Source organism: Balaenoptera borealis (assembly GCF_965194805.1).
Source record: "Balaenoptera borealis genome assembly, chromosome: 13".
NCBI lineage: Eukaryota > Metazoa > Chordata > Mammalia > Artiodactyla > Balaenopteridae > Balaenoptera > Balaenoptera borealis.
This window is the reverse complement of record NC_138870.1, coordinates 9,451,386-9,725,827: the sequence shown is the minus strand read 5'-3', so window position 1 is coordinate 9,725,827 and position 274,442 is coordinate 9,451,386. Positions and strand designations below refer to the sequence as shown.

Genomic DNA, 274,442 nt, shown 5'->3' with positions numbered 1-274,442 from the left:
AAATGGTATCATATTTTATATTCAGATGTATATGCTGCTCATTTCAAATAACGTATTTCTTAGAAAACTGCCATATTAGTTCATAGAGCTATGTGGATCTATTTGATCCTGGTTTTTGTTTTTGTTTCTGTTTTGTTTTACCATTGTATACTATTCATTGTCTGGCTGTGCCATGACTCCTTTAACCGACCCCTATCAATGGACATGTAGGTTGGTTTCATTTTTTTGCTATTATAGGAAATGTACAGTAACCGTCTTTGTAAATATATATTTGAACATTATCAACAGTAATCAAGAGACAACCTCAGAAGAATCTTTTTCATTCATCTTGTAAGAAACAATTTGAGCCCATTATCTGTTAGGTGCATATAAACCACAAACAAAAAAATTCGGAAGGAAAGGGGAGAATGAGGAAGAAGAGAGGGAGAAATGTTGAGCTCTCACCTACTTCCCTTCAATTAGTAGCAAGGATTAGAAACCCCCTGCAAAACCTCTCTGAACTTCTTTTTTGGTTTTTCAGAAAATCAGTAAGAAGATACCAGTTCTTCAGAAAGCCGTGACACTGGAGCAAGGCATTCTATCTTCAATATACCAATGAAATAATCAGCATCCAAAATCTAAGTGCCATGTCTCATTCTGGGTGTTTGTGAATCTGAAATTTGAGGGCCATGAACTCAGCGTAGGAACATCCAAGACCCGTTCTCATTGATGCTTCCAGCAGGCTTCCTCCTGGACCACTTTTCTAGAAAACATTTTTCCTTTGTTCTTTGCTTGTGGACAGGAACAGCTCTCTCCTTTTCTACCTGCTGTTGCTTCCTCCCTCCTTCTGACACCTTTATTCACAAACCAGCTGCCAGGTGAAAGAGCTCCACTGTTTTTCTCCTTCCCTGGATTCTATAGCACTAGTGCAATGTTTTTATTATTTTCACACCTTTTTTGAGATTCAGTAATTTTAGCAAACAAGGAAAATATTGCAAAGGTGAAGAAGCTGCACAGGCTGAAGAAATCCTTAAAATACAAACAATAAATGCTGGAGAGGCCAGCAAGAGTCTCCCCCACTCACGGGAGGCCCAGACACTTTTTAAGAGCTTGACCTCAACATTGCTAATTATTAGAGAAATGCAAATCAAAACTGCAATGAGGTTATCACCTCCCACTAGTCAGAATGACCATTATCAAAAAGTCTACAGATAATAAATGCTGGAGAGGGTGTGGAGAAAAGGAAACCCTGCTACACTACTGGTGGGAATGAAACTGGTACAGCCACTATGGAGGACAGTATGGTGGTTCCTTAAAAAACTGAAAGTAGAGCTACCATATGATCCACCAATCCCATTCCTGGGTATATAGCCAAAGAAAACCATAATTCGAAAAGATACATGCACCCCAATGTTCATTACAGCACTATTTACAACAGCCAAGACATGGAAGCAACCTAAATGTCCATTGACAGAGGAATGGATAAAGAAGATGTGGTACCTATATACAATGGAATATTACTCAGTCATAAAAAAGAATGAAATAATGCCATTTGCAGCTACATGGATGGACCTAGTGATTATCATACTAAGTGAAGTAAATCAGGCAGAGAAAGACAAATATCACAAAATATCATTTATATGTGGAATCTAAAAAATGATATAATGAACTTACTTACAAAACAGAAATAGACTCACAGACTTAGAAAACAAACTTATGGTTACCAAAAGGGAAAGGTGGGGGGGAGGGATAAATTAGGAGCTTGGGATGAACATATACACCCTACTATATATACTGTATATAACATCGATAATCAACAAGGACGTACTGTATAGCACAGGGAACTCTACTCAGTACTCTGTAATAACCTATATGGGAAAAGAATCTGAAAAGGAATAGATACGTGTATATGTATATCTGAATCACTTTGCTGTACACCTGAAACTAACACAACATTGTAAATCAACTATACTCCCATATAAAATAAAAATTAAAGAAAAAACAAAATAAAAATAAAATTCCAAAATAACTGATCTTCTTGCTAGGGACATAAATGTGGTTCTAGGTCCCTATTACCTGGAGCTCACTATACCCCATTTCCCCTTTTTAATTTTTGCTCAATTTTCTCCTTCCCTAGATGCCCCACCATTCTTTAACAAACCCGAGTATATTTCATAAAGGAAGCAGCATGCTGTATTCTATAAAGCGAGGTATTTGGACAAGTCATATCAGGTGAAACTTTTCTAAGAATAGAGAGGGCAGACCATCAAATCTATCGGGATAGGAAATCAATCTATCAAATTAAGAGAAAATCTCAAATTAAGAGATTTTCCACCTGAAGGTGGAAGATTGGTCGCAACAAAGTTACATTCTGCCCCTTTTGGAGCCTGTTTTTCTGTCACAGTCCAAACTATTTGAGGTGTTTGGGGCGGGGGGTAAAAAGGAAAGTAGATATTCCACGCCATTTTCTTCCAACTTGGCTTTAAGTGGGTACCCTGGGCTTTATGCCATTTTCAGTAGGAAAACTACATAAAAGCCTTCTAGTCAGAGCTCGGTAGAATATACACAATTGACAAAAAGTCTTACCAAGACTTGAAGAAAGTGCTGGATGTGGTGATGTCGCGCTCTCCAGGCCTGGGCCTAGGCCGACGGTTCCCGGGGAACCAGGCCGCTCTCCTCATTCTGCCCGCGGACCCCTGACCTCTCCTGCCCGCCCAGCGGTGGTGCGTAGAAAGCACGGGTGCAGAGCCCAGGCCCACCTTTGGTCTCCCGCCCCCGCCTCTCACGCCGCGGGCTCTCTAGCCTGGACGCCTCGGCGCGAGTCTCGCGAGAAGTCCCCCCACGCCCGTGGGGGAAGGGCGGGGGTGTGCCGCCGCCGCCGTGCTGCGCGCCCCCCTCAGTGCGTGAGCGCGTCTCGCCCCGCCCTCAGCGGTGCCCCTGCAGCGCTCCGGGTCGCCCCTCAGTGGCCCGAGCTGTGGCGTCCTTTCCCGTTCCCGGCGAGGCCCTCGGGTCCCCACCGCGATGGTGCTTCCGTCGAGCAGCTCTCTCGGGACGTCGAGAGGGTAAGGGAGGCGCGCCTGTCCCCGTCTCGTGGGGCAGGTGCCTCGTCGTGGTCGTCCTCGCCGCGTGCCGGGGGAACTGACGTAGCCGGGCGCGCGCCATGTGTTAGCCTGGATTGCACGCGGGCATGTGAGCCATCGTGGCGGGCCTGGCGACGCGAGGCGGGCTCGGTCAGACTTTTCACATCCAGCCCACGCCCACGCCCACGCCACGGCCCCGCCACGCCACGCCACGCCAGTCTCCGCCACGCCACGCCCCGGCAAGGCAGAAGGAGGAGCCTGCGGCCCCGCAGGCTTTTCACTGCCTTGACTGCGAAGGCGCACGTCAGCGCAGCTGTGACCCGTACCGCAGACCCCCAGCTCAGCCGCGAGCTAGCCTCTCTTAAAGTGCCTCCGTGGGCCCGAAGGGGAGACGATGGGTGGGGGACGACGCGCCCTCGGGGAGAAAACCTCTTTTAGCGATCGGGGAGGACCTTGGGGTATCGGAGCCCCCAGCCTCCGTGCCTCCAAAGCCCGCTGTGCTGCAACCTGTGCGCAGAACCTCTCACCCCCGCGTGAGGGGGGCGCCGTATTTTTTTTTTAAGTTAGACAAAAAATTAAAAAGATAAAAAAAAAAAAGACTTGCCAAAATTAAATGAAATGCATGTCTATTCTGAGAAGAAACAGAGAATATAGTTATCAATTTGCGGACAGAAAGCTGAAGGTTCCATTACATTGGGTAGTTATCAAAATCAGGATCGGAAATAGTCTCAGTCCAAAGCTACAATCAACTGTGTGTGAAGTTCTTTATTAGATTTAAACATGAATAACTCAAGAAGCAGTTTAACAAAACCTATTTGTTTCAGTTAACTGTTAGTTCAGTATGAGTTAACAGTGTGAGCTAGTAGGTAAGAAAATAAAATCAAACTCAGCATCATTAAGAGACGTATAGTGAGTAGACCTGGAGTTAGGATGAATCTGGCTCTGAAGGAATGTTCCTCAGATCCCCTCTTTCCAGTATATAAGGTTTGTCAGTTCCTTCCGGAGATGTTCATGAATGGGCTCCTTTCCATCTTAGAGATCTGTTTGTATAGATTCTTATGATTCTATATGATTTCAAGGTAGGTGGAAGCCCTTGATGAAATCCAAGGAGGATTTTTTTTCACTTGATGTCAACAATCCCACTCTCCGGTTTCTTTTTCAATACTGATTTTGTTATGCCCATTGTAAAAGTGTTGTTTAACCCAGGAACATTTCCCAACTTTGTAAGAAATGGGAATGAGTAGAAGTTATCAGTGTACCATCACAGAATCAATATCAGAAACAGTATCCCCCAGATGAAATGAAAAGACATCAGAAAGTGCTACGAAAAAAAAAAGACAAAGTGAATTTTTTCGTGTCTTTTTAAAATTTGGAAGACGCATTGTCAGAGAATATTGTAATTCGATCTTTTTTTAAAAATAAATTTATTTATTTATTTTTGGCTGCGTTGGATCTTTGTTGGTGCACGTGGGCCTTCTGTTGGTGCACGTGGGCCTTCTCTAGTTGCGGCGAGCAGGGGCTACTCTTCATTGTGGTGCACGGGCTTCTCATTGCGGTGGCTTCTCTTGTTGTGGAGCACGGGCTCTAGAGCGCAGGCCCAGTAATTGTGGCGCACGGGCTTAGTTGATCTGTGGCATGTGGGATCTTCCCGGACGAGGGCTCGAACCCATGTTCCCTGCATTGGCAGGCGGATTCTTAACCACCGCACCACCAGGCAAGTCCTGTAATTCGATCTTTTGCCATAGCAATCTGAACAGTTTTAATTTGGGAGCACTTAATTTCTTAGTTTCATGTGTACTGTTTTTCCCCACAATAATTATTAGGAAATGATGAAGGCATTCTCTGCTAGGTTTTTACGTATGCTAATCATTACTCTTCGTCCTCTAGGGTAGGTATTACTATCTTCATTATATGGATGAGGAAACTAAGGCTCTGAGAGTTGAAATAGCTTGCTAAAAGTCCAGAGAAAACAAAAAGAGATAAGATTAAACTCATGTCTGAAGAACTCCAATTAGAATACAGCATGCCACCTCCTTTATGAAATTCACTCAGATTTTGTTAACAAAGGTGGGGGATCTAGGGAGGAGGAAAATTGAGAAATGCCAAAAAAGGGGAAAAGGGGTATAGTAGGCTAGAGGGAGTAGGGACCTAGAGCCACATTTCTTTATCTTTAACAGGATCAGTTAGTTTGGAAATTTTAATGATTCCCTCAGCCTGTGCAACTTCTTCACATTTGCAATATTTTCCTTATTTCCCTAAAATTACTAGAATCTCAGTAAAAGGTGTGAAAATAATAAAAACATTGCATTAGTGCTGTAGAAACCAGGCAATGAGAGAAACAGACACCTGGCTTATGAATAAAGGTGTCAGGGGAAACGAGGAGGCAATAGCAGGTAGAAAAGGAGATACACATTCCTGTCCCCAAACAAAGAACGAAGGGAAGATGTTTTCTAGGAAATTGGTCCAGGAGGAAGCCTGCTGGAAGCATCAATGAGAAGGGGTCTTGGATGTTCCTATGCTGGGTTCATGGCTCTCAGATTTCAGACTCACAAACACCCAGCATGAGACATGACACTTAGAAATTGGATGCTGATTATTTTATTGGTAAATTGAAGATGGACTCCCTTGTTCCAATGTCATGGCTTCCTGAAGGACTGGTATCTTCACCTCATGCTCTGAAAAGCAAAAAAGAAAGTTCATAGAAAGTTGGCAGATGGTTTCTAATCCCTGCAGATCACACTGAAAGGAAGTAGGCAAGAGCCCACAATTTTCTCTCTCTTCTTCCGCCCTCTCCGGTTTCCTTCCAAATTTCTTTTGGTTTACAGTTTTTATGCACCTAACAGATAATGGGCTCTAAATTGTTGCTTGCAAGATAGAAAAAGGTTCTTCTTAGGTTGCTATTTAAGGTGTTCAAATATATATTTACAACAATGGTTACTGCAGTCTGTTTTATAGTAGTGAAAAACTGAAACTAGTCTAAATGTCCATTGATACAGGGTTGGTTAAAGAAATCATGGCACAGCCAGGCAATGGAATAGTATACAATTAAAAAGAAAACAAAACCAAGACCAAATAGATCCATATAGCTCTGTGAATTGATAAGGATGTTATCTAAGAGGTTTGTTATTTGAAAGGAGCAACTTATAGATCTGCATATGAAGAATGATGTAACTTGTGGATAAAAAGGTTATATATGTTTATATGGGCATAAATGTTTCCAGAGGATGTTCAAAAGAGTTAATTGTGCTGGCTTTTGGGGAAGGAATTGGGGAAGTAGGATGTGAATGCCTTTAAGAGTTAGCCTCATACTTTTCTGTTCAGTTATTTTTTACCTTGAACATATACTAATTCAAAACGAAATATTTTAAAAGCTAGATAAATTTAACAGCATAAAATTAAAGTATCATTTAGCAGGGACACTGGAGCTGAGAGGCCTGGTCAGGTGGAAACTTGAGATGGGAAGTCATTGAGCCTGAGGAGGAGGAGAGGAGAGGACCAGGGGAGAACACTGCTCTACTTCCTCATTACCAGCCCACTTCAAGACAGGTAATCATAGGGAAAAAGGCAGTTTATGGTCTGTGTTTCTCAAAATCAGAATCACCTTGGATAACATGTTAAAAATAAAGGATCTTGCTGTGGTATTCCAGAATATCTGAAATCTTTAGAACTGGGGTCCAGGACTATGCAATTTCTACATATTTTCAGTTGATTCAGTGACACAGTAAAGTTTGAGACCTGCAGGGGTTAGGGCCCTTGATGGAGAGTGAGCTTGAATCATACCTGTCATTGAATTCCAGATTACTGGGGTGGTGGGCCTTGGGGAGGTCTTTGTGTTGGTGGTGGGCCTTGGGGAGGTCTTTGTGTTGGTGGTGGGCCTTGGGGAGGTCCACGCTGGGGTGGTGGGCCTTGGGGAGGTCTTTCTGGTCCACGTCCTGAGGGTGGTGTTCCCTGATTCTTTCCAGGAAGAGATGGGGGAGAATGGTGATGACAGTGACCTCTTGGTGGGGGTGGTCCCAGCTGAGGTTTATCACCTTGAGGGGGTGGTCTCTGCTGAGGTCCATCACCTTGATTTTCACCATTAAGAGGGGGTCTAGGTGGTGGTCCTCCAGGTCCTCCAGAGGGTGGTCTGGGAAACTCCTCATCTGAGTTTAAGTTTGAGTTTGAGTTGTTTACATCTGTAAGGTATGGCACAATGATAGAGGAACTAGGTGATGGATGGCTCCCCTCTCATTTTGATCTCTGATGACCTTATCAGATAGTCCCTTCCTCCAGAACCTGCCTCTCAACTACCAACTTCCTACTCCTTTTTGCAGTTCACCCACATGCTAGTGATATTGAGTCTTAGTTCTTTTCTCTTGAGACAAATATGTGCCTTAAATTTGGCAGAAAAGGTGTTGGGTATCTTAGAATCCCCAGAGGCTGCCTCCTAGGACAGAAGACAGCAAATGGATTATCCATGGCAGTTATGTTGCCAGTTATATTTTGGGTCACTGACATAGCTTGCCAACTGTGATTCCAAATCTGGCCTGTTGAGTGTATATGTGGAACTCTTTGGCTCTAAGAGCAGGTGAAGCAATAATAATAATAAGAGAGAGAGAGAGGCAAAGTGATGGCCCACACTAAATAACTTTTCCAAATTTTAATTAAGCACAGGGACATAGTTGAGAGGAGAAGCACAGAGAAAAAGGAACCATACCTAGTTTCTTTTCATTTTTCCTAAACCACATATTTAAGGAGAGGAACATTGAGGAAGAAGGAAACAGTTGGTTCTGAGTACACTGGAGGAGTCAGAAGGTGGACAGCTTCCCTTGCTGTCGTCTCTCAACAGTCATTTCGGGCCTGAGGGCACTCCTGTGTCATCTAAGCTAGACATCTTTGTTACTCAAGTTAGGGCCCTGCTCATGGTCCCCAAAATCAAGATTAGAAAAGGATTGCCTAAATCTTTAGGGGTCCTAACTTTAATCAGCTCTTCACAAGAGAATGATGATAATAGGACAACAGAGAACTGAAAAGTTGCTAACGAAAAAAAAGAAAGATGATGGAGGATTAATTGAGCCTTACCTGAAATGAGGTTGAGAAAGCCTTCATTGTTGCCCTCTGGGCAAAGAAGCAGAAGATGAAGTGCAAAGTACGTTCCAAAACCTTCAGGGCTCACAACTGTTGTACAGGGAAAGGGACACTTCCAGCCACACCCCATATATCCCCTGAGTCATCCCGTCAGCCGCCATCTGTGATGCTTTTGCAAAGGGAGGAGGATGTGAAGGGGTGGCAGGGTTGCTCCTGTGCTGAGGATCTACTGCAAGCTCAAAATACACGAGGCCCTTCTGTTCTCCCTAGGATCCCTTAACCCCAGTGCTAATTTAGGTTAAGTGCTGGAGTATTTCAATGTCATATTTTAGTGTACTTCTGCCCTCTTTCTTCATAAAACACTTTACTTATATTAACGTGCTTTCTCAAGGTGACAGGACCAGGAGTAACACGTGGATACAATCTTGCCCATTTTGGGCACAGCACGTTGACATATTAAATGTGGGTGGGAGTAAAACAAGACCACTAGGCCTTAGAACCTCTGTATCTCTATGTCTCTATGCAGAGAGAGAGAGATTTATTATCCTAGTCTCTGTCTCTGGAGTAGCTCTGAACGGGCTTCACCTCCTCCGTCTATGTGGCATCCCCTAGCAAGTCCATCTTCATCCTACTTCATGCCTCCTTTGATTACCGTAACCTCTTCATGAGGGAACTTCTCTGCACTAGTCTTGCGTTTTTGTAATGCATTCTTCATAACACAGTCACAGAGACTTTTGTAAAAATGCAAAACTTAACATTTCATTCCTCTGGTTGAAAATTCTGTACTGGTTTCCAGTTGTACTTTAAATGAAGTGTGAGGCCTTCACACTCACGAGGATGTGAAGGGCCTTATCCTTGTCTTAAGCACCGTGTGCAGCCTCCTCTTTCCTCTCCTTTCCTACCCGTCTCTACCAGCTTCCTCACTGCGGTCACTGTGATCTCCAACGCCCCAAGCAGACTCAGCACCCTCCGCCTTCTTTATTCTTACCATCAAATGGGCCCTGAGCTCAGCTCAGCACCAGCAAGGCCACTGAGCGCATGATCAACAGCATCTGGGAGGAAGCTCTGGAGGTGTTCTCGACTCTGTGCTGGGAGAAACCGGGCAGCTTCCTTTGTGAAGGGGAGCAGAGCAATGGCATCTTTGAGTTCCATACTGGGCAGACCTCTTCACCAGAGAGACACGGTTATTGTTGGGACTTCTCCCAGCAGGATGGAGTGTAGAATGCTGTTAGTGATCAAAATCATTTGATTTTTAGCCTTTTCGGTGAGACTGTCCCTCTGTCCTTCCCCTGTGCTCTTCATGTGTGTATTTGTGTATGTGTATGTTGGCAGCGATCCTATAGCCCAGGTGAAGTTGGACAATATCTCTGGCCATTATTATGGCCCAAACTCTATCATTCATGGTGTTTGTGTACCTGTGTATATGATATATAGCAAAACATTTTGATGATAGAGATCATCTCTGTCTATCTTTGAAATGTATGTGGAAAGCTCATGCTTGGGCATACAGGGATGGCAGAAGGTTGACCCTCAGCCTCCTCAGGCCACCACACATCATGCAAGTCTCTCTGGCTCTAATAAGGAAGTTTTGGTGTTGTCCAACAAGGTGACCTAAGACTTTCTATTCTTATTAATATAAGATATGTACGATATTTAGTAAAAGCGAAGGTAGACACAGAATCCACCATGAGATTTCTAGGACAGAACAAAATGAATACACATTTGCTTGAATGGATCATGTTCTTTTATGTCTCTAAGACTTCTTCCAACCTTCTTCCCTTTTCTAGAATCATTGTGAGATTCCCTTTGGATTATTTCTGCTAGGAAATATTTTTAACGCCCCTGTCCCCCATTGATAAATTCGCGGCCATAATTATGCACTCCAACAAGACAATCTGATACTCCCTTCAAAGCCTCAATTTCATTGCCTTGATCTTACATTTTTCAGTTTCCATGTTAGAAAATGTTTTCTCAGATTATTCTTCAACACAGGGAATTTTGTCTAGAATATTCTGACACTCATTCCTTCCCATTGTCTCTCTGAAACTTATTTTGTTGATATTTTCTCTCCTTAATCAATCCCCCCCGTGTTTATTTTAACTTTTATATGTAGCTTTTCTTTTTTTGCTATGCATTTTGGGAGAATTTTTATTTGACCATTTAATTAGGGTCTGTTCTACTCTTCACTAGTTTTGTTGGCTTTTATTTTAAATATTTCACAACAAGGTATTGTGTTTTCTAATGTGTTTTTCGTTACCTGCCTTCATCTTTTTAGTTGCTGTACTTTTCCTATGATTTTAATAAGGTGAGTTGAGAAAAAATTCTTCTCCCATGTAGGTAAGTTTGTTTTAAAATCAGCAATACATTCACACAGATTTCTAGTGTCTTATTCCTCTCGCTTTCATACAAAGATACTTGTATAGATTAATTCCTTTTTTGGGGGGTTGCAATTACAAACGCCGCCATGGCAGTGAAGATCTTGCTTGTGCTTCTTTCAGCAGAATGATACAAATTTCTCTGGGGAGGCATATTAGTGTTGATTAAAGCTGTTGATGCCTCTTTTAGCTGGGCTAAAACTTGATTCTTTTAATCACGATAACTCTAAAAATGTAGAAAGCCGAGAGAGAAAGACTGGTCAAAGAGTTGTCTATCAAAGTATGTATTTGTATGTCACTTGCACAGCTTTCACTCTTTTACCTGAGAGTGTTTCCCAGGGTCTGGGCTCCAGAGCTAATGTCACTTCCTCAGTGATCAGCACTGCAGAAGGCATTTCTCGCCATCTCTGTGTCCAAGTGTCTGCAGACTCAGCTCACCTCTGTGTCAGCAACATAAGGGGGTCTGAAACTTTCAGTTGTTCTTCCTCTGCGTTCACAGAGAAATACAACCACAACTTCTTTTATATGGGATCTAAAGCAGCACATATCTCCCTCCTGGTTTTATGAAGACATGCAAAAAGGAAGGAAGCAGATATACTTCAAGGAAGGATTTTGTTCAGATGGTTAATGAATGACTCACTTTTCCTCCAGGTGGACTTTCTCTTAGAACAGGGACTTTGTCCCTTCTGCTTCTGAGCGTTCATATTACTCTAAACTACTACCATGTCTTGCTTATTTCAAGATGCACATTTTTACATAGTCATCTTGGAAACTAGGATGTGGCTGATTATGTTTTCCAAAGATGGACAATATCTCACATGCAATGTTGTCTTCTTATAATGGGACTTCCATCTTCAAGGGGTGAGGTCTGTGTCCTTTCCCTTGAAACTGGATGGAACTTGTAACTGCCTTGACCATAATTTTAAAAATAATGTCTGAGAATATATGGATTCTTGACTAAAAAATTAAAGGGACCCAAGGAATGATAGACTATTGTCACATTACATAAACAGTCTCAGAATAACAATATTAATACCACCACCAGCTCTACAATTTTTGACAGCAGTTAAACTTTATTATTTTTTTGCATATGCTTTTCCCATTTCCCCCTCCTATTTTTAATTGGATTTCCCATAGCTACATTGTCAGATCATATAGCCATCACTGTCTCTCTACCTTTCACTTAGTTTTAGTTCTATAAGTAACTGTATGTTTAATGCTCCACCAGTATTTATATTGATACTCTCTAGGTATTTTGGTTGTCCTAGACTCATTCTCCAGTAAATTCTTTAAGAAAGGCTCATGAGAACAACAGTCCCTGAGTTAACAACTGTTTATGCCCTTTTACTGGAGTGTCATTTTTGCATATAGAAAATCACATTTGCTTTCTTTCCACATCTTTAATATGTTATTCCGCTTTCTTTTGGCAAGAGAGTATTATTGTGGAAAACTGTGAGGATGATCTGTTTTTATTCCTGTTGTAAGTCATTAGCAATTTTTCATAGATGCCCAAAGAATTTTTTCTTTTTCTTCAAAGTCCAATTGTCATATTAACATATGGCTTCATGTTAGTTGTCCTGGGTCAATATTCTCAGGTGGGTAATTTCTTCTTTCAATTTCTAGTTTCAAAACTTTTTTTTTTTTAAATTTCAGGAACACTCCTTGAGTTAGTGTTTTTAGAATTTGTTCTGTTACCTTGCTCTATTTTTCTTCTGTAAGGCCTCCTGGTAACTATAGGTTGGCTCTTCTTTGGCTAGTTTTCATATTTTTTACTTTCTCCAAAATCCCTTTTTATCTCTTCATTCCTCTGTGATTTTAAATTTATTTCCTTTTTATCTCTAATTTCTTTTAAGGCACTATGTGTCGTGTGTATTATTATTTTTGTTTTCCTTCTAGTTTAGACTTTGTTTATGAAGTGATTTTTAAATTTTATTTCTAATTCTTCCCTGAGTTTTCTGTTATCTCATTTCTATTAGAAGGTTCTGCTTTTTGTTTTGTTTTTATGTTTTATCATTTTTGTGTGCACCTTTCTGAAGTACTTTCATTGTCTGTAGGGATGTTATTCTGCTTCTTATTCTCCTTTTTTCTCATAATAGTTTTGTAAGAGATTTAACTTACATTCTTTAGCATTTAAAAAATTTGTATATGAAATCGCTTTTACATATACCTAAAGTTTTATAAAGAGGCATGGGTCAGGGAGATAGCTTATCTAACTTCACAAAGCTTAGTCTTCTATTGTTTTCTTACAGCATTAAAAATGTAGTGGTTTGTTTTGTGACATTTCCTGGCCATGTTCTTGTCCTACATTTTCATCTGGACCGTCTCTTTTTTTGTCTCTTTTGTCCCTATTATGCTCAGTTTTGATTACTGTCTCAGCAGTTTCTACTCACTGTGGGACTCTGCTTGTAAGGGAGCTGTGGGTATCAGTTTTGAATGTTCACGTGGCACAAACAGCTCCCACCCCATCAGACCTCACTTAGGACCCTTGCACTCAGCTGTGCCTGGAATGGGCAAAATCCCTCACTTTCAGCTGCTTTTCTTACATTGGTCCTTTACGCATTCTGGTGATTACTGGTTGGCTGTTTTGGACATCTTAGGCTGATCAGAAGCAGCTTTTGTTTTCTTGTTGGTCAGTCACTTTTTAATGTCAGAGTTTGAAAAGATTAAAAAATAAGCCTCTATTGCAACCATATTTCTAAAATTCCATAACTTATTAACTTTTCTTGTTATGAAATAAGGATTTTTCCAGCTTTATTGAGATGTAATTGAGATACAAAATTGTGGAAGTTTAAGGTATACAGTGTGAAAATTTGGTAGATGTATTTATTGTAAAATGATTACCATGATAAAGTTAGTCAACCTATCCTTCACCACACATAATTACCATTTTTTGTTGTTGTTATGATGAGAACATTTAAGATCTAGTCTCTTAGCAACTTTCAAGTATATAATATAGTATTAAGTATAGTCACCGTACTGTACCTTAGATCCTCAGAACTTATTCTTCTTATATCTGGATGTTTATACCCTTTGACCAACATCTCATTTCACTCTACCACCCCAGCTCCTGGCAACCACCAGTCTATCTCTGTTTCTATGGGTTTGGCTTTTTTTAGATACCACATATAAGTGAGAACATACAGTATTCATCTTTCTATGACTGACTTATTTCATCTAGCATAATGCCTTCAAGTTTTATCCATGTTGTTGTAAATGGATTTCATTCTTTTTTTATGATTGAATATATTCCATTGTGTGTGTCTATATATATTTATGTGTGTGTCTATATATACATATAGTCCATAACTTCTTTATCCATTCATCCAGTGGACACAGGTTTTTTCCATATCTTGGCTATTGTGAATAATGCTGCAATGAATATGCAATGCAGGTATCTCTTCAAGATCCTGTTTTCATTTCCTTTCAGTAAATACCCAGAAGTGGGATCGCTGGATTGTATGGTAGTTCTGTTTTTAATTTATTGAGGAACTTCCATATTGTTTTCCATAGTGGCTGTACCAATTTACATTCCCACCAACAGTACACAAGGGTTTCCTTTTTTCCACATTCTCACCAGCTTTCGTTATCTCTTCTATTTCTTAATAGCCATTCTAACAGGTGTGAGGTGAGATCTCATTGTGGTTTTGATTTGCATTTCCCTGATGATTAGCGATGGTGAGCACCTTATAATATACAGGTGAGCCTTGAACAACATGGGAGTTAGAGAGGCACCAACCTTCCACACAGTTGACAATCTGCCCATAACTTTATAGTCGTCCCCTTCTATCTGTAGTTCCGCATCTGTGGATTCAACTGAACGCAGATCAGTCGTGGAGTACGGTAATATGTATTTAGTGAAAAAAAAATCCATGTTTAAGTGAACCCATGCAGTTCAAACCTGTTTGTTCCAGGGCCAGCTGTACTTGTTGGCTATTTGTGTGCCTTCTTTGGGAAAATGTCTGTTCAGTTCCTTTGTACATTTTTAAATTGGATTCTGGGTTTTTTTGCTGAGTTACACGAGTTACTTATATATTTTGAACATTACCCCCTTATCAGATACATGGTTTGCAGATATTTTCTCTCATTCCATAGGCTGCCTTTTCATTTTGTTGATTGTTTCTTTTGCTGTGCAGAAGCTTTTCAGTAAGATATGGTGCCACTGGTTGATTTTTGTGGCTTTCGCTTTTGGTGTCTTATCCAAAAAATCATTGCCAAGACCAGTATCAAGGAGCTTTTCCTCTATGTTTTCTTCTAGCAGTTTTACAGTTTCAGGTCTTACATGTAAATCCTTAATTCATATCCAGTTAATTTTTGTGAGTGTAAAATAGGGGTCCAGTTTCACTCTTTTGCTTGTGAATATCCAGTATTTGCAACACCATTTTTTAAGGAGATTATTCTTTCCTCATTGAATATTCTTGTCTCCCTTGTCAAATATTACTTAACTGTATTTGCATGGGTTTATTTCTGGGCTCTCTATTCTGTTCCATTGGTCTATGTGTCTGTTTTTATGACAGTAGCATATGTTTTGATTACTAGAGCTTTCTAATATAGTTTGAAATCAGGAATTAATTTTTTATAATTAAAAAAAATCACCACATATATTTGGCTACTATGTTTCCAGTATAAATTAATGGAAATATATTTGATTTAACCTTAAGTTGTACAAAACATATCACGGAAAAGTTACACTACTTTCTGGTGAAAAATATTGGGATAATTTTCTACATATTAGTACAAATCTTAGGAGCTAAAAAATGACAGACTGACAGCTCATTTACCCATACATATATATATATATTTTTTAATCCAAGTATATCATTTAAAGTTCTAAATATTAATTTAAAATGAAGAAAACTACACTGAGATAGAGTTGAAAGCCTAATTAAAAACAGACATTTAACCTTGTCTTCATAATCAGAGCTGTGTTTAATTTTTAGAATTTCAAGTTTGAAAATTATTAAGTTTAAAATCGAATTTAAATGGCAGAATTGTGTCAAGCATAGCATGGAAACTATAAAGCAAAAGACTGATACGTAGGACTTTATAAAAATAATAAAATTTTTATATAGCAATAACAGAAACAAAAGACAAGAAAAAAAAAACAACAACCCAAAACCAAAGAAGCTTAAATAACAAATGAGAAACTGTGATAAGTAGTTGCACCATTTTAGAGAGAGAGTTACTTTTTACAAATTGTGTAATAAAAGGCTCAAGATTGCCTTCTTTATCAAAAATGCCTGATCCTGTACTGCATAAGACTTGTGACTTCTAGGTGCAAGATGCAAGGTCACTGTTATAGCTGGGATATGGGATGTTCCGTTTTGGAAATGTTTCTGGTTGGGAGCTTGTTTCTTCTTTTCTTAACTAAAGGTACAGACAGTAAGAAGGGTCTGAACTATTCTTGACCAACCAATAAGCAAGAACATATTCTGTATCCTTCTTATTATTAATCCTCATTCTATTTTGTGGTCATACAACTGTGTTCTTATTTTACAGGACGTATTCCTACCCTCTCATTGATCCAAAAGGAACATAAACAATCATCTCTGCATCTGTCTTAGCCCGGAAGCATCTCTTGCGTCTGCTTCTCAGCCTGCCTAGGGACTTGGAAGAGTAGCTGATAAAGATTTAGAGGGGGCAGTAAGCAACATGTGTCCCTCTCAACTTTGGTGCCAATTGAGAAGTAGTCTCAGGAATCACACATATTTGAGATAAAAATATCAGATTTAACATGGATAAGACTTTTAAAAAATGGAAGTATATTGACATACAATGTTGTATTAATTTCAGGTGTATAACATAGTGATTCAACATTTATATACATTACGAGATGATCACCAGAAGTCTAGTTACCATCTGTCACCATTTAAATTTATTACAATATTATTGACTGTCTTCCCTATTATGTATATTATATCCCCATGTCTTATTTATTTTATAACTAGAAGTTTGTGCCTCTTAATCCCGCTCACCTAGTTTGCCCATTCTCCCATCCCCTTCCTCTCTGGTAACCACCAGTTTTTTTCTGTATCGGTGAGTCTGCTGATGTTTTCTATGGCCTGAATTGGTCTACCAAATATAATATCTCTGAATATAAATTATTACCCAAGATGGGACACCTTCCTTCTTTATGAAAGAATCTGTTCCAGGAAGTTGAAGTTGACTCTATGAAAGAGCAAAAAAAAAATTTCTACCATGGAAGAATCACTTGGAAAAGATTAGAGAAAATTCAGTAGGGGCTGAACTTCACAGGCTCAGTGGTTTTCTTGGTCTCACTGAGTAGGTAGATAAGAGTAACTTAGGGCTACAGATAAATAGTGTTTTTTCCATTCACTGTCCTGGGAAGTGAAAGTTTTCTTCCTTCTGTGGAATCCTGATGACTGGGATATAAACTCTATAGGTTTATGTTCTACTATAACCCAGTTAGTGTAACAATCACAACCTGTGGTCTGTCTTCTTTAGATGAGGAAACCAGTGCCCACCCATCTTCAGGAGAACTCTCTTCCAATACTATCCACTGCTTTCTTTTGTTTTCTGTGGGATCTACTGGAGAACAGTTAAACCTTTATCCCTAGAGGTCTCCGAAATTGGTCAGAAGAGCTCATTAAATTAGCTTTAGGGCCCAATTCTTTAGTTGGCTGAAGTTTTCCTCCTATTTTCTGTTACAAATTATGCCTGGCGGAATGCTCCAAAGCAATTCATCAGAGCTTAGGTAATGATGTCAAATACTATAATGTTACAGTGTTGCACATTGTAACACATGCACAATGTTAACAATGCCTTGAATTAGGATATAACTCTCCATTATCAAATTTTAAAGTGAAATTATCACCCCCAAATTAATTCCATCTGCTCTTGTAAATTCATGTACAAATTAATTCTCACCAAGGTTTATTCTGCTCAGTGTTGGCTGGAGGGCCTCCCTTGATGCCTGGGTACAGTCATGACGGGGCTTCCTTTCCACACAGTGGTGCTGTTCCTTCAGGATGTCATAAGTTATCTTTCATATGCCCTACCTTTGAAGAGTCCAGGGAGTTAAAATGATCGCAGCATCAAATCAACAGAAAATTTAGCAAACACGAGACTGTTTTCAATTCCTGTGAAAGTTATCCTAGGCAAAATTGTGGTCTCAGAACCCAGTGTGTAAGTATAATTTAGACTCATTCCTGCTGGAATCGAGGACCATATCAGACCATCTCTGAGGGAAGAAGAGTAGACAGAAGTTTTCTTGGTTTAGCCTCACTAGGATGTCAGTCTGTCTTGCTACCTGTCCAGTAATCAGTGATAGAGGAATTTAAACTCAGCTGGAAGAAATGGCCCATCAACAAGTTAATTGTAAAGAGAAACACATTAAATCACGCCACAGAGATGGGATCAGCAAAATCCAAGCTGTAGGAAATTCTTTGAAACAAATGATCAGATTTTTTTTCAACAAATAAATAGCAGGGGAAAAAAGACATGGTGAGAGACACTACTGATTAAAAGAGACTTAAAAGATACACCCACCAGCTGCAGTGTATGAACCTTTTTTGGATTTTGACCTAAAAAGCTTTAAACAAATACATTTATTATTTATGAGACAGTTGGGTATTTGAACACTGACTAGATATTTAATAATAGTAAGGAATTATTAACTTATTTTTGGTATATTAATAGTGATTCAGAAAAAGCATCCTTATCTTATGGAGATACACACTGAAACATTTGATAATAAAAAGTTGATATGATATATAGGATATGCTTTAACATAGGAGGGGAAGAAAGGATGATGGTATTGATGTAATTAGATTGGCCATGAGGTGATAATTGTTGAAGCTGCATTATGGGTACATGGATGTATATTATTCTAGTCTGTATGCTGTGTACAAATTTGCATTTTCATAATAAAAAGAATTTAAAATGTTAATTATGGCACTATGTTGAGCATACCTGGGAAAAAATTCCAGCTCTGCAATTTGTCTTCTCTGTAGGAGTAAAATTTAAGATTGTCCAACTCTGTTGGTGTATATTCTTTTCTCTTTTTCTTATTGAAGTATAGTTAATTTACAATATCATATTAGTTTCAGGTGTACAACATAGTGATTCAAAGTTTTTATAGATCCTACTCCATTTAAAGTTATTATAAAATGTTAGCTATATTCCCTGTGCTGTACAACAGCAGTCCCCAACCTTTTTGGCACCAGGGACTGGTTTCGTGAAAGACAGTTTTTCCACAGACTCGTGTTGGGGGGATGGTTTCGGGATGATTCAAGCGCATTACATTTATTGTGCGCTTTATTTCTATTATTATTACACTGTAATATATAATGAAATAATTATGCAACTCACCATAATGCTGACAAGAGGCAGAGCTCAGGAGGTAATGCGAGCAATGGGGAGCAGCTGTAAATATGGATGAAGCTTCGCTTGCTCCCCCGCCGCTCACCTCCTGCTGTGTGGCCCTGTTCCTAACAGGCCACGGACCAGTAGTGGTCCGTGACCCAGGGGTTGGGGACCCCTGCTATACAATATCCTTGTAGCTTATTTATTTTATATATAGTGGCTTGTACCTCTTAAAGGGATCTTTTCTTTATTCTTCCAGTCAAAGCTCCACTCTTAGCCACCATCCTCTGGTCACGGGGAGGCTGACTTGCATCAATGGATTCCCTGTACTTTGGTTTCCATTTGGGTTTGGCCAACAGGAAATCAGAGAGATGGGAGAGTGAGGTTGTCAAAGACTGGTCGACTATATTGTATGAATCTATTTCTGGGATCTCTGTTCTCCTGAGAAACATCATAGGAAGTAAAAATCATTCTGTCCATCCAATGCCTATAAAGCTAGACACTGAAATTGTACTCTTCTTGTTACGGGCTTTATTAGAACTAGACTGTTACTTTCCTAACATTAAATTCCTTTCCCAAGACCTACAAAGTCCAAATCTAAGCCTCAGTGAGTCAGGTTAATGCCAGTCACAGTGGTCTCACACTAAAGTCACAGAGGATCTCATTCCAGGGTCCTAGAAATCTTCCCTGTTAAGACCATGGGGGATTTCACACTGACGCCACGAAGGCTTTATAGTGAGGCCACGGAGGTCTCTCACTAAAGCCACAGAGATATCTTAGCAAGTTCCAAACATTTCACTGAGTTTCTTGGGTCCTATGTGCTTCTTGGAGCCCAGGAAGTTTTGCATGACTTCCAGATTCTTCAAATTTCAACAGGTGAAAATCATAGGGTTTGCCTAGGAATTTACTCTTGTCATTTGAATACAGTGAAAACCACTGCATCTCATGCTACTCTTCATGCCTTACCTATCAGGCCAAATAGAGGTCACTAGTCTGCGTGTAAGAGTTTTCTGGTTTATGATGATGGAAAGGTAAAGAGTCACATAGGACTTTTTGTTTATCTGATCAGTTCTTAATCTTTGAAATCAGAATGCCAATTTGTAGCCAGTTCTGTTCTAATGAGTTCACAGTAGATAGAAATAATTATTGCATAATTCCTGATTCTGGACCTGGGTAGTAATGATTGTTAATAGTAACTAATACTTGTATATAGTTTAAAAGTTTACGAGCATTTTTACATATTCTGTCCTTTTTAATCTTTAATTTTGTGACTTAGGAACCATTTGCTCCATTTTAAGAGAGAATGTTCACAAAACCCATTAGTAAGCTGTTAAGGACTAAATGCACTTTTCTTCTCATAAGGGAAGGAGCTAAGGCTCAGAGAAATGGGCCAGTCACAGAGGAAGCTAGTCTCAATTCCAGGTGCCACCCGGTGCTTCCCATGGTACTGCCCTTTTACTCTGATGCCTTTGAATGGGGAAATGACATCAGAGTCCCCAAAGGAGGAGTGAATAAATAAAAATGCCAGCAGAGATAAAGATCTGGTGGCACTGAAGGGAGATGCAGTTCATTGACTGACTCGCTTGAAGGTGGCAGGATTGGTCTACGGACACAAAACACAGTAGGAAAGTGGCATTTACGACACAGGGGTGCCTGTTCCCCAACTAGGAGGAAAGGCATCAATACGTTCAGTTTCAAATATCCACCCTAAGTCAAGCTTTTGTGTTCCTGTGGAAGATAAAGAAGACAATATACAAAGGGTCTTGCTGAATCATGAAAAGTGGCATAAAGTAGGTATCAAGAGTCCAGATTCTGGAGTCAAAGGGCCTGGGTTTGAAACTTACTAGCTTTGTTACTAATTTTTCTGGTCACCAATTCTCATGTGCCCAGAACACTACCAAGCAGTTCTCCACCACCAGCTGGGTGTCTTACAGTTCAACTCAGTTCACCAACCTGAAAGCTCTCTGAAAACTTTTGTTTTTTTTAATGGAGACTTCATTATATAGGTATAATTGATTAAATCGTTGACCATGGTGATTGATTCAACCTCCAGCCTTGCTGCTTCCCCCCACCCCCAGAGGTCAGGTGGGTGGGACTGAAAGTTCCAACCCTCTCATGACAGGGTTAGTTCCCTTGGCAATCAACCCCATCCTTAGGTTACCTAGGGGCTTTTAAAAATTAACCTCATTAACGTAACATAAGACACCTTTTATCACTCTCATAACTTAGGAAATTCCAAGGGTTTTAGGAGCTCTGTGCCAGAAGACCAAATATATATTTATTATAAATCACAATATCACAGTGACCTTGGGCAGATTACTTATCCTCTTTATGCCTTGGTTTCTCTTTTCTAAAAAGTAGAGTAACATTGTAATAATAAATTATTTACATAATTAATACATTAGTTTAAAATTTGAATTAATTAACAGATATAAAGCACTTAGAACAGTGCCTGGCACATACTATTTATTGTTATTTTTGTTATTATTATTGTCATTACTACCATGGGGTTTGAGGAGAAAGATTGTGCTAAATGGAAATAATTGACTTGAGATTTAAAAAACAAAAATCAAATAAAACTCTTTGGGCTCTGAGAGTCTTCTGTGGGTCAATTTATGTAAGTTAAACATCAGTTATTTCAATACAAAATTTCTATCTCATTTCTACACATACAGTATGTATTTCATTGGTATGAAACTGCTCTGTAGGGTCGGGGTGGTGGAGGGAATTCAGAGGTAATTTGTTTAACACCACCCTAGGAAATTACAATGCAGGGCAAGTAAAAATGTAACACATAAAGCCTTTAAAAACTACAGTTGTTGAAATTGAAGTCAGATTTCCAAAATATGGCCCTTTGTGCCACTGGTTCTTCCTCTGAAACTGATTAAAACAGAGGCAGATACATTATGGCCTCCGTTGTTACTTAGGATTGTATAGTGAGAGAAATAAATGCAGCAATTACAAAATCTATAACACATTGAATTGATTTTTTTTTAATTTTAGAATTTTATTTACTTTTTTATACAGCAGGATCTTATTAGTTATCCATTTTATACATTAGTGTATACATGTCAATCCCAATCTCCCAATTCATCCCACCACCACCACCTGCCACTTTCCCCCCTTGGTGTCCATACGTTTCTTCTCTACATCTGTGTTTCTATTTCTGCCCTGCGAACCGGTTCATCTGTACCATTTTTCTAGGTTCCACATATATGCGTTAATATACGATATTTGTTCTTCTCTTTCTGACTTATTTCACTGTGTATGACAGTCTCTAGATCGATCCATGTCTCTACAAATGACCCAATTTCGTTCCTTTTTATGGCTGAGTAATATTCCATTGTATATATGTACCACATCTTCTTTATCCATTCGTCTGTCGATGGGCATTTAGGTTGCTTCCATGACCTGGCTATTGTAAACAGTGCTGGAGTGAACATTGGGGTGAGTGTGTCTTTTTGAATTATGGTTTTCTCTGGGTATATGCCCAGTAGTGGGATTGCTGGGTCATATGGTAGTTCTATTTTTAGTTTTTTAAGAAACCTCCATACTGTTCTCCATAGTGGCTGTATCAATTTACATTCCCACCAACAGTGCAAGAGGGTTCCTAGAAGTAGTTCTTTTTCATAAAGAAAAATACAAAGGCTTCCACATCTTGGTTGCCCGATGTGTATGTTTTTGTGATTCAGTATGACTTCTGATTTGAACCAGGAGACTAGAGAGCAGTGTTGGTTATTTCAAGGTTAGTACAGAAACCTCTCATGAATTCAGACACGTTATAAAATTGTCTCTAGTTTTAAGGGGTTACCATCTTTTCTTGCTCTAATACTAGTTTCACAGTCAGGTCTTACTCATTTTCTCTTTTTCAGTATTCCCAATAAGACTACCAACCAAGTTAGCACTCATTCACTTGACATATAGTAACTGAGGGCCTGCAGTCCCTCCTTGTTCTAGGAATTGGAAATAGATCAGTGGAGACAAAAAATAGTCCCTTTCCTCATGGAGCACACGTGATTGCCAACGTGGCTAAGGTTGTGTAGTGTAAGTGCCTGACAACAAGCTTTTGATTGCAGAGGCATCCATTTCAAGGACCTCCATCTTTTTTTTTTGGCCGTGCTGTGAGGCTTGTGGGATCTTAGTTCCCCCACAGGGGATTGAACCTGCGCCTGAGGCAGTGAAACCGCTGGGCCTCCATCTTGACTAGACATTGCCAGCTGTCTACAGCTACTACTAAAACACCTAGATAAGAAGCCAGGTTGCCCCCACCCTTGAAGTTTCCCCTTTAGAAGATGCCAGGTAACCTAGATAACAGACTGTTCACTCAAGTGACTCCATTTCTCCCTTTCCAAGCCCTAATTCCCCCTCTTATGGTTTAAATTCGCTGTTAAAGAGTGAAACTGTGAAACCCTAGGCACCCTACCCTCAACCCAGTAAAGGCAGAGCCCCAGGGGCTTTCTTGTCTCTCTCTCTCTCCTCCTGACTTCACTGTATGGCCCTTGCTGTGCTGTGTACCCTCCAGGACCTGTGAGTAATAAACCTTGTTTTTTCCTGATGGTTATTGCGGAGGTGAGTCTTGCATTCATAAGAACCACAGCAGCAGGTCCAGCCACAGCACTGGCTCTGGTGGGGAAGTGTCTCTGGGGGCTCCTACAGGTAGTTTGGGCCCAGGTGAGTGCCTCAGGCATTCCTAGCCAATAGCATCTCTATAGAGAGGCTGAGACCGACATGAAACAGGTTATTAGTCAACCAGAATCAGAATCGGCTGAATGGGAAATGCATTGTCAGAGGACAGTGGGCAAAATCCTGTCTTGTTCCTGGAGAACCTTCATAGATTTGCATCTTGTGGGTAGAAAGATGTTTTGCCTGGGTTTAGGAGGCACTGTGCAGCACACATCAAGGAGCTCTCAGTGAGCGCCGACAGTGTACCCCAGACCAATTAAGTCAGAATCCCTAAGGGCGGCTCACAGGCATTTATATATATGTATAGCTCCCTAGGTAACTCCACTTTACAGTCAAGGTTGAAAACCATTGTATTAGAGTTACCTGTTTGTTAAAGCAAAAAAAAACAAGCGAAAATATATTTTACTGTAAATTAATTTTTTATGAGATGAAGAATGTTCTCAAAAGCAGAATTAATGAAAAGGAGAACCTCCCTCCTACCCATCCACCCCCTGCCTTTTATTTTCTTTTTTTCTACCTTATTTTTTTTCTTACTGTTTTTTTTGTCTCAGCTGACAATAGCTAATTCAGAATCAAATAGGCAGGAACTCGTTGGAAACAAAGCTAAAAAATGCAGAGTAGTAGCTCAGGTAGAGGTATGATTTTGGTACCTTTCCATATGCTTTTACATCATTCTGTAAAATCATTTCCATTTTTATCTATTTCTTCAAAAAATCCTAAAAAGCTTTAAGACCTATGCCAGTTGTCACTATCCGCAGGAAACTAGAATTAATTATAGACAATAGATTTTGTAGCACCCTCCTCGTAGCACCAAAATGTTGTAATTGCATTTTGGTCAAACTTTTGTCATATTCAATAGTAATATTTAATGTTGCTTTTTCCACTACTCTGTGAGCTCCTTGATATTGCTTCTCTTTATTACACTTGTTTCATCTATAACAGTATCTGAAACGTTACGGATTTTATTAAATGAAATTGATGAATAATGCTTGTATTGTAGAGGTTATTTTTAGAGAACTCTATTAAAATTAAGAAACTTGAATCTAAATGGTATTGAGTTTCTGTTGAAAAAGAAAGTACAAATCAGTATAAAGAAATCTGTCTCATATTTGCATGTTTGACTTTTCCAGATGTCCTCACAACTGGAAAATTGCTGCCAGTGCCAATGATGAGTGGGCACATTTACTGTTTAATTTGGCAATCAGTAGCTGATTGAAAGTAATGTTAAGTTTTTCATTTAGAGCTGTGAGACTAGATCTCCTTGCACAAATTTCAGACCTATGGCTGGAATAAAAGAGGAAGTTCTTTATGAAGATAAGTGAGATGGTATCTGAGTTTCACTGAGCATTTTTTAGTACAAAAGTGAAAAGTATCAAACTGGATATCATACAACACTTTGACCGCCAAAAAAATCAGTGAAAAATAGTATTAGCTTTCTGGATTCTTTCTACAGCAATGCCATCTGGAGTTGAAAATACTTTTCTGGTAGAGGTAATAGGAGAATTCATGATTGGAATGCTGGGGAATGGGTTCATTGTACTAGTTAACTGCATTGACTGGGTGAAGAGACCGAAGTTCTCATCAGCTGACTGCATCCTCACTGGCCTGGCAATCTCCAGAATCAGTCAACGCTGGAAAATGCTATTTGACTCGTTTGTACTGGTGTTATGGCCACATCTATATGCCATTGATAAACTGGCAAAAATTTTTTGGACCCTGTCCAATCACCTAGCTACCTGGTTTGCTACTTGTCTAAGTGTTTTCTGCCTCTTTAAAATAGCCAGTTCCTCCCACCCCTGCTTCACCTGGCTGCGGTGGCAAATTCGTAGAGTGGTACTTGTGCTTCTGTTGGGGTCTTTGCTCTTACTGTTTTTGAACTTTGAATTAGTAGATGCATTTAATGGTGTCTGGACTAATGTCTACAAAATATATGAAAGAAACTCAACATGGCCCTCAGATGTAAGTAAAACTCTGTATCTTGACATGTTGATTGTTTTCACCTTCATCTGCCTAATCCCCTTTCTTCTGTCCCTGACCTCATTGCTCCGTTTATTCCTCTCCTTGATGAGACACACCAGGAATTTGCAGCTCATCCCCAGCTCAAAGGACTTCAGCATAGAGGCCCATAAAAGAGCCATGAAAATGGTGATGTCTTTCCTCCTCCTCTTCATGGTTCACGTTTCTTCTGTCCTATTAACAGGTTGGGTTTTCCTTAAACTGCAGAAACATCAAGCCAATTTGGTTGTCATGTTAACTTTGACTCTTTTTCCTTCAAGCCACTCATTTATCCTAGTTTTGGCAAACAACAAGGTGAGGCAAAATGCCTTAGGACTACTGTGGTATCTTAACTGCCACCTGAAAAGAGTGAAACCTTTAGCTTCATAGACTTTTCCAGAATTTTCTATATTCCAAGAGAACTGAATTAATGAAGAGACATTGAAGATCCATTTTAACTTCTGTTTTTCTCACTGGATTCTTTGAGATACTATTGTGCCTCACAAATTTTCCCTAGAATGGCCTACAAACTAACAATCTACTCACATAGGTGAGTAGATTTTTTAAAAGCGAACATCATTGTCATCGTAACACTTTCTAGTAACAAGAAAATATTAGAGACACTATGAATATAAAATATATAATGCAATATGTATTCATTTTATATATGCTGGAAAATATTTACTACAGTCATATGTCAGGAAAAAAACCCATGATTATTTAGACATGAAAATCCTTTCCAAGGTAGAGTAGGTGAAATATTTGTACAATATTAAGTTAAAAATAAATCAAGGAATAAAAATTTTGTAAGCATGGCATCTTAAAATGGCAGACGTAACTTTGAAAACAGAGGCTCAGACTATCTATCATTAGGGATCCAAGCTAGACTAGCCACTACCTTTCTAGAATAAGAAAAAAATCAACTGAATTTATAAAAAGGTACTGAATAATTATCCCTAAGTGTATAATAATACTTATGTGTCTACTTTGACATGGAATTTGTATGGGGTGTGTGTGTGAGTACATCTACGGATTATATGAACAGTAATGTCCCTGGTCAGAGAGGATAAAAACAACCAACTCACCAGAGATAAAAACAAAGTTTACAAGAGAATATCACATATTTGTAGAATTTTTGGACATGTTTGTGTGCATATATAGTGCTGAGTTGACATTTATAGTAATTAAAGTAAAAGCAGCTGAAAATGTATATACATCTTAAGGCCAGCAGGTGGCAAAATTGTGCTTGCTAATGATATTACAATTTTGAATACAATAATTCATAATTTTGCTAGTAATTTTAGAGATTACAATTGTAAACATTTTTTAAAACCATAAAAAATTAAGAAATTTTTGTTAGGATTTATAGTTGCCATAATTATTCAGTGATAGAAGCAAACAAACAAAAAAACCCAAAAACAACTTTGAAAATATGTGGGTTATAAATTAATTTTGATGGAGCAGTAGGCCAAGTCTGACACTAGGAAGAATGTAAGAACCATAAGAGCTTTGTAAAGCGTGCCTTTACTCCAGGGAACAGGGCTATGGGGTACTCTGATGTATCCATGATGATAATGATACATGTATATGCAGATCTCCGTAAAGATTTAGATTTCTAAGCTGCATTCATTATGGTTGGACACTATATAAGAAATTTCCTGGGTAGGGGTAGGGGGAATTACATGAAGGTGGTCAAAAGATACAAACTTCCAGTTATAAGATAAGTAGTACTGGGGAAGTAATGTACAGTGTGATGACTATAATTAACATTGCTGTATGGTATATTTGAAAGTTGCTAAGAGAGTTGTTTGTAAAAGTTCTCATCACAAGGAAAAAGACATCTTTTTTTTGGTATTCATACTAGATGATGGATGTTAACTAAACTTATTGTGGTAATCATTTTGCAATACATGTAAATCAAATTGTTATGTGTACACCTTAAACTTATACAGTGCTGTGTGTCAATTATATCTCAATAAAACTGAAAGAAAAAATAAATTTCCTAATGGTTGTCACTGGGATTATCTTGTTTTAGGAAAGGTGAAATTCTAATTATACTGGTTATATTTAGATTCAGTACTGAGGATAATTTGATTTAGAATCCCTTTCAGTAAAAAAGTTAAAAATTACTTTGTGCTTATTAGAAGTAAGCATAGTTTTAGTTTTTAGATTTACATTTCAGTGTTACTAAACTTTTCTTTAATGACCTATAAGATAAAAAAAGATTTAGGCAACTATGCATAGCCCTGGGTGCTTATGAGGAATTTAGCAGTAAATGTCTCATTAGGATTAAGTTCTCCCTACTCATGTACTAATCTTGGAGAGGTGAAGCTATAAGAAGTAGGGGCCTGGGAACTTCCCTGGTGGTGCAGTGGTTAAGAATCCACCTGCCCAATGCAGTGGGCACAGGTTCGAGCCCTGCTCCGGGAAGATCCCACATGCCGCGGAGCAACTAGGCCCCTGTGCCACAACTACTGAGCCTGGGCTCTAACGCCTGTGAGCCACAACTACTGAAGCCCGCACGCCTAGAGTCCGTGCTCCACAACAAGAGAAGCCACTGCAATGAAGCCCGCGCACCGCAACGAAGAGTAGCCCCTGCTAGCTGCAACTAGAGAAAGCCCGCGCGCAGCAGCAAAGACCCAATGCAGCCAAAAATAAAAAATTAAATTAAAAAAAAATAAAGTAAAAAAAAAAAGAAGTAGGGGCCTATTCCACATAATAGAAGCACAGAAAATGACTATAAAAAGGTGAAGTCTGGGTTATGGGCTGGGCATTGTCTACCAATGTATTTATTGTCTTCTCCCTATTAAAATGGCATTTAGAGATTAAGTTCTGTGCCTCTCCCTTCCATAAGAAGAAGCCTGTGTTAGAGATCCCAGCCTTGATCCAAGAAAAGCTACTAGTATCACATCCATAGCTAGTCTCATGCAATCTGGAGAGAACTGAATCCTATTCTGGGACCAAATTATTGGGAAAATAAAATGATTGTCCATGCTTTCTTGCTGATCACTTCCCTCCAAAATAAACTTTTTATAGTCGAAGTAATGAGTTTTTTGGGTTTTTTTTTTCAGCTTGCCCACACCTGAGATCAGGAGTGTTGCAAATAACCTGTTTCTAATCTCAAAAGAGGCTTATGCCTGAGCTCTGCCCTAGGCCTAGAACTTAAACTGAGAAGATATTTTAGTGTTCAAGCCATGTTGTCTTGAACTTTACTGAAAAGGTCCCAGTAGAAATACGCACGGGTGAATACAGAACGTGATAATGTTGAATCTCTGATGGTTCAGGTGTTCTATCTGCTGCTCTTGATTAAACCTCATGTTCTCCAAGGCAGGGGCTTTCATAACAGAAGTACAGAAATCAGGGGGGCACCTGCAAAACCCATTCTTCCACAGTCCACCCACCTTAACATTGGTTAGGGCTGTCTATCGAGATCTATGCCCTGTGCTGGATTGCCCAGAATAAACCATTTAAAAATGGATCAGATGGTTGGTTTGATCAATTAAAAAAAAGACTATTTTTTTTTTGGAGGGGGATTATTTGAAGGAATAAAAGCTCGGGTGACAGATGGGTTATTTTCGACTTTAGCAATTTGGAGGGACACCAACGTAGATACGGCTTCAGAAGACTAAGGCACTATCTTAACTTGTATGTTAGTACCTCTGTTTCTTAGCCCCAGGTTTAAATGAGTTAGTTTTAAAATAACTTCTTTTCCCTTCCATATGGATCTAACCTGACCTCTAAATTTTAAGGCTTCTATTAATTGTACTCATCTTTGACTGCAGTTTGAGATGCTTTTTATCAATTAAAAAGCTAAAACAGTCTTTTGAAAAACAGCTTTTTCAAATTAAACATCTTTTTGTTTCTTTATCTGTTGGACACAATCTCTATTACTGTGCCAATGATTTTAGAGCCAAGATGTTCTAAGTACAGTATTTCCTTAGTGGTTTTTGCTTTTTCGTTGTGTGATGATTTATTTTTCCTCATTTTGGTTCATATGAAAAAGTATACCCACTCTCCCTCACCCAGTATATGAAAGATCTCCATTCCGCTTTATTTTTCACTGATGGCACTCCACCACCTTACTGTGAATAAATCCACTGGGTGCTTGAAAGCCATAAGGATGAGCAAGAATTTCTCATGTTCACTGCAGATCCCTAATTAGGACAGAAACTGGCAGGAGTGCCCTCAGATGTACTGCAACTAAGATGTACTTTACTAAGAATTCCAGTGTTTCTTCATTTGTTGTAGGCACCAGCAATGTCCTTTGGCCTTTCAGTTCTTCCAAGAGCATTGCTGAGATTTGTGTAAGTGAGGAGTGGGGGTGGGGAGGAGTTGGTTTCAGCTGCAAAAGATTCATGACCTGACCTGGTGGTAATCCTGCTGGGCAATAGGCTATCATCTGTTCTTGCTGAAATTGCAAGGAAGTTCCCTCACTTAGGGTAATTCAAGAAATAGACTGATGTGACTCAATCCAGCCCAAGTGTTGGAAATTCTGATAGCTATTGAAGAGGTTCTTTCCTTGGTCCACTGTGTTTGGAATCTTCCAAATCTACTCCTCAGACTACCTTCCAGGCATTAGGATTTTCCTCTCCTTCTTTTGTACCTATATTCATAAACTTTCTATTCCGCCACCACTTTATGTCTCCATATGTAAGTTCTGTTTTCTTCTTGACTCTATCAAATGCTATTGATGCTCCAAGAAAAGTCTCCATTAAAGAGACTTTAATGCAGAATTTTGTAACCGGGAATTTAGTTAGGCCTCCTCAGAACAGCAATGACTTAGCTTCAAAATTCATGTTTTTACCTGATCTCCACTCCGTCATGGGAAGGAAAGTGTTTTCTTTCCATCCTAGGGGAAATGAATGTCCTTTCCTCTGTGTCCTCCATCACCTTCATCCCTCTTCCCCACAAATAGGCCAAATTTCCCCACAAATTAGGCATCAGAGTATAAAATACTCGAATTTACATATCAAATAATGTTAAATATTTATATTCTAATACAAAAGGCCCTCAATAATTATATTAAAAAGAGATATCCTCAAGTATTACTCAGGTAATACTTACGTTTGAGAATTTGAGAAAAGCGACGGGATTATTCAGAATTACCTACACATGTAAAAAAAATTGAATCCCTCATCAAATGTATCTTTAGTAATAAACTTGAGATGCACTTGTGGTTTGGCCAGTTACTATGACCTTGGGAAAGTTACTTAACCTCACTAAATCCTAGTTTCCTTACCTGAAAAAATGATGAAAATATCTTTCTCATAGGGTACACGTGAGGATTATGATCATGTAAGTAAATAACTTTTCATAGTTCCTGCTATTAAAATCTCAATAAAATTTAAAAAACATGCTGATAGTGATATGTTCTTTTTTTTTCAAGTTTTTTTTTTTTTTTTGATGTGGACCATTTTTAAAGTCTTTATTGAATTTGTTACAATATTGCTTCTGTTTTATGTTTTGGTTTTTTGGCCGCAAGGCATGTGGGATCTTAGCTCCCTGACCAGGGATCGAAACCACACCCCCTGCATTGGAAGGCAAAACCTTAACCACTGGACCACCAGGGAAGTCCCGATGATACATTCTTTTAGCCAACTAATCATAAGTATTTTTACCCTCAATTTTTAAATTCTTAAAAAAAAAATCTTGCTCCCTAACCCTTAGGTTATGTGTTTACTATGATCACTATTTCCCTTTAAACTACAAGAGTCTCCATTCCCCCAGCATTCTTGTCAGTTGCACTGCATAAAAAAGTTTTTTTCTTTATTGATCAGAATTATGCCACCTCTTTGCTTCTTCAAGTTTGAGATCTCTGGGCCAATCAATATTCTTCATGGCCTGAAAAAGCTTGATTTATGGGAGAAATAAAGTAGATGACTTTAGTATCAGACACAAACACATCTTTATTTCTTTTATTGACTGCTAACTAAGTGTAGAAAAACCAACTAATTTGGCATTCATTCAACAATATTTACTCACATTAGGCAATGCTCTAGGCTGGGGATTGAGAAAATCTTTGGCTTCATGGATGTGACCTGGAAGGATGCCAGGAGGAATAAAATTCCTTGTAAATTAGAATAGTAAGTGGTTAATAATAAGTAGGGCAAAAATCTTGTTTTCTCCCGTGGGAAACTTTACTGAGTTGTATCATGTAGGAAGAAAAATACACATCTGGTTTTAAGAGCAATTGTTAAGAATAAATGGTAAATCATGGAGCTTTCATTCAATTCCTACTATATATTTGCTGATATTACAGGCTGTAAAATTCGATAGGATACAGTATCTTCCCTCACAGGGCTTCTAATCTAGTTGGAGGATATAATAATAAATCTGCTAAAGTGCCTTAGTTTCTTCAGTGTAGCAAAACACTAATATGAAGAAAAAAAGGTTGAGGAAGGCACACGTTCATTAGCCACCCAAATGGAGCATCCCTGTATGTCACCATTCCAGGGCTAATGGCAGCCTCATTCTTCTGTGTTACAAATTGGGACATTAGTGCCTCTAGGAAATAGTGATGCCCACCATTTGTCAGCCCATTGGCAATACTGAATTATTTCATTGATCAAATTACATTTCTGATATTTTAGACTAAAATGTTTTAGTCCCTGCTCTTTCACAGCAATATGTAATTACCACGGGAAGAGATCAAAGTCCAGGAAACCTGTCTTCTTGGATATTCTTTAAAAAACATCTGATAATGCACAATTAAGCACAAATAAGGAAGCCTATGAAAATGGCATAGGTTGATATTATCACAGCCCTTTAGATGGATTAAAAGAAATGATCTCTAATCTGGTCAGGAGCATCTGGGAAAAACTTAATGGAAAAAGTGATGTCTAAGTTCAGCCTTAAAACACAGGTAGAGTAACCATAAGCCAAAAAAAAAAAAAAAAAAAGGTACAGAAGGCAGAAGAAAGTGTACGTAGAAAGAGGAAGATGCTCTAGTTTGGCTGGAGACAAGGAATGAAGGGTAGGAAGAAGTTACTCAAAGCAAGACATTGTGCTACAGGGGGCACTTATTTTATAATCCTAGAGTACACTTGTTTGTTGGATACAATTAGTGGAATACGGAACACTACAAATAGTTTAAATCTTTACTTTGGCAAATAATTGCCCCTTTCAGCTCAAATCTCTCTTCCTGGAAGGTCTTCCCTACACCCCCATTGTCAGTAATCTACAAACCTCCTTCAGTACTAAAACCCTCCATTGGAAAAGCAGGCACTCCATATGAGAGTTTTAAGTTTTATTCACAAGTTAATGAAATATTGTTATAAAAAATACTCTTTACTGTGTACAGTATGTATCAAGCACTAAGTCAGGCTTATTTTTAATTCCCGACTGATCTTTAAAGGTGGGTATTTTTACTCTCATTTAATAGAACTGAGAAAACTGGGGTTTAGGCAGATTAATGGGCTCACCTGGACCGCAAAATTAGTTTGTATTTTAACAGAGGTCTGCCTGATATATATATCTCCACACACACACACGGCTAAGAAAAATCACCGTTACTGTTAGACTGGTAGTGAAAAACAGCAGTCCTCCACCTTTCTCTGTCTATCCCTGATTTCCTTTCTCCAGAGACTACCAATTTTAACTCTTAGCTATTTCTTACTGTACTCTAAGTGACAAGTTATACTGCTTTTTAAAAATCTTTTCTATATCAGATCTTGATTGATTCTCCATTACATATACATCTCTCTCTTCTCCAATCCTTGCAATGTTACCTAATAATCTGTTATCTGTATTCAGTGTTTATATCATTATAACTGACTTTATATGATGAGTAGTAATATTCTTCACAGTTGAGTTATGCAGTGTAGTTCTTGAAAATTTTTTTATTCTTCCCGGGGTTCATAATTGCCTCAGCTTTGCTTCCTAATTAGAAAAAATTTTGCAGACCACTAATTCATCTCCAGACTCTCTGAAATCTAAAAATCTCTTGACTCTATATTCAAATACATCAGGTAATCTGAGACATTCCACCCTAACTCTAACCTCTAGGCATTTCTTGTTGACCTCATGCTGTTCTCCCCTCCTCTTCTCTCTCTTTCATATAGTTACATTTTAGCAACTTTATGGCTACTCTTTAAATAATAAAATGCCCTCTTCCCCCATCGACAACAGAATTTTCCTCAGCTTCCCACTTTAAAAGACACCATTGCCATTCCAGGTACCCTCACTTTTACGCCATCAAGGCTGATAACATGTGCATTCAACTTTGTAACTGTAAGTATTAGCTTAAAAAGATGAAAACCATAAACAGCATTTACATTACTATGATTATTTAAATGTTATTCAATAAATCGCCAAGCTTTGTGCTATGACTGGATTTCCTTCTCTTTGGCTCCAAGATTTTGAACTGCATGTTACTCATAGGGACACTGAAATAAAGTCCACTTTCTTACACTCCCTCTGTTCAAAATCCTGCAGCATTTTACATTGTTTCGTATTTGAAGGATGTGTTTCCTGTACAGTTTTTTTTCACTCAAAGCTTCTGATCGTCATTTGTTTTTCCGTGTGGGATGAAGAAATATATGCCCTCCACAGCATATCCTTAAGATCTCCAGCTTCTTACTCATTCAGCGTCCTGCTTATATTCCAGTCTCATACTCCCGAAATTTACTGATTAAAGTAATATGGACCATGAGCTTGTACATTCTTGTCCTGAAAATTTTAGTAGCTTTCCCTTTTTGTAATACATCCTGTTCGTCCCGTTTTTGTTTTAAGGATGCACAGTTTCTTAAATATTGTCGTGGGTCTTAACTGAAGTTCTTTCTCGGCTGCCGGAATCGCGTATTTCCTCTTCGTAATCTCGGCAAGGTCTCGGTGACATTCCAGGAGCTCGGCTGAGAGCGGAGAGCACAGCCGCGGAGGGAGCCCAGGCACTCTCGCGAGACAGCGGGACTCCTCGCCCTCAGCTCCGCGGCGCCGCGGGGCCTCCTGGGAGTCGGCCATAATGCAGGCCCGGAATGCCGGCGGCTTCCTCAGGGCTCTAAAAGTGTACCTGCAAGCGGATGTTGAGGACCACGGAGCCCGCGATGTAGAAGTACGGGAAGTTCATGCGCAGCTGCCAGGCCAGCTCGAAGAAGGCGAGGAGGGTGCGGGAGAGCCCCTTGCAGAAGACCCCGTACGAGCCGGGGGCCGCGGCCAGGCTCGAGGCCTTGAGAGCCAAGGATGACGGAGCCGCCGCGGTGGCCATGGACGCGGTGTCGCCGCTCGCCCGGTGTGGTGCCTGGAGCGCAGGGTGACCGTAGACCCCGCGGACCCCCCGACAGACGGCGGTGACCGGGAGGGGCCGGGGGCTAAGCGGCAGCTGGCCTCACACTTGCGCCTGACGTAGCCGCGGCTGCTTCGCTAACGGCGGTGAGGCGGGGGCTGCGGCTGGCGCTCCGCCCCTTCCTGTCTGCTGCTTAAAATGGTATTCAGCGTTTAGAGTTTTAACTCTTGGTAGGTCGGGAACGGGTTATTTATTTACATATATACCATGCAGTTATTTTGTACAGCATATACGAACAGCCTTACTGATACTGTTTTCACTTTAAAATGAAGAAAGGAAGCTAAGTAAAATTCTGGAACTTGCCCGAGGAGCTTGCATTAAAACTCGGGTTAGTCTGTTCTGTGATCCGGGCTACTAGCCAGGAATCTTAACCAGTTGATTCCGTAACATTAACTTTAATATTAGGGCAAGGTGAACTCCTCACATAAGCCAGTTTGGGCACAGAGTCTCCGTATTTACAACATGCTTTAACTTAAAGGATCACAATCTCAGGCAGTGGATTTCCTATGTATTAGGACGATTTCAGGTGCAAGTGTTAGAAATTACACACTTATTTAAGCAAACACACACACACATATCCACGTATATAAAACTGTATAAAACACAATTGTGTATCCCCAACTAGAATTTCTTTTGCTACATTTCTACCAGTACCAACCCAGCAACTAGACGGCACCTAGAGGAACTGATTACTGCTCACTCAAGACAACTTCTAAAATACTGGTATAGAGACTGAAGAGTAGTGTAAGATAAATGACAACTCAGAACCAGTAGATGTATCGTTTCCACATAGGAGTACAATTTATCTTTTCTGAAAATTGAAAGAATAATAGAGGTATTCAGGGTCACAGAAGTCATTAAGTCCCTGTATCTTCCATTTCCAACTACGTAAAACTATGTGGACTCATTCTCTTACACCATGCTTCTCCTCTTCGCTCCCCTCCCTCCCCCCTAGCTCTTGTTAACTCCATGAAAACCAGATCTTTCATTCTGAGCCCACGGGGAAAGCAGCAGCCATTTATCAATATTTATAACATGGCTAGGTTGATATCCTGTCCAGTTGGAAAGGAATAGGCAAAGAAGAGCAGTCATGAAGCTCCAGCTCCTACTTGTTAATGCTGCAGAGCTGACGAAAGATTTCTATCAGGTGAAAGTGACAGTGGAGAGTGGGATAGGATCAGTATTTTACATGATTGTGTTTTTTATTCTGTCCCTTGATGTTTAGATTTGAATGAGTGATCCACACTTTTTGCCAAGTAGGCACACATAAGTAAGCTTCAACAGGAACACGTCTTAAACCATTTCTCCAGATGATGCTTCATTGACTCTTTAACTTGGCCTTCCTTTCCAAATCTTTCTTATCCCCTTATTGTTGACCCTATATTCCCAATTTAGTACTTTTTTTTTTTTCTCCTTTAAAGTAAATGTTTATTGGGAAAGTCAAGTCTGCTGAATTTACAATGATTTGCTATTAAATCATCATGAAGCTTAAAATCCCCAGAGGTCATGCTCATCTTTTCATCACACACATTGCTTTTCATTTTCAGGAGGCCTAGACAGGCTCTGAAAAGTAGTTCATCTCACTGGGTTTCACATCAGTAGGGCCAGGAATGCAACCTAAAGCTCCTGGTAGAGCTCTGCCTTAAGAGGAGATCATACCAAGATCAAATGTAAGTGCATCATTTCTTTTTTTTTTTTTTTTTAACATCTTTATTGGAGTATAATTGCTTTACAATGGTGTGTTTCTGCTTTATAACAAAGTGAATCAGTTATACATATACATATGCCCAGTTTAGTACTTTTTAATGGCTTGTTTGGTTTAATGATGCTTTGAAAAAGTTTTAAGGTAAGCTGCAGCAGGTCTGCAAATTCTCAGCTCCTTTTTTAAAGAATTTGCCAATATAAATGTTATATTATATAAAAAAAAATGCATTCAGGCTGCAAGGATTGGATCCAAACGATCCAAGCCTAAACACAAGAGAAAAGTTACAACTCAGTGAAAGAGTCTGTCCCACATTTTCAGGCTAACAGATTGAGTTTAGCCTTTCAGTAGGCATCACATCAGGAACCGTTTGATGTTTAGTGGAAACCTTTATGTAGGTTTAGTAAACTCAGTGAAAGAAAAACAAATTGTAACATATGATAGCAATGATTAGATCCCATAGTAACACTGCAATTTCTGGGTCAAGACTGTACATTCAAGCATCAGATTTGTGTCATACTGAAGCAAACCATTAGCTGCAACATCAGATTAAGATTTTTTCCCTCTTCAGGCATCTAGAAAAATATCTGATGCAGGCATTGTTTCTGGACGCTTAGCTCTGAATCTCCTTCTGCAGACCTTGTAATACTTTGATACTCTCTCATAAATGCCTTTATGCTTAAAACCACCAGAATAGATTCTTTTAAAATAAATTTCAGTGAGTTCATGTTGACCTTTCCAATTCTAATTTTGTATACATTTATTTCTTTTTTCTAATGCTGAAAATTTTGGTCCCTAACAACAAAAAATTAACAATTATTTGTGTGCATCTCTGTGTATAATAGTTTCAGACTAACAATATGCTATTCTAACAACATAATTATTAAAAAAACAATTTAAGATATCTCTTATTTAAGAATATATCCTAATGGAGACAAAAAATAAAATTACCATGTCTTAGCATCATTTGAAACAAATTTATTATTAAACTATACAAACAAGTGTCTTTGCTTTATTTTGCATTTGATTTTTACAGATAGATAGTTCTTTTGATTTAATTTTGTCTATTATTATGTAATAAATTTTCATGGTACCAGAGTCAAAACTTCAAAACAAAGTATATTTAAAGAAGTCTGGCTTCTTTCCTGTCTCCTCATCTCTGTTACACTCCAAATAGGTAACCATTTTAAAAAAATTAGTTTTCAGTTAGAAAGCCTTCTGCACTTCCTTAGGCACTAGATAGCACACTATACACATTGTTCTGCATCTTGCTGTTTTTCACTTAGACGTATAACTGGAGATGACTCCATGGGACTCTGTAACATCTTGCCCATTCCTTTTTACTGCTGAATACTATTCCATTTATCCCCTCTCTGCAGTTATTCATAGACCCAGGCTGAAGAAGGCTTAACCAATTTCAACACATTTTTTCTTTTTTTTTTCAGCTTTGTTGAAGTATAATTGACAAAATTGTAATATATTTAAGGTGTATGATGTGATGATTTGATATACGTATACATTGTTAAAGGGTTCCCACAATCAAGTTAATTAACACATAAATTGCTTCACATATTTACCCAGCCCCCCTTTTATTTGTGTGAGAACACAAGTTCAGCTCTCTTAGCAAATTTACAGTATTATCAACTATAGTCACCATGTTATACATTAGATCCTCAGACCTTATTTGTGTTATAACTGAAAGTCTGTACCCTTTTGCCAACCTCTTCTCATTTCCCCTAACCTCTGGCAATCACCATATCTTTCTGTAAATGTGACTTTTTTTGTAAGATATCATATAAGTAATACCATGAAGTATTTGTCTTTCCCTGTATGGCTTATTTCACTAAGCAAAACGCCCGCCAGTTTTACTCATGTTGTTGCAAACGGCAGGATTTCCTTTTTTTTTTTTTTTTTTGGTGGCCGAATAATATTTGTGAGACATATATATTTATTTCACATTTTCTTTATCCATTCATCCTTCTGTGGACACTTAGATTGTTTTCATAGTTGGCTATTGTGAATAATGCTTCAGTGAACATGGGAGTACAGATAACTCTAAGAAAATGATTCTGTTTCCACTGGATGTATATCCAGAAGTGGGATTGCTGGATCATATGGTATCTCTATTGTTAAGTTCTTGAGGAACCACCATACGTTTTTCCAACTGCCTGTACCAGTTTACATTCCCATCAGTGGTGCACTAGGGTTCCCTTTTTACATCCTTGCCAGCATTTGTTGTATCTTGCTTTTTGGATATAGACATCCTAATAGATGTGGTATCTCATTTGATTTGCCTTTCCCTGATCATTAGTGACGTTGAGCACCTTTTCATAAACCTGTTGGACATTTGTATGTTTTCTTTGCAAAATGTCTCTTCAGGTCCTTTACCCATTTTAAAAATCATATTCATAGTTTTTTTGTTTGTTTTTTGTTTTCTTTTTTGCTATTGAGTTGTATGAGTGCCATGTATATTTTGTACATTAACCCCTTATCAGTATATGATTTGCAGATATTTACTCCCGTTCCAAAGGTGGCCTTTTCATTTTGCTGATGCTATCTTTTGTTGTGTGGAAGCTTTTTAGTTTGATGTAGTCCCACTTGTTTATTTTTGCTGTTGTTGCCTTTGTTTTTGGTGTCAAATCCAAAAACTCATTGCCAAGACCAATGTCAAGGAACATTTTCCCTATGCTTTCTTCTAGGATTTTTATAGTTTCAGGTCTTAAGTTCAGGTCCTTAATTCATTCTGAACTGATTTTTGTGTGTGGTGTAAGATAGGGGTTCGGTTCATTCTTTTGCAGTTGTGTATTCAGTTTTTCCAGTACCACTTATTGAAGAGACTGTCCTTTCCCCACCATATACTCTTGGCATCTTTGTTGAAAATTAGTTGAGTGTATATGCTTATGTTTGTATCTGGGCTCTCTGTTCTGTTCCATTGAACTATGTGTCTGTTTTTATGCCAATACTATCTGTTCTGATTACTATAGCTTGTACTATGGTTTGAAATCAGGATGTGTGATGCTCCCAGCTTTGTTCTTTCTCAAGATTGCTTTGGCTGTTCAGGGTCTTTTGTAGTTCCATACAGATTTTAAGATTTTTTTCTATTTATGTGAAAAATGCTATTATAATTTTGATAGAGCTTGCATTCAATCTGTAGATCTCTTGGGGTGGTATGGATATTTAAACAATATTAATTATTCTGATTCATGAGCATGGAATAGCTTTCCACTTATTTGTGTCTTTTTCACCTTCTTCAATTTCTTTGAATGTCTTGCAGTTTTCAGAGTACAGATCTTTCACCTCATTAGTTAAATTTATTCCAAGGTATTTTATTCTTTTTGATGCAGTTATAAATGAGATTGTTTTCTTAATTTGTCTTTCTGATAGTTCATTGTTAGTGTATAGAAATGCAACTGAATTTTGGATATTGAATTTGTATCTTGCAAGTTTACTGAATTTGTTTATTCTAGCAGTTTATTTGGTGGAGTTTTTATGTTTTTTTTTTTTAACATAATATGCCATCTGCAAATAAAGAGTTTTACTTCTTCCTTTTTTTAATATTTACATTTATTTATTTTTGGCTGCATTGGGTCTTCGTTGCTGCACGTGGGCTTTCTCTAGTTGCAGTGAGCTGGGGCTACTCTTCGTTGCGGTGCGCAGGCTTCTCATTGCAGTGTCTTCTCTTGTTGTGGAGCACAGGCTCTAGGTGTGCGGGCTTCAGTAGTAGTGGCTCGCGGGCTCTAGAGCGCAGGCTCAGTAGTTGTGGCGCACGGGCTTAGTTGCTTTGCGGTATGTGGGATCTTCCCGGACCAGGGCTCGAACCCATGTCCCCTGCATTGGCAGGTGGATTCTTAACCACTGCGCCACCAGGGAAGCCCCAAAAGGTTATTTTTAAGATATAAGAAAAATTATTCTAAATGCAAAGTTGTATATGCAAGATGATGGAAAATTAATTGAAATGGTAAATATATGTGTAAGTCTAAATGAATGTTGACTGTATAAAGATCATATTTTGGGTTAAAATATATAATGAATAAAATATATGAGAATAGCAGCATATAGACTGAGAATGAATATGAAAGTGATACGTTTAGTTAAATTATTATTTTCTTGAACCTTTCCTTTTCTGTGAGGCAAGTCAGAGTTTCAGATTTAGTAACTCTAGAAAAATTCTACTTCTAAGCATATACCAAGACAAGTGTATCAAGTAATGTGTAAAAGAATGCTCATAGTAGCATTCCTCTAAGTTGCTCAAAACAAGAAACAGCCCAAATATCTACCAACTAAGAATGGATAAATATTTTAGTAAACTAATTCAATGGAATAATATAGAGAATTGAAAAGGAATGACCCACATGTATATGCAACAATATGTTAAGTTTCCAAAACATAATGATGAATAAAAAACCATAAATAGAAAAATATGTAAATTTCACAAAGCAGACAAAACAAAGCTACACAGTTTAGTTTTGCACATTTAGGTAGTAAAGTATAAAGAAAATCAAAGAAATGATCAACATAAAGTATGGATATTGGTCACCTCAGGAGAAGTGAAGAAAGGTGTAGTGATTTAGAAAGTGGGTAGAGGTGGTTATCAGCTGTTTGTAGCATCCATTTCTTGACCTGTGTAGCAGTTACATGTGTGTTTGCTTCGTAATAGGCTGTTTCTAAGTGTGCATTATAATTTTTAATAAAAACTTAAAATTAGGAGAAATTTCTCATAAAAATTAATCATTACTGTGCTCATTATATACCTAAGGGGAAAAATCCACTCTCCATATGTACTACTGAAGTCTAAAAGAGTTGAAGTGAGAATTTTCTTATTTTAGTTGCACATGTAGAAATTGAGATTATGGTACCTACTTTCCCCAGATTTTTACAAAAGCTTTCATTGACCCTTAATTATTCATCTCCCATGAGAAAAACTTTGACATACTTCATCTGTTTTTCTTTTGGCTTTCTTTTGGCTTCCGAATTCTTGACACATTAAGAGTAAGTGGTAAACACATTTTCCACACTGTTGGGTTAACAGGGTATCTGTATCTGTTAGCTTTTGCTGAAAAAGAAACCATTCTAAAACGTCACTGTGAAATTACAGTAGATATTTATATGTCCCATGTCTGTAGGATTCAGTTATTTTTAGGCTGGACTTGGTTGGATGGCTCTGATGATTTTATTTTTATTTATTACTATTATTTTTAATAAATTATTTATTTATTTATTTTTGGCTGCATTGGGTCTTCGTTGCTGCGTGCGGGCTCTCTCTAGTTGCACCGAGCGGAGGCTACTCTTCATTGCGCTGCGTGGGCTTCTCATTGCAGTGGCTTCTCTTGCTGCGGAGCATGGCCTCTAGGTGCACGGGCTTCACTAGTTGTGGCATGCGGGCTCAGTAGTTGTGGCACACAGGCTTAGTTGCTCTGTGGCACATGGGATCTTCCCAGACCAGGGGTTGAACCCGTGTCCCCTGCGTTGACAAACAGATTCTTAACCACTGCGCCACCAGGGAAGCCCCTCTCTGATGATTTTAAATGGACTTGGTTATATATCTGGGAACTAGCTGCAGTTTGGCCAACTTAGTTTGGATCTTGCTGCAGCAGTTTGACTCCGCGAGTCTCATTTTCCTCCGGAAGTCAGTACACTAGCCTGAGCATGTTTTCATGGGGATTGCAGAAGAGCCAGATTTGGACAGCCCTGATGTGGACGCCATTTCAAACTTCTACTTGTGTCAAGTCTACTAATTCCCCATTCATCAAAGCAAGTTTACATGATTGAGTTCAGAGTGCCCATAGTGGAGGTTACTGCAATATTGCATGTCAAAGGGTGTAGATAAAATGTTTATTAAAAAAGTGCAGAAATTGTAGGAAAAACAATTGCCAGACTACGTTAGTCCAATTTTTCAGTTTCCTCCCATACAGAAAAATGCTCATCCCCATTTGAGCATCCCCTAAAGTCTAATTCAATTATAGCATTAACCCTGAATTCCAGGATCTTCTGATCTACATCTTGTTAGGTAATGGCTCCTTTTCATCTGGAAAACAAGGAATTAAAAAGGCAAATTTTGGGCTTCCCTGGTGGCGCAGTGGTTGAGAATCTGCCTGCCAATGCAGGGGACACGGGTTCGAGCCCTGGTCTGGGAAGATCCCACATGCCGTGGAGCAACTAGGCCCGTGAGCCACAATTACTGAGCCTGCGCGTCTGGAGCCTGTGGTCCGCAACAAGAGAGGCCGCGATAATGAGAGGCCCACGCACCGCGATGAAGAGTGGCCACCACTTGCCACAACTAGAGAAAGCCCTCGCACAGAAATGAAGACCCAACACAGCCATAAATAAATTAAAAAAAAAAAAAAAAAGGCAAATTATTAACACGTCAAAGATGTAGTACACAGCATTGAAACAGGGCAGGATAGCCATAACAAACAATTCCATAGGAGAAGAGGGGAAGAATAGGAAAACAGCAATTCTGGCTCATAAAGATTCTGAAATCATACATGGAAAATATTTTAGTACCATTTTCTTTTGGCAGTAGATACGTTTCGTGATTATGTCCTTGTCATGCTTTACAGTCAGTTGTTCTCTATGGCCATTGGCTTTGCCCTTGGGAATAGCCCTGTTTTTCCATCACTCTCTTTGAGTAGTTTTGAAGAGGGCATTGGAAAATATGCCTTTTGAATAATGTTTTCAGCCTGCTTTCTGAGGTAGAAAGCTGGGGTCCAGATAATTTTTACATTTACAAAAGTCTTAGTCCAGGCTGGCAGCAGTTTTATCATAGGCTGTCTCAAAAACATTTGTACTTTCTGTGTTTTTGATTATAATATATTCCATGAGCCAAAAGCCATATTCATACTTCTCTTCAACAGTCACCTCTCTGTAGATTAATCATACTACTTATAAGAGTGAACAAGGCCCAGTGTGCAAGCACCAGTGATGTAAGCCCCAATGATACAAATCTCTGCTTGTTAACAACTAATTGGCCAAAACAAATTATGTGGCTGAGCACAGAGCGAGGGGAAAAATAGGTGGGTGAGAGGGTATAACAAAGTTATAGGCTGAAGAATGGGGACCAACTTATGCAGTCTACCATACTACCCTCTATATTGCACAAGCAATTCCAGGTAACAGCTATGTCTTGGGTATACCTGAGTCTCAGTGTTCTACTCCTATCTGGAATTGTCTCTCTATAGTAAAATTATAAGATTTTTGAGAGCTCATTTTGATTTATATTACAGAGAAGACTGCCACTGCCTTCTTTTCTGGAATTATGCAAATTCTGTTTTTAGCAGAAGTTTCCTACAATTCCCCACATTTGTCCCAGGTGTAAATTTCTCATCACAATTTTCTGCTTATCAACAGTTCCATTCTGTTAGTTCCTCCAGGGATTGTACTTTTTTTTTTCCTGGAGCCTTCCTGGCCAATCTGCTTCTTCTTTATTAAAAATACTGGTTAGGCAGCCATTTTTTTGGTTCATATTTTTCCTGTCCTATCATTACTTCTCTAAATTTTGCCTTTTGAAGACCCTTGTTAAGGTAAGATACATGGTATTAATATATTTCATTTTTTATGAAACCATCTATTATTTAAATCAATTAAGCCCATTTCTTGTCACCGAATAGGTAATATAATCTAAAGATATTCCATTATCAGTTAAACATCACCCCAACTCTGAATTTAGTTCATTGTCATCTTGCCTGGTTCTCCTCTCATCTTCTATGTAGTTTTCTTTAATGTCTTTTTTTTTCATAAATTTTTATGCATGCCATTCTTCACTTCTGAACCACATTCAAGTATATCTTGAAATTCAGTAACTAATGCCAGAAATGTCTCCATGATCCATTAATGCTTTGTGTAGTCATCTTAGCAAATAATATGGGCCCAAGAAGTCACAGTTCTTGAGTGTCAGTGCCAGGACTGGGATTCAGGCCTATCTTCTATTTAGGCTGGTATATAAGCCCAGGAAAATCTTACCTCCAAAATCTTTGCACTTTTCATCACACAATATTAACTCTAAATTTAGGTAAAAGTGATTGTTTATCAGGAACCAAACTGGGCAGAGTTTCGTAAGTCTATCTCACTACATAACTGTTAATGTTTAAATGGAACTGCAGGGTGTGGATTTCCTTATATTGGTGAGAGATATTTAAGTTTTAGGTAAGGGAAAAGCAAATTCAGACTTATGGCTTACACAACTGAAAATTCCAGGGATAGGGCCCCTTCTTGTGTGGCTAGATTTAGATGAACATGACAGCTCTGCCAAAGATAAGTCTTGAAAATGAGCATACTTGTTCTCAATCTCATTAGTAACAATAAAATGAATTCAGTCACATGCCTGACAGAATATGACCCCTATATTCAACTCATTTAGGTAGACTATCAATGGCGTTATTTTTTATTACAGTTAACAGCCTTCCCTCCTGTGATTGATTAAATAATGGCCCCTCAACAGTCTACATCTTAATCCCTAGAAGCTGCGCATAATGTTATGTTGCAAGGCAAGGTGGAATTAAGATTGCAGATGGAATTAATTAAGATTGCAGCTAGTCAGCTGACCTTGAAATGTGGATAGTATCCTGGATTATCCAGGTGGACCCATTGTAATCACAAGGGTCCTTTTAATTGGAAGAGAGACAGGAGAGTCAGAATGAATGAAGAAGATGGGAAGATGGAAGCAGAGATCAGAGGAACATGATTGCCGGCTTTGAAGAAAAAAGGGGGCCGTGAGCTAAGGAATGCAGACAGCCTCTAGGGGCTGGAAAAGTCTAGGGTGGATTCTCCTCTAAAGCCTTCAGAAGGAATGCATACCTGCCAAGCCCTTGATTTTAGGTCTCCTTCATTTTAGCCCAATAGGACCCATGTCAGGCTTCTGACCTCCAGAATTATCCAATCTAATCTATATTTATGTATTATCTAAACACTTGTTTTCTGTTCTTTGTATAAACTTTTTCTAAAAAGGACAGGTTAAATTCCAGAATATTTACCTATTCATCTACTATAGTTAATTGGCAGATCAACTGCAGCCAAACTGAGCACATTTACCATGTCCAAGACTATCTTTATTTCTATACATTGAACCAACTGCGTGACTGGTACACCAACTTGAGACAGGAGGGAAGAGGGCAGGGTACAACCTTTAAAAGAATGACATAGCCATTGAAGATATGATGAAAACTGGTTAGAACCAACTAAGCTCAAGAAGGTGGAAAATTCGACTTCCAGTAGACCTTGACCCTCATTTATAAGCTCATTAGCATCTAAATGACACACTCACAGGTACCTTGACAGTTCTGAGGCTAACCATAAAAGGCCAAAAACTGGGCAGTGGCCCAGTTCCTGGAAATCCATGCCCTTTCCCCAAAATCATTGGAATAATCCTCCCACCTGTTAGCCTATGTAATTACCAGCCCATAAAAACTAACCACCCTTGCATCCCAGGGCCTCTCACCTTCTGAGACGGCCCACCCTCAGTCTATGGAGTGTGTATCTCCCAGGCCCGCTCTCACCTTCTGAGACGGCCCACACTCTGTCTGTAGAGTGTGTTTCTACCAGGGCTGCTCTTGCCTTTTGAGACGGACCACGTTCTGCCTGTGGAACGTGTATCTCTGCTTTTACTTTACTATGGCTCACTCTTGATCTCTTTCCTGTGCGAAGCCAAGGACTGTCACTTGGTGGCCCATCCCAGGAACTCACCTGAGACCTGGGACATGGCCATCCTCATGCACCCCACTTTCCTTTGATTATAAAAATGTAGCCCACTTAGTACTTGGGGCAGAGCTCTCTTGCCTGCCCACTTGTATCCTTCACAAGCGTCCTGTATTAATAAATCTACTTCTTACCTATCACTTTGCCTCTTACTGAATTCCTTCTGCACTGAGACAAAGAACCTGAGCTTCATTAAGTCCTGAGACCAGGTGTGAGGTTTCAGCTGGAAGATTGTGGGTTCGAGTCTGCGCCTAAGCCAGGGATTGTGGGTTCAAGTCCCACCTGAGGCACAACTGGGTCCGAGTCCTATCCGAAGGAGTGTGGTTTCAATCTTACCTCAAGAACATAATAGAAGTCATCAGGAATTATAACCAGGTGAACCAGAGAGTTGAAAGTTAGAGTGGGAAAGAATAATTTAGATGGTTGTGGTTTCTATTCTCTTCATGAATATTTACATTTAAATAAGAGGTACACAGTCCTTCCTCTAAAAACCAGACATCAGCACCAGCAATTGTACTAAACAATTACTTTGCACCTCTCTGCCTTTGTTCTGAAACTGCTTTCCTCTTCTCTTAAGTGTTTCACAGTGAATTCTAGTTTTGATTTTTTAAAATTTAATTGCTTTAGGATATTCTAGAAAACACTTGTTAGCATTTTTCTAGGTTTCTGTATGCTTCTCTGGTTTTGCCTCAAGTGAGAAAATCCACATGTAAGCCTCTGTATCATGAGTTATACTGGCAAGTTTTCAACCTGTTTTTTTGTGAGTGGAAATTCTGAAAGCTGGTATTTGGATGCAATGACCTAACCTTAGGGCAAAAAGAAAATTGCAAATCAGTGCAAGTTACTCTTATTCACATTCACATGATAAGCAAATGGAATTCAGCCTTTCTATCATCAGTGCTCATAGTGTTCTTGCTTGTATTAGCACAGCTGTTTGAAAGGCACAACAACGTGCATATGTTAATACAGATGTTTTGCCGCAACTTGTCTGAAGGATTTCTAGATTAAAACTCTACAGTAAAGCATCACATATGTGCCACACTGTACAAGATATGGAACAAAGCAAAGCAAACTGTTAACTGTATCCTTAGAGATTAGCATTTTTCTCTCTTCAGGGATTTCCGTTGATTTGCACAATATTGTTGCTGATGATTGAGTTAGGAGAATTCCTTACAGGAATTTTTGAAAATTGTTTGAGAGTACTCATAAATTGCATTAGTTAGCTCAAGTATCAGATTTCCTTGGGTGACTTTATCCTAAGGAATTTATATCCAGAATTAGTTGTATTGAGTACCATATGTGAATTTTTTAGAATCAAAAAATTACTTTATACTGGTTTTTATATCACTTCTATATTGATATTAAACTAGGAAAAAAACTGCAGTATTTTCCTTTGCCCACAGACTACTGTTTGACTCTCTCGTTTGGCATTTTAAAAAATATCTATTAGTGGCCCATATTTTTATATCTGGCCTCTTGCAGTTTTTAATTCCTCCCATCTTTAAGATCCATTCCCACTCATACTCTTCAGGTGTGTGTTGATATAAAATTTACAAAATTTTACAATTCTTTTGGTGTGTATTTTACCTTCTCATGCATTACACTTTGTACTTTATCATTTGTGGGCTGGAAGTTAAGTGTGATTGTAGGTCGAAGCAGTAAGAGGAGGAAGAGGAGGTAGGGATATGTCTTGAGGAGGGTCAGCATTCCTCCACAAGGCATCCAACTCAGGAGAAGTCATTACAGATTTTCAAGGCAAGGGAAGACTAACCTCCTCAGTGAAGGGAGGGAGGATGCTTCATCTGACAAAGGCTCAGTAAAATTGAGGGGTTCAAGATCCCTCAGATTCTTTGAAATCTACCCATACATCCCCATTCCAACTTCTAGGGTCTCACACATGAACCCTGTGTCAGTTTGGATGAAACAATATAGTAGGAATGTAAAGGTGCTACTCTTGCTCAAAGACCTCATTTAAGACCTGATGTGTCACCGGTAGCCTACATGATCTTGAGCAAACTTAAATTCTGTAATCTCCAGGTTACACATTTTTCAAAATAGAATAGTCTTCTATCTCTACTAAATGATGCTATTGAGAAGCAAATGTGATGTCAAAGACAAAAATACCTTGTAATATATAGGCACATATCTAGAGAATATTGATTACTATTACTGTAATCATCAAAATAAAGATTATTCTGGTAAAAATAATACATTTCTTTTAAACTTCAATTACTGAGACTCATTTGTACCAAGTTTTTTTAATTTATGAATTATTTGCAGTCACCTATCTTCCTTCAGCCTAGGTAGAGTTGAATTATCGGTGCTTTTGATTTGTTTTCTTTTTTAGTACTATAGACAATGATGCTGCTGATTATAATGATGATAAAATCTCATCCCTAAATTCAGTTTTCTACAACAATTTTAATTCTGCAAATGGATCTTAGAAACTCCTACTTGGGGGTTGTCATGCTTTTTTATGGTGCATTTTAGGGAAGGGCAGAGGTGAAACATTGGAAGAGAATCTTTCCCGATTAGCATCTAAGCAAACTATATTCTTTCATACGTATTAGAACATGATAAGTCACAGCAGACATTACTATAAAAGAAGAAATATCTATACTTGTTGGCAGGGAAATCACAAACTAAGACATTTTAGAGGAACTGAAATGTTTTTCACAATGTTAGCTGAGGACCAGTGTGATAATAGAAGCTGGTGTTTATTGAAATAGAAAGGAATGGAAGCCACAATAAAAACAAAAAAGCACCTCAAGACTATTAGTTTTCAATCCATTAATTCATCAGTAATAGTATTTGGGATGGTAGTTTTTCACTGAGAAAAAATGTGAAGCATACAGGACCAGGTCTTTTTGTTTTTTTTAATCTGTGAAATTCATAATCGGTATTTGGGGAAATAGATTGATTGGAATAATGAACTGTACCAACTGGGTGAGACACAGGAAAATCAACTTCATTAACTTCATTCTTACCAGCTTATCCATAACCAGAATATGTTTCTTAATCATGGTACTCACTGATTAATTTCTACTGGTGCTCTCTGCAGATTCACATAACATTGGTCAAACTGGAAAAATTAATATTCTGTTTTGCATAATGATCAACCACTTCAGTGTCTGGTTTGACACCTGCCTCAGCATCTTCTCTCTCCTGAGGATAGCCACCTTTTTTCATCTTCTTTTTCTTTGGTTGAAGTGGCAGATTTTGTAATTTCAAGGCAGGCTGGGAAAGTATTTCAATTTAGTTTTCTAAAATGAGAGCTAGATCTCATAAAGCATGGTTCCAGGAATAGGATTCAGTTCCTGGGGGACTTAATATAGTGGCAATTGTCCAATATTTCCCACTTGAATTATTCAGCTCCCCAATGTTCACCCTTTACTCCACATTTAAAATTTACAAAAAGTCCCTCATTCCATCTAACAAAAGAACGTTTCCATAACTATATTAGGTGTCTGTTTTGCATTATAGACTTTGTATTACACATCAACTCAAGATCTGGTGATTTTGATCCTGGTGATGTTGAGCCTTGTTATGACCAAGCTCCATCTAATAGTTTAGGCTTTCACTGTACATTCTATGTACTGGGTTTTAAAATTTTGCTCACTAACAACTAAAGTTGATGAACACAAATTATGGCGAGGTTAAACAGGGGAAAAGTTGCACAACAATATGTCCTTATTTGCATGCTGGCAAATGAGAATTCATCTTTCACTTCAACATCAGTTATGAATTAATCCATCCCACGGCAAGGACACAGTGTATGAATAGGGCCAGTTTGAGCTTTTAGGGAATAACAGTGTTTATCATCAAGACAACATTGAGCTCTTCCATTATTATTTCCTGGTGCTTTCCTGCTTGACATTCATCACGGAATTTAAAAGAAACAAGAATTTCACTGCACATGCAGAAATCAGGTGCACAAAGAATTTAAGGTCAGAATATGGAAGGAATCACAACAGTGATGTTAAGACTTGGTTGTTTTTTTTTCTAGACATGTTAACTTTACTACTGAACATTTTTTCCATTCTAGTAATGACAGAATTTGTTCTGGGAAATTTTGCCAATGGCTTCATAGCACTGGTGAACTGCATTGACTGGGTCAAGAGACAAAAGGTCTCTTCAGCTGATGGAATTCTAACTGCTCTGGCAGTCTCCAGAATTGGTTTGCTCTGGGTAATTTTACTAAATTGGTATTTAATTATGTTTAATCCAGTTCTACATAGTTTAAAAGTAAGAATTATTGTTTATGTTGCCTGGACAGTAAGCAACCATTATAGCATCTGGCTTGCTACTAGCCTCAGCATATTTTATTTGTTCAAGATAACCAATTTCTCCAGCCTAATTTTTCTTCACCTGAAGTGGAGAGTTAAAAGTGTAGTTCTCATGCTGATGTTGGGGACTTCTCTCGTTTTGGTTTTTCAAGTTGTGGTGGTAGCATAAATTAGGCTATCCAGACAAATGAATACGAAGGAAATATCACTCAGAAGACCAAATTGAGGGACATTTTACACCTTTCAAATTTGACTCTGTTCACGCTAACAAACCTCACACCCTTTACTATGTCCCTGACAACTTTTCTGCTGCTAATCTTTTCCCTGTGGAAACATCTCAGGAAGATGCAGTTCAATGGCAAAGGATCCCAAGATCCCAGCACCAAGGTCCATATAAAAGCCACGCAAACTGTCATCTCCATTCTTTTGCTATTTGCCATTTACTTCCTGGCTCTAATCGTATCAGTTTGGAGTCCTAATGAGCTGCAGAAGGAATGGTCCTCATGCTTTTCCACACTCTTGGAACCAGTTGTCCTTCAGTCCACTCATTTATCCTGATTTGGGGAAACAGGAAATTAACACAGGCCTTTTTGTCATTTCCGTGGCAGCCAAGATGCTGGCTGAAAGAAAGGAAATAAGTGGAAACATATGTCTTCTAGCAGAAAATTAAGGGATGAAGTCTATAATGTTTTATACTTTCTATTGCTTTTTAAAAATGTGTATATAATTGAGTAACATCCAAAGGTTTACCTAGAAAAGTCTTTTACCTAAGCTTATCACAAAAAGTGTATAGGTGTGTGTTTACGAAAGATATAAGACATAAGATTACCACACCATTAAACAATATTTTCCTGGTAAGCAATCTAATTTTACAAAATATTGTGTGAAATTCCTCGGGATAATGAAGCAATGTGTGTTTCACATACATGTTCTGTGTTATCACCTTCCAATTGAAAAATTTATGTTATGAATTTTAAAGAACTGACAACTTATCTCAAGAAATCATTGCTATTTTCCACTCTAATTAGTACCACAGCGTGTTTGGATTTTATTGTTTGAGCCTCCAGTTGTTCGGATGGTAATGACTTTCAATTCTAAATCAGACATTGAGGATGTATATTTGGGATAGATGTTATCCCATCATGAATACTTCCTTCATGGTTAATAGAGAGTAATTAGCAATGTTGTTGGGAAAAGAATGCCTACAATAAAATTCAAGAGTAACAATCATATTTAGATAAATTTTACACATGTGTACAATCAGCTCTACTGAGGAATATTAGATTTAATATATGTAGACAAAAAACTTAGGAAAAAATCAAGTTCTGTTACAGGGATGAAGAGGAAAATAATAATCATGACTTGTTTTCAATGCTGCTATATTTCCACATGCAGTTAGGAAAGTCATTTTTTACACTTTTTAATTAAGAAGACCTTTTTTGAAGTTGATATCTGATGTCAAATTATTTATTTTCCCCCAAACCACCTTTGGGCCTCTGAATTATCATCTCCTCCATTTTGCTACCTAAAAATTCCTTTTAAACTTCAGACAAGAAGTCTCAGATCTTCCCTATCTTAAAAATACATTCAGTAGTACAAAATTATAGTACATGACTCAGTGATTTTTCTGCATGTATTAAAGTGGTATCTGTGATATCTATGTAATAATTATAGGAAATGTCTTCAAGATCTGTTTTATTATAATCTTCTGGACAATGCTGAAACAGAAAGTGGGTTGACATAGTATTGATAGCAAGTTTCACTACAGGAAAGAAATGTATAGCCTTGTTCGACAACTGAATTTATATGTCTATATTAATTCTTAGTTAGGAAATTGTAACAGCATTATCTAAACCTTAAGGTAAATCATTTCCACATCTGATTTATTCATTGTTTTTAATTATCTGTCTGCCCCAGCAGAATATAAGCCCTACAATGTGGGGATCATGTTTATCTTGTTTCCTGCCCCCTCCCTGGACATAAAAGTAAGTCTATAGAAGAGTCTGTCCAAATGATATATTCTGGTCACTAAATAGATGAATAAAATATAAGGACTAGAAACCAATGAAAATGAAACTCATCACAAACTCTGCGGGTCACATGGATTTACTAGTTCTGTTTCTTCACGATTCAAATGCCTCTGCACAAATCTACATACTCTTAATTCCAATTTCTGCATTAGACTGGGTAGACGAGCTGCTACCCCATATAGGCTCCCAAGCATATAGTGACCCAAACACAATGTACATTTAATATTGCTCTTTTAAGAGCACTGATATGTCTGGCAGCCTTTTTTAGGCAGTTATCCAGGGAATCAGGCTGATCAATAGTTTGCCATCTTTAACATGGGGCTTCTAAGATTTCTTGGAGTTATTTCCATTCAAGACAAGGGAGAAAAAGGCATAGGGAGGACTGTGCATGGGGAGATTATTTGGGACAGGCCTAAAAATAATGCCCATAATTTTCACTTACATGACATTGTTCAGACTTTGATCACATTGCTACAAACATCTGTAAGGGAGGCTGGGAAATGTGGTCACTTTATAGCCCAGAAAGAAGAACATGGACTTGAGGATGTGGAAGTGGGAGGGCACTTATTCACACTTAAATTGGAATAGCAACAAGTTACTGTAAAACAAAAAGAATTTTCTCCATTTAGAAGCATAGTGTAGCTTGTTCGTGTCATTCTTTTTTCCTCTCTATTTTTTTTCTTTTTCTTTTTTTAATTGGAGAAAAATTGCTTTACAATGTTGTGTTACTTTCTGCTGTACAATGAAGTGAATCAGCTATATGTATACCTATATCCCCTCCCTCTTGGACCTCCCTCCCTCCCTTCCCCCCATTTAGGTCATCACAGAGCACCGAGCTGAGCTCCCTGTGCTATACAGCAGCTTCCCACTAGCTATTTTACACATGATAGTGTATTTATGTCAAACCTTATCTCCCAATTCATCCCACCCTCCTCTTCCCCCACTATGTCCACATGTCCGTTCTCTACATCTACATCTCTATTCCTACTCTACAAATAGGTTCATTTGTACCATTTTTCTAGATTCAAGAACACAATGCAGTATAAAAATGGGAAAAAAATCATAAGACTAAGTGCTACATAGAAGACAAAACATGCTCATTAAATTTATGGAAAGATTCTCAACATAATTATTAATTGGGGAAATGCAAATTTAAACCACAGTGAACACCATTTTTATCCCCTATACTGTCAACAAACAAGGAGCCTGATAATACCAAATAATGGAGAAGATGTGGATTAAAGAAACCTTTAATACATTTTGGTTAGAGTCTAAATTGATGTATGTACTTTAGGAAAGTAGTTACCATTACCTTAATAGTCACATATCCCTAATTTACCAATTATGGGTGTTAAATAACTGTTTACAAATTTGTCCAGAAGAATATATAAAACAATGTTCACAGTAGCAATTTTTGTGATAGCAAAAATCTGGAAACAATGAAAATATACATGACAAAAAGTAGACAAATAAATGGTAGTAGAAACATACAATGGGAGATTATACACAAATAAAAAAAAACTTACTGATAATGCTCATCTTTAATAATGTAAATCAGATGCTAACCTCCATTTTGGGAATGATTTACTGAATAACTTGATTAAATTGGCATACTGGATTTTTATGGAGAGTCATAAAGAATAGATATCCTGAATTTATCCTAAATAATCTTAAAATTATGAAATACTTTTAATAAAGATTAAAAGTGATGCTTACATATTCACCAGGGTCCACGTATAAGGATATTTATAACAGCATTGATGATAAGGGTATATTCCATCGGCAGTAGAATGGATCAATAAAATGTGCTAAATTCATCCAGTTGAACACTATTCAACAACAAAAATAAACTACAATTACACACCACCATATGGATGATTGTTTCACATAAAATGAAATTTTAAATAAAAGGAACTCGACCTTCCCTGTGCACTCCCTTGAAAATAAAACAACATAAATAATTCCAGTCCCCTAAAATCCAATTGCTGGCACAACTAAACTACAGGCATGCCTAATTTATTGTGTTTCACTTTATTGCATTTTTTTAACAAATTGAAGGTTGTGGCAACCCTGTACCAAGCAAGTCTATCAGCGTCATTTTTCCAACAGTACTTGCTCACTTCGTGTCTCTGTGTCACACTTGGATAATTCTCACAACATTTCAAACTTTTTCATTATTATAATATTTGTTGTGGGGATTTGTGATCAGTGATCTTTGGTGTTACTACTTACTAAAGGCTCAGATGAGGATGAATATTTTTTTTGCCATAAAGTATTTTTAAGTTAAGGTATGCACATTTTTTTAGACATAATACTAATTGCACCCTTTACAGACTACAGTATAGTGTAAACATAACATTTCTATGCACTGGAAAACCAACTTTATTGGTTTTAGTTTAAAACCACTTTATTGTGACTCACTTTATTGCGATACTTGCTTTATTGTGGTCTGGAACTGAACCTGCAATATCTCCAAAGTCTGCATGTATAATACCTAGAAATCATATTTAGGTAGTAAAACAACAAAGAAAATGATAGAAATTACTTCCACAAAGCATGGTGGGTTCTGTTTGGGAGTAAAACAGGTGGTGTGATCAGGAAGAGGCATATGGTGAGTTTCTTTTTTTTTTCTCGGGTGGTGTTAACATCACTGTGCAATGTAGAAGAATTTAACTATATATTCTCTTCCTGTTTATCATATCCTATTTTTAAAGTGTTATCATTATTATTAGCTACTTTATTCTAGAAAAACATGCTATCATATATTTTACTTTTGCATATATTAAAAACCCCACCATCAGGACTTCCCTGGTGGTGCAGTGGTTAAGAATCCGCCTGCCAGTGCAGGGGACATGGGTTCAATCCCTGGTCCAAGAAGATCCCACATGCCGCGGAGCAACTAAGCCTGTGTGCCACAAATACTGAGCCTGCGCTCTAGCACCCGTGAGCCACAACTACTGAGCCCGTGTGCTGCAACTACTGAAGCCTGCGCGCCTAGAGCCCGTGCTCTGCAACAAGAGAAACCACAGCAATAAGAAGCCCACGCACCACAACGAAGAGTAGCCCCCGCTAGCCGCGGCTGGAGAAAGCCCGCGCACAGCAATGAAGACCTAATGCAGACAAAAATCAATCAACCAATAAATAAATATTAAAAAAAAAAACCCCAAAATCCACCATCCGTTGTTGTTTTTAGACAATTATCTTAAAAAAAGATTTTTAAAAAGAAGGATCTTATATACTTACCCATGTAGTTCCATATATAATACTATTTAGTCCTTTGTGTTGATTCTTATTTCCATCTGGTATTATTTTCTTTCTGCCTGGAGGAAGTCCTTTAAGATTTCTTGTAGTGTGGGTCGCGGGTGTGCATTCCCTTTGTTTTTATTTATTTATTTATTTTTGGCTGCTTTGGGTCTTCATTGCTACGCATGGGCTTTCTCTAGTTGTGGCGAGCGGGGGCTACTCTTCGTTGGGGTGCACAGGCTTCTCATCGCAGTGGCTTCTCTTGTTGCAAAGCATGGGCTCTAGGTGCACGGGCTTCAGTAGATGTGGCACGCAGCCTCAGTAGTTGTGGCTTGCGGGCTCTAGAGCGCAGGCTCAGTAGTTGTGGAGCACGGGCTTAGTTGCTCCACGGCATGTGGGATCTTCCTGGACCAGGGCTTGAACCCATGTCCCCTGCCTTGGCAGGAGGATTCTTAACCACTGCGCCTCCCTTTGTTTTTTTATGTCTGAAAAAGTCTAAATTTCTCCTTCAGTTTTGAAAAATATTTTGTCTGGGTATTCTAGGTTGAGAAGTTTTGGGGGTTTTCCCTATTTGAGTGTTTTAAAGATGTTGCTACAGCAAATTCTTGCTCACACCATTTCTGAAGGGAAATCTATCATCCTTATTTGTTCCTCTGAACATAGCATCTTTTTCTCTGGCTAATGTTAATATTTTCCCATTAAAACTACTTTTGAGAAATTTGATTATCATATGTCTTGGTGTATTTTTGTTTTGTTTCTTATGCTTGGGGTGTATTGATATTCTTGGGTCTGTGGGTTTATAGCTTGGACACAATGATGGCCTCTGTATAAGGTGGAGTTGCTGCAATTTTCTGGACAGGGTACTAAAAAAAATCAGAAAGTTCAGGAATATAGTAATGTCAGAAAGGATTGACTAGATAAAATCCAAGAACCCACCACCTACCTATGTTCCCCAGGAGATCCCTGAGGATATTCCTTTCCCTGAGGCAGTAATGAATGCTCTGGTGAGGGGAGCGCTGGCATCACTGAGAACTCAGTGATGGGATGTTCTCTGTAGGTCAGAATTGGCTAGTGGGAGAGGCTGCCCAGGCTGCTGGGCTCCTTAGTGTCAATGAGTACATTGGACTTGTCAGTTGCAGCACTTAACCATCATTATTACCATATTGGACAGCAAGTCCAGCCAGAGTGCTAGTCACCATACATTGATTCAGAGGAATCTGTGGTGAGAACTAATATAAGTGGTATTCCTAGGATTCAAGCAGATACACAGTCAAATAAGGTACTTCTTGAATTATGTAAGAAAAATTGAAATGCCAAGAAGTCACTGCAATAGAAAGTCATTATTCCTTCTCAAGCTTCCAGCTCTGAGTCGCTTCACAAAAAGTCCATTGAAGAGGAGGCTGTTTTTCATTGAGAAATAACCTTGCAAAGCCACTGCAAGTTTTCATGGCAGGTGTTTTCACAACCTTCAACCCTCCTCAAAGGGGACTGTGCTCATTTGAGAGAGTAGTTTTGAATTGGGGAAACAGGGGAAATTAGATACTTTGAGAGCTATTAAATATAGAATTTGACCTGACGCTAATACCAGAGCAACAAAAATGTCATCATCATCTTACAGTGAGAATGGAGGCTTAGGGGGGACAAATTCTTCAGTGCTTCCAGAGGGTCCAAATACCTACCTGTGGTTATCTCCCTAGTTCTCAAGAATAAAATTGGGACGGATGTACTTAGTATCTGTCAGAACACAGCATTGAAGGCTCTTAAGTTTCAGGTGGACAGAATGACTTATCTACTAGATCAGCAAGCTTTTGTCTTCAACCATTCACGTTTTGAGTAGATGTTGAAAGACAGGTACTAGTTGGGTGCCAGAAAACTAGAAATACACATAGAAATACACACAGATTTGGCTTCAGACAGCAGTTCTTGCATAGTAAGGTGTGAGTGATCAGGTTTTTGGTCAGTCTAATTCTTGCCTCTCTGGGCAGACACTATTGATGACTGTCATCTCTCTGCCTGCTTTGGAACCAACCATACGGCTCCATCGCAGAAGACAAAATATGTACAGATAACCAACTGTGAGTCTCAGTGCAGGCCCGTCATCACCGTGTGTGAAGAAAATTCTTCCCTAAATCTGATTAGGATCTCTAAGTATACAGAAAAGATCCAGATAATCTGGTACAGTCGCCCTTCAGTATCCAAGAGGATTGGTTTCAGGATCCCCCCACCCCCATCGCAGATACCAAAATCCATGGATCCTCAAGTTTCTTATACAAAATGGCATAATATTTGCATATAACCTACACACATCCTCCTGCACTTTAAACCGTCTTTAGATTACTTATAATACCTAATACAGTGTAAATTCTATGTAAACAGTTGTAAATACAATGTAAATGTTATATAAGTAGCTGCCAGCATGCGTCAAATTCAAGTTTGCTTTTTGGAATTTTCTGGAATTTTTTTTTCAAATGTTTTCAAGCCGGGGTTGGTTGCATCTGCAGGTGGAACCTACAAATACAAGATAAATACAGGCTGACTGTATTTAACATCTGTATTGTAAGATTTAAAACACGTAACTAAAATTTACATACAAATGCCCACTTTTATCCTTAAGAAATGACTGGGTAGTAGAATCCTCTCTGTGACTGGCATTTAAATGTGGCAGGGGTGGAGGGTTGGGGGGAAGGGCTATTCCAAAACTGCTAGAAATTTGCTGCTTAGAACTCTAAGTATGGCAGAAGAAATTCACTTTTAGGGAGCATGCCTCTGTTCCAGTTAGGATCATATAATTAAGCCCCGGTGGTCAAACATATGCAAATCAATAATTTCTGCATTGTCTTTATTGTCCTTAAAAAATCACTTTGGCACGTCCCTATTCTTGGTTCTGAGTCTATGAAGGTAAATGAGACATTGTTCCTGTTCTTAAGGAGCTCAGGATCTAATGGTAGATTTAGGTTGGATATTACAGTGATGACTTTCAGAAAAGTGGCAAAAGGAGGCATTAGGAAAGCTCAGAGCAGGAGAGAAAAGGGAAGGCCTCATCCAGGAGATGCCATGTGAACTGGACCTTGGAGAGTGGAGGCTTGGGGGAAAGCAGAGTGAAATGGCTAAATCTATACATATAGCATCACATTTTCAATGGTCTGGGACACTGAATAATCCAGTAAGGTTGAAGTGAATTCAAGAAGATAAAACTCTCGGAGATAGGTGGATTAGTTCCAGACTGCGAAGGATGTTGTGAATGGCAAACTGAATTTGTAATTTATTTTGTGGGCAACAAAAAAGATTTTTGGAGAGTGGAATAGCATGATCATTTCTTTGCCAATACTTCAAACTGGGATATAAATTGGTTAACATAAAGTTTTGTCTTAGGAGGAGGGCTACCTCTTCATCAAGAGATTGATTTTAATGAGAGGAAACTGGAGGCTCCCTCTGGTGGGCTGCAAGACTGCTCTTTCAGATGACATTCAGAGAGAAGAAATGGGGAGTAGAGCTCTGAACTCAAGATAATATTGCTAAGCATGCAGTTTTTAACCAGGAAAGCCAAGTTTTGGAATATCTTTCTGGAAAAAAAAGAAAGAAAGAAAGAGAAAAACCCATGACATTACATAGTTTACTTATGAACATCCTTGCCTGTTTGCTAGGCTTGTGTTATGCAAAAGTGTATTGATTTGGGTATGAAACCATGAGCTTCACTGTCCGGTATTTTGATTCAAATGATAGCAACTCATTATCTAGTAAATTACTGTCAATTATTTTTAATGTCTAGTGTTATGAGGTTGATTGGTTTTTATTTTTTACTTTTTTCTCCCATGCTTTCAATAAATAGTGGAAAATGGGAAAAGATCACAAATGGGACTGCTACCCTGCTTGCGTGGTAAAGAAAAAGCTGCTAATTTCTTCCCGAATCCTCACCCAAGTCATTTCCAAATGTTCCTCTCCTCAGGCTTGTATATTTTCATACATTTTGCATTGTGAAATTCCATCTGCAGAATGATCACATTACTTCAGAAACTCAGAAGAAAGTCAATCAGGATACTGAGAAAGCCAGAACAACCAGAGATTAATTCTGCTTCCAAGGAAAAGGCCAGGTCTAGATCTGATTCCAGAACTGAACCTGGTAGTGAATGTGGGAATAAACAGAATTAAATATGTTTAATTTCTGTTTCTGTTACCTTAGCCTGTAAATTCTTCATTCATACTAATACTAAAAGCAAACTACTTACGTGCTTGCTAGAAATGTCCACTAGAGCCTTCATTTTTATCTTCACCTAATTTTGTAGTCAATCTGCTTAGTCCACCTACATTCACATGCGTGACTCCCCATAGGAGGTATAAACAAATTTTAACACTCAGAGAAACACAGAACTTCTCAGTTAGGCACAATTCCTAGCCTGACTGTACTGAGCCCACCAGCTGAGGGATGCTTCCCTGTAACACCTCTCTCTGTTGGTCTCCACTCAGAGGCTTTGGAGGTAGATGGAATAGTGTGTTGTAATTAGTCTATATATGCTCATTCATTTAAAACATCTGGTAAGTAAATTTTCTCACTGTATTATTAGCTTGCTAGGGTTGCTGTAACAACGTACTACAAATTGGGTGGCTTAAGCAACCAAAATTTATTTGCTCACAGAACAGAAGTCCAAGATCAAGGTGTTGGTTCAGTCTGAGGGCTGTGAAGAAGAATGTGTTCCTGGCCTCTCTCTCAGCTTCTGGTGGTTTGCTGGCAATCTTTGGTATTCCTTAGCTTCTGCTACATCACCGCAATCTTGCCTTCATCTTCATTTGGTGTTCTTGTGTACGTGTCTGTCTCCAAATCTTCCCTCTTCTTAAGGACACCAGTCATACTGGATGAGGAGCCCACCCTATTTCCATATGAGCTCATCTTAACTAATTATATCTGCAACAGCCCTATTTCTAAATAAGGTCGTATTCTGAGATACTGGCATTAGGACCTCAACATATGAATTCCTGGGAGACATCATTCAACTCATAATATTCACTTTCTGGCAGATTTTACTTCACACCATTTTTACAAATGCAAAATGCAGACGAAATAAGTTGAGGCAACATGTATGAGCTAAATGCAGTGCGTGAAGTATATCTGTATGTCTCTAAACCAAGAGGAAGCCTGTCTGGCTGACAGCTGAAAGATAAGTCTGTCTCCAACAGGGCATGCTGAAGGCTAACAGGTCCTGGGGGCCTTCTCGAACCCCAGAAATAAGCAGAACTATAGTAATATGACACACATATGTTGAAAGACTGCCAGAGATCAAGGGAGTTTACAGGATTATTTTCTCTGTCTGAGCTGAGAATGTCTATGTGTATTGATAATCTCAACTTGGAAAACTCCCTTACAGGTCTCAAGAATGAAACGGTTTTGCTTTGAAATATTTGTGGTAGTTAAGTCCAACAAAATTATTAAAATTTGAGCTACCTATAAAGCCTCACAATACAGAACATCTGGATTCCAATCAGGTTTTTGTATCTCCCAGTCTGTCCTTCTTGTCCCTTTACTGAGAACCATGACCCTAGAAGGAAAACAAGAGCCAGTGCTTTAATGCTGATGACTTTATTGATGCTTTGAAGTTGGAGAAAGGAAATACCAAGACCACTGAAAAGTCCATGGTCACCAGTAGATCTCTATCAATTTCTGAAACAAAAATTAGAAGTAATAATTACACTTGGCATCTCTACTGTTAAATAGTCTCATTACAAGATATCACATTAAGAGAGAGAAGAGAAGAAAGAGGCAGGAGGAGGCCAGGGGAGGGGAAAGAGAAGGGAAGGGAAGAGAGGAAAGGTAGACGGGAGGAGAGGTGGAAATTGGGAAGGCTCAATGCTAATATAAGATGCTAATATAAGAAAAGGGTGTGAAAATAAAGCTCAGGGTAGAAGTAATACTTGCTTTCATGAGAATGGAGGAGACTTTTCTATGCATAAGTGTGAGATAAGAGATTTGTGACAAGGACAAATCTGGACAAAGAATTTAAGAGGGATTAAAGTCAAGATTTAAAAACGATAAATGGACAGAAACAAAAGAGAGAATTAGGAATTTAAAGAGAAACACACTAGATCAGTGGATAAAAGTACAATTAATACCTAGAGAATCACTGGAGGACATCTTTAGTTGGTCTTCCTTGTCACTGATCGCCATGCTGACCACCCTGGCCACCTTTTCCACGCTGGCCTCTTTGGCCACCAGGGTTTCCCTGGCCATTCTGGTCACCTCTGCAACCTTGGCCACCTCGGCCACCTCTGCTATATGAGCTTTCCTGGCCTCCCTGGACATTCTGGCTGCAAGGCCTATGCTGCTGACCATGACCTTTCTTCCCATTTTTGCCTTTCTTGCCACGTTGACTTTCATGTTCTCCTTGAGGCTTGAGTTGTGATTCTTCTGGGGTTTCTTCAATGGATTCATCACCTGCTTAGGCAAGAAAACACAGATTGAGAAAGGAACAAGTAAAGAGCAAGGTCAGCCATAAAACTAAATGAAGCAAGTATGGAAACTACCGTAATCTAAATTTAGTTAGAAGTAATGTATTATTGGTTTAAATGGGGTTAGGTAGTGACTGGACCAGGGCCCAGTACCTAGAAGAGAAGGGGCAGCAGGTCTTGTTTGCCACATGGCCATTCATCTCCCCTCTTTTTTACTTTCATTGTTTTTCATCTCCCCTCTTTTGGTGTTTCTGCCGCTGTTCTACTCCACCATCTGTCCTGAACTTGCCGCGGTGTTCATGAAATCATCTGTAAACTACCAGATAACACATGGTGTCTGAGAGAAACCACCAGATTAGAGTCACTGCATCTGCTTTTAGAAATACATGATATCTGGACACAAATCTATTGAACGCGGGGACATTATGCAGCCACTCTGCCTTTCCCAATAGCAGAGCAATCATGTATCACTCACTCTCCTCTTTCTTCTGTCACCTTCTGCAGACTGTTGTCTGTATTCAAACAGAAAGTAAAAATAAAGCCCAGCCTATATTGTCTCCTTTTGCAAATTTCTGGTCCTATAATTGAGCCCAAGCCTTCACCACCTCTTGCATCAACTTTCAATTATTTCTTCATGATCTCATGGCCATCACTCTTATAATCATTCTCTTGTGAATTTAACATATATTTTATTGCACGCTTGTATACTGTATTGCACCTTATGTCAGACACTAAGATTCCAAGCTTAAAAGATACAGCCTGTGATCTCAAGCTGCTTACTCCTTCTTGTCAGATTCACACACAAAAAATTGCTGAGTCACTCTTCTGTTCCAAATCTCTTTGTTGCCCATAGAATAAATTACAAATTCAGTTTGCCATCCACAGCATCCTTCACAATCTGGAACTAACCCACATTTTCAACTTTATCTTCCTACATTCACTTCAGCCTTATTGGATTAAGTGTTCCTAGATCATTGAAAATATTATATGTATTGATTTAGCCATGCGTTTCACTCTGCTCTCCCCTACACTTCCACTCTCCAAGGTCCAGGTCACATGACATCTCCTATTGAGGCCTTCCCTTTTCTCCCCTGTTCTGAGCTTCCATGATACTTTCTTTTGCCACTTTTCTGATAGTGATCATTGTTATGTCCAAGCTAAATCTTCCATTAGATCCTGAGTTCCTTAAGGACAAGAACAGTGCTTCATTTATCTTTGTATCCTTCGTGCCAAGAATAGGACCTTGCCATGGTTATTGGTAAGTAGTACATTTTATTGAATTAATGTTAGGGTAGAGAATGTAGATAATCAAAGCATTTCTTTTGGGAATCCTCAAATAGGCATGCCCTTATAAAGACAGCCAGGGCCAGGTAACTTAGGCCAAAAAAAAAAAAATCAGAAGGAAAACAGTGACTGTATTTTCTAGGCCTGAGAAAACTCAAATCTAAAGCAAATCATTTCCTTCTTTTTTTTCTTTTTTTGTCTTTTGTGCTTCTTCTGCAATGTGGAACTAATAAGATTAAACTATATATATATATATAGTGGAATGGTTGAGAAAGGAAATTTTAAAGGTTAAGTGTGATTTTTAAAATGTAAGTAAAAAATCATAGAAATTTTGGATTAGACCAGTGAGCCAGAGCTTCCTAGAATCCATTTAGAAAAATTCTAAATAAGTTGAGTGAATCCAAAATAACTCACTTATCGTTTGGAGGCTTTCCTCTTCCTCCTGAGAGGCTTCTGCAAAGAAAATAAGAATGAAGTATGAAAGGACATCCTAACCTGAAGGGAAGGGTCATTGGTAAGTCAGAAACTGGGGAAAATCATTAAGCATGTAAAGGTTTTCTTTAAGCAACAAAATTTTTGCTTGATTCATTTATTAAATTCTTCCACTTCTTTAGTGGCATAACTAATAATTTATTAGCTCTCTCATGTACTCTGTTCCTTTCTTAAATCCTTCCTCCTACACACACTCCCACACACGTCATTAAAACTGATTTCAAATTTTTCATCTGATGTATGTACAACTAATAATAGCTTTAAATTTCACCTACTCTGAAACAGCTTATTATTTAAACAGATATCAAAGCTTCATAACAAAGGAATGAATCATTAGTGCTATAAATAAATAAGATGCAAAGGTAAACTTATTGATTGAACAACTAGAGTACTTTTTAAATTACATAGTATATTTATGATTCAAATTAGTTAAATGTGCATGAGCTAATGCTCCTACAAAAGTAAAGGAATTTGTGTTATTCACTCATTAGCTATTGGTTGTAAAAGGATTTAGAGAAAAGCATTTACAAATGAATAGGGCGGCAAGTTCTACTGATGTTCAGACACTAGATCTCTGACACAAGTGATTCCAATGTGAAAAGGAAGGAGATGGCTCATAACTAACAATAGACTGAGGATCACTAAAACTTATGGGTTTGTTATTCCTTTTTGCCCTTCTCTAGACTCAATTCTGAGAGCTTTCAAGAGACAAAACACTAAGCAAAAAAAGGTTCTGAAGAAAAAAGAAAGGAATACTTTCTTGAACAAAGATTTACCTGGTCCTTCAAGAGAGACTTCGAAAACAGTACCTAGAATTTAAAAAGGAAAAAATAAGAGAAAAAAAAAAAAGATTAAGAGTAAACTCATCTTTGCCTCAGTGACAGATTGTTTTGGTGGTATTTTGGGGCATCCTACATTTAACAGTCTTTTAAGTTATATTTTTACTTGAAACATTCACATTTTGATAAACAAATGTTTTATGAAATACTCAGGGAAACATAGCATGGCACTTGATTAGACTGCAGTGCTGCACTTGGGAACTATGTGAATTAGGAACAGAGCTCAAGAAGGATATCAATTTGGAAACAAGAAGAGATGTGGAGCAAAGGCATTGATGTGTTGAATGGAGATATAAACTTGAAAATATTCAACATATTTAAGACAATTCCAAGCCATTTTAGATGAAGTAAAAGCTAAAAGAGAGGTCACAGAATGAAGTAGAAAGATTCATGGGCTTTGAAATCTGACAGGTCTGAGTCTATAATACAGCTTTGTCACCTGCTAATTATGTAAGCTCTGCAAAGTATTTAAACTCTAAAGTTATGCTTCAAACATAAAATGTGAAGGTTCATAATTCAGAGTGTTGCAGTGAATAATTAATATATTTACAGGACCAGGCATAGACAAAATTCCAGTGCATACTTTTTAAAAAAATAATCTTTCCTCAGAGATTTACTGTTATTCCCCATTTAATATCCAAACTACCACAAAGTGCAGAGTTTGAGGCTCAAAGAGTTTTATCATAAAATACCCTTTTATAGATCCATATTAAAACTTACATGTCTTTCAGAGAAATCTAATATTACCATTTTAGAATTAACCTTACCTATGAGCAACAACTTTGTCTCACTATGTGTAAACAGGTTTAAGCTCAGGTTATCTATTAGAATTTCGTGTATTTGTTTAATATTTCTATTTTTTTGACTTAGGTTGCTTCTACATAAAGACAAACATTTCATAAGTAAATAAAATTTCATTCCAACTTCCAATTGTCTTACAAAAGGTCTGATATTTGCAGTCGTTTAAACAATTACCTGGATTTTAACTTTGTATCTGGGTATTTGTTACCATTAAGATATGCCATCCATCTTCTCTATTTAAAAGAGCCACCGATTGATAAAGAATTAACCTTCTTCTTTTGTAATACATAAATTCCTTCATCATTGCCTGAAATTATCCATTTCTATGAATCCCTAGATTTAGTATAAATGCAGGTCTGCCAAGTAGTTGTCACCTGGCCTATAAGTATTTTAAAAGAGTAAGTAATGTAATGGAGAGAAGAAATTAATAATGCCTACTTAATGTCAAAATTTTGATGAAATATATGAAAATTCAGTCAAAATTCTCAATATTTGTGAGTGTTCAAGTGTTTGATGTTAAAGAAATGAGTTATCTAGATGAATTATAGAATTTTCACTCAATTTAGATGAGCTTTTTTATATAAACAGAGTGAATAATTTAAAGTCCATATATTTAAAAACAGCAAAATTCATACCATGAAGATGCTGGCTTAGGACTTAAGCCCAGGTTTTCAGAGAGATATTTGCAATTGGTGGAAAATAGAAACTAATGTTGCCTCCTCTTTTATTAACTTACTCTTAGGAAGTAAAATACTTAGTTTCTGAAAAGGGTCAGTCCAGCCCTACTCTTCTTCATGAATCTTAACCCCGTCGTCCCTTGTATGATCCCCATTTCCCCTTCTTACTTTCATCGGTGCCTTGAGCTGAGCTCAGGGCCAGCAAGGTCGTCAGGAGCAAGAACAGCAGCATCTTGGTAGAAGCCATGGTGTCTCTCTCTCCTGATGCTGCAGGAGCCCCAGGCACACTGCTTTATAAGACCAAAAAGAACAATATCACCTTTGAAGCCCATGGTTTGGACACTTTCACCCATTTCTGACTTGCCATTTGGGCCTCAGCTAGCCTGTTGGGTTTAAGGGCTGGTCAAGCTCTTCAATGGAAAACCATAAATTGGTCAGATTCTTTAAAATAATTGTTCATCCTCCTCAACTCTTAGTTGTAAGTATTAACTGTTGTCTTCTATTTTGTAGTATTTTGTTCAGAACTATGGTTCCCTGTTTTCTTACCCTATCTAACATTGTTCAAGCTGTCCAAATGTCAATTACTCCAGGCCCCTTTCCTGTAGAGTGAGCCAGCCGAGTTATTATGAAATGAAAGGTTAAATAACAGAAATATAATTACAAGATGAAAGAACAATGGGGGGAGTCAAGAAAGACTAATATAAGTTATCTTACACGGCTTAAAAAATGAAAGCAGTTGCCAGTAAGAGACTAAAACCAACTTCACACTCAGAAGACTGTAGTTATTCAGAATACACTTGAGTTCATAATGTTAATGGACTGTGAAATCTTCAAACTAAAAATTATCAGAATAATGAGTGGGTTAGAAAACAATGTCGTGTAAGCAATCATTGAATGAATTAAGGGGGGTCAGCTTGGAAAGAAAATAGTATGACTGAGTATGATAATTTTACTTAGTTATATAGAACAAAGAGCAATCTTGCATGTATAGTTCTGGAAGGTACAAAAAGAGCTATTGCTCTAAAAAGGAGGATATTTTGAAATTAATATAAAATAATGTAAAATGATTTCTTACAATTATTTAAATTATCTTAGATAATTTTAAATTTAATTTTAAATTTCCTCAGATAAATTTTAATTATCTTAGAATAACATAAAAATAAGTTTCTTGGGATTACTGAGACAATAGATTGAATTCTTTAGGGGAAAATTAGTTTCTTATCACTGGATGTGTTTAGCCATCAAGGGATCTATAACTAGTATGTTAAAAAAAAATGTAGAGTGGGGGTGGTGGTGTGATGAATTGGGTGATTGGGATTGACATGTATACACTGATGTGTATAAAATGGATGACTAATAAGAAAAATAAATAAAAATAAACATTAAAAAAAAATGTAGAGACTCATTGGGGTAGAATTATTCATATTCAACTATCTCTTTAACATGTTTTCAATAGAAGAAAGGTTTGTTTTCCTTTGGATGAAAATTCAAGAAGTTACACAACTTTTCTGATCACGCTAAGATAAAATCCTCCCTGACCCTAACCCCCAAATCAGGGAGAATTTAATCAAGAATTTTGTAAATTGTTGATATAGCTGTTACATATCTTATAATAGTTATCATAACAGTCTACATGTGTTATATATATATTAGACTGTAAATGTCCTTCAGAGTAGAAAATTTGTCTCATTCATCTTATAATCTCCAGCATTCCACAAAGACATGGTATCTGGAAAGTACTCAATAAATATTTGTTGAATTAAACTGTTAAATTTTTTAAAAAATAAATTTATTTATTTATCTATTTATTTTTGGCTGTGTTGGATCTTTGTTGCTACACACGGACTTTCTCTGCTTGCGGCGAGCAGGGGCTACTCTTCATTGCGGTCCACAGGCTTCTCATTGCGGTGGCTTCTCTTTTTGCGGAGCACAGGCTCTAGGCATGCGGGCTCAGTAGTTGTGGCTTGCTGGCTCCAGAGCACAGGCTCAGTAGTTGTGGCGCATGGGCTCAGTTGCTCCACGGTATGTGGGATCTTCCCAGACCAGGGCTCGAACCCATGTCCCCTGCATTGGCAGGCGGATTCTTAACCATTGCGCCAGCAGGGAAGTCCCTAAACTGTTAAATTTTAAAGTTAGTAAATATTTTGTAATTATCTTTTCCCCATTTCTCATCTGAAAAAAAAAGTATATCCTTTCCTATTCTAAGCTACGCTGTCCAGTTGTGCTTTTGATCTCATTCTCTCCTGCTGCCTCTAGTATTTTGTTTTTACAATTTTGTTTCCCTTTCCTTGCATCTTCAGTCTTCACTAACTCCTCGACTTAAAGCCAAAATATTCTCAAGCCTCCCTTAGCTTAAAAAAAGAACCTTCCTTGAACTTTTCTAACCTATTGTGCTGTTACCCATTGTTCTAATTACAACTGTCACTCACTTTAAAACTGTCCTGAAATTACCCCCTAGAGAGGTCCCACTTTATCCCTGATTATCAAACAGTAATATTTCCTTTAGTCTTTTTATCCTTAACCTTTCAAACTTTTAATATTACTCTTAATATATTTATATTTAATTTTAAATATATTTATAAATATAAAACTTTATAAATATATATTTTATAAAAAGGTTATATTAAACTACATTTATTTTTATATTATTAATTATTTATTCCCCCTTAAAGTCTTTTTGTTTTTCTTTTTCTACTGTGAAAATAAATCTCCTGATTCTTTTTATATCCTTTTATCATTTTGTCTGCTTCATTGAAACTTCATCTTTAAATGAAGCTATTACCTATCAGGTGGGGAAGATACTGCTAATTGCTTACTCATTGTCCATGTTTTGCCAGTTAGCTTGCATAACCACAGTACTGATTAGGGCGGCAATGTGTCCAGCTAAAAATATTTTGTTTTTAGACTTCCTTGCTTCTGGGTGGGACCATATCACATAATTCCAGAAAATTTGAGGTTAGTTGAATTTTCTTTGAGGTTAGTTGAATTTTCTTTTGGAAAAGACCGATCCAGAGTACTGTTTGCCTTTCCCCTTCCTACTGCCTGAAATGCAGACACAATGCCTTAAATTTTAAGTCATCTTGCAATATGGGGCCACAACATAAGAATGGATTTCAACATGTTTAGTTTGGTAGAGTGATAGAAAGACCCCTAATCCCTGACAGCATAACTAAACTCTGCATCAGTCCTGGCCTTTGAATATCTTGTTATTTGAAAAAAACTAATTGGGTAAATTGCTTGTAGTTAGAAATACAGCAGAATGAATGCAATCCTAACTGACACATCAAGTTCTGACACAACAGAAATAGAATAAAGATGATAGAATTTAAGGTAAAGTAAATAGAGTTTTCTGAAGTTAATTTCACTTTTTCTTTTTTGGCTTATGCAACTAGTGACATTAGGATTCACCAGGATAGGTGGTTCAGGAATTTAAAAAAAAAAATGCAGATTTGGAGGAAGATGTGGTGAGATTAAGGTTTAAGGTACTTGTGTAAGATCCAGGTGGAAATGGCTAGTGTCTCACATGTACCTGGAAAACAGGTACTCAACAAACATTACTGGAATCAATATACTGCTACATAGTTCAGGATTAGACCTGGGGTGAAATTATGTATTTGGGAGTCACATATATGTAGGTACTTAAAGGCACGGCAATTAATGAGATAGAATGCAAAGTGTATATCAGAGAAGAAAGGAAGGAAGAAGACAGCTGAAGAATCCCTGGGGAAAGCCAAGAGTTAAGATATAGGAGAAATCAAGGAGCCTAGGGGAAAAAAAAGACTAAAAAGTCACTAGAAAGGTCTCAGTGACATCAACAGAAGAAGAAGAAAATACTAAATCAATTAAGGTGAGAAATGAACAGGAGCTATTGAGAATGAGGAGCACAGTCCCTAGGAGAAAACAGAATGAGATGAAGTGGAAATTAAAAAGGCTTTTATGGAAAGTAAAACTACAACAGTAAAATTAAAATCCACAGTGGAGGCAGTAAGGAACAAAATGGATTCATCAGACACTCTAATAGCACATGTTGTAGACTATAAATGAAAATGTCTAAGTTTAGAGTAGAAGGTTGATAAAGTCAGGAATTCAAAGCCAGATTGCTTGCATTCAAATCCTGATTCAGGTGTACAACATAGTGATTCCTAATTTCTAAATGTTATACTCCATTTATAGTTATTAAAAAATATTGGCTATATAATTGGCCTATATAATATTGTACATCTGGGACTTCCCTGGTGGTCCAGTGGTTAAGACATGGGCTTTCACTGCCATGGACCTGGGTTCGATCCCTGGTCAGGGAACTAAGATCCCATAAGCTACATGGAATAGCAAAAAAAAAAAAAAATATATATATATATATATATATATACACATATACCTATATATAGTACATCAACTATACCTCAATTTTAAAAAAACACCCTGCTTCTAATATAATTCAATCCATTTTACTATTGAAACTCATTTGTACATAAGGGAAAGAAGGCAGGCAGAGAAAAACTGGTTTTCACTGTGTTAAGTGTCAGTGTGTTTTGATTTTTAAGAATCCATGGTCTATGAACAGAAACCCAAATGGGGATGGGGGGAAATCTCCATTTAGGGAATTAACTATAGCACTGGCTTCCATATTTGGTGGGGAGTGGAGCTTGAGGAGTGTAGGGGGGAAAAGAAATCTGTTTTTGCAACTTACCTCTCCTATTTAAAAAAAATCCTGATTCTGTCACTTCCTAACCATGTAACTTTGGGAAAATTACTCAGCCTCTCTGGCCTTATTCTTACTGTGATGCCGTTAAAGAACAAGACAGACAACATGCAATCCACATATAGATATTTTGGCATAGAAGCAGTAATCAAAGCTAAATTAGGAGAAAAAAAATGTTTTTCTTAGTTGAAAAAGGCCAAGTAGATTCAAAGAGCAAATCAATAAAAATAAAAGTCCAAATTACTTACATGTCACTAAAATTTTATAACCACAAATATAATCATCTTATTTCATAAAAGTATGCAGGTAACCCAAAGAGATGGGTATAGTTACTCACAAAGAAATAAAATTCAGACTGGCCTAATAATATAAGAAACTATAATCAACCATACATAAAATTAAAGAATTGTACATTAAAGCTAAGAGATACCTTTTTCCAAACATCAGATTAGCGGTTAAAAGTTTGGTGATTATAAATTGATACAAGAACCTTGGAAAATTGTTTGGCAGTATACAAATACTGAACATACACACACTGTGTGACCTAGCAATCTTAGTCTTACACAACAGTAATATGTGCACTATAGGGCAGGTGCAACAATTATCAGTCTTATTTGATATAGTCCAAACTATAAGTAACCCATGTGTCTGTCAAAAGGAAAACAGGCAAATAAATGGTTTTCAGAATGGAATATTATACAGCAATGAACACTCCACTATGCTCCTCATACAGAATGTTCATGGAAAGAAATCAAAGAGTATATACTGTTTTATTACATTTTATATAAAGCTCAAAATGGTAAAATGAAGCATCATGGAAAGACATGTATGTAGGAGCAAAGGAGGGTGTCTAAGAAGGACACAAGGATTCCTTTGGGGTACTGTAATATATTATTAATATACTGTTTATTGAGTGGATTTTAATTTGTGGGTGTGTTCTCTTAGTAAATATTTATCAATATGCATACTTACAATTTGTGCATTTTTCCACAGGCATGTTATACTTTAACAAAAAATATTTAAAGTTATTAATCTAGATATCATTTGTTTATGTATACTATGTTGATAAGGATATAGAAAACTATAAGCTATTCTATTATACCTTTGGGGAATTCAAATTTATACAATATTTAGAGGGTAAGTTGTTTGATTTATCAAAGGGCACCTGGTGTTTTATTCAGAAATCTTATTCTTAGAATTTATCCTGTATGTGTTACTGCATGAGTAGATAAATAAATAAATAAATAAGAGAAATTATTGCAGCACTGTTTGTAACAGCAAAACACTGGAAACAATATAAATATCAATCTAACTGGTCAAATAATTATGCACCACCAATACAATGGAATATAATTCAGTCATTTAAAACAACTCAGTAGATACATATGAATGGCGTGCATATGAAATGCATGTGAAAAGATATTCAAACAATATTGTTAAGTGAAAAACAAAGGTTAGTATGATCCCATTTCTACATAAAAGAAAAGGAATCTTCCCTCTCTCTCTCTCTCTCTCTCTCTCTCTCTCTCTCTCTCTATATATATATAGCTATTTTATGTATAAAATATTATATATATCTATTATATAATCTATAACATTTTATATATTTATATATACATTTTATATATAATTTATTATATAATATATGTCTTTATATAATGTCCCATACTGTATATAATCTATCTATCTATCTAGACAGAGAGCCACGTTCAGAAAATATCCGAAAATATAATCAAAATTTTACCAGTGATTTTTTTCTGAAATGAAATGTGGTGATGAGTAAAGCCACCTTTTTTCTTTTTATCCTTTTGTATTGTTTAAACTTCTTATAATGATGTGGTTTTTTTATATTTAAAAAATACTAATGAAAATGAAGACCCTTGCCAGCAAGCTGTAGTCTGACAGCACGAGTGAGGCTCGCCCCACAACCTACTTCAAGCCTCAACTTCCTGCTTCTTCATTTGCTTCTGCCAGGTGCTGATCTTGGCTTTTAACCATAACCTCAAGTCTAGGTCCAGTCAACACTTAGCACCTTCCTTTCTGTCATCCAGCAATTAACTCACTTCAACTCTTCACTCTACTTGGTCTTATCAGACTGACTATGACATTTACCTGTTTCTACCTGATAATTGACCTTCACTTTATTTCTTAATTTCAGATCTTCCTTCCAGATGTAATTTACTTTCACTGCCTGCTCTTTAGAAATAATAGTCATGACCTTGGTTTCAGTGTCTCATGCCCATCCTTGAGACCAGTAATCAGTATCAAATGATATTTAAGTCTTAGTAAACTTGGGTTCTATGCCCAAAGCATTGTATAAGTTCTTTTAGCCATTTTCTTATTTAATCTAATCCTAACAATCTTGGGAAGTAGGTGCTATTATCATTTCAGTATTATAAGTAAATAAATCGAGGCATATATTATATTTGTCTCATAAATTTTGGAGCTCAGATTTGACTTGAGGACTGTTTGACCCAGATGGAATCCATGTTTTTAACTACTACATTGGACTGTATGTAAGACTTTGCCCAACCCTTATTTTCATCTGCTTCATATTTTTATTTGTGTTATATCCTTATTTGCTTATAAATTTCTCAGAGGAACTACTAATATTTAGTCATTGTTCTTGGAACACTGAACATGCAAGTAAGGGGACAGTCCCTCACATTTGCTTTCCACTTTTGAGTTCTCACTAACTTCTTTCTATTTTATGAACTTGATTTTAAAATGTTTTAATGCAACAGCAATTTGCTGATGCTATTATAGTCAGGTCATACATCATCGTAAGACAACCACAGTTAAATCTCATCCCATAATAGCTAAGTGGTAAATGTAGTGATCTAGGAGTCAAAGACAACGGGTGCTAGCAACAAATAAAAAACAAAATATATTTGGATCTTGAAGGGAAGTTTTATGTTGAATCACCAACTCACCAGGAATTAGGATTTTCAAAAAAAAAAAAAAATCCATCATTCGCAAATTTTTCTACTAAAAGGTTCACCTATTCATATACACTTTTCTGATCAGAAATTTCATAGTGATTACAGCTTTCCAGATTGGTCAGCTCTGATCTTTTTTTTTTTTAATTTATTTATTTATTTTTGCCTGTGTTGGGTCTTCGTTTCTGTGTGAGGGCTTTCTCTAGTTGCGGCAAGCGGGGGCCACTCTTCATCGCGGTGCGCGGGCCTCTCACTATCGCAGCCTCTCTTGTTGCAGAGCACAGGCTCCAGACGTGCAGGCTCAGCAGTTGTGGCTCACGGGCCCAGTTGCTCCGCGGCATGTGGGATCTTCCCAGACCAGGGCTCGAACCCGTGTCCCCTGCATTCGCAGGCAGATTCTCAACCACTGCGCCACCAAGGAAGCCCTAGCTCTGATCATTTTTAAAGAGAGAAGAGGAGAGAGAGAGGGAGAGAAAGGGAAAGAGAAAGAAGGGCGAGAGTAGCATGTGCACAACACTGCCATTCCCCTGGAAATAATAAACCAAAAAAAATGTTGCCAATATGAGATGGTATTATATTGCATTGCATTTAAGAATGATTCATCAGCTTGCTAATTATATGAGACTGTGGATTCACTAACACAACCTCAAAAGTATGGTAATATTTTATTAATCCAGAGCTTTGCTAAAAGGGAAAAAATGCATTTGCCTGGAGAAACAGGCTTGGAGAAGCAGAATGCTCTTTGCCAATATGTGTCTTTCTAGTAGTACAAAGTATTGAAAAACAGGCCAATCCCGAAACAGAGAAGCTGTAAATTCAGGACTGAAGGCACTGGGGCATACTATTCTCTAAGCAGGTCACATGAGAATATGGGTTATTGCTCAGTGTATGCTGTTTAAAAGTGGAGATTTAACTAAAATTAAAAATATGTTTTAGATTTCTTGCACTTTGAACCAACCATTACAGAATTTTTTAAATTGTGTTTTGAATTCTCCGTTTTCCATGAACCATGGCTAAATCTTGCAGTCTAAATAATTTTTTAGAGTGGGAAAGTCTCATTCAAGGAAGCAAATAGAACAAAGATATCTGCCCCCTCCTCTCTGAGACCCCATCACAATGACATACAAAAGTGAATAAAGCCATAACAAAGAAGAGAAAGGAAGGGGGCTGTTAGTTAATGAGATTTTTTTTTAACGTCCAAGAGATAGTAAGTGGTTAGCAGCGTGCTAACCCCTGAAACAGTCAGAGGGCTAGCTGCATGGGGCGGTATCTCAGAGGAAGTGGGAGTCACGATCTTCTTAAAACCACTGGGCAAAAGTTAACAGATATGAAGGGAAGGTATGAAAAAGAGGACTAAAAATAGGGGAATTAGTTAAACATTTATCTACCATAGAACAGCTGTGCAAATGATTGTAGCCTATCTGTAAGCCCCTCCCTGACATCCGATACCACCACCAGCACCACAGAGAAAAAGGAAATAGTATATATTCTAAAATCATTCTGAAGGATTTGGTCAGTGATTTAATATCTCCAGCCATCCATGCTTTGAACGTCATACATCTAGAAATATCACTTTTTGTTTGTTGGCCAAAATGAATCTGCTCCATTGCCTATATGGACTTGGTTTCTCTATGACCCTGTTTCCCGTTTTATTGATAAGAACATTAAGAGTCACAGAGCAAACAGAGCACGCTAATCTCCAGCAATTTGTGAGATCCGATTTCATCCCCTTGCGTTGGGAGGAACGTCCTGTTTTATTCACTCTTAATAAATTTATTTATTTATTTATTTATTTGTTTGTTTGTTTGTGGCTCCGTTGGATCTTCGTTGCTGCGCATGGGCTTTCTCTAGTTGCAGTGAATGGGGGCTACTCTTCTTTGCGGTGGCTTCTCTTGGTTGTGGAGCACTGGCTCTAGGCACGCGGGCTTCAGTAGTTGTGGCACGTGGGCTCAGTAGTTGTGGCTCGCAGGCTCTAGAGCGCAGGCTCAGTGGTTGTGGCGCACAGGCTTAGTTGCTCTGTGGCATGTGGGGTCTTCCCGGACCAGGGCTTGAACTCATGTCCCCTGCATTGGCAGGCGGATTCTTAACCACCATGCCACCAGGGAAGTCCCTTATTCACTCTTTACGTTCAAACCTACTTTCAAATATGGAGATTATTCAACCGCCTTGGTAACTTAATCTTATATATAAAATTTCAAAATCATTACTACCATTTGTTTAACGTGATTAACATAGAATATCTTTAATCTGTTTTCTCTTGTGCAATCCTTTAGAAGCTTGCACAGGGAGTTAAAATGGAGGGTATTTAAATAGAAGGTGTCTTATTTTCTGTGTTCTGATCCTCTGACATCTGGGGACTTGCTGACATTAGGACTAACCACCTCCCCCCTCCTCCAAGGGTAAGCAAATTCCTAGAGAGAGTAAACAACTTGTCTGTTGAGCATGGTTTTTAAATGCAAACCCATCTGGAGCCTATACCTCCAACCACCTACTTTATCAGGCCTTACACTCAGGGTCACTAGCCACCTGCTCTAATCACCCCAAGGCCAGGTACCAGACAATTAGGGACAGCCCTTGTGCCCCAGAGCCTGCTAAGTTACTCAAAGTAGCCTATCCTAAACCTGCTTACCCTGCAACTCCCTCCCATTCCTTGCTGCTGAAACCATAATAAAGGTTCTTGCCCACAGTTTCCCATCTCTCTCTGCCTCCTGACCAACCCCGGGGCTTTCCTGTGTGGCCACCCATGGCAAGACAGCCACCTTCTCTTGCGATCTGTGAGTACAACAAATTATCTTTTCAATGGTAGTCATCTCCTGGTTTTTTGGCCTTATTCTCTATACCTAAATAATATTAAGCAGGTATATACTAGGATATTCATGAAAATTATTTGAGGTAGCAAAAATGTCCTAGCAATGTAAATGGCCCCTGGTAGAGGAATGTTGGAATTAATTATAATATGTCCATAGAATGAAATCCTAAGCAGCAGTTTAAACAAATGAGGCAGTTCTGTGTAAACTGACATGGGATTATCTCCAAGACACATCGTTAAGCGAGAAACTGAAACTGAAATATTTGCAAAACAGTAGATACACTACCATACACACTGTATGTTTAAAGTACATGAAATTACACTATACTTATAAATGTTCTTATACATGAATGCACATACAAGAAAAGACCCGTTCAGATGATGAATCAAATAGATTACAGTGGTTACTTCTGGGTAAATCAGGAAAGATTTTTACTTTATCAATAGTTTTGAAAAACATTTTTATACTGAGAATGAATTCATGTATTATTTGTTGTATTCAAAATAAATACAATTTATTTTAAAAATGTTTTTAATTGATAACTAATTTAAACTTTTCACCAGCATTATGATCAACCTACCCTTCAAAATTCAAGGTGTCTGAAGTCCACCATGTCTAGGGCCAACTAGAGACTAGAAGTAAGATTAGGCTTAACTCATCATCTTAACTGTAAACTCATGTTCACTTTAGCGCTATAGAAATGGAAGCATCTCTTTCTTAATTAAGTCAGTAAAGCAAAATCAGAATCACAGCTTGGCAGAGAAATACATTGAAGTCTTGAGCAACACAGCACAGTACTGAGCTATATGCAAAGTGTGGCCACTAACTTCTAGTAAACACGGTTTTCTTTTTCTTTTTTTTTCTTCTTCTTCTTCTTTTTCTTTTTTAAATCTGGAAAGGACCTATGAATGTCCTATTAGCCGAGAATTAGTTTTGAATTCAAAGATCCTTTCCTTAAAAAAACATAAAAGAAACATACTAATAGATATTTACGGGCAATTCTTCTTTGTAGAATTCATTCTTCCCCACTGTTGGGTAAAATATAAAACAAATTAAAATATTTGCCAGGAGAGTCAGCTACAACTTACATCAGAGATTTCCTTGTTCTCTGAATTCATACAAGTTACTATGCACATGATTCACACATTTTTCAGGCCATTACAGAGCATTTCTATGCAAAAGGTGAATGTTCACTAAATATTTAAGTTAATGAGTTTCAAATTATACAAATGGGGAAAACTTCATCATACTGAAGTTGACATTGTAAGGAATGACTCTCATAGATCTCACAAATCTATTATGTGCCTTAACTTAGGCAAATTAATAAACCTCAGTGCCTTGGATTTCTTCCATATATTTGTCAGAGCAAACATTAAAAGATTAGATCAATATAAAATGAAAGATTAAAATAACACCAATTACATCACTAGACAAAGCAGAAACAAAGAACCTGTACAGCATGTAAATTGTCAGAATTATCTGCAGGCATTTTGGTGATCAAATTGAGATGCGTGCCTTCTGAAAATGTCCCCAGATCCCCTAGATTTCATATTCTACAAACTTCAGTTATCCAATCGCCCCCAAGGAACCCCATTCTGGACAGCAGAAACCATATGCTTTGCAATCCAGTTACTCCCGGTACCCTTAGAACTCAAAAATAATTAAAACCACAAATTGGACACATGGCTCAAATATAGATGATGCTGAGCTTTTAAAGACATGTGAATTTTAAGAATAATACTTGAGAGAGTTATATTTTGGTAGAGATGAGTCATTTTAAAAAGCTCTATGGAGGCAGAGTCAAGATGGCAGTGTGGGAAGATGTGGAATTAGCATCTCCCCACAACTAGGGCACCTGCCGGCTGCTGATGGGGGACTCTGATGCCCAAGGAGAGGGGAGGAACCCCAAAGCGAACTGGTATGACGTAGGAGGACTGAGGGGTGAGGAGAAGAGGCCAGACAGGATCGGTGCCCCTGAGGCTGGGGAGATCAGGAGAGGCAGGCGGGAGGGACTTTCCAGGAAAAGCGGGAGAGGAGCAGAGGGCGATCACCTGGTCCACTCGGGCCGGGAGGCCTGCTGAGCTCCCAGGCCGGTTCCCCCCATCCAAAGCCCCATCCAGGCCACTTGGGTCCTGGTGGCAGGGGAGGGAGGCTGGGGAAATCAGGAGAGGTAGGTGGGAGGAGCCATCCAGGAGGAACGGGAGAGGAACAGAGGGCAATTGCCCACCCACTGGGGCACGGGGAGCCTGCTGAGATCCCAGGCCAGTCCCCTGCCCTCCAAAGCCCCCTCCAGGCCACATGGGTCCTTGGGGGCATAGGAGGGAGGCTGGGGAGATCAGGAGAGGCAGACGGGAGGGGCCCTCCCAGACAGGAGTAGCAGGAGAGGAGAGGAGGGCATTTGCCCTGCCCACTTGAGTCCAGGAACCCTGCTGGGCTCCCAGGTGAGGTGCCCTGCCCTCTGAGACCAGGGGTGGGGGGCGCGCCGGGGCCCCTTCCATTCCTTGACCCTAAGCCCTACCCCCCACAGCCCCCAGGGCCTTTTCCAGCCCTGTGGGTCCTGAGCATTGGCCCCGCCCACCACCCAAACATCGCCCTTGCTTAGGCCCCATCCTCCACAGCCAAGGCCTTTTCCCCTGCTTTTTTGTTTTTTTCTTTTCCCTCCTCTTTTTAACTATTGTGGTACTGATGTACCTTCTGGTTGTTGATTCATCGGTATATTTATTTTTATATTCTTCCTAACATATCTGTTAGTTTCCTGGTCTAATTTTATTTTTTACTTTGTTATTGATGTGTGTGTGTTTCCTTTTTTTTTTGCCACCCCCAGGTGGCTTGTGGGATCTTGGTTCATGAGCCCCGGGTCAGGCCGAAGCTCTTGCGGTGGGAGCTCCCAGTCTGAACCATTAGACTAACAGAGAACCACAGACCCCAGCAAATATTCATCAGAGTGAGGTCTCATGGAGTTCCTCATCTCAGCACCAAGACCCAACTCTACCCAACAGCCTACAAACCCCAGTGTTAGAAGCCTCAGGCCAAACAACCAGTAAGACAGGAACACAATCCCACTCATTTAAAAAAAAAAAAAAATGAGATGGCAAAAAAATATGTCACAGATGAAGGAGCAAGATAAAAACCTACAAGACCAAATAAATGAAGAGGAACTAGGCAATCTACCTGAAAAAGAATTCAGAGTAATGATAGTAAAGATGATCCAGAATCTCGGAAATAGAATGGAGGCATGGATTGAGAAAATACAAGCAATGTTTAACAAAGAACTAGAAGAACTAAAGAACAAACAAACAGAGATGAACAACACAATAACTGAAATGAAAAATACACTAGAAGGAATCAATAACAGAATAACTGAGGCAGAAGAACGAATAAGTGAGCTGGAAGACAAAATGGTGGAAATAACTGCCAAGGACCAGAATAAAGAAAAAAGAATGAAAAGAATTGAAGACAATCTCAGAGACCTCTGGGACAACATTAAACGCACCAACATTCGAATTATAGGGGTCCCAGAAGAAGAAGAGAAAAAGAAAGGGTCTGAGAAAATACTTGAAGAGATTATAGTTGAAAACTTCCCTAACATGGAAAAGGAAATAGTCACCCAAGTCCAGGAAGCTCAGAGAGTCCCATACATAATAAACCCTAGGAAGAACACACCAAAACACATATTAACCCAACAAACAAAAATTAAATTCAAAGAAAAAATATTAAAAGTAGCAAGGGAAAAAAAATAACATACAACAGAATCCCCATAAGGTTATCAGCTGATTTTTCAGGGGAAACTCTGCAGGCCAGAAGGGAGTGGCAGGATATACTTAAAGTGATGAAAGAGAAAAACCTACAACCAAGATTACTCTACCCAGCAAGGATCTCATTCAGATTAGATGGACAAGTCAAAAGCTTTTCAGACAAGCAAAAGCTAAGAGAATTCAGCACCACCAAACCAGCTTTACAACAAATGCTAAAGAAACGTCTCTAAGTGGGAAATACAAGAGAAGAAGAAGACCCACAAAAACAAACCCAAAACAATTAAGAAAATGGTAATAGGAACATACATATCAATAATAACCTTGAATGTAAATGGATTAAATGCCCCAACCAAAAGACACAGACTGGCTGAATGGATACAAAAACAAGACCCATATATATGGTGTCTAAAAAGGACCCACTTCAGACTTAGGGACACATACAGACTGAAAGTGAAGGGATGGAAAAAGATACTCCATGCAAATGGAAATCAAAAGAAAGCTGGAGTAGCAATACTCATATCAGATAAAATAGACTTTAAAATAAAGACTGTTACAAGAGATAAGGAAGGACACTACATAATGATCAAGAGATCAATCCAAGAAAAAGATATAATAATTATAAATATTTATGCACCCAACATAGGAGCACCTCAATACATAAGGCAAATGCTAACAACCATGAAAGGAGAAATCGACAGTAGCACAATAATAGTAGGGGACTTTTAACACCCCACTTACACCAATGGACAGATATCCAAACAGAAAATGAATAAGGAAACGCAAGCTTTAAATGACACAATAGACCAGATAGATCTAATTGATATTTATAGAACATTCCACTGAAAGGTGGCAGAATACACTTTCTTCTCAAGTGCACGTGGAACATTCTCCAGGATAGATCACATCTTGTGTAACAAGTCAAGCCTTGGAAAATTTAAGAAAATTGAAATTGTATAAAACATCTTTTCTGACCACAACGCTATGAGATTGGAAATCAATTACAGGAAAAAAAAAACTGTAAAAAACACAAATATATGGAGGCTAAACAGTGTGCTACTAAATAACCAAGAGATCACTGAAGAAATCAAAGAAGAAATTTTAAAAAAACATAGAAACAAATGACAATGAAAACACAATGACCCAAAACCCATGGGACGCCGCAAAAGCAGTTCTAAGAGGGAAGTTTATAGCAATACAATCTCACCTCAAGAAACAAGAAAAATCTCAAATAAACAATCTAACCCTACACTTAAAACAACTAGAGAAAGAAGAACAAAGAAAATCCAAAGCCAGTAGAAGGAAAGAAATCATAAAGATCAGAGCAGAAATAAATGAAATAGAAATGAAGAAAACAATAGCAAAGATCAATAAAACTAAAAGCTGGTTCTTTGAGAAGATAAACAAAATTGATAAATCCTTAGCCAGACTCATCAAGAAAAAAAGGGAGAGGACAAAAATCAGTAAAATTAGAAATGAAAAAGGAGAAATCACAACCGACACTGCAGAAATACAAAGGATTATAAAAGACTACTACAAACAACTATATGCCAATAGAATGGACAACCGTGAAGAAATGGACAAATTCCTGGAAAGGTACAATTTTCCAGGACTGAGCCAGGAAGAATTAGAAAATATAAACAGACCTATCACAAGCACTGAAAGTGAAACCGTAATTAAAAATCTTTCAACAAACAGAAGTCCAGGACCAGATGACTTCACAGGTGAATTCTATCAAACATTTAGAGAAGAGCTAACACCAATCCTTCTCCAACTCTTCCAAAAAATTGCAGAGGGAGGAACACTCCCAAATTCATTCTACAAAGCCACCATCACCTGATACCAAAACCAGAAAAAGATATCACAAAAAAAGAAAATTATAGACCAATATCACTGATGAACCTAGATGCAAAAATCCTGAACAAAATACTAGCAAACAGAATCCAACAACATATTAAAAGGATCATACACCATGATCAAGTGGGATTTATTCCAGGGATGAAAGGATTCTTCAATATACGCAAATCAATTGATGTGATACACCACATTAACAAATTAAGGAATAAAAACCATATGGTCATCTCAATAGATGCAGAAAAAGCTTTTGACAAAATTCAACACCCATTTATGATTTAAAAAACTCTCCAGAAAATGGGCATAGAGGGAACCTCCCTCAACATAATAAAGGCCATATATGACAAACACACAGCAAGCATCATATTCAATGGTGAAAAACTGAAAGCATTTCCACTAAATCAGGAACAAGACAAGGATGTCCACTCTTGCCACTCTTATTCAACATAGCTTTGGAACTCCTAGCCACAGCAATCAGAGAAGAAAAAGAAATAAAAGGAATACAAATTGGAAAAGAAGAAGTAAAACTGTCACTGTTTGCCTAAAGATGCCACCAGAAAACTACTAGAACTAATCAATGAATTTGGTAAGGTTGCAGGATACAAAATTAATGCACAAAAATCTCTGGCATTCATATGCACCAACAATGAAAGATCAGAAAGAAAAATTAAGGAAACACTCCCATTTACCACTGCAACAAAAAGGATAAAATACCTAGGTATAAACCTACCTAAAGAGGTGAGAGACTTGTACTCAGAAAAGTATAAAATATTGATGAAAGAAATGAAAGATGACATAAACAGATGGAGAAATATACTATGTTCTTGGACTGGAAGAATCAATATTGTGAAAATGACTATACTACCCTAAGCAATCTACAGATTCAATGCAATCCCTATCAAACTACCAATGGCATTCTTCACAGAATTAGAACAAAAAATTTTGCAATTCGTATGGAAACACAAAAGACCCCGAATAGCCAAAGCAATCTTGAGTAAGAAAAATGGAGTTGGAGGAATCAGGCTCCCTGACTTCAAACTATACCACAAAGCTGCAGTAATCAAGACAGTATGGTACTGGCACAAAACCAGAAATATAGATCAGCGGAAAAGGATAGAATGCCCAGAGATAAACCCATGCACGTATGGGCACCTAATTTATGACAAAGGAGGCAAGAACATACAGTGGAGAACAGACAGCCTCTTCAATAAGTGGTGCTGGGAAAACTGGATGGCTACATGTAAAAGAATGAAATTAGAACACTCCCTAACACTATACACAAAAATAAACTCCAATTGGATTAAAGACTTATATCTAAGACCAGACACTATAAAACTCTTAGAGGAAAACATAGGAAAAACACTCTTTGACATAAACCACAGAAAGATCTTTTTTCACCCACCTCCTACAGTAATGGAAATAAAAACAAAAATAAACAAATGGGACGTAATTAAACTTAAAAGCTTTTGCACAGCAAAGGAAACCATAAACAAGACAAAAAGGCAGCCCTCAGAATGAGAGAAAATATTTGCAAATGAAACAACAGACAAAGGATTAATCTCCAAGATATACAAACAGCTCATGGAGCTCTATATCAAAAAAACAAATAATCCAGTTAAAAAATGGACAAAAGACCTAAATAGACATTTCACCAAGGAAGACTTACAGATGGCCAAGAGGCACATGAAAAGATGCTCGACATCACTAACTATTAGAGAAATGCAAATCAAAACTACAATGAGGTATCACCCCATGCCGGTCAGAATGGCCATTATCAAATCTAGAAACAATAAATGCTGGAGAGGGTGTGGAGAAAAGGGAACCTTCCTGCACTGTTGGTGGGAATGTAAATTGATACAACCACCATGGAAAACAGGATGGAGGTTCCTTAAAAAACTAAAAACAGAACTACCATATGACCCAGCAATCCCACTAGGCATATAGCCTGAGAAAACCATAATTCAAAAAGAGATGTACTACAATGTTCATTGCAGCACTATTTACAATAGCCAGGACATGGAACCAACCTAAATGTCCATCGACAGATGAATGGATAAAGAAGATGTGGCACATATATACAATGGAATAGTACTCAGCCATAAAAAGAAACAAAATTGAGTTATTTGTAGTGAAGTGGATGGACCTAGAGTCTGTCCTACAGAGTGAAGTAAGTCAGAAAGAGAAAAACAAACACTGTATGCTAACGCATATATATGGAATCTAAAAAAAAAAAAAAAAATGGTACTGATGAACCTAGTTGCAGGGCAGGAATAAAGAGGCAGATATAGAGAATGGACTTGAGGACATGGGGTGGGAGGGAGAAGCTGGGGCAAAGTGAGAGTAGCATCGACATATATACACTACCGAAAGTAAAATAGTTGGCTGGTGGGAAGCAGCAGCATAGCACAGGGAGATCTGCTCTGTGCTTTGCGCTGACCTAGAGGGGTGGGATAGGGAGGGTGGGAGGGAGGCTCAAGAGGGAGGGGATATGGGGACATGTGTATGCATATGGCTGATTCACTTTGTTGTGCAACAGAAACTAGCAAGGTATTTTGAAGCAATTATACTCCAATAAAGATCTATTAAAAATTTAAAAAAATAAAAAGCTCTATGATACTCCTTCTGAACCCATTTCTCCATCCAATATCTAGGGGGGAAAAAACAGAAGGGAATAATTCAACCAGGAGTTGAAAACTGACCTCTGAAAGATAAAGATGAAAAAAAAAAAAAAAACTGACCTCTAACTCTCAGATGGGGTTGGATTCATGATGATTAGAAAAGGAAGGGGAGAGGTAGGGAAACACAAAGGAGAGGGAAAGTCCTGGTTACTAGTGACGGATAAAGAACATCTCTGAAATTATCAACTGCATGAGTGGTTGCATCTGTCCTGTCCATCACTATATTTTCAGTGCCTGGCATATTGTGGGTATTTCAATAAATGTCAGTTGAATAGATAGATAGATAGATAGATAGATAGATAGATAGATAGATAGATAGATAGATAGATAGATAGATAGATAAAATCAGGTGGAGAATACCTAGAATGTTCTTCTGAGATATCATGCCCTTTTATATATCATGGAGAAAGTGGTCTAAATTCTAGACCATTCTAACTATATATTCTATACTATAGTAACTGGATATAAACTATGTCTGTGTTAGAAGAATATAAGGCACAGAAAATGTTTTAAGATGAGAGAATTTTAAATGAGGCCACGATGAGGGGGTGATGTTGCCTGATACTTACACCTTAGATTGTGGAGGTGGATTGAAATTGACAGGTCAGCATAAGAGGATGTGTGCACCTCAGGCCATACCTAGAGGTACCACAGCATTTCATAACACCCTCCCAGGCATTATCTTTTGTACAAGGAGCGTCAGAACAACATATGGAAAGATTAGATTGTTGCTTAGAGTGCTGTTTGCCAAAATGGTGTCTAAATTTGGTTTGACTGTCACTTTGTTGGTTTACCTCAACAGATTGTGTAAGTATATGCAGGACACATATAGGGCCTCTCCTCATCTGTAAAAGAAAAAAGAAACTGTGATGAGATTTTTTACTGCCTCTGTATTTCTACAAGGAATTTAATCAAATATATCCATAGTCTCCTTAATTATGCTCTTCTGTTAGCTCATTTCTCTCCTTTAAACCATGGCTTAAAAGTACTATAAAGCACTACGCAAGTAAATTTAAGGTGTAATTATACCTAAAGCTGGCTGTTAGACCAGCTCCAACCTGGTTTCTGTAATACTTTGGTATATATGATATATGACATATATATGGAATATATATATATATATTTGGAATATTTCTATATACATACATATTTGGAAAATATATATTCAGAATATATATACATTTAGAATATATGTGTATATTTGGAATGTATATATTTGAAATAAATTGGAAGCAAGAAATTACACAATAGGGAAAGATGTTTCAACTTATGTTTGTCTATTTTAATAGAATCTTATTACAGTCCTACATAGGATTAACAAAATGTTTTTGTACATTTATACATTTAAAAAAAAATCACCAGAGGTGTTCAAACATAGGCTTACTTGAAATGTGGTATGGAAATTCTAAAGTGTGGATGATCAACAGATGTAGATATCTTTAAATCGTTCATTTACTCATTTTTTAATTTCTAAGAACTATTTATTGAGTGCCTACTGCATATGCCAAAGTTGTTGGCACTGGTGATATAGTAGTAAACAGAACAGACGTTCTTTCTCTCATGGTGTGGACAAGATAGAAGTAAATTAGTGAAAATAAAATTAGTAAAAGAAATAAAAAATAAATTAGTAAAATATGGAGTATATTAAACAAACTGTGTATTGCAAAAGATAATAACTAAATCAGTAAAGGAGATCCCTAACAATATCTTGCAATCCCAAGTTTCTGATTCTTTAATTTTGGATATGTAAGTATTTATCTACACAAATCAGTTGTTTTTAGAACATTTTGCACACTGTACATCTTGTTTATTCACACATTACCATTCAAGAAGCACTGATCAAACTTTCACCACCGCTAACAGGAATAATGCTCTACTTTCCATGAGGTCAGTTAGTATATAGATTGTTTATTAAAATGCAAGTAAATATTATCAGTAATTAATGAATGCCAGGAAGCATTATAAACTTTCATAATAATTCTATGGCATTTTGACACTATAAAAAATAAAATTTAATGTATGAAAATAGTAATCCCTATTGGTCATCATACCATAGAACAAAAAACACTAGACACAAAAGAGTAAAAAAATTTTTTTTAGAAAATAAAAAATTAAACTAACTTGGTGGGGACTTCCCTGGCGATCCAGTGGTTAAGACTCCACCCTTCCACTCCAGGGGACATGCATTCGATCCCTGATCGGGGAATTAAAATCCCGCATGCGGCACGGCAGGCAGAAAACAAAAAAACAGAAAAAAACTTACTTGGTAGTGTGAGTTAACTTTGTAAAGGAAAAAGGGGAAAAAATAGTAGAATTATAGAATCAGCCAAATATTAAGTTCAACTTAAAACTCACCTTCCTTTTTCTTTATAACCTTTATTTTCCTTGGATAGGGAAAGTAACAGAATTGGAGAATTTAAAGTTTGAGAGCAGCTTAACAATCCTTTTTTATGAAAGAATTGTACTTATTACAAGATTTTCTTTCATCAGTCTCCTTAATTCTGGTAATTCAGCTCACTGAATATATAGCATAGAAGTTATGAATGATATAAATATTCTTTTGTTATTTATTTTTCATTGTTCATAAAGAATATTATTTCATGCATGTATAATATGGCAGAATGGATTTTTCCTCTCCACCATCCCAATGTTACACTTCTGAGTCTGAGGAAATAGAACAGCATTTTTAAAAAACTTTTAATTTTGGACTAATTTTAGATTTCAGAATAGTTGCGAAGATAGTACAGAATGTGTCTGTATGCCCTTCATCCAGCTTCCCTTTTTGTTTACATCTTACATAAGCATAGTACAATGATCAAAACTAAGAAATTCACGTTGGTATAATGCTCCTAACTAAACTACAGACTTTATTCAGATTTCGCTAGTTGCTTCACTAGTGTTCATTTTCTGTTCCAGGATCTAATGCAAGGTCACACGTTGCATTTAATTGTCCTTTCTTGGCCTCCTCTAATCTGTGAGAGTTCCTCAGGCTCTCCCTACCTTTCATGATCTAGATTCTTTAGAGGAATATGGGTCTGGTATTTTACAGACAGCCCCTCATTTTGTATTCATCTTATATTTTCTTATGATTAGACTGGAGGTCCCAGGTATTTGGAAAGAATACCGCAGAGGTGAAGTGCTCTTCTGCTTGCATCACGCTGGGGGGACCTGATAGCGCTGTGTCTTGCTACTGGTGATGTTAACCTGATCATTTGGTTAAGGTGGTGTCTGCCAGGTTTATCCTCTGTAGCGCTGCTACTTTTTGTTTTCCATGCTTGAACGGAGTCTTTTTACTGTGAGTCAATATTTAGACAAAGATACTTGTCTAGCCCCAGCATATTAGCAAGGGGTATCTTTGTGTTGAAAAAGTATGACAGAGTCTCAGACCCTCCATCTGAAGGCAACAGGCAGCGAGTGTCCGGGGTGCCCTGCCCTGATCCCCTTTACTGCCCAGTGCTCCCCAATACCCACTTGTTGTGAGTATTGGCTGCCAGCACCCAGAGCTGACCCTTCTCCCGATAACTGCTCTCAGCAGTGACTTTCTGACATGAGGGGACAAGCGGCCAGCCTCCCAGCCTCAGGGAGGACCCTCTGTGGAGCAATTGGTGCTCCAGAGCTTTCTCTGTGGGGTCTGACTGAGCTAGTCTCCATGTAAGACCACGTTCTTGCTTAGCTTAATTCCCTGCCCTCCCCTGCTTCCCTCACCCACCCCACCCCCAGGAGAATAAACATTTTGAAAACATTCCCATTTCAGACCTGACTTCTAAAGAATCTGACCTAAGGTAGTACATCACTTTGGGTTTTTTTTCTCTTTATAGTCCCTCCCCACCTCCACATGCAGGTTCCAAGACCCTTCCTTCCCCCATCCCCCTCCCCATCCAACAACAGAATCTAAAAGCAGAAAATGACTGTCCACTCACAGAGATCAGACACAAGAAGGGACAAGTAGGGGCCAGTGAGGGAGTTAAAAAGACAGAGGGCTCTGATGGGCCTGAGAAAGAAGATTCAGAGGGGGATGCCCCCTGCCATCTGTATCTTGTGCTCTCATGGATGAAAACCTTAAATCTTGGGTGGAACTTGGAGACCAAGTATTCATTCCCCAAACCCCATTATCTGATAAAAGTCAATATTGGCTGGATTGCGTTCCTTGAACTTGAGGTAAAAGATTGATAAAAACACATTCTCTGGGCTTCTGTATATAAGACTTACTAGCTGACAGAACTTTTGGTGGCGAAATTCTGAAGGCTGCAACTATGTAAGGAAGGGGCTGAGGATAAACTAGTAAAATAGATTAACTAGAAACAACCTAACAGTAAGAATAAATCCAGAAGACAGTAACATCACCAAACCAGAATAGTTTCCAAAAGAAGAGAATGAACAGTAGTGTCAAATACGAACTCATTTTGAGTTTGCTCAGTGAAAGCAAGTTTGATGAGTAGTTACAAAGCGGGTTCTACAAATGAAGGATATTTGTTCATGAAATTAAGTAATGAGCTGGTGATATGTAGCTAGTTTGAGGAATAGGCAGGATTAGATTTTCTTTTTAGAAGAGGGAAGGTTTGACCAGGGGCAAAGGGCAGTTGCCAAGGGAAGGGTAAAACTAGCTATGAGTAAAGAAAAATCAAACATATACACAAGAAAGCATGATGTTTAAAGTCTGGCTTCTCTTGACAACTTTCTTGGAGGGAAGAACCTACAATAATTTGAGCTAGTTTTCGTTGTATTCTGATAACACGTCTAGAGCGAGTATTATTGTCATGCATGATGCTAGGGTGCCACCCTGTGGTCATTATAAGTATAGCTTCTATAATATACATCGTTATGTTTCTAGATTTCAATTGCAACAATTTTCATGGCTCTTTTATTTTAGTTTTTTCTTAGCATGGCTTCCTATCTTAAGTTTCTTTTTGAGTAATACATAACATTAAAAGAAAATATAAGGCCAAATGAACAATTCCGCACACAAAAATTTATAAAAATCAAAAAGTGGGTTACCACACTTAAATACACAATTTTAGAATTTCGTTGAAAACCTTATAATGATATCTGAGGTTAACTTGTAAAGTAGGTTAACTTGGAAATTATGTTACATTGTTTCTTTGTTAAAAAAAATTATACAATTGTTTAGAATAATGGAACTCATAAGGTTAGAGAGAGGTTCAAATAATATATTACAATAGTTATTTTCAATCTTATTTCAAGCACTACTTTTTTCATATTCATCCTGATATCACACATACTATAATAACTGCAAACCTAGCTGTGGAAGAGTCATCCAATCAAGTATACTCCATTGTTGTTCATTTCATCTAGCTCTTTTTATTTGATTCCCAACAACTTACTAATTGTCTTTGTACTCCAGGTCCATGGGAATGTGCATCACTTGTTTGTATCACATAGTCTAGCAGTAAAATGTTGAATTTAGTACATATTTATTTACTACCTTCCTAAGGGTATGCAAGCCTTACTCTCCCATGAAGATTGTTCCTTGAGGACAATAAACCATATCACATATTTCTTTTTTATCCTCTATATAGACACACCTTTAATTTAAAGTTAATAGGTTGAAGAAGGCTGTATTTCTAAAATTATATTTAAAAAAACTATTCGATCAAATTAATTATTTAAGATTGGAAAAATTGGTTTTTATTGGCCAAAGTGACAAGTAAATCAACAAGAAATTGTCTTTGATTGATTGATTCAGTCAACTATTGGAAATACTACTCAAAATAAACCAAATCTCTCCCTAAAATTTCAATATCATATAACAGAAGTAGTAGGGCATGCCTCTGGGGAAGGAATAAGAGAAACTTAAGAAATGTTCATCTGTATTCGTTCGTAATCTGTACTAATGATTAGAATAATTGACATTCTAACTAATTAATGGAAGGATCAATAGACTTAAAGAACAAACATGAAATGCAATCATTACTTAAAAAAATTATCTGCTGAGTAAATTGTTCCTGGTGAGTTGCTCTTTTGGAATTGGGGTTGAAATATTAATCTAATCATAAGATCTTAGATGTCAAACATGATACTCTGATTAGATGAACCCCGTGATGGTCTTGGGAGGAAGAGAGTGTATTTTGAATGTGGAGATTATTTGAATAATTGTGATCAGGGAGAGGAATACCGTATATTATTCTCCTCTCTGTACCTAAGCCCTTTGCTCTCTGTTTGCTCTAAAGAAAAGGAAAGCAAAAAAAAAAAAAAATGACTGAGAATAGACAGTCTTTTTTTTTTTTTTTAAGGTAAATGGAACCCACTATGCATTTATTTTGAACACTCGGCTCTCAGAACCCAGTAAGTTTATTGTGTAAAATGGTTGCACAACTATTCATTCAGGTCCGTTCATTCAACAGACATTTGTCGAGTGCCTCGCACGTGGCAGGCCCGATCTAGTACTGGGAAGGAACAAACAAACAGCAGAAGAAAACACAGCACAGACCTTGGCCCTGGGGGAGCGTGCATTTTAGTGACATTTGTTTTGAGCACACCATGAGCCTTCAAGTTTTGGAGGAGATGTCAGCCACTTTTAAATGCTAGGAACATGAAGCTGACAAGGAACATTGGGGGTTCAGTTTTAAACAGGGAGGTCAGGAAGGCCTCAGAGAAGGACAGTGGAACAGAGATCAAATTTTAGGGGGGGCCTAACTTTTCCCCTGCCCTCTTAGGGTCTCCAGCTGGGCTTGAGAATTAAATTGATCTAAGGCAGATTAACAGGAGAAACCCACACAGATTGTTCCATGGACATGGGCGCCCCCAAGGAAACAAAGACCCAGTGAAGGGGCCAGGTCTGGGTGTTTAGAGGATAGTCTTAATGCTCACATGTCTGCTCATCAAAACCTTATCACACTTGTCATCATATCGGACTTACCACTCTGGGTCTTTGCTGGGCTTTTTTCAGAGGCAGCAGGGTAGCTAAAGGAAGAAGGAAAGCATCTTTAAATCACAGTTATTCTTCCCTTTCTTCTAGAGAAATTTGGGATTTCTCACTTGCGTAGTTTACAAAGAACAATAAAAGCTATGCTGCTACACAAGAAGGACCTCCAGTCTTTTCTCTTGTGAGGTTGCTTGAACCAGAATATTTCTTCCATGATTTATCACTGATCTCATTGTGTCCTATGTTATTAAAGTTGTCACACGATAGTACAGCTTATGCTGTCTTCCGCAACTGTTATGAGAATGACAAATAGAAGAAGGAATGATTAAGAAAGCACAAATGTAATTGCTTGATGACACAGGAACTACTTGGGAGAGGGTTTAGAAAGAACTTTCTGATTTGTTGGCAGAACCAGAGGAATTGCTAGGTAGTGCCAGGGGAAAGTCTACAAAGAAGAGACCCACTTTAATATATGATACCTGCTTTAGGGTTGATTTAGTTCACAGAAAATTGACAAGAAGTGAAGATAAAATTTACAACATCAGATTCCCTTAGCAGAAATACTGCAAGTGAGGAGCTAGAAGCTGTGGGAAGGATTTGGAGAGTGATTTGGTGGGAACGGCACTTGCCGCTACAACTTGGAAGGGAATTTAAGACAAACTGGCCTCAGTGGAGGGGAATCAGGGAGTTAAGAAAGAGTTGGCTTTCTTGTACAAACATGAAAGGTCAAGTCAAATGATTTCCGGGAACTCAGGACTTGACTCTTCCTTTTATTATCTCTTTGACCTTGAACATGAAAACTGAAACAGCTGAACTAAATGTTCTCTAAAGCCATGCTTGTCTTCATGCAGGGAGTCCGAACAGAGTTTTAAGGATAGAAACTGCTATTTTATCAATTCTCTGAAAAATTACCAAAAGAAAGGCCATTTTATAGGCAGTAGGAAAATGCCTGCTTGAAAGAGTACACCTAAAAACGAAAACTTTCCGTTGGTTCTAAGCAATAAACTATAGAAGTTAAGTGTTTGTGTCCTGAAGTCAGATGTGGTTTCAAAATCTGTCTTTATCACTTATTGGTTGTGTAATTTGGGCAAACTAATTAACCTCTCTAAGCCTCTTTATCTATAAAAGAGAAATAGTAGTAACTAATGTAACATTTTGTGGGAACTAAGTAAAATTACAAATATAAAATGCTTATCCTGCCGGGATTTCCCTGATGGCACAGTGGTTGGGAATCCACCTGACAATGCAGGGGACACGGGTTCGAACCCTGGTCCGGGAAGATCCCACATGCCACGGAGCAACTAAGCCCGTGCACCACAACTACTGAGCCTGCGCTCTAGAGCCCGCGAGCCACAACTACTGGGCCCACGTGCCACAACTACGGAAGCCCGCGTGCCAAAAGCCCGTGCTCCGCAACAAGAGAAGCCACGACAATGAGAAGCCCGCGCACCGCACTGAAGAGTAGCCCCTGCTCACCGCAACTAGAGAAAGCCTGCGCACAGCAACGAAGACCCAAGCAGCCAAAAATAAATAAATAAAATAAATAAATTTATTAAAAAAAAAAAACTTTGCTCTGTCTTTCATTTAAAAATGTTGTCTCCATCACAGGCCTTACGGAATTTGTGGGTACACAGAAATAATCCGTGGACTATTACCTATTTCTGGACACTGAATTGAGTCCAGCAAAGTGTCTCAAAACACGAGAAGGCTGAGATGAAGGCAAAGAGTAATCATCCTTGTACTTTTGCTGTCGTGGATCAATTATGCTAGATGGTCTCTTTCTCAATGATGTGTGATGCCTCCTCATTATGAAAGTTTTCCAACTCAGGATTTAGAAAGGGTTCCTCATTCAGATTTCCTGAATGGTTGTTGAGATTGGCAGGAAAGATAGATATGTCAGGAAAGAATAAAGTACAAGAGTCAATAACACCAGGTGGAACAGAAAGACAGCCACTAACAGCCACTCTAGGCAGTCTGATATTCCTAGTTGAGAGAGGAATGTTCTAAAGAGCATAATATCTGTCAGCCTTCACTTAGTTGATGATCTGCGTTAGGCTTCTGTCCCTGCATACATGAGGTAGCTATCCAAGTTCATCTTGTATTTTCATCACTTTGTGCTTAGACCACACAGAGCTTCTGTGAGTTTCTTCAGAGCTAACCATCATATTCCTCCAACAAGCAAATAGAAAATAAAGGGACTATGGTGGAGGGGGAAGATTGGGAGTTGGGATTAGCAGATACAAACTATTATATATAGGATGGATAAACAACAAGGTCTTACTGTATAGCACAGGGAACTATATTCAATATCCTGTGATAAACCATAATGGAAAAGAATATGAAAAAGAATATATATATGTATAACTGAATCACTTTGCTGTGCAGCAGAAATTAACACAACATTGTAAATCAACTACACTTCAATAACATTTTTTAAAAAAGAAAGTAAAGGGACTGTGATTATTTTTGCTGATTGACAAAATTTGTTGCTTAAAGGGGTTAGAATTTTAAGAGCAAATGCAATTCTTTTACTGAGGCCAATACCCATTTAAATTAGATATGTATGTCTTCCCAGTTTTGTTGCTGTTGTTTCAACAACTTCTTAATCTAAAAGTCTCAAGTCTTATTTCTAGGGAGTTATAGTTCCTCTTTGAATGAAGACACTTAGCATCAAAGATATAAAGGAACAATGCAATAGCTTCTTGTGGTCTGTTCCCTTGCCTTAAAATCATTATACTCCTTCATGCTGACTCAGATATATTTATTCTTATTTATGACATACAAACACATAGATTCTTCACCCTTTTGTATTCTAGAATGAACAACCTTCATTATGGCACAATTGTCAGATTCTTTTATTTATCATTAATTCTTCATGATGCCGCTATGACATTTCATTTTAAAAATTATGTGCAGTGTTCCTATGTTACATTTTGAGTAGAACTTTGCTTACTTTGATAGCAGAGGGATCTTGTCTCAGCTTTATTTGGTTTTGTTTCTTGTTATTTTTCACTGAGAGAGCCGAATCAGCTTATCTGACATAGTAGCAGTGACCATTTACATATGTTGAGAAAGAGGGAGAGCCTGGTGTTGGAGTGAAGTCCTGGCTATTTAACAGAATGATTCAAAAATGAAGGCCAGCAAAGAAATTTAAAAGACTTTTATTTGGAACACCTTGTCTCTAAGAATCAGGTTTGTTCAAACTTTAAAAAGTAAGAAATGAGAAGAAGGAGGCAGTCTTGCTCTGACGGAGATAATGCTGTGAGTTCACCAAATGTCTTCTAGTGCTTGTCCTCCCTTGGAACAAGGAAAACTACTTCCCAGTCCCCCAAGTAGTTGGCTGGAGCCATGTGACCAATCCTGGGCAATGAATATGAGAACAAGTGACATGTGTCATTTCTGGTTTGAGGCAGCGAAAAGCCTTTTATGAGTCTCCAGGCAGATGTGCAGGCCTCAGGGTCAGTTGGTGGGACCATAAGACCAAAGCAGCCAGGATCACTGAGCAGCTGCATGCAGAGCAGAGAAGCTTTCAGACCCACAATGGGCTTTATGTGAGGAGGGAAAAAACAAACCAAAAAAAAAAGAAGAAGAAAACCTATTCTCTTAAGATTTGAGGCTTGCTGCAGAATAAACCCAAGAAAACTTACTTGCAAGAAAAATTCGAGAACTTAGAAGCAAGTTGAAACAGATATACAACAGAAAGGAGCTTTATACCTGTACCTATGGCTTTTAAAGGCTGGGCTAAAAAGGAGAGAGAGAGACTCAAGACTGACTTAACGGAGAATGAAAAGCAAGAGCCTACATAACAAAGGGGAATCATTTTCCCAGTAGTAGCTGGTTTCAGAAATTATTCAAAGTATGACAGGAAATCATAAAGCCAGCAATTGACACCAAAAGTATTAACCAAGAAACAAAAAATAAAGATATTTGCAACACAAGTCTTTGATAAGGGCTTGTATCCAGAAGTTAGAAAAAACTCCTGCAAATCAATACAAAAAAACGAGAAAACCCATACAATAATAGGTAGAATTTGAACAGACTCTGTATGAAATAGTAAATGGCCAAAAACATAAGAAAGGATGCTCAACTTCATTAGTCATCATGGAAATGCAATGGAAACTATTACGTTAGAGAAAAAATAGAAGCACATGTGAAAAAAAAAAAAGAAACACTAGACACCTGTCAACTGAAAAAAGGGCACAACCTAAAAGCTGAGAATTATGTTTTACTTGGCGGACAAAATCAAGGACTTAAGCCTGGGACACAGCATCTCAGATAGCTCTGAGAGGTAAGGGAGAAGCCAGGATACATAGGAGTTTTTGCAACAAAGACCAGGTAGTCGGAACATCGAAAGTTTACTGTTAATTAAAGAAAGTCAGATATCTCAAGGAATTTAGTGCTTTTTTATATATGGGAAGATACAGAAGTCTGGACTCACTGAAATCGTTCCTTTGATATGGATCTCAGTTATCTGGGGCCAGTATGTGATGCTTTCTCATCCTGAGTCTCCTCAGGGTGCGCTGTTGGGGGAGGGCGCCACAGTTGACTGCTAGGTGGCGGGCATCCTGTTTCTATCCTGAGTTCCCTCAGAGCTCACAGTCAGGGCAGCTGTAACGTGATGGCTTGATGGCTGCAACACCCTTTGTTTACTGACATGGCAGGCAACATGTTTTTCATTGAGACACCTAGTCCACTTCTTCAGGATAGGATTTGGAATAGAGAGATATTTTTGCTGCTCTTGAAATAGTGCAGTTTACTTATGGCCTGAAAAATTCAGAAGCTGAAAAAAAAGGATGCTTGTGGAAAAGAGCAAGTTGATGAAAAGGGGTACACTGTTCCTTACCAGGACCTAAGGGCAGTTGCTCCCAAAACATCAAGAGCCCAACTCAAGAACAAGTTAACTGAAATGTTCTTTATCTCAATCTGGGAAGTAGATTTGTATGTACATACATACAAATATACATACAATTATATTTATATGTAAAATTTCATTAAGCTATAGAATTAAGATCTGTGCACTATACAGTATGTATAGTTAGGCTCGAAAAAAAGCCTTAATTTGTTAAAAGCATAAGGTAAGAGTAATTCTCCAGGTGAAATGATCTTGGGAGCAAGATAGAAACCTCCTCTAGGAGACAAGATTCATAGGCATCAAGAATGTCACTACAGGAGGTCACAGTGACAGACTTTAATGTAAGGATAAAAGGTCTGAGGCTCCTGCTGGGGATGAAAACATACATCTTCCAGAGCAGAAGACTGGAGTGAAGGTCAAGGTGTCTAGAATTGCCTATTACAAATAATGGTACCCTGCTTAAAAAGTATTGTAGAAGAAAGACTCCATTTATTTGTGATGCTAGGAACATGGGGTTCAAAAAAAGAAAAGGAAATTTAGAGGTTTCTCATCAACTAAGGAAGAATTCCTTAAGTAAACTTTAGACAGTGTTTATAACACTTCAGAGAGTTTCACGTTCCACCCTCTGACAGAGAATATATACATAAGGCATACAATCACTATTAACTTCTTAAAGGAGATATTTCTTCTAGTTGAGTTTTTAGCTCACAATTTGTGGACTATAGACATCTGGTAGAAGTTCACTGATAGTCTAAGTTGAAAACAATAATTTTCTCCTTGTTTTTGTTTTTCTTTTTCCATTTCCCTACCTCGGTGGCTTGCAATAGTAATGCAGGCACATTGCTTTTGCTCTTTAAATGTTATTGCTCCGGGCAAATTTTCTAAACTTATGTATAGAGATATTTTTGTAATATTCTTTTATATGCAATTATCCTTTTCATTCTTTGGAAAATGGGACATATAAGACACTGTGGGTGGAAAGCAAGGGGATATTTTTTCGACTTTGGAGAGTCAAGGACCTATAATTACTCAAGTGAAAAATGGCTTAAGCTCTGTTACAGCTAAAGGCAAATAGAATCTAACGAGGTATCTGAATGGCTTAAGGTGAACAGAAGATGAAATTGGAGAGCAGAGTATTTTGGAATTTAGTTTTTTTAGGATTTTAATTTGTAAAGGATAGGAATATTTCTTTGAAAAATTAATAATAGGCAATTCCTTTGGTGGTGTTTTTCATTGTAACTTTTGGGTTCATTTTGTAACTATAGGACAGTGGATTTGCAATGGGGGACTTATGGGGAGAGAGGCATCTTTACCCTTCTCCATACACTTTTGACCTCCTTCCCATGTTTCCAGTCCTTTTCCCCATCCTTTCTCCTTTCTTCCCACCTTCCTTTCTGCTTCCTCTCAGGAGAGGAAAATTTGCTAATCTGCTTGTTCAGAACCAAGGATATGAGGCTATTAACTGTGCTCTATTTTAGGGCAGGTTTGCTGTGTCAGAATCCAGGAGAGGACGCTCTTGTCCATCCGCCTCCTGGAGTAAACCCTAGCCGGGCTCGCTCTCTTGAGGCAGCTGACTGCCCCTTCTCTCCCCACCATTTGGCTAGGACACTAAGTCACTTGGTTAAGTCAGCAAGTAGGTAAGGGTCCCCTCTGTGCTCAGCCTTCTTGAGAGAGAAACAGAGAGTCAGAGGCCCCACTTCTGTACTTCCAATCCAGTTTATACCAAATAGTGCTACATAACCCTGTGCCTACCCAGATAATTCCAAATATTACAATGAAAGCTTTCCATCCATTTAACTTACTGAAATATTGTGTATACATTGGTCATCACTTATACTAAGTTTGGTTAAGCTGAAAAGAGTTGACGTGTGTAAGCAAACCTGAGGAAATAATACACAACGGATTCAAAGGATTTTTCAGATAGAAAGAAAGAGAAAAAGAAATGCACAGGGACTTCCCTGGTAGTAGTTAAGAATCCGCCTGCCAATGCAGGGGACATGGGTTCGAGCCCTGGGCTGGGAAGATCCCACATGCCACGGCGCGCAAGCCACAACTACTGAGCCTGTGTGTCACAACTACTGAAGCCCGTGCGCTTAGAGCCCGTGCTCCATAACAAGAGAAGCCACTGCAATGAGAAGCCCGCCCACTGCAATGAAGAGTAGCCCCTGCTCGCTGCAACTAGAGAAAGCCTGTGCACAGCAATGAAGACCCAATGCAGTCAAAAATAAATAAATAAATAAATAAATAAATAAATAAATAAATAAAAAAAAAAAAAAAAAAAGAAATGCACAGTTCATGTGGCCAGACACGTGACTAGTGATGGATGTGTCAACATTTTTGAAGGAGAGATGGAAGAATTAACTAAGGGCATAAAAAAGCATAGACTAACAAAGGGTTATAGGACCTGATATCTAGTTGTAAAAACAAAAACAGGTGCCAAGCACTTTAACTTTGGCTGATTAGGGGATTTCCATGGGTAATTCTGGCAATACATGATTTTTCACCTTGTGTTCCAACTTTGGTTCTTAACTTGGTATCAGATGCCGCTCCACTGCAGTGTGTTTTTCTTTTTTCCACTGTTCCTTTCATGTAAACTCCTTAGTCAGGAACCCTGAGGCAAAAATCTGAGTGGCAGGATCCAGGATAACTGTTGAAGGACATCCAAAGCCACCAAATCTCACTCTGCCTTCTAAGAAGACTTCCTTTTTGTTCTGTTTTTTTTTAATTAATTTTTATTGGAGTATAGTTGATTTACAATGTTGTGTTAGTTTCTACTGCACAGCAAAATGAATCAGTTATACATATACATATATCCACTCTTCTTTACATTCTTTTCCTATATAGATCATTACAGAGTATTGAGTAGAGTTCCTTGTGCTGTACACTAGGTTCTTATCAGTTATCTATTTTATATATAATAGAGTGTATATGTCAATCCCAATCTTCCAATTTATCTTCCCCCTTTCCCCCTTGGTAACCATGTTTGTTTTCTACATCTGACTCTATTTCTGTTTTGTAAATAAGTTCATTTGTACCTTTTTTTAGATTCCACATATAAACAATATCATATGATATTTGTCTTTCTTGGTCTGACTTACTTCACTCAGTATGACAGTCTCTAGGTCCATCCATGTTGCTGCAAATAGCATTATTTAAGAAGACTTCCTTAACAATCTTTCCCTTTTCAATCTATTGTACTGGCTTCGACTCCCATTACTCTACAACATTACTCTGGATCCATCCTCTGTGCATGCCATGAATATTCCGCCTGGAAATAAAGATGACCTGTGATGCTTGGGATGGATACTGACTGCCTGAACAAAACACCTAGCTGCAAATGAGCCCACAGCTGTAGTTGCTTGTGAGGGGTAAACTGTGAAGATACCTGGGGTCATCAAACATCATGAAGACAAGCAAGAGGAGCATCTCAGCTGTCTCTTTCCTTGACTGGAACTCAGTTAGTTTTAGTTTGCCCTCAGTTCTATTGTCAGAAGAAGGGTCCTGTCCTCCTTGTCTCCTCCCACAAAGACAGGGTAGGTGGATACTTTCTATTGAATTATTTAAAGGACCCCAAGGTCAGAGATCTCTACATGTTTTGCTCACTAATATGCCCCAAATGCCTAGAAATGTTCCTGGGACACAGTGAGCAGTCGGTATGTATCTGATAGTTTTATCTAATGTTAATCATTAGAACTTGAAGGCTATTTCTTACTGGTTCGACTGGGAATAAAACATAGATTAACGGCAAAAGTAATGAAAGAATTTTTTTATTCAGTGATCTCTGATCAGTACAGAGGCAGTTTTTACTTTGGATTATTTATTTTGTCTTAGTTTGTTCAGGCTGCTCTAACAAAAAATCACAGACTGGGTAACTTACAGGCAACAGAAATTTGTTTTTCACAGTTCCGGAGGGTGGTGCCAGCATGGTTGGGCGAAGGCCCTCTTCCAGATTGCAGACTGCCAGTATCTCACTGTGTGCTCACGGGATGGAAGGGTCGAGGGATCTCTGATGGGTCTCTTTTATAACATTAATCCCATTCCTGAAGGCTCTACCCTCATGGCCCAAGCACCTCCCAAAGGCTCCACCTCCTAATACCATCCTCTTTGGGGTTAGAATTTTAACATATGAAATTTGGGGAGACACAAACATTCAGACCGTAGCAATTTCCTAACGTACTACTTACAATTCAATGAACCCATTGATGCTTTTTTTTTCTGTTTTAGCCACCTCCCCGGAGAACCTTGTAACAACAGAAGATCTGTCCTTCTCTTCATAATAGAGTACATGTCTCCAAAGAACTGAATTATTCTGCCTGTCAGATTCTTTGTTTCCTGCACTTGAATAGTAAAAGATGAAAATGATTAAAGTTTTGTTTTCAATTCTTTTAATAAAAGTCATGGATATTCTGCCACAACATTTTTTCAACAATTTAAAAAACAGTTATTTTTCATTCATGTCTTCAGGGAGATAAAATTCCAGTCATTGTAGTTGAACTTGAGTATTTCTAAGTCTTTTGAGCTATAGGTTGCCAAGTGATTTCTTGCTTTAAAGCCCTTAGTACAGTTGAAATGACTTTGTTTTAGTATAATCACTCCTTTAACATCTGTCTCCTCTTCTGGTTTGTAAGCTCCACGAGAGAGGATTGTATCTGTTTTGTTCAACACTATTTCCTGACACATTTTGTGTTCTCTAGAACCTAGAAAGCATCATGTGGAGTTACCACTGCAAATGGTTAGACAGTACTTATATATATGTCTGAGCATGTGTGTGTATGTGTTTGCATTTTTGGAGAGTTCTCTTCTTTTTTTCTGAGCTTATCCCTAAATTCAGTAGGACTTTAAAAATTGGTCTTACATATAATGATATACTGTAGTAAAAGATGCTGGACACGAGTTCAAAATAGTAGCAATAATAATAATAACAACAACAATTACTATTTATTGAGTGCATATTATGTGACTGGAACAGTTCTAAGCTCTTTAAATGTAATCCTCACTATAATATTTTGAGAGCAGTACTGTAATTGATAACATTTGCAGATGAGAAACTAAAAGATGGGAAAATTAAAACTTTTTCAAACGTGACACAACTAGTTGGTAATTGAGGTGAAATTTGCACCCAGTGTAGATTTTGTACCTTTAACAGCTATCCCTCCCTGGGCGTTGAATCTTTCTCTGCTTCACGCTAATGGTGTGAATCTCAGTTAATCCTTGGACATAGTTTTCTCAACTTGAAATTATAATGATTATCTCAGACTTGTGGAGAGAATTTGGTGATATAATTTATAAACTTTTTGGAGATTGCAAAATGATGTCAGTTTATACAGGGTAGCCTATGATAATTATTCATGTTTACTCAGTTCAGTGCTTCGCTGATCTATCTATTGATCAGAAGTTGCTGAATACAAATATTCTTCCATTACTGGTATTGTTAATACGTGTTTTACTAGCAGTCGAGCCAATAAGAAATAGCTTGAAATAAGGAAAACAATTAATTAGTGGGCATTACTAACAGAATGGGCGAATGCAACAAACCTGACCTCCCAACAAATTTTTGAAAATGAATTTAGAAATAAGGAATAAATCCTTAGCCATACTGGAAAAAAAGAATGTCATTAGGAAAACAGAAATGTTTAGATACATCTAAAAGATAGAAATCTGACAGGATTGAATTGAGGAAGGAAAATTGGCTGAAAGGTAGACACTAGATATAATGGCTGATATGGTGAGATTAGTTCTGGAGACTTCTATCTCATAATCAATGAAAATAACAAGGAATAAGGAGCCAAGGATTAGGGTGACTGCTTAGAGATGGAATGTAAAACAGTCAAGCAGGTTGGTCCTGCTTCCACCCCTTCTACACAAACAAACACAAACATTCACACACCCACACACCCACACACACACAGAGCCAAGCAGTAAACAGTTCGGCATCTGCTTTCAGACTGAAGAAGTCAGTATGAATAACTGGGTCACAGAGGCAATACAGCCTTCCAGGTGGCTGGCAACACCCAAAAGGAATGGAAAAATCCTAATAGAGACAGCTGGAAGATTCTGTGCTAGCAGATTCCAACCCTCTCCACTGCAACAGTGGAAGCACTCAGGAATAAATTTAAAAAGTGTCCACAGTCAGGGAAAGAGGAATTCGCAAATGGAAAGATAAGCCTGCAACCAAGACTAACAAAACACACAGGGAAAAAACAATTTTGTTACAGAGAGGGTCCAAATAGGACAGCAATAAGGAAAAACGAACAAATAAAAAGCACAGATATTGAAAAGAAAGCAAGGAAAGGATCATTAACTATAGGTGATGTGATTGCTTTTATTGAAAATTCAAGAGCAGTTAAGCGACAGACCAGTTGAGTTAATAAACAAGTTCACCAGATAAAAGATTACTAAAGGATTTAAAATAACACCCTGTACATGGTAAGTACTATGTAAATCTTACCCTTTTATACAGCAGTGACCAATAGAAAATGCAAGTTAAAAAAACTGTTTACAAAATCTCAGTGTTAGATCTTTAAAAGGAAAACATAAGTGTTACCGAAGGACATAATGAAGATGTAATAAATGGAATGATAAACCATGTTTAAGAATGAGAAGAATAAATATTGTAAAGATATTGTCTTCCTGAATTCTTCTATAAATTGGGTGAAATCTCAATCCAAAATCATACCAGAATTGTTCCTTGAAATTTACAAATTAATCCCAAAATGTATCTAAGAGATTAAGTGAGTGGTCATGGGGCCCATCAAGAACAGCCACCCCAGTTCAAAGAACTAAGAATTCTAGATAGGACATGAAAAAATCTATTTCAGTGCATTGCTGAGCTAGCAAAAAATCAAAGGATATGCTCAGAGATTTAACCAAATAAAGTGAAAGCAGTACTCCATGGAGAGAAGTAAAGCCTGAAATTGGTGTCTGCCCTAAGAGGATCTGTCCAACCAGGAGAAACTTGAGCTTCCATTTTATAGCCCATGAGAGAAAAGGACTGACACAAAAGCAAGTACTCACTTAAATTCACTAGTGAAAAATCAGGAGTCAAGTTGGAGATGAGTTAATGGAAACCAACCCCTCCACACATACATGCATCTGAAATACAAGAAGGCTACACTCATTATGAGGGTGAACTGCAAAAAACAAACAAATTAAAAAACAAGCAAACAAAACAAAAACATAAAAACCCCTCCCCAGAAAAAGAATGACTTATTATAGAAAATGAGGGGAGAGAGGGAAAATAATCTCCACTGAGAATTCATAACCATAAACCAGCTTTCAAACACATTTGCTACATTTAGTCCTCAAAACCTCAAACCGAGAATTTGTTTTAAAGCGATAACATCAGTTGCCTCTAATAAACAAAAAAGAGAACCTCTGTGGAAGAAAGTAACTTGAACACAGATGCCAGAGAAGACCCATAGATGAATTGCTCGGCACTGGAAGTTATGGGAGAAATCACACACACACACACACACACACACACACACACACACACACCATGCACGTACAAATGAGGAACCTGGTTGCCACAAGTAAAACCCAGTGGAAACAAAAGGCAATAATCTGCTAGTATGTAGTGTTTTTGTTTTCCTGTGCTTGGAAATATGGAAACATGATAGAAAAGGGAAATGGAAGCAGGGACACCTAGGATGGATCAAGAAATATGTATTAATTACATATCCGTTGGGAATTCAGGTGCCCTGAGTAATACAATGAAGACATCTTTGCTTTCAAAGAGATCATAGTCTGGGCTTCCCTGGTGGCGCAGTGGTTGAGAATCCGCCTGCCAATGCAGGGGACACGGGTTCGCGCCCTGGTCTGGGAAGATCCCACATGCTGCAGAGCAACTGGGCCCGTGAGCCACAACTACTGAGCCTGTGCGTCTGGAGCCTGTGCTCCGCAACGGGAGAGGCCGCTACAGTGAGAGGCCCACGCACCGTGATGAAGAGTGGCCCCCGCTCGCCGCAACTGGAGAAAGCCCTTGCACAGAAACGAAGACCCAACACAGCCAAAAATAAGTAAATAAATTAAAAAAAAAGAGATCATAGTCGAGCTAAAGAAATAATAATGCACATGTTAAAATAACATATAAGTCAGAGATAATGAGCCCCAAAAAGATGTAGCATGGACCACTGTGGCCTGCAAGGCTCAGAAGAAGCAGGTTGAGGAACTTCAGTTGTGCCCAGAAGAAATAGGATTTGCATAGTATCAGAGAAGTGGAGGGATTTTTCAGGAAGTAGGAGGAAACACAAAGATGGAAATTCTACAGCGAATACAGATAGGCTCTTAAACTATCACCAGATACTTCCACAGAAAAGGATGGCAAGAAAATGCTTCTAAAGGAAGAAAATCGGCAGCACCCAGGAAACAGACTAGAAGAGAGGAAAAACACACGTATATACAGTGCTATAAAGCAAACTAATTGATCAATTAAAGCCTGCTTATAAAATAAGTAAATAATGAAAAAATGACCACCAGCTAATTGTAAAAACAAGGCTCTGTTATCCAACTGTGTAAGTGGGAAGAACGGTCAGTTGGAAGTGAAGACCCAAAATTCTCTTCCTAGCTTTACCACTGCCCAGCCTTGAAATTCAAATTATTTGGGATTCAGCTTTAATATTTGAAAATTGGGGGGGGGGGTGTGTCCATGGAGGAGGGCAGGTTAATGCACGATCTTATTCATGCTGCAGCACTACCTTCAACTCTGCAAACCTACAAACGCCACAACTCTACAAATGGAATGATGAGTGTGGTATTTCCTTCAATGCCCAGAAGAGGGCACTCACACTGACAACTGAAATTTACTAAAGTAACTGTAATCCCCCTCTTTCGCTGGCTCAGACTGAGCTTCATTACCCAAGAAATCCACGGGGTGGCAATAACACTGAGTGAAAAGTAAATTCACAGTTGAATTCTAACAGGCTTCTTCAGTGGCTAATGTTGACACAGTTCTCTTCCCCCGCCTTTATGATGTCACCAAGGCCAGAGAAGCTGGGAGAACAAAGGCTGTCCCAGTCCTGCGAAGGAGACTTTACCGTCCTCATCCTCATTTTACATAAGAAACTAGGAAGAGAGAAATATTATCTAAGGTAGCAGAGATAGTAAGTGATCCAGCCAGAATTCAAAATTCAAAATTTGACCATGGTCAAAGTCCATGGTCCCTTCGCCACACTTGCTGGGGGAGCTGAAGAAAACCGATTTGATTGACAAAGGGACCTTCCTTCCTAACCACCCTTCACTGATACAGAAATGAGATGTTTGCTCTTTTCTTTATAACTAAGGGGCACTTAAAATATTTGATTCCGTCTGAGCACAGGACAATACATATAACTTTCCCAGACACTATTAAATAGTGTAGTGATTGCTATAGCAATTTTCAACTTTAGGGTTTATTTGAATCACTCATATTTCTTTCCTGCCACTTAGATGGAGCAGGAACACTTTTTTTCATTGGCCATAAATTTAATCAAGGCACTGTGAGTTATACATAACAGAATTTCATTCAAACTTGGCTAAAGGGGAAAAAAAGGATAATTTTTCAGCGGAATAAAGGTGCATTTCAAAGAATCCAAAGACGAGAAGTTTCTTTAGGTGATACAGAAGGTTTAGAATCAAGAACCAGAAAACCATTAGGAATTATGGCAATTGCCGTCATACTCATTCTCTCTTTCTCTCCAGGTTCTCTAGCCCATGGATTTCTTGGCATGTCTGGGCTATTGCCTCTTTCTAATGACTGGCTTTGTCTTCTTCTCTAGATGCTACAGCTCCTGGGTTCACACACCCTCAGCTCCAGTGGCTAGCAGAGACTGGCCCACATCTTTCAATCCAGATTCCTAACCTCTGAGAGAAAGAATCCAACTTGGTTGGGCTATGGCTATGGCGTAAGTAATTAAGCACAAACAAGGGTGATGATTATCTAAGAGGGATGTTCTGAGCCAAGCAGCCACCCTAGAAAATGTATGTTACCAGTGGCTAAGTAACTTTCTGGGGAATTTGAAAGAATATCAGGATGAAATTCTAAGCCATTTGGCATTTCCACACGTCCCCCTATGCTAATGGTGATAACTCTCAAACCATAATTTAGGATACAGATTTTGATAATTTTTCAGGATATTTAAAGTTAGATCAAAATTAGAAAATTTGAAAATTTTCACTTACAACATCTATACCTCAGCCTACCCATTTAAAAATGGATTGTAAAAATTAAGATGTACTTTGATGATAGATCAAGTAGCAATACACTTAAAATGACAAAAGAGTAATTTAAATTTGACATACAGAAAGACTTCTGTCTAAGGGTGCGTCACTGAAATAGGTTGTCATTTACAGCAAACACATCTTTCCTGGAGAATGACCCTCAAATAATAAAGTGGATCTAGCAAGGGTATTTAATATCCTGATTAGAACCAAGTCAGTGAAAAAAAATTTTTAAGTGACACCCTTAAGTTTTAACAACCAACATTTAGTCTATTTAGCAAAAGAGAATGTAAAAGTTAATCAATACGTTACAAATGTGCACTATTATCAAAAGCTAAATTAAATGCTGTTTATACTCTACATCAGTGATTTTCAAAGTGTAGTGCACTTCAGAATTGCCTGGAAGTCTTGTTAAAACAAGAATTGCTGCCTGTCCCTCCTCCTCCAGTTTCCGATTGTCTAGGTCTGTCTAGGGTCTGATAATTTATAATTTGCATTTCTAAAAGTTCCCAGATGGCATTGATGCTGCTGGTTTAGGGATTGCGCTTTGAAACTTCCTGCTCTAAACTCAGGACAGAAGAACCGTTTCTTCTTCCTTCCTTCCTCCCTTCTTTTCTTTCTGTTTCTTTCTTTCTTTCTCCTTTCCTTCCTTCCTCCCTCCCTCCCTCCCTTTTTCCCTCCCTGCCTCCTTTCTTCCTTCCTTCCTTCCTTCATTCATTCCTTCCTTCCTTCCTTCATTCCTTCCTTCCTTCCTTCCTTTCCTTCTCACATATTTTTTGGTGTATGTGAGAACATGTAAGTTTTCCTCCCTTAGCAAATTTCAACCATCCGATACAGGTGTTGTCACTATAGTCACCATGTTATACATTAGATCCTCAGACCTTATTCAGTTATAGCTGAAAGCTTGCACCCTTTTACCAACCTCTCCCTATTTCCCCCATGCCCAGCCCCTGTCAACCACTTTTCTACTCTGTTTTCTCTTCCATAGGTTGCCTTTTCATTTTGATGGTTTCCTTTGCTGTGCAGAAGCTTTTTAGTTCGGTGTAGTCCCACTGATTTATTTTTGCCTTTGTTTTTGGTGTCAAATCCAAAAATTTATTGCCAAGACTGATGTCAAGAAGCTTTGAGAACTTTAAGAACTCTTGTTCTAAGCTCAGAACAGAAGACCCATCTCTAACTAATATTTTTCTGGGTTCATGCAGAGTTATACCAAACACAACCAAAGGCACCAAAAACTGTAAGCAAACAAAAAAAAACAGGAAAATATTTTACTGGCTTACTTCTCAGGGTCCTGGTTTATCCCAATTGCAGATGTAGATAACGGTGGTTGGGAGAGTTAAATCTATAGACACGTTCACAAATGACATGTCATAAGCTCTCAAAGATGAATGAAAGCTCAAAAGCTGTAGTCAAGGCTAGTACTAGACAAAATGAAAGACAAAGAAATATGTGTTCAGATTGTCACATGTTTGTGAAGGATCATGGTATAATGGAATCATTACAGATTTTGTTGTCAGGCTATCCAGAGTTTAAGACCTAGATCTGCCATTTACCCAGTATGCAATCTGGTATACTGGTTTTCATAATACCTATTAAAAGTGATGTTGAGAACACTATCAGGTAACATATATTAAAATGTCTAGCACATAGTAGGCATTCAAAAATAACAGCCACCATATATTAGAGTCCTATTATGTGCAAGGCACTCAACTAGGTGCATTAGCTTGTCTAATCCTCATAAGAGCCCCTTGAGTTGTCATCATCATCATCACCATCATCATTCCCACTTCGCAAACAAGAAAACAGAATCCCAAGTCACTTAGGCAAAAAGTCAAAGCAAACCCCCAACAGCTTGAGACCAAATGCTTACCTTTTTTTTTTTTAAGCTTTTTTTTTTTTTTAATATCTCCACCTTTATTTCCCAAAGATGTCTTAAACTTTTTAAATTTTATTTTATTTTTTGGCTACGTGACATGCGGGATCTTCCCTGACCAGGGATCGAACCCGGGCCCCCTGCAGTGGAAGCGTGGAGTCTTAACCATTGGACCACCAGGGAAGTCCCCAATGCTTGCCTTTCTACAAAGATGAGTTGTCTAATCCCCCTTATCATTCTCTTCCCAAGTTCCCTGGCTGCAGTTATGAACCAGATGTTCTTATGCGAGAACAATTTCCTCATTTAGTTGATTTCCCATACCTTGCCTTTAACTTTCCTCTCTCTAAGTAATGTTCACTACTCTCATATCTTAATTCATCAAGATCTTGTTGGCAGACCTAATTAGGGAAAACTAAGATGTGAGGAAATTTTATTTTTCATAATCTAGTCTCCAGCTTTTTCCTACATTGCTTGAGTAACTCTTTAGTCTATCTGCTATTAGAGTCTGCTACCAGTCGGGAAAAATCTGACCCTGTACTTCTACAGCATATAGTTGCTCATCCTCTCTGACTATGCGGTACAAAGGAGTCTGTTTTATGGCATAAACTAGTTTGTATGGTACTGTCAGTGATATAAATGATAACAACCTTTCTGGGCTATTTGATCACCTGCCTTTGAATAGCTGTTTTGATTTTTTTGTTGCATTATTCATTTGATTCTGCTTAGATACATTGTACAGTTGCTCCAGCAATTATGTCCCTAAATAATAACAGTAACTTACATCTTTACTGTCACAATGTTCACATACAATATTGCATAAAGCTCTTTATTGTCTCTGGTAGGTGGGTCTTCAGAACACCCCTTACTCCACACTTGACATTCAGAGACTACTGTGCTGTGTGGAGCAGAGACACCCTGTCATTATTAACTTAGTTTTATGAGGTACTCCTAAGTTATTCAAGTCTTTTACACTCGTTTACAAGCTGCTCTCGGAGCGATACTGAGAAACGGGTCAGCATTGTCATGCATTTTACAGATTGAAAGAAGAGGTCTCAGTTTACAGGTTATTTTCTGAAGGACTGACAATCAATGCAAAGTCTTTCTTATAAACAGAATCTAGAATCTCTTTTGCCTTTTGGTCATGAACATTGTAATCGGCCAGCAGGCGTTAATAAAATAATGTTATTTTCTTAGTGATCTTGGAATTGCTTGGACTTTTATTAAATCTCCACAATATGTGAGTTGTTACACAGATTACAGCTCTGACACATAGTAAGATGGATAAGTGACACAATATGTCAAATGTATAATGGCCCATGTATATTGTCTGTAGTGTGTTGTAGATTTTAATTTGGGTGCTTAGGTGTGGTAAGATATTCACATCAGGCTCTTCTCTTCATCAATGTCATTTTGATCCCTTCCCCGCCCTGCCCCATGACCATAATAATCATAATCAATTACAAAGATGCCACAGGGTCTGCTTCTAGGCCTTCTCCTTCTGCTCCAAGTCCTCTTCAGCGGTGCCTATCTCTGTGATTTTCTTCCATAGCAGTTGATAGTTGAATAAATTTTAAAACCTGTATTTGATTTGTAATGACAGAAAAGTGTATTTGAGTGTATGGTATACATATACATATACAAACATTGTAAATGTATATAAAAAGCCAGAAAGGATAAAAAGCATGTCTTAAAAATTATTTTAACTTTTTTTAAGTAGATAATTTCAAACATTCAGAAAGGCTGCAACTATAAGAATAATGCAAAAAAAATCCACATACCTTTACTCAGGTTTGCTTAATAACATTTTACCCCATTTGCTTTGTCACTCTCTCTCTTTTTGCCTGAACCGTTTGAGGGTAAGTTACACCCATCATGGCCTTTTACCCCTAAACTTTTCAGTGTGTCTTTCCTAAGAATCACAACAGTCTCTTACATAACGACAACTCAATTATCAACTTCAGGACATCTAACACTGACACAGTACTTATCTAATCTACTCTCCGAATTCCAATGTCGTGAATTAAACCAACAGTGTGTTTTACAGCATTTTTTGCCCCCTCTAGCACACATAACCAGTCTAGTGCTGTATTTCATGTCTCTTTAGCCTCCTTTTATTTTTTAAAATTAGTTTATTTATTTATTTATTTTTGGCTGTGTTGGGTCTTCATTGCTGTGCACGGGCTTTCTCTAGTTGCGACAAGCAGGGGCTACCCTTTGTTGTGGTGCATGGGCTTCTCATTACGGTGGCTTCTCTTGTTGCAGAGCACAGGCTCTAGGAGCTCGGGCTTCAGTAGTTGTGGCACGCAGGCTCAGTAGCTGTGGCTCACGGGCTCTAGAGCACAGGCTCAGTAGTTGTGGCGCATGGGCTTAGTTGCTCCACAGCACATGGGATCTTCCCGGACCAGTGCTCTAACCCATGTCCCCTGCATTGGCAGGTGGATTCTTAACCACTGTGCCACCAGGGAAGTCACCAAAAGACTTTTAAAATGGCTGTGGTTCAAGATCTGATAAGAGTTCATTTGATAAGAAATTCAGTTATTTTTGTGGCATACAACAATTTAAGACAATAATTGGATAATGAGGATATTGATAAATTTCTCTGAACTTCAATTTCTGGAATACCTATATCAGAAAACTTATATCCATATATATATAACCTAAGAAGGTTTATTATCACTTCTTATTTGACAATGTTTCCCATGTAATTTAACATGCCAAATAAACTTAATTAGTTTAACATCTCCTTTATAAGGTGAGAGACAAATCTTTTGGGAATTTCCAGGGGCCCTCTGGGAAATCTCAAAGTTAGTTTGAGGTCAAAAAGACTCCATTTAGATTTGATCTGGGAAGTTGTAAAAAATGTCAAAAGGTTTGAACATTTGACTAAATAGGATCACAAGTCATTATGAAATAATGCTTATTTAGCAGGAGTGACAATAGAAGATATTAAAAGCAAATACGGAAGGTTACATTGTTGTGAACAAAATTTAGCTCTTTTAGTATTGAGAAGACTCAGTTCTCCAAGGTAATCAAAGATCTAATAAATAAAACATGAAGCACAGGAAATTATTTTGGTAACACACAAAATCTTTGCTTTCCTGGCAGATTACCCAAAAGGCAACAAAACAAAAACAAAAACAAAGAGCTTTCCCCATCTCCTATCAAGAGCAGACTAATAGTCCAATAAAACTGTCTTTTTAACAGAAACAAAAACATATTCTAATTCTGCACCAGTGTACTTTTGATATTAAGGCTCATTCTTTAAAAATATAATTCCGATCATAGCCAGCTTGACCACACATAAAATTCATTTCCAGGATTCCTTTTCCACAAACCTTCTACAGGGTTTTTTTGTATCCCCTCAGGTTTTGTCTTATATTTGTCCTTACTCATTCTTCATCAGCCAGTCATTCCACTTCTGGACAAAATTACTTTCTTTTCCTCTTAAGAGAAGTATGTTCTTTATACCTTTCCTTATCCTAAAAACATATTCTTAGAACTACCATACGACTCAGCAATCCCACTACTGGGCATATACCCTGAGAGAACCATAATTCAAAAAGAGTCATGTACCACAATGTTCATTGCAGCTCTATTTACAATAGCCAGGACATGGAAGCAACCTAAGTGTCCATTGACAGATGACTGGATAAAGAAGATGTGGCACATATATACAATGGAATATTACTCAGCCATAAAAAGAAACGAAATTGAGTTATTTGTAGTGAGGTGGATGGACCTAGAGTCTGTCCTACAGAGTGAAGTAAGTCAGAAAGAGAAAAACAAATACCGTATGCTAACACATATATATGGAATCTAAAAATAAAAAATAAAAATTGTTCTGAAGAACCTAGGGGCAGGACAGGAATAAAGATGCAGACATAGAGAATGGACTTGAGGACACGGGGAGGGAGAAGGGTAAGCTGGGACGAAGTGAGAGAGTGGCATGGACATATATACACTACCAAACATAAAATAGATAGCTAGTGGGAAGCAGCCGCATAGCACAGGGAGATCAGCTCAGTGCTTTGTGGCCACCTAGAAGGGTGGGATAGGGAGGGTGGGAGGGAGACACAAGAGGGAGGAGATATGAAATATATGTATACGTATAGCTGACTCACGCTGTTATACAGCAGAAACTAACACACCACTGTAAAGCAATTATTTTCCAATAAAGATGTTAAAAAAATAAATAATAATTAATGACAGTAATGCAATATAACTCCTTGAATAAAATAAGAATCTATAAAAAAAATTCTACTTTCCTTACCAACTTTTTATACACAGTTGTTTTCTTTCACTCTTATTACTTCTAGAGTTTTTAATTAAATGTATTGATTAGAATTCTTAACCCTTAGAAACCTTAGTTTCTAGTGAAAACTGAGAGGTAAGCAATTATGGGCTGGTTGTTACACCAGCATTCTGTGCACCGGCAAATTTATAAATGCTCAGTAATTTCTAGAAGTACACTCTTTCTCAGTCAACTTTTTAATGTGGCAGAAGACATGTTTACTATTAGACCCAAACATCTTTAATTCCTCTGTAATAAGAATCCAAAAGTAGATGAACTTATATTCAGTTATTAACACTTCAGTGTTATATTTTATTTGGAAATGATCTAGATATTCAATGACTATCCATCATTTAACTTAACTTTAAGGTTTCAAGCTAACAAAAAGATTTTGGAAACTATTTTTAAACAATTATGTTTAGATTACTCATGAAAATTTCACAAGACATTAAACAGCTAGCCATCTTCTTAAGTTATTTTTCTTGCTGACAGATTCTGGAACAGTGATAACATGGGCTTATTTGACTTTTAGTAAACCTAGGTAGAATAAAAGTTGTATGTTTGCATTATATTTAATGTGAATAGTTCTGAAGACATGTTCATTTTAACTAAACCAACAAAACTTCAAGTAGCTTTTATTTATTGAAGATTATCCTGTATCACTTGAACTTGAAACACTTTTGGGTTAGTTTCTATATTTCTGAGAGAATACTTGATTTGTATAAACACTTATTTTTCATCAAGCTAATTAAATAGAGCTCTTTTACAAATTAATTTTGGCAATACCCTCTACGGTAGAAAAATCACACATCTATCCATATGTATATAAATATACACAAACATACAGACAGATACAGAGATCTTATAGTTTTTTTAATTAATTAATTTTATTTTATTATTTATTTTTTTCTGTATTGGGTCTTCATTGCTGCGCGCAGGCTTTCTATCATTGCGGCGAACGGTGGCTACTCTTCGTTGCTGTGCATGGGCTTCTAATTGCGGTGGCTTCTCTTGTTGCGGATCATGGGCTCTAGGCGCACGGCTTCAGTAGTTGTGGCACATGGGCTCAGTAGTTGTGGCTCATGGGCTCTAGAGCGCAGGCTCAGTAGTTGTGGCACACAGGCTTAGTTGCTCCACAGCATGTGGGATCTTCCCGGACCAGGGCTCAAACCCATGTCCTCTGCACTAGCAGGTGGATTCTTAACCACTGTGCCACCAGGGAAGTCCCAGAGATCTTATAGTTTTAATTTTTAAATTACAGCCATGAGAGAGGATTGGTTCAAGATGGCAGAGTAGAAGGACGTGCGCTCACTCCCTTTTGTGAGAGCACCAGAATTACAACTGCTGAACAATCATCAACATTAAGACTCTGGAACTCACCAAAAAAAGATACCCCACATCCAAAGACAAAGGAGAAGCCACAGTGAGATGGTAGAAGAGGTGCAATCACAATAAAATCAAGTCCCATAACTGCTGGGTGGGTGACTCACAAACTGGAGAACACTTATACCACAGAAGTCCATCCACTGGAGTGAAGGTTCTGAGCCCCACATCAGGCTTCCCAACCTAGGGGTCCGGCAATGGGAGGAGGAATTCCTCGAGTATCAGACTTTGAAGGCTAGTGGGATTTGACTGCAGGACTTCGACGGGACTTGGGGAAACAGGGACTCCACTCTTGGACGGCACACACAAGGTAGTGTGCACATCAGGACCCAGGGGAGGGAGCAGTGACCCCATAGGAGACTGAACAGGACCTACCTGCTAGTGTTGGAGGGTCTTCTGCAGGGGTGGGCGGTGGCTGTGGCTCACCGTGGTGACAAGGACTGTGGCAGCAGAAGTTCTGGGAAGTACTCCTTGGCGTGAGCCCTCCCAGAGACCGCCATTAGCCCCACCAAAGAGCTGGAAAGGCTCAGTGCTGGGTCGCCTCAGACCAAAAAACCAACAGGGTGGTTACCCAGCCCCACCCATCAGCAGACAAGCAGATTAAAGTTTTACTGAGCTCTGCCCACCAGAGCAACACCCAGCTCTACCCACCACCAGTCTCTCCCATCAGGAAGCTTGCACAAGCCTCTTAGATAGCCTCATCCACCAGAGGGCAGACAGCAGAAGCAAGAAAAACTACAATCCTGCAGCCTGTAGAAGGAAAACCACATTCACAGAAAGATAGACAAAATGAAAAGGCAGAGGACTTTGTACCAGATGAAAGAACAAGATAAAACCCTAGAAAAACAACTAAATGAAGTGGAGATAGGCAACCTTCCAGAAAAAGAATTCAGAATAATGATAATGAAGATGATCCAGGACCTCGGAAAAAGAATGGAGGCAAAGATCAAGAAGATGCAAGAAATGTTTAACAAAGACCTAGAAGAATTAAAGAACAAACAAACAGAGATGAACAATACAATAACTGAAATGAAAAATACACTAGAAGGAATCAATAGCAGAATAACTGAGGCAGAAGAATGGATAAATGACCTGGAAGACATAATGGTGGAATTCACTGCCATGGAACAGAATAAAGAAAAAGAATGAAAAGAAATGAAGACAGCCTAAGAGACCTCTGGGACAACATTAAATACATCAACATTCGCCTTATAGGGGTCCCAGAAGGAGAAGAGAGAGAGAAAGGACCCGAGAAAATATTTGACGAGATTATAGTCGAAAACTTTCCTAACCTGGCTAAGTAAATAGCCACCCAAGTCCAGGAAGCACAGAGAGTTCCAGGCAGGATAAACCCACGGAGAAACATGCTGAGACACATAGTAATCAAATTGACAAAAATTAAAGACAAAGAAAAATTATTGAAAGCAACAAGGGAAAAATGACAAATGACATAAAAGGAAACTCCCATAAGGTTAACCGCTGATTTCTCAGCAGAAACTCTACAAGCCAGAAGGAAGTGGCATGATATATTTAAAGTCATGAAAGGGAAGAACCTACAACCAAGATTACTCTACACGGCAAGGATCTCATTCAGATTCGATGGAGAAATCAAAAGCTTTACAGACAAGCAAAAGCTAAGAGAATTCAGCACCACCAAACCAACTCTACAGTAAATGCTAAAGGAACTTCTCTAAGTGGGAGACACAAGAGAAGAAAAGGACCTAAAAAACAAACCCATAACAATTAAGAAAATGTTAATAGGAACATACATAGCAATAATTACTGTAAATGTGAATGGATTAAATGCTCCAACCAAAAGACACAGGCTTGCTGAATGGATATAAAAACAAGACCCATATATATGCTGTCTACAAGAGACCCACTTCAGACCTAGGGACACATACAGACTGAAAGTGAGGGGATGGGAAAAGATACTCCATGCAAATCAAAAGAAAGCCGGAGTAGCAATACTCATATCAGATAAAAGAATTTAAAATAAAGAATGTTATAAGAGACAAGGAAGGACACTACATAATAATCAAGGTATCAATCTGAGAAGAAGATATAGTAATTATAAATATATATGCCCCAAACATAGGAGCACCTCAATACATAAGGCAACTGCTAACAGCTATAAAAGAGGAAATCGACAGTAACACCATAATAGTGGGGGACTTTAACACCTCACTTACACTAATGGACAGATCATCCAGACAGAAAATTAATAAGGAAACACAAGTTTTAAATGACACAATAGACCAGATAGATTTAATTGATATTTATAGGACATTCCATCCAAAACAGCAGATTACACTTTCTTCTCAAGTGCACACGGAACATTCTCCAGGATTGATCACATCTTGGATCACAGATCAACCCTCGGTAAATTTAAGAAAGTTGAAATCATGTCAAGCATCTTTTCCGACCACATTGCTATGAGATTAGAAATCAATTACAGGGAAAAAAATGTAAAAAACACAAACACATGGATGCTAAACAATATGTTACTAAGTAACCAAGAGATCACTGAAGAAATCAAAGAGGAAATCAAAAAATACCTAGAGGGACTTCCCTGCTGGCACAGTGGTTAAGAATCCGACTGCCAATGCAGGGGACACGGGTTCAAGCCCTGGTCTGGGAAGATCCCACATGCCGTGGAGCAGCTAAGCCCATGCACCACAACTACTGAGCCCACGTGCCACAACTACTGAAGCCCATGCACCTAGAGCCCATGCTCCACGGCATTAGAAGCCACCGCAATGAGAAACCCATGCACCGCAATGAGAAACCCATGCACCGCAATGAAGAGTAGCCCCTGCTCGCTGCAAATAGAGAAAGCCCGTGCACAGCAGCGAAGACCCCATGCAGCCAAAAATAAATAAATAAATAAATTTATATATATATATATATATATATATATATAAAATACCTAGAGACAGATGACAATGAAAACATGACAATCCAAAACCTATGGGATGCAGCAAAAGCAGTTCTAAGAGGGAAGTTTATAGCAATACAAGCCTACCTCAGTAAACAAGAAAAATCTCAAATAAACAATCTAACCTTACATCTAAAGGAACTAGAGAAAGAAGAACAAACAAAACCCAAAGTTAGTAGAATGAAAGAAATCATAAAGATCAGAGCAGAAATAAATGAAATAGAAACAAAGAAAACAATAGCAAAGATCAATAAAACTAAAAGCTGGTTCTTTGAGAAGATAAACAAAATTGATAAACCTTTAGCCAGACTCATCAAGAAAAAGAGGGAGAGGACTCAAATCAATAAAATTAGAATTGAAAAAGGAGATGTTACAATGGACATCGCAGAAATACAAAGCGTCCTAAGAGACTACTACAAGCAACTCTATGCCAATAAAATGGACAACCTGGAAGAAATGGACAAACTCTTAGAAAGGTATAACCTTCCAAGACTGAATGAAGAAATAGAAAACATGAACAGACCAATCACAAGTAATAAAATTGAAACTGTGATTAAAAATCTTCCAACAAACAAAAGTCCAGGACCAGATAGCTTCACAGGTGAATTCATCAAACATTTAGAGAAGAGCTAACACCCATCCTTCTCAAACTCTTCCAAAATATTGCAGAGGAAGGAACACTCCCAAACTCATTCTATGAAGCCACCTGATACCAAAACCAGATTGAGATACTACAAAAAAAAAAGAAAATTACAGACCAATATCACTGATGAATATAGATGCAAAAATCCTCAACAAAATACTAGCAAACAGAATCCAATAACACATTAAAAGGATCATACACCATGATCAAGTGAGACTTATCCCAGGGATGCAAGGATTCTTCAATATATGCAAATCAATCAACATGATACACCATATTAACAAATTGAAGATGAAAAACCATGTGATCATCTCAATAGATGCAGAAAAAGCTTTTGACAAAATTCAACACCCATTTATGATAAAAACTTTCCAGAAAGTGGGCATAGAGGGACGCTACCTCAACATAATAAAGGCCATATACGACAAACCCACAGCAAACGTCATTCTCAATGGTGAAAAACTGAAAGCATTTCCTCTAAGATCAGGAACAAGAAAAGGATGTCCACTCTCACCACTATTATTCAACATAGTTTTGGAAGTCCTAGCCACGGCAATCAGAGAAGAAAAAGAAATAAAAGGAATACAAATTGGAAAAGAAGAAGTAAAACTGTCACTGTTTGCAGATGACATGATACTATGTATAGAAATCCTAAAGATGCCGCCAGAAAACTACTAGAGCTAATCAATGAATTTGATAAAGTTGCAGGGTACAAAATTAATGCACAGAAATCTCTTGCATTCTTTCATGTTTGGTAATTACAATCACTGTTGCTTCTGTTGTGGTCATCCATTTACAATGTTTGGTGTCAGTTTATTTATCTCTCGTAAAAATAAAATACAGTGTGTGTGTGTGGGAAAAAAAAATGAAATCTCTTGCATTCCTATACACTAACAACAAAAGATCAGACAGAGAAATTAAGGAAACATTCCCATTCACCATTGCAACAAAAAGAATAAAATACCTAGGAATAAACCTACCTAAGGAGGTAAGAGACCTGTACTCAGAAAACTATAAGACACTGATGAAATAAATCAAAGATGACACAGACAGATGTAGAGATATACAATGTTCTTGGATTGGAAGAATCAATATTGTGAAAATGGCTATATACCCAAAGCAATCTACAGATTCAATGCAATCCCTATCAAATTACCAGTGGCATTTTTTACAGAACTAGAACAAAAAAATCTTAAAATTTGTGTGGAGACAAAAAAGACCCTGAATAGCCAAAGCAGTCTTGAGGGAAAAAAACGGAGCTGGAGTAATCAGACTCCCTGACTTCAGACTACACTACAAAGCTACAGTAATCAAGACAATATGGTACTGGCACAAAAACAGAACTATAGATCAGTGGAACAGGATAGAAAGCCCAGAGATAAACCCACGCACCTGTGGTCAACTAATCTATGACAAAGGAGGCAAGGATATACAATGGAGAAAAGACAGTCTCTTCAGTAAATGGTGCTGGGAAAACTGGACAGCTACATGTGAAAGAGTGAAATTAGAACACTCCTTAACACCATACACAAAAATAAACTCAAAATGGATTAGAGACCTAAATGTAAGACCAGACACTATAAAACTCTTAGAGGAAAACATAGGAGGAACACTCTTTGACATAAATCACAGCAAGATCCTTTTTGACCCACCTCCCAGAGAAATGGAAATAAAAACAAAAATAAACAAATGGGATCTAATGAAACTTCAAAGCTTTTGCAAAGCAGACTACAAACAAGACGAAAAGACAACCCTCAGAATGGGAGAAAATATTTGCAAACGAATCAACGGACAAAGGATTAATCTCCAAAATATATAAACAGCTCATGCTGCTCAATATTAAAAAACAAACAACCCAATCAAAAAATGGACAGAAGACCTAAATAGACATTTCTCCAAAGAAGACATACAGATGGCCAAGAGGCACGTGAAAAGCTGCTCAACATCACTAATTATTAGAGAAATGTAAATCAAAACTACAATGAGGTATCACCTCACACCAGGTAGAATGGGCATCACCAGAAAATCTACAAACAACAAATGCTGGAGAGGGTGTGGAGAAAAGGGAACCCTCTTGCACTGTTGGTGGGAATGTAAATTGATATAGCCACTATGGAGAACAGTAGTAGGTTCCTTAAAAAACAAAAAATAGAATTACTGTATGACCCAGCAATCCTACTACTGGGCATATACCCAGAGAAAACCATAATTCAAAAATACACATGCAAAAAAAAAAAAAAAAATACACATGCAGCCCAATGTTCATTGCAGCACTATTTACAATAGCCAGGTCATGGAAGCACCCTAAATGCCAATCGACAGACGAATGGATAAAGAAGTTGTGGTACATATATACAATGGAATATTACTCAGCCATAAAAAGGAAAAAAATCGGGTCATTTGTAGAGACGTGGATGGATCTAGAGACTGTCATACAGAGTGAAGTAAGTCAGAAAGAGAAAAAGAGATATCGTATATTAACGCATATATGTGGAATCTAGAAAAGTTGTACAGATGCACTGGTTTGCAGGGCAGAAATAGAGATACAGACGTAGAGAACAAATGTATGGACACCAAGGGGGGAAAGTGGCGGTGGAGGTGGTGGTGGTGGGATGAATTGGGAGATTGGGATTGACATGTATACACTAATATGTATAAAATAAATAAATAATAAGAACCTGCTGTATAAAAAAATAAATAAAATTCAAAAAAATTAAAATTAAAATTAAAAAATTTCAGCCATGAGATAGGTACTTTTATTTTTCTTCTGGAAAGGATTATCTCCCTGAAGTTTGTATTTCAAAAAGATGGCCTTGGGTTCCTAGAGAAGAGAGGGTCAAAAATTTATACCTCAAAGGCACAGAGAATAGAGGTTAAGTTTTTCTCCAAGAAGGAGTTTTGTTTCCAGTGTCCTGATCTTTTACAATGTCTGTAAGCCTTTTGAGATGAATGTGAAAGGTTTGAGGATTGTTAAAAAGGATTGGTGGACTTTGAATTGCTTCTAGTGCTGCATTTCTATTATTGTAAAACAAAATACAGTTGTTTCTAATTCCTCAAAGAATTGAGTTGCAACCTGAAAGATATCAAGGGACTGATGCAGCCTTTTAACTTGTTGCTTTATATTAGGGAGAAGATTTCCAATAAAGATGGAAATCAAAAGAATCCTGTGTTCTAGATGTGGAGCTGTGTGTCTTTGGACTGTTTTACTAAATCCTTCCACAATAGCTTCAGGATGTTTTCTTTCCTTCTGAGTACATTGTTCCATTTTAGCTTAGAAAAGAAGGCCTTAAGAAAAGTTTCTATCAAGCTCTGAATATCAGCTTCCATCATCTGATCATAGAGCTCATTTTAAAAAGTCTGTCAATTTATTTTTCACATTACCTTTTCATTTTTTGATGTTCAGTGTTAGTAATACATATAACATCTACCATGTTTTGTGTCAGATAAGACAGTACTGATATAGGTGCTGACAGATGATTCATCTTGTAAACAGATGATGTAAACTTATGGTATCAATAAATACAGTACAGTACTGTAGAAAATATAAAATATTAAAAATGCTTTCAAATATCTTATTATCTGGTTTAACCAGGACAAACAGTAAATATTTCTGGCTGTATTGAACACCTTAAAATTTTTTTTCCTTTTTCCTTTTAAACCAAAGGCATACCTATAAAGTGACTCAGAACCAAAACCAATAAGCCTTTTATGGCTTAACCATGGACACAAGATGTGTCCCCAAAGAGGGTTTGAAAGATACCCCTCCCAAGATCCAGAACCACTCCCAAAGATAACCAAAAGGAAGAAAGGTTTAGACAATTCTCATGAGACCTGGCAACAGTCAGTAGGATGCTACTGCAAATGGAGTGCAACCCACATTCCTATCCAGCCATATTGGGGTCCCAAACCTGATGGTTGAGCTGCCTGCACACACAAGAACTGACCACCTGCATGCCCTAAAGGGAGGAAAGCCGGGACACAAAACAAGACAAATGAAAGCAATAGCGGCCCCTGGGAGGGAAAGAATTGATAATCAATAGGTACTCCAAAACTAAATTCACAAGAGTCTGAATTTGGAAAGGAAGGAACAATATGAGATTTTACGTCTCTTTCTCGACCAAGCACTACAGACAGAGATCCAGAAAGCTGACTTTGGTAAGAATTCTTGCCCTTTGTCAGCTTCCACCAGTTTTCCCAGGATCCCATCTGCAGGCTCCAGAGTGAGAAGGGTGTCCCAGCAGGTCCCATCTGGATGATCAGAAACTGTAGGGGAAGAAAAATAATTTTTCCTCTGCCCTTTTGAGTTCTTGGCCGAGACTCCTTTTCCTCTAGGGCACCTCATAAATGGGTAAGCTTATCTAGGTTAAAAGTTTTCCACTCCGGCCACTGTAATTCAAGATTATGTTTCATAAGATTAACCTACTTGTTCAAAGAAACGCAACTTCTGGGCCCATAATTTTCATACATATAGTTAGCCAGAGTCCCAGATGGAGGAGTCCCAGATTCTCTGGACTTGAAGGAACGCTTTTTCTCTTTTTTTCCCCTTTAAATTTTTCTTATTAACCTGAGACCTAAAACTGGACCCAGTCTGGTTTAAACTAGATCCAGTTCGACCCCAGACCCAGTCTGATTTAGGAGGGATGCAGTCCAACTCTGGACCCAGTCCGGTAAAAGAAATACTTTAAGTCTGAGAGCTCATAATGCAAAAGTTGCAGAGCTCATATATCTGAGGGACCTGCCCACAACCTCCAGATACAGCGAGAAAGGATCTGCTGTCTTCAGTAAAGGGACCCAGTCAACCCATAGGGAAAGATCTTTGGAAATAAATGTCCCAATTTATTCTCCTCCCTTTCTCTGATCTCCTGCCAGTGCCTCTCAATGGCTGGACACAATTGGAATCCAGAGGTCAAAGAAGTCTGTAGAAACCATCCAGAAAGTTAACCCCCCTAGGCACAGAGCAGGGAAGAGAAAGGTGGAGACTAGCTGTAAGAGACAAACAAAAATATTCAGCCTACGTACATATTACATAGAGCAAAGTGTATTCATGCCTGCTGCTGAGATGAGCATTGTCCAAGCTTGTGAGAACGTCCAAGTCTGGTGGTCCCTTGGCTCTATGCCACAGTGTCCATGGGAATCTTTAGCAGAGTCGAAGATGCCAGGGAACATGATGCAACCCCAATGTGCCCACCATGCAGACATCCCCACATGATGAAGTCCCTCCGGGGGCACCAGAGGGAGCAGGTCACGGTCCCAGTCACCCACAGTAACCTAACGTCCCTCTCCCAGGCTTCAGAATCTTCTTGTCTTGGCTTCTGCTTTTGCATATCTCCTGACAAAGGCACTAGCTCTTCTGCCCTTACCATTCAGAACACTCTAGAACATTATCTTTAGTCAGTTTGGATATTCATGATAGAAAGAGAGGTCTTGGGTCAGCTTCTGCCTTCGGTCCTATAGACCTAACAGCCAAAATCTTGGCTTTCTTTTTGGAATAAGGCAAAAGAAAATCCCAGAAACAAACCCAGTTGTTCAGAATTCTTCCTAATTCTTTTATTGCGACGTAAATAAATGCAACTTAATTTGCATAAATCAAACTGGAAATTTAAACGATGTTGGGGTACTATAGAAAATAGTAATTGAGATTGAGGAAATTGAGATTAATTCTAGCATGTAAGACAGAAACAAGAAAAAATATACTAAAAAAAAGAAAACTAGCGTATAAAAAGACAGAAAACAGCCATAGCCTCACCATTTATTTTACTCGTATCTCTCCTTTCCTCTTCCTCACTTTGCTTCCATGCGTCTAAGCCTTTGAGTTTGATAGAAATGGAGGGACTTGGGAGGATAAAGGTAAGCAAATAGTGATGACTTCCTCTATAATTTTCAAGCAAACTTAACTCTCTGAATGAACGGTAGATAACTTTATAGAGCTGGTAGCCTCACATACTGTGTATGGATAAGGGTGGGAGGAAGCATCAGAGTAGAGTTGAGGAGATGGTCCTGACTTTGGACCTTGAAAGACCTGAGTTTGAATCTCTGTTCTGTGATCTACCGGCTCTATGACCTTAGACAAGTCACACAACCACTCTAAGTTTTGGTTTCTTCATCTGTAAAATTAGTGTCATGATACTAATCTTGCAGAGCTGGGGTAAGGGTTAGAAATAATAACTGTGAGGCCCCTGTTTAGTACCTAGACCATGAGAGATACCAGATAAATGATGCCTCTATTAGTATTCAGGTAGCTGTGCCACCCTCAGTACTATAGAAAACAGCAAATGAGAGAAAGATCTTAGAATCTGATGGATTCAAATGTGAACTGGACTAGAGTTAAGGACAAATGAAATTATAACAATGGCAACTGGAAAGGGTCAAGTGAAGAGAATAAGAAGTCTTTACCTAGGAGATATTTTTGTCTCTTTTTTCCTGTTTTTATTTGAGGAATCAGGGAATCCTCTGATTACAGAACTTGCTCTCAATATGAGTTTGGTCCCCATCTGGAGGAAAAGGCATCAGTAATCCCAATCCAGCACTTTCTTGACAGACTTCTATTTCAAACACCACTATGGCCTATTTCTGTAGGTATGTACAGCTTGATTAAGAGTTTCAGCCATAAAAGAGGTCAAGAAAGTATCAACTAGTCTTGAGGGACCAGAATACATTGAGATCAGAAACTAAGGCTAAAGTGTGCCCAGTTATACCCGTTGAACAGCCATAGTAAATCTTCCTAAGCTGTAAAGAAGAGTTGAGTGATGAACTGAAGTGAGTATCACCCTCCAGAGCAGACTCCTGCTCCTGTCAAATCCAGGTACTAAAATACCAATTAAGACCATCTCTCTGGTGTGGAGAAAAGGGAATTGTCCTACACTGTTGGTGGGAATGTAAAATTGTACAACCATTATGGCGAATAGTATGGAAGTTCCTTAAAAAACTAAATTTAGAACTACCATATGATCCAGCAATCCCACTCTGGTCATATATCTGCAGAAAACCATAATTTGAAAAGATACATGCACCCCAATGTTCATTGCAGCACTGTTTACAATAGCCAAGACTTGGAAGCAACCTAAATGTCCATCGACAGAGGAGTGGATAAAGAAGATGTGGTGCATATGTACCATGGAATATTACTCAGCCATAAAAAAGAACGAAATAATACCATTTGCAGCAACATGGATGGACCCAGAGATTGTCATACTGAGTGAAGTAAGTCAGACAGAGAAAGACAAATATCATATGATGTCGTTTATATGTGGAATCTAAAAAAAATGGTACAAATGAACTTATTTACACAACAGGAATGGAGTCACAGATATAGAAAACAAATTTATGGTTACCAGGTGGGAAGGGGGGGAGGGATAAATTGGAAGATTGGGATTGACATATACACACTACTATATATAGATAACTAATAAGGACCTACTGTATAGCACAGGGAACTCTACTCAATACTCTATAACGACCTATAATGGGAAAAGAATCTAAAAAAGAGTGGATATATGTACATGTATAACTGATTCACTTTTCTCCACACCTGAAACTAACACAACATTGTAAATCAACTATACTCCAATAAAAATTATTAAAAAAATAAAAAGCCATCCCTCTGGGCTTTTCACAGTAAGTCAAGACTACATCCAGACACCAAACAACCTCCTGCCCGCAAAGATTGACTTTAGAACCTTTCCAGTCAGGGCTGCCTCAAAGTCATTTTTCACATGACTGAATTTCTCACCACCTCACTGTCAGATGTTATTAAACTGACATCCTTCTTGGTACAACTTAATGTGGGTTCTTTTAGTTTACTCTTGTTAAAGATAAAGAAATAGCTGGCTAGCATTATTATACATTAGTGAAATTCAAAGAAAATGGCATTCTTCTATTTTCTTAGACCCTGACACACCTTTCAGGTCTTTTTAAATGTCAGGCTCCATACTTTAGCTTTAGGACAATATTTCATTTTATTATAGTTATAGATTATGGACCTTGAATCTGTATAGAAACTCATGAAATTGAGATACAGGAGAATAGGAGTAGCCACAGTGAAACAGTGTAATATATGTCTTTACTGTAAAATACTTCTTTATATGGTCCATCATCCTGAAAACAGGATTTTAGCTTAGTTGGTTTTTTTTTACAGGGGCAAAATAATAATAATAGTAACACATACACACAAAAAAATCATCATACCTAACCACCACCAAAATAAAGTAACCTTCTCAAAAAACAAACAAAACCACTCCACTTGATTCTTGCAATCTTGTTTTTAAAAATTAGCCTATCCAAATTTAAATTTCCCTGTTGATATTTTACAACTCCTAGATTTTTTCATTTTCCATCCATGTAAGTTCTCGCTGTAGGGACTCTTACTGTGGTATAGCTTAAACTCTAAAAGTTCTGCTTTCATCTTTAAAAGCTCTAAAATTGCTCCATCTTTATCAATGAAACCATTTTATTTATTACTCCTTTTCACCTGAAATGGCATAATAAGCCAAAGAGAAGAAAAAACTGGCTTGAGAGTCATGATGTTGAAAATTACTCTAAATTGCCTAAGCAAGAATACAAATAAAGGAAAGATTATTTTACTAAAACTATTTTTGAAACTGTATTTCATGGCTTAATCCAAAACAGTACTAGGTGGATGTGTTTCTGGAAATTTGCAACAAGCTTATCTGTAATTACAAATTGCAGTACAATACAACTTAGTAAGGACACAGGTGTCCTACTATTATACTTCTTTTTGCTCACACTCTGCTCTCCAGCATCCTATATGTATTAGAAGATCAAGGCCAATAGTGATGGATGCAAGGGATTCAGCAAAGGCAGAATACAAGAAAGAGGACTAGAAAAATTTGCTCAGAGTGCAGTAAGATTTCTAGAGATCTAAGTACTTGGAAGAGGTAGATATTACTCTCCTTGTTTATATTTAGTTCGTAATATCAAAATAGGTACATACTCAGAACTACACTAGCAAATATTGCTAGTTTATGGTAATTTTTTTGCATATATATATATATATATATATATATATATATATATATATATATATACACATATTTTTTTTCCCTTCAATATTATGCCCTTGTCATACAGAAGTCAAAACTCTGATGGGACTTGACTTATCCTTCTCTCTTGCAGTCTTATTAGGAGCTAGTTTCTTCCTTACCCTTCCAAATTTTCTCATTCTCAATTTCTACCCTAAAGTTCCCATGTTGGGGGGAGTATCAAAATCAAAATAAACAGATATCTCCAAAAAATGAGAACTAAATGGATCATTATAGTGAGCAGTTAGGGATGCTAATAGAGGTAAAATGGAAGTCTGACTAAGAGGAAGATTTCAGATTAAAGAGGAGAGGGGAAAGAATTTTGAAGAGCAAAAATTGAAAAAGAGATCTTTTGGCAGCTTTTCCTTTTTCCCTTTGCTGGTTGAAGACTTATTTCCCAGAATTATCATATCCACCAAGAAACATAAGACATTAGATTTTATAGACAAGAATTTAGATTAGATATCCCTTGAGATTTAATTCCTAAACAAGTGAGGACATATAGGGAAGTAATGAAGAAGATGAAAACAAATAGAGAAAGCAGATTAAAACAGGAAGAAGAAAAAAGAGAAGTAACCTGCAGAAAGAGACAGAAGGAAGCTTTTTCAGGAAGAGGAGAATACATTTTATTCATTGTTTCAGAGAGTTAGCTCCAAAATGCTATAAAATAAAATTGCACACAGCTGCTTGTTTTCCTATCCAGGGCTCCTAATTGGGAAGATATGAACATCTTCCAGTATCCAGAGAACCTGCTCAGTTCAGTATATTTCTGAAGTGAGTTCAGAGTGTTTACAGATTTCTCTGCATGTTTCTTACATTTTACCAGATTCCGATTATTATGTACTTAATCAAAGAGGAGAGTTGAAACACCACTAGACTCAGTGCCAGACCAGGAGGATTTTTTCAACCAGAGTTATATATACAGTAGAAAGAGCACTGGATTGAGTGTAAGGAGACTCAGGTTTGGGTTCTAGCTTTGCCATTAAATAGATGAATGAGTTTGAGAAAGTTGGTTAATCTCTCTGAGTCTCATTTGTAAAATGAGTGGGGTTGAAATGGGTAATTTCTAAGATTTCTTTCTGGTTCTTATTTATCTATCAGAAAATCTTTTCAAGTTCTTCAACCAAAAGTACACCAATTTGCTAGTCTTTAGAGAAACATTAGCTAAGTAGTTCAGGAAAAACCAACGAAAGCAAAACCAACGCAACAAAGTCTTTTATTTATTTTTTGACTAGCTTCTTTTTTAATTAAAGTATAATTGACATACAACATTATGTTAGCTCTACATGTATGATATAATGATTCAATATTTGTATACATTGTAAAAGAATCACCACAATAAGTCTAGTTACATCTGTCACCGTACAAAGTTACAATTCTTTTCTTGTGATGAGAACTTCTAAAATTTATTAACGAAGTCTTTTAGAAGCCAGAATTTTTATATAAAATCAGCATCTGCTGAAGTAATCAGATTTTTTTAAACCTGCTTTTGAAAGTTCTCAGTAATTGCTTCTCCTTTCTCAATAATCTCAGATCTAGAAGTGCAACATTTTCCAAATCCTAAATCCAGTTTCCCAATGGAGAGAGATAAGTCACAATCTTACACCTACTCTTAGTTCTCTTAATGAAAATGAAGAAAGCCCACAATATATCTTCACTTTGGTACCAATATATATTAAAGTTAAAGAAGGAGAGTGTATGTTTGCAAAGGCAGTGATGACATGGAATGGATACTGTAGATTAACTTTATCAATACATACTCTACAGCTCTTCAGAATTATAGTTCGTGTAAATTCTTTGGGTATTATACATCATGAGGAAGCTCAAGTGTGTTATAGGTAGCATTACCCTGATGGGTTACCACAGACTGATGCATGGTCCAGATTGAAGGGCCAGGACGTTTTCCATGATGGGCTTCTGGAGAATTATTCATGCTAAAACTTCTAGTTGTCTAGAAGACTTGTATAACTCTTCTAGTGGCAATACGGTAGCCACTAGCCACATTGAGCACTTTAAATGTGGCAAGTCCAAATTGAGACATGCTATAAGTTTAAAATACACACCAGAGTTTAAAGGTGGTACCAAAAGAAAAAAAATGAATGAAATATATTGTTAATAATTTTTATATTGATTAAATGTTGAAATGATAATATGTATTTTGGATATATTGGGTTAAGTAAAATGTATTAAAATTAATTTCATCTGTTTATTTTTATGTGTTGTGGCTGCCAGAAATTTTAAAATTACACATGTGGATCATATTTGGGGTTCAAGTTATATTTCATTTGGACAGTGCTTGTCTAGACCATAAGCTCCTTGAATACAGGGCCAGTCTGGTCTTGATTTGTATATCCTTGGCACCTAATGTGACTAATCAATAAATGCATTGAATGCATTATTAGTGAATGACAGAGACTTGTCAGGGTACCTTCTCCCATGAACATTGCTCGAGACCATGACACACCTTTGATCTCTTATTCCTCTACTTTTTTTATTCCAAATTCTGTGTTGTTTTAGAATCAACCAGGTGTAGATTAATATTTCGCTGTTTTCCAGTTTTAGATATGCTCATATAGCAATGCTTCCATACTTAAGCTTTAGTCTCTTGAATGGTTTAAACTCTCCTTAATCTCTTTAGTCAATTAATTGCACTGTCTTCCTTAGGGTGATATGCTGGGTAGTCTCTTGTCAACTCAGCATCATCCTTAAGCCCCCTCAAAGGCAGGCACTACATTTCCCAGAATCTCCTTTCCTGTATGGTTCCAGGTTGGAAACTCAATGGGAGTCAACAGTTCAAGATTTAGAAGGCAGAAGAGGACAGCATTTTTTTTCCAGTCAGTTACAGGAAGATGCATGGGCAGATGGAGGTTCAAAGCTGCTTCCAGATAAACTTATTGAGGAACTCCAGCATCTTCATTGCCGACTTGGATAGCTGGTGCGGGTGGACTCAAGGTGAAGCTAATGAAGTTTAAACTTTGGGGCTCCTTTCTTGCATGGGCTCTTTCTAAGAGTCTGGAAGTGGCTAGCAATTTTGTTTTCACACTTTTATTTATTCTCAAAGTCAGCTCTCTAAATCGTGTAAACTTTAAGTCTCACGAAACCTGGCTCTAGCCCTGAATAGTTGGGAGACTGCCAGGGACCCTGTGACTCCGGTGGTTTCAGGAAAGCTCTTGAGAAGTACTGCCCTGATGGGGCTGGACTCTGAGATCCTCAGTGGTGCTCTCTGACTTGCTCTCCCACAGCCCTTCCAACAGTTGCGGAAGCTCTAACTTCTTTCATACTAGGAACAGAGTGCCTTTTGTTTTCATGACCAAACCGGTCATAGCTTAAAAATGATAGCTGTCAACAATTAGATTATGATTCTTTTTCATTGTTGTTCCACCTAATCTCAAATTTAAGACATGATGCTTTCCTTCGGTGTAAATGATGTGAAAAAAGTGATTTCACAGGAAAAAAACCTTAGCGGAAGCTTCATTTTGATCAACATCGGATACTCATAATGTAGCACTTTGACACACATAGTGTGTAGTTTAGTAAATATGTGCTAATGAGTGAGCAAAGGGATGGAAGACTTCGTGTGCATCTGTATCAAAGTTGCTCTTTGATTATGATTATTGAAACAACATAGATCATGTTTGGTCTAGTTAATTCTCTCTAGATTTATTTAGCACAGTACCAAGAACTCCCAGCTGCTCACTGCTTTTTTCTTTGGATGAAAATGATGACTAGTTTTGGGAGCCATTCCAGCACAAAATTCTAGGAAATCCCAGGATGCATCTGTAATTATTTTAGGGTCTTCCAGAGGTTTGAGACCACACCTGTTACTTATGAATTATTTTCCAAGGGTGGATATATATATTATAACAAAGTGAATCAGCTATACATATACATATATCCCCATATCTCCTCCCTCTTGCGTCTGCCTCCCACCCTCCCTATCCCACCCCTCTAGGTGGTCACAAAGCACCGAGCTGATCTCCCTGTGCTATGTGGCTGCTTCCCACTAGCTATCTATTTTACATTTGGTAGTGTATATATGTCCATGCCACCCTCTCACTTTGTCCCAGCTTAGCCTTCCCTCTCCCCGTGTCCTCTACGTCTGCGTCTTTATTCCTGTCCTGCCCCTAGGTTCTTCAGAACCATTTTAATTTTTTTTTTAGATTCCATATATATGTGTTAGCATACGGTATTTGTTTTTCTCTTTCTGACTTACTTCACTCTGTAGGACAGACTCTAGGTCCATCCACCTCACTACAAATAACTCAATTTCATTTCTTTTTATGGCTGAGGAATATTCCATTGTATATATGTGCCACATCTTCTTTATCCAGTCATCTGTCGATGGACACTTAGGTTGCTTCCATGTTCTGGCTATTGTAAATAGAGCTGCAATGAACATTGTGGTACATGACTCCTTTGAATTATGGTTTTTCTCAGGGTATATGCCCAGTAGTGGGATTTATACATATATTTTTTAAGGGCTTGGCTATTAGATTGGAGTTTGAAGAATTCAAGTCCTCTCATTTTTTCCCCTTGCAATCCAGTTCTGCCTAGCAATGATAACCATTTTGTTAGATAAGAAAGTCAATGGCCAGTCCTCACCAGAATAAATCATGCATATTATTTAATCGTAATTAAGACTACACTCTTTAAAATTAAGAAATAATTTAATCACACTTAGAACTGGACCAGCATTTTTAAATTAAAAAAAAATTTTTTTACACACCTATGTAATTTTCACTGTATGGTCCATATTGAAGTCAAACTAAAATATGAATCTAACATTTACCTCTTTGTAATTTTAAAAATATAGATGAGTTACATGGAAAAGTCAGATATTCCATATTTTGCTATTTTTTTCCTAAGAATTTTTTTTAGGTTTTATTTTTCATGGATGGAGTAAGAAAGTAATAAGGCAGGATAGTTTTATAATTATTGATAATGAATTGTTGACAAGTAATTGAGTTTGGAAAGTGTTGGAAACATTTACTGTGTTCTAGCTCTGTGATGGATACAGTGGTAACCAGTGTAGATACAGTGAGGAAATACACTTGGTAGATAGCCTCCTGATGTAGCCACATAACACATAATTCCAGGGGAAAAAAAAGGGTAAATGGTTTAGGAGAATAGGGAATGAAAACAAGCAGCTTTTGTTGGATCAGACATTGGAGTTAACACATGATAATCCCGTCTACTTTCCGTGGTACCTTGGAGAAACTCTCATAAAGGAGGAAACTGACGTTGGGACGTTGAACACCTAGTCCAAGTTGACTCCGTTAACTAAGAGCAGCACTTAACAGCCCTGTATCACAGTAGTTGTTGAGTGCAGGGCACAGTCCCTCTGGCCGGTGTTTAGCATAATCCAGTCCATTCTCTAAAGGCCATGTGGGCGCTTCAGACTCAGGATACCGTTTATTGGGTAATCTGTTTCTCGGTAGCTCTCGTCCCTGAGGCTCAGAGAGCTCAATTGCTTAAGTTTTCACCAGCTGGCAGAGGTAATTAGAGCAGAAGGTGGGATGTGGATTTATTCATTTTTTCCCCTAGTATTCTTATATGCATATTAACAGCTCGTTACTTGCTGCAGGTTACATTGCCGTAAACTGATATTGACATTAATTCTCGGAGGTTTGAACTTCAGTTTCCTCACCTGTGGCTCATAGACGAAATCATCCGTAACTTACCTTTCAGGAGGAAGTAGCCAAATAGCCTTAAGATTGTAGTATTCCAGCTCCTCATTGCTGTATCAGAAACGGTTTCTGGTGCTTCATAACGTTGAATGGGTAACTAGAAAGGATTTAAGAACGAGCGTTTGGGAGAGACAAGCGCCCCGTCATTTGGATGCCCTAGTTTGCCCCTCCTGGAAGATGTGGCGAGGAGGGAGAGCCCCGCTGCCTCGCTCCAACAAAGGGACGGCAGCGCGTGCTCCGCAGAAGACTCCAGAGCAGCCTGCCAAAGCTCAGATCCACCCTTGCCTTCCTTTCCCCGGCCCCTCGGCCCCGGCGCTCCGTCCCGCGCCGCTAGGCGGGCGGAAAGGGCAGCGGGCGCCTTTAAATGCTAATGAAGTCGATGCCCAACTCCGGAGCCAACTCTCCCCACCCTCTTCCCTCCCCGGCCCGTGCGCCGCCTAGAAAAACTTGAGCGGGGCCATTTTTGGGGCAGTAAGATCCAACGAGGAGCCCAAGAGCGAGCGCGCAGCCCGAGAGCTCGAGCCGCCTCCGCCGCCAGCGCCTCGAGATCCGCACCGGCCTCCCGAAGAGCGAGCCCCGGCCGCCGCGACCTCCAGCCGCGCTAACCGCCGACCAACCGCCACCGAGGCGCCCGAGGGAGAGCGGAGGAGGCGGCATGAGCGAGGCGGGCGAGGCCACCACCACCACTACCACCCTCCCGCAGGCTCCGGCGGAGGCGGCCGCCGCGGCCCCCCAGGACCCCGCGCCCAAGAGCCCGGCGGGCGGCGGCGGCGGCGCGCCCCAGGCCCCGGCCCCGGCGCCCGCCGCCCTGGTCGCGGGCAACCCCGGCGGGGACGCAGCCCCCGCGGCCCCGGGCACCGCGGCCCCCGCCTCTTCGGCCGCCGCGGGCAGTGAAGACGCGGAGAAGAAAGTTCTCGGTGAGTCAGGCCCGGGAGGGTGGGGGCTGCCCGGGACGGGGGCGGGATCGCTGACAGCACGAGGTCCCCGGGGACGTCGGGTCCCCGCCGCCGGTGGCCGCGGTCCCGCAGGCGCTGCTGAGCGAGCGCGCGGCGCCCTGCGCTCCCGGCCGCCCGAGCATGTTCCTCCTGGTCCTGGGCCCGGAGATTGGGTTCTTAACTCGGGCCCCTTAGGCGGGCCCTGTCGCATCCCGCGGCGAAGCATCCGTCGGTGCGACGGGGAGAGGAGCGGCAGTCGAGAGAGAGGACACGGGGTTGGGATGGATGTGGATGTAGGGATGGGACAGGCACCCACGTGGGACGGGGACTTTGGAGTCTTCGCGTAGTATCTGGGTGAGGAGAGCATTTCCTTCGGGGAGAGGAAGGCGCTCAGAGGAGACGGGGGAGGGAAAAGTGGAAAGGCTTCTTGCTGGGAAGGCTCAGGTGTCTGTCCCTGACGCCCTTCCCACGGGGGCGCGGGAACGAGGCCATGCTTCTGTCGGCCACTTGCCGGCGGAGAGGTGTTGCAATCCTCTCCGGGAAAGTTGGGTCTTAGTCCTGCGTCCTCCTCCCTCTCTGTGCCCGCTGCTGCAGTGAACCACTGAAGTGTTTACCAATCACTCTCTTCTTCCTGGATTGTGGGAAAGCCTTTGGTGCAGCAGCTGAAAAAACTTCGTCGGAAGCGCGGGTATGACGTTAGTTCACAACAGCGTTATCTTGGGACTCGTAACTTAGGGAGGGAGCTCGGAAGTTGAGGTGTTCAGGTCGGGTGGGGGGCGCAGAGCATCGCGAAGGATGGCTGTGGTCGTTGGTTTTGTCGAGTATTTCAGCCTTCTCTCCTTAAGTAACGCCCTGTGTGAGGCCTTAAAACAGGCTCACAGAGGGCGTGTGCTCTATCACTCCCTCTTTTTATTAAACGGGGAAGGTCAGAGATGGTGTAGGATGCTTCCGAGAAATTTTCAGTATTTTGGATGGGGCGTGTTTGATCTCTCTGAGCCTTGCCTGCGCAATTTTCTAGGAAGAAAATTGGGGGAATAACGTGAAGAAAGTTTAATACGATTCCATGTTTCCTGCCTTGAGAGGACTGTTTTCATGGTTTTTTTTGTTTTTTCCTCCTCCCCACAGGGCTGAATTTTACTCAGTTACTGTCAAACAACGTGCTAAATGTAACATGTGCAGGTTAAGAAACAAAATAAGCCTCATTTCCCTGGGCTAAAAGTTGCTTCAGTCCAGTCCATGTCCTATTGTGATATTGTTTGCAACAAGTGTGTCTTGGAACACTTCCATGCAAAATGTCAGAGAGACAACCTTGGCTTATCCAAAGCAGTGTTAGGATATATTCTTAATTTGACTGATTTTCGCATAAAGGAAATTTTGCAGTTTTTCGCTTGATCCTTGTACCTTTCTGGATCTAACTAAACTCCTGAATTTTAAACTGAAGAAGATATCTTTAAAGATGAAAGAAACAGATCAATCAATTTCCTCAACCAACTGCTCTTAAGGCACATCCCTGGTGATGATGAGTCTGGAGGTCTTGGATCTTTCCACTGTCATTCCAACTCTCAAAAGCAAGGACAGCCTTCTGCATGACATTTCAATACTATCTCTGTCCAGTGTGTTCTGCCATCTCCTTTCCTTAGCCAAGCAAGCACATGGTGCCTAAAATGTGCCAGGCGCAGTGCTGACTGAAATGGAATTCTGGTTTGGGATTCTCACATTCTAGTTTTTACAAATGGTTCTAAACTTCAGTGCATAGCCACAGGCCAGGGAAAGTAGTTGACAGGACTGAAGGAAAACTTCCCTCCTAATGAAGCCTGATGGTCTTCCTCCGTCCCCACTTCCCGTTCTGTGTATATAAAGTGAGTTTATGGTTTTAAAGCAAGAAGAGTGCATGGATGTGTTTGGCCTTATGAAGTCATTAGCAATATTTGTGGAATTAGGAAATTTTTAAAAACTACAGTGGGAGTAAAAATAACCTTCAGCCTGGATTGAAGTTATACTTGAAAATCACTTTCATCTTTCTCGCTCTTAGTGTTGCTTTTTTAATCAAGATTATGCCTTTGACAGTGCCTATAGACATTAACTATATGAAAATGAATCAAAAAGAGTTCCTAACTTTATATTTTCCTTATATTTTTCTAGGTCATTAATTTTGGGGCAAATGAAGGGAGACACAAAAAGCATATGATTTGAAATAATGTGCGATTTAAAAGCATATGATTTATCAAAACCAGTCTTCTGTGTACATTTGGATCCAAAGCATAGAATGTTTTTTTCCTCTTTGCCCTGCTGCTCTAATTTAAATGACCTAAAACTGAAGATTTTAATAGTTTAATCTCTTCATTGGAGAGATCTTCCTTACTTAGCCTAAGAGCCAGAGATTCCTCAGTAAATGGTGGGCTGAATGACTTTGAAGGCATAAAGAGTTTTTTGTTTTTCTTTTTTTTACAAAGAGCTAAAATACTTCCCCAAGCAAATCAATCTAGCAAAACTCAGAACTAACCCTGCCCACAGCAAAGTAAGTCCTAATTACTGTTTTAGTCTTGAATTTAAAAGCCAAATCTTTATTGTTTATCCTTGGAAATTAAACATTCTATATCGCATAGAAAGGTAGCATGGATTAATGTTAATTGTTACTTTTATTTTCTACTAAGCTTTTTTCTTCTTTAAAGGTACTCTATTGTCACATTTCCTGTTGCACTGAGTGTTGATAATTGCTTTATGCCTTTCCTAAATTTAGGCATAGGCATTTCTAGAGGTACTGGATTTGGTATTCACAGTTGATTCAGGGGAGTCATCTAAAATAATAAATGGCTGAAACAAATATGAATGTACGAAGTATAAACTCTATGACCATACTGTTTGTTTAGATTCCTTCTCTTGAGTTCTATTAAGATCTGGCATTCTACAGAAATGGTCCTACTCATGAGGGAAAGTAGAGACAATAATCAAGTTAAAGGGGAGGAGGTGATAAGAAAATGCTGAGGGTTTGATTCCCACCAAATGGAGAGAGTAGGGTAAACAATGAAACAGAATCCCAAATTCATCACTGGTTTGAAGAGGCCTGTTACATCATGTCTCAGGGTGGTAAGTACAGAACTGGGCTGAGCCGGCCTCAGTTCTATTATTACTCTCCACTTCTTTGATAGGCCCCCATCTGGCACCCAGACAAGTTTCTTCAGGTCCCTGTAGATGAGCTATTAACAAGGAGCTACTATTTCACTATGTAGTTTGCCGGCTATTTCAAAGTGTGATGAAAGTGATGTGTTAGGTGGTCGGTACTTACCTTGTTCATGTGTCTACAGTTGTTTTCGTTGTGACCCTTCTTTTGCACTTAGAACATTTTTCTGTTGTAAAGCTTTAAAGAGTGTGTTTTGCTTCGTTTTTCTTTAAGCAGTGTTTTTCAGTTTTAATTATGGCAGAATTGTATAGACTTATGACCACTCCTTATCTTAGGACTTTATTGAAAAGTTTCATGAGGAAGAAAGGTTTATTCTTTCTGAAAAGTATTTCCCTGTGATAGCTTCACTTGCTCCATTTTCTTCTCCCAGTATACTTTGGAGTTAAGCTTTTAATGGTTTCCTCGGGTATGTTTAGGCTTTAAATAATGCTATCAAGACCTTAATGGTATGAGCTTTATCTTTTTGTAGGTCAGATACTAATTTATCTGTTTAATCCTATTTTAGCCACCAAAGTCCTTGGCACTGTCAAATGGTTCAACGTCAGAAATGGATATGGATTTATAAATCGGTAGGTGTGTGTACCTCTACATGTTTTAAATACCTACTGGTGCTGTGGCACCTGCTGTTGGTGTCTTTTCCCATACTTTATGAATGGCTTGTGTAAGTTTTCAGATTTCTGAGCACCGTAAATATTCTCATTTCTAAGCTACTGATCATTAAACATTAATTAAAATACCTTTCTAAAACATTGTTAAGTACTTATTTTATACAATCTAGTCATTAAAAGAAAAAAAAGGTGGCGGTGGGGAGGATGAATGGGAAATGGGAAGGGCCTCAGGATAATTGAGTTGGTATCCACAATTTCACAGATGGAGAAGTGGAGTCTTAGACTGGGTAAGCAACTTTCCTAAGGTCGCACAACTAGTGAGTAACTGAGCTGGCTCTGTAACCCAGGTCTGGTCCAAGTCCTGTAGAAACCGTAGTGTTTTCTTTAAACCATGGTAACTTCTAACCATATAGGAATGAGAACACAGCTGTAAGCTATGGGGGTATTCTGATGTTTTTATATGATACCATCCTTTTCTCTATTCCCCCTCCCAGGCCCCCCTTTTTAAAAAAATTCCTCCAGTTTCTTCCTTGTATGTTTTGGTGGGTGGTGGCAGTTTGGGGGGGGGTGTTTTAGGTTTCAGTGTAAGGAGAGCCTAGTTCACAGCTGTGCCCTGTCCTTTTAGCTGTCTTGCTTTGCTTTCGCTGGGAGGGAAATCTAGGGCTCTGGTTACACACCATGTGATTTAGAGAGAGATGAGAGGAAAGGGATGTTTCTGTAGGTTGAATCTGTATGCTTGGGTCCAAGCACTGTGGTCGTATGGAGGAGTGAGATGGATAGCTTTTGGGTTTAGAAGTTTTTAAGGAGGATTGATCTGAGGCATCTGAATTGAGTTTAGAGGAGAAACAAACATTTGTGCTGTGTTTTGAGGTCTTAGGATCTAAACTGTTCTTTTAAGTTTTTCCACATACCTAGTCCCTTTAATTGTGAGCTTTTTGTCTTCCAACAGAAATGATACCAAAGAAGATGTATTCGTACATCAGGTAAGAGTGATGATAAGTATGACATTTGCTCTGTGAGGAGAGGGGCGTCTGTAATGTGCTATTATCCCTTTCCCAAAGTGAAGTCCTACACATTATTGTTCTACTCAAAACTCTTTCTGGGACTTTATTTTGGCAAGAGAGCCCAGTTCTACATTTTAAGATTTGCACATAAGCTCTTCTGTCCCAACATATTAACTGTTTCCAGACAGTTTTTATTTTTGCAGTCTCATGAAGTAATAATCAGACCACTTTCTAATTTTTAATGCCTTTGAGTCTTTAGCTAAAGCCCTTCTGTTTCCATGTTAGCATCCTATGCTCCCTGACTGTGGTTCTTCCTTGTGTTGGGCTGGACCCCATCTTCCTTGCGCCTGGCTGTGTATTGGTTAAAGCTCCTCCATCAGAGCAGCTTGAACTTGAAGTAAATAGCACAGTGAAGCAGATGGTTAGGGTGTGTGTATCTAAGACATTAGGAAACTCCCAACTCCCAGGATAGTCCTCTCTCCTGCGAGAACGAGACACGCTTAGCTCATGTCCAGGTGAGGAAGGCCCGCAGCCCCCTAGATTCAAAGGAAATGTAGAAAATGGGTAAAATATGGAAAACATGGGCTTCTCTGTACAGGAAGCTCAGTTTTTCTTTACATTCTTAGCCTAGGATGTTATTCTGTTGTTCTGTATCCTGGACTTGCTTGGAAAAATAGGTTAAAAGAAGCATTATGTGCGCTTACTGTTCTTTTTGTATATTTAGTGTTCAGTGAATTGTCTCGCGTACGTGTGCAGTTCTCAGTGTATAACAACAAAGAAGTGCAGAGGCAGGTACCAATACCAGCATGTTCACCTCCAGGGCTCTGTCAAGCGTCTGGTTTTCTGTGTTTTTGTTTCCTTCTTTTCAGGATCGTGTGCATAATGGGGTGGAGTTTGGTGACTGGCGAGAGTGATAGCTAAGAAAAAGCTCTCTGGTTGTGGTTTCTATCAGTTATATTTCAGTTGCTCCTGGGTAACTGGAGTAGATTGGTTCAGACACAAGGACTTTTAAAGTCATAACAGACCTAAGGGGAGTGTTGCTTATAACACCTAGGGGTTAATAGACCTTTTGGGGTAAGAACGCTGCCTTTTGGTGACTGCTGGAGTAAAAGGACCTCACAAGTTTCTGTGCCCGCGGCCAGCTTCACTGACCTGATTCCAGCCCCCTGTGAAGCTGGGCGGTGAGTCACCTCAGTGTGTTGAGGCTTGCCCAGTTTAACAGGAAAAAGGGAAGAGCCGGCAGGGAGGGGCTGTTTTTGGACCGGCTGAGGGTTCAAGGCCTGCGAGTATATCCTGTCCTGAGCTGCCTTTTTCCTCTCTGGGTGAGGTCTCTGCCCTATTGGCTCATTTCTTTTTTTTTTTCTTTTTCCTCCCTCCTACTCAGAGTAAGGGAAGGGCTGGATTACACATGCCTAATCGCTTTATAAAATAAGGTTGACCTAGTTCCATAGAAACTCAGAGCCCCTTTAACTATTTAGAGATACCAGCTAAAGAAATGGGGAATTCGTTGCAGGAATTATTCTCTTCCCTCCACTGACTGAAGAAGAGAGGCCTAGTCATAAGCAAATATTTAGGTGCAGATGTTCAATGCAGGATAACATCTTCATTAACTTTTAATGTATTATCAGGGAGTGTGTAGGGATAAGTTGACATACTAATGGTGTGATGAGAAAAATTTGAATAAATATCATAGAGTTACAGTACAAGGGGTATAAATGTCCCCCATCTCCCCTCCTCTTCCCCCGGGCTGTATTTTTATAACCTCAGATAAATCCCTTATCAGCCTCCAGTTGGTTTCCTCATCCGTAAAATGGGAGGGGAGAAGGCGATCAGCAATGTTTTGTTCTTGAGGTAATTTCGTATATTCTGACGGAAATATTTATCCCCTTGGCATTTTTAAAATTTCTTCGAGGTTAGCAGTTTCTCTTGTGTACAGAAATCTGTGTCCCCGTATTTTTGTGTTTATGTGTGTATGTAAGATTTCATGAAGGCATCCCGCCACCAGCCCCCTGCACTGATGGAGATATAGTCTGAATCTAAGACACTTAACAGAGTGAGGGAGCTCATCTATCCAGTATCACGACTAGTTCATCAGGCTGCAACTGCACATTCTGTTTAACCCAACTACCAAGATGAATTTTGAAGGCTAACATGAATCAAGACAGTAATGTGGAACATAGTTTTATACTGTTTTTTGTTTCGTTTTTGTTGTTTTGGAGATCCAGGTTAGTTGGGAGAGTAATTTTTAAAAGTAATGTTAGATCAACAATTTCTTCGGTATAGCCAGTAAACTTGAGAGCAATGAAATCTGTGGCCAGTTTTGACACATACTTCATTTAAAATTTTCTGTTCTCTTGACAGACTGCCATCAAGAAGAATAACCCACGGAAATATCTGCGCAGTGTAGGAGATGGAGAAACTGTGGAGTTTGATGTGGTTGAAGGAGAGAAGGTGAGAGGAATTGTGGCTGGGTATCCAGGGTGCTGGCACAACTCTCTTGCATAGTAAATGGTCTCTCAGCCCTTTATGAATTTGTCATTATGTACATTGTTCGATGTAGTACAAAAGAACATCTTAATTTCTATTTTAATAAACGATGAACCCTATTTAATCATGGAAGGAAAAGCTAATTTCTCAAGGTATAAGATGACATTTTATTTTGGTACCAAATGTATATTCAAGTGTAGTTTAAAATTAAACTGTTTTATAGTATTAAAAATAGATAAAAGCTGCTTTGGGGCAAAAGATATCTCTTTTTAGGGTTTTTAAAATAACATTTATTTCTTAAAAGTTAACATGTGCATAATAGGAAACCAAAAAACACAAGAAGCAAAAAACAAGGATATCTTTTTCTAAGAGTAAAGTTTTTAGGCTGTGATTTATAAGCACTTCTGCACAAATAATACACAGTAAAGAATGTTTTAATCTCAATAAAAGAAGATTCAAATCAAATATAATCACTGTGTTTTCTCTTTGGCTTGGGTTTTGGAAAGCCAGAGGCACCTTGAGAGACTGTATAACAACCATCTTCAGATGAAGAACAGGCCAAGAAGCTAATGCATCATCTTGATGCGCATCTACAGATTTTTTTTTTATACTGTTATATGCTTAATTCCAATATTAGTAATGTCCTTTATGCTTTGTTTTTAATCAGCAGCATATTCTAGGTATCAGTAAAACAATGTAGGATGAGAATAAAAACATTTTAAAGCCATATATGGTACTGCTGCCATGGAGGCTGATCGTGGCAGCTGAATTACAGGCTGAGTGAATGACTAGTTCACTCCCAAATGAGTGCTGTTTTCACATACACACCATTCATTCCATAGTCCGTATTCTTCGCAGCTCTCAAACTGTTTTCTGCTTTGAAAGAACAACAACTTTATTCCACCTAATGTAGAAATTTAAATGATTTCTTTACCAATGTGATCCCCGGGTTATCTTGCAAACCTCTTGGAGTTTCAAATTATCTACCTGCAAATGCTGGCCTGTAATGATCTCTAATGTCTCACCCAACTCTTAAAATTTTGTTTTGCCAGGTTAATTTTACCTCTGTATATTTTCAGAATTTGAGGTTATACAAATTGATGTAGAGTGGGAAATGCGCTCTTTTGAATCTCCTTTGTCCGAACTTTTTATACTTTTGAAGCATTACTTTATCCATTTGTCCATATGAGAATCCGAACGCTAAGTCTGTTTCAAGGATAAGAAGAAGGTTTAGAGAGGGACTACATTTGTGGACACTGTGTATATATGCGGACGCTAAGTCAAGGACCGTTCATTCCTGCTGCTGCCAAGCTGGGAGAAGTTTCCCTCTCAGTAGCTCAGTGCTGGACAGAGCCATGTGAGCCCACGAGTGGATTCTCTTAGTACCTCACAGAGTAACACAGGTTTCAACATTTTCTAGGAAGAGAACATTATCTCAGTTATTTTCCAGTGAGGAATATTCCTCCTGGTCTAGCATTCCTTTGTTACAGTTGCATTATATCTACCAGTTTGTGTTCCTTAAACAGATATATACTGCTCTTGAATCAAACAAGAAGGCAAAGGTTGTGGAAGCAGACAAGCTGTATACATTTATTATTACTATTTCTTTAACTTTTTATTTTATGTTAGAGTATAGTTGATTAGCAATGTCGTGTTAGTTTCAGGTGTCAAGCTGTATACATTTAAATCAGGACGTCAAGCCCCTTGCTCACCTTATTAAAACATGGGTGTGCTTTTTGGTCACCGAAGGAATCTCTAGTATGTTCTGCCAGTCTTCAACCCTCTGGCTATCTAAGGCTGTGCTTTTGGCTTCTTTTTAACTCCGAGGCCGTCTTTGCTTCTTCCCTTTCTCAGGGTGCAGAAGCAGCCAACGTGACTGGCCCGGACGGTGTTCCCGTGGAAGGGAGCCGATATGCTGCAGATCGGCGCCGCTACAGACGCGGCTACTACGGCAGACGCCGTGGACCACCCCGTAATGTACGTTGTCTGTCTCCCTAATCAGTGATTGAAGAAATGCACACATCTAAACTCAAGTGTGTATCCTTGGAGCACATAAATGCTGTATCTTCTCCTGGAGACACACTGGTTTTTTTGGCCCGGGGGGGTGGAGACGGGAAATTTTTCATGTCCAGAATTTATCTGTATCTACTGGTCTTATGGGAAACTTGCCATTCAGCAGTTGTATCAGTTTGTATGTATTTGGCTGCAAGGAACAGTCATTTAATTATCTTGTAACAAGAAGGCCTAATGAAGGTTGCTGTGCCAAGGTTGTCAAAAAGGTTTTCTCTTTCTTTGGCTCTTTTACCCAGCCAGAACCGCGTCATGCAGCATTCACTGGGAAAGGGGACCGGGATTCCTGTGACTGGCTTGAATCTGTTGTTCCTACCTTGTTAACGTCTAAGAAAGTCAGCCTTTGGTTGGCAAGGAGGGATGGGGAATGGCTCGGGAATAAGTGATGAACAGTGCTGGCCACAGAAATATCAAGTAATTTGCCTCAGTTACGTAGCTATTTTATTTAGCATTGCATTTCCCATCATTTCAAAGTAAAGAAGCAATAAGTAATGCTCTGGATTTTTAGTTCTTTAGATTGGTACCAATCCAGGTGGAAGGGCTTACAACCAAGTCCGCCTGGAGTTTTCTTAGGAGGCTCAGTTTAAAGTATTCTCAAGGCACCCAAAAAGACTCCCGTCCAGTTTGTGGTCATGAGGATCCTATTTTATGTGAGTCATTTTTTGATGTTTCTAGAGTTAGTACCTGGGATTGGTACTATGGAATGAAATCCGAACACTAAGTCTGTTTGAAGGATAAGAAGAAGGTTTAGCATCACAAGATGCTTTGTGAGCACAGGATTGTGGCTATGTATAACATCCAAGGGAAACTTTGGAAAAATCTCACCGGAAGAAAGTGTTTGCAGATTGAGAATGATTTATCTCTACACTTTGGTAGATTAATATCTTTCTGCTTACCTAAATGCTTCCTCTCTTCATTCTGTCATCTTCACACACAGCCCAAACTGATTTTTATCAGATTCCTTATGACATCTTGTTTTTCTATTTCTATATTTCTCTTACCCATGTTTTGCTTATCCTATGTGATTTTTAAAAATAAGCTGTGTAGGGGGTGGTAGAAATGAGCTACCATAGCATTTAGTCTTTCAAGTTCACCAGATTCACGGAGTTCTAGCTGTAATTATTTTGATTTCTAGGTTAATTCAGAAGTAAAAGTGGGCGAAAACCTTTAGTGAAAACTTTTCCTTTGAAGGCTTTTCTCCTCAGCTGGAAATTCTGAAGTCATGCATGTGAAAGTTATTTAGAAATAAAATTATCAAAATTCTGAAAGTAAACATAAATGAAGGTTTTCTGTTGTGATGTCTTTAAGTCCTAACAGCTTATTGAGTATGTTTGGTAGTGGTGGTGCCATTGTTCTTATTTTGTAAAACTCTTAACGAAAGATCTGGCTATAGAAGACTCAAGAGATACAGAAAACCTAAAGAGAAAACCTTACTATTTTGGTGAACATTTTCTATGCTAATATGTCTTTACATATTTGGGGATTGTACCTGATACAGGCTTTCTAAATTGTAGAATGGCTTGGTTTTTCTGAAATTAGACTAGTTGAGGCCGTAGTTGAAGCTTTTCCTCTTTGGGAATTGGGTTGCCCATGTGAGCTTTGTTCTGGAGGGCTCTAAATCTTAAATATCCTCAACCCCAATGTCAGTCATTTTATTTTGTTCATTTTAAATTTGTTCATTTTTAAAAATTATAGTTGCTTCCCTTAAGACTACCTTTGGCATAGCAATCCCCCTGTAAAGTAGGATTTGAAATAAAAAATTCTTTGAGGGATATTTAGCTGTTTGCTTATTTTTTTTTGATATAAATTATTAGTATGTGATAGGGTAGTTTAAATACAGGAAAAAATATAAAATGAGTCAGTACTTCCCTTTGTTAATAAGGTTTATTATATTCAGAAACTGTATTTATTACTTACTACTGTCTATTAAAGTGCAATTAAAACTTTATTCCTAAACATATAAAGAGAATCATGCCATAAGTCAGTGGTTCTCTTTTGGTTTTTGGACACATTTATATGCTTAAATATGGGATCCCAGGGTTTTTGTTTATGTGTGTTTATACCTATTAATATTTATTGTATTAGAAAGTGAAGCAGAAATTTAAAAGATTTAGTTTATTTAAAATAAGCTCATTGTTTATAAACATAAATAACATTTTTTTCATGAAAACTATATTTTTTAACTGAGAAGAGTGGTGTTGCTTTATGTTTTTGTAAATCACTGATCTCCGGTTTAATAGAAGACAACTGGATTCTCACAGCTCCTTCTGCATTGGGGCTGCCAAGAAGCCACGTGTCACTGTAGTTTCTGGGTGATTCCTCTTCCCCCCCAACTCATGAGAGAATGAGAGGAGCAAAGACAGATAGCATCTTACCAGCATTATGAGAATAGTTTGATCTCAATAACCCCCTGGGAAGGGTTTCAGAGAGCCCCCCATCCCTACTTTGAGAACTGCTCCAGGAAGCAAACCACTTAGGACCAACCTGTTGATAACACCACAAAACATATTTTTCTCGCCTTTGCCCCAGTGGATGGCCAATGTTGGGGGAGACACATTTGGTGGAACTAAATATTCTAAACTTGTATATGTTTTTTGGGTGGCTGGTCAGCTGGTATTCACCAATTCTAATTAGATGGGAACTAAATTCGTTAGAGATTGATTGCACTTGCCTTTCTGCTTCTTGGTATTTTATGTGCGCAGATCTACTTGAATCTAAATGTGGTTTATCCCAGTTAATCACCTGATAATCTGGGTTAAATGCATTTTTGTCCGTCTAATAGACGGGATTGTCCCTTTGGGGGAGAGATTGTTTTCTTCCGTTGACATTCACCCTACATGGTACTCTTTGGTTCTCATCTTGCCGAAGCGTCTTCTGAACCTCTGTTTCCTTGCCTCGCTAGTGCGCTGGGGAGGAGGAGGAAGGGAGCGGCAGCGAAGGATTTGGCGCCTCCGCAGCTGACGGGCAGCTCGCTGGGGCCCTGAGTCAGCGGCGCCGCCCCCAGTACCGCCCCCAGTACCGCCCCCAGTACCCGCGGCGCTTCCCGCCTTACCACGTGGGACAGACCTCTGACCGCCGCTCCCGGGTCTTTCCCCATCCCAACGGAACGCAGGTAAACTTGCACCGGGGGCTCCTCTTCAGCAGTCCTCGTCCCTCCGTCCTTCCTCCGCCTCCTCCTCCTCCTCCTCCTCCTCCTCCTCCTCCTCCTCCAGCACCAGTGGCCGGAAATCAAACCTTGCTTTTGCCTTCCCGATGCTTCCAAAGTAGACTAGGCGGCCTTCTCAGAGCATTCATGCTAGTCACACTTCTACAAGCACGACCACCTGGGCCATGCCTATAACCGGGGACGCTGGGTGGACAGGGTACAGTTCTAGTTTATGGAAGAGAGACGTAAAGTAGAGACAGCTGGTATGTGTAAGCGCTGAACTCTGAAGCCAGGCGGTCCTGGATTTGAATCTTGCCTCCGTCTGTGAGCTTTTGAGGTTAACTTGGCCATCCATTGAATGGAGATAATTGCCTCACTGTGGGGTTGTGATGATTAAATCAAAGGTAAAGACCTTAGTGTGATGCCTCAGGTTGGAGAATGTCTATATAAAGTCCTTAATTTAGATGAAATAGTGTTGATTATTAAGAAAACCTAACACAGAGTAGAGATTGTTGATTCTCGATTGGTTCTCCTTTTTACTGCAAAATATTGATACAACTATCATGAACTTGACCTGTAAGTAATAAGCCTTTTAACAGCTTTGCAGTTCCCAGGAAACTTGGAAATCTCGGGATAGGACATCATTTTTGTTAGTTACTACCAGCTACAACTTCTTCCTCTTAGTATCCTTGGTTTTTGTTTTTTTACTAAAGTGTTTGGACTGAACATTATGTTCAGTCTGTTCTTTGCTGCCCTTTTCCCTTCCTATCATGCATGACTGTGTTCTTTCTACATGGCTTCTTGTTTTTTTTCCCCTTCTACTCTTTAACAGCTGTCCCTGACAAATGTGCTAAAAATAACAAGTAGCCTTACATATATGGAGAGATTGGGTACATGAGGCATAGTAGGTTTCTTTAGAGGGCAGCACCCTGGGCCTCTAGGAAATGAGGACAGGGAGAGTCAGGGAGATTGGAATACACATTTATTTTTAGGGCATTAGTAGTACCTTCCTGAAATAATCCTTCTTAGTATTAGCATATACGTGTGTATCATACTTTTTTGAGAATATGATGATTATCTTCTAGATCGTTTGAAATAAAGTATATTTCACCTTAGGAATGGGAGGTTCAGAGCAAAGGGGTTCTTTGGTGCGATGCAGAAGAGCAAGTTGAAAACTAATTTTGAAAATGTGCATATTCTGGTAACCACATTTAGTTCTCTTAACTTGGGTTGAAATTCTTACTCATTTAATAGCTAACATGAAATCTTCAACAGTTTTTCCTTAGAACCCTTCTAATACATACCATGTTTAATGTTCAGTGACAGAAGTCGGCTTAAGCCAACCAACAGCACCAAACAAAAATTTGTAGAACTTTCTTCTGTATAGTTTAGGCTACTTCCAGGTTGTCCATGTAATGGCTTAAAACTATAGAGAGATCTCTGAGATGGTAAAGATTGTTGAGGTCAAATGGAAAAGTCTTTGCCAACATTTTCTACTATTGTATATACAAAACTGTGAAATTTATTGGACACAACAGGAAAAAAATGAAAATATGAAGGCCAATAGTATTTCCCTTCTGTACCGAGGACGTAATATAGCATGATATATCAGTGTCCAGATGACTTCCATTTTTTTACAGATAATAATTCTAGATATTTGAAAAATAAGTCGAATTGGTTACTGAGCTAAATCAGCTGTTTGTAGTCTGTGAGAAAAGAATTATATGACAGAGGAAAAGGAGCAACATTGTTTGGCATCCACCAAGGGACAGATGTTTGAAATCAGTTCTTAGTTTTCCCTACAGCTTTTTGGAGTTGGCAGTGGTATCCAGATTTTTGTTGTTGTTGTTACAAATGAAGGGATTTGAGTAGTTTAAAAAATTAGCAACTTTTACCTAAGGTTACATGGGCAAGAAGTGGTAGAGCTTGGTTTAAACTCAGTCTGTCTGTCCAGTCTCTTCCCATTCTGTCATTCCAGTAAAGGCTTATCCTTTATACATGTTCATTACTGTTTCTGTGTGTGCGTGTGTGTGTGTGTGTGTGTGTGTGTGTATCAAAGTTCCTGAGGAAGCAGCAGCTTGTTCAGAGAAGTAAGGGAGGCTCATGTGTTTGGGATGGTGTGAGTGAAGAGAGGGGTGAGGTGAGATTAAGGTGCTGTCTTAGGGCAGGTCAAGCATGCTGGGTAGACCAAGATAAGAACTATTGACCTACCCCAAATGTGCTGAAAAACCAGTTAAGGGATCTAAATAGGGGAGGAACGTATTTGAGGAATCACTGGACAGTTTAAGGAGGCTAGACCCCGGGGGGCAGCAGCAGAAGTAGGGAGACCAGCTAACGTACTTCCCCCGTGGAGAGGGGATCAGGCGGGCACGGATTAGAGTGCTAGCAGTGGAGGTGTGAGGAGTGGTCAGATTTAGGAAATGTTTTCAGCATGGAAGGGGCAACATGTGATGATGGAGTGAACGTGTGGTGTGAGGAGTGAAGGGTACCTTTGTGAAGAGAGGCCAGGTTTGGGCGGAAACACAGAAGTCATTTGGAGATCTTCTCTTGGGCAGATCAAATATGCCACACACACACACACACACACACACACACATTTACGCATGTGTAACTTACAGTGTGTGTATGTGCCTATGTATTTGTGTGTGTGTGTGTGTGTGTGTGCCTTATTTCTGCCTACTAAAATGGCCTGAAGTCAATGACACGTTAATAGCATTGAGCATGTCTGGCCCTCGATTTTTCATTTATAAATACCATTCTCCAATAAAAAGAAGCCCCTCTGGAGAAACGGCTGATTTCAGAGCCAGGCCAGAGAGAGTACAATATGAGCCTGGAACATCTTGCTGTGCCAGAAAGCAAGGAAGTGCTCAAAGAATGCTGGAGACACGTCCAATAGGCCATGAGCCAGCTGGAAAGGGTTCCCATTGGCCACTAATGATAGTAACAGATTATAACTCATTGAATAGCATAGAAAACCATGAGGCTTTACAGATATAGACAAACAAATATATTGAATTTGATAAGGAGTGAAATATTTATAGACTTTGAAAGTACTTCTTCACAAAATCCTCATAAATTACAAAGGGGGATAGAGTAAACTTACCCTGGAGGAGCCGTACTGCTTCTCAAAGTGAACACTGTCCGTAACGGTACGGATTGAAACCATATGCCGTCTGACAGGATGCAGTGAGAAGAATCCAGTGCCACTTTTGTGGCTTCCCTTCCAAAGGTGCATAAGCTAAATCATGAGAAGACACCAAACAGCCCCAACTGAGGGATGTTTTACAAAATAACTGCTCCTGTAACCTTTAAAAGTGTCAAGGTTGTGAAAACCAAGTAAAGATTGAAGAACTGTTCAGATAAAGAGACAACTAGATTCAAGGCATGGTTCCAAATGAGTCCCTTTGCTGTAAAGAACGTTACTGGGACAACTGGTGAAACTCGAATGGAGTCTGAGGATTAGAGTCTATACTTCCAGCTGTCCTGTAAGTTTGTGATTATTTAAAGAAAAAAGTTGGAGAAGATGGTTGCTATTTCAACATGTTTATATGCCTGGAAGGAAATGATGGAGGAGAGAAGGGGGTGGGGGATTGAGAGTTCAAGTGCCCTAGCAGGCCAGAAAGAGGGGCTGGCTTTGGCTATGAGCATGGACCACTTAATCAGTGTAATGCGAGAAGAAAAAGCAAGTGCAGTAGGTTGGTAGATTTGATGGTGAAAGAACGTGGAGATTCTTCTCTAATTGCTTCTCTTTTCTTAGTGAAATACGGAGAAAGAAGGGATATTACTTTTGAGGGGGAAAAACAAAGATTGAGATGTGGCTGTATTATAAAGAATTTCAGAGATTGTTGGTGGGTTTTTTTGTTTGTTGGTTTTTAGCTCTTTCTTCCCTTGAAGTTCTGCGATATATTATTTCCCCAGCTTAAAATAAATTTCTCAAGGAAGGATATTTTATTTTTTTAATGCTATACTTCAATAAATAATGCAAACAGATGAAAGGAAAAAATTGTGAAAGGAAGAAATCAGAGGTGAAGGTGTGGTGGAAACTTTGAATGTAGAAACCATTACCGTATTGAAGGGATACCCAGTCTGTAGAATGAGTGGATCTGAGTTTGAAAAGACTGAAAAGATTCTCTTTGCTCCAGTGTAGTACATCATTCCATTTCCTTTTGTAATAGAGGTTTTCTTTCAAGAGGTGAATGGAACACTTCAAAATTTTTAATATTGTAAAATAAATTTAGGTGTACTGGGATAAGGCAAAAGACTGTCTAAGGCAAAAGACTGTCTAGTGAGAATGAGTCTTTCTTTCTTTCCTGTCATTCACACAGATCTAATCAGTACATAGTTCACTGTTAGAATTGAGAGTTCCCAGCTCTGTAATGAAGCCTTTCATTTTCTCCTTTTAAAAAAATTTCTGAAGGCAACTGTGTGCCGTGTCTCATATCCTGTAGCCTGACACTCATCTTCAGCTCTCCTTGCCTCCTCCTAGGCGGGTGAGATTGGAGAGATGAAGGATGGAGTCCCAGAGGGAGCACAACTTCAGGGACCAGTTCATCGAAATCCGACTTACCGCGCAAGGTACCGTAGGTAGGTAACGTTTTCTAAGAGCTAATGACCGATTGCAGAACTTGTGAGCGACAGTAGGATGGAAGAGGACGTTGCAGGTCTGTTTTGTGGATTTCTTATGTAATGAGAAGATGTGGCTGTTTGGACCGTATGTCCAAGTTGTGGGAGGGGCTCTGCGATCTGTGTTTTCACACGGCTGTGTGGCATTCCCCCTGCTTAACAATTAGGATTTTTTAGTTATCCCTGTACCAGAGCAGCATTTACTTCTGAGTACTTTCCCATGATGTAAAGTCATACTGGATTTTTATTATATTGAACGAGATAAGCGGAAATGAATTGATGGGTCATTCATTCGGTGGTGGTGCTATGAATGGAGGGAGAGTTGGCTGCCAGCGAGTGTTTGGGACACTGAATATTCTGATAACCGGGGCCGTCTAATGCGGGGGTTAAATCAGCCTACAGATCATATCGTCTGTGTTTAAATCCCCACCCTACGATTAGCAGCCCCTGTGTAGCTGTATCTCCTCCGGCAAGTTTCAGGACTCCTCTTAGACTTAGTCACCAGCTTATGCAGTGGACAGTAAGGGATATTCTACCGCTGTCATAGGGTTAGATATACTAAGGCGTTTCAGGTAATCAGTGTGATGCCTGGTATAGTAAGCCCTCAATAAATTAATCGATTAGTACTACTACCAACATTGTTAAGGTTAGTGAAGGAGGGACTTCCCCGGTGGCGCAGTGGTTAAGAATCCGCCTGCCAATGCAGGGGACATGGGTTCGAGCCCTGGTCCGGGAAGATCCCACATGCCGCGGAGCAACTAAACCTGTGCGCCACAACTACTGAGCCCGCGCTCTAGAGCCTGCGAGCCACAGCTACTGGAGCCCACGAGCCACAACTGCTGAAGCCTGTGTGCCTAAAGCCTGTGCTCTGCAGCAGGAGAAGCCACCGCCATGAGAAGCCTGCACACCACAACGAAGAGTAAACCCCCGCTCTCAGCAACTAGAGAAAATCCACGTGCAGCTATGAAGACCCAATGCAGCCAAACATAAATACATAAAATAAATAAATTTATTTTAAAAAAAAAAAAGATTAGTGCAGGAGTGTTATTTTATTGCTGCTTTATCCCTTGTGAAGACTGGATTGGGCTAGACTCCCTAAGATTCTTTTTAAGCTTTTTATATTATAAGCCTTCCTGTTGCTTTACCCTGTCCTTGAGGAGCTTCATTCCCGAATGACGTTCATACCACCCTGAAGTGTGGCAATATGGGTTTGTTGGGAGGCGAGTAAGTATATTATTTGGGGAAGGATTTGTAACACTCTACGTCTTCTTTTCTCCCAAGATTCGTTTCAGAGTTAGACATAGTCATTCTAATGATTCATTACAAGGGACTTTGGAAATAAAAGAGGCTTCATAGAAATGTCTTCAGGAAAACAGAAAAAAGACAGTAGTGTATGTGAACCCCAGCTCTGGCAATCTCTAGCTGTGTGATCAAAGTTGCATTTGACCTTTTTTGACCTATAAAAGCAGGAGTCCTTTATGGTTCAACCAGATACTTAACCTCTTTAAACCCCTTGGTTTTCTTACTGTAAATCTTAAACTCACAGAATTAGCCCTGAAATTAAATTAGATAATTAACGTGAAAACACACCAGCACAGGCTTTGGCACACAGTGAGCGCTGTGCGTTTGCCTCCCACGTCGAATCCCCTTAGACTCCACTGCATGCTGTCGATGGAGGGCAGGTATGGGAGCGCTTTTCTTTTCTAATTTCTCCATCCTCAGTGCCTGTCAAAGTGCCTGGTAGGATCATAGTGTGTGTTCGGTATATGTTTGTTCACGGTGTTCAGGTGAAGGGGGAAGATGACAGAAAGATAGGGTGTTTTCACCACATCTTTGTTCCACTTGCCTGTGCATAATTCTAACAGTAAGTCTTGATCCCTTGACTTTTTAATCTTTAAAAATAAAACCTGGGAATTCCCTGGCGGTCCAGTGGTTAGGACTCCGCCCTCTCACTGCTGAGGGCCCGGGTTCAGTCCCTGGTTGGGGAACTAAGATCCCACAAGCTGCGCAGCGCAGCCAAAAAATAAATAAATAAATAAATAAATAAAACCTGATGTTCTTGAGGGCATCTGTTCTCTTTTCTCCTGTGTCCTCTGCTCTAGGGGCCCTCCTCGCCCACGACCTGCCCCAGCGGTTGGAGAGGCTGAAGATAAAGAGAATCAACAAGCGGCCAATGGTCCAAACCAGCCACCTGCTCGCCGTGGATACCGGCGCCCCTATAACTATCGGCGTCGCCCCCGTCCTCCGAATGCTCCTGCACAAGATGGCAAAGAGGTGAGTCCAGCCAGCCGGAGGGGATGCTGCCAGATCATCCTTAATCATGTCAAGCTTTAGTATTCCCTTCTAAGAGTGGTTTTATAATCTGAAAACTGAGACTTAAAATATGTATAATATGTATCATATATTTTTGTGTATAACATTGTTCATTTATATATGTGTGCGTGTGTGTGTGTGTGTGTGTGTGTGTGTGTGTATAAATATATAGAGAGAGAGACAGAGAGAGAGAATGCCCTGCACATATCACAAACCAAATATTTGAATTCAACCAGTTAGCATTCTAGCTAGAATGTTTAGAGCTTTCCAAACAAAAGACAGTGTTTAGAGAGAGGAACCTGCTTCTCAGCACATGTTGGAAGCAACTGTATATTTTTTATGGCTTTTTGCTATGGAGAGTGGTGGTGTTTAGTTGCCATCTGGAGGCCATTCTTCTGTGGTTCTAATTTTTTCCTCATACTTTAAGAGTAGTTAAGATTTTGCACAGTGACTTACCTTCACAGATCCCGACTTGTGAGACCTTTCAGTCTTGAACTTTCCACTGCCGTATGAATCAATTAGTTTCTGGTTTGTGGTTTTGTTGTGTGTTTCAGACCAAGGCAGGTGAAGCACCATCTGAGAACCCTGCTCCAGCCCCCGAGCAGAGCAGTGTCGAGTAACATCCGGCTCCCCAGGCACCTTCACCATCAGCAGGTAGGAGCTCGGGCGGCTGGCACAGGAGCTGATATTCTCTTTAAATAGCACTGATTTCTCAACAGTAGCACAGATCAGTCTCAACTAGTTCTGTAATTCATCTGGGCGAACTTTCTGATCTCCATCAGGATTCTGGAGAAAGAGCGGCTTTGGTGGTGAAATATCTCTGAGGCTGATCTTATTTTGCTAGGCACTGGGGACACAAATATGCAGACAGAGTTAATGAGAGTCAAATTCATTTTTCTAGATAGACAGTTGTTAACTATTATCACCACCTCAGAAAACTTTTGAAAGTTTCACTTTTGTGACACCTCGTGGCCAATTTGATAATTTTAAAGTGCCTGACAAGGCCTCATTTGAATAACAGAGACTGTGATCTGTAGAGTAAACAAGAATGTGTTTTTTTCCTTCCCTTTTCCCTTTGATAACCAACATTATTTTGAGGCAGTATGTGTAGTACGTGAGAGCCAGTGGGTTTATATATCCAGTGCAGGAGCTAGTAGTCATTTGCTTGAATGATCTTGAGCAGTTGATTTATCCTCTGCAGCGGTACTGTCGGCTGCTGGTAAAATGAGGATACTGGCTAGATTCCCCACTAGGGTTGCTGCACAGACTTAGTGAGATAACACATATGAGGTGCTTAAGCAGGACGCGGCAAAGAGTAACCTCTCCATAAAAGTTAGCTTGCTTTGGGCTTCCCTGGTGGTGCTGTGGTTAAGAACCCGCCTGCCAATGCAGGGGACACGGGTTCGAGCCCTGGTCCTGGAAGATCCCACATGCCGCGGAGCAACTAAGCCCGTGCGCCACAACTACTGAGCCTGCGCTCTAGAGCCCGTGAGCCACAACTACTGAGCCCGTGTGCCACAACTACTGAGCCCGTGTGCCACAACTACTGAGCCCGTGTGCCTAGAGCCCACGCACCGCAACGAAGAGTAGCCCCCCTTGCCGCAACTAGAGAAAGCCCGCGTGCAGCAACAAAGACCCAACGCAGCCAGAAGAAAAAAAAAAAGTTAGCTTGTTTTTCTTCATTGTTGCTTCCTGCTTTTTTTCTGTCTTCTTGTTAAAGATCCTGGAAATTGTATTTATACAGGTAGAAATATACTAGAAAGACTGACTCAGCGAGTCTTACAAGAATTTATAAACCATAGTTGGTTTCATTCTGGGTTTTTCATCTAATAAGTCCTGAAAGTTTAAGTTTTTAGTATTTCTTGGTTGTTGCCCTTTTCACTACATAAATAAGGACTTCGCTTTTAGTTGAAAGATAGGTTGTAAAGCTCATAGCAGCAGTGTTCTTTTTCCAAAAATTGTTCAGATTTTGTAAAATTTTGAGGTCATTTTAAGTTTCTACTTTTTAAATGCCATCTGCTTTTTTATGCAGAGGTTTGGGATTTCAGTTATCCTTTCACTAGGTAGACAATTGCTATGCTGAGAATATTCTGTTTTATCTCTGGGTAGCATGGACAGTTTATTATAGAAATAAATTCCGTATTCACACTTGCTCACATTAACTGACGGAATTATATATTAATCATTTGGCCATAAACTTTTACTTGGTAACATTATTTTTAGGTATTGTTCCTAAAGAAATAATCCAAAATATAGGGGGAAAAAATTTCTATTTACAATCTAATGTTGGAGAAGTGGTTAAATACTGTGGTATATCCATATTAGGAGATATTGTACAGCCACTAAAATGATTATGAAGAATTATCAATGCTATAGTATCATTTATTTGAAAAGGCTTCATGATGATAATTTTCTAGAATTTTCTAGAATTTTTACTATTGTGTACTGACTGTTCTGGTTTATAAAAATGTTTTATTAAAAATTTTCCATTAAATTAATGTTTCAGTTTACAAATCTATAAAAGATACACGGTGTAAGATTTTGTTTAGAGCTTTTGAAAATTGATTTTTTGAACTACATAAAAAACAGATGATTTTTGCCTTTTTATTCTTTAACTCTTGGTCATCTTGTCACTCTTCATAAGTTTGATTTGAATTTTTTCCAGGTGACCTAAAGAATTAATGACCATTCAAAAAATAAAGCAAAAAGCAGACCGCAACCTTACCAACACCAAAGAAACGTCCAAGCAATAAAGTGGAAGACTAATAACCAAGACGTGGACATTAGAACGCTCACTACTATTCTTTACGAAGCAAACAGCTATACAAGGAAAGCGTCAGCCAGTTTTTCCAGCAGCTGAGATCCTGGGAATGCCTGCACGCAACAAGAGAGCAACCTCCCTGGTTTCAGCAGCCACTAGGTTTATATTTTTTTCCTGGTTTTTACTGTTTTGGTAATATGAATTGAAAGAAGAAATATTAATACCACATGGGGAGACCCCCCCCCCCCAACCAAAGAAATCTAAAATATGTAGTAAATGCTTTTTTTTCCTTTTTTGTTCATTTTGGATGCTGGTGCTAAACTTTCATGAGTTAAAAAGAAATTTTATGCCCTTCTTATTTATTTTGAGGATGAGGGGAGGATAACAGTTTGCTTTCTTATGTGACTCTCTTTGAAAATGTGCAGTATGAATTCCTCAAAAATAAAATTTTTACCCTTGAAAGGAAAAGATGTATAGCTGAAGTATGTTTTCCTATCTCAGCTGGAGTTGTTTTGTCTTTTTTTTTTTTTGGTCTTTTTTCGTCACTTCGTTCGCTGAATAGTAAGCTCAGAGCCAAAGGTACAGGTGGAATAGCGCTCTTTAGTAAATGTAGGCGTATGAGCTGAGAGCATAGGAAATGGGGTTGTTTTTGGAATGAACAAGTTCACATCTGAGTTCAGCAGTAGGCGTGTTTGGTTTGGTGCTCTTAGCTCTTGACTAATCCTGGTTGAGATGGTTGATGACATTTCGGTTAACAGCTTCCTTTAGGTTAATGAAGGGGTTAGTAGTTCTAATATCCTTGAACTTCTAACCGCAGAGGTTTTCAGCACCAACTGCTGTGTCGTGCTTATATATGTGTGTCTTTCAGAAAAGAGGAAGGGGGCCTCTTTGCAACCGCACTACAAATTTCTTCCCCCAGGGAGTAGATGGTGCCCCTAGGTTGAGAGACACTACAGTATATGTCAATTCTGTTGAGTTACTTCTCAGATCCACTGCACCTTTCAAATTGTTTATTCCCTAAATCAAGTACATACTTGAGCCTAGGCTTGCGCAAAGCACTGTTCGAGTGGCACAAACCCACAAAAGACCCGAGTCCCGCTGAGTTTGCGTTTTAGTGAGTGAATATAGAGAATCAACAAATATGTAAACAAATGTGAAATTTAATATCAGATGGCAATATATGTTATAAAGAAAAATAAAACATGGTAAGGGGCAGAGATTGGCATAATTGTGGGAGGTATGTTTATTTTAAAGGGGGGTGTCTTTCCTATAAGATAAGAGGATATATAAATGGAGTCCTGTGGTGAGAGATGGATAACCATTTGACTATCTGGAGAGAAGAACATTCCAGGCAGAGGGAGCAGATGCAAAGACTCTAAGCAGGGAGCATACGTGGCTTGTTTGAGAAATCATAAGCTGGAGAAATTGGATTGTTCAAGAACCTTGTATTGCTTTGCAAGTTTAAAAAAATCAAAATTGGTAATATATACAAGGCAAAAATGTTCAAAGGTATAAAAAAGTATTTTATGAAGTAAGTCTCCCATCTCAGTCCTGGTTCCCTCAAGGCAACCGGTTAGCATGTTTTTAAAACATACATCTATTTCAGATATCTTTTGTGCGTGAGTCTGTGTGCATGTGTATGTCTGACCAACTAATGTGACTTCGGGGAGATGGGGTCTTAATTGTCTCTAACGAGACTTATACATCTGTTGTTATAATTCTGTAGGTAACTTTACTGCCCAGCTGTTTGCTCTCTTTTCTAACTTTCCCCTTTTCCCTGCTCATTTTAAAGCAATTTTATTATTATGGAGTATTTCCAACATACTTTTTTTTTTTTTAATAGAATGATCTTGTGGATTATTACATAGGCATATGGGAGTCCACGGATTTTTTTTTTTTAATTTTTATTTATTTATTTATGGCTGTGTTGGGTCTTCGTTTCTGTGCGAGGGCTTTCTCTAGTTGCAGCAAGCGGAGGCCACTCTTCATCGCGGTGCGCGGGCCTCTCACTATCGCGGCCTCTCTTGCTGCGGAGCACAGGCTCCAGACGCGCAGGCTCAGTAGTTGTGGCTCACGGGCCTAGTTGCTCCGCGGCATGTGGGATCTTCCCAGACCAGGGCTCGAACCCGTGTCCCCTGCATTAGCAGGCAGATTCTCAACCACTGCGCCACCAGGGAAGCCCTCCAACATAGTTTTTAAAATGTTTTTTTAAAAATGTACCATATACATTTGGGCCCTGAGATTTTTTTCCACCTAATATCTTTCCTCTTGTTCCATCACCAGTGTATGTAGAGTCCTCTTATCCTTTATACTGGCTCCATAACTTCGCACTACATAGCTCCCCATACCTGTGTCAGTCTTCTGTTACTGGGTATTGAGGGTTTTTCAACATTGCAATTATAAACACTTTGTCATTCCAACACCCTTACCTCTAAATACCACCATCCATCAGGGTTACAGCTATTCTATTTCTAGAGAAAAAAATGTAGCAATGAGTGCATAGAGTTGGGGAAAAAAAGTCTTAACTTTGGTAGTGTATATAATTACAACCCTACAACACACTGGTTGGAGCTACAGGAGAAAATACAAATTGAATGTGATATGAGGATGGGCCTGAAGTTAAGTTCTTTTACAGCACAAAATCAGGGACTTGAATTACTTTACCAAGAGACACACGGCCCCTGGATGGGAGCACAGCTATAGAGATTAACTAGAGCCTGTTATACCGTGATTACACATTAGCTGTGATCGGTATTCATTTGAAGCTCTGGAGTTTTGCATATTTGCAACAGCACCTATTGGGAAAGTAGCCCTATGCAACTCAAAATGATAGAGTGCCTGCCTGCTATGTGCCAAGTAATGCTGGGTGTTTTCACGTCACAAATATATCAATTGCAACAGCATTATAGGGATTCCTGCGTTTATTGCACAGAGGCAATTTTCGAAAGTACTTTTGCCCTTAGTGGATTGAAGAAATGTATTTATAAAGACTAATACTTCGAAATTTTGAAGTAATAAAGTTCTTTGAATCTTAGAACTGACACATTAAATCCAAGAGCTTGTACTTGGTTTCAGCTGAAAAGAGGGAAAAAACCTCTTGACTTTAGAGGAATAATTGTATATATTATGGCATGAATGTCTGGTTTAATAGGAAAAGTCTAGAAAGGAAGCAGGTGCTGGTAGAAATCTCTGAAAATTAGGTGATCTTGTCAGTGGCAGTGGTAAAGACTTCATCAGCTTTGTGACTTTCTCAGGGTGAAAGCATTTCATTTTAACTGATAAGCTAGTTCCAGAGCCACCCAGGTTCTCAGAATGGGGATGGGAAGCTGTAATGGAATTGAAACCCACACTGATAATGTAATATTTCCCCCAGCCCCTGTAGTTTGGGCAGTATTCCGTTAAGAAGGGTATAGAGTGGAAGCATGTGAGAAATGAGAAATTGCTACTTTGTTACTGCCATAGTATCATCCTTTCATGCACTGATCTTCTCACTTTAATTCATGGAGGATTTCACCTGTGGAGTTCTGGGTGACTCCTATACCTGCTACATTGACATGGCACCACTGGGAACAGGATTTACCAAGCAATAAAAACATTGGGAATTGCATGCGTGTGTGTGTATTTTATTTAAGAAATTCCTAAACTATTTGCCAGAATGGTTGTTAGGGGCTGAATTATGTTCCAAATTCTTACGTTGAAGCCCTAACTCCCACTGCCTCAGAATATAACCATATCTGGAGATAGGTTAATGAGGCCAGTAGGGTGGGGCCCAATTCCATAGGATTGGTGCCCTAATAAGACCAGGAAGAGACACCAGGGGCTCACATGTGCTGAAGGATGACCATGTGAAGGGGCAGGCAATAGGGCAGCTATCTGCAAGCCGAGATGCCTCAGGAGAAACCAAACCAGCCAGCACCTTGATCTTGGACTTCCAGCTCCAGGACTCTGAGAAAATAAATTGTTTAAACCATCCAGTCTGTGGTGTGTTTTTGTGGCAGCCCTAGCAATCTAATACAGTGGCTGTATCATTTTACATTCATAGCGGCCATGTATGAGAGTTCTTATCTGCATTTGGTATTGTCACTTTTTAAAATTTAGCTCTTCTGTAAATAATGTGTGTGGTGATATTTATTGTGATTTTAACTTGCATTTCCCTAGTGGCTAATAATGTTGAATATATTTTCATATGCTCATCTGTTGTGTGTATATTCTCTGGTGAAACATCTATTCATGTCTTTTACAATTTTTTTTTTTTTTTTTAAGCTGGCTATGAGTGGCTGAGTCCTTGGGCTCAGCCAATCTTTTCAGCCTCTGGATCTAGAAGGGACCGTTGGAGGAACAGACCCTGGTCCCTGCTTCTTTGTCCTGGTGGCTGGGCCGAACAGGGCCCTTGCTCTTGAAGTCTGAGACTGGGCATTGACCTTGTGGGAACACCCTGAATTTAAAGTGCTGGGAAGATTTTTAAGGGCCAGGGATGGATCTTTTCTAAATGTTATTACTTGTAAATAAAGTCTGTTTTTCTCCCTTGGTGGGAAAATTTATTAAAAACAAAACAAAACAGTTCTTTATGTATTATAATTTAGATATGAGTCCTTTGTCAAATATGTGGTTTGTAAATATTTTCTTCCAGTTAGTGGCTTATCTTTTCACCCTCTTAACGGTGTCTTTTGTTAGAGCAAAAGTTTTTGATTTCGATAAAGTCCAATTTATTGATTATTTTTCCTGTATGAATTGTGCTTTTGGTGTCGTGTCTAAGAACTTTTCATCTAGCCTAGGTCTTGAAGATTTTCTTCTGTGTTTTCCTCTGAGATAATTTTTGTATAGGATGTGAGGTATAGGTTGAGGTTCATTTTTTTTGCCTACGAATATCCGATTATCCCAGCACCATTTCTTGAAAAGACTATCCTTCCTTGGCTGCACTGCTTATGCCTTTGCCAAAATCCAGTTGGCCCTGCTCGTGTGGGTTTATTTATGGGGTCTCTATTCTGTTCCATTGGTCTAGCTTGTCTGTCCCTCTGCCAACAACACATTGTCTTGATTACTGTAAATCTTAAAATATAGAAATACAATAGATTTTTATATGTTGACCATGTATTCTATAAATTCACTGAATTCATTTATCAGTTCTAGGAATTTTTTTTTTTTTTTTTTTGGTAAATTGGAATTTTCCGTAGTTACAAAACAGGATTTAAAAAAAAAAAAAAAAAAAAAACCAGGATTTTTATCATATTATCTGAATATAGGGACAGTTTTATCCTTTTTTTCCAGTCTGTGTGCCTTTTATTTCCTCTCCTTGCCTCATTGTGCTGGTTGGCTAGGACTTCTGTTTTTATTTCATTGATTTCTGCACATTATTATTTCCTTTGGGTTTATTTTGCTCTTCAGTTTCTGTTTTTTTTAAGATGGGAGCTTAGATTATTGACTTGAGACTTTTCTCCTATTCTAAGATAAGCATTTTAATGCTATAAATGTCCCTGTCAGCACTGCTTTACCTGTGCCCCACAAATTTCAAATGTTGTATTTACATTTTCATACAGTTTAATGTATTTTAAAATTTGAGACTTTCTCGTTCACCCATTTAGAAGTGTGGTGCTTAATTTCCAAGTGTTTAGTGCTTTTTCTGTTATCTTTCTGATGTTAATTTCTAATTTTATTCCCTTGTTGTCAGAGAACATGCTGAATAATTTTACTTCCTTAAAATTTGTTGAGTATTATTTTGGTTTTACGGCTCATGATATGGTCTATCATATAGCATGTTCTATGAGCTCTTACAAATATTTCTGCTCTTGTTGGGTGGACTGTTCTATAAATGTCAACAAGATTCTGTTGATTGATGTTGTTGTCAAGTTTTCCTACTTTCTTGCACCAACAGACCATCTGTCCATCTAGACCCACTGGTTTCTCCTCCATCAACATGTAGTGCTGAGTTTTGGGGGAGACAAAGGAAACCTTCAAAGCTATATACTGACTGAGTTTATCAAAAGATGTGGTTTCAAACTGGGAGATTGGAATTGACATATATACACTAATATGTATAAAATAGATAACTAATAAGAACCTGTTGTATAAAAAAATAAATAAAATAAAATTCAGAAATGCAAAAAAAAAAAGATGTGGTTTCAGCCAGACTGAGTGAAGAAGGGGCAAGATCTTAGCACCTTTCCCACTTGGAAACTTGTCTTGTGAACTCATGTAGACCTAAGCTAAACCTATCTTAACTCCTTCAAAAATTTAAGAAACTGGGTTAGGCAAATTAAAGATGATAAAAATTGTATGGAAAAAAAGTAAAGAAATACGGTATTATTAACTTAGGGACTTTTTAATCTTTAAGGTTTCTTGCATAAATGAAAAATACATTAAGTGCCAATGTTCTCAGCATTGTTTTAAACCTTCACACCAATCCTGGCTACTAGCTTTTGTTGCCATTTAGGAAATGAGAAAGTTGTGGATCCAGGTCACACAGATTCACTAGGAGGCTCAAACCCATGGAAATGGAGGAGACAGAGTCTGGGAATCAGAAGATCTGGGTTCAGATCCAAAGTTCTCATCATCTTTAATCTCAAGCCACTCACTCAGCAGCAGGGTTTTCATGTCTGGCTGAAAGGAAAAACGTTGTGTGGATCAGTGGTTTTCAACTGGGGGTCAGGGTGAAGTCATTGCAGAGTTTTCCCCAGCTCTCCCTCAACTTTAGTATGCCATTGTCCTTTCGTAAGTGCCTCTGTCAAGATCACTTCTAGGGATGGCACCAAAGAACTATATTTCACTGGCTGATATTCGTAATCTGGGTCTGCACATAATTGTAGGGGAAATGATAGCAGAGGCAACAGCCAATGTAGAGTGTTCCAAGCGTGTGGCAACAAACAGGAACAGGCAACGGAGAAGCTGAATGAGGATTGGACAACTTGCTCACTTAGTGTCAGTTTAGAAGTGTGTTTAGGAACTTCCCTGGTGGCACAGTGGTTAAAAATCTGCCTGCCAATGCAGGGGACACAGGTTTGAGCCCTGGTCCGGGAAGATCCCACATGCCCCGGAGCAAATAAGCCCGTGCACCACAACTACTGAGCCTGCGTTCTAGAGCCCGTGAGCCACAACTACTGAGCCCGCGTGCCACAACTACTGAAGCCCACGCACATAGAGCCCATGATCCGCAACAAGAGAAGACACCACAATGAGAAGCCCGCATACCGAAACGAAGGGTAGCCCCTGCTCGCCACAACTAGAGGGAGCCCGCGCGCAGCAACGAAGACCCAGCACAGCCAAAATAAATAAATAAATAAATTCATTTAAAAAAAAAAAAGGAAAAAAAGAAGTGTGTTTAAACTGTGATATGAGACCATTTTTGACAAGTATAGTTTGAGATAACTCTAGAGTTGCTGAAGTTAAAATGTACTAGTGATGGTTAAGAACTACTGAAGTCATTTTCTTGACAGACTCTGAACTTTTCTTTTTTCCTCCACTTTTCCTTTGCTTAGTCCTTCCGCTCCTCTTCCTTCTTTTAGGACATTCATTTTAAGGTTCAACTACTGCTGGTGTCACATCCTTTACAAATATGACTGTAGTTGCGAGGTTGCAGATGAACCACGGGAAGAGTTTTCCAATGCTTTCAATCTGGATTCCCTTTCCAATCTTATTCATCACAATGTCCCAGTTTGTGTACTTATAACTTAGAGTGGTCAGAGGTTTGTTTGTTTTTTTCCCTACCACAACCCTCAGGGATAAATTTCCTGATGTTAATAAAGAAATAAGAAAAGACTCAGTTGTACAGTTTTTCTCATGATACTATGCTAGTGGTTTCAAATGAAGTTATTTAAATTTCAGATACTATAGGTACCATTGAGAATAGTTGTCTCTGTTCTTTTAGTCATTCATTCTAATTTAAAAAATTGATTTAAGTCAATTTTTAAAAATGAGTATGCAAGTCACTTTACAGTACATCTGAAACTAACACATTGTAAATCAACTGAACTTCAATTAAAAATAAATAAATAAAAGTGAGTATGTATCCCAATGCATGCGTTTTTAATACAAAAACTCTGTGTATGTATTTGTATGTACTTATAGTACCTGTTATAAAACATAAAAAAGAAATTAAAAATGAAAGACAAGATATCATGCAGAAAATGTTTATTAATGTAACAAACTTCTTACTATGATATTTTAATAATAACTAGTAAAGTGATTTAAATTGTTTTATTATTTGTAAAAGTATTGGCTTAATATTTTGTGATATGTGATTTGAAAATATGTTTTATATGTTCACTTTGATCTGATAGTCGATTTCAGTGGCTGTAATAGCTGAAAAAAATGTATGGGTCCAAATGGAAGAAAAGCATTTTGCTTCTATCATGATATATTTCAATTCCATCTACCAACTATTTAAATGTTTTGTTGGAATTTGCATAGAAAATTATCTATCTGGTATCAAAACAGTTATGTAAACTAGTTAGAAATTGTTACATAATAATTGCTTTCAAAGTAAGTGGAAACTATTCATTTATATAATTTTTAGAGAGGTTAGAAATTTTAAAAAGTTTTAGAAATATGTAAATATGAGAGAATTCAGAGATGAAAAATATATCATTTCAGCAACAGAAAAATACAAGATAATGAATAATAACATCTCCAAAAACCCGTTTTCAAACCCCATAGCAAGGGTTCTTTTCAAAAAAGTTCAATTTTTACACATTGTGAAAATATCACTTTTACCTTGAAGGTGTTCATCTTTTCTACAACTATCTGCTAGCATACTCCTGTCAGTCACTGAACACAGAAAAAATAGCAAATTTAGGAGACCTGCCTTCATATAAAAGAAAAGTGGATAACATTTTAAATGTGACAATTCTCTTAAGTATACAGGTGCATCTATATAGGACAATTTATTACTTCTCATTTCAAGGTATTGCCAGGATTATACTATTTAATGGTTTTGATTTTACAAAATAAACCACATTGATATCATTATAGATTGCATTATGTTAAACATATATAAACAAATGTAAGTTATCAACCCCTTTTTTCATGTAATTGCATTTCTTTTCTCAGGATACCTCATCCTGCATATGTGACACGTGACCCTCTGACATGCAGATTCAGTGAGTATTCCATTGTCACTCTTTTATACAAAAATACAGTGAATTTTAGTGAGAAAGCTTACTTTCATATACTTCAAGATAAAAACATAAGCAAACCTTCGTATTTTCCTCACAATTTACATATATCTCACTAATGTATCCTATGTACCGAGCACTGTATAGATTATCTTTTACCTTTACTGCAAGACTTTTTATTTCCCTTTTATTTATGTGGAGAACAGTGGCTCTGAAAAAGTGGTATGCCTGCATTTCTCAGGGTAATTAATTCTAGCTGCTGTAACAAACCATCGTAAATTTCAGTGGCTTACTATAATACACTTTTTTCTTATGGACGCTTTTGGTTGAGTGGTTCCCATGGGCAATTTTCCTCCCAGTGGCTTCTTAGGAATAAAATCTCTTTCCTTGCTATGGGTCTGTTGTCTTTAATACATGTTTTCAGCTTGTCCTGCTGTCATCCAGCCAGTAGATAGGGAAACGAGAAGATGTCTCCTGGGCTATGGTCCTCACTGCTCTGAAGAGGTAGGGGGAAATGTCGGTATATATAAGATATTAGAGAAGGGGGTATGTACAGTCAAGCTCACATTTTGGCAGAGGGTTACTGCTGGTCACCAGGAGCAGATGCCTACGTGAGTGATTTTAGTGCTTTTCTAGATATCAGAAGATGCAAGAAATTGGGCTCATAAAATCTCCTCCTGAAAATATCTAACTATCTGAAGGCCTGTTCTGCCAATTTTTCCCAGAGCACAGAGACCCTCATTCCTGATATCCACCCTGAACCCCTTTTAAGGTGTGTTGAAGGTCAGGGATTGCTGTGGCTAGTGACTTCATCCTTGTAGAACCAGATGGCGAGTGACAATTTTTAGTTGGCAATATCTACTGTTCTTTCAATTCCTGAGATGCCCCATTTAGGTGGGGGGCATTGCTACAGCGAGTCTATTGCTGACTCTGTTTACAGCTTGCATCATTGTTCTGTTTCCATGTGCCATGCAAACCTTTGTAAGCCTCTGGGCCTGTGAAGCTGTGTATGGTCCCCTGCTGCCCTCCTATGGTGAAGTTGGATTGTTTTCAGATAAAGTTGGAAGAATCCATTTGCCTCGCTTTTGTGTTAACTTCCTTTGAAACAGTTCCAGAGCAATGCTACCCAAAGTCTATCATAGTTTTTTGGCTTTGTTTTGTTTTTCTGTTTTGTGAAATAACTCTCCCAGTTGTACTTACGGTCACCTTTCCTGAGGCTCAGTTATGTTATGAGGTCTAGGCCAAAGGACTTTAAGAGACAGACACAACGCTGAACATCATTCTATTCTTGTCATTGGGCAAAGCCTTCTTGCTCTGACTCTTTCCTTATAATTAACAATTTTCTAGGGCTTTCTCCATGCCTCACGTAAACAGATTTCAGGAGGGTCCACCCCACCAGTCTTCAAGCTGGAATTCCTCCTCACATTTGTAGAATCCGACAGAATACACTAAATAACACAGGAACGAGTGTTGTTGTAGGAATTTAGAGGATCTGGTAGAGGTGTGTATGGACTAAACTGCAGAATGAAGAGGTCCCCAGTATATATTTCAGTGTGACCTCTTGCTGTTCAGTACTTAATATGGGCAGAGCAGAAAATGGGCATTCAATAAATGCTGATTGAACGAATGGCGAGGCCGAAATAGCCATCTGGCAGGGAAGGATGGACTGAAGCATTGCTGAAAATGAGTAAGAGGGACAGAAATTTGAGGCAGAGGTAATAATTGAAATTATAAGGGAATGAACACTTGGAGAGAAAAGAGAAATAAGGGGTATCTAGACACCTTATTCATGCATATATGTGTGGGACCAGTGATACATATATGCCTCCTGTTTATATCTTCTGTTTAAGATTCTCTATCTAGCATGTATGTAGGTGTTTCTGTGTCTGTGCAGTTATTTCCAGAGTTTTCTCTATCTCAGAAATTTTAAAAATTCATCATTTATTTGAATTGTTTATTAAAATTGGAGAATAAACTTTTGAATCCCCCTTTGTTCTATCTGTATATATTTTTAAAAATTTCTAGGTCCTAGAGGTTATTACTTCTATGACTGTAGTGGGTCCTTTACAAAAACTAGATTTTTAAACACAATTCTGTGTATCAGAATGGGTATCTAGCAGTATGTTGGATGCTGCAGGAATTACAAAAATGAGTAAGCCATGGTCTCTGCCTTCAAGGAGATCAGGGTTTTTGGGGAAGTAGAGTAGGAGATTACATAATATAAAGCTCAGATCAGTCCATGTGTCTTTTTTTTTTTTTTTAATAATGCGACTATCTTTTAAAATTTTTATTTATTTATATTTATTTTTGGCTGTGTTGGGTCTTCGTTTCTGTGCGAGGGCTTTCTCTAGTTGCGGCAAGCGGGGGCCACTCTTCATTGCGGTGCGCGGGCCTCTCACTGTCGCGGCCTCTCTTGTTGCGGAGCACAAGCTCCAGACGCGCAGGCTCAGTAGTTGTGGCTCACGGGCCTAGTTGCTCCGCGGCATGTGGGATCTTCCCAGACCAGGGCTCGAACCCGTGTCTCCTGCATTGGCAGGCAGATTCTCAACCGCTGCGCCACCAGGGAAGCCCCTCATGTGTCTTTTATTCATCAATTATGACATAAAGGATGGGAAGAAAATTTGACTGATGAGACTTCATCCATTCTTTTTTTAAAAATTGAGGTAAAATTCCCATAACAGAATTAACCATCAACCATTCTTAAATGTCAATTCAGTGGCATTCAGTACAATTCATCCTATTTTAAGAGATCCGAAGGAAATAAAACTGTTACTAGCAAAGACTAGAGAACTGAAGTACCTCAGTCTCTAAATGTGCCACATCACATTGCACCCAAATTCTTTCTGTTCTAATGATGCCCAATTTCTGCTTAGTTTGTTAACAATGCTGAGCAAACTGGTCGTCTATTCAATCTACGACCTATATTTCTTGAATAGAACATGTATCAGGTGTTAGTATCTAATTTGGAATTCTCCCAGCTGTGTATTTTCTTCAGTGTCTCCTATGATTGTAAAATCCACGTGGGGCGACTTCCCTGGTGGCGCAATGGTTAAGAATCCGCCTGCCAATGCAGGGGACACGGGTTCGAGACCTGGAAAGATCCCACATGCCGCAGAGCAACTAAGCCCATGCGCCACAACTACTGAGCCCACATTCCACAAATAATACTGGAGCCCGTGTGCCTAGAGCCCGTGATCCTCAACAAGAGAGGCCACAGCAATGAGAAGCCCGCGCACGGAAACGAAGAACAGTCCCCGCTCGCTGCAACTAGAGAAAGCCCAGGCGCAGCAACAAAGACCCAACACAGCCATAAATAAATAAATAAATAGATAGATAGATAAATAAATAAATAATTTAAAAAGTTAACATAAATTCCATATGGGCCAGTAACCTAACTAGTTGTTCATCACTATATCCCTAGAGGAGAACCGAGCACACGGATTATGTAAAAAGCATTTGTGAATGATTGATTACCTACTCCTGGGATTTTTATTTTCACTTGTCCCATATCTATTGCCTCATGTCATAGCAGTGGTCAACATAATCTGGTGCACCCAGTAAAGACTTGGGGTTGCGATTGTCCCTGGAGCTAAAGTCAAATCCTGACCATTCTGAGCACTAATGAAGGCAGCTGTTATTGGGTCGCACAGGAGGTGGCGCTGTTGCCCTTTATCATGACTATAATTTCACCTGGACAGGCGTCTCCTTTATACCTGTCTAGCAATCGCTAGTGAAGGAAATGAATAAGTTGATCAGCAACAAGTCCACCTTTTACAGTTTCGGCAGAGGTTTCCTGCTGGTTCATGTGTGGTGAGTCCCGGAAACCTCAGTGCCCGCAGACTTTCCTTTGTGGGGAACCCGCCCAAACTCCATCCTTTGCTGGCAGCCACGCCCCACAGTGGGAAGGAGGGACTGAAAAGCATTTCCTTGAGGACGGCACAGCTTTGCCCTACCCAAAACAGTCTTTTTTTTTTTTTTTTTCCTGGCTGGGCCAGTTTCATCTGAAATACAGAGTGACCAGAGGAAGGACACGGTAGTAAAAAGGGTTTGGGGGTACTAAGGGTGGGAGGGGGATGGCAGTGATGCAGCTCTGGGTGGACTTTGATGTTTGGGAAGAAAAAAAGGGAGGCGGCCGAAAGTGGGATGGTTGCGAGTGGCTGTTTCTATTTTATGTGAACAGCGATTACCAGGTGAATGAATCTGTATTTCTTTGGAACAAGCATCTCGTGGGTTTTGGCTTCTGTCTTTTTTTAAGGAGAGGCTAAACTTGCCTCAGCAATTTTGGCAAGGACAGAGGCAGCCAGAAAGCAAAGTGATGAGGGGGTCTCTGTGTATTACTGGAGAGGAGGCCGTCAGGAGAGGGGAGATATATAGAAACAATCATGTACAGGATTTACAGGACTTGTCACAGGACAATACAGTCGTTCAGAAGTGCCGCCTTGGGCTCCCTGCTCTCAGCTTCAGTTCCTCATCTCTTATGCATAATTAAGAACGTAATTACCTCACGGGGTTGTTGTGATATTTAAATGAGATGAGATAATATCTGTAATCACGCTTAAAAATTGTGCAGTCTGATAATGCTGTTCTTCGTTTACCGAATTTCGGTTTCCTTCTTAATTTGTCTTCTCTTTTTCTTTTTTATTGAAGTATAGTTGATTTACAATATTATATTAGTTTCAGGTGTACAGCATAGTGATTCAGTATTTTTATAGATTTTACTCTGTTAAAAGTTATTACAAAATAATGGCTATTATTCCCTGTGCTGTGCAATATATCCTTGTTGCTTATGTATTTTATACAAAGTAGTTTGTTATCTCTTAATCCCATACCCGTATCTTGCTCCTTCCCCCTTCCCTCTCCCCACTGGTAACTACTAATTTGTTTTCTATATCTGTGGGTCTGTTCTGTTTTGCTATATACTTTCATTTGTTTTATTTTTTATATTCCACAAGTAAGTGTGAATACAGTATTTGTCTTTCTCTGTCTGACTTATTTTACTATGCATGCTGTTCTCTAGGTCCATCCATGTTGCTGCAAATGGCAGAATTTCATTCTTTTTTTATGGCTGAGTAATATTCCAATATATATACATATATAATGTATATACGTCTTTTTTTATCCATTTGTCTGTTGATGGCCACTTGGGTTGCTTCCATATTTTGGCTATTATAAATAATGCTGCTTTGAACATTGGTGTGCATGTATCTTTTCAAATAAGTGTTTTCATGTTTCCGGATATACACCCAGGAGTGGATTTGCTGGGTCATATGGTAATCCTATGTTTAATTTTCTGAGGAACATCCATACTGTTTTCCATAGCAACTGCACCAATTTACATTCCCACAGAGTACAAGAGTTCCCTTATCTCTACATCCCTTCCAAAATTTGTTATTTAAAGCTATTCTGACAGGTGTGAGATGATATCTCATTGTGCTTTTGATTTGCATTTCCTTGCTGATTAGTGATGTTGAGCATCTTTTCATTTGCCTGTTAGCCATCTGTATGTCTTCTTTGGAAAAATGTCTATTCAGGTCTTCTGGCCATTTTTTTAATTGGGTTGTTTGGGTTTTTTTAATATTGAGTTGGATGAACTGTTTGTGTATTTTGTGTATTAAGCCCCTGTTGGTTGTGTCATTTGCAAACACTTTCTCCCATTCCATAGGTTGTCTTTTTGTTTTGTTGGTGGTTTCCTTTGCTGTGCAAAAGCATTTAAGTTTAATTAGGTCCCATTTGGTTATTTTTACTTTTATTTCTTTTGCCTTAGGAGACTGATCCAAGAAAATACTGCTATGATTTATGTCAAAGAGTGTTCTGCCTATGGTCTTTTTTAGGAATTTTATGGTTTTAGGTCTTACATTTAGGTCCTTTAACCATTTTGAGTTTATTCTTGTATATGGTGTAAAGAAATGTTCTAATCTCATTGTTTTATGTAGCTGTCCAGTTTTCCCAGCACCACTTGTTGAAGAGACTGTCTTTTCTCTGTTGTATATTCTCGCTTCCTTTGTTGTAGATTAATTGACCATAAGTGCATGGGTTTATTTCTGCTTTCTATTCTGTTCTATCGATCTGTGTGTATGTTTTTGTGCCAGTACTGTGCTATTTTGATTACTGTACCTTTGTAGTCTAGTCTGAAGTCAGGGAGAGTGATTCCTCCAGCTCTGCTCATCTTTCTCAAGATTGTTTTGGTTATTTGGAGTCTTTTGTGTTTCCATACAACTTTCTTAAGTATTTGTTCTAGTTCTGTGAAAAATACCATTGATATTTTAATAGAAGTTACATTGAATCTGTAGATTGCCTTGGGTAGCCTGGTAATTTTAACAATATTAATTCTTCCAATCCAGGAACAGGATATATCTTTCCATCTGTTTGTGTCATCTTCAATTTCTTTCATCAGTGTCTTATAGTTTTCAGAGTACAGTTCTTCTGCCTCCTTAGGTAGGTTTATTCCTAGGTATTTTATTCTTTTTGAAGTGATTATAAATGAGTTTTGATCCCCTTCCCTCTGTCTCCACCTTTGATAACCCCTTTAATGCAAATATTGGTGCACTTAATGTTATCCCAGAGATCTCTTAGATTGACTTCATTTATTAAAATTTGCTTTTCTTTTTGCTGTTATGATTGGTGATTTCCATTATTCTATCTTCCAGATCACGTATGTGTTCTTCTGTATCACTTAGTCTGCTATTCATTCTTTCTAGTGTGTTTTTTTTTTCTAGTGTGTTTTTTATTTGTTATTGAGTTCGTCATTTTTGATTGAGTTTTTAAAAATATATTCTAGTTCTTTGTTAAAACTCCCACGGTGTTCATCTATTCTTTTCCTTAATTTAGTTAACATCCTTATTACTAATGCTTTGAATTCTTTACCTGGTAATTGTTTATTTCTGTTTGTTATTTATTTTTTCAGGGTTTTTTTTTTTTTTGGCTTAACTTTCTCTGACTGTATTGACTCTATGAACAGTTACCTCTTGCAGTCTTTTTTTTTTTTTAATTATTTATTTATTTATGGCTGTGTTGGGTCTTCGTTTCTGTGCGAGGGCTTTCTCTAGTTGCAGTAGGCGGGGGCCACTCTTCATCGCGGTGCGCGGGCCTCTCACTATCGCGGCCTCTCCTGTTGTGGAGCACAGGCTCCAGACGCGCAGGCTCAGTAGTTGTGGCTCACGGGCCTAGTTGCTCCGCGGCATGTGGGATCTTCCCAGGGCTACGAACCCGTGTCCCCTGCATTGGCAGGCAGATTCTCAACCACTGCGCCACCAAGGAAGCCCCGTATATATATATATATATATATATATATATATATATATATATATATATATATATATATATATATACACACACATATATTAGGTTGGTTATATATCCTGATCTTGGAGAAGTGGCTTATACAGGAGACATCCTATAGGGCCCATCTGTTGTGGTGAGCTGACTACTGTAGGTGTGCTGGTAGGCAGGGCTTGCCCCCAGCCAGTGGCTCTCAGGCCCTGCCTCATGTGGAGGATGCTGGCCCACTGGAGGGTGGAACTGGGTCCTTGGGTGACTGCTTGTGGGGCTTGAGGTGGGGGGGTTCCCAGGGCTGGTTCCCCCCATATGGCTGGTTTCTTGGCCTGTGGGGTCCTAGGACTGGTGTCTACTGGCTGGTGGGCAGGTAAGCCCCTGGTGCTAATAGGCTAGAGGGAGGATTCCAAAACGGTGCTTGCCAGTGTTACCGAAAGCTCGGCCTCTCTGTACACTGGTGCCGAATCAAATCCTGGAGACAGAGTGTTGGGTGAAATAGAAAAGGATGGCTTTATTGTTCAATACTCTGCCAGGCAAAGGGAGACACACTGGGCTTCTGCCTCAAAAAACTGTGTGTCTCAACCCCAGAGGATTTGATGAAGGGTTTTACAGCAGTGGTTCAAAGGTGGGGTCTCTGACAAGATTAGGGTATAAGCAGGGCTTGCCCTCCCTTAATCTCATCTCAGGTGGTCGTCTCTTAATCTTGATGGGCTTCTCTGGTCCCCTTAATCTTTCCTCAGGTGGTTTCCTGGCTGCTCCTCCCTAGATTAGCAACTGTTCAAATCCGCCCTTTGGAACTCAGGGAAGGTCATGGAGGCTGGAGTCTTGCCTATAAGAAGTGGTGAACAAAAGGAGGCCTCCGTGCTCAGGCCCCACTCGGTTTCACCAGCACCAGTGTTCTTGTAGTAGAATGACTTCCCAAAATGGCTTCTGTCAGCATCTATGTCCCCAGAGGGAATCCCAGTTTCTTCCTGCCTCTCTGGGAGGCTCTCCAAGATCAGCACATGAGTTTAACCCAAGCTCCTTTAAAACTACTGACTCTTCACTGGGTCTTGCAACATGTGAGATTTTGTGTGAGCCCTTTAAGAGTGAGTCTCTTTTTCCAAGGCAGCTCTCCCTATGCAACTCGCCCTATGCAAGCCCTCCAACTCTCCCTGTGCAAGCCCTACTGACCTTCAAAGCCAGGCATTCTAGGGGCTCAACTTCCTGGTGCAGGAACCCCAGGCTTGGGAGCCCAGTGTGGGACTCAGAACCTCACTCCTTGATGAGAACCTCTGCAATTGTTATTATCCTCCAGTTTGTGGGTCACCCAGCTGCGGGTGTGGGTCTTGATTAGACCTTTCTCTGCTCCTCCTACTCATCTCATTGTGATTCCTTCTTTGTATCTTTAATCCTGAAAAATCTTTTCTGCTAGTCTTCAGGGCATTCTCATCTCTAGTTGCTCTGTAAACAGCTGTAATTTTTGTGTGCTGGTGGGCAGAGGTGAGCTCAGGGTCTTTTACTCCACCCTCTTGGCCACTCCACCTCAATAAAACCAATTCTTGACGATTGCATGATCATAGCAACTTGAAGATAGTGATTGAATTTTTTGGACCTACACTTTTATACTTTCATGGACTAAATTACTGGCAAGAATGATAAATGAAAGGGAAACCTGCTTCAATTTTTTTCTTGTACAGCTGTTAACATCTTATACCTTCAGTCATAGTAAACTGCCCCATCTTTGTATACTTAACAGTGGTTCTTAAAGTTGTCAGGTGACAAAATACATAGATATATGGTGCTGTTTCTAGAACATTGATCTAAATTAAAATTATTATATGTATATAATTCTAGGCTATGTTGGAATTCTACTAAGAACAAATTGTAGCACATGCTAAAGTTTAAGAAAAAAATGTGTTTCAAAGTGTACGTTGTAGCCACAGAAAAATCTCAATAATACATATATAATACTCATATGTTAAGCCAGTTAGCTTCCTGGAGAAGACTTCAAAATTATTAGTTTTCATCCGATCATCATTTTGAATGATTTAACCAAATGTACTGTTTTGTTGGATAAATGTGGGGTGTTGGGTTGAACAACTCCGGGAGACACCATTTATGTTATATTCATATTATGCTGTCACCTGAATGATGAAAAATATTTGCCAAAGATGATAATTTAGAGCTTAGAGAAGATGATCTTAAGCATTATTTTTTTCTGAGAATAATCAGTTTTCAAGACCAATTGTAGACCCAGCCACCCCTAGTTTGTGTCATTAGGATCAACTTCTCCGAAGTCCCTTTTAAGTCAGATGGGGTTAGCTTAACCCAGACAAGGAAATCGCCTGCTGACCCTTGCCTATGTGCTGTACAATGCCCCTCCAGCTGAGAGTCAAAGTCAGTGCTGCCTCTGGCTAGTTAGAGGCTACAGCAGCAGGAAAGGACTTGTTTATCTGAGTAGAAGTGACAAGCTTGGCTTGTGGTTCAAGGAAGGGGGAGGGGAGCTTGGGAATGCTGAAAATCTGTCTTGACTGCCTTGTTTTCTACCGGATTTATAAGCAGATTCCACAAATCCAACCAGTGTGGTCTAAAGCTGCCCTGCCTCCTACCTCCGTGGTCTTTCCCCATAGGTTCCAGTGCCTCACCCCTTGAGTGTTCCTTGGGGCTGATATCTTAGTATGAATCAAAATGAGTTTTGGGGGAGGGATAAATAAGCAGAATATTCACAAGAATATTCTTAAAGCCCTGCAGTGCCAGCAAGGAAAATACAACTGGAATGTAAAGTCTCTAAAACCTTGGAAACGTATGGGGTAGATTTCCAGAGGTTAATCCAGACACATATACAACCCAAAGGCCTGGCAGGCAGAAGAAACTATGAAACTATAGGCACATTATGAATTCTAAGAACTAGGATCTTCCTCCTTATCCTCATCTGTACAAAACTTAACTTAAAGAAGAGATCAAATATCCAGTCAGCCTCTTGAAGGGTGGAAAATTATAGTAAAAGAGCACCAGATGGACATTCAAGGCACACGAGGCTAGTCTTAGCTTAAGTTCTAATTAGCTGTTGGGAGACACCGAAATCCTGTGCCTCAGTTTCCTCACCAGCTACTTATGGAGGTTAGGGCTTTTTTGGTTGCTTTCAAAGGGCCCTTCTGGTTGTACATGTTTAGAATGCATTTGTGGAGTTCATGTTGCATCTCACAGTGTACCTGTAAAGCAGAATAAGAAATGGAAGGCAGGGTTGCTGTTTTTATAGTTTCTTTAGCAGGGAGCTGTGTCTGTAGTGGCACAGGAGATACAGTGGTGGTTTATGGTGTGGGAGTAGAATGGCTTTTTGGCACTGAAAGGTGAAACTGCTGCGTTTGCGTCCATTCTTGAAGCCCAAATAGCTCCCTTAACACCAAGTGACCTCGATTTCATGCCCTGTCTTTCTTGTCCTCACACATGTTCCACTCTTAAGATGGTCTAATAATGGATTCATGATCAGAAGGTCCCACATCTGATTAGATCTCTGATTTATTTTCTGACCCTAGGCGAGTCACCTTTTCACTTAGATCTTAGTTTCCACATGCAGTAGGAAGTTCTTAAAACAGCCATGGATTATTCTGAATGACTTGCTACCATAAAAATGCAGATAACTTAAGGGACTTCCCTGGCGGTCCAGTGGTTAAAACTCCACGCTTCCACTGCAGGGGGCGCGGGTTCAATCCCTGGTCGGGGAACTAAGATCCTACATGCTGCATGGCCAAAAATAAATAAATAAATAACTCTGAAGAACACTCCAAGTTTTTAGGATTGGGAAAAAAAGAAATGTAGATTAACCAAACGCTATTTTGTAATTGTCTGTAAAGCACCTCCCCTTCATCACCACCACCTTTATCTTTCTAGGTCTGCTTTTCTTGGGCTGATATTAAAATTGATTATTTTTAATTCACTGAGTTAATGCACTGGGAACTAGAGGCAAGCTGACTTACAAATAAAAGTATGAGCTTAGGTTATCTACAAACAGATGGGCAATAAAAACTTGATAGTATCAGCAAGGCCACAGGTTGTGGGCTTATAGAGAGCTAGATAGTGTGTGAGATCAATCACTCTGAAAAAGTTCACTGAACCTTGGGATAGAACTCTGTGCTAGATGGAAATCCCCATATCTTTATATCTGAGTTTAACAGCTGTATTGGAGGCTGCACCTCTGTGGCTTTTATTTCAACCTTAATCAAACAAATTTTGGGTGCCCAGGGAACAGATTTTTTTTGTAGGTTAGGTTTATAGAAACATTTATGTTGCTAGCAATTTAGAGATGTGACTCTTTTGTTACATTCTCTAGTCCTGCCAATTCATGGCAACCTAAGAAACTGAGACCAACTCAGGAAGTCAAAGAAAATAAACTGGTTTCTGACACTGAGAGCTACAGAGTGTGGTGCTGTATAGTCTGTGTACTTATCCAGATATGAGAGAGATCAGTAGTGGGCTTCTATTATCTTATATAAGGCATGTCTGGCCAGCTTCTAGGAGACATGTACTGTGCAACCTGTTCTAGAACTGATTTTCTCAGACACAGAACATTCTGTGGTATCACCAAACCATACACAAATTCTGATTTAACCTTTAGAGGCCATAGACCTGCAAATGCTAACAATAAATGAGACTTGTACACTGAAAACTACAAAATATCATTGAAAGAAATGAAAGAACTGAATCAGTAGAAAGACATCCTGTAGGAAGTAGGAAGACTTAATATTGTTAAGACGGCAGTCCTCCCAAGTTGATGGGCACAGTCAATGCAGTCTCTGCTGAAATTCCAGATTTTTTTTTCAGAAATGGTCAAGCTGATTCTAAAATTCATATAAGAGGGAACACAAGGGACTTTAGAGTATCCAAAAAAATCTTCAAAAAGAGAACAAAGTTGTAGGACTCAGACTTAATAATTTTAATTTTTTTTTTTTTTTTTTTTTTGGCCACGCTACACAGCTTGTGGGATCTTAGTTCCTCGACCCGGGGTTGAATTTAACCCAGGTCCTCAGAAGTGAAAGCGCTGAGTCCTAACCACTGGACCGCCAGGGAAATTCCCCAGACTTAATAATTTTAAAACGTACTACACAGCTGCAGTAATTAAGACCATGCATTATTGGCATAAGGAGAAATATGGACTTCAGACTCTGGGACCCCTGTTTTCAGGCCTCCAGCCTCAGATTGAATTCTAGCCCCAGATTTCCTGGTTCTCCAGCTTGCAGATGGCAGATTGTGGGACTTCTTGGCCTCCATAGCCTTGTGAACCAATTCCTATAATAAATCTCCTCTTATGTATGTCTTTCTCTATATATCCTGTTGGTTCTGTTTCTCAGAGAATCCCCACTAATACAATGGATGAAACTTGAAAACTTGCTGAGTGAAACAAACCAGACACAGAAGGTCACAAATTGTATGATTCAATTTATATGAAATATCCCAAATAGGTGAACCTTTAAAGACGGAAAATAGATTAGTGATTGCCCAGGGACTTGGAGCGGGGAGGTGGGCACTGGGGAGTGACTGCTACCGGCACAGGGTTTTTTTTGTGGAGGGGGATTAAAATAGTCTAGCAGTGTGGTTGCACAACCTTCTGAAAATGCTAAAAAGCACTGAATTGTATACTTTAAAAGGGTGAATTTTATGGTATGCGAATTATATCTCAATTTTAAAAAAGCCCGAAAGCAATATTAAAGGTAATTTTTAAAAATATAAACTTATTTATTTATTTATTTTTGGCTGCGTTGGGTCTTCGTTGCTGCACGCAGGCTTTCTCTACTTGCGGCGAGCGGGGGCTACTCTTCGTTGCGGTGTACGGGCTTCTCATTGTGGTGGCTTCTCTTGTTGCGAAGCATGGGCTCTAGGTGCGCGAGCTTCAGTAGTTGTAGCACGCAGGCTCAGTAGTTGTGGCTCGAGGGCTCTACAGCACAGGCTCAGTAGTTGTGGCACAGGCTTAGTTGCTCCGCGGCATGTGGGATCTTCCCGGACCAGGGCTCAAACCCGTGTCCCCTGCATTGGCAGGCGGATTCTTAACCACTGTGCCACCAGGGAAGTCCCTAAAGGTAATTTTAATTTTCAAAAAAAAAAAAAAAAGTTTTTGAGAATCTGCTATGGAAGCAGTATATAGTATAATGTAAAAACACAGATTCTAAAGCCACACAACCTGGGTTGAAGTTCCAAATCCCTGCTTACTAGCTGTGTGATCTAGAGCAAGTTACTTAACCTCTCTGTGACACAGTTTCTTTATCTATATGTAAAGTGCTTAGAACAGTGCCGAACACATGGTGAGCACTCTATAAGTGTTTGTCATTTTAACTATATGCCATAAAATGTACTAGGCAGTAGCGGGAAGCAAAAACCGGTATCAAGGAAGCTGTGCCGAGCATAAATATCAGTTAAGGGTGGAGTCCAAAGCAGATTGCTTCATTTGCTTTATTGTCTGAACTCTGCTCCATGCTCACTCGTGAAAAGAGCCTGGGTTTAGTGGAAAAGGAGGGAAAGATAATGTGGGTCCAAGGATACAGTACCTGAATTTAATCTTGCTACCTGGGTCCTGGAAAAAGGTCCAAAATATGTTAGGAGAGATATATAGAGAAAAAACCAGAGCAAGGGATGGTGAACAGTACTTAATATAGTTTTGTTGTTCGGTTGAATGTGTTAGGCAACAATTCTGAGGGTTTTCCTCTGGAATTTAGACACTAACCTCATGATCGTTGTTCTCTTGTCCTATCTTTGTTGGGATCTTTTTTGCTCTTTCATTTCAAAATGTAAGATCAAGCAAACCTTTAAAGTTCATGTCCCTGCCACATTTTTATTCCCAGGACAAATCAAGAACCCAGGAGGGTGGCAGGAGTTTCAGGTAATCTTTGCATCCCTTTGCTTTAAACTGCTTTCTGCATCTTTGTAGGGGTGCATTTACAGTTATTGATTTTTCTGTAGATCTCAGTCTGTTGACAGACACCAAATAGAGATTCTAGTAGAAGGACTGGATTGCATACCCCTTTTGAGGGAATGATATAAGGTATTAAATTCCCTACTTAGAAGGATAGAGAAAAACCCTGTTGTCCATCTTTCTCTGGTTTTACACTTCTGAATTCTCTTCTACTATGTAAATATATTTTATACATACTTGGTTTCATCATAGTTCTGCTTTCTTGAATATTCTCCATTGGATATCAATAAATAATTATAGTGCCTTGTATTTTTACTCTTTACATATTATTTCTTGGTGCTTTACATACAACCCTTTGCCAAAGAGATGTTAATTGACTTGTTTAAGGTCACACACAAGAACTTGCTGACCCAGAATCATTACTTAGATCTCATGACTCCTTTGCCTGTATTAAGAGAGGTTTCTTCCCTTTTACTGTACATTTCTCCTAGAACTTTCTATTGAGAAATAATCTGGGTGAGGAAAATATGGCGAATTCCAGGGCAGAAGGCAGCCGAAGCCTGAAGATTAATGCCAGGGCCTCATTATACTGGCATCCACGCTGGTACAGGTATAGCGTTATTTAAAATTCATTCGATATCAGATTTTTCTCCTAGGTGAATCTCATATCATCTTTTTTAAGATGCATTGAACTTTGTCTCCCTAAAGATTGTTAGTAGTGATATATGAGAAAAAGTATGACTAATAAATGATAGGGCAATGAGCAGAGTTGGCTTGAAGTTCTCTGGAATACCTTAACAAAGCTTAACAGATCCCCAAGTTATTACTATAGAAAAGCTTTACCTGTGGGAAGCATGGGAACTTCAGAAGAGATGGCAGTGGGCGTGTGTGGTGTGTGTGTGTGTGTGTGTGTGTGTGTTGGGTGCGGGAGGGTGGAACATGATTCTGAAATCCTTTTATTCTAAAACTGTAAATGTCCTCTCATATGTTTTATGTCATTTGTCAGAATGACTCTGGTTAGGTAGTGTAAGAATGACAATACATTATGTTATAGATTAGGAATTAAAACACAGGGGAATGATAATATTTGGCCAAAGAGAGCGAAAGAGAGAGTACTAAAACATAGCTGCCAATTTAGAGCCTTATCTATTCAGCGTGATCAGCTCGGTGCTCTGTGATGACCTAGAGTGGTTGGATAGGGAAAGTGGAAGGGAGGTTCAAGAGGGAAGGGATATCGGGATATATGTATACGTATAGCTGATTCACTGTGTTGTACAGCAGAAGCTAATACAACATTGTAAAGCAATTATACTCCAATAAAGATGAAAAAATAAAAATAACCTTATGTATTTTTAAAAATAAATATGTATTTTTCATTTTTGGCTGCGTTGGGTCTTCGTTGTTGCACACGAGCTTTCTCTAGTTGCGGTGCGCGGGCTACTCATTGCGGTGGCTTCTCTTGTTGTGGAGCACGGGCTCTAAGCACGCAGTCTTCAGTAGTTGTGGCTCGCGGGCTCTAGAGCACAGGCTCAGTAGTTGTGGCGCACGGGCTTAGTTGCTTCACGGCATGTGGGATCTTCCCGGACCAGGGCTCAAACCCGTGTCCCCTGCATTGGCAGGCGGATTCTTAACCACTGTGCCACCAGGAAAGTCCCAGAACCTTATCTATTAAATTAGAGCCTGGTGAGTTTCCTCTGTATTAAGTAAGAAAGGAAGGTAATGCGGGTTTAAGGCAGAGTTCCCAAACTTGGTTGCATACTGGAATTAACCTTCAGAGCTTTAGCAGATCCCAGTACTTTGTTCCCATTCCCAGAGACTCTGATTCGGACTTAATTGATGCATCTTGGGAGCTGAAACTTTCAAAAAGCTCCTTCAGCCACACTGGTTTAAATCTGGGAGGGGGTTAGAGTTGGGGAAAGGAAATCTACAATCAGTTTTATCTACTTTTATTGTAAGTATATGATGTTTTAAATTTTAAAACTATGAAGCAATTTATAAAAAAGAACACAAAAGTTGAAAATTTAAGATTTAAAAAAATCAGATACTTCACAGAAGGAAGGTGAGAAAATTGTAGTAGAAGCCTGGTAATATTTACTATAAGGATACATTAAATTTAGATTTCAGGAAATAATTTTCTTATTCCTGTGATACACAGATGTATGAGTATTCTAATTGTGCTATTATGTCATGACATTGGTATGAAATCTTATCCAAAAGGAGAGGTCATTTGAAGATATCATAATTTGAATAATAATAATAATAGTTATTATTATAGGAATATTTTTATTTCTATAATTATTATAGGAATAATTAATAATAGCTACTGTTTGCTATGTGCTAGGTATTGTTCTAAGGATCATTTAATTCTTACAGCGACTCTTGGAGTTAGATAATACTGTAAACCCAATTTAACAGGTGAAAAAAAATGAGGTTTAAGAGAAATTAAGTAATTTGCTCAAGAGTACACAGCTAAATAGTAGCAGAAATGGGTATATTGGGTTTCAGAAATGCATTGGGCTATACTTCTGAGACTTGTAATAAAAACTGAAAGGTAGCTGAAGCTTGGGAGTATGCCTTTTTGGCCTTTGTTGTGGAAGATATAAAAGACCTCAAGGAAAGAAGCAACTAAAAACAAAGCATCTTCCTCATGCATATAAGTTCAGAGCAGGGAAGAAAGGGACAAAGGCAGATGGCTGAGATGGGGCCAGCTGTTGGGCTGCACTGGGGCTATATTAAGATAACAGGCCAGCTATAGAAGAATCGCTCACTTCTATTTAAGAAAATACACGCCTACGCACCCTACTCACCCACACCCACATTCGCCATATTTGCGTGCGCACACGCGGTGGTTCTGCATTTTTTTGCTCACTGAATTTATTTTCCAACTATTCTCCTTTAACATTTAGCAAGTCTTTTGGCACTTTCATTATGTTGTGCCTGTGTTAAGAAGAAAGGGATTTTATCCACATTTATGCCAGTGCTTTGAAGGAAAGCCACACTCTCTTGAGATCATCATGGTGGGCCAGTAGTAATCAGAGTTAGAGACCGTCAAGTAGAGTATATTATTCAGGAATGGTACGTTGGACCCCTTGGTCTGAAAAGTAATTATGCTACACACATGAATTCTTGTTAGAAGAGGAACTTGTAACTACTACCATTGAAGAACACTTTTACAATCTTATTAATTCTCACTAGAATCCTCTGAGCTAAGTGGTCATGATGATCTCAGTTGTAAAAATTAGAAAACCAAGGCTTTACAAGGTTGAGATAAATCCATTCTGCATCTCCACCTCTGGTGCCTGTGTTCTTTCTACTATACCACAGTTTGATGAAGATGATATATTAACTTTGTTCCCGAAAGTTCCAACTTGTCTGTTTCCCAGATAGGAAAGATAATGCCTCCAGCAAGCAATAAGAAAGGACTTGATAAACGTCAGAGCTTCACCTTGACTTTAGGCCAAGAGAGCCCTCTTTGAAGCCATAAATCTTGACTTAGTGATTCTACCTTATCTTTAATTCTGATCACTAGTTAAGAAGAAGATTTTAAAGAAGAGTTTTTCTTCTGTCTTTTCTGTCACCCTCAGCCAGTTTTCTTTTGATGTCTCTGCTTTCAAATTTTTCTGCCTTCCAGACTTTCTTCCTTTTCATTTTTTTATTATAAAATAATGAAGGCTTAATTCAGACTATCTGAAAAATAAAAAATGGAGGAAAAAAATCAATCTTACTGTCACCATTGTTGCTGTAACATTCTGATATATTTCTCTTTTGGGTTCCCCTGCACAGGTGTTTCCCCCTAACCAGTACCGGTGTGGTCTTCGCTTATATATGTATATTTTAAAAATCTGCTTTTATCATTTAATGTGCTACCATTAAAATTCCCCATTTATTAAAAATTTTCATGAACATAAAGTTAATGTATTTATAGTATTCCACTCTATAGCTATAGAAAAATTTAACATCCCTCTTTGTGTTAGTTAAGGTTCTCCAGAGAAATAGAATCAGCAAGAAGTGTGTGTGTGTGTGTGTGTGTGTGTGTGTGTGTGTGTATTTATCTAGCTATCTATCAGTCATCAATATATCTACCTATCCAATCTATGAAGATATATGAAATCCATGGATACTTGGCAAGTTCAAAATCTTCAGGGTAGGTGAAAACCCAGGGAAGAGTTGCCGTTTGAATCCAAAGGTAGTCTGCTGGCAGAATTCCCTCTTCTTCTGGGCAGGTCAGTCTTTTTCTATGAAGACTTTCAGCTGATTTGATGAAGCCCACCCACATTATGGAGGGTAATCTGTTTTACTCAAAGTTCACTGAGTTAAATGTTAATCTCATTTAAAAAATTCCTTCACAGAAACATTTAGAATAATGTTTGACCAAATATCCTGGTAGCATGGCCTAGCCAAATTGACACAAAAATTAACCATTACACTCTTTTTGATGACAATTTGTTTAAATTTTTATCTTTTTTATAGAAAAAAGATATCTTTTTTATCTTTTTTTGTAGAAAGTTTCAAATCTATACAAAAACAGAAAAAAGTAGGTAGGATGGGAAGATGGCTACCGATGTATTAATCACCCTAATTCAACACTTTTCAACACATGGTCAATCTTGTTTTTTTTACATCTCCACCCACTCTCCTTCAAGTCCTGGGATTATTTTGAAGTAAATGTATATTTTTGCTTTCAAGAGAAATAGATGACAGTACAATAAAAATGTTTGTCTGTGTTCAGAAACATCTTCCATTTAAAAAAGATCTTCTTATAATTGACTCCTAGGATAGAAATTATCGGGTCAAAATTATAAATGTCCTTAAGGCTCTTCATTTACATATTGCCAAATTTGTTTCTGTAAATGTTGAAATTTTGATAATGTGTCAAAAAAAAGAGTGAGCTTTTGTTGTTGTTTTTTTTTAAACCCTCTTGCACTGTTGGTGGGAATGTAAATTGATACAGCCACTATGGAGAACAGTATGGAGGTTCCTTAAAAAATAAAAAAGAGTGAGCTTTTTAATAAAGCTCCTCAGTACATCAAAGTTCTTTCTTTCATTTTTTTCTTAAGTGGATAAGCAAAAAAAAAAAAAAAAAAAAATTGCATCTTGTTTTTCTTTTAATGTGTATTATTTAATTACTAGTTAAATTGAATATCTTTAATCTTACTCCCCCATGGTTCCATATTTGTTAAACATTTTGGTTTGATGAATTTGTTTTCTTCAGTTTTTCATTTTCCATGGCCATTTATTTATTGGCACCTTAATAATTTTATTTATTGCTATAAAATTTCTATGCTTTTATTTGTTCATTGGTTGATCTCTTTTTTTTTCTATTGGAAAGAATCTTTTCTTTAAAATTTAGCAAGTCCTTGCCAATCCAATATAACTTATACTGTTATTTTTTCTGTTTCTTAAAACATACAGTCATTTTTCCAACTAAAATTTATTTTTACATAGGGGTGAAGCAAGGATCTAAAGTATTTTTGCCAAATGAGTAACCCATAATATGCATATTATGCATAATTCATATAATGCGTAATCTATCTCAGTACTTCTCAATACCAGGTATAGTTTAGTATCTCCTGGGAAACATGGAGATACTCTTCCTTTTTTCAATGCTGATAGGTGAAATCATAATCTATTGGATTCATAATCATCATAATCTCTTCCAGGGTTGGGAGGTGGTGAGCTCCAGTACTAGTACTAGTATTTTTTTTAAAAAGCTCGCTAAAAGATTCTAGTGTACAGCCCAAGTTTGAGAATCTGCTTGTTTTTTTCATGCTGACTTCTTTATATTAAATTTCTAAATATGTGTTTTATTTATAGGATATTTACATGTTCTATTAATCTTTCTCTCTATTTTTCAGTGTCATTGTGTGTGAGTGTGTCTATGGGTAGGTGTGTGTGTGTGTATGTGTGTGTTAAGCTTTGTCATATATTCAGGTTTAGAACATGCCTCTCGGGCTCAAAGTTTGATTTGTTTTGTTTTTAGAATAAAAGATTACCTCATGCTGGGATGTTGCTAGTTCCCTTCCTCATCTTGCTGGAGCCCTAAGTTTCCAAACAAACCACCTATAAGAGCTCTCCCTGAACTCCTTATCTTAGTCTTCTCATTCATAGCTAAACATCTTTAAAAAGCTGCCTAAACACATTTTCTCCACATCCTCACTTTCTATTTATTCCCTGAACCACACCACACTCTGGCTCTGCTGCTGCCCTGACACTACTCTTTCTATGGCCAAGAGTGATCTCCATGTTGCCTGTATCCACTGGTGACTTTTTTCTCTAAATTTTCATCAGCTTTACGACCAAACGCCTGAGCAAGAGATGTGAGATAAACTAACTAGGTTGCAGAGGTAGACGGTAGGTAAAGATGGACAGTTCAGTTATAGAGTCAAATGCAGGCAAGAATAAGCAACTTGGGTTTTTGGTGGCGTGAACAGAACACAGGGGCCAGAGGTCCCAGGGTGTGTGGGTAGACATGAAATAGAGCAGGGATGGGGTGATGGCCATGATTCAGGCTCTAGGCCGGCAGGGGTGTTTATCTGGGGGGAGATGTCTTCCCATTCGTAGCAGAACCTCAGTAACCAGAGTATAGAGCAAAGTTCTGATCTCATGAAGGAGGATTCATTTAGGCAGAGAGGACAGTAAGACCCTATCCACCCATGAGGATGGATTCAGGATGGGACCCCAGATTGGACAGTGCTTGGATCCAAAGCACGGGTGACCAGACGTGCCTTGTGAAAATGGATCGAGGTTTTGTCCTCTCAGACTGGGGAGGATGGTGAGAGGAAGGGGAGGATGGTGAGAGGAAGGGGAGGATGGTGAGAGGAAGGGGAGGATGGTGAGAGGAAGGGGAGGATGGTGAGAGGAAGGGGAGGATGGTGAGAGGAAGGGGAGAAGGGAACTGAGACTACTGATCACTATTGATCTCCTTACTGCCTGTGTCAAGATGGGTTCAGGACCTGGGTGAAGATTGAGCCAGCAGATAGATGGTATCAATGGAACCAGCTAGAAGGAGTTGAGGAATCTAGAGACAGAGGTTAATTAACTAATTAATTATATCACTATTTATTAGAACATTCTGTCTGTTTTTGTACCTTTGTTCACAGCATGATGCTCTTTGATCCACCATGTTTAAATCTCCCTTCCTCAACATGATTGTGTTTTCTTTTTTTAAAATTTATTTAATTTATTTATTTATTTATTTTTGGCTGTGTTGGGTCTTTGTTGCTGCACACGGGCTTTCTCTGGTTGTGGTGAGCGGGGGCTACACTTCCGTCTGGTGCGTGGGCTTTCTCTGGTTGTGGTGCGCAGGCTTCCCACTGCGGTGGCTTCTCTTGTTGTGGCTCACGGGCTCTAGGCGTGTGGGCTTCAGTAGTGTGGCTTCTGGACTCTAGAGTGCAGGCTCAGTAGTTGTGGCGCACGGGCTTAGTTGCTCCGCAGCATGTGGGATCTTCCCGGACCAGGGCTCAAACCTGTGTCTCCTGCATTGGCAGGCGGATTCATAACCACTGTGCCACCAGGGAAGCCCAACATGATTGTTAAATTCAGACACCTCCTAGCAGGTATAATACTTAGGCTTTCAAATCACACCTTATTGGTGTATGCAAATTTTTAAAAAATATTTATTTATTTATTTGGTTGCAGTGGGTCTTAGTTGCGGCAGGTGGGCTCCTTAGTTGTGGCTCACAGGTTACTTAGTTGTGGCATGGGAACTCTTAGTTGAGGCATACATGTAGGATCTAGTTCCCTGAGCAGGGATCGAACCCGGGCTCCCTGCATTGGGAGTGTGGAGCCTTATCCACTTCGCCACCAGGGAAGTCCCTGTATGCAGATTTTTAAAACCCACATTAATTTGTGATTACTTTAACTCGCTCTTCAAACACAGGACTACATATACTTAGATCCACAAATATTATAAGTATTTTGATAATGGTTTTTTTGTTTTGGTTTTTTATTTGTAGTTGTATATGCTTACCTGATTGGTACAGCTGTGTGACTACCTCCCAACCTGGAAAACAGGTGAAGAAGGGAGAGACTAATATACTGTATATGGATTGCCTGTAATGGACCTGGCACGACACCAGGTATTTTACATAAATTATCCCATATAATTTTCAACAGCCTTGGAAGGTAGATATTATCGTCTCCACTTTACAGGTGGAAAAACAGAGGCTCAGAAAGTTAGGATAACTTATACACAGTCATGGTGAATAGTAGAACTGAGATTCAAATAGAAGCCCTACTCCAGAGCTCCTTCTCTTACTATTACCCCAAAGGAAATTACAGGCAGGGGAGGGATAGGAATGAAAACTTGTGAGGTTCTGGGGCTGCCATGATATGGGTAGGAAGATGCAGGTCCAAGGGAGCCTTCAGAATTTGAGAGAGGCGAGGGGGAATTCCTGGTTGTGGGGACTTCTTGGCCGGCCTGCCCCTTTTCTGGTGTCATTCATTTCCTGCAGCTCTCTGTAGTTCTTTACTACCCTCAGGAGAGAAGCAGGTGTCTTGGTCCCGAAATTAGGAAGAGAAGGAATGACAAGGTCAAGTGATATGCTCAGTGAATCACCTACTAACCCAGACTTAGAACTTCAAACCTCTGCTCTGTAATCCGAGCACCAGGTCAGCGCTGATCCTACTTCCCCGGACTCCAGACGGCTCAGCTCAGAAGCACTCTGGCCCACTCCTGAGGCGGGGAATCTACTGTTTGCTCCTGAAGGTGCAGAATGAGGTGGCGATGTGTTGCCACAGGTGCCTTTTTCATCTTGCCAGGCATTTGCTATTGTTTACCTGGAATTACCTTCTGTGTATAGAGCCCTGACAAGGACACACCCTGTATGACAAAGCACTGAGGTGAACGGAGGCTGAGCTGATTTCCTGATTGTGGAGTCTCCTGTCTATTTGTCTCTCTGCCTGCCTGCATCTGGGACTCATTTATCAGAGAATGAGAAAGTGTGCTTCTGTGTGTGTGTGTGTGTGTGTGTGTGTGTGTGTGTGTGTTTCCCGCAATCTTTTGCAGACTGTCTTCCTTCTTTCTTTCTTTTTTTTTTTTAACGGTGAACTGTTTGTCATATTAGCATTTCCTGATTGGCAAGCTTATAAACATATTCCACAACCTCTACAAATACACATTTTCTCACTGCATAATTTCTTTCAACGTGGTATAAGGTGTTTGTCCAGTGAACAGAAACATCTTCAGGTTTTCTCTAATAAGAAGATACAGTAGTTAAATGTAGACATGTTCAGCAATTAATCAGACTGTCTTCTTTCCGCCCTCCTCTCTGCAGAGGGCTGTGTGTTAGAAAAGGCTGGAGGCGTGGCAGGACAACAAAATAGATCTCCTCGCTTATAGGGGAAATGGTCAGAAGATTTTTAAAGTACCAGAAGCTCCCCCTTAGAAGGAAAAGCCAAGCGGGGTGAATCATAAAGATGGGGACTGATCCCTGGAAATGCAGTGTGACTGACAAAGTATTTGAAACAAGCCCCAAGCAGCACATACAGACATCTTTGGTGTGTCCATCAGGTAGGAGAGAATAAATGGATCAGAGGCAACTCTGTTTTCAGAGCAGGTGGTGGTTGTATGTTCTTGGCCTTTCCTTTTTTTTTTTTTTTTTTTTGTAATAACCCACAGTGCCCAGCATATCACTGATATTCAATGAATGAATAAAGGAGTGGACAGCACCTTGCAGGGAGTTGATGTTGGGAGGCAGCAAAGGAGCTAAAAAGCCGTTGGCCTTTCCTTCCTATCAATAATCTTTATTATGGGCTTGGGAAATTGCTGTTGGTTAGTAATCCCAGGAAGAGAAAATAGCCAGCAAGAGAGAATATAATTATATATATATTATTTCCGGGCTTTGGAGATTTGCACGTGGTGGATGGAGGGTTATGGAATCGGGAACGTGATAAGTAAAATGATCATTATAATAAAAATAAAATGTCTTGAATTTGTATAACACCTCAGAGAACATAAAATGTGTTCATGTCTATAATGATATTTAAAATCTGATGCTGTTTGTGATGTGAGCACTGCATCTCGTGCCTGGGAATCCTGGGGCTGCCTATCTTGCATTCCATGTCCTCCCCTACGGAGCAAGCTTTTCAGGAGAAGCCAGGATACAATTTAGGCTTCCTCATCTCTACTGTGTATCACATATATTTCAGGAATTCTCAAAGAGGTAAAAATTCCTGACAGGAAAAATAAGCAAGAAGAGCTGGTAACACTCTGTCTTGTTGTCAAAAGATTTTGTTTCAACATGGCCAGGACTCGCAGGCAGCATGGCAGGGCCTCTTTTTTTATGGTTCAAAGTGCATTTCAAGCCTTAGGTCTCTGGGAAGGTGGAAGAGGGTGGAGAGCAGCACAGTCGCAATCGTTCCATATCTGAGAAGAACGGGAGGATGAGGGATTCTCTCTGGCTACCTCCTCTCCTGTCCGCCTTATCTGCACCAGGAGATATCACTGGGCATAAGGTGAGTTATCTGTGCAAGTCTGACTCTCTGGGTTTAAAGAGCAAGGCCTTTCATCTACTTGTCCTCTCACGAGTGCACCTGCAGGAGAAGGGTAGAGCCTGAGGCGCTCTGAGACCCGGCAGGGCAACTCTAAGGCTTAGGCCAGGGCTCTGTCCCCTGGGGGTTCTGGCCCCTTCCTGACCCTCGGTCTCACAGTGGAAGATTGCTAGTCCTGGAAACCAGGCCCTTTTCCCCAAAATGGAAGATAGAAATAGGCTTGGGCTCAGATCCAGGAAAATGAACAGATAAAGAAAATGATCCTGGATTCCATCATCTGGTGAGTACTGGAAACCACTTCTGATTCGACACTCATATTCAGAATGCATTTTGAAGACAGACATGCAGACATGCCCCTAGGTGACCTTGGAGAACACACAGACAGATTCTACTCACCTGTTCTTTCCAATTTATGGTATATTTTTTGGTGAAATTTAGTTTCAGCATTGTGGTTTCCATGATTGTTTTGGATTCTGACATAATTCCTTCTTGACACTATGTGTCTTGTCCATTTGAATGGCAAGGACATACATGTAACGAAGTAGTTTATTATTTATTTATTTATTTATTTGGCTGCATTGGGTTTTCATTGCTGCGCGCGGGCTTTCTCTAGTTGCAGCCAGCAGAGGCTACACTTCATTGCGGTGCACGGGCTTCTCATTGCAGTGGTTTCTCTTGTTGCATGGGCTCTAGGCGCTCAGGCTTCAGTAGTTGTGGCTCGTGGGCTCAGTAGTTGTGGCTCGCAGGCTCTAGAGCACAGGCTCAGTAGTTGTGGCGCATGAGCTTAGTTGCTCCACGGCATGTGGGATCTTCCCGGACCAGGGCTCGAATCCGTGTCCCCTGCATTGGCAGGCGGATTCTTAACCACTGCGTCACCAGGGAAGTCCCAATGAAGTAATTTAAAGAACATTGGGTTTGTAGTTAAAAGACTGAGGTGTGGGAAATTACCTGGTGCTCCAGTGGTTGACTCTGCGCTTTCACTGCTGAGGGTGCGGGTTCAATCCCTGGTCGGGAAATTAAGATCCCGCAAACTGAATGGCCAAAAGAAAACAAAAAGACTGGGGTATGAAACCTTTCTCTGACATTTATTTACTTGCCTTTTTTTTTTTTAAATCCTAATTCAGAACTTAATCTCTCTGAGCCTCAGTTTCCTCCTGTGTGTGAAAGTGGCTAGCCTAGCCTGATACATGCACACTGTAGTTCATCAATATATGTTTATTGGATCTGAAAACAGGAAGGACAGCTCGGTTTTCAGAATGTTGGTGATAAGTAATTCTGGAATCCTCTAGATCTGAGCAGTTCTTTTCTATCTTGCTTCCAACTTAACATTGTCACTCCATTAAGTGAATTTTTTGGCTAGACAGCTCAGGGGTAAGGATGATGGGGGAAGAGAAGGGAAGGCTGAGTGACAGAGCCAGAAGGCAGACGGTCTCCGTCCCGGGGTGCCATCTCCATATATTTTATCTTCCTCACTTTGGGTCTTTGTGTCCTCTGCCCCATAGCCCACAGCTATTAATAACCCCCTCGACCCAGTGTCGTGCCCAGCTAGGCAGCGGGGCACTTGTCTGTATGAAGAGAACATGGCTGGCAGATCCACTTGTGCAGAGATGCAGGTGGTAAGATTGAGGGTGAGGCAGGCATAGCGGATTTAATCACACCTTATGGGAGCGGGACCATGTGTCATACAGTCTTTCGAGGAATTTCTCACAACACATAGGCAGACAGAGTACAGGAGAATGCATCTAAATTTTTTTTTTTTTTTTTTTTTTGGCCTCACCCTGTGGCATGCGGGATCTTAGTTCCCCGACCAGGGATGGAACCCCTGTCCCCTGCAGTGGAAGCTTGGAGTCTTAACCACTGGACCACCAGGGAAGTCCCTGCATCTAATTTTTAAAGTTTTATTTGTAGATGAATTTTGGTAAGAAGAGTTTCTTCTGTACACTCACGAGTAAATCGCTGTTTATGTCTGGGACATTAGTATGCTAACTGAACAGAAATGTCACTCATCAGAGTTGTGTTATTATTGCAAACAGAACTATCTTTCTTTGTGTGTAATAAAACAGATGCAAAGATGCAGTGTGCATTGCACTTACATTGTAAATATGTGTAAGATTTTGGAGAGCTAATATGAATACTTAGTTCAATTCCACTTGTGATCATTCACTTCTATGGTTTCTAGACTGCAGTCTTGCAAAAATCTGGGGTGAATTTCTCTTCCCATTTTACTCTCATTCTCTTCCTATTTGTATCTCCTTCACAGTGCTCTGTGTCCCTCTAGATTCTCGATTCGGGGGGCGGGGGAACTAAATCTTTTAATATGCTAACAGAAAGTCAGGAGCAAATGAAAAGAGAAAAAATAAGGAAGGATAACCACAAATGAGGCAATAATATTGTTTTAATCAGAACCCTGCCTGAGAGATTTGGCACCATACATATGTGTAAACTTTAGGCAAGCTATGTACATATTTTCCACTGTCAAATATAGTTATCAGAATTAACAATTGCACAACCTCACTGGACCCTTGATTCCAGTGCCCTGCGTGTAGTAATACATGGCACTAAAGAGAGAACTTGAAATCTGCCAACTCTTTATTCGCTGTCTGAATTAGCTTTGTATAAAAATGAAATTAAATGTTTTGTTTAGAAAATAAGTGAGACACAAAGAAAATTAGACCTGCTTAAGGACCATAGGGGAGGTGGACTTTTCCCACATAACACACGGACCACAATTGTTCAGACAGGTGCTGTGAACATTTACTTTGGCCCTGGAGCAGGAGTCTTGGGTGGGAGGGGAGCCTTTAAAAATAATCTGAGAAACAATGGCATGAAAGGATAAGGCATCTAGGGTTGTGTTTTGCATACTTAAGGATTTTACAGTCCAATTAAGAGACGAAGCAGTAGCAAACATATTTTTTTCTTTTAACCCAGTGAGATATAGTTGAAGGGGACAGAGTATTGGTCATATTGTACAGAAATGCTGGTCAGGTACATTCTTCTAATAATCAGATGGGTTAGAATCAAACCCATAAGAACGGTCAGCCCAGAAGGTTTTTTCATCTAGCCATGGCTTTTCTTAGCTTGACACAGAGTGGGCAGGCCAAGTCATGTGGTCATTGAATGTTAATATTCAACTAATTGCAGAGAGAAAAATGATGTGGAGAGAAATATTGTTCTTACAAGTGATTATAAGAATTTTGTGACCTAAGTGCTTTGGAGGGCTCTGTGTGGTAAGTTTCCCGTGTAGGCGTTCATGGATATAGGGGTATACCTGGCGCGTATTCCTTAAAAATTCTACATTCATTTGGTATATTATAGATGCCTCTAGCCAAAGTGTAATCATCGGAAAGGGCTTATCATACAAACATCTGGAAAGCAATTTATTGAGTGGGCCTCGCCACATTCTAGGTTTATTTCCTTGCTTCAGCATCCAGTTTCGTCGGGCTGCTACGTGTTGTTAAGCCCAGTCTCTTTAAACTGTCTAAGCACAATTAAAATTGATGGTGAGAACCTTGCTCAGGAAACGCAATAGAAGGTCATGTTGTATCCCAAGGTGGGTGCTCCGTAGTAAGTGTGTTACCCAGGTGAAAGGGTATAGGCATGGACTTGGGTCCTTGGCCACAGGTATGTTTGGCCATGTGCTGTCATTGTGGGAGGCCACCTGAGCAGCTCTACGTGGGGACATGTGCACAGGGCTTTACATTTCGTGCTCAGGTATGTGTCAGCACGTGTGTGGCTTGGTTTCTGGGCAGAGCTCACGAGTTGGCGCTGGCTGCTGGCTGACGCTTTTCTCGTCTTGTACTGTGGCGAGAGAGATTATGCTCACAGAACCGACTCCCTGGAGAGCCAAACTCTTTTAACTGGCTGCTCCCTGAACGAAAATAATTACATCTGATAATGCACCGAAAAGGAAGTAAGAGGAAAGGAAAATAAGAATCAGAATGACATTTGCAAATTATGTTTGAATTCTCCTGGCTGAGCTAATGTTTTATTTTTAGGACCTTCTTCACTCCACCCTCTCAAGGCTCTCTGTTTCTTGCCCTTTTACAAGTGTTTTCCCTTTCATGCAGTCTTGTGGAGTTGTGGGAACTTTCACCTTGCCTTTTTGGCTTACAAACTCGATGAGATGGACTTTGCTATCTTACCATTCATTGCCTTCATACTTCCCTCCCTATGAGCAAGCCCACAGATAAGAATTTCCCTTTCTCTCTGCGATGTTCCTTCTCCTGGCTACTCCTCTGTTTACTTAGGTTTCTGTCAACCAGCCACACACCTGTCTCTCTTCTGAGTTGTAAGGGGATTGTTTAACTCTCATCCCCTCAGACAAGCTCATGGAACTCCAGGAATAGTGAAAAGAAGACTCAGCTGGCTGGGAGGTTTCTTTACATATGTGTTTCCGGCACTGAGACACTCTGCCTCAATAAGGTATTAGTGGTTATTAGTATCAATAATAAAACACAACATGTAATGTAACAGACAGGACCATAATATGGCTAATGTCACATGTGTACAATATAGTATAATATCATATAAGCTACAATTATGATTTTCTAAAATTTACCTTGTTATTAAATCACTACAGAACTAGATCACATATTCAGAGTAACCTAGGCAGTGAAAAATCACCATATTTGTTTCAGATCAATCAGAATTAAAGAAGTTGGCTTTGCTGGCCATGGAATCAAGTTAACCAAGGGCAAAATAAAGTTTTTATATACATGGAAGTGTGATGACCACCAGTTCTCTTCAGAAAGAAAGAATTGGCTTTTTGGAAATATATGCTGATTATATAGAATTCTATAGAAATATAAGCTGATTATATAGAATTCTATAGAAATATATGCTGATTATATAGAAGTATAGAGAAATATATGCTGATGATATAGAATATAATCCTGTAAAGAATCTCTGGCCAGGTAAGCAAGAAACTAGCAACTATAGTCTACTTGGAGGAGAATTGGGAACTGGACAGATGGAGAAGGATGGGGTGGGGAAAAGATTTTCATGGTATACTATTTTATATTTTTATTTTTGGATCATATGAACATATTTCATTTTTGTTAAAAAAAAGAGAGGAAGAGAAGACGGCTTAGTGCTGACACTTGCTTTCATCCACATATTGGTAAGAATGAGTGTCTGTGTCTATCTGTATATGATGGGCAGGGAAAGCTCCAAGAGTTGCAGAATTAAATAGTTTTATTGATAACTGCTATCTGCTCATTGGTAGTGAGAATGCGGTAGAGGGATGTTTCAGAGAAGGAAAGCAAATGCATAACTCATCTCTCTTGAAATCTGCCAACTATTGATTCATTGTCTGAATTAGTTTTGTATAAAAATGAAATGAAGTGTTTTGTTTAAAAATTAGGGGATACACAGAAAAAGAAAATTAGACCTTCTTAAGGACTGTAAGAGAGATCGATCTTTCTTACATAGCTCATGGACCACAATTGTGCACCATTCGTGAACTTGACCAGTGGAGCAGGAGTCTAGGGTAGGAGGGGAGCCTTTAAAATAATTTGAGAAACAAACAATGGCATGAAAGGATAAGACCAGATCAGGGCTGGATTAGCCGTACAGAAAAATGGCAGGAAAAAAAAGTTCTTCCAGTCTGAATGTCCGATAGTTGGATAGAGATGAATTGGTGGCTTGGAGCGTTCCAGGTACCTGTGTACTTAATAACTAGTTATTTGGAGAGGTGTCTTAAAATTCTCTGTGTGCTCCATTTTATCTTATTTTTTTTTTAATAAGAATTTTCTTTTTATTTTTATTTATTTATTTATTTATTTATTTATTTATGGCTGTGTTGGGTCTTCGTTTCTGTGCCAGGGCTTTCTCTAGTTGTGGCGAGCGGGGGCCACTCTTCATCGCGGTGCGCGGGCCTCCCACTATCGCGGCCTCTCTTGTTGCGGAGCACAGGCTCCAGATGCGCAGGCTCAGTAATTGTGGCTCACGGGCCCAGTTGCTTCGCGGCATGTGGGATCTTCCCAGACCAGGACTCGAACCCGTGTCCCATGCATTGGCAGGCAGACTCTCAACCACTGCGCCACCAGGGAAGCCCATTTTATCTTATTTTTTTCAGAACAACTCAACCCTTGGGGATTATTCTCTCTTGTTCTGTGCATCCTCTGGTGGTCAAGCGCTGAAGTGGACTGCTGTGTGGCAATGGAGGATGAGAGGCGCATGACGCGGATGCTGTTGGAATGCAGTCTCAGTGACAAGTTGTGTAGTAAGTACAGATGATATAGAGATCTGCCCTCTGAGTTTAGGATGATGGAGATTAAGATCTGAATAGATTCTGGAAGGAAGATCATTTGATTTCTAATAGAAATGAAGACAATGGTGATAACTGAATTGGCACTAGTGGCTTTGGGCGGAGGGGGGAGAGGGGCAGTCATAGATCCAGATGTGCTGCATCCTCCATCTCAGTAGGAAAAATGAGAGACGAGGCACAGAGCATACTTCATGGGCTAAGAGACAGGGACATTGGGATTTCAGAGTAGGGAGTTGATGCCAGTTGTGGTAGAGGGACCAGGAGGAAGAGATGATCGTGTGTGGTGAGCTGAAGACTGATGGGTAGGGGAAGCCAGGTGAGGCTGCTTCTTCAGTCTCTTCTCTACTTGCTTGATTTCCTACCTAGTTGTCCGGGAGCAGCAGTATGAAATCATCATCATCCCAACCCTTCTGGTTGGGATCTTCCTCATTCTCCTTGGGGTCATCCTGTGGCTTTTCATCCGAGAACAAAGAGAGCACCAGCAGTCTCCTGGACTACAAGGTAAAGTTCAAACCGGGGCTGGGCAGTGGCTCGGGGAAGATGGAGATTGTAGAAAATAAGGCACAAGCCTCAGTGAGCCCAAGTCTCGAGGACCCTGCAATGAGATGGTGGGTATGGGCCCTCTCCTGTGTAGTTGAGAGGGGGGTGAGCTCTTCTCAAGGAAATGTAATATATGCTTGTTAGCTGAAAGAAGAGTAGGCAAGAGAGGCCTCCTGTAACCTGTTTCTGTCTTCTTCGTCCTATTGCACTATCAAATCTTCGGCCATGTGAGTGTCTAAGGACTGGGGAGCAAGGCTTGGGTAAAGCCCAAGGCTTTGTAACCAGCTTTGAACGATGACATTTTACTCTACAATGCATTACAGCCCTACCCTGTGCTTCTGGAATTTACGATGTAAAGGGGTAACCTTCATAATAGTCTTTGAAGCATTAGGTAGGAGGTGATAATGTGCTATTCTGGAGTACCACTGAGCATATAATGGAAGAGAATCAGCTCATACAGGAAACTCAGAGAAAAAAGAAGGAAAACAATATCCTGACAGTAAATGAAACTCTACAGTGGCTGATCCCTAATCCTTCTCTAAATTGTATCCCAGTTCTCTTATAATTCACTCTTACAAAAAACTTCTCAAAGAACTTGTTTAAACTCACTCTCACTACTTCTACTTGTCACATTCTCTTTTGAACATACTAAAACAAGGCTTCCCCCACCCCCTCCAATCCACCAAAAGAACTCTTTCCAAGATCACCAGTGTCAGCTCTGTTGGGTCTTCATCCTACTTGACCGGTCAAAAGCATTTGACACTATTTTGCACTTCCTCCTTCTTGAAACACTTTTTTCTTTCCTTTTAAATCTACAGTCACTTCGTAAATGATCTCATTTTCAGTCTTATGGATTCAATTACTTTCTCTATTCTGACTATAGTCCCCTTGAACTCAGATTTTTATACTAAACCACCTACTTTGCAGTTTGGACCTAGTACACATCTAATATGTAATGTGTGTAAAACAAAGGTCCTGAAATTCCCTCACAATGTCCTCTCCCAACAGCCTTCCCTATCTTAGTAAATGGCAAGCCCAGCTCCCTATATGTTCAGTCTAAAATCTTGAAGATGTCCTTGACCCCTCTTTCTGTCACACTCCGTCTCTAATCCATTAGCAAATCCTGTTAACTATGTCTTCAAAATAGACTCAAGCCACCCTCACCTCTCATAGATAACTGTAATACACTCTTAAATGGTTTCCCTGCTTCTGCCTGTATCCTTTTATGCTCTATTCTCCTCGGAGCAGCAGAATGATTCTTTTAAGGCATAAGTCAGTCCTATCAATTCTCTGCATGAAACTCCCAGTTGCTTCTCAACTTAGAATGAAAAAAGACAAAATTCTTTTTTAAAAACATTAATTAATTAATTTTTTTGGCTGTGTTGGGTCTTCGTTGCTGCGCATGGGCTTTCTCTTGTTGCAGTGAGCGGGGGCTACTCTTCGTTGCGGTGTGCGGGCTTCTCATTGCGGTGGCTTCTCTTGTTGCGGAGCACGGGCTCTAGGCACGCGGGCTTCAGTAGTCGTGGCACGCAGGCTCTAGAGTGCAGGCTCAGCAGTTGTGGCTCACAGGGTTAGTTGCTCCGCGGCATGTGGGATCTTCTTGGACCAGGGATCGAACCTGTGTCCCCTGCATGGGCAGGCGGATTCTTAACCACTGCGCTGCCAGGGAAGTCCAAGACAAATTTCTTTTAATGGCCTTACATGATCTGGGCCCTCTCTGGCCTCATCTCCTGTAACCCTCCAGTTATCCCCTTGGTTCCAGGGGCACTGATTTCATTACTCTTCCTCAAATATGTCAAGAATGCTCCTTCCTCAACCTCTGCACTTCTTCCTGATACCAGTATGGTTTGCTCTCAAATTGCTTCCAGGTATTTCTCAAAAGTCATCTTCTCAGAAAGACCTTTCCTGACCTTCAAACATAAAATTGCATAACTGATGCTTCTTATTCCCCTCTTTTCCTCCATAACGCTCCTTACCTAGTATATTATTATCTGCTTCCTCTCTCCTACCACTAGATGGTAATCTTCATAAGAATCTGGACTTTGCCTATTCCTATCACCTAGAGCAGTGCCTGGCATGGAGGAGGTGATATTTGGTGAATAAATGGATGAATTAATGAATGAATAAAGATTTAATAAAAAGAATGAATCTCTCTTCTCTAATGGAGAAAAGCTGGTTTAGAAAGGGGGAAAGTACCAAAAGAATATTTTGATTGAGACTCTTGGAAATACGGAATAATTTGACTTTGGGGACAACTTGAGGGAGGAATAACTTTAGCTTAGAGTTGAGTAGTTATCCATACCTACCCTCCACCTTGGGAAGCCGTTTGGTTGACTTTAATGATAGTCTCCACTGGCAGTTACCACCACCTTTAGATGTCTGTGGTTTGAATACCTATTCAGTAACTTCCTTAATTATCTTCATACTATACTCATACTGAACTGTAATTCTGAGGAAGACTGAAATGAAATGTCATTACCCATTTTCAGAGGTCCATCTTCAGTTGTCTTAGAAGTAATGGGATTATTACATAAATTCTACAAGGTTTGTATTGATGCTGGTTCATAGAGAAGCATCAGAAGGTATCATCACATTGGCCAGAGAGAAAATTGCTGAAGGGACTCCTTGCTGGTTTGTCCCAGGGTCTGCTTTCTTGGAGTCCCTAGGCTAGGAAAAAGCTTGTTGGTGCCACCTCTTTGTTTTAGGTGTTGCCCACGTGCCTCCATCTAGGGACCTAAGCTGGGAAGCAGCAAGACCTGAAGGAAGTGTGTTTGTACCACTTAAGGAGACATCAGTGGAAAGCCTTCTACGAACTTCCACACATGCCCTGGCTAAGCTGCAGGTGCCCCGGGAGCACCTCTCTGAAGTTCTGGAGCAAATCCACAATGGTAGTTTTGGGACCATCTACCGAACCAAGATATATACTGGGGACCCTGATAAGCCCAAGAGTGTTGTCCTCAAGGCTTTAAAAGGTAAAAGGAGAAGTGTTGGACTTCCTTTCCTCTTTTAACTTGTTTACTGTGAGCCCTCAACAGTGAATGCTAACAGGCTTTGCAGACATTAAGATGTTAATCAACAGATAGTTGTGGTCACAATTGGGCACAGAATAAGAAGGGAATAGAAGGTAAAAACTCGCAACAGAAAGGTTCTTCTTTGGGTCTTTCCCTAGCTCAACCTTGCCTATCAAGGCTGTTAAAACCGATTTTTCCATATTAGATATTACTTGAATGAGGATTTTGAGGTTGTTTCTTCATTTTTCTTCACTGTTTTGATATCTTTTCCAGTTACTGCATTTTTCTTCTTTTTGCTGATACTCATGATATGGACCAGTAATGATGGATACATAAAACAGAACAAGGATAGAATTAGCAAGAATATTAATCAAAAGGTCTAGAAGTGATAATATTTTAATGTGTGATAATATTTTAATGTGAACAGAACACTTGTCTATTAGGCAGAGGAAAGCCCATCCAGTTCTAAAGACCTATGGTTCTATGTTACCTTTGACAAAAGATCAGTGACATTGAAGATCATCTTCTAATTGATTCTCTTTCTTTTTACTTGTTGTCTACACTCACTCCCCTTTGGAGCCTTGAAATTTATCATCTGAGGTTGCTTCCTGACTTGAACTCCCATTTTATTGGTGACACTCTGACTGCTCACTCCCCATGGTTCTTCTGTCCTCCACAGAACCAGCTGGGCTCCAAGAGGTGCAGAAGTTCTTAGGGCAAATCCGGTTCTATCAGTACCTGGGGAAGCACAAGAACCTGGTACAGCTGGAAGGCTGCTGCACAGAAGGGCTGCCGCTCTATATGGTGTTGGAGGATGTGGCCCAGGGGGACCTGCTCAGCTTTCTCTGGACCTGTCGCCGGGTAAGTGGTAGGGTAGAGGTGTTGGGAAGGAAAGGTTTGACCTGGCTTATTAGCTGTTCACATGTCAATTAGCCTGATAAATGACAAATTAGAAAGACATTATAATAGCATAACAGAGTGATTATCACCAACCAATAGAATTTTTAGTGATGATGGAATATCTGCTCTGTCCAATATGGTAGCCACTAATCACATGTGGCTACAGAACCCTTGAAATGAGGCTGATATGATTAAGAAACTGAATTTTCAAATTTATTTAATTTTAAATAATATATGTTTAAATAGGCATATGTGGGTGATGGCTACCATATTGGGCAGTGCAGATTTAGAGAATGGACTTTGGGCTCCATCTCCTACAAGCTATGTGACTTTGGGCAAATCACCTCTCTGAGCCTGAGTTTTTGGAATTTGTAAAGTGGGAGTAATGATAAATACTTATTAAAATTCAAGGAAATTACGTCTGGAAAAACATAGTGATTGGTACATATTAAGCACTCAAAATGGTAGCTGCTTTAATGATAATTGCGTAACAACCTAACTACTGTTAGTAATAATTTGGTTGTTAGTGTAAAGTATATTTTCCATTCCGTAACACCACCCTAGTGTGCCGAGGCTGAGTTAAGGAGAAATTCAGCCTGCAAGTTTGTATATCTCCAATTCATATTTAAAAAAATTTTAATGTTCAGAAATTTCCATGCTAAAGTGCAAGTCCTATTCCTTACAATTTCACCACTTCTGTATCTACTCGTCTTTTTGAAGTGCTCCATGTTTTCCTAGTTAGCTTGTCACTTGCTGATGAACAAAGTTCAATATTAATCAAGCCTCCTAGGTAGGCTGATCATCGTATTACTAAATGTTTATGAAAAGGAGACCTTGTTGACCTCTTCCATCCAGTGATGCAAATAGGACAATGTGCACATCATGAGATTTTAAACCTTTTTAAGAGGTTATCCATCTGTCACTTGGTCTGTGCCCTAACCTCACTTGTTTCTTTTTATTTTTCAGACTGCATGCCTCTCTATTTCAGATTGTTTTCGCATGCTTTTCTCATTACACCAGACTTCTCCCTTTCCCTTCTTTGTAGGGTCAATGGCCACTCACTCTTCGGATCTCGTCAAGAGCTTTCCTTTCTTCTCCAACTGAATGAGCTCTCTTTCCTCCACCATCATATGATCTCTTTTACATTTCTTTCATGGCACTTATAGATATGTAACCATGTATTTATGTATGATTATTTTATTCTGATTCACATGTTTGCCACAGTATAAGCTCCAGAAGGCAGTAGACATATTTATTTTGCTCACTTTTGTATTCTGAGTTCCTAAGATGGAATCTGGCACATAGTAGGCATTCAGTCAAGATGTGTTGAGTTAATGTGCTTAATTAATCTCTCTCTCTCTCACACACACACACACACACACACACACACATATTCTGCCCTAGGAAAATTGCTGTTTTATCCAATGGATAGTCTTATATATACTTGTCTTTCTTACCTGCTATTCTGTTCTTCCTTCATTCTGCTATTTATCTACATTCTTTACTGTTTTCCTGGTCTGATAAATCATGGTACTTCTCTGCATATCTGAGAATCTCTCATTACATCTGTCCTTGAATCTTATAGTCCTTATATTTTTGTGTATTTTCTTTAGCTTTGATAACTGCATTTAAGAATATCTCTGCCCCTATTTTTTCTTTCAGATCTGTTCATGTCATTTTGACATACTTCTTTTTTCTCTGTCTATTTAGGATGTGATGACCATGGATGGCCTTCCCTATGACCTCACAGAAAAACAAATATATCACATTGGGAAGCAGGTCCTTTTGGCTGTGGTAAGGCTTGGAGAAATGACAACAGATGACAGTGATTTTTCTTGTTAGCTTGGTATTTAATGTCATATTTCTCAGTTATGCTCTCAAATGGGGTATATATTATAAAGGAAATCAGATGGAAGCTAGGGGACGGAAACTCAAGCACCAATAAATTGTTTTCAATTCTTTCATGAAATTATTTAGATAACATAATTCAGGATTGGTAATTCTAGGAAGAAAGTAGTCAGTTTGAAGTGTTTTTTTTTAAAATAAATTTATTTATTTATTTTTGGCTGCGTTGGGTCTTCGTTGCTGCGTGCAGGCTTTCTCTAGTTGCAGTGAGCGGGGGCTACTCTTCGTTGTGGTACGTGGGCTTCTCATTGCGATGGCTTCTCTTGTTGTGGAACATGGGCTCTAGGCCCCCGGGCTTCAGTAGTTGTGGCATGCAGGTTTCAGTAGTTGTGGCTTGTGGGCTCTAGAGCGCAGGCTCAGTAGTTGTGGCACACGGGCTTAGTTGCTCCGCAGCATGTGGGATCTTCCTGGACCAGGGCTCGAACCTGTGTCCCCTGCATTGGCAGGCAGTTTCTTAGCCACTGCGCCACCAGGGAAGCCCTAAAGTGTTTTTTTAAAAAATATTTATTTATTTGGTTGCATCGGGTCTTAGTTGTGGCAGGCGGGCTCCTTAGTTGTAGCTCACTGGCTTCTTAGTTGCGTTACGTGGGCTTCTTCATTGCAGCAGGCGGGCTCCTTAGTTGCAGCTCGCCAGCTCCTTAGTTGTGGCATGCGAAATCTTAGTTGTGGCATGCGAACTCTTAGTTGCAGCATGCATGTGGGATCTAGTTCCCAGAGTAGGGATCAAACCCAGGCCCCCTGCATTGGGAGCACAGAGTCTCAACCACTGTGCCACCAGGGAAGTCCCAATTTAGGGTTTTTAGAAGGAACAGGGGGGCTTCCCTGGTGGCGCAGTGGTTGGGAATCTGCTTGCCAATGCAGGGGACACAGGTTCGAGCCCTGGGAAGATCCCACATGCCACGGAGCAACTAAGCCCGTGCGCCACAATTGCTGAGCCTGTGCTTTAGAGCCCATGAGCCACATCTACTGAGCCTGCATGCCACAACTACTGAAGCCCGTGTGCCTCGAGCCTGTGCTCCCCAACTGGAGGCGCCACTGCGATGAGAGGCCTGTGCACCACAATGAAGAGTAGCCCCTGCTTGCAGCAACTAGGGAAAGCCCAGGCGTAACAATGAAGACCCAAAGCAGCCAAAAATAAATAAATAAAATAAATAAATTTATATTTTTTAAAAAAAGAAGGAACAGGAAGGGTTTTAAAAGGTTTCTCAGTCTTAAGGGTAAAAAACCAGGGCCAACAGCTGTATGTCCACATACTTCCAGATATATACTAATGTTAACAGATGTAAAAGGGGAAAGGGGAAGCAAGTTGGGAGAAGAAATGGGAATAGAAACTGAATGGGTGAAAGGCTACAGAACCAGAAGGAAGCTTATAATTTATACCTGTAAAACAAGAAATACTAGTTCAGAACATGTTAGGTTGTAGATTTGCTTTGATACTGAATGTGATAGGAATTACAGATACTTTAAAAAGAACAAGGAACAAGTGGAAGAGGAGGAATAAGAAAGGGCAAAGGTGAGAGTATTTATTTATTTTAAACTAACCTAAATAAACAGGGAAGAGAAAGAACTCAAGGTTTAAGAGAAAAAAAAAAAGTTACCTTTACCAGAATTACTCAGGAAATTTAGATGACTATTCCTATGAAATTATTTAGATAATTGTGTTTAAAATTAGCGACGGAAAATCAGGGCTCTGTGAAGCTACTATTTTAGTATTTGATATATCTTGCCACCTTGAGGTATGAAATATACAAGGGATCTAAATGGAATCAGAGAAAGCTTAGGAAAAAAGAGGTGATGAAGTGAGAAAAAGTTAGTTGAAGTTCTCATGGAGCAAGGGAGAGAGCACATCATACAAATAAATGTTAACTATGGTGTTTGGATGGCCTAGTTGGTATATTTCCTTGATAAAGTTAGAGTATCAGGACAAATGAACTATTTAAAAAACAGAAATAGACTCACAACATTGAAAACAAACTTATGATTACCAGAGGGGAAAGGGGAGAGGAGGGATAAGTGAGGAGTTTGGGATTAACAGATACACACTACTATATATAAAACAGATAAACAACAAGGACCTACTGTATAGCACAGGAAACTATATTCAATATCTTGTAATAACCTATAATGGAAAAGAAACTGAAAAAGAATATATATATACATATATGTGTATATGTATATATATATATATATATACATATATATCTGAATCACTTTGCTGTACATCTGAAACTAACACAACACTGTAAATCAACTATACTTCAATAAAAAGTTAGGGTATCAGGACAGAGCTTACCTTGTATTCTGAACCATAATTGCAGGGGTGCCATAGAGATGCAGTGATCACACTGAAGCATTCCTCAGAGCCCTAGTTTACCACTTATGAGGCAACATCATAGTATTTTTTCTAACTCTTAACAACCTCAAGATCAGTACATTCTTCAATTCTTCTCATTAGAGTATAATATCTTTGTTCTGAGACCCCACCTGAGACAAAAAAACAAAAAACAAAAAAACCGAAAAAATCCCTGCTAGTCACTGTTTGCTTCACCATCAATGACTGGAAGTTACCACCTTCACCTTTTATTTTTTCACACCATTCTTGTTTAGTAATCATAGACCTCAGTCTCTAGCACTTCAGTCACATATAGTTTTTCAGCATCTCTGTATGCCTTGAACACCTTGATGTTGGGGGAAATGATTTCAACACATCAGTGTCATTCAGGTGCAGTGGTTCTCAAATGTCTTCTTGGCTGTGCTATAATCATTTTGATGCTTCTTGAAAATATAGATTATCAGGTCCCTCTTCCTAGATTTTGGTTAAGTAAATCCGGAGAGAAAACCTTATGAATTTATAAATCTCTCAGGCAATTCTGATTTGCAGCCTGGCCTGAAAAGTATTAGTAGAATTTGTAGTACTTCCTATGAATTAGAATACTGGGTTCTGGTCACTACTACTTAGTACCAGTGTGACCTTATATAATCATTTAGATTTATCTGAAAGTTACTTCCCTAATTCACCTCATCTAGTTATTTTAGGAACAAAATGAGATGATGTAAAACTGTATATAAATTTATTATTATGACACTCAATTTTGCTATGTATATATTACCCTGTTTGGGAGACTGCTGCTAGAAACTTGAAACCTACTCTCCTTCCCCTTGTCTAGCTGGGTCCTATCTGAGAGGAAAATCAGGCCAGGGTCAGGGTCAGAGTAGGGGATTATAATTTCCAAACCCAGTACAAATGTTATTTGGATTATTTGGTCAGTTTGCTAAGCTTTATTTGTTTGTTTTAAAGCAAAGCTAGTGTATTTACTAATAAATGTGTCTTCAAAAATATAAAGGGTATATCAATGTATCCAAAATGTGTAAATCATTTGTCAAACCCCAGAGAATGTACAACGCGAAAAGTGAACCCTGATGTAAACTCTGGACTTCAGTTGAAAATAGTGTATCAGTATCAGTTCATCAGTTGTAACAAATGTATCACACTGATGCTAGTTGTTAATAATAGAGGAAACTATGAAATGGGAGGGAAGGGATGTGGGAGTGCTCTGGATTTTCCACTCAATTTTGCTGTCAACCTAAAACAACTCTTAAAAAAATAAAGTGTTTTATTTTTTTAAAAAGAGGAATGAAGTATTGGTATCAGTTTGCTAATCTTAAACACAATGCAAACATGTCTGATTCATTATAAATACTTGGAAGTGGGACTTCCCTGGTGACGCAGTGGTTAGGAATCTGCCTGCCAGTGCAGGAAACACGGGTTCGATCCCTGGTCCAGGAAGATCCCACATGCTGTGGAGCAACTAAGCCCACATGCCGCAAGAGCCACAACTACTGAGCCCGCGTGCCACAACTACTGAAGCCTGCGCGCCTAGATCCCGTGCTTTGCAACAAGAGAAGCCACCACAATAAACCCCTGCTCGCTGCAGCTAGAGAAAGTCCTCATGTAGCAACGAAGACCCAACACAGCCAAAAATAAATAAATAAAAATTAATTAAAAAATTAATAAATACTTGGAAGCAATATGTCATTATTAATGAGGCTTGTTCAGAGTAGAAAATCTCCTTGTCTTTTCAAGGATTTGTTTCTCTTTACCTGTGACCTAAGCCATGACCTCAGAGAGCTGATCCATCTTTGATCTCATGTTGACAGGAATTTCTCCAGGATAAGCATCTGTTCCATGGGGATGTGGCAGCCAGGAATATCCTGATCCAGTGTGATCTCACTGCTAAGCTCTGCGGACTGGGCCTGGCTTATGAAGTCCACTCCCGAGGGGCCATCTCGTCTACTCGCATCGTACCTCTCAAGTGGCTCGCGCCAGAACGGCTTCTGCTGAGACCGGCTGGCATCAAAGGAGACATGTATGGTTTGTTCCTGCCCTGTGGATTTCTTCCTTTCTTGACCCAGGTGTCCTCCAGCTCATGAACATGACTGGGTCTATTGTCAATTATGTCTCCCCATGAAATCTCTACTGAGAAGTCAGACTCTCAAGCAAAAATGTGTGTTATGTGGCAGAGCTCATATTTGACATCTGCCTGCAATCCTTTGTAGTGCCTTTTGAAGTATTCCCTCTGTGTTAGATTAGAAACCTTAATTAGGAGAGAAAAAAAGTGAATAGATTATTCATGCTAGTATCTGAGGACTTAATCTGGTGGAGTTTTATCTGTTTATCTAGTTTTATCTGAAAGAGGTAGGTCCGCTTAATCAAAAGTTTAGTTGAACTAGGACTTATTAAAATAAATACATATGTGTGTGTGTATACTCAATTTATTTTAACTTAAAACATATAAGTAGATATTTAATTATCAATCTTTTGGAGGAGGGCCAAGGGGATAGACCTGCTATGCTAAATGAAGTTACGTGTTGTGTTTCTTGTATAAATAGCACCCATAATGAATTATTTTTGAGTTTCAGTTTGGGATGACTCTAAATAGAGAAAGAAACTTGAAAACAATTGTGATGCAATTTGACTACAGATATTTATTGTTAATTTTTTCCCAGTTTTCTACAGTTGTCTCACCCACACAATTTGACAACATTTTCTTTTCAGCAGCTTGGTTTTATAGAATATTTTCAAAGCATTCAATCTAGTTTTCAGGGAGCTAATGCTTTTGGCATGTATATTTAATCAGCTTACATAATATTTAATTGATTACATAATTACAGTTACATATAGGATTGGCATAAACAGGATTGTAAAGAACTGCGATTGACTTTTGGTAGCCATATAACTCAACTGCTCGGAGGAGCACATAAACATAATATAGAATATCTTACTAGCCATGAATGTTATGAGTTGTGGGGGAAATTTAGAACATCAGTTGATGTGGTGAGTCAATTAAGAGACTGCTTTTTTATTTTATTTATTTATTTTTTGGCTGCACTGCGTGGCATGGGGGGGCTTAGTTCCCTGACCAGGGATTGAACCCATGCCCCCCTGCAGTGGAAGTGCAGAGTCTTAACCACTGGACCTCCAGGGAAGTCCCCAGAAGACTGCTTTTTTATTTCATTGCTGCTTCGCTGACATCTGCTTTTGAAGAGAGGTCTGGGAATAATAAGTTTAACTGGGAAATATTGCTCATTTAATGATGATATTATAGAATAGTGAAATATACATCTCTTGAATCATACTGCTTAGGCAAATGCCTACCCCAATTATGTATAAAACTTGTTCTGTTAATATTTTTCCTAGGTTTGGGCAATTAGATCTACTGAGGAAATAGATAAATGATAAAACTTGCTTGGCCTTGAGCTAAGAATAAAGGCTAGAATTTCAGCAGGGAGAAATGGAAAGGATGAAAAAGATGCAGAGGGGAATTTCTGTATGTTTGGGTGAATATCTTTGCACGTTTGCACAAACACTCACAATTTAGCAAATAATGGTAAATATCTATTAATGTGTAATATAGAAAAAAGGAGACATAAATTCAGTACTCAAATAGTTTAGATTCTAAGGGGATTGGACAGAAATGCTTTCTTTTTTTTTTTCCATTAATTAATTATTTTATTTTTGGCTGTGTTGGGTCTTCGTTTCTGTGCGAGGGCTTTCTCTAGTTGCAGCAAGCGGGGGCCACTCCTCATCGCGGTGCGCGGGCCTCTCACTATCGCGGCCTCCCTTGTTGCGGAGCACAGGCTCCAGACGCGCAGGCTCTGTAGTTGTGGCTCACGGGCCCAGTTGCTCCGCGGCATGTGGGATCTTCCCAGACCAGGGCTTGAACCCGCGTCCCCTGCATTGGCAGGCAGATTCTCAACCACTGCGCCACTAGGGAAGCCCAGAAATGCTTTCTAATGGCACTACCTCATTGCTTATTGTATCAGTCACCCTTGATTCCCTTTCATTGCCTTTGTAATGGGGTTCTTACTGAAGGCCTCTGGTATTTAAGTGAGCTGTCTTTACGAAAGGCAGAAATAGAAATTAAATCCATGGCCTTGTTTCTTTTACAGCTGGTCTTTTGGGATACTGCTCTACGAGATGGTGACGCTAGGTAAGGAGGATCCCCAAAGTAGTGTGCGCCTATACAAAGATATACAAGGATGTTTATTTGGGTGGTGGATGACATTTGCTATGGGAAGGGGTTTCGGTACAATCTCTGAAGGTTGAACTGAGTTGACATAGAATCCTGATTTTTGAGATAGTCGTGTAATGTCTTGATTCCCTCCCTCTCTCTCTCCTTCCCTCTTTCTGTTTTTAACTTTCTTTTGCTTTCTTTCCCTTTCTTTCCCTCCAGACTTTACCAATTCCATGGGATGTTTTAAAATCCAAGGATGATTCCAAGGATGATCTTGCATAAACATAAAAGTATTGTCTTTAGATTTATTAATCCACTTGATGGAGAAACTATAGCACCTTCTCATGTTTGGGAAGTAGAGGGCAGATCTCATTTCTCACTTTGCTTTATTTTGTTATTTTCCTAAAGACTCAACGTTCTGCTAAGTTATCAGTACCCACCCTCCCGTCTCTTTTTTTCCAAAATTCTCTAAGCTATATCCTTACTTGATCACCAGGGAGCAATTATATTATATCTATTATTTTTCCTATGGCTATACTTTTGCAGGCAATTAGCCCAGGTGGATGGAGAGTAGTGTTAGTTATACTTTATATTCCAGAGGACCCTTAAGTTCTCTTACTACTCTCATTCTTTCCATACCAACAGGGGCACCTCCATATCCTGAAGTCCCTCCTACCAGCGTCCTACAGTATCTCCAAAGAAGGAAAATCATGAAGAGACCCAGTAGCTGCACACACACCATGTAAATGGTTTTTAAAATCTTTTTTTGCTCTTCATCAGTCGTGCCCCTTTCAAAGTGGCTCAGATGACCCTCAGCTGTCCTTTATGTGCTAATGTACAACCCTAAACCAAACCTATGCAGTAAAACACATCTGCTCACATATACGATGTACATGTATATCATATGTATGTATGTGTGTATACATACACACACACAAAATATTGAGGCAACCACTGAGTACTATATTAGAAATTTAAGTCTGCTAACGTTGTTAAAGCTTAGTTCTTCTGGAAGCTTTTAAAATAGACCAAATCCAATGCAAATACAGTAGTGTTTTATCTATTTAAATGTCAGTCTCAGTTAGAGACTACTAGCTTCAGTTCTAATATAGTTGTCATAAAATCCATTGCACTACAGTTACTCACTGGTTCCTATTTAATATTTAACTTAAAAAAATATTGATTATCTGTTTTCCCAGTTCTAAGCATGTTGGAAGCCAACCAAAAGGGGGGGGGGTGAGAAGAAATTAGACAGGAGAAGGAGGATATCAAATTGTCAGCAGAAAGGGACAGTTGGTGAACTAACGTAGAGGCAGAAAATGGAAAAATTAAAAATTACCCTCAGAATTTTATAACCAATAAAGTACAAAAAAAGGTTGTTATAGAACATAAGAAAAGGTTAAATTATTTTTAAGAAGGCAGGAGTTAATATATTAATATACATTTCTATTAAGGTTGTTGCTATTTTGTAAATTTTTCAGCACTGAAAAGGTAAATTTCCAGCACCTGGGTTTCCCAACATTAAACAGTTACAGCATCAAGCATGTTAAAAAATGTTAAATATCAAAACTGTTGATATATATTTTTATGTGTATATACACACACATACACACAGTATAGTGATACTGGCTGGGTATACTAGAATGAAGTTGTTGACAAATATTTCTCATAGGCTTTATGTGTATAAAAGGCTGTCCTTGATACTGGGGAGAGACATTTAACTGATAAAGTACCTGGTCTTGAAGAAGGATATCAGAAACAACATGAAAATCAACATAAAGTTTGAGGCAATAAGTAGAATGGTTAAAAGCTCAGATTCATCTCATGGAGTCAAAAAGACACACGTTCAGCCCTAGTCCTACTACTTTACTGTGCGTTGATTACTTATCTTCAAATAGGTATAATGATAATCCTACCTCAAAATTATTGTGAGGCTACAATGAAATAATGCATGTTAAGTTTCCCTACCATGCCTTTTATAGTAAGTAAGTTCTTGGTAAAACGTTAGCAGTATTATTAAAGTAGCATCTTATACAAAGTCTCATCGTACAACATTAATGAGTGTGGGAAACACAGTGCATGCTGAGGTTTATAAGGAAAGGAATTGAGACTTAAACCTGTGGGAAAGGATAACCATGGAGAGGATATTCAAGGAATTGGGCAGAGCACGAGCAAAGACAGAGTTGGGTGTTACTAACCACATCTAGGGCATAGCAAGACACTGACTTGTCAGGAGGAGAGGGCTTCAGTTAGGCAAGAACTATGTGGTAAGAAGCTAGGGGGTGGGATGTTGACTTTATATGGTGAGCAGTGGGAGATCACTGTAGGTTCTTGGGCAGGAATGAGACTTGATGAAGACTGTTTGAAAACAGGCTATGTTGTAAATTCTCTAGAAACTGGATTGAAGCAAAGACAGATTAAAGGTGGTAAGTACTTCTATCTCGATTAAGGCAATTTCCTGGAGAAGCTAAGTAATAAAGGGGGGAAATGACCTGGATTAAAGGAAGGAACCATCTAATTACATTATCTGAAATTAGTATGAATCGTATTATTCCATACCTTCTTATTTTCCTTGCTGTAATGTAGCTCATACTGGTAGATAAGTTATAGCAATGGTCTGGAATGATGCAAATTAATAACATGTAAGATGAAAACACTTAAGAGCTTTTGGTAATCTAATGGAAAAAAAAACTGTTCTGTCATACTGATTGTAGTTTAAGAAATATCTAGTCATTCCTTTTATAAAAAGGGTCCTGTTGAGAAGATGATATTAAGAGACTTAGCATTAGGAGGATGAGAAGGAACAGTATTCTCTGGGAAGCATATGGGACACAGCAATGAGAAGTAGATTAAAGACTCGTAGGTTTCTTTTGTTAAGGTTTGTTAGGAGAGGAGACAGCTTCTCTTGTTTCTCTTGTTTCCCTTTCAGGTACGGTCTCATGAAGTCCTGCTGGCGTTGGAGTGAGGACAGCCGCCCCTCACTTAGAGAGCTACACTCACGCCTGGAAACTGCCGCTCGAACTGCAAATGACAAGGCTGTGTTGCAAGTACCAGAATTGGTGGTGCCTGAATTGTACGCAGCTGTGGCAGGCGTCAGCGTGGAGAGTCTCTCCTATAGCTATAGCGTCCTTTGAAGATCCTGGGGCAACACACATTTTTGGGAGATCATATACTCTTGGAACCAATTCCTCCAAGAACAGAGAAAAGACTTTCTACTGGGACATAAAGGGAGGTACGGGACATGGACCCTGCATCTTCCCCTGCACATTTCCCTAGAAACCTGAAATGATGCTAGATGAGGCTGCACACACAATACACCCTCGAGACTGAGACGTACAGTTTCATTTCTGTTATCCCCGTCCTGAAGATGCAGGGTAGATGGATGGACCGTGTCAATGCAAGGGAGGTTTTACAAGTCTGCAGTGTTTGTCGCAGCATGGCACAGATAAGCTGGTCCCTCCCACCACAGGCTGGTTTCCTTTGAAACACGCTTTTATCTAGACTATTATAAGGTCCAGAAAATTGGAATCAAATGAGGGAAGAGAAAGCTGATAAAGAAGTTGATGAGAAGAAAACTGAAGGTTCTACTTGCTCAGGAGTATAGATGAGGACCAAGGTCATCCTTCAGAGAGAAGGGGGAGGAAGGACATACAGGACTTCATTCCTGGTCCGTTCATGCAGGGCTGAAGGAGAACCATTAAGGAAGACTTCTGAGCTCCCCCTAAGGTGTATATAGGAGAAATATGGTCCCCTTTGATCTAATTCTGAGGTAGGTGAACCCTGTTGGTACCATTTTAAGTAGAAGCTGGAGGGGTCATTTCATGATTAAGAACATTCAACTTGTACTTTTCAACAGTCTGGCTTCCTGGCCCCTATGAGACTAGGGAGACTGAGCCCAGAGGGTCAATTGGGTCGATGATGAATACACTGTGTATTTAATAAATGGGAAATATGGAAATCAAGCAAAAGTGCTTAGTAGGCAAGGACGTCTTTAACAAGGGCTAGAAGAGGATGTAACCTGAGATGGAAGGATGATGGGTTCCCATTTTCAATCATCCAATGATCTACTGTGAAAGTTATTTCATTAAATTCATATTTATTGAGTGAAAGTAGGCTTTTCAGGTTATACAGTTGCCAAAATCTCTCCAATAGGGAGGATAACAGTAGATAAATGAAAGCTAATGTCAACAGAAAAATTCAAGAGGCAATCTATGTTGTCAGAAAAGGGATTCCTCATGCGTGAAAAGGGGATACTACCTACCTCACAGGGTTGTCATGAAGATTGAATGAGAGTATATATTTGTACCATATCTGGCACATACTATGTGCTCAATAAATGTTAATTTCCATACTCTCATCCTTACTAGCCTAGAATCTTTCATATCTTTTTCATTTAACACCTACGGTGGCCAAGAAGAGAACCTCGGTCTGTCAGTCACACTGCAAGGGAGGACATGCTTAAAGATGATGGTATGGTGCAAATACCACTTGACTAAAATGAGGAAGTCATAATTTTTGTGTGAGCGTCTGGATGATGACAGTCATCTCCTACTAGTTCAAAATACTGGAAATACCATGATAATGACAGTTCAGTTGAACACGCGGTCTGTGATTTTAAACAATACCTTGGATACTCTAGAAGGGACATCCAAGGCTGCTATAGGAAAATGACTGGCAATTGAAAAACTTGCAGAAGTTAGAATCCTGATGGAGTCATAATGAGTCGCCCAACTGAGTAATGATTCTTGTACCTCTAGGAATACCGCAATGACTAGACAGAATTTAAATGCGTGGTAAGCAGCAATAGGGAGAAGGGAGGAAGAATGGCTCAGCACAAAATGATGAAGTCCTATGGAATCTCATTGTTCTCAGCTGTTCATTTAAGTCAAATTTACAAAATATTTATTTATTTATTCAACTATTTTCAAAGAATAGAGTGTTAAGGCCAACTGTGCCAGACGCCATGCTAGGTGTTGGATAATAAGAAAAGGAGAGCTTTGGCTTACAGTCTAGAAAGCAGGAGACACTATATACACATTTATGTGGGTATTTGTTAATTACAGCTGTGATAAGTGCTGTGAAGAAAAAGTATAGGGTAGTAGAAGGGAGTATAAAATGGGGACCTCCCTGAAAAAATGGCATTTAGACTGAGACCTTAGGGATGGGTGAGTAAGCCTGACAGTGAGAAGAGCCTTCCAGTTGAAGGATTATGTATGTGAAAACTCTGAGGCAAGAAAAAACTCAGCTTGAGCAACTGCAAGGAGGCTAGTGGGAGGGAGGTATAGTGAAGCGGGAGGAGAGTGGTGCATGATGAAATGCAGCATTGCTCTTTCACGCTGTATTTTTTTTTTTGCAAGGGAAATAATGAATTCACCTTTACCAATGATATTCAAAGTAGCACTCGACACTCATCCATCAGGGGTAAATTAGGAATAATAAAAATCAACTCTACCAACAGTCTGGGAATAGATCAGATGATCCAAGAGGGAATACTTCTCAAAATCCCCACCATGTACAAAAAGAGACTCAATGGAAAAGAGTAGCTTTTAAAATATGGAAGAGAAAAAAATATTAATTCTACAAATAGTTATTCATTGTATACCACATACAAAGCTCAAAGTTAGCTTCTATGGAAGAAATAAAGACAAATCCTGAATGACTCAAGCCCTCAAGTCACTTATTTGGTAGTAAATTGGTGCCCCTCATTTTTTTTTTATTACATATCTTTATTAGGAAAAATATTTTGAGCACTCAACCCTAATAAAATTATATAATTTATATGTAGATATAAAATATACACAGTATAAAACAAATGCAATATAAATTAAAATTGGTAAAATAAAGAAATATTTTTAAATTTTTATTGGAGTATAGTTGCTTCAAATAAATCTTATTTTTAAAATATTTTGCTAATTGTTTCACATTGTATGTTAATGTTTGTTTTGGTAGGAGGTAAAGAAGCAGACAATTGCTATTTTAAACTTTGTTTTTCTGGATATAGGTCTGGAACATTGGCTACAGTAATTGTTTATTCAGAGGAAACGGGGTCTTTCCCTCACTTGGCCAGGCTTTCTCTAAAGGAGAATTATATTTCTGGCATCTTTGACTTATCAGCCATACCAGGTATTCCCAAGCTAATGAATGGAAAAAAGAATGAAAATATTTACCATTTAATCAAATTGAATCCAGGTTAGGGTTTGTTTTACTGTTTTGATTCCCTCCTCTCCCAGTCTTGCTTTTCCAATGTATGCTTTATGGTTAAAAAAAAAATTGCAAAATAGCTAGGAACTGAGCAAATGCCCACCTGGAAACCACGTCTCATTGAAACTTGACAATGTAATTCAACTTAGAATAGTCTGAACCAGTAGTTCTCAAATCATGTTCGTGCACAACACTAGTTTTAGGTATTTTCTATTAAAATTGAATAATAATATTTTTCACCACGCTAAAGAAAAAGTTAGTGAATAGAATCTTCTAAATCTTAACCTTGCTGTAACAACTGTTGTTAAATGTTTGCTCTACCATGACTCATTTAAACAAATAAATGTGTATCAAATACAATACAAGACTGGGAGAATCACCTATTATGCTTAATTTAGCAGACTGGTTTTACTTGTATGGAAATAAGAATTAGTGGTTATGCTATGTGTTAGAAGCATATAATATTGTCATATGCTCGATAAATTATTAGTTTGAATAAGGGAATTGAATATATCATGTTGTAATAATCTAGCAATAGCTTCAAGTGCTCACCATATATGAACATATTTGAGAAACAATGGTGTGGAAGTTTTGGTGTTTCTGCATGATGGTGGTTTTCTCATTAAAAAAAGTAACTCCACTGAGTGGTTTAAAACAGGGGTCCCCAACCCCTGGTTGGGGGCGCTCCTGTTAAGAACCAGGCCGCACAGCAGGAGGTGAGCAGCAGGAGAGCGAGCGAAGCTTCATGTGCCGCTCCCCACCGCTCCCCACTGCGCGCATTACCGCCTGACCATCCCCCTAACCCCACATCCGTGCAAAAGCTGTCTTCCACAAAACCGGTCGCTGGTGCCAGAAAGGTTGGGGACCCCTGGTTTAAAAGACATATATGGTTAAAACAGATAAGTCTACTACAGAAGGGAAGAGAGAAAGGTGGATGGATGGAATGAAGACTGAAATAGACCATAGTCATTCTGACATTTAAAAACATTTCAATTACCTTAGAATATTGTGTTAGACCATATAATATTCTTGATTTACTACTCTGATCCGTTTAATGTAATGAGCTAGCCCTAACAGTTTTTGTCTGTAAATACAAAATCAAAACTATTCAAAAGCTACTGATAACATAATGAAAACAACAACTATCTTTGGGCTTGCCTGGTGGCGCAGTGGTTAAGAATCTGCCTGCCAATGCAGGGGACACGGGTTCGAACCCTGGTCCGGGAAGATCCCACATGCCGAGGAGCAACTAAGCCCGTGCGCCACAACTACTGAGGCTGCGCTCTAGAGCCCGCGAGCCACAACTACTGAGCCGACATGCCACAACAACTGAAGCCCGTGCGCCTAGAGCCTGTGCTCCACAACAAGAGAAGTCACCACAATGAAAAGCCCGCGCACTGCAACAAAGAGTAGCCCCTGCTCACCGCAACTAGAGAAAGCCTGCGCACAGCAACGAAGACCCAATGCAACCAAATAAATAAATAAATGAAAATTAAAAAACAAAACAAAGCTATCTTCTCTAGTTATCACAAGAAAATCAGAACATATTTCTGGAAATTGTAAGTAGGAATGATTTGATAATTTTAAATAGTGGGGCAAAAGGCAAAAGAGGTGTAAGGACAGAGCAGACATGAGAGATCAAAGGAAGAGAGAATTTTAGACACAGGAAACATCAGAATATTTTAAAAGACGAAATTAACACTTAGAAGAAATAATCATCTCTGACCCTAGCCCTCTGACTTGATTCGTCATCATGAAGTTGAAAGCAATAAACTTAAAAACTTGAATGGGAAATCATTATTTTATCAATGAATAATGTGTATTTGATTAAATCATTAAGCCTTCATTTCAGCTGGAGTTGGAAAATAAAATGTTTATTTCTTAATTACTTCACAAGGGTTTTTGAAGCTAACCACAGAGATTGCATTAGCAAAGGCAGAAATAGTTCTTCATTTGGCTTCATTTAAGCAGCCCAAACATTTATTTTTATAAATAAACTATGCTGTTGCCAGTAAGTATGTCCTAATTTGAAGCTTACAGCCATTGAGATTGAGATTTCTCAATGTTCCAAAAATATTTTCTCTGTTTCCAGCCCATGTAAAAGCATATAAAATGGTTCTTATATAACTTTATTGTCCAAAATGATAGCCACTAGACATGTCTGGCTATTTAAATATTAAGTTCACACAAATTAAATAATATTTAAAAATAAAAATTCAGTTCCTCAGTCTCGCTAGCCACATTTCAAGTGCTCAGCAGCCATTCAGAAAGTTTCCATAGCTCTGGTGTATAACGTCCAAGAAGACCACAATACACAAATGCTTTATCACTTTCCAATCTTTACGGTGACACAAGAGACGTACAGTTGGCCTTTTTTTTTTTTTTTCTGCTAATTATAGGAAAGATTAAGTAAGTATATTTTCACATTTCATCTTAAAAACAGATAGGGTTAGAGAGGATTAGTCTTGAGCTCAGATGTCTTTTTAGGGGATAAAGACAGTAATTGGTTACAGATAAAAATCTTAACCCTGTGCATTCCATAAGCTCTATTTACACAGTCACAGATCTGGTACCTATAGCTCTACTTAGGTAAGCGTGAACACTTGGCACATTTGCCAAAAATGGGAAGGAAATGCATTAGGAAATCCAAAGATTGCATGAGGCTCCCTACAAAAAACAAATGGATTACTGCCTATATTTTCAGAGATACTATGGAATATTACGATCAAGTTTCTGTGGATTATTTCTGTGGTAAGTACAGTGACTGACGTATCCCAGTTTGCCTGGGAAGTTCCAGGTTTTAAGACTGAAAGTCCCACATCCTAGGAAACTCCTTGGTCCTGGGCAAACTGGAATGGTTCATCACCCTAGTGATGAGGGATGGTGCTTTATGTTTCTTGTATATTTTCCATAATGGCAGCCTATATTGGAACTGAATAATTTTTCTATATTAACATTTATACAATGGTTAATATAGTTTTCTATATTGACAGTTATACAATTGCTAATACAGACTCAACATAACCTGCCCAGTCTGCTTTTCTGGTTATTCCACTTCCATGAACGTTGTGTTCTAATTATACTGAAATTCTTGGCTTTCCCAAGGCATGCATTGTAACACGACTGCACGTTTGCTCAGGCTATTTGCTTTTCCATCCCTCTGAACATATACTGAATTTATCCAACAAGGTCCAATTCAAATAGCACGTCTTGTCACAAGCCTTCCCTGGTACTTCCCCTTTCTTCAACTTCCCCAATAAAGTGATTTGTGTCCTCTGCTGTATTACCAGCATTAAAAAAAATTTTTTTTCTTATAGCATTTGCTTCCTTGGGCTAATATGTGTCTACATGTTTGTTTTCTAGACTACAAGTGCAAAGGGCTCTTTTTTAATTACCAGTGCCCAACAATTTCTGGCATGTAGGAAATGCCCATTATAACTCATTATATAATGTTTTATAAATTCTAAATCTTATTTTACATGCATTATCTCATCTGATCTTTTCAACAGTTCTTTGAGCTTGACAAAGTTGATCGTAGTCTATTCATTTGGCTGACGAATAAACAGGCTTAGAGACAGCGTCTTAACCACGGTTAGGTAGAGATACGTGATGGGAACGAATCCCAGGTCTTCTGACTGCGACTCTTTCTACCAAATCCCACTGAAGGTTAAATATCATCCAACAGGCAGTATTATTCTGTGTGTTGGTAAAAGAAAGGTAATGAATAATATCTGAACAATAGGCTTTGTGTAAAGCTCACCTTGCCTTTCTCCATCCTTCAAAACCTATCCTAGCGGAGCACTCCTTCCCTTCCCCCGTGTAATTCTACCTGGTGAGAAACGCGGGCTAAACCATTTGATCTTAAGTCAAGTTGCCAAAACTCCACAGGCCACTAGAGAGTAACCCTTACTGAATAAATTTTACTATTAAAAGGAATTCTTTTATATCATGACTGCCAGAGATTTTTCAGTTTCAACGTGCCTTTCAAAATTTCAGACTTCATGTCTGATGAATTCTTTTTACTTTGCCTCTACTATTACCGGCTTCTAGGTGTCGGATAACTAGCCATCATTATCCGAAGGGGAAAGGCCCATGCTAGGAATCTAGCGGAAAAAGGGTTTTGTTTTTCCGATGTGCCATTCTGATTCTGGGCTTTGTCTTTACTCACTCCACGAATCAGGGGAATAAGGGCACACCCACCTCACGGATGCCGCGAGAATTGGAGACCCGAAAAGTCAGAGCGACTGGCAAACCTTAGTTCCAAGCCCATAACAAATGCTTTCATATTTCTACACTTCTTTGCTTTCCTAATAGAATATGATCTACTGAATTTTGAAAATAATATGCTTCCAACCCTAGTAAAGCAAAGTTCAGGTCGCTGCCGCCCGCCCCGCCCCCCCGCGCGCCTCCGGGTCTCTCACTCGAGTCTCCGCCCGGCCGCTTTCCTCTGGGGTCGTGGGAGGCGGAAGGGCCGCAGTGACGCGTTTATCCTGGGCGACTGACGTCACTGCCAGGCGCCCGGCGGCACGTCTGCTGGGCCTTCGGCGGGCTTTTCGGGGACAAAGATGGCTATGGCCAGCGATTTCTACCTGCGCTACTATGTAGGGCACAAGGGCAAGTTTGGACACGAGTTTCTGGAATTTGAGTTTCGGCCGGACGGTGAGCAGAAAAGCGGCCGCGGCAACGAAGCGCGGTGCTGAGCAGGGGGAAGCGAGGTGGAGAGGCCGCGGAGGAGTTGGGGTGGGTGGGCGAGCCTCCGCCGGCTGGCGAGTGTGCAGTAGGGCCGAGGAGCTTAAGGAAAATAGGAAGCGTACATTGGCTTTGTGAATAAACGAGTAAATTGGTGTCAGTTAATTAAGAAAAGCCGATCCTGTCAGATAGTAAAGTTCAGAATCCTAGCATCAGTTCACCGGAAGGGACCTTAAAGGCCGTCTAGTTTATCGACCTAATACTTGAACGTTTGTGAGAACATCTCCACCACGCGGTGGACGCATGGATGCTTCAAATCTTCCGGTGAACAGTAAATTTCGGACTGCCCATTCATCTTTTTTATTCATTCAGGCGCTGTATGGAAGGCAAAATGTCGAGAAAAACGAATGAGGCCTGCTCTGAAGCGGGGAGCCCCACGTGTAGAAAAATGAGTGTAATGACGTGTTTGGGGTGCCTAAATACAGTTGTTCCCTATAGGATGCATTAAGACTATAAAGAAGGGGCGTGGTTAGTTCTATATGAAAGAGTCGCAGTCTTTTTAGAGAAGGTGACAGTTGAGGTGAGTCTTGAAACGAGAGTAGTTTTTTTCTTGGTCTCTGAGGGGGAAAAAAGGAGTCAGACTGCTGAGAGCCCTATGAGGTGAAAGTGCCTGCTGCCCAAGGAAAGTGCAGCAAATTCTGTCTTTTGACAGCTCTGATTCTCTTTAGATGGTTGTACTGTATATTGAATTCTAATTGTAACAACGACAGTCCAACTGCATAGACTTTTCTTTTTTGAATGCATATTATGTGCTGGGCAACATGTAAAAACAAAAATTGAAGGGACAGTAGTGCATAAGACTCTTTAATTCCCCTCAAGGAGTTATACCTTGGTGGGTGACATAGACATGAAACTAACCGTAAGGCAGTATAGATATTAAGTGCTGTGTTCATGCTTTGGACAAAATTCTGTGAAGGCATGAAAGAAAAATTAAGGGAGGATCACATATTAGGAAGGGGGGGAAGAACATCGCACATTTCATGTAGAAGCCAGGGTAACTTTGGCTCTGCAATTATTTAGAAACCTTAATCACCTTACTCTCCCTGGTTCTCCCCAAGTCTTTTCTAAATTTAGCTAAGGAGCCAAATTTACCTGAATTCTCCATCTGTTCTTTCTTCGTGTGATACTGTTTTCAGGGCCTTGGCCTGTGAACAACTTTTAGCTTGTCCGTATCACTTTTAGCCAGTCACGTAAATTAAGTAGTCTAAGATTATCAGGGAAATTTCGTTCCAGAACACTGGTTCTCATCTGCCACCACACCATTCCACAACCTTTCCATAAGTAATGATGAGTCCCAAAGACAGTGATTCCTAAGGGGTTCTCCTCATTAGGATAACCTGTCATTTTAGAGGCTCAGGATCACATTACATCTGTATCTGGGCAACTGACTAGCCTTGAGGAGAAGCATACATTAGGGAATACATCAAAATTAAATGTAGATCAGGTAACAAACTGGTCAATTTTTATTCAGAAGATATAGTTTGTGTGCTTCTTAATTACAATTCTAAAACAGTAGCATTGCCATAGTACATTAATTTGAAGGAAAATAATTAAAAGAACATTTTGGAGTAGTGGGGAAAGCATGTGTATTGGAAGAAGGTAGATCTAGGTCTGAATCTTGTGTGACCCTGGGCAAGTTACTTAACTCTCTGTTTTCTCAACTATGAATAGGTGAGAGAATAAAACATACTTTTTAGGGTTGTTTTACAGATTAGATTAAATGTTCTGGGTAACTCAGCACCAATAAGACATATAATGTAAACTTTAGAAGAAATGTTAGTTCCTTTTTCAGATTCCCTGTCTAGATCATGACATAGCTTAAGAAAATGGGCCTTGAAAATGGCCCTCCCATTATATGGAATTGTATTGAAGGCATGGAGTTTAAAAAATTGACTGGCTTCAACTTCAGCCAACTTAACAGCAAATACATGTTCAGCATTGATCTTATGGCCAGGAGGGAGGAAATATTAATAAAAGTAGTAGTATAAAATGGTTTTTACCTTCAGAATTGCTTATAATGTCATTTCTTTATATTTTAGCAGTTTTTGCTGTTATAGATTGAATTTTTTTCCACTTCCCACAGGAAAACTTAGATATGCTAACAACAGCAATTATAAAAATGATGTCATGATCAGAAAAGAGGTAAGTTTTTTACAGATGTGTAATTTTTTATATTAAGCCTGTTTACCTCATGTCTATGGTTTTATTTACATATTTAAAGTACATCTGAGGCTGTAAAGAAGAAGCCGATGTATAGATTGAAAAAGGCTTCTGATTGTAGCATCTATAACAACAAAAGAAGCAATCTGAATATATTAAGTTGTAGTCCCACATTCGAGTGTATCATTTAATTCATTTTATAATTAACTTTGTGTTTTTACTCTATTCATTATTTAAAACTAATTGATAATTATGTTTTAAACACAGTATGAATTTTAAATGAAAGTCTCAAAAGTTAGGTATAAGAAAAAGTTCAAAGCACTAACCGTGATGTGTATTTGTATTTGTCACTGTTCACCTCATAGATGTTGTGTTGACCACCCACAGGTATTTGAGTCCTGTGTTACAAAGGCAGAATACAAGGTTTCAGGATGGGGCTGGTGTTGAGAAGAGGGAAAAATATGTTTTAAAGGAAAGGGCAAGAGAGTGAAGCAACATCATAAGGAAGAATGATTCTCTCCCATCTTGTACTTTTAGAATCAGAATTAAATTTTTCTTTAATGTTCTATTTGAATACTCAGGGTTTGTAACTCTGTTTTACTATTTGCTTCTGAGTTGTGTCGAGAAATAGAGAGACACTGAAATTTTTATAACTTGTTTTCAGGCTTATGTACACAAGAGTGTAATGGAGGAACTGAAGAGAATTATTGATGACAGTGAGATTACAAAAGAAGATGATGCTTTGTGGCCTCCCCCTGACAGGGTTGGCCGGCAGGTTCGTATTTAATAATTCTTGAAATGCGTAAATACTAAAAGTTGTTAATATAATTGTTATGTTTCTCCTTGTTTATTTAGAATAGCTCCTCATTGGGTCTTGGGTCTTCCATTTAGTAGGCACCTGGTAAATACTTTATAATTTTATTTCACTTTGCGTCATTTTCTGTGCTGCCGCCTGGTAGTGACGGCGTCAGTTTAGACATCTTTCTGAACAGTCTTCTCTGCGGCCACCGCAGCTAAAGTTAAGATGTTTTCACAATGTTATGAATAATTGCTATTATTGGTTAATTTTATTAGGAAATAAAAATAGGTAGGAAAAAACACAAGTGTTTGTTAAATTTGAGAATTAGCATTCTCATTGACTACGTAAAATTCACTTTCGCCAGATTTATAACTTTGAAAGTTCTTACTTGCATCTTTATGCCCCAGAGAGTGATTTGATTGGTTTCTTTGTTCCAACTGACCATTGCCTTTGCCTCTCATATTCCCTTCAGAAAAATCGATGGGCTGCTGAAGAGCTCTGAAGGCCTAATTTCACTCTGTAGAAAGCCAGTTTGATTTCTGAATTGGGTCTTTTCACCTGTTGGAGAAATGAGATATGACCCCAGGAGGAAGAAACATTTAATTTCGCTTTTGTATATTCCCGAGGATTATACTGTATAACAACTTCTTTGACTAGAAGAAAATGTGGCGAAATCTAATAGATGCTGACTCTCTGTAGCAGTAACTTAACACTTCTCTTTAAAGAAATGTTATTTAGGAAAGCAAAGGTAATAGTTAACAGTATTTATTTTATGCACTGCAAACACTTTTAAGAAGTAAATTTAGATCTGTTTGTTTTATACATACATACGTTTGCATTAAAAACAGCAACAAGCCTTTTGTTATCTCTTTTAGACTCAGGGAGAGGGCAGTGTTTTCATCTACCCACTTGGTGATGTGTTCGTGTGTTTCGGTTAGTGGGGAGGATTACTCATGCTCCAGAAATTGTCTGTTGGATCTTTAAGTCAAAGATTTTGTGATTGTTTGAGAGTCTTATTTAATTCTCCATTTTGTGTGTGCCATAAACTGTGCATAATTAGATTTTCTGCTCAAATACATAGCTAGGAGTGTCTTTAAGGTCATCTATTAATTTAAACTGAAAAATCACTACAGACGTAGCCTCTTACTTCTTCATTTTAGATTTGCAGATAAAATATGGAGAAAAATTTATACTTAATTTTGGCACACTAGAAATGCCTATATTATGTTATGTTTGTTTTACTAGTTCTTAATTTTAATTGTTTTGTGAAGACAAAAGAGTATGAATCTTTCAGTATTATAGTCCAGGATTCAAATATTAGTACCATCACTTACTAGTGGTTCTACATCAACAGTTTTTTTCCTCTGCTTTATGAGTCTTGGATTTCACATTGTAAAATTAGGCAAATAAAGCTGGCCTGAGAAGGGTAGGCTTTATTAGCCCAATTTTAGGGATTACAGAGAATGTTTGTAAAGTCCCTAGCACCGGGCCTGACACATAGTGGGTGCTAAGTAGTGCTATTATTAATACTATGCAGTTTATTTGTAGAGCCTGGTAGAAAGGGTAAATGTGTTTGTATTTATTATATTAAAAATAGGCTTATACCCATATTACTAGTTTTACTCACACTATAAGAAACATTTCTGTGTCACTCATAAGTATATCATTCATTCGATAGCATCATCTTTTTGAGATCTCTGGAAAGCAATTCTTTTTTTTTTTCTATTTTTTTCGTGATTTCCCTTTTTTTTTTAACATCTACATTTCTTTCTATTTATTTATTTATGGCTGCGCTGGGTCTTCGTTGCTGCGCATGGGCTTTCTCTAGTTGGCGGCGAGCAGAGGCTACTTTTCGTTGTGGTTCGCGGGCTTCACGTTGCTGTGGCTTCTCTTGTTGCGGAGCATGGGCTTCAGTAGTTGTGGCTCATGGGCTTAGTTACTCCATGGCATGTGGGATCTTCCCGGACCAGGGCTCGAACCTGTGTCCCCTGCACTGGCAGGCGGATTCTTAACCCCTGCGCTGCCAGAGAAGCCCCTGGAAAGCAATTCCTGATTCATCCTGATACTGGGGACACCTGAGGAGCTGGTGAGGTTTTGTTTTACATAGTTCATAGCTAACAGGTCGCTTCGTTTTTTTTTCCTCCTCTATGATGGCTAGAAAACTTGCAGCAAAAATTGGGACTTCTTGGTAGCAAGAATACATATATCTTGTGGGATGGATTTTTATATTAACTACATTTCTCTGCTTTATTTTTTTCAGGAGCTTGAAATTGTAATTGGAGATGAACACATTTCTTTTACCACATCAAAAATAGGTTCTCTTATTGATGTTAATCAGTCAAAGTGAGTATGTTAAAGCATTTTGACTAAATTGACATAATTTATTAGAGGGGCTCATTTTAGAACTATAGCCAGTTTGGGAAGATTATTTTAATTGCAACCTGTATCAGTTTATTATGTATATGTAATCCTCATTTTTATAATAGTGAAGACTTGTTATCAAAGAAGTTAGCGGTATATTTTACTGATTGCCAAAAAAAATCTTAATCTGGACACAGCGTCACAAAATTTAAAAGAAATCTGTATTGGATTTATCAGCCTTATTAGTCCCATATAACATCATTCTCCTCCTTGGATTTAATACTTGAAAGAAATGGAAAAAGCCCCAGTATAGCTTAAGTATGGCTTTAGCTACCTGTGTCTTCCCAAGCTCTGTAAGTGCGGTACCATATACCACTGTCTGAAAAATCTCTCTGCCTCCAATTATTTCTTTCCACTCTTTCCCCTCAAAATGTTCTTATAGCGTCTTTTTCCTATCCCCCTAAATTGTAATAACTTATTTGTTTGCTTAACTGGCTTCAGTGTAAGCTCCCTGAGAACCTTGCCGTATCTCAAAGTTAGTGCAATGCCTGGCACACAATAGGTGCTTTATAATTTATAGAGGAAAGGAGAAAGGAATGAATGCATAACTACTGGATACAAATGGCTATGTTCATAAAGACTGGCGTGATACTTTTAAACTGTCACATCTATTTTCCTATAGTTGGTGAGGATGTGGCATTTGTTTCCTACTGGGATTGTAAATTGATAACAGTGTTTTTTGGAAAGCAATTTGATAATATGCATCAAAAGCTGTTAGTATTTTTCTTTTATCTTTGTCCAGCTAATTTCATTCCTGAGCATCCATCTATCCTAGGAAATACTCTGAAATAATGAAAAAACTTTATTATTCATAGAGATGTTCATTAAAACCTTATTAATAATTGGAAAACAATCCAAATACTAACAAGGAGAGAATTGCTAAATTAATTAAAAATTATTTGTGAATTTTTTTTAATGTAATGGAAAAAGTAATGTTTAAAAGGCCACAGTGAATGATTTTAATTATGAAAAAAATTAGGGAAATACCAAAATATTTATAATTATTCCATGAGGAATGACATTATATAGTATTGAGTTTCTTTTTTCTATCTTTATAATTTTATTTGCCTTAAACATTTTTGTGATGCATAAATGTTATTTTTTATAAGGAAATAAACACTTTAAATATGAAATGAATACTGATGAAGAAATTTATGTATTTTTTTCTTACAGAAAAGATAGAGATGGGAATTGTTCAGGATATCCATTTTAGTTATCAGAAAATGCTTCCTTTCTCCTCAGAATTCCTTTAACTTAATTGTTTTAGGTTTTTGGTCTTTGTTTTGTTTTAGGAATTAATTTGTACTATTATGTTGTTTCATTTTAGGAAGAAAAAAGTAACTTTTATCTTTTTAAATTTTAGGGATCCTGAAGGTCTTCGAGTATTTTACTATTTGGTACAGGACCTGAAATGTTTAGTTTTTAGTCTTATTGGATTACATTTCAAGATTAAACCAATCTAAATTGTATGTTTTTTGAAACTTGTTTATATTTAATTAAGGGATGGGTGAGGGAGGGTTTGTCATTTATGATGTTGGGGTTTTTATGAATGTGAAGCAAGCTTCTTTTGTATGCAAATTGAAAATAAGAAAATACATAAACAGGCTTAATGGTTATCTTCACTTGGGTCCAAGGGGATTGGATAGTCCCCACACACATTAAATTCTCTAAATAAAAGCCACCTTTATTGAAGTTTTGCTCCAATAAAATATATCAAAGCCTGGATGGAGAGTGCATTTTTTCCTTCAGGAGGCTGTATCTCTGATTCACTTTAAAGATGAAAATTGTTCTAGTAGGTGCATTCTATGGCAGAGGGTCTTTCACGTAGAAACATGTAGCCAGATTCCCATCCATTTAAAGGCAATTGTAGATCTTCCCTTGTTTGTACCGTACCTGATGGGATTTAATTTTTTGGTGCTTATAGAAGTTGTTTATAGAAGGTTTTGGATTTTTTACATTTGTCACTAACCCCTCAGGGGTCATTCACATTTAAATGTTTTTGTATAAGCAGTGATTTCCTCAAGGTTACGAAGATAAAAGTCAGTACCCCAAATTAGGCATATCTTTTATTATGCTCCTTTTTCCATTATTTCACAATGTATATATTTTGTATATCTGTGGGAAGTAAGTGAGTTCTCAGCTCTAAAAATTACTTAAAATTTAGACTTACGTATATATGTGTGTGTGTGTGTGTGTATTTATATCCTAACTCCTAATGAACACAGGTCCCAGTCATATTTCTCAGTTCCCTTCAACCTCTTCCTGGTAGACTGGATTACTTCTCCTCTTAGTAGCTAGTGCCCTGATATTCTGTGACTTTTCCATCTGAACCTTCACTCAAAGTATGCAGTCCTGTTAGTCATCATCTACTTTGCCCAGGGACCTTAGGGTGGAAGAATTGGTGTCTGAAGGCTCACCGGGGCTCCTGAGCAGCTCTGTCCAGTAAACTTCTGTGCGGTAATAGAGATGTTCTGTATCTGAGCAGTCCGATAGGGTAGCCACTGGATACTACATGTGGCTACTGAGTACTTGAGATGTGGCTAATATAACTGAATTTATAGTCCTATTTAATTAAAAATAGTATTTTCCACCATTTTATTATGAAGAATTTCAAACGTAGAAAACTTGAAAGAATTGTAAAATGAACACCCATATGCCAATCTAGATTCTATAATTAACATTTTTCATTTACTGTAATAATTCTATTATAAGTCATATCATGTTGATTTCTCACTTATGGGTGGAAAAACTGGTATAATTGGTGCCAATAGACTTATTTTTATTTTTTTATAAATTTATTTATCTATTATTTTTGGCTGCGCTGGGTCTTTGTTGCTGCACGCAGGCTTTCTCTAGTTGCGGCGAGCGGGGGCTACTCTTCGTTGTGGTGCGAGGGCTTCTCATTGCGGTGGCTTCTCTTGTTGCGGAGCATGGGCTCTAGGTGCGTGGGCTTCAGTAGTTGTGGCTCGTGGGCTCTAGAGCGCAGGCTCAGTAGTTGTGGTGCACGGGATTAGTTGCTCCGCGGCACGTGAGATCTTCCTGGACCAGGGCTCGAACTCATGTCCCCTGCATTGGCAGGCGGATTCTTAACCACTGCACCACCAGGGAAGCCCTAAATTTACTTTTCAAGTGTTGATTTTGTGCCTCATCCCTTCATTTGCCCCTTCATGGGATGGAGTGTCACTACCCATCATCTAACACAGTCTTTTCTATATAGTAGGTGCTTTGTAAAAATTTTTTCAGCATTTTATTGTCTTTTATATTTACTGCCTTCAGATTATTTGTCTTTGTAACTTAGTCTGAGGTGTAAGAGATTCATTTCTGTCGCTATGGATACCTTTCATTACCATGCATTTTTCAAATGCACATACCACAGAGTTGTATGTTCGAACACAGTGGATAAGGATGTGTCTTTTGGATGTGGCCCAACTGTGATCCTCAGTTCTGTGTACAGTCTGAGTTCCTCAGTCAAAGCAACCAATACAGCACAGCAAAGAGGACGGGTGAAAAGCGGGATGATCCGCCAGGCTCTACTGTTCTATTTTATTTATATATATATATATGTTTGTTTGTTTGTTTACAAAATATACTTTATTTTTTAAATCATAGATTTACAAAAAATTGAAAAGGTAGCACAAAGAATTCCCATATGCCCCCCACCCCGTTTCCCACATGTCCCTCTTTTACATGAATGTAATAAAAACTATGCATTATTATATTTCTCTTTTCCTGTTGTGCCTACATGTGCCTATTCCTACTGTGCCCCAATAATTATTGTAGATAGAGAAATAGATATTTAATATTATAAATTGGGGAGTGGAAATCTGTAGTATTGCCCTAGTAACACCATCTTAACTTGGCTTGAGGTCAAGAAAACCTTTGAGAGACATAACCCACGGAAAGCTGAAAGCTGACCAACCTCTGGTGGAATTTGACCTTCTGGGGAGGACTACCAGTCGGGTAAATGGTGGTATCTCTGCCATGAAACCAATGCTAAATCTGGAACTTTTTCTAAGGGTCAAGGATAGCGGGGCATGGTGGAAAGAGTTGCTTAATGCTGTCAAATGTTTAAACCTCTGGTCTTTGAAGTCAAGGGTTGGGCTAAATAATCTTTAATGTTTCCTCTTAGCCATAGTAACGTATGAGGCAGAGATTTAAAAAAAAAAAGTGCTTTATATGAAAGAAAAACCAGGTTTTGTGCCTCTTCTTACTGTTAAAAGTACAGGTAGATATTTCATTGATATCAGGCTGAGTCTATTCATGTGGGCATTTAAAATATGAATATACATGAGATTATTTTATATATCCTATTGTTAGACTACTTTGTTTTCATTTGAAATGTGTGAAACCTGTGAACATGGGTTGTGCTGTAAGTTCAATGACTGATCCATATGATTTTTTTTTTTTAAACTATTTTTTTAGAGCAGTTTTAGGTTCACAGCAAAATTGAGAGGGAAGTACAGAGATTTCCTGTATATTCCCTGCCCCCCAACTCATGCATAGCTTCCCCCATTATCAACATCTCCCACCAGAGTGGTACATTTGTTACAACTGATGAACCTACATTATTAGGTTTCACTCTTGGCCGTGTACATTCTGTAGGTTTGGAAAAAATGTATAATGATGTATCCATTATTATGGTATCATAGAGTGTATTTTCACTACCCTAAAAGTCCTCTGTCTATTCGTTTCTCTCTACCCCTAACCGCCAGCAACTTCTAATCTATTTACTGTCTCCATAGTTTTGCCTTTTCAATAAAGTCATATAGTTGGAATCATACAGTCTGTAGCCTTTTCAGACTGCCTTCTTTCACTCAGTAATACACATTTAAGATTCCTCCATGTCTTTTCATGGCTTGATAGCTCATTTCTTTTTAAGGCTGAATAATATTCCATTGTCTGCATGTACCACAGTTTGTTTATCCATTCACTTACTGAAGGACATCTTGGTTGCTTCCAAGTTTTGGCCATTCTAAATAAAGCTGCTATAAACATGTGTGTTCAGGTTTTTGTGTGGACCTTAAGTTTTTTGATTATTTTCATAATTGGTTTCCTAGCATTATATGGCAATGAGCTAGATTGAAAATCCAAAAAAATTAATAAAAATAACAAAGGTAAATGAATGATTTGAGGAGGAGCTTAGAGTCCAAATTATGTGATACAGTGGCAAGAACACTGAAGAACTGAAATTCTTCAATATGGCACTACTTCACAGAACTATTTTCCCTTTCAACCTGTGAATAGGCTTTATCCCTTAGTGGCACAGAGTCTAAATAGTTATCCAAAATCCTTTTTTTTGCCATTATTTTTTCATGCTTTCTTATTTCCTCAGGTGTTCCTCTCATTTAGTTAGAAGTTGGAGGAAGGATGCTTCCTGTTTGATTGACTGCTGGAGACCAGCTGGGACAATAGAGAAATTCTCTAGAGCATTAGAATAGCTTTTATGGTCAAGAGAAGGACAAATAAAGTAGCTAATTAGGGAAACAGGAAACCTCAAACAAGGTGTTCTTTTGAGTTTTTACTGTAAGAGCCAGGAAATTTCATATGGCTCAGTGGCATAAAGGTGAGGCATTAGGACAAATAGCCATGGAGGGGGGAACCTGGCCAGGTGAGGTTACTCCTCCCAATAAGAGGAATAAAGACCATCTTTCCCTGGGAACTGGTGGTTATTCTCGAAGCCTTCACTTTAGGCTGCGACAGGAAGAACAGCCTGCTGCTGTGAAATGATAAGCCATTGAGGTTTGAAGGTGTGACTAGAAGCTGTGTGCTAAGCTTCTGGCTGACGAAGTTAATATCATCAGGAAGGGACGGGTAAAAGGTGTGGTTTCCTAAATGAAGAACGCCTTTAAGCAGCCAGGAAGTAAATGAATGCTTTATGTATTCATGTTGTGTATGTGTTATCTGTGTTTTGCACAAAGGTGAATTCGGAAGACAATGTACAAGAACATTCAAAACATTCTTCAAATTATTCATCTTTCTGTTTTCTTAAGGAGTGGGTGTGATAGATGAAGTTTAGTGCTTCCATTTTGTGCTTTGACCAAACGACAATGCTAAGAGTTTCAGTTAGTCCTGTCTGAAGTTACTGCTGTTATCTTCTGATGCTGGTTTGTCTTCTCATTTAAGAAGAAATTTGCCTTTCCCAGAAATCAGAGCTTAGTAATAAAAAGAAACTAGAGCTTAGAGGGAGCAGCTACATAATTTGGCTTTCCCGTTATTAATCTCATGATGTCTCTCTACGAAACTATGAAAACTCTAGATTTTGTAGTCAGTTCTTACCTTTAACCACCTCGTTCATCAAGGGCACATGTAGGCCTCATATCTCTTCCATGTGCTACAGTTAGAATAACGAATGGGACCGATGTTCTCATGGTATGGAGTTTATACAGAGGAAACAGACGACTATGTAAGTGTAAAAATATGTTCTGCCCCTGTCTTAGCCTCCATCATGAGAGCTATCCACCCTCTTTCCAGCTATGAGCATGTAAAACAAAAGAGAAAAAAAGCTCAACATCACCAATATCTCCATGGGGCGTAAGATATAAAATAACCAGATCTGAGGTCATGGAATGCCTTTTTCTATAGAGGCAGTGGGATGCTGCCATGTTTCCCAGCTCCTAAATTGTGTTAATACGCACCGCCTCCACCCCACCCCCACCCCGGTCCCCCTGCCCACCCCCGCTTCCTTCTAAGCATCTGCACTCCTAGCTCAGTGTGTCAGCATTTCTGGATTGCAGTCCTGGCTCTTTCACTCTTTATAGACCCCTTGAAGAAAGAGAAAAAAATGAATATTTACTTATTTTTGAAGTCTAAGAAATCCTAGCTGCAGTGCTAATCTAATTGAATTCTTCCAGATACATAAAGTGAGTGACATTCTTATTGAACGTGTGAAGAAACAGGCTTGAAGATTTGGAGTGACGAGTTCAAATTTTTACAGCTAGAAAGGATTTGAATCTTGGACTTCAAATAATAGTATTTAACGTTTAATGAACGTTAGCATTAGGTCTGGTTAGCGCTTTATATACCCTACAATCTTGGGAAGCAAAAGCAATATTTTACTTTTGTCGAATCTGAGGTTTAAAGAAGTGAAGTGACTTGCCTCAAGTATTTCTGGTATTTCAAGCCAGATCTGCCCGGTTCCAGAATTCATGCTTGGTGGCAAGAGATTAGTTGAAAATCCAGGCTCTTCTGAATCCAAAGCCCATCTGTGCTCTATGTATTCAATCAGGCCTGATTTTAAACATGGGTCAAGAATTAGCAATAATGTGTTCTTTGGTAAGTCAATTACCTTCTTAACATTAGCTTCTTCATTTGTAAGAGGGGGTGACAATAAATAGCTGTCAGCGTTGGGAGGTTTCAATATGGTTATACACACAGCAGTCCTCCAGCAAATGATGGCATCTCTCTCTGCCACCTTTTGACAACCATTACTATTTCTCCCACCCCTACTCCCTACGTTCGCTCAGCAGACTTCATTCATTCATTTCTGGCATTGGGATTGAGGGCTCGGGATCTTTCTGTTTTGAGATTGACAAAGTCAATCCAGGATGAGGGTAAAGAGAGAAGAAAATGCACAGCAGTCAGTGTTCCTGAAGTGTCCAGACTCCACTCATGAAACTTTGTGCGACTGAATTAAATTAGTCTCTGGGAGGTAATTCAGCTGACTGCCTGCCTGTGATGACAAGTGGCAGACTCAATGGTGATTCTGAGATTAAGAATTGCATCGGAGGATAGGAGTGGGTCAGCTGACAGCCAGACAACAGGCAGCATAACCTAGCGGGGTCCTAGTGGTCAGAACATTCAGTAGACTGTGTTTGTAAAGTAGTTTGGAAGAGACGTGGGAGGTGAAGAATGGGGATGCCTTCCAAAGGGTGATGGTTAGTTGTGGCTGGAGGTTGGTAAGGGAAGAAAAGAATAAGCAAGGAATGTGGTTAGAACCTAGTGAAATAGGGCTGGGTTTGTCTCTGCATAATCAATTTCACCTATGTTTCCCACCTCACTCCTCTTCCCCCACAGGGCCTGGCTCATAGAAACAGACTTATAGAAATGAATTTCTTTTCACTGGAAGATTATAGGTCTTCATGTGAGGTAAGATTCGTGGATGAAACTCAAGCAGAAGAATAATTCACCAGTATCTCTTAAAAATATCAAATGTGAACACTTTCACACTAGTGTTGTATAAATAGGAACAACTTTTCTGGAGGGCATTTGGTAATACATATCAAAGTTCTTTAATGTATATATCCCTTGGCCCCATAATTTCTTGTTTAAAATTTTTTTCCTAAGGAAATATTTGAAAGTACAGGACAAATTTTTTTTATATTCACAAAAAATTGGAAACAACCTAAATGTCCAGCAGTATGGGATTGCCTAAATACATTATGGTATAATCTATATGGATAAAAACTATACAATTGTTTTTAAAATAACATTTTAGATGAATATTTTTAAATGAAGAAACACTTAGAAAATAATAGATCAAAAGCATTGTGTGTGGAATGACACCAACTTTGATAGTAAACATACGGATAAAAAACTAGAAACATATACGCCAAAATTTTATAGTGGAATTATGGATGTTTTAAAATACTTTCTAAAATACATTTATCTGCATTAAACATCAATGGGAAAAGAAAAATTTTTTTTCAAATAGCAATCTATAAGAGAAGGTTTCTAAGAGACAGGTTATTTGTTTAGTCATAATATTTCTTGTGTAGATGTCTCTATATTTATGCATATACATTTTAATCAGTAGTTTTTACTAGTAGTTTCTTTTAAGTATGCTAGTTTTTGTTAAAGATCTTACTTCTTGTTTCCACCAAAGCTGTGTTCCTTTATTTTTTCAGTCCTCCAATGTAGATTTCGAATGCTATTCTGCAGAGTACCCAAATGGTTGGTTGGCTGAAAAGGAGGAAGATATGGCTCATGACCAGTTTTCCTTTCTCGTCAACATCAGCTTTTATCATACAATTTCCTTTTATCACTTTGGTCAAGAGGAGGGGCAGAAAATTTTGAGTTGGAGTATCATTCAGAGACAGTTCATTTCTGCCTTCCATCTTTCAGCCACTCACGCACCCAAGGGATCTGGGGTTGGAAAGGCCAACTTCTCTCACCTAATTTTTGGGTCAGCTTTCTCTGCCTGCCTCGCTGCATGGCACAAATACAGGTAACATTTGCTTTTATTCCCTCAGATCTTTGTACCTGAATATCTCATTTGTCTGACTTACAAAGAAAAGATTCTAGGGAAAAAAAGATTCTAGGAATATTGCATTTTATTATAAATGACTTGGCATGAATACGGAATGGATAGGAAAGCATTCTTTATTGATTGGGTTAGAACTGCATTAACTCTAAAGGATGTGAAAACTAGTTCAGCATTCATGGAAGGTTTTTTTCTGTTTTTAAAATATGTTATGATTTTTGCTTTGTGTTATCAAAATAAAGCAGAGGGATTTAGGGGATTACTTTTTATTCGGGTCTCATGATTTACATATTATCTCATCAATCGTAGAGGGTTCTATAATAGAAAAGACACATTTTCCTTAGGAAATTAGGGAAAATGTGAATAATCAAGTTCAGGAACTTTTAGAAATTAAAAAAATTTAAAGAATATAGTTACATGTGCCATATGTTTTCCATATTTCCTGTTTCTTGGATAGCACCTTTTCATAGTGATTAATATAAGAAGCAAGGTATATTTAAAATATCTACTATTTAATAATTTTTTATATTGATATCTACTAATAGATTGAACCCTTTATGGATATTAACTAAAGACTACCTACTGACAAATTTTATTTTCACATAGGCTTCTCTGGCAACTAGAAGATTATTTCTAAACTTTTAATATACACATAATCATTGGGGATTAAAAATACAGGTGTCTGGGATCTAACCTGAGAGATTTTTACTCAGCACATCTCCCACGAGACATTGGAATCTGAAATGTTAACCAATTTTCAGTGTTAACCCTCAGTAATTTTTTTGCAGCTGGTGTATGGGATACACGTTGGGGAACACTGTGGTAGAGTCATGTTATAGGTGAAAAGAACAATGCAATGTATTTATCTATTCGGGTCAAGAAATAATTATCTCAAACTGCCATTGACTTACTATTCAAATCCTTGTAAGAACTTTTTACTACTGATATGTAGTCCTGAATACACACATATATGTATATATATATGTTTTAAGCCAAGATATTTATATTTTTTCAGAATCCCCCCAAAATAGAATTTTTGTTTTTTGAATTAATAGTTTTAAAAGTGTCTCAGTAATTTGGGATGGAATCACTTTGTCTAACATATGTGTATATGTACGTTGAACATTTTGAGCTGAACTGAATAGGACCCGGCCTATTTAATCTATTGGTAAATTAAAAAAAATTCTTTCCTTATTTTCTAATAATCATGGCTGTAGTTACTAGGAGTACAAATGACTTTAGCAAAAATACTGAAAGTTTTTCATTTCTTATATAAATCAGGCTCAGTCTACATGCTTTAGGCACTTGAAGGAGTTAATAAACACACGTCCACACACACACACAGACACACACACATCCATCTTAATCCTGGTGTGTTTCTATAGACTAACCTTTTAATTTTTCTTTGGATAGAAATCATTCTGTTACAAAGTTTTAATGCAAAATACATACCTCTTTTTACTTTAGAGATGAATGATCAAGAAGTGACTTATTCTGTCCTGAGATTTCTTCGGTCACCTTCGGAGTCACAAAACAGATTAAGGCCTGGTAGTACTCAAAGCCCTGGCAAGACTGACGGAAAAGGTAGATGTTTGAAGCGTCTAAATTCACCCATCTCTTATGAATTGTCAAACTTCTGACATTAGAAATAAAAAGTTCCTATCTATATTCTAGGTTCTTGGTAATATGAAACCATAATGGTCTTTAATATCTTTTTTGTTTTTAATTTTGTGAGAATGGAGAAATTAATTCTTTTAAATTTGAGAAGGTAATAGAATTTTTTTAAAAAATAAATTTATCTATTTTTGGCTATGTTGGGTCTTCGTTGCTGTGCGTAGGCTTTCTCTGGCTGCAGCGAGCGGGGGCTACTCTTTGTTGCCGTGCGAGGGCTTCTCATTGCGGTGGCTTCTCTTGTTGCGGAGCACGGGCTCTAGGCACGTGGGCTTCAGTGGTGGGCTTCAGTAGATGTGGCTCGCGGGCTCTAGAGCGCAGGCTCAGTAGTTGTGGCGCACGGGCCCAGTTGCTCCACAGCACGTGGGATCTTCCCAGACCAGGGCTCGAACCCGTGTCCCCTGCATTGGCAGGCGGATTCTCAACCACTGCGCCACCAGGGAAGTCCCAATAGCATGTTTTCATTCAAATTTGGTCAAGAGAAATTCATGAGGACTTTTTTTTTTTTTTTGGTCGGACCAAAAGGCTTGCCGGATCTTAGTTCCCCGACCAGGGATGGAACCTGGGCCCCCAGCAGTGGAGGCGTGGAGTCCTAACCACTGGACCACCAGGGAAGGCCCTCATGAGGATTTTAAAAGTAAAAGACAGACTAGAGTCTCAAGATAACATTGCAGGGGCTTCCCGGGTGGTGCAGTGGTTGAGAATCCGCCTGCCAGTGCAGGGGACACAGGTTCGAGCCCTGGTCCGGGAAGATCCCACATGCCGTGGAGCAACTGGGCCCGTGTGCCACAAATGCTGGGCCTGCGCTCTGGAGCCTGTGAGCCACAACTCCTGAAGCCTGGCGCCTGGAGCCCGTGCTCTGCAAAGAGAGAGGCCACCGCAGTGAGAAGCCCGCGCACCCCCAGGCGGAATGGCTCCCACCCGCTGCAACTGGAGAGAGCCCGCAGCCAGAATAAATAAATTAATTTTAAAAAAACCTTAAAAAAAAAAAAAAAGAAAACATTGCAGATCCTAGAGAAATAAAAGTCTTACAGAATGTTGAAGAAATGAAAAATATGCGTTAGAAACAATGTTTTTATTTAGACAAAAGGTATTTCAGGTGTCTTAAATATGTACCAAAACTTAATGGCAATGAAGAAACAAAAATGTTCAAATCAAAAGGGGCATTCTAATTTTTCCGTTCTCTCTCTGTACCTTCAAATAGTGTCACAAACTCTAAATTGAGAATAATTTTTTACTGTTTTAATGTAGTGTCCATCAGAGATACAATTTTCAGATATAGAGGACCTTCAAAGTCGGAGGGAAAATGGAGCACTGCTAGAGAAAAAAACAAAATTGAAGAAAAAGAAGGAAAAGTCGATTTCTAGAAAGTTCTTCAGGGATAGGCCCCAGTCACATTTGCAGCTTCAGAATACCCACTGTTGGCTACCAGTTTCTCAAGAATATTGACTGCTTTTTCCTTCCTCTTCATTATTGGTTGTGATCATAGCAAGAAGTATGCATGTCACTGTGGATTCTCACATGTGTATTGTGTTTATTGCCATCTGAGCTTTTGTAAGGAATGCATTTAAAAAATCTTACAAGACTGTTCTTGTGTGTAGGATTTCTAAAATGGGTGACTGTAAGTCAGAAATCTGAAACTTTAAAACTATAATTACTAGATTGCAAATTAAAACGGTTTGTACAATGTATTTTTGTAAAATTTTCAGAGACGATTGTTTCTATGTTTCTAATGGTGTTCAGGTTAAGATGAGTAGTGGGTCAGGCTGTATCCCTAATGATCATTTTCTTCCTTCTTTATTTAAAGACTCTTCAGTGCCCTGGTGTGGCATTGCAGTGACTCTTGGGACCCTCTGTTTACTTCTGTTGGTGACAACCGCAGTGTTGGGGACAAAGAGTGAGTAATTGAAATACATCCTTCAAGTCTTAGTCATAGAAATAACCACTAACTGAGTAGGTATTAACCATGCTCCATCAATTATTCCATGGCTGTAATCAGGGAATGTTCCAGGTGGTTCTTTCTTAGTGATTTTTCCCCAGACATAACCACAGTGTCATTTTCATTTTATTTACCTATTCCAATATCTCTGAAGCTGTAATGAGCTGTCCCATTCTGTATGAGACATGGTAACATTCCTTCTGATACAGGACTTAGTACAGTAGACCCCTTTTCCACGGGAGATACTTTCTAAGACCCCCAGTGGATGCCTGAAATTGCAGATAGCACTGAACCCTGTATATACTATGTTTTTTCCTATTCATACATACCTATGATAAAGTTTAATTTATAATTTAGGCACAGTAAGAGAATATCTGAATTGCCAGCATCACTACTCTTGTGCTTTTGGACCATTATTAAGTGAAATAAGGGTTACTTGAGTACAAGCACCGCATACCTCGAGAGTCATCTGATAATGGCTACTAAGTGACTGACAAGGGCAGGATATGCTCGACAAAGGAATGATTCCCCTTCCTGGGGAGGACAAGAGGGATGGCACGAGATTTCATCACACTACTCAGAATGGCATGCAATTTAAAACTTATGAATTACTTATTTCTGGAATTTTCCATTTAACATTTTCAGATTGCGGTTGACAGGGTAACTAAAACCGTGGAAAGTGAAACCACAGATAAGGGCGAACTACTATTGTATTCCACCTTCTAAGTTTAGATCACTGTGAATCTCAGATACACATTCTTTGAGAAACAACTGTTCAAAAGAAATTATGACTTACTCTTAATTTTTTCTAAATATATAATAAAGAAATGATTTAGTAAAAAGAGTGATTCTATGCATGGATGTTAGATGATCTTGAGTTCAACCTTTTATCTTTTATTTGAGCTCCTTGACATCTTTAGGGAAAATTACCAATATGTTGCACTCAGACAAAATTACTTATTTGGATCTTCCTCACTTTTCTCCTATGGATATTCCATCTGCTCCAATGATAATGGTGCTATTTCTTCATGTTGTTTAGTGCGGATTTTCGTACTCAGAAGATGTGTTGCTAAATGTTGACTGGTTTGTCCTTTGGTACCGATTTGTAAATGTTGTGCTAACTTAGAAACTGAACTGAATGGTTAGATGTTACCATCATAATTTTATTCAGAAATCGTGCTTTATTTATTCTACACTTAGGTGGCTTATAGTGAGAAATTTGATGTTTCAATTTATATGGTCAAGTTATTGAGGTGTTACTTTCTAAATGTAAAACTACTAATTAAAGGAATGAAATGGGTTGGTTGTCAAAGTGAGATTTTTCTTCTCCTGTCCTAAAGTTCAACATTTAAGCATTATGAGTACTTTAAAAATTGTGTCTATACTATTAATTTTAGTTTTTCAGTATATTCAAGAAAAACATCAACAGGAGGAAACTCTACGGAACCTCAGTCAGAAGTACCATGTTATGCAAAATGAGAGCTACTTAAAAGAACAACTTTTGATAAATAAGAATTTAGAATATGATATGCTAAAAACTAAAACCCTTCAGCAAGAAAAGGGACTGGACTTACCTCCTACAAAAAAGAAGGGATGTCATAAACAAGAGATCTTTTCAAAGTTTTGGCGAAATATAGGTATGTATGGAGGAAATCTTGAATGAAAGATGGCACAATTTTCCATTACTTCTTCCCCTTCCAAAAGCTTTGAGGCTTAATACAGGCTTATGTTATATGCTAGGGATCCAGGTCTGCTAGATAACTTTTAATTTGTGCCTCTTAGGTGTAATATGGGTATTTGGGTTTGCTTATTTCAAACATGGGATTGAGACCCCAGGAGTCATGTTTGGATTAGTAGAGCCCTATATTTCCCAAAAGTCAATGGCAGTTCTTGCTTTCTTTCTGCTCCCAGAAGGTGAAATAGTATATTAGCACCCCTGAAAATTTGGATTGTTTTGGACCTGCGGGAAAATCAGGCTCTCCAGCTTTGTTGCTGACATGAAATATGGAGACTGTCAGTAAAAATATACTTAGGCTAAAATGGGCACAAGGGCTTTCATTTGGATGCTGTTGTAAAGATAACTGTATGTGTGTGTGTTTCCATTTTGCACTGACTTCAGATATTTGGTCTATTTGTGATCAATATATACTCCCTCCAGTACATCAGCAAGATCTGCCGGAGTGTTGATGTTTGTACAACTCTGTGTGATGATACTATTAAAAACATCCAAGAGATAATAATATTAAATCTCATACAGTAAACTCTGTTATCATGCATAAGATGCAATGAATCACCCTGGTTAATCAACAACTACTAAATATGTATTTAGTGTTTACAAAGAGATTTTGCTTATTTGATATCATTTAGGTGTGGTAGTTACTAGAAATGTACTGTCTCTATTATTGAAGAATTAATAACATTTTATTTTTTAGTTTCTTTAGCTTTACTTTTCTCTACCTATAAAAAAATTGGTTATCATACTGCAGAAAGGTTCACATCTTGTTTTTTTCACTTCTGTGACCACTTTTCCATAGTCTTAAATACTCCTCACAAACATGTCTGTTAGTGGTTGTGTGTTATTGCATTATATTTGTAACAATTTAAATGCTTTCTTTTTTTTTTTTTTAATGTTTTTTATTTATTTATTTATTTTTATATTTTTTTATTTTTGGCTGTGTTGGGTCTTCGTTTCTGCGTGAGGGCTTTCTCTAGTTGCGGCAAGCGGGGGCCACTCCTCATCGCGGTGCACGGGCCTCTTCACTATCGCGGCCTCTCTTGTTGCGGAGCACAGGCTCCAGACACACAGGCTCAGCAACTGTGGCTCACGGGCCCAGTTGCTCCGTGGCATGTGGGATCCTCCCAGACCAGGGCTCGAACCCGTGTCCCCTGCATTAGCAGGCAGATTCTCAACCACTGCGCCACCAGGGAAGCCCTAAATGCTTTATTTATTAGACTGTTAGACTGTTTTCAATTTTTCTCTTCTATAAATAATCATAAATAGGGACTTCCCTGGTGGTACAGTGGTTAACAATCCGCCTGCCAATGCAGAGGACATGGGTTCGAGCCCTGGTCCGGGAAGATCCCACATGCTGCAGAGCAACTAAGTCCGCATGCCGCAACTACTGAGCCTGTGCTCTAGAGCCCGCGAACCACAACTACTGAGCCTGCGTGCCACAACTACTGAAGCCTGTGCACCTAGAGCCTGAGCTCTGCAACAAGAGAAGCCACCACAATGAGAAGCCCACGCACCGCAATGAAGAGTAGCCCCCGCTCGCTGCAACTAGAGAAAACCCAAGTGCAGCAACGAAGGCCCAACACAGCCAAAAATAAATAAATTTATTAAAAAAAAATCGTAAACATACTTTGAAGGATTAATAATATTTTAATTTGGTATATTATGTATGAGGAAAAGAAAAAATTCCGAAGAATAATTTTAATTTTATCTAGAAGGCATTACAGAATCCTAAAATTTTTTTAAATTTAATTTGATTATTTAAAAAACAGTTTTATTGAGGTATTATTAATATGCAAAAAGCTGCATATAATTAGTGTATACAATTTGATGAGTTGAGACATATGTATATATGAGTAAAACTATCCACAATTAGGGTAATAGATATATCCATCACCTCCAAAAGTTTTCTTATGTCCCTTTTTTCTTTGTGGTAAGAACACTTAGCGTGAGGTCTACCCTTTTAACAAGTTTTTAAGTGTACAATTCAGTACTGTTGACTATAAGCACTATGGTGTACAGCAGATCTCTAGAATTTATTCGTCTTGCATAACTGAAACTGTGTACCCATTGAACAACAACCCATTTCCCCTCCCCCAGCTACCGCTTTTCTACTTTCTATTTCTCTGAGTTTGACTACTTTTTATATCTCATATAAGTGGAATCATGCAGTATTTGCCCTTTGTCATTGGCTTATTTCACTGAGCATAATTATCTTCAAGTTTCATCCATGCTGTTACCCATGGCAGGATTTCCTTCTTAAGGCTGAGTAATATTCCCTTGTAGGAATAGACCACATTTTCTTCATCCATCGATGGACATTTGTGTTGTTTCCATTTCTCGACTATTGTGAATAGTGCTGCGATGAATATGGGAATGCAGATATCTCTTGGCATTCCCGACTTCTGGTGAACCTCACATTATCATTAGTGATAGCTGTTAAGATTTTTTAGTTATGGAGAGTTGATAAGTATCTTGCTCTACTTAACAAAATACCAGATGAAAAGACATTTAAAGTTTCACCTTGTATATTGTAGGCAAACTCAATGAAGGCCACGGGTGCTGTCCAGGAGTAAACTGTTACTACTTTACCACTGAAAGTAAAGACTGGAAGGGATGTAAACAGACTTGCCAAAGTTACAATTCATCTCTTCTGAAGATAGATGATAAAGAGGAACTGGTATCATGGACGGTTACACATACTTTTATTCTCTTGGCCTCTGCCTCTCACCCTTGGGCCCAAGATACTGAGGAAATGGGGGAGTTTAGAAAGAGGAACCTTCAGTTATTCTTTGTGTAATGTCTGTTGAGTGAACAAAAATTGTATAGTTAAGAGTCTCAAAAAAAAAATAAGTTTTTCCTGGTGAAATACCTTTGGTCTTTCCTTTCGTTAAGCTAAGTACTTAAAAGTAAGAACCAAAGAACATGAAGACTGTAATACAGAAAGCCCTGTCTCCTGGAGGGGGTGGGAGTGGGAATTGCTTCTTGAACACTGAAATTGAAGGGCTAAGTATGACTTCATCAAAATCTGTAGTAAATATTCCCCTCTTGGTGAATGCTATTCTCAAACACCTTCCTGTTTTCCACAGAATCAAAGATAAAAAAATTTTTAAAAAAGTCTCCCAGGAGACCTTGCCTGCTAATAGGCATGTGATCTTGCTATTTACTAAGCATTCAATACATATTATCTATCATGATGAACATTGTTATTTCCAAAATGGAAACCCCCTTGAAGATGCAGTTGGGGTCTTTGCAATCATCTCCTTTTCTTAGGACTCTGCAGGAGAACCCCTCACAGAGAAGTATGCCTTTCCTTTGATGAAGTACTTAACCCTTTGGTAAATTGCAGCCTGGAACCAGCAGTTATTTTTTCCTATAAGGCGGTAACTAAGAACCCAAAGGCAACATAGTCTAGTAGTTACTATTAGGAATTCAGGAGCCAAACTGCCTGGGACTGAATTCATTTCTGCCACTTACTTGCTGGGTGACCTTGGGCAAATTACTTAACCTCTCTGGGCCTCAATTTTCCCATTTGCAAAATGTAGATAATAATGAGGAACATAAAAGTGGTAACGATTTTACAAATTAGCTTCATGGTGATTTTCATTGCATCTGTAGGTAACATTTACTTGATTAATATTTGTATTTATTGTATCAAGATGTATATCTTTCAAAAAGAATTGTAAAAAAGAGAAAATACAGTGACAATAATATTGAAATTATCTTTTAAATTTATTACTAATAAAAACTGTCCATACACACACAATGTGTTTTTACAGAGAAATATTTGCAACGATCTCTGAAATCTCTGCTTATCATTTAGACAAACAACACAAAATTTATATGCAAATCTAGTAGATGTTTTAAATTGTAACATAAAAGAATTTATGATGTCAAGTCATAAAATAATTTTTTATGTTTGTTGCAGTAAAACACAGTTAAATTTAAACCTATATTTAAAAATATATTCAGTCATTTAATCAGACATTATGTACTATGTCACTTTGATATATTACATTTTTGGACATAGTAAATATCTCCAAATACTGCCCTGTTTCCCTTTACCCCTTCCTACTACTGAACAACAGCAAGTCTTTCTCTTATGAAGCTGAAGGCTCTAATGCACACGTCCCCACAAACATTTGTTATTTTAATAAATGTGTTTAGAAGATTCCTTCTTTCACTTGGAATATGTAATGATTATTTTTCTTTACCTTTAAATTTTTTCTGGAGCATGATTTTGAATGGTTTCATAAAGTGTCATACATTATTTAACAACGCTCCTATTGTTAGATATTTAGATTTTAAATTTTTCCACATTTTAAATAATCTATGAGACTGGCAGCCATTTGTAACATAAATGAATAAGCTACTGGAAGAAAATTACTTTGGAAAATGAAAATACAGGGGTTGAGGGGAGAGAGGGTTTTTTTAGGAAGGAGGGATGAAGGATCATGTAGAAAGTAGCAGCCTACTGGTCGTAGAAACAGCTGGGTCTTTTACCTGTCCTTATTTTCATTCATCTAACAGATGGGAATTTAGTCCTATGATATGTATTGTTTCCTTTATAGATCTTCCTTCAATCCCAGACTTATCGAAGTTCCTACTGGATTGGTTTATCATTTAATGAAAGGGAAAGTAAGTGGAAATGGATTGACAATGGCATATCTTCTGGACTGTAAGTTTCCGGGATGCATTCAAATTCTAATATTGGTGTTGGGCTGGAAGGATTGTTTCTAAAATGAATCTTGCTTCACAGGGCTTAACTCATTTTCAAGTAGAGGTCATCAGTAAGAATAAGGAGAATGATTAAAGAAATGTTTCAGGAAGTACAGTTAAAAAGGACGAGAAATGTCATACAGAGTTATTAATAATAAAATTATGATGCTAAACACATGATCAAAAGTATGTGTTATGAGGTACGCAAAATAAAATCAAATCATAAAGTAAGGTGATATGATGTGATTGGACCATTCGGACTTAGCCATGGTGATCTCTCCCACAACCATGAATGAGTGTTTTGAGTATCCCCAAAATTCATTTGAAACTCCTTTAAATTAGTAGTTTATATTAATTATAAATATACATAAATGTAGGTCCAAACATACACACGTGCGTGCGTACCCACACACACACCTCACTATAGTCCTTCTGTTAAGTGCAGTATTTTGTAAACTCTTGGGTTTACATGTAGTTATAATCTGCCGTTGAACTGTTCAATGATTTTTTAAAAAGTCTTAACTGTTACATTTTTTATTTCTAAGAATTCTCTTACACTTTCAAATCTTCTTGCTAGTTACTCATATATTCAAGCTGTCTTTTATTTCTTGAAAGATATTAATCACACTACTTTTATATTTGGTATCTGATAATTTTAATATTTGAAGTTTTGTGGGTCTAACCTATCACTTCTACTGACTTTTGTTCATGATGCCATTTTCTTTGTAGTGTTCAGTGATTTTTTTTTTTTGAGCTGCTGTGGAAATTATTTGAGGACTTAGATGAAGGTGGCTTCCTCAAGAAAGAATTTGCTTTTGTTGGATGCCTTGGAGCATTGTGAATCTAAGCCATTTTTAATTCTAAATTTGGACCCTGCCAGTAGTGTAGTTCTGGGCCGCAAACCGACAAGAGATGTCATGCAGGAAATAACCTTGATGTGACCGTAGCCTGTGAGTACACTTTCAGGCGAACACTTTCAGGGCTAAAATTAGATGCTCAAATTGCACAGTTAATTAAATCCATTTTAAACACGTAGCGCTATGCAAGGGGAAAGACACGGGATAGCTTATCATACTTGGATGGGATGGGATAGGTTGTCACATTTAGGCTGAGGGGCAAGTGGGTTAAAAGGATCACCTGGATCCTGAGTTATTCTCTCTTCATATGGCCTGGCTCTGTGGCATCACACTTCCCTGACGATGGTGTAAGGTTTCTAGGACCAGACTTGGGGGCTGAGTAAAGGGGGCTCAACAGACAGAAGGTTCTCGTGGCCAGCACACACATTTTCTCTATTGGGCGGATACAGGAGCATGTAAGCCTGGGTAGAGTTGCAGCTTTCCAATTAACCTGATGAGCAGCTACGGATTTTACTTGCGTTTCTTAGGCAGAGGGCCAGAATGAGTGTCACCAGTGGGTGGCTAACTTAAAACCTCATGAATGTTGAGTATCTATGTGCATCATGTATATTTTATGTACGATATTTTGTATCTATTTGATTCTTTCCTCCTTTTCTGTGTTGAGCACACATGGGCTCTACTTACTGTATCTACACCTAACATGTCACATAGGTTACTAGCTTACTTATCTGTACTTAACACATCTCCTACTTTCTGCCTATGCCTCACAAGCTACTTAGTTTCATTTATCTTCCTTAATTGTTTCTCTTTTTACCTATAGCAGATTCGAATATTCCTAAGTAATACAGCAAATGCAAATTACATGAGGGGTGGTTTGTGATTTTGGATTGTTAGGTGGGATTATTCTTTTTCTTTTCTACTTAAATCCAATGTTCAAGACAGTTCTAAGGTGGTTTATACTGAGATATATCCCTTTGGTCTCAACACTTTGTAGCTTATTTTCTGTATAGAATCCCCATCTGGGGTTGAATTCATTATTCAGCCTTCTACATCAATTAAGGGAAAAACTGGCTTCAGTGCCTCACTTACCCTTCTGGGTTTCCACCTTTACTTAACCCTCAGCCTGAGTGTGAATCTGCTTTTTGCCAGTTCATTAACTTATTGAAGAGGTTTTAAAATTTGTTTTTATTCAGCATTTTAAAGTATTTTCAGTAGGAAGATAGTTCTCACCTAATCCACCACTTTGCTGAAATAGAGGTCCTGCTTTAGATGTTTTTCAGTGAATTTTCGTGTTTTAGTTAATAACTGTTAGCGATAGGGTGGGGAAGGAAAAGAAATAAAACACATAAAAACATCAATTAAACAACTTCATCTCTGACTATATTCCAATTCTACTTTTTTCTCCTTAAAGTGTATGCACATGAGACCTTGTTATCTGTGTCACAGAAATTTAGTTCCTCTCCTTTTAAATCTCTCACTTTTATTGAAATAATTAACATAGGGAAGCAGGTTGCTGTATCATGATCCCAACATAGCAATATTGCTCTCTGATCAAAAATTCCCAGTGTGGAACAAAACAGGAGATTATGGGTGTGATCAAGAGTATGTTATTCTATTCAGTGGGCTAAGAGAAGTAGAAAATCTTTAGTGATAAAGTTATGTTTAATATTTCCATATTCCAGATCTTTAGGCAACAGACTTAAAAATATGATTTATGTTATTGTAACCTTCAGAATTAAACAGCTGGCCATGCATGTTTTCTGTTCTACAGTAATTTGGCAATAATGACTTCTTCTTCTGGGAGAGGAGAATGTGCATTTTTAACCTCAACAAGAATAGCAAATATTGATTGCTCTAACACCTATAACTGTATCTGTGAGAAGAGAATTGATTGCTTCAAATAGACACTAAGGAGAAAAGGTGAAATGGAATTTTTTCTTTTTCTGTTGTTGTTGGTTTCCTGTAGTAATTTTGTTTTTGACTGCAGGACTTTGTCCACTGTAGAAACAGAGATGAGATGGAGGACGAAGAAAATGCTCTTTTGGACTATGGTTAAAGACATCAGATGCCATCTGTCTTCTTGGGGAAGAGAGAATCATTTTGTCTTTGGAGAGCAGTTACCCCTCTCTTTAATGGCCTTGAGGAATTACTCTCTCTTTCCCTGAAACATCCACAGAATCAATTAAAGAGCTCTGATAAATAGCCTGGGTCTTTTCCTTATCAATAGGATAAATCATTTCAATAGACTCTGGCTTTGAGAGATCACAGTTAATAACCAAAAAGTAGTTATCTTCCCTCCCACCCCATCTAGATGCTTGACTCTCATTAAAAAAAAATAATTTTGCTATAATTTCAAACTTACTGAATAGTTGAAACAATAGTACAAGGAACCTTCATATAACCTTTACCCATAGTTACCATTTGTTTATATTTTACTCTGTGTGCCCTTTATAGTTTTTTTTTCTCTCTGTCTCTCTCGTTGCTGATTCATTTGATAATAAATTCAGGATATTACATCTATTTGTCTAAATATTTCACAAGAACAAGGACTTTGTCTTCTATAACCATAGTACAATTGTCAAAATCAGGAAATTTATCACTGATACAGTACTATGATTTCATCTATAGCCCATATTCGAATTTTCTCAACTGTAGCTCTAATGTCATTTATACCTGTTTTTCCTCTTTGTTCAGGATCATGTGATACATTTAGTTGGGAGGTCTCTTTAGTCTCCTTTAATCTGGGACAATTCTTCAGGATTTCTTTGTCTTTCTTGACCTTGACATTTTAAAAATCAACTCTATTGAGTTGTATTTTCATGCAATAAAATGCATTCATTTTAAGTCATGAGGTCAGTGGGTTTTAAACAAATATATACACCTCTCAAACACCATCAGATCAAGGCACAGAACATTTCCATCACCTCCAGAAGTTCCTTTCTCCCTCTCACCACCCACCTGGTCTCAGGCAACCAGTGATATGCTTTCTGTGACTATAATTTAATTTTGTCTGCTTTGTTACAGAATTTTTGTACATCATATATTCCTTTGTATCTGGCTTGGTTTTGCTCAGCTAGTTTTTGACATATTCCATGTTCTTTCATGTATCAGTAGTTCATTCTTTCAGTTACTGAGTAGTATTCCGTTGTATAGATATATCACAGTTTGTTCATCCATGTTTGGACATTTGACATGTTTCCAGTTTTTGGCTATTATGAATAAACCTGCTTTGAGCGTTTATGTGCAAGCCTCTGTGTGAATGCATGTTTTCATTTCTTTTTTGTTAAATACTTAGGAGTTTGATTGTTGAGTCCTATGGTAAGTGCATATTTAATAATAAACTTCTAAATTGTTTTCCAATGTGGTTGTATCATTTTACTTTCTCATTAGCAAAACATGAGAGTTCCACATCCCTTGCATTGGCAGGCAGATTCTTAACCACTGCGCCACCAAGGAAGCCCAGGACACCAGTCATATTGTGTTAGGGCCCACTCTACTGACCTCATCTTAACTTGATTACATCTACAAAGACCCTATTTCCAAATAAGGTCACATTTATAGGTGCAGGAGTTAGGACTTAAACATATCTTTGTGGAGGACACAATTCAACCCATAACAATAATATTCCCTTATTATCTGTTTCCTGTTTGTAGGATCTGTAATGATGTCCTTTCTTTTCTTATACTGTTTGTATTTCTGATATTATTGAATCTGTGTTTTTCTTTCTTGACCAGTCTAGCTAGAGATTTATATCAACTTTATTAATCTTATTGATGAAATCAGCTTTTTGTTTCATTGAAGTTTTAAAAGTTTGCCCACTTTCCATCTTATTTATCTTTTATTTTTATCTTATTTCCTCTCTTCTACTTATTTTGAATTTAACTTCTTTTATTGTCCTGGCTTCTTAAACAAGGGCTTGTATATCCTTTTGTCAAACTTAGGTCTTTACCTGTGTTAGATCAAAGTTAAATCTAGAACATTTGTAAAGCTTTTAATATAAAGATTCAAGCATCTCCCATCAAAGGGCAACACACTGGACCTAGCTTAGGTGCTTTTCCTGATCTCCCAGTCCCATCTATCTCACTCTCTTGGATGCTTGCCTAGCTTCCTAGCCAAAGCAGCCTCAGCAATGCTTGTTTTGTACTCATGGTTGTAAAAATAGGTTATCATTACGTGTACAACCGCCAGATTGTGGCGTGGCCTCCATCATGTCTACAGTGGTAGGAGCCACAGCAGATCCAGTGCTCAGACCCCTCAGAAGCTGTGGCTTTCCAGAGGTTGCTTGAAGCCTTCAGCTAACACAATCCAGAAATGCAGGGATATAGAGGCCCTATATGGCAAATTTTCACCAGAAAAAGGAGATAGGAAAGAAGCTGCCAGTGAGTTGATAGCCATGTCCTTCAACCTGATGGACTGTTTGGAGATGCAGGGTTTGTGTAACGACCCCTCAGAGATGTTCCATTTGAATGAGTAAAAAATGATTTCTTGTGCACCTGTGGCCAGCCTGAAAATGTGCCGTCTTGTACTCCCTTTTCTTCTTTCCCTGACTCATCGTCTCCCTTTCCTTTTGCCTCTCCTTCTTGCTTCCTTTGGATTTTACCTCTTCCCGCCATTAGGTGTTGTGGCATTAGGTGTTGAGCCTTTTGCCTCAGGCTCTGTTTTCCAAGGAACTCTGGGCTAAGATGGTGCCATCTAATGAAAGGAAGGATTGTATCCATCCTCATATAAGGCAACTATCTGCTATACCAAGAGAGAGGGTCTCACCCTCTCCACAAAAGGAGAGACACAAAGCCTCATTAATCATGTCTACCTCAAGTAGCAGGCTTCCAATTGATACAGTCTTCCCCATCAGCTCTAGATGCGGCCCCTCATAGTTTGGAAGACTGAATTACAATGATAAATTCCACCATCACTTCTTACATTGACACAAAGTGGCAGTGGAAAAGGAAGAAGAAAAAAGATATAATTGTTTCTCATATAGACATAACTATAAAAAATATAGCTATAAAAATACCTGTAAAAAATAGCTACCAATAGCCTCACCTCTGTAATAGGTCATGAAGCCATAGTTCATATTTATCACTTTCTACTTCTACCACTCATTTTTCTCATGAAGCTAACGCCTCAGCTAGTTGGGATCCCTTATCTAGTGTAATGACCCCTTCCAACTGTTTCTTTCTTACTTTACTTTACATACAAGTTTTATTTAATTAGACTGTCTTCCTTAGGTCCTCCTTTACCTTAGGATCTCTGGGCTATTGCACTTATTTAACACCCCATTAATGAATCCTGCCATACTAGGCATATAAGGGAGCTAAGACTCAACTGCACTGAGGGACATCCCCCATTACAGATGTTCAGACTCTGCATAACTCCTCTTGTGCTTCATGACCTATTAGAGAAATGAGGAACCTCATATTAGGGGGACGCATGAAGTTGTTACATAAAATTTAAATACGAATATAAAGATGGCAATGAACAATGAGGTTAGAATATGCCCCTCTGGGCCTGTTTGTGCACAGGTGTTGGGAAGCTAAGCCCTCCAAGCTGCATTTCCCAGTGTCTTTAACCAAACAAAGCCTGAGGCAAAACTTAAGTGATATCAATGCTTTACAGGGCAGTGAAACTGAGGGAAAGGGGAAGTGAGGTGAAGGAGGATGGGAAATAAATACAAGATGATGCATAACTGAGATGGCCACTGCTCCACGAAGAGACAAAACTGGTCACTTGACCATGGAGAATGTGGCTCTAAAGAAACACCGGAAGTGTAAACAGTCAAGGGAAGGGAGAAGAGAACAAAAAATTTATGTGCCAATTTCTTTCTATCTCTTGCTTCCCAATGGTTATAGTACATCCCAAGCAAAAAGCAAATAACCTGCACTCCTAGCGTGGACAGCTTCTCATATCCTGCTCTCATACCCTGTGGTTTGGTGCTTATGAGTCTGGAAACAGTGTTCCAAGCTGGACACGTCAGTTGTAGACGTCAGACAGTAGAAACATGCAGTCTCACCTGTCCGTGATCATTGCAGGGACCACTGTGTAAAAGCAAGTCGTTAAGAACTGAGAGGCATGTTAAGCTGAGGCTGAGAATCTGAGAAGGTGCGCACAAGATGTGTTCCGTACAACCGGACTGCCGGATTCTAGGCGGGTTTTGTCAATAAGAGATGCTGATAGGAAATTGGAGGGTGGGAGGAAGGGAGAAGCCAGGGTAGTTTTAACCCCTCTCTACTTTAGGTTGTATCTCTAGCAACAGCTACGTTACTCCTATGTTCCTACCTCTCATTGGACAGATCTACATGGTTCTAGCTTCTGCCAGTGATCCTGACTCCAGGAAATCACCTCTTTCTTTTAACCCTAGTTTAGGGGGTAGTAGAAGCTTCCCGGTATTGCTAAACTCTCAGTTTCCTTATTGATTCTTAGGTGGTTTCTTGGCATCTTTGTCACCTTCTTAATCAGTTCCTTGAATAAAATTCCCTCTGTTTTAAAAACTCAGAGAGATTTGTTTTCCTTGCTGGACTCTGGTTGATACACATATACTTTCTCACTTTCTCATTATAACCATCCTGTGAGATAATACAGGCACACCTCGGAGACATTGCAGGCTTGGTTCCAGAACACTGCAGTCAAGTCAGAATTGCAATAAAGTGAATGTTGCCATAAAGGGAATCACACACTTTTTTTGGTTTCCGGGGGCATATAAAAGTTATGTTTACACTCTGCTGTAGTCTATTAAGTGTGTGATAGTATTATGTCTTAAAAAACAATGTGCATACCTTAGTTAAAAATGCTTCATTGCTAAAAAATGCTAACCATCATATGAGCCTCCAGTGAGTTGTAATCTTTTTGCTGCTGGAGGGTCTTGCCTCGATATTTGATGACAGCTGCTGACTGATCAGGGTCATGGTTGCTGAAGGTTGGGGTGGCAGTGGCAGTTTCTTAAACTAAGACAGCAGTGAAGTGTGCCGCATCAGTTGATTCTTCCTTTCAGGAATTAGTTCTCTGTAGCATGCAGTGCTGTTGGATAGCATTTTCCCCTTGGTAGAACTTCTTTCAAAGTTGGAGTCAATCTTCTCAAATCCTTCTGCTGCTTTATCAACTAAGTTTATGTAATATTCTAAATCCTTTGTTGTCATTTCGGTAATCATCACTGCATCTTCACCAGGAGTAGATTCCATCTCAGGAAACCACTTTCTTTGCTCATCTCTAAGAAGCAACTCCTCATCCATTACAGTTTTATCATGAGATGGCAGCAATTCAGTCACATCTTCAGGCTCCACTTCTAATTCTAGTTCTCTTGCTGTTTCCACCACATCTGCCATTACTTCCTCCACTGAAGTCTTGAACCCCCTCAAAGTCATCCATGAGGCTTGAGATCAACTTCTTCCAAATTCCTATGTATGTTTTGATATTTTGACCTGTTCTCATGAATCACAAATGTTCTTAATGGCATTTAGAATGGTGAATCCTGTCCAGAAGATTTTCCCCTCTCTCCTTTCTTTTCCCGCTTCCTTCCTTTCACTGTCTACTCATCCATGGTATTATTTTTTTCCCCTCCATTTATCAATCAAAACTCTTTACTTCATAGGTACTTATTTTTGGCTTGCATGCTCTAGGTGAAGAGAGAAGCCAGGGTCCTTTAAAAAGTGTGAACATATGTAAGAATTCTGACAAGAACCAAAACTTTCAGAATGTCTCTAAAATGTCAAGATCTCCTATTCCACTGCTGAGAGTATTTTCAGTTGTTCTGGACATCAGATCTTTTCCTCCCGTTCAGGCTTTAGAAGGGAAAGTGAACCCCTCTCAACTCTATTTCTGACCAAACTGTGCAACTTTCTGGTAAGGTCAAAGGTGTCATCAGCTTCTGTTTCTGGAGATTTTGTTAACATCCTTAATTCTCTCTGATGGGGATTGATATTTGAAATTCAAGAACACTAGAGTAAACTCAGAGTAATGAAACTTTAGGGAAGGGGAGTGAATCCCCTGAATTATAATATTTTCAATTAGAATTATATTGAATTAAAAGGAGGTCTTTTGAGTGAAAGAATTTCCATTCTGGTAATGAAATAATGCTGGGCCCTCCAAAGATTTTTTCTTTTCTTTTTTTTTTTAAGAACTAAATAAAGTGAATTGTGAAGACTGAGAAAAGTAGAGAAGATATAAGTTTACCTTTCTTGGTTTTTTAGAAATAGTATTTTTTGTGAATGTTTTGTATCATCCTTTTAGTTAGCTTTTACTCTTAGTTATAAACTATAATAATCTAGGTAGGGAATATTTTGTTTTCAGGAAGTATACAAACAAATGACTATATGAGATTTTTTTTCCTTATAAGTTGAACAGTTTTTGAAGATAAACACTTTGTATTTAAGTTTAGAGACAAAGCCATTCAAGGAGATCAAATTGTTCTGTCATAGATACTTTTTTTTTTAACATCTTTATTGCAGTATAATTGCTTCACAATGGTGTGTTAGTTTCTGCTCTATAACAAAGTGAATCAGCTATACATATACATATATCCCCATATCCCCTCCCTCTTGTGTCTCCCTCCCACCCTCCCTATCCCACCCCTCTAGGTGGTCACAAAGCACCGAGCTGATCTCTCTGTGCTATGTGCCTGCTTCCCACTAGCTATCTATTTTACATTTGGTAGTGTATATACGTCCATGGCACTCTCTCACTTCACCTCAGCTTACCCTTCCCTCTCCCCATGTCCTCAAGTCCATTTTCTACATCTGCATCTTTATTCCTGTCCTGCCCCTAGGTTTTTCAGAACCATAGATACTTTAAAAGAGAATTAATGGCTCTTTCTTTTTAGTTTTCCCTGTTCATAATTGTCTCCTTCAGTAGAGAGTTCATTTGTTCCTTTATCCATCTGTTCAACAATTGTTTATTTAACACTTACTATGTCCAAGGCATTATATTTGGTACTGAAATTTTAAAGGTAATTAAAGTCACAGACCCTTCCCCTTGAAGCTCAAACTTCAGGGGACAGAAAAAAATATAAATAATCAAAATGCAATGTGAAAACGTAAGTAATTGGGTCATAATTAAGATGTTCTGAGAACCCATAGGAAGGATGGAGTAACTCTGCTCAGGCACAGGGAAGACTTTTCAAACAAATGCATTCAGCTTGGTTTGGAGGAAGAGTATATATTTTGCCCGTTGGACAAAATGAAGAATGGCATTGCATTCAAGGTGATTGTAGCCCAGATGTGTCACTTTCCATAGAATATTAGCGCTAATGGAAGGTAGGCTACTGGGCATTGATGGAGGAGCTATGAAAGCAGACAACCAGCATAGTATTCAGCCAGAGTAGGCAGATAAGGAGCAGTTGTTTAAAGAATCAGTGAAAGAAGGAATATTGTACAGAGATCAAAAAGTACCTGAAGATTTCTGTTCAGTCCCAAACTATTTTTCTTTTCTTCTTTGATTGCAGATCCCTTCTGGGACTCATCCCTCTTTTCTTCTCCATATAAAGTTGTTACGACCTATGGAATCCCTTAGTATCACTAACCCAGACACATCCTTCGGGTGGAATCTTTCTAACTCAACCTTTTGTATTTCCTCAAAGGCAAAAATTATTCAGATTCCTCTGCTTTTAAGTTCTTATTTTTTTTATACCAGTAATTGCAATAGGTAAACTAGCAGAGAATAACAATACCAATCAAGTAATGTAGTAAAAGATTTTTAATATTCACTATATACTGTGATATATATATGTATATATAGCTCCTATTTTCTTTTCTGAGAATTAAAATGCCCTTTTGGATTCATCACTTGTACATCAATTTGGGGGTATAAGTAGTAAGTCCTCAAAAATTTGCTGATGTCCATTAAATCTTGTGTTAGCCCTAGCCTAGGGTGCCAAAGACTGTTGACCAATCCATGAGCCATTCTGAATCACCTTTTCTCTCGGTCTTCACACAAGTTACTCACTTTCCCATCTCCCCTTGTAGCCAGAATGGCCATGTGGCCCACCTTTGGCCATTGAAACTTAAGACAAATTTGGCTAGAGGATTTCTGGTATATGGCTTGCATTGCTTCTACTCTCTTTTTGTTGCCTTGGATACTGACAAGTTACCTGGAGCTGTGGCAGCTATATTGTGGCCATGAGGTTGTCAACATGCCCAAGAGCAGATCTGAAAACTTTAGAGAGCCAGTGGTATGATGATGATGTTGCTGAGCTGTTGGACCAGTCCTTCGCCTCTTGATCTCTGGATTTTTTGTTATGTATGTCCAGATATATGTCTAAGAACCACTTACTCATGGTTGCTGTCAATTTCAATGGGTTCCTCATCACACAGAAGAAGGAACTCACACTGAATTAAAAATATAAGCAGGTTGTTTGACAAGTGAGGATGGACTTAGGAAAAGCAAGATGGAGAAATCAGAATAATGGAGAAATCAGAATAATTCTGGATTTATTATCACTGTAGCTATAAATTGTGTTCCTATAATCTAGCATTACAGTATATAGAGGATGTGCTATGCTACAAAGCAAGATCGCTTAAGATTAAAACAAGGCAAAACAAAACAGGAAACCCTTGTGATTTGTGGTTTAAAAATAAAAGGGTCTTAAATCTCTCAGGCAGCCAAAGCTGCAGCTTCTCAGCCTGCCTTTTTCCTGACAGCTCTGCTTTTATGCATTCTGACCTATTACTTTAATCTGTTTCAGCATAGTAGGAAAGCCTCTTCAAAATGATAATTTGTTTTTTGTCTGAATACCTTACAGTTTTGCTCCTCGGCCCCCAGTTCTCCATTCATCATTGGCACAGCAGCCTCCCTCAAACCTACAAAAGACCACAAATGGTGGGAAATTCCAATATACACTTAATTCAGCCCTTCAGAGGAATTGTCCTAAAAGAGGAAGAAGATCTCCTCAAACATAATTGTTATAGAGAACTATTTCTCATACGCTGTATGGGAAGTGTGAACTGTAATGATTTTTTTCTTGAACTTATGGAGAAAGTTCTCTTTCAACCACAAATTATCTCCATATGTTTCTCTACTATCCAGAAATGACTGAGAAGGATATTTACACAGAGGTGAAATCTCCCGACAAAAGGAAGAAAACACAGTCCAGAACTGCTGACAGGAAACATGATTATGGTAAGCATCTAGATTCACAGAATCATAAGTCATAGGTTTGAACAAGATCTTATATGTCCAAAAATCCACTGAATTTGTAAATTTCTCTCTATAACTTGCCTGCCAAGTGGTTAAACTGCGTTTGAACACCTCCTTGGAAATGGAACTCATTTTTCCCCAAGGTAGTCAATTACAGACTTTAACTGCTCCTAGAATATTTTTCTTTACTCTGAATCAGAATATTTCTTCTTGCATCCGATATGCACAAACACTACTTAGAAGCCTTTTCATAGAGAAGAAGTAATTCTCATAACAAGCCTAATGACTTCTAACAGTGAGTCCAACATCTCAATGCAACAGGTCATCATTTCTTCCTGTGGGTCCATGAATTAATTACAGAGCAAAAAACACGGCAAGATCTTGTTTTATTAGATGTATAGTTAATGTATGTTTGCTATTTAAGAGTCTTGTTTTTTAAGGAGATAAATACTAATGTTAGGGAATTATGTATATGCATTATACACTAATATTTGGGTCCTTATCACCAGTTTTTAATGGTTCTCTTCTGACTGTCCCTCTCAATAATTCAAGTGAAAAAAAAAAATTCAAGTGAATACTCCATGCTGGGCTTTATTTCCACAGATGGCCATACCAGTGGAAGAACTGAAAGAAAATGTCTTGGTCTTTATGGCTTCGAACAGCTTCTGCAAACTCCTTATATAAAAATCTGACTTGTAATTATTTTTGCTCTTGTAGTTATAGCAGTTGTAAAAAAAATCAAAGAAAAGAAAAACATATGCTGTAATTTGTTGTGAGTGGCATTAGGAAAGGGGGCTTAGGACAAACATGAATTCTATCATTCTGCTTTAATGATTTATTAAATGTTAAAATTCTGCATTTTAGCCATTTATTCTTAGACATTGTAGAAAGTCATTATTTGGCTTTTTTTTTTTTTTGATGTGGACCATTTTTAAAGTCTTTATCGAATTTGTTACAATATTGCTTCTGTTTTATGTTTTGGTTTTTTGGCCGCGAGGCATGTGGGATCTTAGGTCCCATCTCGGGGATCGAACCCGCACCCCCTGCATCGGACGGCGAAGTCTTAACCACTGGACCGCCAGGGAAGTCCCTCATTATTTGCTGATATATATTTGCACATATAAAAATTAAGGGCAGACATGCAGACTAAGCAGCTTGAGGCAAGACAGCAGCACAGTCATGGCAGGTTTCTCTTAAGTTTTTTTTCTTTTTTTAAGAATGGATCTTTATTGATTTATTGGCCACATTGCAGCGTGTGGGATCTTAGTTCCCCAACCAGGGACTGAACCTGTGCCCCATGTAGTGGAAGTGCAGAGTTCTAACCACTGGACGGCCAGGGAATTCCCGTCTGTGAAGATTTTCTTAAACTCATCTTTTTCAGTATCTTTTATTGGGCAGTATTCCCCATCACGCTGCAGCCGTCTCCAATAATTTTATGCTTCCGTAATCTTGTTTTGACCTAGATAAGTAATATTAGTTTTGTTTGAACACTGTTGCAATAATACCTTTAACTTATATATTAATTACTTTCATCTGGTTTATCATTCCAATCTGCTCGTACTTTAATTTAATCACAATTGTTTACTGCAGGCTGGCCACGTTCCGGTGTTGTGCTGGGTGCCAGTGATACCAAGGAGATACTGTGTTTTTGTTGTTGCTGTTTATTGCAACGCTTTCTCCCACTAGACCAAAAAAATCCTCCAGAATGGAAATTATGATCAAATACCTATTCTGGTGCATTTGAAACCTCAGCGGAGGGCAGTGTGGGAGGAGATTTCAGCTAGAGGGGAGGATGACCGAAAATGAAGATGAGGAAGTGATCAGAGGCCAGATAACGAGGTAATTTTCAATGTTCATCTTAGGTTCAAAAGGAAGTCATTAAAAGCTTTTAATGGAGAAGAGGAAGGACCAGGGCTCTTTGGGATTTAGCTGATTTCATGTCTTTTTTTTTTTAGTTAACTTTTTTTTTTATTGGAGTACAATTGCTTTACACTGTTGTGTTAGTTTCTGCTGTACAATGAAGTGAATCAACTATATGTATACATATACCCCTCCTCCCCATCCCACCCATCTAGGTCACCACAGAGCACGGAGCTGAGCTCCCTGTGCTATACAGCAGGTTCCCACTAGCTATCTATTTTACACATGGTAGTGTATATATGTCAAACGGGAAAAATTAAGTTTGGAGCAGGGATATCTTATTGTTATCAGCAAATAAGGAAACTTTGAAGACAAAGTACATTGACATTTTGGAAAAGGCAAAAGTATGAAGACAGTAAAAAGGTCAGGGGTGGGTGGAGAGGGGAAGAGGCAGAGCACATAGGATTTTTAGGGCAATGAAAATACTCTTTATGATATTATGACGGATATATGTCATTTTACATTTGTCCAAACCCATAGAATGTGTAACACCAAAAGTGAACCCTTAGGTAAACTATGGGCTGTGTCAATGTAGGGTAATTATAACAAGTGCACCACTCTGGCGGGGGATGTTGATAACAGGGGAAGCTATGCCTATGTCCGGGCAGGGGGTTTATGAGAAATCTCTGTACCTTCCCCCTCAATACTGCTGTGATCCAAAACTCTAAAAAAATAAAGTCTTAAAATTTTTTGAAAAAAGACAAAGTACATAGATGTCAGCTTGAAGGGGTTTTTTTTGGGGGCAGGTTGTGACACTTTGAGCATTAATGGTAATAATAAATAAATATATAAATCAGTAAAGATTGATTAACTTTTACAAGTCCATGTGTTCATAATGATAATTAAAAGAAAAGTTTGTAGGCATAGGTAGTTGCAATCTGAAAGGCGGAATCTAATAGATTATGTTTCAGAAATGTATTTCAACAAGTTAATCATTTCATTACGTGTGTTAATACAGCTAAATGATTTTGTTTACTCTTTTATAATATATGTGTTTATGAAGTATAGAGAGGGATTTGTTTTAACTGTGTAAGTAAAGAAGGGAAATATTGGAAATTGTAAGTGAAATAGTCCACAAAAAGCAGAACCCAAAACAGGATGATTATACACAATAAAAAAGTAGAAAGAGGAAAAGAGTTCAGTATTGTGTTTTAAAATGATGATTTAGCCAAATGTTTTGAAAAGGGAACTAACTGCAAGACTTGATTCCTCTTTTCCTAGGATTTAGAATTTCTAAATGGCCCTAAAATTTAAATGCTACAAGAAAGCATACACAATGTGTAACAGTGCTAACAGATAATAGCAATATATAAAAAGGATAGGATAATACATAATGAAATGTTAGCTAAGTGAGACTTAAAACATACATCATTTATAATGGAGATACTAAGTTATAAAAATCCAAAACCTACGTGAAAAGTGAGAATTTCAAATGTCCTATTTTTGTAATAAATGACGTTTAAAACAAGAGCTAACTTAATGGCCTGCAGCTTGAGTTCAATCACTGTGGGAAAAGCAAACAGGTTCCAAAGTCAGCCTAAAACTCAGTTGTTTGATAAACCATTTCCTGAAATATTTTGCTTTTTTGGTCCAGGGAGATTACTGCAAACTAGGAAGGTATCAAAGGATCTAATAATGCAACTATTGGAAAGTACAAGTACAATTATAACCTTAGAGGAGTATAAAAAATTATAGGAATAACACACACAATGAAGTTTAAAAACTACTGTTATATTTTAGAATAGCTTTAAGTAGAAGAATAGCAATAGGTTTTATAATAATTTTACTTGTTATATTTGCTACTTAAGGTGTTTGAGGTGTTCAAAAGAGTTAGCTAGACTCTTTAATTGAAGTTTAAATTTTTTATAGCAGTTAATTGAGTACTTAAGTTGAAATTAATATTGAAATGTTTCAATAGGTTCAAATTCTCTTTATTAGGGAACTAGCTATTTCTGTGTAATAAATTACCCTACAATTTATCTCACACTTCTTGTGGGTCAGCAGCGGGGCATGGATAACCTGGGTGACTTTGACTCAGGGTTTCTCACGAAGCTGCCCTCAGGGTGTGGGTCAGTGCTGGGGCCTCGGGTCAAGGCTTGACTAGGGAGCTAAGGCTTCCAAGCTCGCTCACATGGGTGTTGGCTGGTCTCAGGTCCTCACTGGCTATTGACTGGAGGCTCATTGGGTGTCATTTTAGGGGCTGCTTACACAATGAGATATTATGTATTTTATAAAACAAGGATGATTCAAATATACAAATATTAGTAAATATTATTTTCCATTTACAAAAGCCTTTGGTCAGGTTTGTAATGATCAGTTTGCTTTTGTGTATCCTCATTAAACTGTAAACCCGTTGCGGTCACGCACTGTGACTCATACCGGTCTTCGGCACGCGACAGACTAGTCACTGTGGAAAGTGCTCCAGAAATCCAGGTTGAATAAGATGAATTAATAAGTATCATTTGAAACAGTTTGGAAGCCTTATTTGATATGGTTGCTGAGGATGATTAGAAATCCAAACAGCAAGAGTGCTTTTTGAAAACTTATCTATAATAGTTGCCGCCTCTGTTTTTTTTTTTTGAATGCTTAGAGCCTATTTATTTATTTACTTATTTAACATCCTTATTGGAGTATAATTGCTTTACAATGGTGTGTTAGTTGTTGCTGCATAACAAAGTGAATCAGCTATACGTATACATATATATCCATATCTCCTCCCTCTTGCGTCTCCCTCTCACCCTCCCTATCCCACCCCTCTAGGTGGTCACAAAGCACCGAGCTGATCTCCCTGTGCTATGTGGCTGCTTCCCACTAGCTATCTATTTTACCTTTGGTAGTGTATATATGTCTATGACACTGTCTCACTTCGTGCCGCCTCTTCATACATTCAATTTTGCTTATTAGTTTTCAACGGGTCTTTTGTACTTCTGTTTTTGTAATTTTGTACTATGGCCACCAGATGGCATCATCACACAAATCAAGCTCTGAAATTAAGGTTCTTAAATTTGAAAATGTCTTGCTCGTAAGAATAAAGTAATATTCTTATAAGCTGCTACTAGGAATGTTAGTAGACCATTACTGCAAATAGCTTTAGCAAAATATATCTGTAGTTTTAAAAATGGTGGTACTTTTTGAGCTAATGATTCTACTTTAGAGATCTACCTTCAAGAAATAATACATGTGAACAAGATGCTACACATTTAGATTTTTACCTCAGCATTATTTGACTTGCCAAATATTAGCGAAAATCTTGTATCCAACAATAGGAGAAGGGTTAAATATATATAACATTACCGTGCAATTGAAAAATATGAAAATTTAAAAATTATTTTTATGAAGTATTCAATGATATAAGAAATGCTGATAATGTTAATTGAAAAAATTGGATTGTAAAATAATGTGTAATTCCTCCTATGCACAAAATATACATAGAAAATATGGAAAGGAAACATACTGGCATAATTTTATAAGGAGATTTTAAGGATTTTTTCTTCATATTTTCCTTGCCCCAATTTTCATCAATGACTAGCTGGAAATAACATCATGTATTTTTCAATAAGCAGAAATCAAGTGTGAGAACAACAAAGGAAGGGAATGAAACCTTTTTATGCTTATCATCATTAAAAGTTCTCTGTCCTCTACTATGTTAAACCAGAAAAATATCCATTTATTTAATAGTTATCTAGTGTTTTTTATATTCCAGACATCTAAGTGGGTGATAGTTACACGAAAGTAAATAAGACACATTTTCTGTCTTTACTGAACATATGGTCAACTTGAAGAGAGAGATATATAAGCAGATATTTTGTAAGGTAATATGACAGATGCAATGATAAAGACTAATAACGGTATGATACGTTTACTTTATCCCATTTGATAGTCTCAATTCTCCCTCTTTGGTTTTTTTGTTTTGTTTTGTTTTCGGGTTTTTTTGGCCTCATCGCACGAGGCTTGTGGGACCCTAGTTCCTAGAACAGGGATGGATTGAACCCAGGCCCTCGGCAGTGAGAGCTTGGAGTCCTATCCACTGCACTGCTAGGGAATTCCCTTAATTCTTCCACTTTGCACTCTCCAATATTTGATTTGTGACTGTGATTTACTGAACGTTGTACATATTTTTCATCGTTTAAGAATTTCCAAGAGCAAACGTGATACATGAGTAAATAATATTTGCATTATCTATCCAGTGGTTACAAGTATTATTCTGTTAGAAAAGATATTATCTACCTGTGAGAAATGGATTGTTCCTGCTGTTATTAAGGTAGATTATGGTGTAGAACGCTATGAAAAAAATCTTGGTTGCTTGAGGTTACCAACATTTGGATTGTGAGGCCGAAATGAGTTTTACTAAGAGATTTCCACAAGATTTTCCCTCTTCTCTGGTACTCAGTGTTTTAGCACAACAGAGTGCATGCGTGAAGAAGGAAAACACGTGGGCAGCTCTTTTTGGAGAGGTGTTACTCTTCAAAAAACTGCCTTTTGGGAAGTTCTTCCTCTCTCTAGAAACAGAGGATTGAATTAGTATGGACAAGCACTGGGCCCTGAAGAGTGCTGAACCCCATAGCCCGCTAAGGTATTGCTGGACTGCAGACCTAGGGGTGTGTTAGGGAGATTATGGGATCTTTCTTCCTAAGAATAGCAGAAGGTCTGGTCCATGGCCCTCTGCTTGCTAAACGTTTAAGATGCAGTCCTGACGAAGGAGACGTTGAACAATCATTTTGAAGGCAGAAAGGTAAATGGAAATTCTTTCAACAAGGTAATGAGAGTGCACATCTTTCCTTATGTTGACTGAAAAAAAAATGCACAACGTGAGAGTTGTGAGTTAAGTTTTATTTGGGGCCAAATGAGTACTATAGCCTGGGAGACAACCCCTCAGATAACTGTGAGGAACTGCTCCGAAGAGGTGGCAGTTGGCGGGGGGAGGTCAGTATACATATATTAGAGAAGGGGGTACGTGCAGTCAAGCTCACATTTTGGCACAGTGTTACTGCTGGTCACCAGGAGCAGATGCCTACGTGAGTGATTTTAGTGCTTTTCTAGATATCAGAAGATGCAAGAAATTGGGCTCATAAACTCTCCTCCTGAAAATATCTAACTATCTGAAGGCCTGTTCTGCCAGCTTTTCCCAGAGCACAGAGACCCTCATTCCTGATCTCCACCTTGAACCCATTTTAGGGTGTGTTGAAGGTCAGGGATTGCTGTGGCTAGTGACTTCATCCTTGTAGAACCAGATGGCGAGCGACAAGTTTTAGTTGGCACTAATTTAGGCTGCAAATGGTGCTGGAGCTTAGTGGCTCTCTCCTCACCCCACACTGTTCTCCGGAAAACTCCCAATCTACCTAATTTTGGACTCCTGAACTACTTCCTCGCTCTTCATTCATTTCCTGATATCGCTGTGAGATCACACTGGCCATCTGGAGGTAAAAATCTAGCCTGCCTCGGTTTTGTCCCCATCTCTCATGATTAGATTTTGTGCATGATAGCCCTCGAATATAAAAAACACAATGATTTTGTGGAAAGTCCAGTATTTTTTTTTTTTGGAATTTGACAAAACATTTTCTGTTATTAACAGAAAAGTGGGATGAGAATGTACACGTAATTCACTTATTCTCTACCTGTAAAAGTAAATATAAATATACTACATAAAGTCATATATATAAGCACTTATGCGAGTCACCTAATGCTCCTAAATCTGAGTTTCTTCATCAGTAAAATGAAGGTAACAATCTATTATCCAGTTTGTTGAGGAGTCGATGAAGTGACTTAATGTAGAACAGCAACAATCACCAAAACTTCCCCAAATTCCCCAAAACTGTGCTTGGCACGTGGATTTTCTAAATGTTAGTTTGCCTCACTTAGTAAGCAACAAAATACAGATGACAGCACAAAGAACTGGCCCACACTTACTCATCTCTGAAAAGAGGAAAAAATATACTCTAAAAACACAACAACAGACAACTTCTGGGACCAAACACTACATTTTCAATCATCAGATGCTTTAATACAATATCAGATTTTCACGTGTATGTTTCTTACTGTGACCATACTGGGAGAATCCATGCCCAAGGGGCCAAATTTAAAGTAAGCCAAGGATTTAAAGGTAGATCTCAAATTAATAATATTTTAAAAGTTTACCTTTTGCTTTGTTCCCAGACCTTGCATGAACGTGAGAAAAGAGAGGAAGCCCTTGACGGGGTCAACCTGCCCTCACACAGGGAAAGGTACATCACCCCGAGCCCTGCAGTAGAGTGAGCTCCTTGACGTTGAGACTTCCTGTGTGGTTTTGGCTCAAATACCCGAGGTACCTCTAGCTACTTTTCTTCCTCTGCTGGGCTAGATACGTTGACAACCTCTCAGGAAGTCTCTGGGTCTATTTTTATGTTTTATTTTCATAGAGCATTTTGCTGTGCCTTTCGGAACGGACTTTTAAATTATCCTCATGATGGCGGAGGATTGAGTTGGCATAGACAAATAGCAGGTGATCTAAAACTCGCTTATGTGTTACTTAATTGTATTTTGTATTTTACTATTGGTTCGCATACACTTTGACAAAGCAATATCCAATGATGACATTCCCCGAGCTTTAACCAATTGATAACCAGTGAAGGTGGGCCGAGAAGGGTGAGGTGCTGGCAGGAAACTAGGTGACTATGAAAAACTGCAAACGTAAATTCACTAAGAGGAGAAGTCATTAGGATGTATCACTGAAAGGTGAGTTCAGGGCTACATCTCTATCTAGGCTACGAATTGAATCTCTCTAGCACTATGCCTGCTCTTGGTGTATTACCATCAAGTGAGGGATAATGCTCCATTAACCTGGACCTGGAGAGTACCTTTTTCAGGTATCAAAAACTGGGATGAAAGCAAAAACATAAAGTGCAATTCAGCCTGGTTTTTATTCTATAAAAACATAATGGGATGCTGCATAAATGATTCAACATATTCCCATTTTGTATCTAGGTTAAGAAAGAATTTTATCTTTAGGTACATCCTTACTTCTGAATTATGGTTAACCTCTGGTTATTTAACCTTTTAGTTTCTCATTTTTTATTTATCCTACCCACGGGCTTAATGTGAGGAACTTATAATAGCTGTGACTCATTTGCTTCCAATGTTAGTATCAGTGGATTTCAAACTTCAGTTTGCATCAGAATCATCTGGAGAGCTTGTGAAAATACAGTATGTTGGGCCCTACCTCAGAGTTTCTGATTTGGTGATTCTGGGGTAGGGCCCAAGAATTTGCATTTTTAACAGTTCTCAGGTGATGAGTATGCTTCTGGCCCTGGGGACCATGCTTGAAGAACTTCTGCTCTTGTTTATTTTCAGTTATTTCACAGTGGAAGTGTTAATTATGCTTACCAACACCCTTTGGTCAATCGGAGAATTCCTTCCTTGGAACTGCTTTCTCTGACAAGAGAAACTGCTGTATATTTCTTCGAAGTCCCCGTTAGCCTTTCCATTTCAGAGCCATATTTTCTGATTAAATGTTATTTCCCTGGGAGAATCTGCCCTCAGAAGGAAGGTGTATATATTTTTTCTCTCATTAAGGTTCACTCCTTTCTTCTGTAGCAGAAGACCCCTTATTCTCTTCTTCACATGGGAATCCCACTTGTAAACAAGAAATTCAGTTCAGTTCCATCTTGGTCAGGGGTCAAAATTATCCCTTTGTGATTCCAACCCCACACAAGATATCCAAGTTTCCCCCCTTCTCTTGAGCTTAAAAGTGTTCAGAACTGTTGAGATAGTAAATTGCTCAAAGAAGACAGACAGGTGGTTGGAAATGCATGATTCAGGACAACTGGGTTATTTCTTGTTTTCTATTCCATTAGGTTGAAAGGTTCTATTATTAGTATCCATTCCCACTTTGTCTTGTCCTCTGCTTTTCCCCTTTTCCCTTTCCCAATGGCTGGGGAAACACATCAGGTTCAATAAACACCTCCGCTTCAGCCTCCTAGAGGACTTTGCAAAGTAGTGTCAGCTTTGACCCAGGCTGGGCAAGAAAGAGTACCTTTCAGGGTGAGTGAGAGAGAGGGAAAACTCAGAGAACAAGAAAACAACCAAGGTAATAGCCCTATAACTCTGTGTTTTTATATTTGTATATTCAATCATATATACATTAGTTCGTTCATATATTCTTTATTCAGCAAATATTTGAGTCCTGTGTGGCGTCAGTTAACACCGTTCACCAAAATTTCAGAAATGGAGACCTGATTGAAATAAAGAGGCATTTATTTGGGGTTTGTTAGGACAGCAGCCTAGGAGACACAGGTTCAAGAAGTACTTGAATTCTGTTCTTCTGGACTACAAAATGGAGGGAGCTTATAAAGGCAAAAACTGCAAGGCCACAGTTAGTTATTTAAGTTGTTTGTCAAGAATTATAATTGGAGCTGGCAAGATGTAAGGGTGCTTGTTAAACAAGGATTGGTTGAGGTCTGAAATGGTTGCACAGTTACAAGGGGGGACCTTGAGACCATAAAGTTGAAGCTGGCGGATGTTGTTCTAAATATGCTTGATGGTGCCTTTGGGTTCAACTCAGTTCAGAGGAAATACAAGTTCTCAGGGGTGCAGGGCTGTGTCTGAGACCAGACCCTCAACTACTGCCAATTCCATTCTTTATGTCTGAACAGTGGTTACTCCATTATAATTTCCATTTGTCATCAGCACTAACCACCACTTTTTAAAAGAGTTTAGTTCCCCTCCCCATGTTAATTTCTAATTAAATTAAAATGCTGTACATTTAACCATATATTAAATGTGTATATGCAAATAAACATATTTAAATGTATACAATTTTAATATATGTGTCAAGTGTGTCTAACATATATGTGTCATAGGTTTTACTTTTACTCTCTAATCGAAGATGATACGGAACTGATGATCTCTGGTATAAATGCAGTTTTATTTTATTTCATAATCACCAAGAGTTAAAATACATTTTTTTTGTTTTAAAGTGCTACACTTTATTAAATATATTCCTGGAGTTTCTTAACAATGTTCACCAGTTATTGTATGTATTCCTCTACAGTGTCTGCTTGATAACAAATATGACACCTGAAATTAAAAAAGAGTTTGTTCAACATTCTTAAATGCATGATAATATACAGTTAAAACATCTGAATGGGGCTTCCCTGGCGGCGCAGTGGTTAAGAACCCTCCTGCCAATGCAGGGGACACGGGTTCGAGCCCTGGTCCGGGAAGATCCCACATGCCATGGAGCAACTAAGCCCGTGAGCCACAGCTACTGAGCCTGCGCTCTAGAGCCCGTGAGCCACAACTACTGAAGCCCATGCGCCTAGAGCCTGTGCTCTGCAACAAGAGAAGCCACTGCAATGAGAAGCCCGCGCACCACAATGAAGAGTAGCCCCCGCTCGCCGCAACTAGAGAAAGCCTGTGCGCAGCAACAGACTCAATGCAGCCAAAAATAAATAAATAAAATAAATAACTTAAAAAAAATCTGGATGACAATTAAAATTATTAGAAATTGATACAGTACATAAAAGTACAAGGAAGAAAAATTACGCCATCCATAATCACTTAAAGAGTCTTTTAAACTCCTCTCTAGTTATTGTTTATTTTCTTGTTTAATTAAACTGACAGTTTAAAAAAAAATCATATATTCTTTACAAAAAACTTAAAATTGCAGATAAATACAAAGAATAAAGTTTTAAAGATACAAAAATGTTATATACCACTGAGAAATAATCATTGTGAATACACAACTATGAACATATAACAGTAGGCACATGCTACATGGTTGATTGTCAATATATAAAGAAAATGCATATTGAATTCTGTATTCATAATTTCTAGATTTGTGTGGTATCAATTATTTATTTATGTCAATTTAAGATCACCATCTGTTATTTCAAATTAATTTCCTATGTTTGATTTCCTTATTTTGATTCAATTTTTTATTATGGGAGCCACAGTGACTCAGCAAAGTTGCCAGGAATTTTTTATTATTTTATAATATTTATATATATAAAGTAAAGGATATAAGTATAACCTACAATTCACTTAGTAGATTGCCATCATTGAAAAAATCATCCAAAAAATGTAATTATTTCCACAAAGTGTTTTTTATCTTAGGAGAACAATATTATAATGCTAACTCAGAAATAAATTTTTAAAGAAACTGAGCCAGCTGAATTTTAAAAAATCACCTTTCATAGCCTTTTGCTTAGAAAATAGAAGACCACAAGAAAAAGTCACTCTCACTCTGACAAGAAAAATCTAGATAATCTACAAAATTTTAACTTTATTTGAGCCCAACAGAATAACAAAGCAGAATCAAAAAGGAGTCAGGTAAACTGAATGCCAAAGAGGGACAAGCCCCTCTGTGGAGAGATGGGACTCAAGAGTTTAATCTGCAGCAGAGGAGAAACAGTGGCTGCCATAAAAGTGGATAAGATAAAAACAGCTGATATTTTAACAACTCTTAAAGGATGAATGTGGGTTATCATGACAGTTTAGAATCCCTGAGAGCCCTAGACATAAGAGGAATCCATTCTCTTTCAACAGGTCTTTTCAACAGACCTCCAGTGGGAGCTCATGAGAAAGACTGGGGCAGAGCAGGAGAGCAAGGCGAGCCCCTTCGTGATGGAGAGGCATGAAACCTCACCGCTTCCCAGATCTTCTCACATGGAGCAGAAGCTTTAAGATACTAAGGGAGGGCCAGGAAACTCTCCTACTCCCAGGAACGGCTATTTAGCAAAAGCTTTCTTCCACTTTAGAAGAGGTAAGATAAACCTCTCTCTCCTGGTCTCAGAAAATAAAGTGATGTTAGGACACGGCTAAAAGCAAAATCTCTTTGTAGCTAATAAAAGGGGGAGGAAACCACCATTGTTCCCACCACAAGCCTTGCACCAAGTAACAAACAGCAGCACTCTACTGCTCAAGGAGGGGCAGGAAACTCTCCCATTGCTGGTCCTAGACAAAAAACTTGCTGCTGTTGAGGGAAGAATAGTATAAAATGAACTTTAACCCTGGGAGCGGGGCAGGAAACCCTCTGGGGTCAAGGATCCCATACTTATATAAAGCAGAGTTCTACCATGCCTATAGAAGAGAAAGAAATTCTTTTCTGCCTAAGACCCCTGACAGATACAAGAAAGAGCTTCACTACTGAGGAGGACGAGCAGGGATGCTGAGAAAAGTACACCACTGAGGCCAAGGCAGACAGTAAGTGTCCAAGAGTGAGAACAGACCAAGAGAACTTAGAATTTCTCCTGTGTCCCACACTATCAAACTTGACGTAACAAGCTGTAGGGGCTTACTATGGTGGAGGGTGAGAGTTTGGAGAGAGAACCCCTTCTGGGTGCAGGTGTACAGGGTCTGCTGAAATTGTGGGGTTGAATCAAAACACTGGGAAAAACTCTTCAGCCACCAAGACCCCGCCCTAAATACTAGTAGCAGCAGCACATTGCTGAAAGAATTTGAAGGCTGCAGTGTACTGAAGATGACCTCAGAAACAATGAAATATAAACCAGCCCAAGGCCACATACTAATAGTCTTGCAGATTAAGAGGTATCTCTTTTTCTGGACAGACATACAATGTTTGCCCTTCAATAAACATTTTAAGAAACACACGCACACAAAGGAAGAAGATGACCCTTTGCTGAAAGATAAAATAATCAGCTGAAATAAACTCAGGTGTGTTCAAGATGTTGGAATTATCAGCAAGAAACATTAAAAATAACTTTTAATGTGTTAAAAAACTAGTGGAAACTTAGGAAAACATACATGAACATATGGGGAAATTTCATCAGAGAGATGGGAATTATATAAAAAAGAGTCAAATGGAAATATCAGATGGAAAAAACTATGATATCAGAAATAAATCATTCCTTCCTTGGGCTTATCAGAAAACTGGACACAAGAAAGGCAAAAAAATCCTAGTAAACTTGAAGATAGATCAACAGAAATATCCTGAACCACAAAGAATAAAAAAGAGTGAAAACTGACAGATCATCCAAGAGCTTTGGGACAGTAAGAATCATAGATTTCCCATATGAAAGTATGCAAACCAGAAGATGATGAAGTGCCATCTTTGTAGTACTGAAAGAAAATTCCATTAACTAGTATGGGGATAAAGAAGAATATTACATAATGTTGAAGGAATCAATGCAATAAGATGCCTAACAATTCTAAATGTGTATATACCCAACAACAGAACTTGAAAATACATAAAAGTCAAAACTGATAGAATCGAAAGGAGAAATAGGAAAATCCTCAATTACATTTGGACTCTTCAACACACTTCTATCAGTAATTATCAGAATATTTAGACAAAAAATCAGTAAGGATTTGGAAAATCTGAAAGAGCACTAGTAACCAAATTGACCTGACATATATACAGCCCTCTACTCAACAGTAGAAGAAAACATATTTTTTTCAGGTGTTCATGGAACATTTACCACCGTTAGTCTAACACACAAAAAAAAGATATTTTAAAGAAAGAAAATAACAGACCAATATCCCTTCTGAATATAGACCGAAATTTCTTAACAAAATATTAGCAAATCAAATTCAGCAATATAAAAAATGACTAATACATCATGATCTGTCAGGGTTTATCCCAGGAATTCAATGTTGTTTCAACACTTGAAAACCAATTAAAATAATTCACTATTTCAACACAGTAAAAAAGAATAACCATATATTCAACTAAATACTCACAGGAAAAATACATGGCAAAATCCAACATTCATTCTTGACAAAAGCTCTTAGAAAACTATGAATAAAAGATAACCTGCTAACACGTATATACAAAAAAAAAGCTATATCCCACATCATACTTAAAGGTGAAAGACTGAATACTTCACTCCTAAGATTGGAAACAAAGCCCGGATATCCACTCGTACTACCTTTTTCAATGTTGTACTGGCTCCAGCACATGTAGTTAATCAATAAGAAATACGATGCATACAGATTAGAAAAATGAAAGAAAATTTTCTTTATTTGTAGAGGAGCTGATTGTATATAAAGAATTTACTCAAAGAATCTACAAAAGAGCTATGACAACTAATAAGTAACTGTATCTAGTTTATAGGATATGTAGTCAATGTATAATTGTATTTCTATATGAGTGTGGTATGCAGCCTCTAAAATAGCCTCTCGTGATTCCTGTCTTCTATTTTTGCCCTTGTGTAATCTCACAAGTGTAGATTTGTGATTATTTTCTAAGTATAGTATATGGTAAAAGTAATGATATGTCACTTCTGTGGTTAGGCTTCCATCTTGGGTGCTCTCTCTCACTCTACCTCACTCACTTCGGGGGAAGCCAACTGCCATGTTGTGAGCTGTCCTACGGAGAGGCTCACATGACAAGAAACTGATGGTATGTTTATATAAATCTCAATTAAAAATGGTTAAATGATTTGAATAGATACTTCACCAAAGAAGATATACAGATGGCAAAAAGATGGTAAAAAATGATTGGTTATTAGTGAATGCAAATTAAAACCACAGTGAGATATTATGCACCTACCATAATGGCTAAAATTAAAAATATGGACAATACCAAGTGCTGATGAGGATGTGGGACATCTGAAAACCCTCTATGAATGTAAAATGGTATAGCCACTTTAGAAAACAATTAGCAATTTCTTATGAAGTTAAATATACACTTACCATATGACCCAGAAATCACACCTAGATATTTACACAAGAGAAATGAAAACACATATCCACACAAAGCCCTATAACATGAATGTTATGACTTTCTTCACTATCACCAAAAACGGGAAGCACCTCAAATGTTCTATATCTCTATGATATGCCTAGCTTTCTTTCTTTTAACACCTTTATTCAATTGGTAAATTGAAGTTACAGAATATTATATTTATAAAGAAGCATTGAAATATTCATTTTCTGTACACATATAACAGTAAGTACTTAGGAAGTTCTTGTCCATAAAACATGACATTATATGGTTATTAATTGTTATAGTCTTTTATTGAGAGATAATATTTTAAAATTGTTGATATCTTTTAAAATTAGTTATTAACCTTTGTTTACATTACAATACAGACTGTTATTTTATGCAGTTATTATGATGAGAATGAACTTTGTTCCACTTTATTTCCCAGAAAACAATGACGAGAAGATGGCCTATGTGAAGCTTGCACTTATTGCTCCTAATTCACAGACAGATGAGAGACCTGAGATATCTAAAAGAGAAGGTAAATATTTGCATATATTTCAGACTTCACAAGATCTTTACTTTGGAGTTTCTGTTCATATAACTCCTGTCAAAAAAATATATAGCCTTAGTGTCCTGGTTTAAATGGAGAAGTCCTGTTATTCTTCAAAATTTAATTCTGGAGGATAACAAGAGAGGGAAGTTGAGTGTGAGAGCAATAGTGTTACGTGAATCGATATTCATTTTGAAGCCTCTCTTCCTCTGACTCATTTCTATTCCATTGTCTTAAAGTTAATCACATGCTCACTGCAAAATAAGCTCCACAAGGCCAGATAATTTTCTATTTGTTCACTCCTCTATCATCAGCACTTAGGATAGTGTCTTGTACATAATAGGTGCTCAATAAATACTTTTCAAATGAATTTTTATTTGTTAATTTAATCATTCATTTATTCATTCAATGAATGTTTTTTGCATGGACTCCCAGGGTCTCCCCTGTCCCCGCTGGACCCCTAACCATGGGTGGGTCCTTCTGGGTGCAGGAACAACTCGCCTCCCCCAGCCGCCCCTCAGGGGTGCTGGTCCTGGAGGTCCGGCCTTTACTTTTGCTTCCCCTTACCTCCCTCCCACTCCCTCAGGACCCACGCAGCTGGAGGGGGCCTCGGTGGGCAGAGGATCAGGCCTGGGATCTCAGCAGGTTCCTGGGGGCCCATGTGGGCAGGGGAAACCTGGCCATACTCCCTTTTGATCCTCTGCCCTCCCAATGGTCCCCCAATTTCCCCCTTTGGGCGTGGGATCCCTTCCCCTCCCCCAGCCACCCCTCAGGGGGCGAGTCCCGTCCCGCCTCCACTTCTCCTCCCCCTTCACTCCCCCCAATGCCTCACGTCCTACCCGGTCGCTGGGGGTTCCTCCCGTACCCTTAGGTGTCCGTGGCCCCACCGGTGCCTGGTAGGTGCCCTAGTTGTGCGGAGACACAAATTCCGTATCCTCCTGGTCCACCATCTTGACTCCGCCTCCCTCATTCAACATTTTGAGCCTGTCTCTTTGTTTCTGTCTTGATTTTTATTAAAGAGAAAGTCTGTTTCTTTAGACAATTTAAAGAGAAGACAGGAGATAACTAGATGTCTACTGTTATACAAATTGGTCAACCCAATATTGCATGTATTTATATTACTGTAATCTGTCAAGCAATCTGGATATCCTTGGGATGTGTATTAAAAATATAGGTTGTTTATGCACATTTTGACATTTATCTATTTTTACCATATGCATATATATATATATATATATATATATATATATATATATATATATATATATAAAACAATTGGGGGATTTACCTTTATTCTATAAAAAGAAAAAATGTATGAACCATGTGAGGTGGAGTATGGATATTTCCCTTTTTATTTTTATAATTTTTTATTTTGTTGTTAACCATTTCCTAATCTTCTGAGATTCTGAGATGACCATTTTATTCAAGATTTATGGTAACTGCTAAAGTTCAGGTTTGAATTGATCCACAAATGTCTACAAAATTTGGCACTTTACTTCTCTATGACTCTGGTCTGACAGAGTGTGGAGTATATGTGATACTGACAGAAGTGGAAACTTTCTGTGTGGAAATACTGAATGCCATTTGATCATTGGCTGTCTTTTTTCTGACATCGTCTCTCTGAGGCCAGTCATACATTGCAGCAAGGACCTCCTGGTCTCAAAGCAGAAGCGAAAGGCCAGCAAAACAAGCACATCCAAGCAGCGTTCTTAACCAAGCTTGCTCTCCTCTTGGTGAAATCTCAAGGCACAGACACAGGTATTATCAGTCAGTGTGGGTGTGCCTTTGTTGAACAAAGAAGGATAAAGGAGAATTTGCTAGGGGTAAGCTATGTAGAAAGTTGCAAGGGTGTTGGATTATTGAAGCAAATAATTCACCTTGGGGTCCATGTTAATTAATATCCAATGTCAACCCTATTCTATAGGTGAAGACAAGAATGAATTAGGATGAGAAT

General features: G+C 38.7%; 8 protein-coding genes and 1 long non-coding RNA gene across 33 annotated transcripts; 6 read left to right on the top strand and 3 right to left on the bottom strand.

The window, feature by feature from the left end:
- Nucleotides 1-23,203: 23,203 nt before the first annotated feature.
- TAS2R42 (taste 2 receptor member 42) lies at nt 23,204-30,835 on the top strand. The gene has a single exon (XM_082348866.1). The coding sequence runs from the start codon at nt 24,962-24,964 to the stop codon at nt 25,889-25,891; it is 930 nt and encodes a 309-aa protein (XP_082204992.1). The 5' UTR covers nt 23,204-24,961; the 3' UTR covers nt 25,892-30,835.
- Nucleotides 30,836-32,732: 1,897 nt separating this feature from the next.
- SMIM10L1 (small integral membrane protein 10 like 1) lies at nt 32,733-34,703 on the bottom strand (the record flags this gene model as incomplete). Its single annotated transcript, XM_082348912.1, has 1 exon — nt 32,733-34,703. One exon carries the CDS (start codon nt 34,701-34,703, stop codon nt 34,497-34,499), a length of 207 nt encoding a protein of 68 aa, XP_082205038.1. The 3' UTR covers nt 32,733-34,496.
- A 1,659-nt stretch (nt 34,704-36,362) lies between these two features.
- Nucleotides 36,363-51,104, top strand: LOC309608588 (taste receptor type 2 member 31-like). The gene is given in 5 exon segments (XM_082348867.1): nt 36,363-36,451; nt 37,329-50,622; nt 50,624-50,631; nt 50,633-50,952; nt 50,955-51,104. Coding segments are annotated over 4 exon segments (912 nt in total). The 5' UTR covers nt 36,363-36,451; nt 37,329-50,181; the 3' UTR covers nt 51,098-51,104.
- Nucleotides 51,105-59,981: 8,877 nt separating this feature from the next.
- LOC309608607 (uncharacterized protein) lies at nt 59,982-134,406 on the bottom strand. Of its 7 annotated transcripts, XM_082348909.1 has the most exons (10): nt 132,778-133,086; nt 110,265-110,380; nt 91,876-91,919; nt 87,120-87,192; nt 85,793-85,843; nt 66,432-66,553; nt 64,723-64,755; nt 63,869-63,907; nt 61,835-62,156; nt 59,982-61,385 (listed from the first exon to the last, which is right to left on the bottom strand). In XM_082348909.1, exons 6-9 carry the CDS (start codon nt 66,508-66,510, stop codon nt 61,876-61,878), a joined length of 432 nt encoding a protein of 143 aa, XP_082205035.1. In that variant the 5' UTR covers nt 66,511-66,553; nt 85,793-85,843; nt 87,120-87,192; nt 91,876-91,919; nt 110,265-110,380; nt 132,778-133,086; the 3' UTR covers nt 59,982-61,385; nt 61,835-61,875. The 7 variants fall into 7 exon arrangements, 5 of the variants coding, with proteins under 5 accessions (XP_082205035.1, XP_082205032.1, XP_082205033.1 ...); XM_082348906.1 differs by having other exon boundaries at nt 59,982-62,156; XR_014233001.1 differs by adding an exon at nt 134,035-134,406 and having other exon boundaries at nt 59,982-66,553; nt 132,778-132,880.
- YBX3 (Y-box binding protein 3) lies at nt 133,242-156,410 on the top strand. 3 transcript variants are annotated; one of them, XM_082348861.1, is made up of 10 exons: nt 133,247-133,700; nt 137,405-137,468; nt 138,457-138,490; nt 140,873-140,962; nt 142,853-142,975; nt 145,971-146,180; nt 150,700-150,797; nt 152,939-153,110; nt 153,704-153,803; nt 155,815-156,410. In XM_082348861.1, the coding sequence occupies exons 1-9, from the start codon at nt 133,439-133,441 to the stop codon at nt 153,767-153,769; spliced, it is 1,119 nt and encodes a 372-aa protein (XP_082204987.1). In that variant the 5' UTR covers nt 133,247-133,438; the 3' UTR covers nt 153,770-153,803; nt 155,815-156,410. The 3 variants fall into 3 exon arrangements, with proteins under 3 accessions (XP_082204988.1, XP_082204987.1, XP_082204989.1); XM_082348863.1 differs by lacking the exon at nt 145,971-146,180; XM_082348862.1 differs by lacking the exons at nt 152,939-153,110; nt 153,704-153,803; nt 155,815-156,410 and adding an exon at nt 151,543-151,829 and having other exon boundaries at nt 133,242-133,700.
- A 120-nt stretch (nt 156,411-156,530) lies between these two features.
- Nucleotides 156,531-214,666, top strand: STYK1 (serine/threonine/tyrosine kinase 1). Of its 7 annotated transcripts, XM_082348845.1 has the most exons (12): nt 165,017-169,050; nt 187,131-187,253; nt 187,780-187,914; nt 195,743-195,889; nt 196,301-196,435; nt 199,180-199,446; nt 200,165-200,346; nt 202,096-202,179; nt 206,449-206,657; nt 208,741-208,781; nt 209,451-209,547; nt 211,735-214,666. In XM_082348845.1, exons 3-12 carry the CDS (start codon nt 187,890-187,892, stop codon nt 211,937-211,939), a joined length of 1,392 nt encoding a protein of 463 aa, XP_082204971.1. In that variant the 5' UTR covers nt 165,017-169,050; nt 187,131-187,253; nt 187,780-187,889; the 3' UTR covers nt 211,940-214,666. The 7 variants fall into 7 exon arrangements, with proteins under 7 accessions (XP_082204974.1, XP_082204971.1, XP_082204972.1 ...); XM_082348846.1 differs by lacking the exon at nt 187,131-187,253; XM_082348844.1 differs by lacking the exon at nt 165,017-169,050 and having other exon boundaries at nt 186,044-187,253.
- Nucleotides 202,195-219,514, bottom strand: LOC309608618. 2 transcript variants are annotated; one of them, XR_014233007.1, is made up of 3 exons: nt 219,428-219,514; nt 204,584-204,774; nt 202,195-202,770 (listed from the first exon to the last, which is right to left on the bottom strand). It is a non-coding gene; the product is annotated as an uncharacterized lncRNA (long non-coding RNA). The 2 variants fall into 2 exon arrangements; XR_014233008.1 differs by having other exon boundaries at nt 202,195-202,724.
- On the top strand, nt 219,487-226,603 carry LOC309608606 (protein mago nashi homolog 2). 3 transcript variants are annotated; one of them, XM_082348905.1, is made up of 6 exons: nt 219,527-219,665; nt 220,068-220,275; nt 221,839-221,897; nt 222,580-222,690; nt 224,975-225,057; nt 226,499-226,603. In XM_082348905.1, the coding sequence occupies exons 3-6, from the start codon at nt 221,883-221,885 to the stop codon at nt 226,596-226,598; spliced, it is 309 nt and encodes a 102-aa protein (XP_082205031.1). In that variant the 5' UTR covers nt 219,527-219,665; nt 220,068-220,275; nt 221,839-221,882; the 3' UTR covers nt 226,599-226,603. The 3 variants fall into 3 exon arrangements, with proteins under 3 accessions (XP_082205030.1, XP_082205029.1, XP_082205031.1); XM_082348904.1 differs by lacking the exons at nt 220,068-220,275; nt 226,499-226,603 and adding an exon at nt 226,309-226,483 and having other exon boundaries at nt 219,487-219,665; XM_082348903.1 differs by lacking the exon at nt 220,068-220,275 and having other exon boundaries at nt 219,489-219,665.
- Nucleotides 226,604-227,006: 403 nt separating this feature from the next.
- LOC309608589 (killer cell lectin-like receptor 2) lies at nt 227,007-255,590 on the top strand. Of its 8 annotated transcripts, none has more exons than XM_082348874.1 (8): nt 227,007-234,298; nt 235,802-235,918; nt 237,813-237,902; nt 239,342-239,581; nt 242,214-242,356; nt 244,248-244,354; nt 247,024-247,172; nt 251,282-255,590. In XM_082348874.1, the coding sequence occupies exons 2-7, from the start codon at nt 235,804-235,806 to the stop codon at nt 247,154-247,156; spliced, it is 828 nt and encodes a 275-aa protein (XP_082205000.1). In that variant the 5' UTR covers nt 227,007-234,298; nt 235,802-235,803; the 3' UTR covers nt 247,157-247,172; nt 251,282-255,590. The 8 variants fall into 8 exon arrangements, with proteins under 8 accessions (XP_082205000.1, XP_082204997.1, XP_082204996.1 ...); XM_082348871.1 differs by lacking the exons at nt 247,024-247,172; nt 251,282-255,590 and adding an exon at nt 247,240-248,499 and having other exon boundaries at nt 227,007-232,407; nt 233,149-234,298; XM_082348870.1 differs by lacking the exons at nt 247,024-247,172; nt 251,282-255,590 and adding an exon at nt 247,240-248,499 and having other exon boundaries at nt 227,007-233,220; nt 234,196-234,298.
- The last annotated feature ends 18,852 nt before the right edge of the window (nt 255,591-274,442 follow it).

Bases quoted from the DNA above. Each gene is read 5' to 3' on its own strand.
- TAS2R42 (XM_082348866.1), top strand. From the start codon at position 24,962: ATGCCATCTGGAGTTGAAAATACTTTTCTGGTAGAGGTAATAGGAGAA.
- LOC309608589 (XM_082348871.1), top strand. From the start codon at position 235,804: ATGAATGATCAAGAAGTGACTTATTCTGTCCTGAGATTTCTTCGGTCA. The intron at 235,919-237,812 runs GTAGATGTTTGA...CTTTATTTAAAG, and splicing joins TGGCAAGACTGACGGAAAAG to ACTCTTCAGTGCCCTGGTGT. The intron at 239,582-242,213 runs GTATGTATGGAG...TGTATATTGTAG, and splicing joins AAAGTTTTGGCGAAATATAG to GCAAACTCAATGAAGGCCAC.
- YBX3 (XM_082348861.1), top strand. From the start codon at position 133,439: ATGAGCGAGGCGGGCGAGGCCACCACCACCACTACCACCCTCCCGCAG. The intron at 133,701-137,404 runs GTGAGTCAGGCC...ATCCTATTTTAG, and splicing joins CGCGGAGAAGAAAGTTCTCG to CCACCAAAGTCCTTGGCACT. The intron at 140,963-142,852 runs GTGAGAGGAATT...TCCCTTTCTCAG, and splicing joins ATGTGGTTGAAGGAGAGAAG to GGTGCAGAAGCAGCCAACGT.
- STYK1 (XM_082348846.1), top strand. From the start codon at position 187,890: ATGAGGTGGCGATGTGTTGCCACAG. The intron at 196,436-199,179 runs GTAAAGTTCAAA...TCTTTGTTTTAG, and splicing joins GCAGTCTCCTGGACTACAAG to GTGTTGCCCACGTGCCTCCA. The intron at 209,548-211,734 runs GTAAATGGTTTT...TTTCCCTTTCAG, and splicing joins AGTAGCTGCACACACACCAT to GTACGGTCTCATGAAGTCCT.
- LOC309608607 (XM_082348906.1), bottom strand. From the start codon at position 66,510: ATGGCTTCTACCAAGATGCTGCTGTTCTTGCTCCTGACGACCTTGCTG. The intron at 64,756-66,431 runs GTAAGAAGGGGA...TTTAAATTCTAG, and splicing joins AGCTCAAGGCACCGATGAAA to GTACTGTTTTCGAAGTCTCT. The intron at 63,908-64,722 runs GTAAATCTTTGT...TTTTCTTTGCAG, and splicing joins AGTCTCTCTTGAAGGACCAG to AAGCCTCTCAGGAGGAAGAG.
- LOC309608606 (XM_082348903.1), top strand. From the start codon at position 219,572: ATGGCTATGGCCAGCGATTTCTACCTGCGCTACTATGTAGGGCACAAG. The intron at 221,898-222,579 runs GTAAGTTTTTTA...ACTTGTTTTCAG, and splicing joins ATGTCATGATCAGAAAAGAG to GCTTATGTACACAAGAGTGT. The intron at 222,691-224,974 runs GTTCGTATTTAA...TATTTTTTTCAG, and splicing joins CTGACAGGGTTGGCCGGCAG to GAGCTTGAAATTGTAATTGG.